General features: G+C 35.9%; 9 protein-coding genes, 3 long non-coding RNA genes and 1 pseudogene across 23 annotated transcripts in view; 6 read left to right on the forward strand and 7 right to left on the reverse strand.

The window, feature by feature from the left end:
* Window positions 1–6605, forward strand: part of LOC128223881 (uncharacterized) — an 8275-nt gene extending 1670 nt beyond the window's left edge. Inside the window, exons 1-3 of one of the 4 annotated variants that reach the window (XR_008259390.1) lie at window positions 2133–2262; window positions 2669–2794; window positions 3050–6605. This is a non-coding gene — a long non-coding RNA (uncharacterized LOC128223881). Of the gene's footprint in view, window positions 1–2132; window positions 2490–2668; window positions 2795–3049 lie in introns of those variants that run through there. The other 3 variants (XR_008259389.1, XR_008259391.1, XR_008259392.1) reach the window with 3 other exon arrangements.
* A 6270-nt stretch (window positions 6606–12875) lies between these two features.
* LOC128223849 (uncharacterized) lies at window positions 12876–49828 on the reverse strand (annotated as a pseudogene).
* Window positions 49829–56519: 6691 nt separating this feature from the next.
* LOC128223896 (uncharacterized) lies at window positions 56520–78415 on the reverse strand. The gene is made up of 6 exons (XR_008259398.1): window positions 78388–78415; window positions 66661–66846; window positions 65651–65793; window positions 60145–60299; window positions 58204–58340; window positions 56520–56984 (listed from the first exon to the last, which is right to left on the reverse strand). It is a non-coding gene; the product is annotated as an uncharacterized LOC128223896 (long non-coding RNA).
* Window positions 78416–111496: 33081 nt separating this feature from the next.
* Window positions 111497–119716, forward strand: LOC128223832 (zinc finger protein 474-like). 2 transcript variants are annotated; one of them, XM_052933253.1, is made up of 7 exons: window positions 111497–111741; window positions 113132–113330; window positions 114964–115147; window positions 115371–115549; window positions 117068–117251; window positions 117464–117644; window positions 118496–119716. In XM_052933253.1, exons 1-7 carry the CDS (start codon window positions 111720–111722, stop codon window positions 118654–118656), a joined length of 1110 nt encoding a protein of 369 aa, XP_052789213.1. In that variant the 5' UTR covers window positions 111497–111719; the 3' UTR covers window positions 118657–119716. The 2 variants fall into 2 exon arrangements, with proteins under 2 accessions (XP_052789213.1, XP_052789224.1); XM_052933264.1 differs by lacking the exon at window positions 111497–111741 and adding an exon at window positions 112615–112913.
* An 11081-nt stretch (window positions 119717–130797) lies between these two features.
* On the forward strand, window positions 130798–133401 carry LOC128225185 (uncharacterized). The gene is made up of 3 exons (XR_008259618.1): window positions 130798–130990; window positions 131640–131706; window positions 132358–133401. It is a non-coding gene; the product is annotated as an uncharacterized LOC128225185 (long non-coding RNA).
* A 1984-nt stretch (window positions 133402–135385) lies between these two features.
* On the forward strand, window positions 135386–149172 carry LOC128241496 (maternal embryonic leucine zipper kinase-like). Of its 4 annotated transcripts, none has more exons than XM_052958460.1 (15): window positions 135386–135576; window positions 137246–137333; window positions 137768–137853; window positions 138271–138387; window positions 138979–139191; window positions 142082–142174; window positions 142452–142550; window positions 142704–142871; window positions 143160–143357; window positions 143687–144029; window positions 144501–144621; window positions 145881–146067; window positions 146337–146440; window positions 146667–146840; window positions 147183–149172. In XM_052958460.1, exons 2-15 carry the CDS (start codon window positions 137279–137281, stop codon window positions 147190–147192), a joined length of 1968 nt encoding a protein of 655 aa, XP_052814420.1. In that variant the 5' UTR covers window positions 135386–135576; window positions 137246–137278; the 3' UTR covers window positions 147193–149172. The 4 variants fall into 4 exon arrangements, with proteins under 4 accessions (XP_052814420.1, XP_052814428.1, XP_052814411.1 ...); XM_052958468.1 differs by having other exon boundaries at window positions 135386–135544; XM_052958451.1 differs by having other exon boundaries at window positions 135492–135626.
* A 1689-nt stretch (window positions 149173–150861) lies between these two features.
* On the reverse strand, window positions 150862–156168 carry LOC128219768 (uncharacterized). Its single transcript, XM_052927740.1, has 6 exons — window positions 156010–156168; window positions 154491–154604; window positions 154152–154221; window positions 153677–153809; window positions 153156–153264; window positions 150862–151688 (listed from the first exon to the last, which is right to left on the reverse strand). The coding sequence occupies exons 1-6, from the start codon at window positions 156124–156126 to the stop codon at window positions 151539–151541; spliced, it is 693 nt and encodes a 230-aa protein (XP_052783700.1). The 5' UTR covers window positions 156127–156168; the 3' UTR covers window positions 150862–151538.
* A 97-nt stretch (window positions 156169–156265) lies between these two features.
* Window positions 156266–176472, forward strand: LOC128211637 (ubiquitin conjugation factor E4 A-like). Of its 2 annotated transcripts, XM_052916633.1 has the most exons (21): window positions 156266–156370; window positions 157700–157818; window positions 158175–158309; window positions 158814–158914; window positions 160084–160251; window positions 160513–160663; window positions 160948–161153; window positions 161468–161650; window positions 162363–162480; window positions 162670–162885; window positions 163416–163531; window positions 164031–164172; window positions 164674–164930; window positions 165224–165390; window positions 167845–168037; window positions 168248–168361; window positions 168775–169026; window positions 170181–170432; window positions 173270–173290; window positions 174242–174399; window positions 175241–176472. In XM_052916633.1, the coding sequence occupies exons 2-21, from the start codon at window positions 157701–157703 to the stop codon at window positions 175365–175367; spliced, it is 3195 nt and encodes a 1064-aa protein (XP_052772593.1). In that variant the 5' UTR covers window positions 156266–156370; window position 157700; the 3' UTR covers window positions 175368–176472. The 2 variants fall into 2 exon arrangements, with proteins under 2 accessions (XP_052772593.1, XP_052772600.1); XM_052916640.1 differs by lacking the exon at window positions 173270–173290.
* A 1435-nt stretch (window positions 176473–177907) lies between these two features.
* Window positions 177908–186086, reverse strand: LOC128202670 (uncharacterized). Its single transcript, XM_052903714.1, has 4 exons — window positions 185567–186086; window positions 180606–180785; window positions 179358–179559; window positions 177908–178910 (listed from the first exon to the last, which is right to left on the reverse strand). Exons 1-4 carry the CDS (start codon window positions 185825–185827, stop codon window positions 178810–178812), a joined length of 744 nt encoding a protein of 247 aa, XP_052759674.1. The 5' UTR covers window positions 185828–186086; the 3' UTR covers window positions 177908–178809.
* Window positions 186087–188989: 2903 nt separating this feature from the next.
* LOC128225085 (uncharacterized) lies at window positions 188990–227395 on the reverse strand. 2 transcript variants are annotated; one of them, XM_052935106.1, is made up of 17 exons: window positions 227284–227395; window positions 209386–209553; window positions 208130–208351; window positions 206233–207182; window positions 205594–205630; window positions 204823–204957; window positions 204293–204449; window positions 203793–203926; window positions 202715–202765; window positions 200516–200654; window positions 196217–196329; window positions 194991–195365; window positions 193791–193834; window positions 192991–193208; window positions 191639–191713; window positions 190636–191318; window positions 188990–190198 (listed from the first exon to the last, which is right to left on the reverse strand). In XM_052935106.1, exons 2-17 carry the CDS (start codon window positions 209534–209536, stop codon window positions 189756–189758), a joined length of 3927 nt encoding a protein of 1308 aa, XP_052791066.1. In that variant the 5' UTR covers window positions 209537–209553; window positions 227284–227395; the 3' UTR covers window positions 188990–189755. The 2 variants fall into 2 exon arrangements, with proteins under 2 accessions (XP_052791066.1, XP_052791067.1); XM_052935107.1 differs by lacking the exon at window positions 227284–227395 and adding an exon at window positions 210299–210401.
* Window positions 214976–223182, reverse strand: LOC128225086 (uncharacterized). The gene is made up of 5 exons (XM_052935108.1): window positions 222934–223182; window positions 221802–221835; window positions 221499–221573; window positions 218990–219219; window positions 214976–218209 (listed from the first exon to the last, which is right to left on the reverse strand). Exons 1-5 carry the CDS (start codon window positions 222985–222987, stop codon window positions 218165–218167), a joined length of 438 nt encoding a protein of 145 aa, XP_052791068.1. The 5' UTR covers window positions 222988–223182; the 3' UTR covers window positions 214976–218164.
* A 3442-nt stretch (window positions 227396–230837) lies between the features above and the next one.
* Window positions 230838–239733, reverse strand: LOC128221471 (peptidoglycan recognition protein 1-like). Its single transcript, XM_052930081.1, has 5 exons — window positions 239701–239733; window positions 238962–239189; window positions 237176–237437; window positions 235021–235134; window positions 230838–231146 (listed from the first exon to the last, which is right to left on the reverse strand). Exons 2-5 carry the CDS (start codon window positions 239181–239183, stop codon window positions 230947–230949), a joined length of 798 nt encoding a protein of 265 aa, XP_052786041.1. The 5' UTR covers window positions 239184–239189; window positions 239701–239733; the 3' UTR covers window positions 230838–230946.
* Window positions 239734–239958: 225 nt separating this feature from the next.
* On the forward strand, window positions 239959–243364 carry LOC128222774 (peptidoglycan recognition protein 1-like). Of its 3 annotated transcripts, none has more exons than XM_052931904.1 (5): window positions 239959–239975; window positions 240192–240441; window positions 240742–240994; window positions 241155–241268; window positions 243016–243364. In XM_052931904.1, the coding sequence occupies exons 2-5, from the start codon at window positions 240220–240222 to the stop codon at window positions 243213–243215; spliced, it is 789 nt and encodes a 262-aa protein (XP_052787864.1). In that variant the 5' UTR covers window positions 239959–239975; window positions 240192–240219; the 3' UTR covers window positions 243216–243364. The 3 variants fall into 3 exon arrangements, with proteins under 3 accessions (XP_052787864.1, XP_052787859.1, XP_052787852.1); XM_052931899.1 differs by lacking the exon at window positions 239959–239975 and adding an exon at window positions 240011–240028; XM_052931892.1 differs by lacking the exon at window positions 239959–239975 and having other exon boundaries at window positions 240141–240441; window positions 243016–243363.
* The last annotated feature ends 429 nt before the right edge of the window (window positions 243365–243793 follow it).

The following is a 243793-nucleotide window of genomic DNA, read 5'->3' on the forward strand; positions in this document are numbered from 1 at the left end:
CAAGTTTGAGAGTAGACAAAGCTAAAATGGCCAATTTTGATAAATTCAGGGGGCCATAACTCTGGAATGCCTAAAGCGATTAGGCTGGTTATCGAACTTGACCTAGATATTTCACCAACAAACACTTTCATGAAGTTTGGTGGAAATTGGATGAGAAATGTTCAAGTTAGAGAGCGGACAAAGCTAAAATGGACAATTTTGACAAATTCAGGGGGCCATAACTCTGGAGTGCCTAAAGCGATTTGGCTGGTTATTGAACTTGACTGAGATATTTCACCAACAAACACTTTCATGACGTTTGGTGGAAATTGGATGAGAAATGATCAAGTTAGAGAGCGGACAAAGCTAAAATGGCCAATTTTGACAAATTCAGGGGGCCATAACGCTGGAGTGCCTAAAGCGATTTGGCTGGTTATCGAACTTGACCTAGATATTTCACCAACAAACACTTTCATGAAGTTTGGTGGAAATTGGATGAGAAATGTTCAAGTTAGAGAGCGGACAACATTGTGGAGCCGCCCGCCCGCCCGCCCAATTTTGACAAATTCAGGGGGCCATAACTCTGGAGTGCCTAGAGCGATTTGGCTGGTTATCCAACTTGACCTAGATATTTCACCAACAAACACTTTCATGAAGTTTGGTGGAAATTGGATGAGAAATGTTCAAGTTAGAGAGCGGACAACATTGTGGAGCCGCCCGCCCGCCATGGGTGTTCCCATAATACGGCCATCATAAGATGGGCGTATAAAAATATTACTTACTTTTTCAAGAAAAATTGTGGAATATTTTTTAAAATGACATATATTCACTATCTTGACCAAAAAAGAAAAATAAAAAAAAATAAAGATATGTATAATGTGGTCAACACTGGTTAATTAGTTGTCTAAAAAGTTAAATGTACCTTCTTTCAAGGTTCACTAAACTAAAACAACCCTACAATCATTGACAATGACGCAATGCGATGTCCAGAGTTTTTTTTCCAACTGCCGGTTTTGCTTATGTCTTTATTAATTAGAAATAAAATTAGATGGACCATGATCTCTGAGTATGGGGAAAAATGCAATTGATTGGCTTGTAATCGATTGTCTCACAAATATTTACAAAATAGTCATATTCTAACGTAGCTATATTCTAACGTTAACCATTTAGTACAAAACTGGCGGAGATAGTTTCAAACACCCACCCGTTGAAATAATGCGCCAAATTAACTGAAGTGTCGTTTTCTTTATTTAAGGTAATTTCAAGCCAAATAAGGGGTATAATTCAATAACTTTTATAACGATCTTTTACGCTAACATTATTGTTTAAAATAACATAGCGACATTTTGAAGTAATCACTAATGAGCAAATATGTTTTGTTGTAATACATTTTCGCGACAAATGTACGAAATACGTTTGTGTAGAAACACAGTTAAATGAATGTTTGTGACTAGTGTACAGCTAATACTTCATTTGTTATATATTTTAACAGCTATTATATTTGTTTCTTAATGTATGTAAGCTATTTTTGCCTAGAAAAAGAATCAATTGCCATAAAGGGCCGGCAGCGATGCAAAAGTGGGTGGGGAAGGTCCAAAGCGTAAACGTTTAAAAAGTCCATCTTTTATATAGTTTTGAGGAATGATCTTTTAGGGGTGTGAAACATATATTATTGGCAACATGTTTTGGGGTAGTAAGGAGTTAACAAATTTTACAATAGAAGATTAATTAATATTTTGGATCAAAAAAACTTTCACATTTATTCAGAAAAGTCTGTTGACATTGCTTATCACTTTGTTTTTACGTCAAAATGCCCCAGACTACCTATTCAACAATGTTGTGAGTTCTTTATTATATCTTGTCAAATAAAAAAACGAAGTTCTTCAGGAAAATAATGAAAAGTAGTGGATGAGAAATCATTTCTTGGTTACAAATATCTTTTTAAATATAGCTGCAATCAATACAAAGCCCCAGTTTTAATAAATTTGACTCACAAAAAAAACATTATAGCATGATAAAATCTGATTTCGTAAAATATGCTCAACTCCTAAGCCGCTTCAGAGTCTTAGATGATTTTTTATTTGGCGACTCTATGTGTCCAAATCCCACTTGTTGTTTTCTTAGCAAAGAATGACAGATCCTAGCGCTAAGTATATTGAGCGGAAAGGTAACGGGCACCTGCTAGATGATTTCAAAATGGCGATGCTTTATTGTCAGAAGTCTATCTAATTTAAACTTATTATTTGTGTTTCATTAAAAACTTAGATGTGTAATAAGTAAAAGGTATGGGCTAAAATAATTAAAGTGTAACTTTTGTGTTATTATTTAACAGTGAAGAGTTAAGTACGTGGACTAACAGATGAAGAATATATTTTACATTGGTATGGATCAGTCAACTTGTGGCGTTTAGAAAATAAAATGAATGTCCAAATGTTAAAAAAGTTCCCTAAACGTGCATTATTGTGGCTAAACTCCTAATTACAGCTTCTCATGTTGCAATGGATAAATGGGTATGAATCATGCTTGTGAAATATTAATCCTCAAAACTAAGTAGAAATTGATTTTTTAACATTTTCAATTTTGGTCCTTCAATGGGTATCTGCATCGCTGCTGACCCTTTACCTTTTAAATAACCACTATGCAAGCAAATTATAGTTTAGTGTCTGAAATGATGTTTCTTCTATTTTAGCCGGCCTTAAGGAGCTAACAAAGAAATCATCAATCCACAAAAAGAATCAACCAGTGAAGGAGAAAAACATTCAAAGCTGTAAATTGCCAAATCCATCAGTGAATAGACTATTTTTCAATGCACATGGTAAGATTTTCATTCTGATTTTGATAACAATATGGTGGATGTGTGGAGTGGAACGGACAAACACTAATGAGAATCTTTAAAAAAAATCAGACTCAATAAATTTGAGCACTTTGGTTCGAACGAATAAAATAAGCTATCATTAATTTATATACCTGCGACATTGAAATCTTAATTTGCACTGATATGATAACCAACTCGCCATTAGTTATTGGAAAATATTGGCAGTACAAATAAAAAAAAAGAAATATTTTTCAGGTTGGAAGATGGATGTCAAAGTCTCAGACAAAAGCTTCCAGAGTTAAGAAAAGATGACTTTAACGAAAACAAGCACGAGAAGAATGACTGCAAAAAAGCTTTTCGCAGATGCGTTTCCTCATCAAGTGTATAAGGAAAACGGACCTGTCTACACAGACTAGATGTAAATGTCAAGGACTGAAATGAGCAATTCAATGGCTCCTTTCTAATTGTGTTAAGTGTCATAAAAAAATAAAACTGTTATAAATGGACGTGTAGTAATGATGAAATTATCACCCTGTTGCAAATACATTTACTTATTCATGAACTTTGTTCATGAATGACATTTTGAAAAAAATCATGTTCATGTACTGTCAAGTTCATTAACTAAGTGGGAGTTCATGAACCTGATTTGTCCAAATTGTCATTCATGAATAGTTCACGTTATTCTCAAAAAGCACACGCTTGACATCAATGACATGGATAAATAATTTGCTGGACTAAAGAAGCTCCATACATGGAAAATGCCAAATGCGAATCAACTAATACGCTGTCGTTCTAGAATCAAAAACAACAACCGTATAACTAATTTTATCAGTAAATACAAAACTGTGAGTCTAGCCCGCTGATGCAAAAAATTAAGTCATTAATAACTATGCATTTAAACTCCAGAATGACCTTTATGAACCATTAATGAACAGGTGCATAATTATTGTTTCTTAAATACAATAACTTTATAAACTGTGTAAGTTTGAACTTTATATCCATTTCAAGCACATTGGTTAAAAGTACATGTTTAAAAAATGCTGTAAGAGCTCAGAAGGGCATGTGAGCGAATTTCATAAAGCATGTTAAGAGCATCTTGGGTCATTTGCTTTCTTACCCTACTGCGATCATACAGCATAAAAGCAGTAAAATGTGAGCAATACTTATAATTTTAAATACTTAATGAAAAAAATTGCGGTTAAACAGTAGGAGTACTTTTACCTCGTTCTGTGCTTATTACAGGCAGAAAAAGGACTTGCAGTTTACTCTATATTGATCATGGAGTTAAAGACCTTCACCAACAGTAATGTATATAAATAATGCAATTGAGTATTTGTTCTTTTAAAAATGTAACCAACAACATACTGTGAAATCATTAATGTTCGTGGTTTTCGTGGGTTAGGTGATCCACAAATTCAAGATCCCACGAAATAAAGACCCTTTATTCACTTTTTCAATTGCCATGTTATGTACATACTCTAGTTTATTCGTACCAGAGGCCGCAGTATACAGCGTAAATATCCGTCTCACTGTATATCTTACTATAATTGTTCTGTTAATATATTATATCTGCCTTTAACAAATTATAAACCAAATCATTCAAATGTGTTTTTATGAACCAAATGACAGAAGCACGTGCCTAAACGTGTGTTATTCATGAAAATCTCCAGGTTAACAAGATGTGAGTGATGAGTGTCGGTTTTCGATTTTTTTTCGATGAATGAAATAATTAATCGATTACATTGGAGGCTACTGAGCACCCAACGTGACAATGTACAAAACAACGTGTTCATAATACTTATTAAACAAAAACGTGTGAATAAATATTGAAATGATTTGATATGAAATAAGATGATATTTAAAAGTGATTGAATTTGTAAACATCATCTATCTTTTGGAAATGCTTACTCAAATATTCGGACCTTCTCGGTGTTTTCACAGTTTGCAAAATTCTTAATTGGCATTCAATGGCTTCGCCTATCCATATTTATGATCAGGGTACATCTTCTTTTAGGACCTTAATTTAAATCGATAATTGACATGGGTATATGCACTAATTGGCATGTCGTACCACTTTGAAATAGCGAGTGTCATAAACCGAGTGACGTAGAGGACGGAAATCACGGGCCAGCGCGTAGAGATAATGCAGACGATCTAGGACAATCGCAGTTACGATTTTTTTATCAAAAATGAAAAACCACAAATTGAAGTACCCACGAAATTGTAAATTTTCGGCAAACCATGAAATTTCATGCCAACGAAGATAAATGATTTCACAGTATATTAGTATGAAAGAATAGCTGATTTTGTAATGTATTATAATATATTTGTTTTAAATGACTACTCCTTAATTAAGAAAAGTAATCTACATTTCATGATGAAATGGAATTGGTTACGTAAAACTGGAGCTTACAAGAAAGTGTTCTCCAGTCCTACAGTTTATGCCACTACTGAGCATCAAGCTGATGCTTTGGATTATCAGTGGAACTAATCTACCATAGCTGTAAACTGACCACTTGACCCTTTCCCTGCTGGGAACTGTTTGCCTGACTAATTTGATTGTAATAGCTGTTCTTGTCTTGAGATTTGGGCCATTTTATGTTAGGAGGTTTTTCTTGGTATTTCAACTTTCGCTAACTTGATTATTAAAATAATATTATTATCGAATGCTTTTGTATAAATTTTGTTTATCATAATTATTATTATTATTATTATTACGGTAGTTCAAAATCCACTATACTGACGTCCATCAAGTATCATTGTGCAATGTTTAAATAACGTCATAAAACAAGTTTGTCATGAAGATAACATTTATTACGAAATCATGTGTCTTTTAAATGATTTAAACCTTTGATATAAAATATATTAATAATGTGTTGATCCGGAATGTCTTATTCAACTGTTGTTGATGTTTTAAGATTTTGATTTCAGTCAGTAAGCGCCTTGTGTGACTTGAGTCAAATTCCATCTCCCCGTGATCAAAACACACTACTAATAAGTTATTACCCTATTATACGATTCTGTAATATGTATATTTCCTTTTCGCAAAGAGAAAATAATATGGAGAAAATATATATTTCTGGAAAAATGCTCTACATACATTGTATTACAGACACGTGCAATAAAAGTTCAGTGACTGCTGTGATTATAAGTTTACATTAACTGTGCATGTAGGAGTGCCAATGATTAGAAGAAGTTTGATAATTTTAAATATTATATTAAAATAAAATGAGTCATATAACATTCAAATATACTGGTATGATATCAAAAGTCTGGACATAGAGGCTTAAGATACATTATTGCTTTGTTGTGATCATTTCTCATATGATGATAATGACTTAAACTGCAATGAAACAAGTATTATATATATTGAAATAAGGTAGCAATGTTTTATGATAATTCCAAAAGCAAAGACAAAATAGTTAATGATATATGTATATATACATATATCATATGGAAAGCTTACATGCAGTGTGTAAAATGTTTAATCATTCTTCTAATGAAGAATGTTCTCACACAACAATGCAAATTAAGAAGAGAAACCTTACAAAGAAAACAAACGTTTATTTAACTGTGTCAGTAAAGAAGATTTTAATCGCTGTTTCAAAAGCTACATTTTAGGAAATGAACTTTCTAGAAAATTACATAAACGAAGATGCACAAACACAAAGAGGGCTTATATAATTCACATGAAAAGTGGGCAATGATGTTTTTTGAAATGCATTTTAGCAAAGACCACAATGTCAATGTATCAATAGAAACCTATGAAAGTTTCAACATCAAGGTTATATAGTGCTCAGATAAAATAAGTTGTAAGCTGTGTTATAAGTAATAAGAATATCTAAGTACATCAATATATGACCTTATTTCTTGGCAAATGGTTAAAATATGACATTTCTTTTAATATAACATCTTATGTCCCCATAAAATGGGGGGGGGGACATATAGATTTGCCCTTGGTCGTCCGTCTGTCTGTGATTCCGTCTGTAGGTAATATGCCAACTTGTGTCACTTAAAACTTGATTATATCACCTAAAGTCCAGAAAACTTGGGCGCTATTTAGGTAAGGAAGTTTTGCATCTGGGTTTCGTTTTTCACTGCACTAAGTAAAACCAGAGTTATTATAATTTAATAAAAAAAGTATTTCACAGGAAAACATACGAACCTCAATCCAAGTGATGACTTCAGAGTTTACAAACTTTAGACTTTATGATTATGAGACTGTTTGCAATTGGATAATGTTGCTATGATTTAATGTTAAATTACGCGTAATCATCGTAAAGTAAAAAATAGCAATGTATCAAGTAAGCAGTATTCTTTTCTTGTTCCAAAAATAAAACAACTTCGCCAGAATAATGCAAAAGTAATGCTCTTTTGCATTTAGCGTCCTTGACATCCATGCCAACTAGTATGATTTCTAGTCAACCTAACCACTTTTTCCAGCGACTGTCCACTGCTGTTTCAGTGACATTGAATGATGGGAATACTGGTAATCCTTGAGCCATTTTTAGTAAATAATCAGTCCTACTAATTAATTACACAGCACAGAAAATTTTACACAGTTAATCCGCTTTTCATGTTTTTCACACTTTTATCCTCGTCGCCATTGTTGTGTTCCAATGTAGGTATGTAATAAAGACACTTAAAGTTTTACTACATTTATTCTACAAGTGTATAACGTGAGTACATCAATAGTCTGCATCATACTGCCTCTCTGATGCTTCTTGGGGTTCCACCTTGGTGCCTTAGCAGGGCGGTTACTAATTTGCATATAGAGGCGGAGCTTCTATGCTCACAACATTACAGGGGAGGGGGGGGGTAGTTAATTTTGTAACTGTATGATTTCTTAGAGGGAACATTAGTTAAAACTTTTTATTTTCACAACAATTGTGAAACAAGTTTTTGCAACTCTCATTGGCACACTGATACCAGAGAGTGCGGTCTTGTGTAGTAAGGAACCGGAAAACCCGGAAAAGAAACCCACTTGTCCAACTTGGCGACCACAAACCAAACTCACACTCGCCTAGGCCGGGCATTGAAAGCAGGTTCCTTAGAAGAGAGGCGAATAGGAAATTCCTATCGAACCCATTGGTATAGTTCTATACACATCATATATCTTTCCTATTATTTAACATGCAAGTGTTACTTTATTAACTGCTTAGGAAATACTAGCTCTGCCTTAACAAATCAAATAGTTAGAGTTCTTGGATGGCTGTGCTTAATTTCATCGTTAGGACTGTAAATTCTAATACATTTGATGTTATTTCATCTTATGATAACATTAAATCAGAGAGTGATATACATGTTGTAAGCAAACTATCATATTTGTATACTTTAACTATTTAGTTATCAGGTGGTTTTGCCAAAGGCCAACAAAATAAAGAACACATTGAAATGTCTGTAAACTCATGTTTCAACACCATACTGTTTGTACATATCAAAAATGTTTTGTAAAAATCTCTGCAACTTTGAAGAAATAAAAAGTATCCATATTTTTTGGCAGAATGTTAAATCACATCTCTGCTTAAAGTTACTTGCCATTCATGCAATGATTTAACTTGTCGTTTCTCAGAATTCTTGTGCATTTATGCAAAAACAGAATTTTGGTTCATATTGTAAATGTTGACGAAAAGCTCTCATGAGATGCAACATGTTTTGCCTTTTTTATTTAAAAACAAACATTGATTTTAGTGACAGTAGTGTGATTATTTCCTTTTTTTATTTATTTTTCCAAATAAACATGTAAATCCATATGTTAGGTAGTTTTTTTATCTGTGTAAAAAATCCTTAATTATCTGTTATCATGTATAATAAATAAATTCATAAGAATGGTAATTGGCAATTACTATTTTTACATTTGATTTTTTTTTTATTGATAAATGTTTTATTTTCTGTATAAATGCCATGATAAATGTTTTATTTTTTGTATAAATGCCACTATTGTACATCAGACTCATAAGGAATACTGTTACAAGTGACAATAGAGGTGTCTTGGTTAAGGGGTGTTGATTTCATGCTTTGGTCCTTTTTCCCCCTTGTAAAACCTTAGAGGTATTTTGCCACCTAGTGATTGGGAGAAGGGGGGGGGGGGGCACATTACAGAAATAAGCAGGTGTTTTACTTAAGGTGTAGTTGTCTCACATCCTTATGCGTAACCTGGGGGTAAAATATTATTGTTCCCAGGTGGTCCCCTTGGAGCCTGTAATTAAGGTGTACCTTAATTAGTTTGTTAAACTTAAATTAAAGAAACTGATGACATATTTTAATGAACTACGGTTCTATTTTGACAAGGGCTAAACGATAGCAGTCATATCGTTCTTTTTATGAAATATTTAATTAAAATATGCAGGAGTTGTTAAAATAACAAAAGCAATAAGCATTGACAAATGTAACAGCTGACACAAACAATAATTGTCACGTGATTGTTGTTCCCAAAATGTGGTAATTTGCTGCAAGACTTGAATTTGAAGTGGGTTTGTTGAACATCCCAGGGTAAATATCCCAGTCCGAAAATATCCAGACTAAGCATGGATCGGGTTACACACAACTAGGTCCGAATATATTCGGACCCCGCATGGTAAGGGTTAATAATTATCCCAACCTGCCCTAAAACTTAAACCTACTTATAATACGTGATGGCCCTGAACAACTGAGTGAGATATTAAGTAAATTGAATGAAGGGTATTGAAGTTAAAAGTGAAAATCCCATCTTGCCCTAAAACTTTAAACAAACGCCGACGCTCAGGGGCGAATAGTAAAGCCCTCCTTATTCTTCAAATGGTTGAGCTAAAAATTCTACAATACATGCACTGTCAAACTGTGTTAGAAAATACCTTCTGAAGTAAACAATTACCCTGGCATCCAAATGGATTTTCTCTGTCTTGGCTGTGGTATTCTTCGCGCCACTTGTCACATACATGGCCTGTGACACGCGCTGGCCAGTACCCATATTACACCGATTCATGCCTGCTTTAGTTCCCGCTGGTAAACAGCCACACTCTGTGAACAAGAAAATCAAAGTACAATGCTTGTCAAGTTCAAACATTCATCAATTTAATGCAGCTGTTTTAAAGGTTGTTTTTTTAAATCATGTATTTCTGGGTAACATCAATCAATATTAGTTTTATCAACTTTTGAACCAATTTTGACAGACAAAGGTGACACTTGTATTAAACAAGAGCCGTCGTATGACAGCACGCTCGACTATGACGCTTTGACTACGCCACTTTAACTTAGAAGTGAATACAATAACGATGTAATATTACCAAGTTTGGTCTGTTTATATCAAACCTAAATAAAATGATTTGATACATAAGGTGATTTGATGCTGCCCTCCCACCAGCCCGCCCAAAGTCATTCAAATAACTTGATATCCCATTATGAAAATGTGGTATGAATATACAAATAAGCCTTTCAAAAGAAATTTAAAAAAAATAAAATAAAATTTAAGGGCCATAATTTGTACTAAGGGTTAAAATGGAGTTATGTTTCTTGTTGTAAGATGGTCATTAATAATTTTGAATTTTATTAAGTGCATTGAATGAACAGTATAGAAGTTTTTTTTAATAAAATGCAAACTTGCCCTGAACTTTTACTTTCTTAAAACTTTAAACTAAGTCAATCAGGGGCCATAACTTGTATTTAGGATATGGAGTTATGTAACCTCATTGGGTGATGGCCCTGGACAACTGTGTGAAGAATTAAGTCAAATGAATGAAGGGTATTGGACTTATAAGTGAAAATCTCAACTTGCCCTTAAACTTTAACCGGACGCCGACGCCGGGGCGAGTAGTATAGCCCACCTATTCTTCGAGCTAAAAATGAATACAATAATAATAATTGTTTACTGACGTGTAAACATCAGTTTGAAATTATCTCCCTTTTGCCTAGCGTTTAGGGCTATTCCATTTAAACATATAACCCATGGGGGGGACGGCAATTTTTTAAATCATATATGGTCTTTTTCGCTAATTTGCATCTGAAGGTTGTTGTCAAATTGTGAAATTTGCTTCTGATTGGGGGGGGTGGGGGGGGGGGGTGTCGATATTTTAATCCCATATGATGTAAGGGTGAAAATCCCTTCAGACCGATCGAACAGATTATTTGTGTTACTTCCCTTGAAATGTTTATACTTTGCAGAATTCTTCTGTTTTTTCCACTGATCGCAACTTTGCAACATACCATAATCCTTTGCAGCATAGTAACTTCTGGTTTGCTTCAGGGTTATAACGAAGTATAATAACAGCGCTAAAATTGGATTAATTACCACCCCAGGTTTGCTATAAATGATATTTTTTCATTAGATATGGCATTTCAATGGATTTATAATACATCGTACTAAAAATATTATATGCATGACATAAGATATAAATCGTTTGCACACTACCTAGGCAGGAGGTTGTGTTGGTAAACTGTTCAGAAAAATATATGCTGTTCCTACTCATATTTGATTGTTGTTCTTGAATTTTTTTTAATCAAATAGACAAAACATTTGTTTTGAGAACATTATAACTCTGTCTAACTGATTGTCGCAATTTAATGGGGAATTTGTTCTATATCTATATATAAACATATCATCAATATAAATCATGATGTTTACATTTAATAAGTCAAACATATTTGATGAACTTGTGACTTTAGTAAGGATTGTAATTGTTTATAAAAAAAATCCTATATAATCATGAATACTAGTGTCAATTATTTCCCGCAGAAACGTGACAATTAACCTTTTAACTGCTGTATGCACAGTACTATAATACTACATAATAGTCATGCTACATTATCTATATAAAAGTTAATATATCATGCTGTAACCTGTGTAGTGTTTTTTGAAATGATTTGTCAGTAAAAATTTAATAATATCAGTCTTTGTCGTAACTGGGTTGCCCGAAGCCCGGGACAAGTTAATACTGTTTCGGACAAGTCAAAATTTCCAGGTGGTTGCCCAAATGGGCAAGGTTTTTTTCCCGAAATTTAGATCCCTCTGTTTTCATAGTTTCTTCAGCAACAATTCACAAATCCTGACTGAAAGTTATTATCATTTTGAAATATTATCTTCCGTATATTTACTCATGAATTGGTTATTTTGGGCAAGTAAAACTGTTTTTGGGCAAGTTGTTTTCTTCAATTACTTGCCAGTAAGGACAAGTGCTGAATTTCTTTTTAAGGCAAAGACTGTAATATGATGGCCATCAGACTTGTTCCATACATGGTACACCCATGCCGGAATAAAATCAGACCAATCACACTAATTGCTAAATTTAAATTAAATAAAATATATATATTTTTGCTTATAATGCTCCCTTCCTTTTTCTACAGATATGATTTAAGTATGCTGATGTTATGTTTTGAGAACATTACTTCCATCAAGATCATCACTAGAATTGGTTTGGCTGCTAGTACACCCAGGACAGCAAGTGGACAGTGATGGCCAACTAGTGCTGGTCGACAGACCACCGTTGGCTAGACAGCTTTCGTTTATTGGACCGCAATTTTGGTTGGACCATGAGTGTTGGTTAAACACCTATTAATACTTGGACTGTAAGTGTTGGTTTGACAACTCGCGGGCTTAGCGCAAAACTGTTGTAACTGACATTTTGAAAATTGTTCAGGAGAGCATAAAAACTGATTTATTTTCCTGGTTCCTATTATTTTCACTTTGTTTTTTTAATTGATAGATTAACCGAGACTTACCTTTGTAGAGGGGAAGTTGAAGGTTGATAGGAATTTCATCACTGCAAACCCCTTAAGAGCTGCAATTGCCATTGACAATGTTTCAATTTTGAAATATATTTTATTTGTAAATTTTTTATAAAATAGCTTCAAGTTGAGTATTATTCTTATCTTAATATTGGTTTTTGGTCTGTAAAAAATGTTCGATATGTGGATGGGAATGGGAATATGATCATTCTGGCCCAAAAATGACATTTTGAGATATTGTAACCTTTATGATGCCAAGTATTTCTAGAACAAAAATCCAAAGTTTCAAGTCAAAATTCACAAAACCTAAAAAAATATAGTACTTTTCGTAACACGGGTGTAGAAATCGAAATGAACAAAACGTATGGTCTAATGTGTTTATTTAGAATGAAATATCCATGTCTGATAAGTATCATGTCAAGGACTATTTACATGTAACATATAAGTTTTAGCATAGAAACAATAAGCACTCATTAAGTTTGATTACAAAAGTTAACGAAAAGTTCATAACTGGATTTGGTTGCTATGGTAACTATTGATAATGCCATTTTCACTCATGTTTCTCCAAAAATAATGTTTTTCATAAAGTTGTGTTTTCAGTTATTGACATTTTTATGATACCAAGCAATTGCAGAAATAAAATCTGAAGTTGTAAGTCAAATATTAAAAAACAAAACAATGGATATGGAACATTTTGTAACAGAGGGCTTTAACACAATTTGAATGAAATGTTCACTGAATCTGTTCTTATTTTGAATGAAGTATACAAGTCAAAATATTAAATGATAAAACTATCTTTACTAGTATCACATAAACTACAAAAGGAAAATAACAAGTATACATCGCTAATGACCATAATGATAAAGAAACTTACAACAAAGGTCAAAGCAAAATTCAGTTGCTATGGTTACTTATGAAAATGCTATTACCAATCATTTTTGAAAGTCTGCATAAAAAAATAAATATTTATAAGTTATTGACATCTTTATGATACTAAGTATTTACAGAAATTAAATCTAAAGTTTCACGTCAAATATCACAAAAGTTAAAACACATATGAAACATTATGAAACACAGGGATAAAAAACAATGTGAACAAAACTGTTCTAATTTTAAATATAATATATATGTCAAGATACCTGTTTAAATATATAACTTATCTTTACTCGTGTTACATAAACTTCAAAATTAAAATAGAAAGTACACATTGCTAATGTCCTTAATGACATAGAAATTGGCCACAAAGGTCAAAGCAAAAATCGGTTGCTATGGTTACTAATGAAAATGCTATTTCCAATCATTTTAAAAGTCTGCCACAAATAATGTGTTCTCAATATACAATGCGTTGTAAGTTATTGGCATGTAAATGGTACCAAGTATCTAAGGTTTAAAAACTAAAGTTTCAAGTCATTTTTGTACAAAGACATCAAAAGATATGGATCATTCTGTTACACATTGGTAAGCCAGTTTGAAAACAATGTCCACTAAAAATGTTCTTCTTTTAAATGCAGTTACCATGCTGAAATATTAACTTAACTGTCTGTTATAGCTAACACATAAACTAATTCATAGAAACAACGAGTACACATTGCTCATTATATGTACAAAATGACATAAAAGAACCACATAAAACAACAGTCTGTTGCTATGGTTACATGTGATAATGCCATTTTTTACTCATTTCTTTCATATTTGCCACAAACATTTGATCTACAATCGACATTTCACCAACAAATGAGTAAACTTCGACTTTACACAGAGTTGGTTTAGGGCATACTGCAGATCTTGATGACTCAGATCTAAAGAATGGACCAATAGAATCTTGAAGGTACCATTGACGTGCAGCATCTAGGCACGGTGCGTGCTTTATTTCCGGCAAAACACCACATTCTGGACTCATCCTCAAAAGAATAACTTCAATCTCTGAGGAATCTACAAACTCTTTGCATACTACAACTCCTGGTTTATGTTTTGATTAGGGATGGACACCGGATACCAAATCGGTATCCGGATATTCGTATCAAGTATTCGAATACTATCCGGATACTCGTATCAAATTGTTTTCATAATAAGTAAATTTCCTATTATATGTCACCCACCTTTTGTTATTTGACATAATTGTCCGCTTAATTTATAATTCGTCATATGGCAATTTCACTTTTTCATTCATTCTTTCTCAGTCTTGATAATTTATAATGTTATAATCAAAGCTAAACAACTCATTTTACGTCATAAAACTCATGATGAATACCACATAAACACCTCACGAATTTGATAGTCACTTCGGCCGAGGTGGTTGCTTGGTTACTGCCACGTGCTTTCGAGTTTGTTATTTATCAGCAGGTTTCATGTTAAATGACGCTTTGATTTTGATTTTCGATTGTAGTCGGTGGACTGCATATGGGGTGTTTTTACATGTTTTCTAAGATTTGAAGTTCCACCACAATATACCAGTTTAACCTTACACAGTTGACACACAGCACTTTTACCATCCTCGGATTTTGTGAAATACTTCAAAACACTTGAAGTCAATGTTGGAGGCATATTTCCGTAGTCGTGATACAGGAATAACGATTAATAATTCAAAACACGATTACAAGATGCAAAATGATGGAAATTTGATTGAAAAGTGAAAAGATAAACAAATTTGTTTTTGTATTTATTGTTCAGATAGCAATAATTTCTTCATGCATATTCATCAAAAATATGATTGGTCATTAATAGCTTTGATTGCACGACCCTTAACTTGTGATTGGACGATCAATTCCTACGGATTAATGATCAATCCATTTAATATCAACTAGTGCCAATTAGTGTCAATAAAGCACATCTGAGATCATAAAACAACACTTGTCATTGTAAACAAGGTCATAGAACTTCACAGGGTGCTGCACAATGACACAATATCAAGCCTTGTGCAAACACCCAATTAGCAGACGATTTGTGACACATACCCGCTTCGTGACAGACAATGTTGATCACCTGAAATATTTCTTCTGAAAAGTTTTATAACAATTGCTATGTCTCTGCTAAGCTATTTCATTGAAATTTTAATTCTTAACGGATATTCGAATACCCATTTTGGTATCCGAATACTTGCGTGATATCCGGATATCCGGATACTCGGATATTCGCTTCCATCCCTAGTTTTGATACATAGAAAAGGTGGTATTTGGTAATATTCTTTAGAGTTTTGAAATATGTATCTAGGAATGATTTCCAACTGTGAACTGTGACTGGCTGCTGAGGGTCATAAACCAACTGTGGGATGTTGTGGTTGGACTTTGAAGAGGCGAAATCAGTGTGGGCAATTTCTTGAAGATTCTCGGCATTACAGCATCGCCACTTGACCTTCCAGTTGCCGAAGTGACAGTCAGGAGCAAATTTGGTGTGCCCAGCCAACATAGTGTTTAGCGTTACACTCTCATGCAGTCCTGAAAATTGTTGGAAGATCTGTTTAGTGTATATAAAACTTATCTATATTCACAAAAAATATAACTAAGCAAATGATTTTAACTAGGGTATAATAAAGTTTTCAAGACATATAAATCTTACAATAATGGAGTGTTAACATATATGTTTATTTAGATAACATATTCCTCATATCAAATTACTGCCAACTACACTTCAACTTCATCCAGTTCTGCATCCTTTAAAATTAAAGCACCAATCGCAGATATCAATGATGTGATTGATTTCAAAAGACAGTGCATTTATCCTAAAAAATCAGACAAACAATTATTAACAGATTAGAAAACTTACCTGTCATTACACGTCACATGGCATACCAAAGCACAGCATTGTTCTTGTTTTGGGCGACAGCATTATCGAAATAAACCTGGAAAATTTAATACATTCTTTTTTTCTTTTTTAAGCTATATGCAGTACATGAAGAAAGCAATTTTATAATGAGGGACACATTTCATAAGCCATGGTTGAATCCAAATATCCAATCGTTATCAATCATCGAATGTGAAATGGAAAAAAAATTCTGAATAAGAATGTGTTTCATGGTATAATATATGTAAAGTTTCATCATCTTTTATATTCACTATTAATTCTCATAATCACTTCTCAGCAATGAGGATGAAGTTTGCATAGGCTGTTAGAACCTTTAATCCATTAAATATTCTAGATTATTTAAATGGGTGAAGCACTAAATACCTCAGCATGTTTTTCACCGACACCATAGTGCTGAAAGTAGTGGTGGGCCAGGCTCACGACACTGTCACTTCCTTTCCCCGGCAATTCGGCCTCGTCCACCAGATAAAATGTCTACTTTCCTGTACAAATAAATGTTAACTATTGTTAAAGGGACTATACACAAGATTGGCACCAAAAAAAGTTTTTTTCTTTAACAAATCTCAGGACAATTATTTAATAAAATGTTTTACTCTTTGATATCATAATTGTAAAAAAAATACCAGAATGTAAATGTTTGATCCGGATTCGCCAAAATTGCAGTCCAGTGTTGTATCTACTGTGCTACGAAGGCTTACTCTAAACCTTTGGAATATCTAAGCTATATTCCTAACTTGGTAATATCAGGTGATAACATCGACAAGCCAATCACGCATACAAATGAATCTACTAGGTATACATACCTAGTAATCTTTTTTAATGGTAAAATACTAAAAAACTGCGAATACATAATTGTAAACTATGTGGTACTTCAGTTAGTTAGTTTCAATGCATTGTACTCATTGATACCAAGTTTATGTCAGTTTTCGACAATTTTCTTCTTTTTTTCCGCTATTTCATCATATGGTGTATAGCCCCTTTAAATGATTTCACAAATAATAACAAAATTTTACTGAAATAGTCAGCAAGAAGATAATGTAGACAACCCAAAATGACACTAACAGATAGCTGTATAACTTTTACAGATCTTTATTTCTAATTAAAATTCATTTTTAAAATCCAAGCTAAGATCAAGAGTGTTTAACTTGTTTACGTTGAATCTTTTAAAAGGATTTCTAAGTATGGCCAAGGTAAAAGTTTTTGAACAAAAATGCAAAGCTGACAACATAAAAAATCCAAGCAAAAAAATTAATTCTGACTTGGAAAGACCATTTTTACAGGTACATATCATTATTGTATAAGATCTGTCTTATTCTGTTACTCCATGTTTAATTCAGAGTGACATCTAACCATAAAAACATACCTGAACCTTAGGCACACATGCGGAACACATGACACTTCCGTGGGGTGGCGAAATATATCGGCCCAACTTGTTGCGCATGATGTGTATAGTGGACTTGCTGGGCAAAATCCCATGAGTAGTGGTAGTGTACATCTTGGCAACATGGTTCAGCACCTTCAAAGACAATAATGATAGCAAATACAAAAATCAAATAGTATTTTATTTTATGAAAACAGGTGATCCGAACCGTTATTCAGTAACATTCAAATGATAGTAGTATACACTGCAGTTTGTTTACATTTTGAATCACCTTGACATCTTCAGGTCTCAAAGTACCATCATAATCATTTGACAAAGGAAGTAAATCATCGTTGATTATTTCACAATCAAAATCATCATTAATTATCAAACATGATAAAATTGACCTTTCATCTGAATCTTTTATATTTTGACTTTGAGAAGACTGCACAAATTCATTAAAATGATTGTAAAGTTAAAGGAGTTCATTTGCAAAATCTGGATCATCATTTTGAAAATATTCTATTTCATTAGGTACCGTCGAGGCCTGTGACGTTTAACATTTAACCTTGTCGGTCATTATCGGTTGCTAACAACAACAAAAATGTCGCAGAATTCACTTCCGGGTTTTGTCAATTACTTTGATTGCCATGTGAAATTACTGTCAAATTGCATTATCAAACTTGTAGATTGTGTTATACTGATTAAACATAATCATTTAATGATTAAACAACACTTTATTTGCACTTACCACATGTAATTCCACAATTTGAACCCAGAAACGTTGAAATTTAACACCGGATGTTCCTCGTGATAAACCAGGAAACGGTGTCTCTGTTACTGCGCAGTTTGTCAGAATGTGAACAAATATCGGTTATAAACAACCATTTCATGATCAAGCATATTCTGATTGATGTCCTTTCGTTTCAAAAAAATAAAATAATACTGTTTTTATTTCAAAAACGCCTCACATCATCGGCCAGAAATGTTAGCACCTTACCGTCATACAAACATAGGTACCAAAGTCCAAAAGCCGAACAGCTGACCAACTCTTACGGTAAATTAAACACACGTTAACAGGTTATGATCAACTAAATATCAACAATGAGTGTTGCAGAGGGTTTATTGCTGAAATTGACGTGTTTTTTTATGTTGACAACAAATAACTAAGTTTTAAGCTCGAAAATACCATGAAAAATCAAGCGGAAAAGAGTGCGCGATTTTATTCTCGCTTTTTCTCGTTATTCACGTTAGCTCCACAATGATCAAAATCGTATTCCCATCCACATATAAACTCTCCATCCTCTGGTGTGTTTTCAACTTCTTCTACAATATATATCAGAATTACTTCCATCTACTCAAAAGAAATTATTAACCCCAGCATGATTTCCATCTACTTAGCTTATGAATATCAGAATAATTTCCATCTACTCTTAAACAAATCATCAACTCCAGCACAATTTCTGTGTTAGCTCATGAATATCAGAATGATTCCATCTTTGAGTACTCTAAACAAAGCATTGACCCACAATTTCCATCATCTTGGCTCATGATTATCATAATGCCTTTCATCTATCTCCTCTAATTAAGTCATTAACCCCAGTATGATTTACATCTACTCTAAACAAATCATTAACTCCAGCAAGATTTCCTTCTACTTGGCTCATGAAAATCAGAATAACTTCCATCTACTTTTAAACAAATCAATTACCCGAACACAATTTCATTCTACCTGGCTCATGAATATCAAAATGTCTTCTATCTTCTCGAAACAAATCATTAACCCCAGCATGATTTCCATGTACTTGGCTCATGAATATCAGAATAATTTCCATCTACTAGGCTCATGAATATCAGGATGTCTTCAATCTTTTTAAATCATTAACCCCAGCATGATTTCCAACGACTTGGCTCATGAATATCAGAATAATTTCCATCTACTAGGCTCATGAATATCAGAATGTCTTCAATCTTTTCAAATCATTAACCCCAGCATGATTTCCATCTACTTGGCTCATGAATATCAGAATACTTTCCATCTACTCTTAAACAAATCATTAACCCGAGAACAAAATTTCCATCTACTTGGCTCATAAATATCAGAATAACTTCTATCTTCTCTTGAACAAATCATTAACCCCAGCATGTTTTCCATCCAATTGGCTCATGAATTTCAGAATAACTTCCATCCACTCGAAAAAAATCATTAAGCCCAGCATGATTTCAATTTACTTAGCTCATGAATATTAGAATGATTTCCATCTTATCTGATTTCTATCTATATTTTATCCAGCAGTAATTGTAGTAGTGACCAGTAGTAACCAGCATGACAACCATGACAATGATGACACCATCTGCTTTCTTTGACTTGCAACTATTCATACTGCCTAGCCAGTCAAAAACACCTGCATGGCTTAACTGACTACGCTTATGAATACCAAAATGACTTAAATTGAGTTACTTCTTCGCTAGTCATAAACACACCAGCATGACTACAAACTGTATAGCTCATGAATATCAGAATGACTTTACATAGCTACTTCTCAGAAATTTATAAACACCAGCATGAACTTGACTTCAGAGTTCATGAATATCCAAATGATCAATAGATCTTCTTCTTCCAAGTCAAAATCATCAGCATGACTTCAAACACCAGAGTTTTTGAATATCAAAATGACGTACTAGATATTAGCTAGTCATAAACACCACAATGGCTTGAAACTATATAGCTCATGAACATCAGAATTTCATCCATAAGATTTAGTTCACATCAGCACGAATTCAAACTTCAGGACTCATGAATGTCGAAATGACTTCAATAGTTCTACTTTTTTGCTATTGAAGATCATTTAATGTAACGAAAGCTCATGAATATCACATGAACAAAAAGAAAGAAGGAATTTATTTTTGGCTTGGAGAGTGTCAAGAAATGCAATAAATTGGTTGCAAAATAGTTTCCATTGGAGAAAGTTTTCCCGCTGGAAATAAGCGTGTTATAGGATATGAAATATTAAGTTAATAACATTTTTCTTGAAATAGTAGGGGAATTAAATTGTTTTCACCATTTATGATGTACCTTAATCATTAGATTAATTGCCTTGTTTTTCATTAGTTTATAAAACTTATGATTCTGTGTACAAAACATGTCAATATTGCCAAAATATGAAATTTTAACCTGCAAACTCATTTTACCATAAAAAGCCCATAAAATATAAATAAATAATAAATATTTACAAATAAAAACTACTAAGAGAAACAATATTATTGTAAAAAATACACATTCTTTTTAAGTTTTAAAATCATGTCTGAGCTTTACATGGAAAGCAAAATTCTTAGAAGGGATATTTAATTTTAAACTTAAGTTCACTTTCCTAATCATATGTTTTTCTTTAGCAAGAGCCTAAAAATACTATCAAATTTTTCAATTCTTTTTCCTAAATATATGACTTTTTTATCTTATGGACAATTTATCATAAAAATTATTAACATAAATGAATTGATAGGACTAAAGGAATAAAACATGAGATATTGTTCATAACTGTGATGTTTAAACATGCATTTTCAATTTATTTGGAGTTTATTTTCAAAACAAATCATTTTTCATCAATTTGACTGTCTCAAAGATGTCATCATGATATTGGAGTTACATCCCATCCCAATGGTTTATTGACTCAAAGTTTTCTGAGCAAAACGGTTGTTAAAGTGCAGTTACAACCGTTTTGCATAAAAATAAATGGCCATTTTCAGATACATGTACAACCCTTTGACAAATATGTCTTTATATATATTTATTCTTAGATTACAGAGCTAATTTTTTGGGATATTATGGACCTTGTCCAGTTTAGTGAGTTTCCACCGTACAACCTTTTGACAAATATGTCTTTATATATATTTATCCTTAGATTACAGAGCTAATTTTTTGGGATATTATGGAGGCTTGTAAAATAGATTAAACAAGAGCTGTCACAGTATGTGACGAATGCCCCCGAATGTGACATTGACCTACGAACAAGGTCAGTACATGAAAAGTTGATCTTGCCTTTACGTGTCAAATACATATGGCAAGTTGTTTTAAATTGCCTCTGAACATGAAAAATACCACCCATACTTGACAACCTACACTGTTATGTCCTTATATTCAGAATTCCCTTGTGAATAAACACTTTCACCTTAGAGGTAGGGACATGGGTCTTGCACAAGACACGTCGTCTTCGTATGCTACATGTAGCAAGTGATTTTAAAATCTGTCCATACAAGGTAAAGTAACAGCCCTGACACGACAACCTATACTCTATGTCCTTATATGCAGCACTCCTTTGTGAATAAACACTAAGTGTGACCTTGACCTTTGAGGTAGGGACACAGGTCTTGCACGCGACACGTCGTCTTGGTTTGTGGAACACATTTGGCAAGTTATTTTAAAATATGTCCATACAAGGGAAAGTTACAGCCCGGACACGACAACCTATACTCTATGTCCTTATATGCAGCACTCCATTGTGAATAAACACTAAGTGTGACCTTGACCTTTGAGGTAGGGACACAGGTCTTGCACGCGACACGTCGTCTTGGTATATGGAACACATTTGGCAAGTTATTTTAAAATCTGTCCATACAGGGGAAAGTTACAGCCCGGACATGACAACCTATACTCTATGTCCTTATATGCAGCACTCCTTTGTGAATAAACACTAAGTGTGACCTTGACCTTTGAGGTAAGGACACGGGTCTTGCACGCGACACGTCGTCTTGGTATGTGGAACACATGTGGCAAGTTATTTTAAAATCTGTCCATACAAGGGGAAGTTACAGCCCGGACACGACAACCTATACTCTATGTCCTTATATGCAGCACTCCATTGTAAATAAATACTAAGTGTGACCTTGACCTTTGAGGTAGGGACACGGGTCTTGCACGCAACACGTCGTCTTGTATGTGGAACACATGTGGCAAGCTACGTCCGGACGGATGGACGGTGCGATTTTAATATGCCCACCTTCGGGGGCATAAAAATATGAAAATATCACTTTTGGAAAAAATGTCAGTTACAACCGTTTTGCGCTAAGCCGCAAACTGTAGTTGGGTGAACTCTTGGATGGACAGCAAGTGTAATGGACAGCTAGTGATGTTTGAACTGCTACTGTTGGTTGGACAACTATTGTTTCTGGATGGCAATATATATTGATATGACGAGGATTGTTGTTTGAACAACTATTAATAGATTGTAAGTGTTGGTTTGACCATAGGACTGCATTAATGGATGGACCTCTATTCATTGGTTGTGTTTGTTAGACTGTTGTTGTTTTTTGAGCCATGTTATTGATAGTCATATATGTGTAAATTATAAGTAGTTATAATTAAGCGCTTATTATTATTACAGGTACAATTATTCAATAATAATATTTACAATGTGCACATACTGTTTTATACTATAAACAATAATTTATACAATATTTTAATAAATTACAAATCTGTACAACCATGTTTTGTTTGTTTTCCAATTATTTTTTAAGATAAACACATAAACTTTCTTAAAAAATGATAAATATGCCAACAAACAAACAAAGAGTTCATGGCATAAATTATATGCTGATTCTCATCAAAATGTATAATATAAGTACAGTTGCATCATTAAATTGTATTTCACATCAATTTCTGATGCCTCATTAGGGTGATAAGATCTCTTTGCCAACTAGAAGTCAAGGGACTTTCAAACTCCCTTGAAGAAGAGCTTTGCCAATTTCTGAGAAAATGTTAAAGTGTATGTTTAATAATTAAAGTTAAACTCAAGTTCTCTTTGACAAATGGACTGGAGATGTGCCATGTGATTCTTCCTATAGCGGTAAATTGATGATTTCAATGTGTCTTCAGCAACAAAATAGATTGAACCATAAAACATGGTGCCTTTAGAGTCTCACATTAAAAAGATAGTAACCCTTCAAATCTTTGAAAAATGTTGTGAATTAAAACAGAAATGGTTCAAAATCTGTATCATCATTAACAGCATCCATAAAAGCCTAATGCAAGATCAGTGAATTAAAATTTTAACCTTTTATACTTGTAAATCGCTTCTGAAGGGGGTTATTCCACTCCTATAAAAAACAAATCGAGGTAGGACCCCCAAATGGTTTATTTGCTTCTGTAGGGAGGAGGTCTAGTTCAAAAGTGCCTTCCCCCGTGGGTTACATGTTTAAATGGAATAACCCTTACTTTTATACCTTGTGCAGTTTACTTAATGCTGTTCTGATATTCTAATTATTTAAAACTGACATAATATAACAAATTTAAGTTGTGTATTATGCAACATTTAAAACAGACCAATAAATCCATAACTGACAGTACAATATGGTATAACCTCATGTAATAGTATTCATAAAATAAATGATAACATTTGTTTAGTTTTGAAGGCAACACTAAAAAAGTACCTTTCAGCTTTCACCTTTCATGTTTAAACCTAAGATACATACATAAAATACATTCAATAATCATGCTTGTGAAGAAATAACATCAAAGACAACTTATATACCTTCACAGTTGGGGAAGTTATACAGGCCCTCACTGCAGTGTTCACAAATGAGGAAGTTGGAGAAACAGTCACACTGGCCTGTTTCCTGGTCACATGAGGAACCTCTTGAGCCAAACAGATCACACTTACAGGCTGTAAAATATTGTGGAAATGGTTCTTATTAGGGCGCAAGCTTCTCCAATATACACATACCCAGCATATGTACAAGGACATATACAGTATGAGGAGAATGAAGCAGTTCATCTGAATTTAATGAAATAAAGTAATCTCTAATATAATGAGGTCAACACAAAGGAAATAATTTGCCTGTTTTTCTTACTACTTTTTTCATGTTTGAAAAAAATGTAATACAAATACATGTACTTATCCTTACGGACACAATCTGGGTGTCTTGGGATACCTTTTCTGCCCCAACATCGTCTTTGCCTCAGTTCGCCATTATGTTTGAGGTCCTCGACCTGTTCACAATGAATGTAGTCGTGATAAATGATTGTAATAGCTCATGAACTGTCAAAATGTTAAAAAAAATATCATCCATCTGTTCAGTAACCTACTTTAACAAGAGCTGTCACAGAGACAGATCGCTCGACTATTCCGCCGCTTTTCGGTGTATGGATTGAAAAGTTTTTGCGAAGCATGCATGGATCACTGTTAGATTAGATTTCAATGCAATACATGATGTGCTGAGATATTTACATAAATTGAATGGAAAATATTTCGGGGGAACGCAAACTTTAACGTAAATTCAAAGTCGAAAAAGGGGCATACTTTTGTCAAAATGCTTAATAGAGTTACCTCCTCCTGTGTACAGGTTGGGGGTATGATGGTGAACAAGCGTGCAAAGTTTCCTAGCCAGATGTCAATGGACATTGAAAATATTTGAGGTGGTACGCAAACTTTAACATAAATTCTAAGAAGGGGCATAATATGCTTGATAGACTTACCTCCTCCTGTGTACAAGTTGGGGGCATGATGGTGAACAAGTGGCACCTATGAATAAATATGTATTTTACATCCGAGGACGGCCCCTAAAATTATTATGGAGATTTACTGTGAGTGGCTCGAGAAATTAATCTGGGCAATAGACAGACAAAGACCGAACACAGTAGCTCACCTTGAGCAATTTGTGCTCTGGTGAGCTAATAAAAACAGACATATCTCTTAAAACGATGGCTCCATAAATAAATAAGGTACTATAAATAAGGAGGTACCTGTGAGATTTACCGTGAGTGGCTCCAGAAATTAATGTGGGCAATAGACAGACAAAGACCGAACACAGTAGCTCACCTTGAGCAATTTGTGCTCTGGTGAGCTAATAAAAACAGACATATCTCTAAAAACAATGGCTCCATAAATAAATAAGGTACCATAAATAAGGAGGTTCCTGTGAGTGGCCCAATGCAGTTTTAATTCTGGCAATGTCACCGACTGGCGGTTGGATAGAATTCTGTTGACACACGCTTCCAAGATGACACAGTTCAATTTGTCTGTAAGGAAAAGATACCAATCATATTGGATCAATATGCAATATTCTTATAAAATGAAAAACATTGTAGGGTATTATTTATAAACTAGAAATGCTGCTATGTGACGAAACCAGGTTGTAATGATAAGCTTTCAGAAATCTTCCAAATAGAAATTTCGACGTGTCCAAAATACAAGGCTGTATTGAGCATCTTTTTCACTACTATTCATATGCATTGCTGTGCCACAATGACATCTTTGCACAAAATCAAAGATATTTACCAGCACATGCATGCACACAATGAAAACATCTTTGAAAACAAGAACAGATGAAAATCAGTATGGTAGAATTTGAAGTACAAATTTTCAAAACAAGTCCTGCTTCTTTTTGCAGTAATGTTGTTTCTGAGATTCTTTGGGTACAATTCTTACCGGCTATTAATGTACAAGTCAGTAGGACGGCTGCTGCAGGTATGTAGATGTTGTCAGGTTGGACCTCAAGATCATTGACTCCAACAACTAAATACAGCGCCTCCCACCGGTGGTCCTATAAATAAAAATTCAAATTCACCAAAAGGCTAGCCCAATAAATATACAGGGATACACCTCTACGGTGGTACCAAAAATATGTATGAAGCTCTAAATATGTATTTTACACAGGAGTGGCATTTTCAATAAATAAAGAGATATCCCATGGATAGCACATGCAAGTTAACAAGAGATGTTTGTTAAACATTATGCCCCCCCCCACCTGAATGCCCCAAAATCAAAAGGGGTCATCTACTGGTCAGACCAAACTTCCAAGGCAAGTTTGAGGGCCTACCGACCATTAACCGTGAGTGGCTCCAGAAATTAATCTGGGCGATACTCCGCGGCTCAATCCATACTAAATGGATTATTTGAGTAAATCCCACGAGTGGCACCTATGAATAAATACATGGGTGAAAGTTTGAATTTTTCAAAATACTGAAAATAGGGTGTTTACATAGGGAAATGCCATTTTTACAATACATTATAAAGGATAAATATTTTCCAAAATACTAAATTCAGTATCAATACTGAAAACTTTCACCTATGTAAATATGTATTTTACACCAGAGGAGGGCCCCTAAAATTATTATGGAGATTTACCGTGAGTGGCACCAGAAATTAATCTGGGCAATACTCCGCGGCTCAATCCATAGTCAAAGGATTTCTTTGAGTAAATCCCACGAGTGGCACCTATAAATAAATATGTATTTTACACCCGAGGAGAGCCCCTAAAATTATTATGGAGATTTACCGTGAGTGGCACCAGAAATTAATCTGGGCAATACTCCGCAGCTCAATCCATAGTCAAAGGATTTCTTTGAGTAACTCCCACGAGTGGCACCTATAAATAAATATGTATTTTACACCCGAGGAGGGCCCCTAAAATTATTATGGAGATTTACCGTGAGTGGCACCAGAAATTAATCTGGGCAATACTCCGCGGCTCAATCCATAGTCAAAGGATTTCTTTGAGTAAATCCCACGAGTGGCACCTATAAATAAATATGTATTTTACACCCGAGGAGAGCCCCTAAAATCATTATGGAGATTTACCGTGAGTGGCACCAGAAATTAATCTGGGCAATACTCCGCGGCTCAATCCATAGTCAAAGGATTTCTTTGAGTAAATCCCACGAGTGGCACCTATAAATAAATATGTATTTTACACCCGAGGAGAGCCCCTAAAATTATTATGGAGATTTACCGTGAGTGGCACCAGAAATTAATCTGGGCAATACTCCGCAGCTCAATCCATAGTCAAAGGATTTCTTTGAGTAACTACCACGAGTGGCACCTATAAATAAATATGTATTTTACACCCGAGGAGGGCCCCTAAAATTATTATGGAGATTTACCGTGAGTGGCACCAGAAATTAATCTGGGCAATACTCCGCGGCTCAATCCATAGTCAAAGGATTTATTTGAGTAAATCCCACGAGTGGCACCTATAAATAAATATGTATTTTACACCCGAGGAGAGCCCCTAAAATCATTATGGAGATTTACCTTGAGTGGCACCAGAAATTAATCTGGGCAATACTCCGCGGCTCAATCTATAGTCAAAGGATTTCTTTGAGTAAATCCCACGAGTGGCACCTATAAATAAATATGTATTTTACACCCGAGGAGGGCCCCTAAAATTATTATGGAGATTTACCGTGAGTGGCACCAGAAATTAATCTGGGCAATACTCCGCGGCTCAATCCATAGTCAAAGGATTTCTTTGAGCAAATCCCACGAGTGGCACCTATAAATAAATATGTATTTTACACCCGAGGAGGGCCCCTAAAATTATTATGGAGATTTACCGTGAGTGGCACCAGAAATTAATCTGGGCAATACTCCACGGCTCAATCCATGGTCAAAGGATTTCTTTGAGTAAATCCCACGAGTGGCACCTATAAATAAATATGAATTTTACACCCGAGGAGGGCCCCTAAAATTATTATGGAGATTTACCGTGAGTGGCACCAGAAATTAATCTGGGCAATACTCCGCGGCTCAATCCATAGGCAATAGACAGACAAAGACCGAACACAGTATTTAAGTGATAGAAATCACAAAACCTTCGTCACTTAGAACATTTTATTATGTAACTCTTTTACAATAATATGCCATATCCCTGTATAGTACTCTTCACCCAAATAATAAACATATTACTCATATTATGCACCATATATATCACAAACAATAAGACTAGATTTACACAAGAGTCACCAACAAGAACGACAATTCAGTCCACTTGATTACTCAAGTGGACAATAAGACTAAAAGAGTTACTCCCCTTACTGTGACTACAGTTTAAGTGATAGAAATCACAAAACCTTCGTCACTTAGAACATTTTATTATGTAACTCTTTTACAATAATATGCCACCTAGAGAGATGTTAAAGTAAACAAACTGTCAATAAAGAGTCTCATTAAACTGATAATGCACTTACAATAACTGCTTGTTATCTATAAGGTTAATGTAAAAAACAAAATAATATGCAAAACTATAAACAACAACTGTTGCATAATATAATACTGAGTGTCCAGGAATGCTTTAAAGTATCATACACACGAAAAATACAATCTATTCTAAGTATATCCATGAAAACGAAGTCTCTTGAATGTTCTATTTGAGTATATTGTCACTTATCGTATCCGAAGGCACTGAATGTACATAATGTTCATAAAACACACTTTCAGTCTTCCAGCGCCCTAACCGCATGACCTTTTTGGGATCTTCAAGGCTTTCAACCGCTTTAGTAGCCCCAGTTGGGCGGAAATCCTTTGGACGGAATCCTTCACCTTGTAAACCAACACGGTTTAAGGCACTTTTTAATATGTTGGATACAGTTTTTGAGTCAATCGCCCTGAATGGTTTAGTTAATGTTAAGAACACAGGTTTATCTACACAAAGTTCTCTTTGTTGAGTAGTTCTTTCAATGTAAGTCTGTAATGCACATACAGGATCTAGTAAACTATCAGTGGTAGGACGTACAGTAACAGAAAAACCAGATCTATCTGTGTCATTCTTAATGCCATGAAAATCTATAACTACACTACCGTCTTGTTGAAAATGAAGCTGACTTGTACTAAAAATCATTCTCTCAATACAATTAGAATCTTTATCAAAAATAACACCCCTAGGGGCAATGTCAGATGGCCTAAGCATAACTGTGAATGCAAGTAGAACAATGGTTTTCTCCCTAAGGTCCTTAAGCTTAAGTTGTGTATTACAGCCTAATTGTCTAAATAACATATTAAATGGTTCTGTAGGTATAACATTTGACTTTTTCCTGACCGCGACAGTTCCAGCTTTTACAAGTCCATCACAAAGGTACTTTATGTCCCTATCATGTGTAAAATTGGGTAAACAACGAATGTTGAAAAAATGGGACAGTGCAGCACAACATGACTTCAACAATGATGAAGGCCTATCAGAACCATCAGCAGTCTGACATAAAAACTCTAAGTGATGTGGTTGAACCATGCCGACCTCAATATTGTTATTGTGACAAAAATTTAAAAACCTTTTAAGCATTCTATTGTAAAGTTCCCATGTGCTTTCTGCGAGACAGAGTGTAGTTTGCAAAGCTGCTCTGTCTGACCATCCCTGAGTTAGTAATTTTTCTTGCCACTCACTCTCCATGCATATATTTTCCAGTTTGTGTTTCGAAGCGGCTCGGCTACTGTACCGTTTAAGAATGTCTGCCTTTTGTTTGGAAGTGGAATTGGTGGTACCACTGAAAGAGCTTTGAGTTTGTGAAACCACATGTGACCCCGCCATGCTGGTGCAATTACAGTTGCCTCTGCTTGTTGTTGCACAAGTACTTGCACCACCTGCTCTAATAACCGAAAAGGTGGATTTACAAAATTGTTCATGCGTCCCCAATCTTGTTGGGCTAGAGCATCCACTCCTGTTGTATAGGGATCCAGGAAACGGCTGTTGTAAACAGGAAGATGTGTATTTGCCATGGTTGCAAAGCGATCTATGTCGTGTGGGCCCCATAGTGTATCTAGGAGATAGAACAGGGCTGGATTTAGCTGCCATTCGTAAAGTGGGTTTAGGCGTGACAATTTGTCCGGCATGCAATTCAACTTGCCCTGGATGTGCTTTGCCGACAGTAAAACGTTGTGCTCTAGAGCAAGTTCCCAAATTCCCGACGCTATTTTGTTGAGTTCCATGCATGGCCCACCGAGGTGGTTTAAGTATGCTACTGTTGTTATATTGTCCGACACTATTTGAATATGTTTGTCTGCAACTCTGTCTATGAATGATTCCAGCACTAATCTGACTGTTAGTAGTTCCCTGATGTTGGACGACTTGTGGCTTATACTCGGGGGCCAAAATCCTTGGGCGTAACAATTGTCCATCACTCCACCCCATGCTATGTGGGATGCATCTGTAAATATCTGAGCTTGCACTGGTGAAGGAATTAAAACGGTCCCGTTCCATTGTTGAACTGAAGTTTTCCACCATAACAAATCAGATTTAACACTATTATTCAAATATAACACATCTGACCATGAAGTTTTTGTTTTTAACAATCTATAAACACTTCTAAGCATAAGTTTTCCAGGTAGCACAGCACTAGTCATAGAAACACATACACCAGCAATTTTTGCTAGAGTTCTAGCCTCTATTTTAGTTTTCTTAAGAAGCCGTGATAAATCATGACTTAGCTTTCTCAGTTTGTGTTTTGGCACTAAAATCTCTGGGTATCCTGAGCTGCCTTTTGAGGTCAAAATAAATCCAAGGAACAATTTCGTTGGTTCAGGCGTTAACGAACTTTTCTCCTTATTAACAACAAACCCCAAATTATCTAATGTACTCAAAAGTAGTGATTTTTGAAAGTTCATATCACAACATTGAGCAGCAAGGCAACCATCATCTACATATGATGCAAGACGTAACCCAAGATTGCGCAAGTATGTGATTACAACACGTGTTATTTTAGTAAAGAAATATGGACTTACATTTAAGCCAAATGGTAAAACAGTCCAAACATAGTAATTATTGCGCCATTTTATGCCTAAATATGATTGAAGTGAGGGATGAATATTGACATGATGAAAACCTGAGTTAAGGTCCCATGTAATAAACTGGTCCTTAGGTTTTACAATATTTTTCAGGTAAGAAATGCCTTCATATTGAAATTTCGGGGCTTCTATATATTGATTTATGGCCCTTAAATCAGTAATTAATCTCCATTTACCACCTTTTTTAGGCACACATCCTACTGGACTTACACATGTGGGTACATAATTTACATGCTTTAAAGCTCCTGATGTCAACAGCAATTGGATTTCTGTGTCAACAAATTTATTTTGACTAGAAGTAAGTGAATGATTGCACCGAAAAAATGATGGTGGTTCTCTTTTAAATGAAAATTTAACACCTTCAGATATACAGTTTAACACAAAATCACTGGCACCTATATTTTGCCATGCAGCTAAGTGATGCTTTAAGGAACCGGCATGAAATTGCATAATCTTAAACTAATGTTACATACCCAAATGCACAGTATATACTAAAATATGAAGTACACAATGTATCAAACACACAAAACATCAATTCGATTAAGAAATATCATATAGTAACTACTATACATTGTTTGAAATGTGAATAAATGTGTCTATGATTTAATTAGTTAATCATCTGTTAATTGTTAAGAACACTACACTGTATGATTGTCATTGTTATCTGAGTTTTGTGTTTATCACTGTATTGTATGTACATCATCAATAAACATGTAAATAGTTACATGGCAACAGTAATGGCATAATGATGTAACTGTCAAAGTTTCTAGTTATCGGTAGATTCCTCCTTCTTGTCATTACGCTTGAAAAATCTGGGCTGATAGTTCCTTGGTCCCTGAAAGGAGTCGAACACGTTATTGTAGTTTGATCCCCGACCACGGTATGGAAAACGACCGAATGGCCTTGGTTGCAGGTTATTGGAACCTCTACCAGCAGGCGGTTCGTGTTGGACTTTTACCGATGCGAGCGAAGCAGCAGTTTTTATGTTTTCGATAGCGACATCACTAACAGTACCCTTGGAACCCTGTAGAGATCGAAATATCTTGGCAGTGTCATTTGAAAAGTTAGACTGAACAAACACATTGGCTTGTTCACCTTGCAGGTAATGAATTTGTGCACATGAAATAGTGTTTATGGTGGCTAAGGTGTCTTCCGTGGGTTTGTCAATGCTCCAAAGAACTTTAAGAGCTGTCTCCGAGTACCGAGCACATTTGTTGACGACAGCTGACAAGTGTTGACAATCACGTTTTGAGGATTTGCAATCTGGTACTAAAAATTCTTTAGGTAGACGTTTGGAAGCAACACCTGTTTTTATTTGCAAAAAGTCACTCTCAATGGCACTCACGTCCACTGTTGCTAACCCGGTGGTACCTTTTTGAAAACTAGCAGTTAACTGGTTGGTAGGACTGGGTGGGGTAAAACCCGATGCGTACTCGTACTGAGATTTTGGACGATTATGCGCTTCCTCGAACCCTTTCGTTAGTCTGTCCAATCGATTTGCTAACTCGTCGACCTTTTCTTCCATGCTACTCATGTCGAAGTTTGAGGTAAACAGCGATTTTCTGACGCTCCTCTAAACCTCGTGGCCATGGGTGAAGAGTCACCAACAAGAACGACAATTCAGTCCACTTGATTACTCAAGTGGACAATAAGACTAAAAGAGTTACTCCCCTTACTGTGACTACAGGCTCACCTTGAGCAATTTGTGCTCTGGTGAGCTAATAAAAACAGACATATCTCTTAAAACGATGGCTCCATAAATAAATAAGGTACTATAAATAAGGAGGTACCTGTGAGATTTACCGTGAGTGGCTCCAGAAATTAATGTGGGCAATAGACAGACAAAGACCGAACACAGTAGCTCACCTTGAGCAATTTGTGCTCTGGTGAGCTAATAAAAACAGACATATCTCTAAAAACAATGGCTCCATAAATAAATAAGGTACCATAAATAAGGAGGTTCCTGTGAGTGGCCCAATGCAGTTTTAATTCTGGCAATGTCACCGACTGGCGGTTGGATAGAATTCTGTTGACACACGCTTCCAAGATGACACCGTTCAATTTGTCTGTAAGGAAAAGATACCAATCATATTGGATCAATATGCAATATTCTTATAAAATGAAAAACATTGTAGGGTATTATTTATAAACTAGAAATGCTGCTATGTGACGAAACCAGGTTGTAATGATAAGCTTTCAGAAATCTTCCAAATAGAAATTTCGACGTGTCCAAAATACAAGGCTGTATTGAGCATCTTTTTCACTACTATTCATATGCATTGCTGTGCCACAATGACATCTTTGCACAAAATCAAAGATATTTACCAGCACATGCATGCACACAAAATGAAAACATCTTTGAAAACAAGAAGAGATGAAAATCAGTATGGTAGAATTTGAAGTACAAATTTTCAAAACAAGTCCTGCTTCTTTTTGCAGTAATGTTGTTTCTGAGATTCTTTGGGTACAATTCTTACCGGCTATTAATGTACAAGTAAGTAGGACGGCTGCTGCAGGTATGTAGATGTTGTCAGGTTGGACCTCAAGATCATTGACTCCAACAATTAAATACAGCGCCTCCCACCGGTGGTCCTATAAATAAAAATTCAAATTCACCAAAAGGCTAGCCTAATAAATATACAGGGAGACACCTCTACGGTGGTACCAAAAATATGTATGAAGCTCTAAATAAGTATTTTACACAGGAGTGGCATTTTCAATAAATAAAGAGATATCCCATGGATAGCACATGCAAGTTAACAAGAGATGTTTGTTAAACATTATGCCCCCCCCCACCTGAATGCCCCAAAATCAAAAGGGGTCATCTACTGGTCAGACCAAACCTCCAAGGCAAGTTTGAGGGCCTACCGTCCATTAACCGTGAGTGGCTCCAGAAATTAATCTGGGCGATACTCCGCGGCTCAATCCATACTAAATGGATTATTTGAGTAAATCCCACGAGTGGCACCTATGAATAAATACATGGGTGAAAGTTTGAATTTTTCAAAATACTGAAAATAGGGTGTTTACATAGGGAAATGCCATTTTTACAATACATTATAAAGGATAAATATTTTCCAAAATACTAAATTCAGTATCAATACTGAAAACTTTCACCTATGTAAATATGTATTTTACACCAGAGGAGGGCCCCTAAAATTATTATGGAGATTTACCGTGAGTGGCACCAGAAATTAATCTGGGCAATACTCCGCGGCTCAATCCATAGTCAAAGGATTTCTTTGAGTAAATCCCACGAGTGGCACCTATAAATAAATATGTATTTTACACCCGAGGAGAGCCCCTAAAATTATTATGGAGATTTACCGTGAGTGGCACCAGAAATTAATCTGGGCAATACTCCGCAGCTCAATCCATAGTCAAAGGATTTCTTTGAGTAAATCCCACGAGTGGCACCTATAAATAAATATGTATTTTACACCCGAGGATGGCCCCTAAAATTATTATGGAGATTTACCGTGAGTGGCACCAGAAATTAATCTGGGCAATACTCCGCAGCTCAATCCATAGTCAAAGGATTTCTTTGAGTAAATCCCACGAGTGGCACCTATAAATGAATATGTATTTTACACCCGAGGAGGGCCCCTAAAATTATTATGGAGATTTACCGTGAGTGGCACCAGAAATTAATCTGGGCAATACTCCGCGGCTCAATCCATAGTCAAAGGATTTCTTTGAGTAAATCCCACGAGTGGCACCTATAAATAAATATGTATTTTACACCCGAGGAGAGCCCCTAAAATCACTATGGAGATTTACCGTGAGTGGCACCAGAAATTAATCTGGGCAATACTCCGCGGCTCAATCCATAGTCAAAGGATTTCTTTGAGTAAATCCCACGAGTGGCACCTATAAATAAATATGTATTTTACACCCGAGGAGGGCCCCTAAAATTATTATGGAGATTTACCGTGAGTGGCACCAGGAATTAATCTGGGCAATACTCCGCGGCTCAATCCATAGTCAAAGGATTTCTTTGAGCAAATCCCACGAGTGGCACCTATAAATAAATATGTATTTTACACCCGAGGAGGGCCCCTAAAATTATTATGGAGATTTACCGTGAGTGGCACCAGAAATTAATCTGGGCAATACTCCGCGGCTCAATCCATGGTCAAAGGATTTCTTTGAGTAAATCCCACGAGTGGCACCTATAAATAAATATGAATTTTACACCCGAGGAGGGCCCCTAAAATTATTATGGAGATTTACCGTGAGTGGCACCAGAAATTAATCTGGGCAATACTCCGCGGCTCAATCCATAGGCAATAGACAGACAAAGACCGAACACAGTAGCTCACCTTGAGCAATTTGTGCTCTGGTGAGCTAATAAAAACAGACATATCTCTTAAAACGATGGCTCCATAAATAAATAAGGTACTATAAATAAGGAGGTACCTGTGAGATTTACCGTGAGTGGCTCCAGAAATTAATGTGGGCAATAGACAGACAAAGACCGAACACAGTAGCTCACCTTGAGCAATTTGTGCTCTGGTGAGCTAATAAAAACAGACATATCTCTAAAAACAATGGCTCCATAAATAAATAAGGTACCATAAATAAGGAGGTTCCTGTGAGTGGCCCAATGCAATTTTAATTCTGGCAATGTCACCGACTGGCGGTTGGATAGAATTCTGTTGACACACGCTTCCAAGATGACACAGTTCAATTTGTCTGTAAGGAAAAGATACCAATCATATTGGATCAATATGCAATATTCTTATAAAATGAAAAACATTGTAGGGTATTATTTATAAACTAGAAATGCTGCTATGTGACGAAACCAGGTTGTAATGATAAGCTTTCAGAAATCTTCCAAATAGAAATTTCGACGTGTCCAAAATACAAGGCTGTATTGAGCATCTTTTTCACTACTATTCATATGCATTGCTGTGCCACAATGACATCTTTGCACAAAATCAAAGATATTTACCAGCACATGCATGCACACAATGAAAACATCTTTGAAAACAAGAAGAGATGAAAATCAGTATGGTAGAATTTGAAGTACAAATTTTCAAAACAAGTCCTGCTTCTTTTTGCAGTAATGTTGTTTCTGAGATTCTTTGGGTACAATTCTTACCGGCTATTAATGTACAAGTCAGTAGGACGGCTGCTGCAGGTATGTAGATGTTGTCAGGTTGGACCTCAAGATCATTGACTCCAACAATTAAATACAGCGCCTCCCACCGGTGGTCCTATAAATAAAAATTCAAATTCACCAAAAGGCTAGCCCAATAAATATACAGGGAGACACCTCTACGGTGGTACCAAAAATATGTATGAAGCTCTAAATATGTATTTTACACAGGAGTGGCATTTTCAATAAATAAAGAGATATCCCATGGATAGCACATGCAAGTTAACAAGAGATGTTTGTTAAACATTATGCCCCCCCCCCCCCACCTGAATGCCCCAAAATCAAAAGGGGTCATCTACTGGTCAGACCAAACCTCCAAGGCAAGTTTGAGGGCCTACCGTCCATTAACCGTGAGTGGCTCCAGAAATTAATCTGGGCGATACTCCGCGGCTCAATCCATACTAAATGGATTATTTGAGTAAATCCCACGAGTGGCACCTATGAATAAATACATGGGTGAAAGTTTGAATTTTTCAAAATACTGAAAATAGGGTGTTTATATAGGGAAATGCCATTTTTACAATACATTATAAAGGATAAATATTTTCCAAAATACTAAATTCAGTATCAATACTGAAAACTTTCACCTATGTAAATATGTATTTTACACCAGAGGAGGGCCCCTAAAATTATTATGGAGATTTACCGTGAGTGGCACCAGAAATTAATCTGGGCAATACTCCGCGGCTCAATCCATAGTCAAAGGATTTCTTTGAGTAAATCCCACGAGTGGCACCTATAAATAAATATGTATTTTACACCCGAGGAGAGCCCCTAAAATTATTATGGAGATTTTCCGTGAGTGGCACCAGAAATTAATCTGGGCAATACTCCGCAGCTCAATCCATAGTCAAAGGATTTCTTTGAGTAACTCCCACGAGTGGCACCTATAAATAAATATGTATTTTACACCCGAGGAGGGCCCCTAAAATTATTATGGAGATTTACCGTGAGTGGCACCAGAAATTAATCTGGGCAATACTCCGCGGCTCAATCCAAAGTCAAAGGATTTCTTTGAGTAAATCCCACGAGTGGCACCTATAAATAAATATGTATTTTACACCCGAGGAGAGCCCCTAAAATTATTATGGAGATTTACCGTGAGTGGCACCAGGAATTAATCTGGGCAATACTCCGCGGCTCAATCCATAGTCAAAGGATTTCTTTGAGCAAATCCCACGAGTGGCACCTATAAATAAATATGTATTTTACACCCGAGGAGGGCCCCTAAAATTATTATGGAGATTTACCGTGAGTGGCACCAGAAATTAATCTGGGCAATACTCCGCGGCTCAATCCATGGTCAAAGGATTTCTTTGAGTAAATCCCACGAGTGGCACCTATAAATAAATATGAATTTTACACCCGAGGAGGGCCCCTAAAATTATTATGGAGATTTACCGTGAGTGGCACCAGAAATTAATCTGGGCAATACTCCGCGGCTCAATCCATAGGCAATAGACAGACAAAGACCGAACACAGTAGCTCACCTTGAGCAATTTGTGCTCTGGTGAGCTAATAAAAACAGACATATCTCTTAAAACGATGGCTCCATAAATAAATAAGGTACTATAAATAAGGAGGTACCTGTGAGATTTACCGTGAGTGGCTCCAGAAATTAATGTGGGCAATAGACAGACAAAGACCGAACACAGTAGCTCACCTTGAGCAATTTGTGCTCTGGTGAGCTAATAAAAACAGACATATCTCTAAAAACAATGGCTCCATAAATAAATAAGGTACCATAAATAAGGAGGTTCCTGTGAGTGGCCCAATGCAATTTTAATTCTGGCAATGTCACCGACTGGCGGTTGGATAGAATTCTGTTGACACACGCTTCCAAGATGACACAGTTCAATTTGTCTGTAAGGAAAAGATACCAATCATATTGGATCAATATGCAATATTCTTATAAAATGAAAAACATTGTAGGGTATTATTTATAAACTAGAAATGCTGCTATGTGACGAAACCAGGTTGTAATGATAAGCTTTCAGAAATCTTCCAAATAGAAATTTCGACGTGTCCAAAATACAAGGCTGTATTGAGCATCTTTTTCACTACTATTCATATGCATTGCTGTGCCACAATGACATCTTTGCACAAAATCAAAGATATTTACCAGCACATGCATGCACACAATGAAAACATCTTTGAAAACAAGAAGAGATGAAAATCAGTATGGTAGAATTTGAAGTACAAATTTTCAAAACAAGTCCTGCTTCTTTTTGCAGTAATGTTGTTTCTGAGATTCTTTGGGTACAATTCTTACCGGCTATTAATGTACAAGTCAGTAGGACGGCTGCTGCAGGTATGTAGATGTTGTCAGGTTGGACCTCAAGATCATTGACTCCAACAATTAAATACAGCGCCTCCCACCGGTGGTCCTATAAATAAAAATTCAAATTCACCAAAAGGCTAGCCCAATAAATATACAGGGAGACACCTCTACGGTGGTACCAAAAATATGTATGAAGCTCTAAATATGTATTTTACACAGGAGTGGCATTTTCAATAAATAAAGAGATATCCCATGGATAGCACATGCAAGTTAACAAGAGATGTTTGTTAAACATTATGCCCCCCCCCCCCCCCCACCTGAATGCCCCAAAATCAAAAGGGGTCATCTACTGGTCAGACCAAACCTCCAAGGCAAGTTTGAGGGCCTACCGTCCATTAACCGTGAGTGGCTCCAGAAATTAATCTGGGCGATACTCCGCGGCTCAATCCATACTAAATGGATTATTTGAGTAAATCCCACGAGTGGCACCTATGAATAAATACATGGGTGAAAGTTTGAATTTTTCAAAATACTGAAAATAGGGTGTTTATATAGGGAAATGCCATTTTTACAATACATTATAAAGGATAAATATTTTCCAAAATACTAAATTCAGTATCAATACTGAAAACTTTCACCTATGTAAATATGTATTTTACACCAGAGGAGGGCCCCTAAAATTACCGGTATTATGGAGATTTACCGTGAGTGGCACCAGAAATTAATCTGGGCAATACTCCGCGGCTCAATCCATAGTCAAAGGATTTCTTTGAGTAAATCCCACGAGTGGCACCTATAAATAAATATGTATTTTACACCCGAGGAGAGCCCCTAAAATTATTATGGAGATTTTCCGTGAGTGGCACCAGAAATTAATCTGGGCAATACTCCGCAGCTCAATCCATAGTCAAAGGATTTCTTTGAGTAACTCCCACGAGTGGCACCTATAAATAAATATGTATTTTACACCCGAGGAGGGCCCCTAAAATTATTATGGAGATTTACCGTGAGTGGCACCAGAAATTAATCTGGGCAATACTCCGCGGCTCAATCCAAAGTCAAAGGATTTCTTTGAGTAAATCCCACGAGTGGCACCTATAAATAAATATGTATTTTACACCCGAGGAGAGCCCCTAAAATTATTATGGAGATTTACCGTGAGTGGCACCAGAAATTAATCTGGGCAATACTCCGCAGCTCAATCCATAGTCAAAGGATTTCTTTGAGTAAATCCCACGAGTAGCACCTATAAATAAATATGTATTTTACACCCGAGGAGAGCCCCTAAAATCATTATGGAGATTTACCGTGAGTGGCACCAGAAATTAATCTGGGCAATACTCCGCGGCTCAATCCATAGTCAAAGGATTTCTTTGAGTAAATCCCACGAGTGGCAACTATAAATAAATATGTATTTTACACCCGAGGAGGGCCCCTAAAATTATTATGGAGATTTACCGTGAGTGGCACCAGAAATTAATCTGGGCAATACTCCGCGGCTCAATCCATAGTCAAAGGATTTCTTTGAGCAAATCCCACGAGTGGCACCTATAAATAAATATGTATTTTACACCCGAGGAGGGCCCCTAAAATTATTATGGAGATTTACCGTGAGTGGCACCAGAAATTAATCTGGGCAATACTCCGCGGCTCAATCCATGGTCAAAGGATTTCTTTGAGTAAATCCCACGAGTGGCACCTATAAATAAATATGAATTTTACACCCGAGGAGGGCCCCTAAAATTATTATGGAGATTTACCGTGAGTGGCACCAGAAATTAATCTGGGCAATACTCCGCGGCTCAATCCATAGGCAATAGACAGACAAAGACCGAACACAGTAGCTCACCTTGAGCAATTTGTGCTCTGGTGAGCTAATAAAAACAGACATATCTCTTAAAACGATGGCTCCATAAATAAATAAGGTACTATAAATAAGGAGGTACCTGTGAGATTTACCGTGAGTGGCTCCAGAAATTAATGTGGGCAATAGACAGACAAAGACCGAACACAGTAGCTCACCTTGAGCAATTTGTGCTCTGGTGAGCTAATAAAAACAGACATATCTCTAAAAACAATGGCTCCATAAATAAATAAGGTACCATAAATAAGGAGGTTCCTGTGAGTGGCCCAATGCAGTTTTAATTCTGGCAATGTCACCGACTGGCGGTTGGATAGAATTCTGTTGACACACGCTTCCAAGATGACACAGTTCAATTGTCTGTAAGGAAAAGATACCAATCATATTGGATCAATATGCAATATTCTTATAAAATGAAAAACATTGTAGGGTATTATTTATAAACTAGAAATGCTGCTATGTGACGAAACCAGGTTGTAATGATAAGCTTTCAGAAATCTTCCAAATAGAAATTTCGACGTGTCCAAAATACAAGGCTGTATTGAGCATCTTTTTCACTACTATTCATATGCATTGCTGTGCCACAATGACATCTTTGCACAAAATCAAAGATATTTACCAGCACATGCATGCACACAATGAAAACATCTTTGAAAACAAGAAGAGATGAAAATCAGTATGGTAGAATTTGAAGTACAAATTTTCAAAACAAGTCCTGCTTCTTTTTGCAGTAATGTTGTTTCTGAGATTCTTTGGGTACAATTCTTACCGGCTATTAATGTACAAGTCAGTAGGACGGCTGCTGCAGGTATGTAGATGTTGTCAGGTTGGACCTCAAGATCATTGACTCCAACAATTAAATACAGCGCCTCCCACCGGTGGTCCTATAAATAAAAATTCAAATTCACCAAAAGGCTAGCCCAATAAATACACAGGGAGACACCTCTACGGTGGTACCAAAAATATGTATGAAGCTCTAAATATGTATTTTACACAGGAGTGGCATTTTCAATAAATAAAGAGATATCCCATGGATAGCACATGCAAGTTAACAAGAGATGTTTGTTAAACATTATGCCCCCCCCCCCCACCTGAATGCCCCAAAATCAAAAGGGGTCATCTACTGGTCAGACCAAACCTCCAAGGCAAGTTTGAGGGCCTACCGTCCATTAACCGTGAGTGGCTCCAGAAATTAATCTGGGCGATACTCCGCGGCTCAATCCATACTAAATGGATTATTTGAGTAAATCCCACGAGTGGCACCTATGAATAAATACATGGGTGAAAGTTTGAATTTTTCAAAATACTGAAAATAGGGTGTTTACATAGGGAAATGCCATTTTTACAATACATTATAAAGGATAAATATTTTCCAAAATACTAAATTCAGTATCAATACTGAAAACTTTCACCTATGTAAATATGTATTTTACACCAGAGGAGGGCCCCTAAAATTATTATGGAGATTTACCGTGAGTGGCACCAGAAATTAATCTGGGCAATACTCCGCGGCTCAATCCATAGTCAAAGGATTTCTTTGAGTAAATCCCACGAGTGGCACCTATAAATAAATATGTATTTTACACCCGAGGAGAGCCCCTAAAATTATTATGGAGATTTACCGTGAGTGGCACCAGAAATTAATCTGGGCAATACTCCGCAGCTCAATCCATAGTCAAAGGATTTCTTTGAGTAAATCCCACGAGTGGCACCTATAAATAAATATGTATTTTACACCCGAGGAGGGCCCCTAAAATTATTATGGAGATTTACCGTGAGTGGCACCAGAAATTAATCTGGGCAATACTCCGCGGCTCAATCCATAGTCAAAGGATTTCTTTGAGTAAATCCCACGAGTGGCACCTATAAATGAATATGTATTTTACACCCGAGGAGGGCCCCTAAAATTATTATGGAGATTTACCGTGAGTGGCACCAGAAATTAATCTGGGCAATACTCCGCGGCTCAATCCATAGTCAAAGGATTTCTTTGAGTAAATCCCACGAGTGGCACCTATAAATAAATATGTATTTTACACCCGAGGAGAGCCCCTAAAATCATTATGGAGATTTACCGTGAGTGGCACCAGAAATTAATCTGGGCAATACTCCGCGGCTCAATCCATAGTCAAAGGATTTCTTTGAGTAAATCCCACGAGTGGCACCTATAAATAAATATGTATTTTACACCCGAGGAGGGCCCCTAAAATTATTATGGAGATTTACCGTGAGTGGCACCAGGAATTAATCTGGGCAATACTCCGCGGCTCAATCCATAGTCAAAGGATTTCTTTGAGCAAATCCCACGAGTGGCACCTATAAATAAATATGTATTTTACACCCGAGGAGGGCCCCTAAAATTATTATGGAGATTTACCGTGAGTGGCACCAGAAATTAATCTGGGCAATACTCCGCGGCTCAATCCATGGTCAAAGGATTTCTTTGAGTAAATCCCACGAGTGGCACCTATAAATAAATATGAATTTTACACCCGAGGAGGGCCCCTAAAATTATTATGGAGATTTACCGTGAGTGGCACCAGAAATTAATCTGGGCAATACTCCGCGGCTCAATCCATAGGCAATAGACAGACAAAGACCGAACACAGTAGCTCACCTTGAGCAATTTGTGCTCTGGTGAGCTAATAAAAACAGACATATCTCTTAAAACGATGGCTCCATAAATAAATAAGGTACTATAAATAAGGAGGTACCTGTGAGATTTACCGTGAGTGGCTCCAGAAATTAATGTGGGCAATAGACAGACAAAGACCGAACACAGTAGCTCACCTTGAGCAATTTGTGCTCTGGTGAGCTAATAAAAACAGACATATCTCTAAAAACAATGGCTCCATAAATAAATAAGGTACCATAAATAAGGAGGTTCCTGTGAGTGGCCCAATGCAGTTTTAATTCTGGCAATGTCACCGACTGGCGGTTGGATAGAATTCTGTTGACACACGCTTCCAAGATGACACAGTTCAATTTGTCTGTAAGGAAAAGATACCAATCATATTGGATCAATATGCAATATTCTTATAAAATGAAAAACATTGTAGGGTATTATTTATAAACTAGAGATTTACCCCGAGTGGCTCCAGAAATTAATCTGGGCGATACTCCGCGGCTCAATCCATAGTAAATGGATTCTTTGAGTAAATCCCATGAGTGGCACCTATAAATAAATATGTATTTTACAAGTAATTTTCCATGTAGCTTTCAATGGTGTCTATTAAATAGCATCACAAAATGGTCTGATCCAGCTCATCTTCTGGGCATCACGGTCTTGCTGTTTATTAAACAAGTTAAACAAGTAAGAAAGTAGTTAAAATCTTCTTGCTAAAGGTTTAATAGTTGACAAGCACCATGCTTTGATGACTTATATGCAGTTTTCACTTGAAAAACTCTGATCAAATTCAGATTACTCTGATATCATTTTAGGTCACTGTTTTTTATTGTTCGTTTTACAAACTCGCCGCTCAAAACGTGATTTCAGAAGAAAAAAAATGGAAATCTCATTTTTTTTCATTCTCTCTGATAGAAATTTTACCCGTCAATTAAAATAAAACGTCTGGGAAAGAAAGACAACTCCTTCCAAATAAACTTTTCATCGTTTCTATAGCAAGTTCATAAGTCATCCAATTGTAAGCGCTGTTTTTTGTTTCCAGACATTTGATTGGTCACCAACGCTCGAAGAAACATGGCGGACTCAGGTTACAGTTAATCTTTTTCTTGACAGCAAACAGCAAATTCATTTGTTAAAAAAATGAAAATGATACTGTCTTCGAAATTATTAACACAAGCTTACCCTCACATACACTCATTAAGAATGTTTGTGGATATCGAACGGCTGGAAGTGCAAGTAAACATGAAGGGTAATCGTTATATCAAATGACATGCCGGGCTCCGAGTTGATACAAATCGGGGTCATTTTCGTTGTCAGACTCAAAGTTACAGAAATAAGGTAAATACGCAATTAAAACCATAGAAAACATAATTGTTTTAAAAATCAATGAGTAACAAAGAGCATTAGAACAGGCAGAATACGCAATTGATTTGAAAGGACCCTTAATGAATTAAAAATGAAAGTTGGAAACTCATTTCATCTAATTTGATTTGATTAATGTATTTAACTTAGTTAAAAATAGATAATGGTTTCCGTAATTGGCCGATAATTTTCTGGAAGCAAGCCGGAAATAATTGAAGACCACGGAGTTTTGCTTTAAGACGCTTTCTGTTGATAAACGGGTTAATACGAAGGTATACGATAATAGACAGATGCAGGCATGGTAATTCACATGTTATTTTCAACTTTTAGCGAGAAGATGTCAACAAGGAAAATAGGTTGAAACTAGAAGCGCCGCAATGTGACGAAACCAGGTTTTTGTTATGGGCAATCAGAAATTATAGCCAATTAATTTGTTGTATGAGCAAGTTCAATCTGCAGCTTCATATAAGCTATATTCACACTAAGATTCATCACTATCCATCAATTCTAACTAAGTTGTTGGGCAGAAAAACATTTTTCTATTTTTAGGAACAGTGACCTTGACCCCACCTCCCAAGCTAGCTCTTCATATAAGATACCTTCGCTCTAAGTTTCATCAATATCTATCAATGCTAACTAAAATTATTGGGCAGAAACCATTTTTCTATTTTAAGTAACAGTGACCTTGACCCCACCACCCCCCCCCCCTCAAAAGAAATTCCAAGCTTGCTCTTCACATAAGCTTCTAGTACCTAAGGCCAGAGTTTTTTTATCTTTAGATTTACGGGAGATTTTTCAAAAAGCTGGGTAAGGAGGAGGAAATAAAAATAAAAATAAAATACATAAAATGTCCCAAAGGAGAAATAAATAAAAATAAAACGGATTTTTCTCCGATTTTTTTTATTTTTTAAATATTCTTATATCATGAAGACAAAACACACCTTACTTGTGTCAGCTATTTCATAAGCTGAAAAAAGGGTGATAGATCACCATAAAGTTTCAAAAGCATAATTAAAAGATCCTTTTAATGACTGAAAATATTGACCTCAACACTGTGAGTTCAAGCGCTCATTGAAATTAATTGTATATATTTGTTCGAATGCATCTATGCATATGAGGTGCATATATTATCAACCCATGGATTTTATGAAACATGTCAGTGTAATAAAGAAGTTTAAATGGCCAATTCTAACCTTTTGCCCACAATATAAGCATATCCTTTCCATTGTGAAGTAATCAAACATTGAACACAGTTTCAGACACGGTATAATAAGGAGGTCAAATGTGTTTTTCTGTCTTTAACGAAATAGCACCGTGACAATTTACCGTGATGTGGTTTTTATATAGAAAATATAACCAAAAAAAGTAGAAGTCCTGATGGAAATTCCTCTTCACTTCAAAGTTTGACCGGGCTTACGGATACACAGACAGTCAAAATCTACATTTTTGTACTTCACCAGAGAAAATTCGGGAGCATTAAGATAAATTTTACAAGTGTTATATGTTTCAAAAAAGCAGGTCTAAGAACTGATTTTAGAATCAGTCCTGAAAAATATCCTTCTAATTCCAGCTATTCCCGTTGGCAATAAGCAACGGATAAGTTTGACTTCTTGCACTGACTGCCAGATATCTTATGTTCAGATTTTTTTCTGTTTTATCGGAAACACATACTATGTTATTATTACATTATTTTCAGTATTCTATAACGATTTAAATTCTAAATCATTATTAAACTAATTAACAACTACGATTATCACGATACCTTGTGCTTTTCTCTTCAAAAATGTGATCATGAAGCAGTGTGTTCAATGCTCCCCAGAGTCAAATTCAGACAAAAATATCCATTTTGACTATGATGAACACGATATCATTTTGCAGTTTGTGTTTGTCAGAAGCTATACATTTTTGCGCTGTAATCCAATTCATCCTTGTTAATATACGACGTGCGCCAACGACTTTTAATAGACAATACAACCCACGAATTTCTGTCTCCATATTTTGACCGGAAGTTTCGCAATCATTCCACGAAACGCGAACAACATACTGAATCTACAAAAAAATCACAATAAACACGCTCTAAGTTCACCACGGTTTGATTTAAATAATGAAACATAAACATCGGAACGTTTTTGTAGTAAAACATTTCTATATAGCTGCAGAAATTGTGAGAAATAAGGGGTATGACAAAAAGTACTTTCACTTTTGACAGGACGTTGTTATGGTAACGGGTACCTGTTCTGTTTCCCCGCGTATTTCTGACTGGTTTACGTGGTTTGTGCAGTAAAAAGACCGATAATGAATGACAATTGGTACACCAGTTGGTTCTGAGATATGGGTTATAGAACACTAATTTTATTTTTTTCTTAACTTTGGAGCAACGTTCGTCGGAAAAAATAAAAATAAAACTACGAAAATGAATTTTATTTTTATTTGGGTTTTGCAATATTTAGGTACGGCGCTCCCGTAAATCTAAAGATATAAAAACTCTGGCCTAAATACAAAATTTCGTCAATATCTATCAATCCTAACTAAAGTTATTGGGCAGAAACCATTTTTATATTTTTAGTAACAGTGACCTTGACCTTAGCTCCACCCACCTCAAAAGCAATTCCAAGCTAGCTCTTCACATAAGCTACCTACACACTAAGTTTCATCAATATCTATAAATCCTAACTTAAGTTATTGGGCAGAAACCATTTTTCTATTTTTAGTAACAGTGACCTTGACCTTAGCTCCACCCCCCTCAAAAGCAATTCCAAGCTAGCTCTTCACATAAATTTCATCAATATCGGTCAATGCTAACTTAAGTTATTGGGCAGAAACCATTTTTCTATTTTAAGTAACAGTCAGTGTTCGACACTAACGGGGTCCCGGGATCCCGAGGACACCAATTTTTCGGGAGGGACACCTGAACTTTGAAGTCCGGTATTCCGTCGGGACACTTAAATTTTGACTGATAAAAGCTAAATATTAATAAATAAATAGCGTTTCATTTATTTATTACCTAAATTTGGGTCCCCTAAATTTCTTAAAAGTGCATGTGAAAATGATTTTATTATAAATACGTCGAACATACTAAAGCGAAAGTATGGCTGACTTTTTTACTATAGTTACATCATGAATCTATAAATAAACAGGTCATTTCACAGTGCGCATGCGGGTTAACGCTTTCATTTTGTTGTTTACATAATCAACAAGGTCAGAGGTGACAGACTTTTATTATCGGTTTAATAATTATGTTGAATTATTTTGCTTATGTGTCAGAACCACCCCAAAAAGAAGCCAACACTACTGACTTTGATGCCTTAATGATGCGACCTTCGAGTTGTTACAGTAATATTTACGGCACAAATAGCGGAATCCTACTATTCAAAATTCTTTGTTGTAAATATGCTTTGATCAAAACAATATAGAAATAAAATTCCCAACTTTAGTTTTATAAAATGTAGTTTTATAAAATGTAATCAATGCATAAACATTTTTGGTCATCTGCTCTTACAGTATGCACTACACCTGTTGGGCACGCTGATTGATTGATTGATCAGCAGCTCTACTAAATACAAACTTTTCACAAGCCAGATGTAATATTCCTACTGTTTCTCAACAAAAAGCACTAACATATGACAAGACCCTGAACCATGGCGTATTTTATGCGTATTTTCGGAAAATCTAAAAATAGTAACAACATCAAGTTTTTGTTTACATTGTATCCATCTTTGTTTTTGACTGAAAACAAAAGAGACTTAGACATTCTACCGCGTTTGAACCCAATCTACTGATTTGGAGACCCAAATCTTCCTCTCTGCCATTGCCAGAGGTTCATATGTCTAACATTGTGCTACTAACTTGACATTACATGCTGTTGAAAACATGTATAATATGGTGTTTACTTGATTTACAAATTGAAAAGTAAAAGGCACTGTATTTGCATGTTAAATTTAATATTAAAACAGGTTAAGTAATGAAAAAAATGTAAAAAAATGGAAGGGACTCCTAATTTCATGAAGGGACACCTGATTTCAAATGTTGGTGTCCCTTCGGGATCCCTTGGAAAAATGGTTAGTGTCGACCCCTGGTAACAGTGACCTTGACCATTTTTCTATTTTAAGTAATAGCGACCTTGACCTTAGCCCCTCCCCACTCAAAAGCAATCCCAAGCTAGCTCTTCACATAAGCAACTTACACACCAAGTTTCATCAATATCGGTCAATGCTAACTAAAGTTATTGGGCAGACACCATTTTTCTATTTTAAGTAACAGTGACCTTGAACTTAGCCCCTCCCCACTTAAAAGCAATCCCAAGCTAGCTCTTCACATAAGCAACTTACACACCAAGTTTCATCAATATCTATCAATACTAACTAAAGTTATTGGGCAGAAACCATTTTCCTATTTTTAGTAACAGGCGACCTTGACCTTAGCCCCATCCCCCTCAAAAGCAATCCCAAGCTAGCTCTTCCCATAAGCTACCTACACACCAAGTTTTATCAATATCTATCAATGCTAACTAAAGTTATTGAACAGAAACCAATGTTTGACCCCCGCCTGCCCGTCCGCCCAACGACAACCTCATTCTAATAACCCGGTTTTCGTTGAAAACCTGGTTAAAAAGATAATTCCAACCCATTCAAACTTGCTAACTTCTTATCTAATTTGAACTACTGTGGAACCCAGCACGTGATAACCGGGGTGTTGCAACCAACAACAGGTAACTGCAAGTCCACCGCGGCTCAATAGAACCATATGAGAGAACGGACAAAGATAGAGTACAAAAACATTCTCACCACTTACAAGCACTCTGAATAGTTATTTTAAGGTGAAATGTAAGAAAATGATCAATAGAAATGGGGCACATTTTTTAAGATTCCCGGATGGCTCAAGACCACAGTTATCTGCCCCCCGTTGACCCCCCGTTGACCAAGATCCGGATGTGAATACAGAAACAAAGAGTGCTTGTGTTCAAGTATCAATATTTTATTAAAATTGAATGAAAAAGAAGCAAAAAATGTTCTTTTTGCAGAGAACTTGACTGAATTTGACACTCTATTGCAGAAATTGATAGTTTTCAATGTAAATATTGGAAAAATCATAGCTTGTGGAAGTCTGAAAATTAGTTGTTTGTAGCCGATTGACTCCCTGGCGGAAGGGTTATGTATTTGAACTCAATTTTGACAGTCGGGTCAATGGTCAACATGGTGTTTTCTTGTGATTATATTTTGTGTCTTGAATTGTTCTAGAGATGCCATGTCCTTGTTTTTCAATTGGGGTGTGTATAAAGTCAAAAGCCAGGTTAGTGTCTATATGAAACATATAGTAAAAATAACTGTGGTCTCACGCCGGATGTCATCATGTGATCGAACAGTCAAAACGTCCGTGAGAGAAACGGTCAAACCCTACCCGGTTACAATCCTAAGTTATATCTTGCTTGCATTTTTTCCTTTTTGTATAATTAACCAATGAGCGGACTGCCTGTAATGTCAACTTGTAAGCTGGTAGTCTGACAGATTACTTTGCAAGACATGTAGTGTCCGTCAACCTTTAGATTTTTTTCTCCCCATCTAATACTTTATTTTGCAGTAATGTGGATTAAGCAATTTCCTAAAAAAATATGCATTTTTTGAGTGAACATGTTAAAATTGAATTTGTGTTTCACGACCCCAACACTATAATATCGCCAGAAAGGTTGAAACAACTACTGATATTTAAAACTCGTTAGAAAACAAGTTACGTTTCTTATAGGAAATTAGAAATTTCAGTAAAAAAACAACTGATTATTTCCATGGAGTTTTTTTTTTAAATAATACATACGCAAGGGTTCATAATATTTGACTTTGCACAAACATACATACATAGCAAAGCAGAGGAAAATGACTCAGCTTCCAATAGGCTGAAGTATGAAAGATGATTGATATGTTCTTCCATCCAACATACACTGCTATCTGGACCGATAACAAAATTTAATCCTACCCATTCTGTTCTGTTTTATTTCTTATTAAAGCCAGTTCAAGCCTTTATATGTTATCAAACTATGTCCAATCAAATTTCGCTTTTTCATGAGACCGGTTGCGAACTAAGGGCTTGACCCCGTAGAAACGCGCGGGTCGAATGTCTGCTGCAACCGGAAATCTGCGTTCCACCGGAAATCTATGTTGTTAATGTTAATTCTTCGTGTTATTGAATAACTGTAAATGAAATAGGCAACTACAGCCACAGGGGCAGGGTGCGATGTTTTAACACCCCCTCTCCTTCGACATTGCCCCCCCCCCCCCCCCCCATTAAAAAACGTAGGATTATTAACAATGGTGAAGGAACAGTTTCTAGTGATGTACAAAGATTATAGAATAAAAATTCATTTTTTTTTACAATTCTCCCATCGTTATTAATAAGCCTGGTTCTTAAAATAATGGGAGGGGGAAGGGGCGTGATCAGGGGATGTGTAAAAGCAACGCACCCGGCCCCTGTAGTAACAGCGTTAAATTTCCTTGATGATATATAACTGAATGACATTCCTTTCACCATAGATGTCTTGTGTGCGGCTTCATTATAAAAGGCGACTTCGCTGCACCAATCCTGGACCCGCCCCTGTCATGGTTGATATAAACATGGCGATGCTTAACTAATTATGGTTACTCATACAAACCCTTTTTTGGTTTAAAAGTTAATTGGTATATAATAACCGTAATGACATCTTGTTATGTTACTGTGTTCCGATTGAACCATCGTGTTATCGCCCTTAGCGCGCAGGAGCAAACACGCGGATGGACGACGGCGAAGACACGAACGTACGTTCTTGGGCGTCTTCGCCTTCGTGTCTTCGATTTCCTAATCGATTTTCCTAATTGAACACCGTAGATATTACTACAAGCTTTGTTGTGTGTAATTTGCCTATGACATTAGCTACTTTGTGTTTCTATTTAAATTGTTCATTAGTACGCATACTTAACGGTAGTTATGAACAATATCTTGGCAGTGAAGCAATAGCCAAAATTAAACTACAAAAAAATGCCCGTATATTTTTTTTTCCTTATTCATTGCACAACAAATTGAACACATCTTTTTCTGAGGTATTTGCAATCAGAGTTTTCCACGGAAATAAATTACAAAATAATGCCCGTCGAAATGACGATTGGATAACTGCATTTAACCTAAACGTTTATACAGCACTGCTCTAGTTTGTACTTATACTTGTTTATTTAGTCAACGTGACTTTATAATATACGTATAACTCTTTAATACGTGCTTTACGTTGAGAATTCTTTATTAAACCGAACCGATAAGCAATAAGGCGAGCCGGTTGCAATACACATGCATAGTTAAGAAGTATAGTTAAATATAAAACAGCGGAAAGCCGCTTTACTTATGATCGATTTTAATATGATCAAAATATTATAGCAGCGAGAAAAAGTATGTGAACACATTAAAACATGTATTCGGAGTCGTAGGGCAAACACTTTATTGACCTTGTTGTTGAATGTAAACTGATTTATTTGACAATGTTTATGCATCAGGTTATTGCTACATTTTATTAATCATGGTCGTTGGTACGTTGTTACGCGAGAGTGAGGTCTTGTGTTGCGGGAGAAAACCCACCTGTCCGGCATCGCACGTTCGTGTCTAACAAGTTGGCCCACGGAAGCTAGCCCTGGAATTCGTGTTAGAACTGCGAGTAAATCATTAAATCATGTTGCATCCGTTATATCCCAGACTTTTGGGAAATGTTCAATGTAAATTATTTATGTAATGGAAAACTAGAAAAGTTTTAAGACATGAAAAGGGAAGTAATTAGGTAAGCTGTCGTTAGAAATGTATAATTGAGTTGCGTCCCTTTGACCATAAATTTCCAGTGTTTGACTGAAAGGCTCACATTTAAAGTTACACTCTTATTGAAAATACATACATAAATTGTGTGTGATAAACCTTTAACTTCTTACTAAATAATGCAATTATGGAAAATATTAATTACTGATAACAAGATGGAAACCGTGTAATTAATAGCTGAAAGCACAAAAAAATATTAAATGATTGGCAAGCTCTGAAAGATTTACTGTGATCTACTCTAGTCTCATAAGGTAGATATACCATTGTTTTTGCACCTTTCTTTCAAATCAAACTCGGAATCCTTCATAAAAACTATTGTTTTCGACATTTATTCATCCTTTTTGGTATATCAAAACATTTGTATGAATTGTGGTAAATCTTATTTGGGAGTAAGAGTGTATTATTAAAGCAGACTGTAATGACGGAGACCGACTATAGATTATAGAGCACGTCTTATTTATGCAAGACAAACAATAATTATTTGTGTTAGCGCTCATGTTAAAACTTCTGTTTACAGTGTATTCTTTCCCAGTAAGCATAACACAGGCAGAATCACTTCCCAGATGATGATGATGTTTTTACAAGGATTTTTGTTGTTAAGCACGCCGTGTCATGACTTGTGTTTTTCGGCCAATGCGTCCATATCACCCGAGTTTGTAGTGACTGATGTACATGTATATCGGCCGACCAACGATGCAAGATAACGCAGATATGGATCTTTTGGCGTCAGTTTGGGTTGATATTATTGTGAACGAAAGGTCCGAGGTAGGGACTTTTATTGCATTGTGAATTGTGAGTCCGTGTACCAAATTAGCAATCTTTCGTCCGCTCTCTTTAGGTCCAATAACTCAATTCACCCTTAACCCCCTCCCTAAAACCTAGAGGGGTTTATTACAACCTTTCATATCTGGGGGGGTATATTTAGGTACTTAAAAGGCTTAATACAACTTACACAAAAATAGTTTGTCGAGTTGCATTTGTATTCGATATGCATTATTTATTATATTTGTATTGAATTCATGGATAATTCAAAAAATGTTAACAAAGGTCTGAAATAATCTGAAGTATCACCAGAGCGCTCTCCCTTTTTTAGCAATGTCAACCACTTACGCCTTGTTGTTTGCATGGCCGATTCAAGTTTTGACGTTACTCTACCATATTCCATATTGGCATGAAATGTCTGCTCACTTAGGGGCTTGGTCGCCGAAAAGCCCCCTCCCCATTTTGAATCGTTCGTGGTCAGTTCGTGATCGAAACTTAATTTAGACAGTTTGATGTATCTTGAAAATACAGACCTAATTCCCTGCTGTTTCATTAAAGCGAATATATTTTAAACATTTTCCATAGAGTTGACTGCACTCCGAAATGTACACGGTTCAGTGTACGTGTGGTACAGGTAGTCAGCTATAACAAATCAATACTTCATCTCTGCCCAAGACGGAATTAACGTCATTAATTTACCTATGGTATTCTATACTATCTGAACTCATGAACACATTAAAGTGGTACCACTTACACGTGGCATCATATGATGTTACCAAGGTCACGGTAATATTAACCATTGGTTTATATATCCATGCAACTGGTATGAAAATGTCATCAACATTGTACAAAATACCATTACTCATGCAGGCCAAGCCAAACCTTTATGACATTTCATCGTCAACAGTAACATTTTCAAAGACCATGTCTCCAAACATGGCCAAAGAAAATCCGAACACAATTTTTAAAGTGATTCCATTCCGTGTACAGTTATGGAAACAAATAAGTGCATCGTGGAGGGAACGATAACACTCGCGACTTGTCTATGAACAAAATTGTACAAGGACAACAAGGTAAAACAGACAAGATATTTACAAAAAAACTGCACAAATAGATCATATTGTTTACTGAAATACACATTCGAAATCACAATGATATATGAAACAACATGTGAGGAAGTGCAGTACACAGGAACCATAATCCTGCCCAACATATTTCCTTAGTTATCTCCCCTTAACCTGATGTTTTTCGAAAATGGGTTCATGTCCCAGCCACATCTGGGAAAATACTGAAGGGATTAAAATGAAAATTGGAATGTGGAAAGATGGCAATAAGTGGAAGTGTAGAAGCCAAGAATCATAACCCTATCCTGGGTATTTATTTATCTCCTCTTAACCCCAATAGTTTTTCATAATGGCTGCTTTTCCGGGGCCATTTCTTGGAATGTTCTTAAAAAAGCTATTCAAATGAAACTTGGTGTGTAGATTGCAATGACAGGAAGTGCAGTACCCAAGAATAATAACCCCATCCTGAATATGTATTTAGTTATCTCCCATAAACCTTATTCTTTTTAACAATGGGTGCTTGTTTGGGCAATATCTTAAGAATGTTCTAAAGGGATTCAAATGCAACTTGGTATATAGATGGATGGCAATAACATGACAATATCCATATTAAGGCTTACATGCAATGTTCATCTTCTACTGATATTTGTGAATTTCAATTGCTGCATTTCTAATAAATTGCTTAAAATTTACTTCAGAAACGAATTGCCAAGTCTTTCAATATATTCCATGTTCTGTTTGTTTAACTGGTTTATAATAATGCTAAAACCATTCACCTTCTACCAGCAAATTGAAATTTCTGCCTTTTCATAGACAATAAGATTTCGGGAGCATACTTCACTTTCAGCTATAACCTTCTTTACTATGTCAAGCACCATAACTTTTTTAAGATGAAGCAAAAAGTCAAACAAATATCAGGGGCTCAATTCCCATACTGACCGACATTCCTATGAAGTTTCATGTGTTTAGGTCTTTCGAAGCTTCATGTGACACAAACTTTTTCAAACAATTTTTTACTAAGTAAAGGGCCATAACTCTTGTTAGACTGTATGATAAATGAATGTCATACAAATATCAGGTGCTCAATTCCCATACTGACCGATATCCCTACTAAGTTTCATGTGTGTAGGTCCAACTCATTTGGAGCTGCATGTTTGAAACTGGAATGTCATACAAATTGCAGGTGCACCATTTCCCGTGCTGACCAAGATTCCTATTAAGTTTCATGTGACTTGGTGCAATACTTTTAGAACTCCTACATTATATAGCTTTCTGGGTGTGTAATAAATAAACGAATGCACAAATAAATGATGTATGATTGACAAAGTAACAAATAAAAGAATAAATTAAAACAAATAATTGAATGAATGGATAACTGAGAATCTAACAAATAAATCATCAATGAATAAAAGAAAGAAAACAACAACAAAAATAGATTGATGACTTTAAAGCTAACAAGAGCAGTCACATACTGTCATAATACATCATTCTGTATGATATGGTAACAAAATTTCTGTGATAGCTGCCAACCATGTGCGATACATCATGAATAATCATTATACCTTGTGGGTAATTGACTTTTATAGCCCAAACAATTTTTGCATCAATTGTTTTTTACAGCTTTAAATGGACATCTAAGCTTGGCACCTATCATTCATGCTACTCTTATATATTTCTATTAAAAATGATTTTACCCGTTTTCAAACTGTTATTATTATCATCAATCCATTTCATGAATTAGTCAAATAACTATGTTGATTTTAAAATGTAATTATTATTGTGATCAACACTAATTTGGCCATTGCAGCTCTATAAAACCCTATACCACAGCTTCTAAAAACCGGCAATTTGCCGGTCTGGACTGATTTTGACCAAGCCAGACAGATTTCAGTTTCAAAATACTGTATGTTAAAACTCACAAGAGCTTTTGTTGTACTCGATGTGATTTTGCCTACTCAAAATAAATCTTATCTGATCTTATCTTAACAGTAACAACTTTGCCTTAGAAGAAAGGAAAATAATGAAAATTTCAAAGGGCAATAACTAAAATAATATGACAGCCAGAGTTATGGTTCATGTGCACAGCACTTCTCCTAAATGAGATCTATCAGTATATGAAGTATAAAGTCAATACATGTACTTTAAAGACTTTTCAAGTTAGGCCCCAGACAAAAATAAGGATGAAAAAAAACAAAGGACAATAACTAAAATAAAACTGCAGAATGAGTTATCTATCTGTATATGAAGTTTGAAGTCAATACCTCAAAGACCTGGTAATGCTATGGACAAGATTGCTCTGATGCACACACACACTTTTACCATTTATACCCCTTGGCGAGGGAGGAGGGGGGGGGGGGGGGGGGGGGGGGGGCAAATTTTTAAAAAACTAAAGCATGAATGAATAATTGGTGGACTAATTCCCGAAATAATAAAATAAATGAACAGAAATATGAAATGCATAAAAAATTAACTACATCTAATAATTTTATGGCAGAACAAATGAACAACTAAATTAGCAACTAATGCCTCATTCATGCGGTGCTGCATGGTGGAAATGTCTACAAAAATCAGCTTCAGCTGGTACTGACTGCCAGTGTAATCAATGTATGTCTTCTCCCTCATATGGAATACTGTTCCTGCCCTGCTGCTACTCATCCACTGTACTGTTCTCCTGTATCCATCCTTGTGACACTCCATGCTCTTTACCGGTGCAGCGTTTGGCCCGAATAAGACTTCCTCGCCAATCACAGTATAAAAATCATTGTCCACTGGGTCAGGTCTGGTTGAACATTTCCTCCATGTGGGAAAGATCCTCTTTTAAACATCACAAATCCTTGATTTTTAACTGAAAAACGAACAATTGAATATGTAAAAAAATAACGAAAATATATATGCCTGTGGTAACTCAAGATCTAGCGAATATATACAATTATGATACCTTCATGTAGTATCAACAAGACGGTCATGATGGCCATATATTTCTCACCTGCCTTCCATGATAGCCATACATTTCTTACCTGAGGACACTGCCTACTTTGGCTAAATAGTTACCTACTTTTTTAACCCGAGACAACTTATTTGAAATTAACTAAAATATCAACACAATCATTTTTCCAGCCCCTATTGAATAAAAAGTTGTTCAAAGACTTGAGCTTATGTCATGTTAATGACCCAAAACGAACTGATTTATGTTTGAACTATGTTATTATTGTCTTGTTTGGTAAAGATCAGAAGAGAAAAGGCTCAAAAGCAGCCTCTTTTGCATCAACAAGTTTTTTTCTAACATTGACCTAGTTGTTCACCACAGATGGCTTGATCAAAATTTCCAGTTTTAGAAAGATCAAGCCCACATATCAGGAATATACTCTTTTATAGTCATATCTCAACCTTAACTCATTTTTCCATGTATCAGTAGGGCATTATTCAAAGTTATACATACATAGCTTCTATAAAATTCACAAGTTGCTTTCTCAGATTAGACCTAGTGACCTAGTTTTTGAGCCCATGTGACCTATTATTATAATTATAAACCGTATCAACAATGCCTTACAACCAAGGATAACAAGAAAATAAATAAAGAAATAACTAAAAACATACTGCAGCCAGAGTTATGAAATCTATCTGTATAAGAAGTTTAAAGTATAAACCTTACATATTTTTTTAGTCATGCTTTGGGCATAAAATAAGTATGAAAATTAACAAAGGTCAATAACTAAAAGAATACTGCACCCAGAGTTATGGTTATTAAGTACTGCACTTCTCCTCATTGAGAGACATATGTATATTAGTTTTTAAGTAAAAACCTTAAAAACCTTTTAAGTTATGCTCTGGACAAAACATAAGTATGAAAATTAACAAAGATCAATCACTTAAAAAGATACTGCACCCAGAGTTATGGTTCATGTGCACTGCACATCACCTCGTTGAGATTTCTGTATATGAGGTTTGAAGTAAATACCTCAAAGAAATTTTCAATAGAAAAGGCAGATGAATGAAGGCAGAGTCACCTATAGAATAATTTACCTTGGCCGTAAACTCTATATTTGTAAAGATGCACTACCCACCTCGCTTCCCTTCCTGCTGTATGGGGCTGTGCAATACGTGATCTGACAAGGACTCCCCCCCCCCCCGATCCTCTGCTACCTTCATACTGACAGGGTGCGTAGATGGAGCCCTCTAATGGTGGTGGGCCGAAGTAATCCTGTACAATAAAAGTAAAATATACATGATTAGGATTAACATTGTTCTCAATCAAAGCAGCATGATCATTAAAGATTCACTACCGTACACACTTACCTGATTCTCCCTCTAACTCGACAGGTCCTGCATAGAACTATCATCAATATTATGAATCTACACTAAAATAGACAGTCCACATGTGTAGCTTATTATAAATTCATTGTCACATAATTTTTCCTATCATATATCACTATTCACCGCACAAGGAACCTGCCTCAGAGACCCCAATGACGTAGACACCATGTCTTGGTCATACAGTGTAAGAGTGAAACCAAGTCCCACCTGTACATTATCCTTACTCCCTGTGGCCCCACTGCCTCCAGGGACCCAGGTCATCCTACGCCTGTAGACACCACTTCTTGTTCAAACAATGTAAGAGTGAAACCAAGTTCTGGTCTGTATTGAGTCCTGACTTGGTGGCCCAGCTGCCTCCCTGCGCCTGAAGGCACTCCTTCTTTGTCTTTATTATGCTAAACTACAATACAGTTCACGAGAAGAGCCAAATACCCACCTGTATTGAACACTGACCCCCTGCTGCCCTAGTGCTCCTCCCCCCTCAGCTATTGATACTCCAACTTTGTCTAAAAAATGCTACCTAATACAGTTCATGAGAAGAGCCAAATACCCACCTATATTGAACTCTGACACCCTGCTACCCCATAGCTCCATCCTGGTCTAAAATATGCTACCTTACAGTTCATGAGAAGAGCCAAATACTTACATGTATTGAACTCTGACCCCCTGCTACCCTATACAGTAAAACTGCAGTCTTTCCAACAAGCGGTTATTCCAAAATAAACAAACAATTGCTAGGAATTAAAATTTTCGCGAAGTGTAAAAATTGCAATGACAGTTGAAAGGCAATTTGATAAGGTGTGAAAAACCATTTAACACTGTTAACGCATGACCGATATTAGTTGATATGGGCATTTCAGAAGATAATTATGAGAAATTAATGACAAGAAGTTAATTGTTAGAAATGTAAATGAGTAATAAAAATATTAATAAACACTACCATATTGATCCAACATCAGAATCTCTGAAAATAATTCCTTTTTGTCACTTTGCTTTGCAATATGGCAATTTTGTAAAAATAAAAAAATATATTTTTCATTTATTGATGTTTCTCTACATTTTATATTTAGTATACATATAGTAAACAACAGCCTTTGAACATATGAGCGATTTCCACAACACAACACATAATCGGTGGCTAAGTAAACAGACTACTTCAAACTTCAAATACACTGAAATATATTTCATAACAGACTAGAGAATTGAAAATCGGGTCGTTCGAAACATCGGTTCCCTCGAGGTTTAGACTTGGTCCCCGGCGACCTCGAGCGATCGCAGTTTTACTGTAGCTCCATCCCGGTCTAAAATATGCTACCTTACAGTTTATAAGAAGAGCCAAATATACACCTGTATTGAACCCTGACCCCCTGCTGCCCCAATGCTCCTCCCCCTTCAGCTGTAGACACTCCTCTTGGTCTAAAATATGCTACATTACAGTTCATGAAAAGAGCCAAATACACACCTGTATTGAACCCTGACCCCCTGCTGCGCCAGTGCCCCTCCTTCATCTGTGGACACTCCATCTTGGTCTAAAATATGCTACCTTACAGTTCATGAGAAGAGCCAAATACACACCTGTATTGAACCCTGACCCCCTGCTGCCCCAGTGCTCCTCCCACTTCAGCTGTAGACACTCCTCTTGGGTCTAAAATATGCTACCTTACAGTTCATGAGAAGAGCCAAATACACACCTGTATTGAACCCTGACCCCCTGCTGCCCCAGTGCTCCTCCCACTTCAGATGTAGGCACTCCATCTTGGTCAAGACTGGCAGAAAAAATTGAGTTGATCATGCTAGCACCTATGTATGGTTTGCGGTCTGCTGCATCCAACTAAGCCCAAGATGCCTGCAAATGTTTATTAAACATAATCTTCTAGTGTTTGTAAATCTCAATCACACACACACACCCACCCTCCCATATCCCAGTGTGAACGCTTTTTCCATAATTTCCCAACATCCAAACTTATAATGGGCCTCTATGATAGTTTGGAGTTAGCTCTGAAGACTGATTCTACATAATTGATGAGCTACGTCATCTCTGTGTGAACCCTCGAGGAGTTTGCAGTCGATAAAATCCAGATTAAACTTCACCTTGGTAAGTTTCGTTTAATATATCAAATTAAAGGGAATATTGTGCCTCTTCTCAAGGATAACAAAAGTAAAAGATTTCATCAGAGTATACATGAGATATTAAAAGAAAATCATTTATAGAAATAATTTTTATTTGTACTCAACTTGAACTGGTTAGTACATTCTAATAAAAACAGCGGTCGTAAGACAGTGCCCTTGACTACATCGCTTTGACTTAGAAGTGAATACAATACCGATGTAATATGTGCCTGTCAAAAGCAATAAAACAATCAAAATAAAAAGTGAACAAGAATCGCGATGTAACAAAACCGGGTTTTTAGTGATGGGCAGAAGAGATTCAGTTTCAACTGAATCTTCAATTTTTGTAACAGTGACCTTGATTCTATTAGGGCCCCAAACACAATCCCATGGAAGTCCTCCATAAACTCTTCCTACATATCAAGTTTGGTCACAGTATGTCAACCATAACTAAATCAGTAATATATTTTTAGTAACAGTGACCTTGACCCTAGGGGGCCAAAAGGCAATCCAATGAAAGCTCTGCAAAAACTTGTTCTATATACCAAGTTTGGTCACACTATGTCAACCCTTACTTGAGGTATTCAGTACTAATCATATTTCTATTTTTAGCAACAGTGACCTTGACCTAGACTATAACTCTTAGGACCCAAAACACAATCTTAGGAAAAGTCTATAAACTCTTCCTATATACCAAGTTTGGTCAGAATATGTAGACCCTTACTTAAGTTATTTCAATACCAACCCTTTTTCTATTAAAAGTAACCTTGAACTTGATCATTGGGGTTTCAAATGCATTCCCATAAAAGGTCTCCATAAACTCTTCATATATACCAAGTTTGGTCTCTTAATGTCAAACCTAGCTTAAATTATTCGATACATAAGGTGACTTTGACGCTGCCCTCCCACCAGCCCGCCCAAACAATGACGCAAGTCATTCAAATAACATGGTTTCCTTTTATGAAAATGTGGTTAAGAATATAAAAATGTGCCTGTCAAAAGAATCTAAAATAAAAATAAAAAAATCAAGGGCCATAATTTGTATTTAGGGTTAAAATGGAGTTATGTGACCTTATTGTAAGATGGTCGTCATTAATTGTGCTAAGTATTAAGTGCATTGAATAAAGGGTATATACATATAGTTTTTTTAATAAAATGCAAACTTGCCCTAAAATTTTAACCTGCCCTAGAACTTTAACCTAAGTAAATCAGGGGTCATAACTTGTATAAAGGATAACATGGAGTTATGTAGCCTCATTGTGTGATGGTCCTGAACAACTGTGTGAAGTATTAAGTCAATTGAATGAAGAAGTTATTAATAAATATCCCAACCTGCCCTAAAACTTTAACCTTAGTTCCAAAGTCAATCAGGGGCCATAATTTGTATAAAGGATAATATGGAGTTATCTAACCTCATAATGTGATGGCCCTTAACAACTGTGTGTAGTGTATTAAGTTAAATGAATGAAGGGTATTGGAGTTATAAGTGAAAATCCCAACTTGCCCTGAAACTTTAACCAGACGCCGCCGCCAACGCTGGGGCGAGTAGTATAGCCCTTCTTATTCTTCAAATAGTAGAGCTAAAAGCTAATCATTGAATGTGATTAATAAACTCCGAATGCCACCCTAAAAGGAAAGGCACTGAACTATTTATAAATCCCTCCTATTAGGCATTGATGTTGATGGGGGTTTCCTTTGTTAATTTTTGGATTGTGTTTTTAAAATATAAGAAAATAACGGTGATTTGATATTCTTCAGTGCACAAGCTTACAATGGCATACTACAAATTTCCAGCCATTCTTAACCTTTCTAACTCTGTATTTAGAGAAAACGGAGTAATGGTTCTGAGACAATGCACTACCTTACATAGTGATTTATCTTTGCATGTTTTGTTTTTTTAATAAAATACCGTCTAATAGTAAAAATTTTTTAGATCGGATAAGATATTTTTTAAGTATTGTTGGGAAATAAAGGGCCCTAACTCCTAAATGATTAAAGCGATTTCCATGGCTATCGAACTTGATCAAGGTATTATGGTCACAAACATGTGTTAAAAGTTTGGTGAGGATTGGACAAACAGTTTTCAAGAATTAGATCGGAAACAATCTTCGGGACGTATTTTTCAAGTCTTTTTTTGCAAATAAAGGGCTGTAACTCCTAAATGGCAAAAGCGATTTCCATGGCTATCGAACTTGATCAAGATATTATGGTCACAATCATGTATGTAAAGTTTGGTGAGGATTGGACACATACTTTTCAAGAATTAGATTGGAAACATATATTTTTGAAGTATTTTTGGCAAAAAAGGGCCGTAACTCCTAAATGACTAAAGCGATTTCCATGACTATCGAACTTGATGAAGATATTATGGTCACAAACATGTGTTTAAAGTTTGGTGAGGATTGGACAAACGGTTTTCAAGAATTAGATCGGAAACAATCTTCGGGACGTACGTACGTACAGACAGACAGACGTACGTACGGACAAGGGCAACCCTATATGCCGCCACTTTGTGGGGGCATAAAAATATGCTCCAGATGAGAAAAAGTTATACAGAGCAATAGCTCTCTAATTTGATATAGACAGAGTTATAGTTCTTTTACACTGGCTCTCATTGTGCTTTACCACTGTATGAATTTTTGTTTTGATTTCTTCTAGTAGTTTTAAAGTAACGCTCCGTACAAGAGAATATAACTTAGGGCAAATACTCAAATTAGCTAAAAAAGAGTTATGGTTCCTGTACACTGCATTTCTCTCATTTTGCTCTATTGTATGAAGTTTAGTTAAATTCGGCCCAGTAGTTTACAAGTTATTCTCAAGATTTACAAGTAAGTCCTTACAAACAAACATAGACTTCATTGTATCCACACACTGGTTCCACTGCTGTTACAGTCAGGAATAGAAATAACAAACAGAGATAAGGAATGGAGATAAGGAACAGAAATAGGAAATTTAAATCATGAACAGAGATAAGGAACAGAGATGAGAAACAGAGATGGGACATTTAGATAATAAACAGAGATAAGGAACAAAGATAATCAATTGATAACAACACAGTTATGGAGTAGAGATAACAAAACTAAGATATTAACCCGAGATCAGGAACAAAGACAATAAATTGAGATAAGAAACAAAGATAAAAACTGAGTTAAGAAGTATAGGAAAGGAACATAGAAATGAATAGAGATAAGAAATAGAGAAAATGAATAGAGATAAGGAACGGACATAACAACTGGAAAACAGGAACAGAGATAGGGAATAGAGAAAATGAATAGAGATAAGGAACGGACATAACAACTGGAAAACAGGAACAGAGATAGGGAATAGAGAAAATGAATAGGGATAAGGAACGGACATAACAATTGGAAAAAAAGAACAGACATAAGGAACAGACATAAGAACTGGAAAACAGGAACAGAGATAGGGAATAGAGAAAATGAATAGAGATAAGGAACGGACATAACAATTGGAAAAAAGGAACAGACATAAGGAACAGAGATAATGAATAGAGGTAAGGAGCAAAGATAATGAATAGAGGTAAGGAGCAAAGATAATGAATAGAGGTAAGGAGAAAAGATAATTAATAGAGGTAAGGAGCAAAGATAATGAATAGAGGTAAGGAGCAAAGATAATGAATAGAGGTAAGGAGCAAAGATTATGAATAGAGGTAAGGAGCAAAGATAATGAATAGAGGTAAGATTAACCAGAATGTGTTCAAGCATTAAATATGTGACTTCTTCTGTGTAAATCAGGCTATTTGTGAATATAATTTGATGCCAGAAATAGTTTTTCCCTGACATATTGAGAAAAACAGCTGGGTGAGCTATCAGTTGTTTATAATAATAGATAAGCAAAAAACACTCTGGTGTAATAGGCATATTGAACAATTTGGTTGGAGAAGTTTTTTTTCCATGGTAATTATTAGTAATATTTTTCTAAGTATTATGCACAAATCAAATGCCTTCAACCTTGATGAATCAATGTTATTGTTTTATTTACCATTAATATCACCACCACAACTCAACAGTTATTAAGCCAGAGAGACAGGCTTTATTACACATATGCATGTTGTTGCTGGATATATTTTAGGGATGCAAATGAATATTCGAACATTCGATCAAACTTTTGGTATTCGAATGTCAAAATCGGTATTTGAATATTCAATTTTTGGTTGTTATATATTAAAGGACAGGGTAACATCTTGTCGGCAAACATGGGGGCCCCTCGTTTATATATTAAAGGAATAAATAGCAGACTTGCCTACAACTCTGTTGTTGTGTATAAAGTTTGTTCGTCTTGTTTTAAAAAAGTGCCCATAATTTTACCATAACTGGCTTTAAGACAAGTAACATCAAAAATTTCAATAATTACAATAATGTAGTTACATGTATGTGCTTTAAACTGTTTTCAATGTTCCGATAGAATGTTTATGCTTTGAAATGAAACTGTAAAGTATAGCGTTTAAGGATATATTTCCTCTATTGATGTACAATAGAAGAGACAAAATCCACATGTTTTCGTTTTATTTTATATATACATAAGTTCCCAAGTTGGTTTGTTTTTTCCATAGTTATATTATGAAGAGGTCATTCCTAGAAAGAGACTGCTCGTCCTACGGAAAGACCCTCCTTGGCGCATAACGCCATTGGACCAGGAATCAATCTAAATTCACATTTTTTACAAATACGAAGGCAGTGGAATTGAAATTATTCATTTTTGTTTCTTCATAATGTATTTTTGTTTCTCTCTGAATTTCAGAGTCATTTGGGGAAAATCAGGGTCGGCCGTGCATATTGGCTACAGCAAGTAGGGTTAAAATGCCCGGGTATTTCTTTAGCGGATAAAATAATAGTTTACTACAACTTCTAAAAGATGTATTTTGGTAATCGAAAGAAATACCAAATAAATGAATATCAATTTTGCCATTCGTTTGCACCCCTAATATATTTGTAGTAAAAATTTGTTATCTTTCTGGATTCGTGTGAGATATGTCGACTACCAGATTTTTAGTAGATGCAGAAGATACAGCAGATATCCACAGTAAGGCTTCGAAATACTCAAAATTTAAAGCTTAAAAATAAACTCTACCTCAAGTTGGACGAATCAAACAACATTTCCTCTGTCCCCAAATTGTCCATTGCCTCCTTGACTGCCATGTTGAAATGATGTATACAAACACTAGAAGAATTAACCTCACCACCAATAAAGGCTCAGGTCCGATATGTGGTTATCTGTTAGGAAAGTGAAACAGCATTTTACTGCACTTCTTTAATATGCAAACCTTTTTTCAGTTTTTTTATTAATATTATTATGTTTCCTATGCTGAAAAGCATATATTTAACTGATATTGAATATAAAATTTTCCAATTAATTTTTGGTTAAAAAGGGTAAATATGTGAAATGAAAATAAAGAGAAGCAACTGATTTATTGGTCACTGCATCTTTTGTGTCCACCCATACCCCCAAATTAAACCCAAAATTCTGGATTTCAAGGACAAAGGTTATCCTCCTAAATTATCGCCCACTTAAAAGCCTTGATGTGTTCTGTGATCAGGTTACTGATTAATTGTATTATGTAAATAAAACTTAACGAGTGCTGCTTCTCAAAAAAGTGCATATTATATTTACATTTGACTAAATATTAAATAGACATGAAATCAACAAAGGAAAATTTAAGTAGCTTAAGAAGCTTTCCATGAAAATATACATTAATGTGAGGTTCTCCTTGCTTATCTAGTTTCAAAATCTCAATCAAATATTTGAAACTCTAGAAAGGTTCAGGGCATCTAATGCCCACAACAAAAACATACTGGTAGGCATATCCAAGACACGCCAGACTATATTTGGATAAAAAATACACAAGAGTTTCACTGAGCAAAGGCCAACAGTTGTTTGTTATTTGTCTTTAGCAGCATATGTATCAAAGGTCATGTGAATATCTTGGAAAAAATCTAACTTGTGTCCATTGTTTAAGTTTTTACAAGATGAAATAGCCTCCAACAATTTCAAAATGGGGATGACAATACCTAGTAAAAAAAAAATGCCCGTCCTCCCTCATATTTTGAAGAATGTGCCTGATTTCTTGCTTAAGAACTTACATTGTCAGCATCATCAGCCATTACTTGTAGAACGCCCATCCCAACACATGTGAACTCACTGATGGTGTGATTTCATAAGCTTTGTCAAGGAAAACTTGGGTTGTTCCTGTTCCGAATAACGTTGACAGTAACACAGAGAAATAATGACAGACTTGGCACTCCACAGACTGCACCATCCACATAACACTGAAAATGACAATAAAGCATTATTTGCGTTACACATTATATTTTGTCCAATGAGTCACAAGTTTTCCAATTCAATTATTTCCGTATGTCAGCACAAAAAGAAAAAACAAGAGGCCCAAAAGGGCCTATGCTCTACTGGCATGGCTTTTGTGGTCATATCAATCCAGAGCATGTATGTATGGGTAAAAGGCAACAGACATATAGTTTATGTTTTGTGTTTGGGTTACCTGAAAACGTAGCACGTTCAACATCTGAGCCCAGAAAGTATTGTAAGCAGATTAGTTGCATGAACTACTTTAATATGTGCCAAGTAAAAGTCATCTGACAAAAAAAAAATGCTTTCAAAACTGTACTCATAGTAAAAATTTCTGTAGTTTTAAAAGTTAAAAAAAGTTGGTCAAAAGGTCAAAGTCAAGGGCATCCTAGGACAACATTGATCAATTTGAACAAACATTCACAATCAATTGTGCTGAGATGGATGCACGAACACACAAAAAGATTTTCAAACCTTTCCAGATTTATGTTTACCAAACCTGTGAACCCTGGGTGTGGCCAGTAATGACACCAGGTGCATAACTTAAACATTCACAACCAATTTTGTTAAGATGAATGCGCAAACTACAGAACTTAAAGCTAAAAAATGGCCTTTGGGCTTTCAACAAGAACAAGGCAGAGTAATTCACAAAATCAAGTGCAGAAGCAAAAAGCAAATTGTCTCTCAAAATCCTAGACTTGCAAATTGTCTCCCTTCACTCTAGACTTGAATTAACATATACATGTAAACTTGGCTAAAAATAGAATTTGCTCATGCAGACCTGGCTAAAAATAGAAAGCATTTCTTTAAAAATTTCATGGCCCATAATCTAGGCATTCATGGGCGGATCTTGCTGGTTTTCGAAAGGAACCAAGCTCTAATGGATGTCTAGATACTGTACAAGTTTCATCGAGATATAATCAAAACTGAAGACTGTATCGTGTTCACAACCAATTGTTTACACAATAGCATTTTTTTATACTATCAAGGGCCATAATCTAGGCATGCATGGGCGGATCTGGCTGGTTTTCGAAAGGAACCGAGCTCTAATGGATATCTAGATACTGTACAAGTTTCATCGAGATACAAACAAAACTGAAGACTGTATCGTGTTCACAAGCAATTGTTTATAGACGCACGACCACACGGACGCACATACTACGTACACATTATCATCGCATAAGCTCTTCTGGCCTTTGGCCAGTAGAGCTAAAAATTGTCAGTTACTTCTACATTAAGGACAGGGGAAAACCACAAAGAATGACTATGCCTGGGCTGCCCAGGAACAGTTATTAACTGACCCCGCAATATGACTGAAATATTGTTGAAAGCCTTTAAAGCAGCATTAACCATCATTCAAGCAAACAAATTAACAAATTACTATTTGTGGCTCAAGACACATGTGACTGATGGGTTTTATTATGCTCTGTTTGAAGAAGAGTGTTAAATGTGCACAATAAATGAATTTAAAATTTATTCAGATCAAATTCAAGCTGAAGAAAAAAAGTATAACTTACTATATTCTAATTTCATTTTTATTTCTTCATTGACTGGCCAATTTCAGAGATTTTATTTTTATGTTTTTATCATCCCCCTGACCCAAAATCTGAAAAAAATCCTATATACCAATTAGTAAAAAAAGCTGGTCTTAGCTTCAATAAAAACTAATAATAAGGTATTAGAATGTTGTTTAACCAAAATGTCGTAGCACATGTAATAGTTAATTAAGAAAATACTCCTTAACTAGGTGATTTTATATTGGCCAAGTTATTTGCCCTCAGTCAGCAGTAATGGCCTGAGCCCAAATACAGCTGACCTCTGAGAAATAACCTGGCCAATATGAAATCACCTAATTAATAACATAATATTCTCAAGTTCTTCACTACAGCTAAAGTAAAACAATGCGACGAAACCAGGTTTTTGTTATGGTCAATCAGAAATTATAGCCAATTAATTTGTTGTATGACTTTATCTTTACTTTTATCAAAAAGAGACGTAACTGAAAATTACTCTAATTAAGTTTCTTATGTGTAAAGAGAATTAACTGAAAATTACTCTAATTAAGTATCTTATGTGTTTAGTTTCGCTGCAACATTCATACTAAGTCTCATGAGAATATCTTTTACCAATTTTTTTGCATATGACAATGATTTAACTTTTTGCAAGCCAACATCACTGAATACCAATGACAATTTATTTTTACAAAGCAAAATGTTTAATCTGTTTATTAACACTTTTATAAAATGCAAATGTCAATTTCAATGTAAATTCACTGTTTGCTGAGCAATATTTGAGAAAATGGCTTAACATATCCATCAATTCTAACTAAGATGTTGGGCAGAAAAACATTTTTCTATTTTTAGGAACAGTGACCTTGACCCCACCTCCCAAGCTAGCTCTTCACATAAGCTACCTTCGCTCTAAGTTTCATAAATATCTATCAATGCTAACTAAAGTTATTGGGCAGAAACCATTTTTCTATTTTTAGTAACAGTGATCTTGACCCCACCCACCTCAAAAGAAATTCCAAGCTTGCTCTTCACATAAGCTACTAGTACATACACACAAAATTTCGTCAATATCTATCAATCCTAACTAAAGTTATTGGGCAGACACCATTTTTCTATTTTTAGTAACAGTGACCTTGACCTTAGCTCCACCCCCTCAAAAGCAATCCCAAGCTAGCTCTGTACATATTAAGCTTCCTACACACCAAGTTTTATCAATATCTATCAATGCTAACTAAAGTTATTGGGCGGAAACCATTTTTAAATTTTTAGTAACAGTGACCTTGACCTTAGCCCCACCCCCCTCAAAAGCAATCCCAAGCTAGCTCTTTACAAAAGCTACCCACACACCAAGTTTAATCAATATCTATCAATGCTATCAAAAGTTATTTGGCAAAAAACATTTTTCTATTTCAAGTAACAGTGACATTGACCGTAGCCCATCCCCACTTAAAAGCAATCACAAGCTAGCTCTTCACATGCTACCTACACAGCAAGTTTCATCAATATCTGTCAATCCTAACTTAAGTTATTGGGCGGAAACCATTTTTCTATTTTTAGTAATAGTGACCTTGACCTTAGCCCCTCCCCACTCAAAAGCAATTCCAAGCTAGCTCTTCACATAAGCTACCTACACACCAACTTTCGTCAATATCTATCAATGCTAACTTATGTTATTGGGCAGAAACCATTTTTCTATTTTTAGAAACAGGCGACATTGACCTTAGCCCCACCCCCAATTAAAAGCAATACCAAGCTAGCTCTGTACATAAGCTACCTACACACCAAGTTTCATCAATATCGGTCAATGCTAACTAAAGTTATTGGGCAGAAACCATTTTTCTATTTTAAGTAACAGTGACCTTGATCATTTTTCTATTTAAACTAATAGTGACCTTGACCTTAGCCCCTCCCCACTCAAAACCAATCCCAAGCTAGCTCTTCACATAAGCAACTAACACACCAAGTTTCATCAATATCGGTCAATGCTAACTAAAGTTATTGGGCAGAAACCATTTTTCTATTTTAAGTAACAGTGACCTTGACCGTAGCCCCTCCCCCCCTCAATAGCAATCCCAAGCTAGCTCTTCACATAAGCTACCTACACACCAACTTTCGTCAACATCTATCAATCCTTACTAAAGTTATTGGGCAGAAACCATTTTTCTATTTTTAGTAACAGGCGACCTTGACCCTAGCCCACCCCCCTAAAAAGCAATCCCAAGCTAGCTCTTCCCATAAGCTACCTACACACCAAGTTTCATCAATATCTATAAAGTTATATTGAGCTTGGATTTGTAACTTCAGGGATTTTTTTTAAAGCAAAACAGGAAGTCAGCCATTCTGTTGATGTTGCTGTTGTTGTTGAATCGTGACCCTATGTTGTAGTTTTAAAAAGGGTCACCAAGAGAAGCTTCCCAAAAGGTTTCATTGAATTTGGACTGGTAGTTTCAGATGAGATGCTTTTTAAAGCAAAACAGGAAGTTGGCCATTTTGTTGTTGTTGTTGTTGTTAATCAATCATGACACCTTGTTGTATTTTTGTATAAGGTTACCCAAGGAAGCTTCCTGTAAAGTTGCATTGAATTTGGACTGGTAGTTTTAGCAAAGATGTTGTTTTTTTGAAGAAAACAGGAAGTTGGCTACTTTTGTTGTTGTTGTTGCAAGTTTTAGCCAACTGAGTTAGACTGTAATTAATACAGTAAAAACAAGGGGATTATCTTTAAGCTGTATGTAAGATGTGAACAAAAATACATATGTTATTTACTGGTGTAATATATATAGCATATCCTAAGTATTTCTCTGAATTTTGGAAAAATTGATGCAAAAAAATCCAAATGTCAGTGCTATACGTTATATTTCCAAAATAACAAAAAAACCTGTGAGCTATGTAACACCAGAGGAAGACTCCTTAAAAGATAACTTGGCTGTGCAGGTACTGCATCCACAATCTATCAAAGGAGTCCTTCAAGATGACGATTAACCAGTAGCCCATTAAATAAATAAAGACATGTCGGGAGGATTAAACAAAAGATCAGTAGTCCTATCAATTATTGCAAACAAAATAATTGCCCCGAGATTCACTGCAGAAGAAAACTTCTTTAGTGCCAATCTGGTGTAGTCCCTTTAATGAAATTGACTCACTTTTTTATCTCTGGTGTACAGTCCCTTTAATGAGACCGACTGACTTTTTATTTCTTTTGCCTTGTTTAAATGTGTAAATGTTAAAATGTCAAAATTATATAAGAAAATAATGTATTATTAATTTATATAATGTATTATTAGATTTACAATTTCATACTCAAACATCAATATTCTTCGGTTAAGCACTGTCAAGTGGCCAAATTTCAACCAGATAGCTGTATAATTCCAAAATCCAAATGTCACTGGTATACGTTACATTCCCGAAATAAGAAAAAAAACGCTATCTATAGAAAGATAATTATGTTTCAAACATCAGAGGAAGGCTCCTAAAGAGATAACTCGGCTGTGCAGATAACTGCATCCACAAGCTCTCAAAGGAGTCCTCCAAGATGAGGATTAACCAAAAGATCAGCAGCCCCTTAAATAAACAAAGTGATATTCCATCAGTGGCTCTAGCAATTAATATGTGCAATACCCTTTGGGTTCATGGAAATGAGCTGGTCCTGTTAATTATTGCAAACAAAATAATTGCCCTGAGATTCGTTGCAGAAGAAAACTTCTTTAGTGCCAATCTGGTGTACAGTCCCTTTAATGAAACCTACTCACTTTTTATTTCCTTTGCCATGAGTGTAAATGTTAAAATGTCAAAACTATATAAGAAAATAATGTATTATTAATTTATATTATGTATCATTAGATTTACAATTTCATACTCAAACATCAATATTCTTCGGTTAAGCACTGTCAACTGGCCAAATTTCAACCAGATATATGTATAATTCCAAAATCCAAATGTCACTGGTATACGTTACATTGCCGAAATAAGAAAAAAAAACCTATCTATAGAAAGATAATTATGTTTCAAACATCAGAGGAAGGCTCCTAAAGAGATAACTCGGCTGTGCAGATAACTGCATCCACAAGCTCTCAAAGGAGTCCTCCAAGATGAGGATTAACCAAAAGATCAGCAGCCTCTTAAATAAACAAAGTGATATTCCATCAGTGGCTCTAGCAATTAATATGTGCAATACCCTTTGGGTTCATGGAAATGAGCTGGTCCTGTCAATTATTGCAAACAAAATAATTGCCCTGAGATTCGTTGCAGAAGAAAACTTCTTTAGTGCCAATCTGGTGTACAGTCCCTTTAATGAAACAGACTCACTTTTTATTTCTTTTGCCTCGAGTGTAAATGTTAAAATGTCAAAACTATATAAGAAAATAATGCATAATTAATTTATATTATGTATTATTAGATTTACAATTTCATACTCAAACATCAATATTCTTCGGTTAAGCACTGTCAACTGGCCAAATTCCAACCAGATAGCTGTATAATTCCAAAATCCAAATGTCACTGGTATACATTACATTCCCGAAATAAGAAAAAAAACGCTATCTATAGAAAGATAATTATGTTTCAAACATCAGAGGAAGGCTCCTAAAGAGATAACTCGGCTGTGCAGATAACTGCATCCACAAGCTCTCAAAGGAGTCCTCCAAGATGAGGATTAACCAAAAGATTAGCAGCCCCTTAAATAAACAAAGTGATATTCCATCAGTGGCTCTAGCAATTAATATGTGCAATACCCTTTGGGTTCATGGAAATGAGCTGGTCCCGTCAATTATTGCAAACAAAATAATTGCCCTGAGATTCGTTGCAGAAGAAAACTTCTTTAGTGCCAATCTGGTGTACAGTCCCTTAAATGAAACCGACTCACTTTTTATTTCTTTTGCCTTGAGTGTAAATGTTAAAATGTCAAAACTATATAAGAAAATAATGTATAATTAATTTATATTATGTATTATTAGATTTACCATGACATACTCAAACATCAATATTCTTCGGTTAAGCACTGTCAACTGGCAAAATTCCAACCAGATAGCTGTATAATTCCAAAATCCAAATGTCACTGGTATACATTACATCCCGAAATAAGAAAAAAAACGCTATCTATAGAAAGATAATTATGTTTCAAACATCAGAGGAAGGCTCCTAAAGAGATAACTCGGCTGTGCAGATAACTGCATCCACAAGCTCTCAAAGGAGTCCTCCAAGATGAGGATTAACCAAAAGATCAGCAGCCCCTTAAATAAACAAAGTGATATTCCATCAGTGGCTCTAGCAATTAATATGTGCAATACCCTTTGGGTTCAAGGAAACGAGCTTGTCCTGTCAATTATTGCAAACAAAATAATTGCCCTGAGATTCGTTGCAGAAGAAAACTTCTTTAGTGCCAATCTGGTGTACAGTCCCTTTAATGAAACCAACTCACTTTTTATTTCTTTTGCCTTGAGTGTAAATGTTAAAATGTCAAAACTATATAAGAAAATAATGTATTATTAATTTATATTATGTATTATTAGATTTACCATAACATACTCAAACATCAATATTCTTCGGTTAAGCACTGTCAACTGGCCAAATTTCAACCAGATATATGTATAATTCCAAAATCCAAATGTCACTGGTATACGTTACATTCCCGAAATAAGAAAAAAACACGCTATCTATAGAAAGATAATTATGTTTCAAACATAAGAGGAAGGCTCCTAAAGAGATAACTCGGATGTGCAGATAACTGCATCCACAAGCTCTCAAAGGAGTCCTCCAAGATGAGGATTAACCAAAAGATCAGCAGCCCCTTAAATAAACAAAGTGATATTCCATCAGTGGCTCTAGCAATTAATATGTGCAATACCCTTTGGGTTCATGGAAACGAGCTGGTCCTGTCAATAATTGCAAACAAAATAATTGCCCTGAGATTCGTTGCAGAAAAAAACTTCTTTAGTGCCAATCTGGTGTACAGTCCCTTTAATGAAACCGACTCACTTTTTATTTCTTTTGCTTCGAGTGTAAATGTTAAAATGTCAAAACTATATAAGAAAATAATGTATTAATTTATGTTATGTATTATTAGATTTACAATTTCATACTCAAACATCAATATTCTTCGGTTAAGCACTGTCAACTGGCCAAATTTCAACCAGATAGCTGTATAATTCCCAAATCCAAATGTCACTGGTATACGTTACATTCCCGAAATAAGAAAAAAAAACGCTATCTATAGAAAGATAATTATGTTTCAAACATCAGAGGAAGGCTCCTCAAAGAGATAACTCGGCTGTGCAGATAACTGCATCCACAAGCTCTCAAAGGAGTCCTCCAAGATGAGGATTAACCAAAAGATCAGCAGCCCCTTAAATAAACTAAGTGATATTCCATCAGTGGCTCTAGCAATTAATATGTGCAATACCCTTTGGGTTCATGGAAATGAGCTGGTCCTGTCAATTATTGCAAACAAAATAATTGCCCTGAGATTCGTTGCAGAAGAAAACTTCTTTAGTGCCAATCTGGTGTACAGTCCCTTTAATGAAACCGACTCACTTTTTATTTCTTTTGCCTTGAGTGTAAATGTTAAAATGTCAAAACTATATAAGAAAATAATGTATAATTAATTTATATTATGTATTATTAGATTTACAATTTCATACTCAAACATCAATATTCTTCGGTTAAGCACTGTCAACTGGCCAAATTCCAACCAGATAGCTGTATAATTCCAAAATCCAAATGTCACTGGTATACATTACATTCCCGAAAAAAGAAGAAAAAAACCGCTATCTATAGAAAGATAATTATGTTTTAAACATCAGAGGAAGGCTCCTAAAGAGATAACTCGGCTGTGCAGATAACTGCATCCACAAGCTCTCAAAGGAGTCCTCCAAGATGAGGATTAACCAAAAGATCAGCAGCCCCTTAAATAAACAAAGTGATATTCCATCAGTGGCTCTAGCAATTAATATGTGCAATACCCTTTGGGTTCATGGAAATGAGCTGGTCCTGTCAATTATTGCAAACAAAATATTTGCCCTGAGATTCGTTGCAGAAGAAAACTTCTTTAGTGCCAATCTTGTGTACAGTCCCTTTATTGAAACCGACTCACTTTTTATTTCTTTTGCCTTGAGTGTAAATGTTAAAATGTCAAAACTATATAAGAAAATAATGTATAATTAATTTATATTATGTATTATTAGATTTACAATATCATACTCAAACATCAATAATATTTGGTTAAGCACTGTCAACTGGCCAAATTTCAACCAGATAGCTGTATAATTCCAAAATCCAAATGTCACTGGTATACGTTACATTCCCGAAATAAGAAAAAAAACGCTATCTATAGAAAGATAATTATGTTTCAAACATAAGAGGAAGGCTCCTAAAGAGATAACTTGGCTGTGCAGATAACTGCATCCACAAGCTCTCAAAGGAGTCCTCCAAGATGAGGATTAACCAAAAGATCAGCAGCCCCTTCAATAAACAAAGTGATATTCCATCAGTGGCTCTAGCAATTAATATGTGCAATACCCTTTGGGTTCATGGAAACGAGCTGGTCCTGTCAATTATTGCAAACAAAATAATTGCCCTGAACTTCGTTGCAGAAGAAAACTTCATTAGTGCCAATCTGGTGTACAGTCCCTTTAATGAAACCAACTCACTTCTTATTTCTTTTGCCTTGAGTGTAAATGTTAAAATGTCAAAACTATATAAGAAAATAATGTATAATTAATTTATATTATGTATTATTAGATTTACCATGACATACTCAAACATCAATATTCTTCGGTTAAGCACTGTCAACTGGCAAAATTCCAACCAGATAGCTGTATAATTCCAAAATCCAAATGTCACTGGTATACATTACATCCCGAAATAAGAAAAAAAACACTATCTATAGAAAGATAATTATGTTTCAAACATCAGAGGAAGGCTCCTAAAGAGATAACTCGGCTGTGCAGATAACTGCATCCACAAGCTCTCAAAGGAGTCCTCCAAGATGAGGATTAACCAAAAGATCAGCAGCCCCTTAAATAAACAAAGTGATATTCCATCAGTGGCTCTAGCAATTAATATGTGCAATACCCTTTGGGTTCAAGGAAACGAGCTTGTCCTGTCAATTATTGCAAACAAAATAATTGCCCTGAGATTCGTTGCAGAAGAAAACTTCTTTAGTGCCAATCTGGTGTACAGTCCCTTTAATGAAACCAACTCACTTTTTATTTCTTTTGCCTTGAGTGTAAATGTTAAAATGTCAAAACTATATAAGAAAATAATGTATTATTAATTTATATTATGTATTATTAGATTTACCATAACATACTCAAACATCAATATTCTTCGGTTAAGCACTGTCAACTGGCCAAATTTCAACCAGATATATGTATAATTCCAAAATCCAAATGTCACTGGTATACTTTACATTCCCGAAATAAGAAAAAAACACGCTATCTATAGAAAGATAATTATGTTTCAAACATAAGAGGAAGGCTCCTAAAGAGATAACTCGGATGTGCAGATAACTGCATCCACAAGCTCTCAAAGGAGTCCTCCAAGATGAGGATTAACCAAAAGATCAGCAGCCCCTTAAATAAACAAAGTGATATTCCATCAGTGGCTCTAGCAATTAATATGTGCAATACCCTTTGGGTTCATGGAAACGAGCTGGTCCTGTCAATAATTGCAAACAAAATAATTGCCCTGAGATTCGTTGCAGAAAAAAACTTCTTTAGTGCCAATCTGGTGTACAGTCCCTTTAATGAAACCGACTCACTTTTTATTTCTTTTGCTTCGAGTGTAAATGTTAAAATGTCAAAACTATATAAGAAAATAATGTATTAATTTATGTTATGTATTATTAGATTTACAATTTCATACTCAAACATCAATATTCTTCGGTTAAGCACTGTCAACTGGCCAAATTTCAACCAGATAGCTGTATAATTCCCAAATCCAAATGTCACTGGTAAACATTACATTCCCGAAATAAGAAAAAAAACGCTATCTATAGAAAGATAATTATGTTTCAAACATCAGAGGAAGGCTCCTCAAAGAGATAACTCGGCTGTGCAGATAACTGCATCCACAAGCTCTCAAAGGAGTCCTCCAAGATGAGGATTAACCAAAAGATCAGCAGCCCCTTAAATAAACAAAGTGATATTCCATCAGTGGCTCTAGCAATTAATATGTGCAATACCCTTTGGGTTCATGGAAATGAGCTGGTCCTGTCAATTATTGCAAACAAAATAATTGCCCTGAGATTCGTTGCAGAAGAAAACTTCTTTAGTGCCAATCTGGTGTACAGTCCCTTTAACCCTTTAGCACATAGACAAGTGGCCAGATTACACCTCCCAGTCAATAGCCATCTTACTGATAAGCAGTCCTTATCTGCATAGGCACTTTTCTGGATATTTGAAAATGAGAAAATGAATACAGCAGTATGACCTTAAAATCAATGTTACTCCAAATAATTGTGTCCAAATCTTTTTTATGTGAATTCATTTTTTATAGATAATTAAATTATCTAATAAATGGTGTCAATGATGAAATATTAAATTATTTTATTTCAGCTGTGAATGTATTTTCAAGATGGATTTGTAACATTTCTTTGAAATGTCATAATTGCATTAAATCACAGGGTAATAAAATGCTGGGATCGATCTAATTTTTATTACCCCTATCATAAAAAAGACCCATCTGGATTAAAAAGCCGACAATTTATGTTCTTGTGTATTAATACACAGACATATGTCAGGAATATCCGGTGTCATCCAGCTGAGAGATCCAGTCCAAGGTGTCTGTTTAACTTTATTACCCCCTCATAAAATTGTTTACAAAAAAAGAAAGCCGATAAATGATTTTCCGGTATGAATAAAAAGATCTAGATCAAACAAAACGCTTGCACATGACCTATTTTACAGCCAAAACTATGATGGACATTATATAAGCTTCACAGAAAATTTACCCATCATTTTCTCATTTACTAATTGTTTCTTTTGTTTGTAAACAAAATATTACCTTTAAGTAAATATAATCTCAATTGATTTTAATGGTAAACTGAACTGACGTAATATATTTAATGATTTACGCATCAATGAATTTGGGGGAAATTCCATACAGTACTTAGCTCGTGGTCTTATTACGTCACAATGGGATATCACACCTGCGATTGGGAGTATAAACACCTTCTCAATTTAGCAGACGATATTTTCAAGGGAAAATCAATACACAAAAGGTTAAACTTTAATTTTATAAACATCCGGGATATTGTTTACAAAAAGAAAGATGCAAAATTGAAATATTGAAATGACCCTATTGAAATATGCGGGCCATGCGTTTACATCCAGTAATGGATACGGTCGGCCAAATGCGTATACATCTGGTAATGAGCTATGTCGGCCTATCTCGTATACATGCGCTAAAGGGTTAATGAAACCGACTCACTTTTTATTTCTTTTGCCTTGAGTGTAAATGTTAAAATGTCAAAACTATATAAGAAAATAATGTATAATTAATTTATATTATGTATTATTAGATTTACAATTTCATACTCAAACATCAATATTCTTCGGTTAAGCACTGTCAACTGGCCAAATTCCAACCAGATAGCTGTATAATTCCAAAATCCAAATGTCACTGGTATACATTACATTCCCGAAAAAAGAAGAAAAAAAACGCTATCTATAGAAAGATAATTATGCTTTAAACATCAGAGGAAGGCTCCTAAAGAGATAACTCGGCTGTGCAGATAACTGCATCCACAAGCTCTCAAAGGAGTCCTCCAAGATGAGGATTAACCAAAAGATCAGCAGCCCCTTAAATAAACAAAGTGATATTCCATCAGTGGCTCTAGCAATTAATATGTGCAATACCCTTTGGGTTCATGGAAATGAGCTGGTCCTGTCAATTATTGCAAACAAAATATTTGCCCTGAGATTCGTTGCAGAAGAAAACTTCTTTAGTGCCAATCTTGTGTACAGTCCCTTTATTGAAACCGACTCACTTTTTATTTCTTTTGCCTTGAGTGTAAATGTTAAAATGTCAAAACTATATAAGAAAATAATGTATAATTAATTTATATTATGTATTATTAGATTTACAATATCATACTCAAACATCAATAATATTTGGTTAAGCACTGTCAACTGGCCAAATTTCAACCAGATAGCTGTATAATTCCAAAATCCAAATGTCACTGGTATACGTTACATTCCCGAAATAAGAAAAAAAACGCTATCTATAGAAAGATAATTATGTTTCAAACATAAGAGGAAGGCTCCTAAAGAGATAACTTGGCTGTGCAGATAACTGCATCCACAAGCTCTCAAAGGAGTCCTCCAAGATGAGGATTAACCAAAAGATCAGCAGCCCCTTAAATAAACAAAGTGATATTCCATCAGTGGCTCTAGCAATTAATATGTGCAATACCCTTTGGGTTCATGGAAACGAGCTGGTCCTGTCAATTATTGCAAACAAAATAATTGCCCTGAACTTCGTTGCAGAAGAAAACTTCATTAGTGCCAATCTGGTGTACAGTCCCTTTAATGAAACCAACTCACTTCTTATTTCTTTTGCCTTGAGTGTAAATGTTAAAATGTCAAAACTATATAAGAAAATAATGTATTATTAATTGATATTATGTATAATTAGATTTACCATAACATACTCAAACATCAATATTCTTCGGTTAAGCACTGTCAACTGGCCAAATTTTAACCAGATAGCTGTATAATTCCAAAATCCAAATGTCACTGGTATACATTACATTCCCGAAATAAGAAAAAAAACGCTATCTATAGAAAGATAATTATGTTTCAAACATCAGAGGAAGGCTCCTCAAAGAGATAACTCGGCTGTGCAGATAACTGCATCCACAAGCTCTCAAAGGAGTCCTCCAAGATGAGGATTAACCAAAAGATCAGCAGCCCTTTAAATAAACAAAGTGATATTCCATCAGTGGCTCTAGCAATTAATATGTGCAATACCCTTTGGGTTCATGGAAATAAGCTGGTCCTGTCAATTATTGCAAACAAAATAATTGCCCTGAGATTCGTTGCAGAAGAAAACTTCTTTAGTGCCAATCTGGTGTACAGTCCCTTTAATGAAACCGACTCACTTTTTATTTCTTTTGCCATGAGTGTAAATGTTAAAATGTCAAAACTATATAAGAAAATAATGTATAATTAATTTATATTATGTATCATTAGATTTACAATTTCATACTCAAACATCAATATTCTTCGGTTAAGCACTGTCAACTGGCCAAATTTCAACCAGATAGCTGTATAATTCCAAAATCCAAATGTCACTGGTATACGTTACATTCCCGAAATAAGAAAAAAAACGCTATCTATCGAAAGATAATTATGTTTCAAACATCAGAGGAAGGCTCCTAAAGAGATAACTCGGCTGTGCAGATAACTGCATCCACAAGCTCTCAAAGGAGTCCTCCAAGATGAGGATTAACCAAAAGATCAGCAGCCCCTTAAATAAACAAAGTGATATTCCATCAGTGGCTCTAGCAATTAATATGTGCAATACTCTTTTTGTTCAAGGAAATGAGCTTGTCCTGTCAATTATTGCAAACAAAATAATTGCCCTGAGATACATTGCAGAAGAAAACTTCTTTAGTGCCAATCTGGTGTACAGTCCCTTTAATGAAACCGACTGACTTTTTATTTCTTTTTCCTTGAGTGTAAATGTTAAAATGTCAAAACTATATAAGAAAATAATGTATTATTAATTTATATTATGTATTATTAGATTTACAATTTCATACTCAAACATCATTATTCTTCGGTTAAGCACTGTCAACTGGCCAAATTCCAACCAGATAGCTGTATAATTCCAAAATCCAAATGTCACTGGTATACATTACATTCCCGAAATAAGAAAAAAACGCTATCTATAGAAAGATAATCATGTTTCAAACATCAGAGGAAGGCTCCTAAAGAGATAACTCCGCTGTGCAGATAACTGCATCCACAAGCTCTCAAAGGAGTCCTCCAAGATGAGGATTAACCAAAAGATTAGCAGCCCCTTAAATAAACAAAGTGATATTCCATCAGTGGCTCTAGCAATTAATATGTGCAATACCCTTTGGGTTCATGGAAACAAGCTGGTCCTGTCAATTATTGCAAACAAAATAATTGCCCTGAGATTCGTTGCAGAAGAAAACTTCTTTAGTGCCAATCTTGTGTACAGTCCCTTTAATGAAATCGACTCACTTTTTATTTCTTTTGCCTCGAGTGTAAATGTTGAAATGTCAAAACTATATAAGAAAATAATGTATTATTAATTTATATTATGTATTATTAGATTTACCATAACATACTCAAACATCAATATTCTTCGGTTAAGCACTGTCAACTGGCTTAATTTCAACCAGATAGCTATATAATTCCAAAATCCAAATATCACTGGTATAGGTTACATTCCCGAAATAAGAAAAAAAAAGTTATCTATAGAAAGATAATTACCGGTATGTTTCAAACATCAGAGGAAGGCTCCTAAAGAGATAACTCGGCTGTGCAGATAACTGCATCCACAAGCTCTCAAAGGAGTCCTCCAAGATGAGGATTAACCAAAAGATCAGCAGCCCCTTAAATAAACAAAGTGATATTCCATCAGTGGCTCTAGCAATTAATATGTGCAATACCCTTTGGGTTCATGGAAACGAGCTGGTCCTGTCAATTATTGCAAACAAAATAATTGCCCTGAGATTCGTTGCAGAAGAAAACTTCTTTAGTGCCAATCTGGTGTACAGTCCCTTTAATGAAACCGACTCACTTTTTATTTCTTTTGCTTCGAGTGTAAATGTTAAAATGTCAAAACTATATAAGAAAATAATGTGTAATTAATTTATATTATGTATTATTAGATTTACCATGACATACTCAAACATCAATATTCTTCGGTTAAGCACTGTCAACTGGCAAAATTCCAACCAGATAGCTGTATAATTCCAAAATCCAAATGTCACTGGTATACATTACATTCCCGAAATAAGAAAAAAAAACCTATCTATAGAAAGATAATTATGTTTTAAACATCAGAGGAAGGCTCCTAAAGAGATAACTCGGCTGTGCAGATAACTGCATCCACAAGCTCTCAAAGGAGTCCTCCAAGATGAGGATTAACCAAAAGATCAGCAGCCCCTTAAATAAACAAAGTGATATTCCATCAGTGGCTCTAGCAATTAATATGTGCAATACCCTTTGGGTTCATGGAAATGAGCTGGTCCTGTCAATTATTGCAAACAAAATATTTGCCCTGAGATTCGTTGCAGAAGAAAACTTCTTTAGTGCCAATCTTGTGTACAGTCCCTTTATTGAAACCGACTCACTTTTTATTTCTTTTGCCTCGAGTGCAAATGTTAAAATGTCAAATAATGTATTTTAATTTATATTATGTATTATTATATTTACAATTTCATACTCAAACATCATTATTCTTTGGTTAAGCACTGTCAACTGGCCAAATTTCAACCAGATAGCTGTATAATTCCAAAATCCAAATGTCACTGGTATACGTTACATTCCCAAAATAAGAAAAAACTAGAAATGTGTCCATAGGACACGGATGCCCCCACTTCGGTTTTTTGTCACAGAAAATAAGCCATAATGATTTTTGAAGTATTTTTGGCAAAAAAGGGCCGTAACTCCTAAATGACTAAGCGATTTCCATGACTATCGAACTTGATCAAGATATTATGGTCACAAACATGTGTTTAAAGTTTGGTGAGGATTGGACAAACAGTTTTCAAGAATTAGATCGGAAACAATCTTCGGGACGTATTTTTCAAGTCTTTTTTTGCAAATAAAGGGCCGTAACTCCTAAATGACAAAAGCGATTTCCATGGCTATCGAACTTGATCAAGATATTATGGTCACAATCATGTATGTAAAGTTTGGTGAGGATTGGACACATACTTTTCAAGAATTAGATTGGAAACATATATTTTTGAAGTATTTTTGGCAAAAAAGGGCCGTAACTCCTAAATGACTTAAGCGATTTCCATGACTATCGAACTTGATCAAGATATTATGGTCACAAACATGTGTTTAAAGTTTGGTGAGGATTGGACAAACAGTTTTCAAGAATTAGATCGGAAACAATCTTCGGGACGTACGTACGTACGTACGTATGGACAGACGTACGTACGGACAAGGGCAACCCTATATGCCGCCACTTTGTGGGGGCATAAAAATGCGATCTATAGAAAGATAATTATGTTTCAAACATCAGAGGAAGGCTCCTAAACAGATAACTCCGCTATGCAGAGACTGTATCCACAAGCTCTCAAAGGAGTCCTCCAAGATGAGGATTAACCAAAAGATCAGCAGCCCCTTAAATAAATAAATATATTCCATCAGTGGCTCTTGTAATTCATATGTGCAATACCCTCCAAAGTGTCTTTCTCATTAATGAAACACTTTTGCCTAAAAGAGAACTTTCACAGTTTGTAAATATCCAAAGACAAACGCCTCCTGCAAAAAAGACTCTCTCCTAACAGAAACTCACACACAGTCTCTGTAAAATGAGAAACTTTGCTGAAGAGAAACTCTTTGACTTTCATATTATTAAATAGGTCACTACCACCTTAAATAACCCAGTCATCAAAGACTTATCTTTTATGTCCAGGTTGTCTCCATCTTCATCACCAATGTCCCAGCAATGTCCCAGTATTCAATCAGCTGTTTCTTGTTGCCTATGTATAAGTCTGCACTTGGGTTTCATAGTATTGTTCAGCCACACCAATGTCTTTGCCTTTGTCTGTCATTGAGTCTGATGCCATTGCCCTGTTAACAATGAATGAAGCATGTGTCACAATATATGATAGTAATAGCTCAACTGTCAACATGCTTATGATAAAATCATTCACCTGTTCAGAAATCCCTCCCCCCCTGGATTTTTTTAACAGATGTTGGAATGCTTGTGATAACAGAGTTGAGTGGCCCATTTCTTTGTTAAAATGTTCGTACAAGTATTAAACTCATGACTCCTGTTAAAAATAGGAGATATAAGATTAAAAAGGATTAAGTTCTCAAAGGGTTTTAACTTTCCTTCTTCTCATCTTCAAATAGCAATCCAGTGTAAATGTTTTAGCCTTTTTCATCCCAAATGTGAAAACAAAAATTGTTCTATAAGTAAAGATATTTTTATTTTTTTTTAAATAAAAACTAAACTATTTTTGTATGAAAATTTTGAACTATTTTTGAAAAAAACAAACATCTTTTCTGCCTTTGTTCATTTCTAAGCAAAACTGGAATTCCAAATTTAAGTAATCAAAGCAATGAAAGTGCTGAAAGACTGTAGGAATTGAAAAGTGGGTGTCGAGACAGATTTGGATCTACTAATGTATGTAATGTGCAACAAGTGTGGTTTTAATGTAAAACATGTTTGATAGTGTATTATTTCATTAAGCAAGATGTTGCAAAGGCAATTGGTCTCTGCATTTTGCAAAAAAGTGATAATCACTAACAATCTGTCAATTGTAGTATGCTGTGAATGATGCATGATATGAAAGCAATAGTATGGTATGGAAGAAGTTGCTGCATTATTTTTTCTTAAAAACAAATGATAAATTATTCACCAAAGACTCCTACCATCTTGCAACCATGCTATCCATTGTTATGCCCTCCTTCATCTGTATACATAGATAGCATATCACATGCATCTCACAATCACCTCTTTAATGCTTTACCTCATTTAATCAGACATGACAATCATGACGCTATTTCCAAAGTCTCTAGGTCTTTTCAATGCTCTGATTTCTTGATTACAATCATGAATATGTAGAAAGCAAGGAGTTGGCACTGACATCATCCATAATGAACCATGTCAATTCAACAATATTTTCAAGCGAGATTTACCTCTTATTCACACCTTAATACACAACGATATTGCTGATGAAATGCCTCTTCATATTTAAAGGGGCTGGACACCAGATGGTCCAAAAATTTGCACAGTATTTTCTCTAAACAACCCCGGAATTGTCAGCTAGACAGAGGTCAACTATACATCATTTAACATGAATAAAATAAGGATCATAACAATTATGTTGCTGTCTATGTTTCCCTCTTTAAAATAGCCCATAATGGTTTGCCAGCATAAATCATGCTTTTTTTTTTAAATTACTCAATTTTCGTGGTATACAACCATTGATTTTACATGATTAAAAAAATAAGATAATGTAACAATCATCTCAGATGAGTTTCCTTGTCAAAATTAGTGCATAATGGTTGCTCAGTTTAAACAAGAGGCCCATGAGGACCTATGCTCTACTGGCATGGCTCTTGAGGTCATTTTCAATCCACAGCATGTTTGTATGGGTAAAAGGCAACAAACATATAGTTCCACTTTGTGTTTGGGTTAGCTGAAAAAGTACTGGCATGGCTCTTGTGGTCATTTTGCCAGTAGAGCTAAAAAGCAGACTTTTCTGAGCACCTTGCAAATCATGTGAGCATTTCACGCACTAAACTGTCAATAAGCATTTAAGCAACTTATTATTTTCAGCAGAGCTAATCTCTTTCAAAAAGTTACCATTTATCAATTTCATGTTGATCTGTCTGACTTGTTCGGCAGCAGTGTTCATGTAAGTCATGTGGTGAGTACTGATGCTTTTAACTGGGATTTTACGTTGAAGACAACCAAAGTAAATTTTAAATTGGAAAAATGTGCAAAAACTGCAAAAGATGCATGTGTTATAAGCAATGTGATACATCTGCATGTACGGTTCAATGCATTTGACCTACTGATCTCAAAATCAATAGGAGTCATCTACTAGTTATGACCAACTAGCATACCAAGTACGAAGTTCCTGGGTGCAAGCGTTCTATAGTTATTGAGCGGAAACTGTTTCTTCACCTCAAGGTCATGGTGACCATGACCTTTGACCTACTGATCTCAAAGTCATCTACTAGTCCTGACCAACTAGCATACCAAGTATGAAGTTCCTGGGTACAAGCGTTCTTTAGTTATTGAGCAGAAACCATTATTTAGCATAAGGTCACAGCCAAAGTTTTGTTTTTTACTTGAAGGTAACCGCGACCTTCACCTTTTGATCTCAAAATCAATTGGGGTCAAAAGGTGTCTTTGACACTGCCCTCCAACCGGCCTGCCCAAACAATGACACAAGTGATTTAAATAAATAATTCTCCCTTTGTAAAAACCTGGTTAAGAATATACCAAGAGGGTCATGATGACCCTAATGCTCATCTAAGCAAAGGGCCACAACTCTGTGATAAAGCATTAATATAAATATTGCAATTTAAACATATCTTTACTGATGAGGATGCCTTGTTTTATATTTGTAATGGGTCATTCAATGAAGCTACCTGTTAAGTTTCAGTGATTTTGGCCTGGTAGTTTCAGAGATGTTTTTAAAGCAAAACAGTAAGTCGGCCTTTTTGTTGTTGTTGTTAATCAATCTCAATGCCTTGTTGTATTTTTGTATTGTATTTTTGTAGAGGGTCATGCAATGAAGCTTCCAGTAAAGTTTCAGTGAATTAGGCCAGGTAGTTTCAGAGATGTTTTTTAAGGCAAAACAGAAAGTTGGCCAGATCAGTGTACGAAATTCGGATTTGATTCCACTAGCCCATTCGGGCTACCAGATAGGAAATTTTACTAGCCCAAAACCAATTTCACTAGCCCAAACTTAAATACTATAAAGTATCACTTGTTCATAATAATTTTTGGAAGTTTAAATACGATTCCACAATGATTCTGATCATCTAATCAAGCACGCTCATACAGTTTCAATAAATGTTCTCCAATCTGAACAATGCGTCAATAATAAATTATAGTCATACATATATTAGTGTTGTCATCAAAAGTTCAGTAACTAATAAAGTTTTCAAAAAGGTGATAAAAAGAGAAAAATATTTTCTGAACATATCATTTATTAAATGGAAAGAATTATGCATGTACTTTAAGTTCCATTATCAAATGCATCCTTGTCAAATCCGATATCCACCAGCGATTGTGTATTTTTCTCTTTTCAACTTTCAGTTTCACTTTCAAGTTTCGGAAGAAACAACAAAAATATATCGATGTTTATATTGCCAATATTCCTATAATTGTTCTTTAAAATAAATGGTAAAGCAATTCAAAGGTATTAAATAGAACTTTACTGTACTGTACACTGACAACGAGTACTATATCAGACAGTTTACCTTTCACTTTGATTAAATTTGTCAGGAAGTAAACGGGCACCTGTTTTCTGCGCATTTAAGACGATGTTTGTAGAATGGTTATTTTGTGTTCGCATTAAAAACTTAAATATCTTTCTTTTTATTTTAGCAAATAAATAAAATATATTTAAACAAAATAAGTAAAATATCAATGTTGATTATTGCTATTTTAGCATTGTTGATTTGCATAGTCATCGAAGTTGTCGAAACTGCCGATGTTATCCGTTAATTTACATAATGGGCGGAATTATTGACTTCATAGAGTTTGACTGCGGCTATAAATAGACACACTCACTGGTTAGAAACTGATTGATAATAACTTGTCACTTCAGGCGTAAATTGATTTTGATATGTGTTTATATTCATTGATTAAATAAACAAACATTCAGCACATGGCTTGACCCCTGAATTGCAGAGCAATTAGTTTTTTGATCATCGTAAATTTTGGCGAATCCGACTTCACCCTTGTCAAGGCCCGGTCAGGCTAGTTTCTGTGGAAAATCGGTAGCCCCAGCTGAAAATTGGTAGCCTCGGAATTTCGAACACTGCCAGATTGTTGTTGTTGTTGATCAACCATGACCCCTGGATGTATTTTTGTAGAAGGTTACCCAAGGCAGCTTCCTGTAAAGTTTCATTGAATTCAGGGCTCATCCTACCAGGCGACTTAGGCGATTAAGTCGCCTTGCCCGCGGCAACTTGCTATTTTCTAAGATCAAAGTGAAGTCAACTTCGCCGACTTTTTCAAAGATCAAAAAGTCGATATCGCTAAGAACTAACGCTTGTCAAAACAGAGCGACTCCGCCTGTCAGTTCAGTTGACAAACAGCCAATTGTGTTAAACCTAGTAAATATGCTCCATTGACTTTGGCCAATGAGAACGCTTGTTTTATTCAATCGAGGCACGTGTTTGCACCAGTGACTTTGTGTACATGCGTTACGTCATCAATGTTATAAAATTGTAAGGGATTAATATTTACACTTGCCGATGTTCGTAAATGTCAATTTGTGCCAATTAGGATTCATATACTTTATGACAATAGCGGTTTAAATGATGTGCACTGATGACAAATGAACTTAATTAGGTGTGATTACCGCGAAGTTAGCGAAAAGGGCAAGTGCGAATCACAGTTCCAGGTTAGTTGTTTTTTATTTCAGAAATGCTTCCATTATTTTTTCTTCGAACGGTTCACATCAATATTCTATATATGAGATATTTTGCATTCTGTTGAATAGTAATCATGCTTTCTACGTGGCTTCAGCGGGATTCCCCAGGCCTGAAACGTAAAGCTGACGATGTTGATAGTGATGACATGATCGACAGTTCAAATAAGAAATCATTCAAAAAGTTAAATTATCAAAATAATTTCAGTTGGGTCAAACAAGATGCAGATAAAAAATGGCACTGCGAAGTTTGTAGATGTGCTAAGTTGGACAACGCCTACGTCCTTGGACATGACCAACCAGCAAAAACAACCAATCATCAGAGACATGGCTTGTGTAAGTATTTATTAAAACAATAGAAGCATTGCTTAGTCCGCAGATAAATCAATTCAAAGTGGTATTAATTTTAACTTTTTAAGGTGTCTGGTTTTATATATATTAAAACATGTTGTAATATATGCCCAAATTATTTTAAATGACAGCTGAAAATGATGAGATACTGTGAAATATTTTTAAAGAAATATGTGTATTTTCAGCAAAATATTTTTCAGCAAATCAGCACAAGGCCGCCTTGGGGAGACAGTTCTGCGTTCCCAGGAACCCATGAGGAAAATCGTACTGGCCAAACTGTCCAAGGATGACGAGCTTGACCCCAAGCTCCTTAAGACTGCCTACCACCTGGCTAAGCGGGAGCTCCCCAAGGAGGAATTTCAGTACCACCTCCAGCTTGCCGGGGCCATAGGTGTTGATCTTGGCCATCTCATGAATGGGCCCTCACCCTCTTACACATCAAACAAGAGTGTAACTGAGTTACAAGATGCCATCATGTATCATGTATTTAAATTCTGATATATATGTATGTGTGCATGATAGGTTAACCGTTTGCATGTAATAAAATGTTTGAAACTTGATTTTTTTTTAAAGGTATATACAACAAATTAATTCCAACTAAAAACAACCAGTATGACTATTTTAAAAACAATTTAAACACCTATTTAAATGCATAGAAAAGTTGTCCAGGACACACCAGAACCCACCATTTGACATTTAAAATCTCAAAATTTTCCGACCTACAAGAGGGGGAACCCCCCTCCCGCACCCTCCCCTGTTCTCACTTCTCCCTAAAATTTCTGTCTAGGATGAGCCCTCGAATTTGGACTGGTAGTTTCAGAGATGGGGTTTTTTTTAAAGCAAAACAGGAAGTTGGCCATTTTTTTTTGTTGTTGTTGTTGTTGAATCGTGACCCCTTGCTGTATTTTTGTAGAGGGTCAACCAAGGAAACTTCCTGTAAAGATTCATTGAATTGGAGAGGTAGTTTCAGAGGAGATGTTTTTTTAAAGCAAAACAGAAAGTCAGTCATTTTGTTGTTGTTGCTGTTGTTGTTCTTGATCAATCATGCCCAATGTTGTATTTTTGTAGAGAGTCACCCAAGGAAGCTTCATGTAAAGTTTTATTGGATTTGGCCAGGTAGTTTCAGAGGAGATGTTTTTTAAGCAATTGTTGACGGGCAGACAGATGAACGGACAGACGGATTGACAAAGACCGATCACAATAGCTCACCTTGAGCACTTTATGCTCTGGTGAGCTAAAAATGTGTCTGTCAAAAGAAATAGAAAGAAAGAAAACAAGAGCTGTCACAGTATGTGACGAATGCCCCCGAATGTGACATTGACCTACGAACAAGGTCAGTACATGAAAAGTTGATCTTGCCTTTAAGTGTCAAATACATATGGCAAGTTATTTTAAATTGCCTCTGAACATAAAAAAATACCACCCATACTTGACAACCTACACTGTTATGTCCTTATATTCAGAATTCCCTTGTGAATAAACACTTAGTGTATCTTTCACCTTAGAGGTAGGGACATGGGTCTTGCACACGACACGTCGTCTTCATATGTGGAACACATGTAGCAAGTGATTTTAAAATCTGTCCATACATGGGAAAGTAACAGCCCTGACACGACAACCTATACTCTATGTCCTTAGGCCAAATAAAAAAAATGTCTTGTTTCTGGTCACCCGACCGACCCTACTTTTTACCCCCCGACCGTTTTTTTTTTATAGCGTAAAGACCGTTTTTTATAATTAGCGTAAAGTGAGCCGGGATTCCCGGTCCCGGCGCCGAAGAGTAAACCGCGCTATCCGACAGTAATATTATATTCGTGACGTGTTTTTTATACGGCCGTGTCGAAGATGGCTGGCCCTGCGCAGACGACGTCTGTTACGCATTTGATAGCCATAAAAATAGACAAATGTTCGCACTTCGACGGTTGTAGTGTCATTAAAGTTGCCCATTCGCAAACAACAATAAAAAGTCTTTTCATCGATTTACATGGCGAGCGAGAAAATGTCCGACTTGAAGCTAAATGTTCGGTAAGTTGTATGGCTGTTTAGATATCGTAAAAGGGCCATCGTAAAACAAATAATGCCTCGACCGAGAATGACAGTTTTGGCACCGACATTTTCGTAATTCAAAAGACTACAGTACACTCCACGCGGAACTACCACTTTCCTCGGTGACTCGGAGGCGTTTTTAATTTATCGCGGATTTCCGCCGAGTACGCAACCTTTTTCCTCGCTAAATTTCGCCGAGTTGCACCGAGTTAATCGTTTTCTATGGAGGGTTTTATTGCCGGTAGCGCCGGTGATCGTATCGATTTATTGACCTAATCGCGGAAATCCGCGTTTTGTGCATAGCTACTACAGTACATTGCTTCTGTTAAAACAGTATTAAATAATGAGACATTTAATTTTTCAAAGTACAGTAAGTTTCGTTTTAAAAACAATTATTGTAAATTTTCATCAGCATCGTCAAACAACTGTTGTTTTTCACATTATGTAATTAAAAGATATACCATAGCGTGCGTTTGTGTTTGTTATTGTCATCTTTCTCTTACTATATTAAGGTGTTGAGAACTTAATTAGATTGGAGTAATGAAGGTGTTGAGAACTTTGTAAGTGTGAATATTTTTCGGTCATTATTTCTTAATTTGCATTTTACCACTTATTAACACTTATTAATGTATCCGTAGTTATCAATGGTTCTAAACTTATTTATTACGCATATAAGTGTAAATCCTTCATCAAGTTAATTAAAATCCCATTAAACACCATTTTATACATGCATTGAAATGAATAACACATTCAATCGGCTTCAGATCAAACAGTCTCACTGTGTGACGTCACATAACTCACAGTTTTACCCACGAGGATCTCATGGAGAGCATGTATATTGTTATGCAGGATTAATGTTTCTGAGTGGTGTTTTCGAATGTAACTTAAGTTTTGCATTTTCAACTTTAATTCATCACATTAATTAGTTACCTATATCATTGAATGTGTTGACTTTTATTGAGGATTCAATAAGTATAACTGTACATAATTGCTTCTTACAGTCTATAAGTGTGGTAAAGTTTTATTATTGGCAGATCGTTTTACAAAAATGTCATGTCTTTGTTTTCTTAATCCCTTGATTGCCCTTGTTGTTTATTTAATCCTACAATAAATATTTCACACTTCCTCTTTCTACATGCAATACATCGTTTAGGATGGGTATTTACTAATTAACTTGTCAACAGTGGTGTATACGGTTAGGTAAGGTTGAAACTTGGTAAGTGTGAAAGTTACGATTGATGTCCTTTGGATGTCCGAAAATTAGGTACGCGAAATAAATTATTTTTATAAATAATTACGGGTGTAGCAAAAAATATCAAATAAATTGAACAAAATTAGATACAGTGGGAGATTCTTATCGGTTTTCCTCCGAGTTTCGCGGTGTTTTTACCTCCGAGTAAAGCGGCGATTGTAATTATACGGTCCACTGATCAGCCTCGGTGGGTGAACGAGTAAAAACGCCGAGGAAAGACGATTATGATCAATTGGATGTCGTGTCTGCGATGACCATAATCCGCCGAGGACAACGGAAAGTGGTAGTTCCGCGTGGAGTGTACTGTATCTATACACATATACAAGGTTTATTTGAATCGGACGAATTGAGGCAAAATAATGCCGACGAAGCGTGAATCATTATGCTGAGTGAATGGATTTAAATACTTCGTCTCTCTCAAATACCGAACGTCATATTAAAACGTTTCATTTTTGGACCTTCGTTTTTAATGTTTTAAAGGATTAAAATTAATTTTCTGTATGAAGAACCATTGACATTACACTTAGTTAGATTTTGTCTCTGTGATGTTTAAATACCCAGTATTACGGTTTCTTCCATCCATGTTTATATTTGTTTTCTGACAAAGAATGACAATTGTTTCTTGAGATTATTTCAAATTCTAGTCTTGGACTTGTTGCTTCTTGTCATGTAATAGTGCTGTTGTTGTTCTGTTAAACTAATAAATACATAAATATGGTTATAAACTTGTGTCCAGTTTCCTTTAAGCCATATTTGATGGTGTTGTATTGGCAGACAATATTTCATCATTTTTCAAACGCTATACTATTTCATTCCAAAGGTTTGAATAAAAAAAAAAAAAAAAAAAAAAAAAAACACCTACCTACCGACCCTGTTTTTTTTGAGGCATGTGACCAGAAACAAGACATTTTTTTTTTTTGGCCTTATATGCAGCACTCCATTGTGAATAAACACTATGTGTGACCTTGACCTTTAAGGCAGGGACACGGGTCTTGCACGCAACACGTCATCTTGGTATGTGGAACACATGTAGCAAGTTATTTTAAAATCTGTCCATACAAGAGAAAGTTACAGCCCGGACACGACAAACTATACTCTATGTCCTTATATGCAGCTCTCCATTGTGAATAAACACTAAGTGTGACCTTGACCTTTAAGGTAGGGACACGGGTCTTGCACGCGACACGTCGTCTTGGTATGTGGAACACATGTGGCAAGTTATTTTAAAATCTGTCCATACAAGGTAAAGTTACAGCCCGGACACGACAACCTACATGTATACTCTATGTCCTTATATGCAGCACTCCATTGTGAATAAACACTAAGTGTGACCTTGACCTTTGAGGTAGGGACATGGGTCTTGCACGCGACACGTTGTCTTGGTATGTGGAACACATGTGGCAAGTTATTTTAAAATCTGTCCATACAAGGGAAAGTTACAGCCCGGACACGACAACCTATACTCTATGTCCTTATATGCAGCACTCCATTGTGAATGAACACTAAGTGTGACCTTGACCTTTAAGGTAGGGACACGGGTCTTGCACGCGACACGTCGTCTTGGTATGTGGAACACATGTGGCAAGTTATTTTAAAATCTGTCCATACAAGGGAAAGTTACAGCCCGGACACGACAACCTATACTCTATGTCCTTATATGCAGCACTCCATTGTGAATAAACACTAAGTGTGACCTTGACCTTTGAGGTAGGGACATGGGTCTTGCATGCGACACGTCGTCTTGGTATGTGGTACACATGTGGCAAGTTATTTTAAAATCTGTCCATACAAGAGAAAGTTACAGCCCGGACACGACAAACTATACTCTATGTCCTTATATGCAGCACTCCATTGTGAATAAACACTAAGTGTGACCTTGACCTTTGAGGTAGGGACACGAGTCTTGCACGCCACACGTCGTCTTGGTATGTGGAACACATGTGGCAAGTGATTTTAAAATCTGTCCATTCAAGGGAAAGTTACAGAGCCGGACGGACGGACGGACGGTGCGATTTTAATATGCCCACCTTCGGGGGCATAACAATCAAGGACCATAATTTGTACATAGGGTTAAAATGGAGTTATGTAATCTTGTTGTAAGATTGTCGTCAATAATTCTGCGAAGTATTAAGTTAATTGAATGAACGGTAAAGAAGTTTTTTCTATTAAAATCCCAACTTGCCCTTAAACTTTTACCTGCCCTAGAACTTTACCCTAAGTTCCTTAGTCAATCAGGGCTTTGTTGAATTATCACTGGGAGAAACTTTGTTAACTTTTTCGTGTTAAAGGTCACTGTGACGTTGACCTTGGACACGATGAAACCCAAAATCAACAAGAGTCCTCTACTGGTCAGGCCCAACCTAAGTAAACTAAGTTGTCAGTCATATTAAATTTCCAGGCTACTACTTAAAAGATGCTTTGCCAACATTCATTTTTTTATAATTGATGAGAATAAACTGCGCACTGAGCGTGGCATTCAAGTAGATGATTTTCAGGCTAGAAAAGGTAAATGTCCAACCTGCATAGTAAGATGCCTCTACTTAAGTACTGCATTAAAAGCCTTCCTTGACAATGATTCGGTACCTGTAAGTCCTTGCGTGAAAGAGCGGATCCCTGCATTATGATGTAAAGAACCTCTTTCTCAACTCTGGTGACCGACTGAGCCTCAGATGACAATTTTGCTGGGCTGTACACAATTCAACGTTTAGCACACTCCCTGCACGTAATGAACGCCATGACCTAGAAAATAAAATATAAATGAAAAATAAAACTGGAATCTATATTGTCCGATAGTTGAACAAAACGTTCTGTAGAATATCTTAAACAGAAATAAAGTTTTAACAAAGCTTAGTCTAATCAGTACAGTATTTAGCATGTTTAAAAATTTAACTGTAAGTGCCAAATTATTGTCCATAATCATTTCAGTTATGTATAACTCTGGTAATGAGTATCAAATTGAAATATATGTTTCATAAGGACCAAGAATAAAGTTCCTGCAAAATGCTGATGCTCAATTCTTGTTGTTTTTTCAGTTTATCTCTATAAATATACATGCACTCAAAGCCATGTCAAGACCACATTATTATGCCTCAAGCTTGAGGTTATTAGGGTCATACATGCAACAATGATGTATTGAACGTCTTGTCCCTCTCAGATGAGAACAATATTTTAAAACTCCAAACGATTTTGTCTTATCTGTCAACTTCTCGGCAAGGAATTTCTTTATTTTAACGTCCTTTTGTAGCTGAGCATTAGTTTTTTCCACAACTGCTAACGTTTATTTTCCTTTGCGTATCAGTGATTTTCAAGTGTTTTCGTCAAATAGAATCAATTTCAAATACAGTTGTATTTAATATCATATGTTTTGTTGTTAACATCAAATGCCAACATCTTGTTTGGAAGGCCTAGTATGACGTAATAACAATGATTTTGATTGGCTTACATCATATACAACCACAGTGAACATCCAATTAAAAAAGCCGCTATAGAATAGCGGAATAGTAGAAAACACGAAAAAATGACAGTCGGCGGCCAGAATTAAAATAAAAGATAACAATAGAAACATTATTTTTATTTGGTTTTGGCAAAAAAAAAATCGGCATTGACTCCTCTTTTCATGTCACCCATTTTAAAATGGATTGTTTGCTATACAAAAGTATAGATGCTCATATTAAAATCATGCATATATAATAATTTATGTGTATTTTTTATCTAACAGTGCAGTGTTAAACAAAGAAAAATGTACTCTTCTGTGAAATCTGGTAAGCTAGAGTTTTCATACCTTGTTTCTTTTCTTGTATTTTTTTTTTTCGCACTTTGATACATTTTTTATACTTTTCAGTAGGTGTTTACATTTTGATAACAAACAGCTACAATATTAAGGTTTTGGCTATTAACTTCAATCTCAACAGTTTATCATTTACAATACACCGTCAGAAAGACTATTCTGTTTTGTATTAGTACTGCATGGTTTAAAATACCAATCGCCATTTTCACGAAACTTTTAAATTTGAATTTATAACTGTGAGAGATAATTTCAAAATTGTTGCCACAAGGATTCTCTGCGCATGGACCATTGGCTAGTTTTTGCTAGGAGAGTGGACGTCACGAGTCTGCCATAGTAAAAATAATTGTCAAAAGTATCGTTGACAGCCATATAGGTGGACAAGGTTGGGTGATACTCTCTCCCCCCAAAAATACAAGTCAAAAATTGTGCATTTTGAGTGATTTTAGTTTCTTTTTCTCAGACAATTACATAAAAAGTAAACTAAGACCTTTTAGTATGGGGGAACTACTGGTTCACTCACACCCCTCAATCAGATAGTGGAAACCTCAAAAATTGACATTGTTCTCAATAAAAATGACTGAGAACTACTCGCCTTCATGTACAAACATTTCGAAGAAGACTGAGTACGAAAAACAACAAATCATGAAGCAAATATGAAGGCCTTGAAGTGTAAAATGAACTTGTAAATAATATTGTTAGGTGTAGGTTGTGCAAAAGTAAACATGTAACAATGCATTTTCACCTTTGATACTGTTCAAGATGAGGTTTTCACGCCTTTTTTTCTGTCAAAGCATTCCCGCGCGAAACGAGAGTTATCTTTCTGAAATGGAACAAACGTCTAGATGCAAACGGTCAAAAAAACATAAAGGCTTTATGAGGGCGGGGTTTCGGGAATTTACGTTTGCGGTAAACTTGGATGATTTTAGGGGTTGGGGCGCACAGCCCCCACCCCCAACTGAATCCGCTTGTGTTTATTCTTTACTTTCATCTCATTAAAACCCAAGCGATATGTGGATTTGGTTTGAAACCGGTAGTATCCAAGCTCAGTGCTTAGTCTGTGAATTACCAGGGCGATACTATTTCCCGGTCTCCTCCGGTCTCTGTTTTCCAAATTTTATGGTAGCTATCGGGCGTGATCAAAAAGGTGTTAATGACCGCGGGGGGTAATAGGATTACAAAAGATGACAGTTGATTAAAACATTAGATATTTGATGATAATTATGTCACCATTTATTTTATATCAATAAAATATATAATAAATTAAGGCAAAAATAAAAACATGAAATATGCACATGTACTAAAATTAATGTCATGAATAACAAACACATTGTGTGTGTGTGTTTTTTTCATATTAAATTCAGTTATAAGTATACTATTGATAATAGTAATACAAAAAGAAACAATGCTTGACTACATGTAAATCAAATTTGTAAGTTAACTCAGTAGTTCTGGAATTTCACATGAACAGAATGTTTTTAATTTAAAAGTCATAGGGATCGCGACTTTTCATTTTCTTTATGAAACGGATTTTTTTTATTTTCTAGACAGCTGACTAGATGTTCCCTCATTTCACTTACAACGAAATTGACATTTGTATTTACATAGCCATTCTTAAAACAAAAATCTACAGCATTAGCAGTTGCAAAGACACCACAGGCATGTACATTTGGTTGTTATAAAAGTCGTGGAACTTTTATAAGCTGAGATTTGTTACTTTTTATAAATTAGGAGCATCGTAGTTCCACCGATCATGACGACTTTAAATAAAGATTCTTGTATCTTATAAGTTATATTTCATTTGTAAAATAGCCTTCCGAATATTTCAGAAGTTTATTTATTATCATTTTATTTTGTCAATGAACTCTTCATAACAGGTTTATGACAATACACAATGATGTCATACCATGAAAGGTGTAAATGCGTTATGCAACGCGTGTCAGAGATTAGCGAATGTCCCTCGTTAAGGGCATGATAAACGGATTAGCCAGTTTTTTATTACACACGCACGGCTACTGTTCGGTTCATACCCTAAAAATATTGTTGTTTATTATAAAGGCAATTTTATAGAATAAATGATTGTTATGCAAAGGCTCTAATAATCTTTTATGTCTAAACACACGCATACTTAATAGGATGTTATAACATTGCACTTATTAGCTCCATAAAATGTGTTTGTGTACTTTTTCTCCATTCATTGATTTACTTGTTTACATGCCATGAACATTGTATAATGTTTTACGCAATAAACATATCGTATCGTATCGATATGAGTCGGATATGCAAACATGGAATTTTTCAATTGTAATCATTAATGCTTAAAAATATAATGTCGGGGGGGGGGGGGGGGGGGTAAACAAAAAAGGAAGAACAGTAAACAACTTTGACATAACATAATTTAAAAGGTGCAATCCTTAGTAACTTCATACTCTAGTCGTCATCAATCTTTTATGCAAAAAACATGAGCATTTGTACTGTCATCGCATCTTTCTCTACACCTTTAACACGAATTACATAAATAGTGTAGACCTATAACAAATTGCATAAATTAAGACATAATGTTTATATATTTTATACCATTTTGTTACATATAGAAACAAATAAGATTGTCAAAATCGTGTTATAAACATCAGCAACACAATCCGTTGCCTGGGGCCATAAGTTATGAACCGGGAATTATGAGACCTGATGAGACCGGATTTTACAAGGAGAGACCGGGAAATAGTATCGCCCGAATTACCACTAGATCAAGAAAACCCACCGGTTAAAGTCATTATGTCAGAAAAAGCTCAATGTGCTAACGTTTCTTGTTAGCATGTACCCGGCTTTTTTATAAAAAAAAATTGTATCTGATTAAGAAATACAGCAATTCAGTTTACTCAATCACACGTATTATGGTTTGTGATAAGCAAGTGAAACCTTTAGGCGTTAAAGTAGATAGTTCATCTTATTTAAAATAGTTTGGGTGACGAATGCTATAAGGAACAATTATTTTTTTACGAACGATTGAAAAATGGTTACATTCAAGTAAGTAGTGAAATTCGTCACCAATAACATTTTCAGTACGTAACTGACATAATCTTTGGTTTCTCTCAATGTTCAAATGCTTGCCTTTTTGAACTGGCAAAGAATGGTTTGTGGTCCTAAATTAGAATTTTACTAAGCCAAGGTTACTAGGAAACAACTCAAGATAATCTTTAAAACAATGATTACTCTTAAAAATTCTATATACAAGACATTTGAATGAGTTATCAACAGTACTAGTCCAGTTTTGCAAGAATTAGTCATACACTCTACTTTTTACAATTGACTTAAAATTACCAGGGCTTTTGACTGATTGGCTTCTAAAATAATCAGACAAACTAAGTTCGCTTAAAGTCTTGGTAATGGAGGATATCCACGGAGAAAAAAATAACATTACTAGAATGTAGTTAAAGAACCGTATTATATAATAACTTATATATTTTACAATTTTTTTTTGCTCTCATTCTTGCTTCAGTATCATAAAACTCTTGATTTGAGTTGTAAAGCAATGGTTTTTACACGACGTTCACCATACACCATGCAGTTAAGAGTGGAGGCTTTGAGATTGAGTATTAATTTGCAATATCTCAGCTGAAACTGTTCAATTATTTTAATATTTTCAAAACCCCATACTTCGCAAAAGTAAAACAAAATTGGAGCAATCATAGAACCAAATAGATGTAACTGAACTGAAATGGGAAGATAGAGTTTTCGTGACTTTTGAATAACATTACATTATTTTTCATTTTTTATTTACTAAACACAACAACTTTCGTTTTATCCTCATTGACTTGCAAATCCAATATCATACACAAACCAAACATAGCATTTAAGGCACTTTGTAAGTCATTATCCTTTCAGCATATATTACCGTGTCATCTGCATACAGCACTATAAAAATGCTTTAAATATAGACTTTATCATCATCATGATCATCATCATGATCATCACCACTACTAAGGCATTCCAAAGTGGCCTTAGACATAGTGGCCAATCCTTCAAACTTGTTATACACACATTGGGATAAATCATTCAAAAATATAGAGAACATAGAGACGAACTCCAGGTAGACATGTATTTTAGCATTTTTAGGGGAGGCGATTGACTGCACCCCGTATTGTGATCTATACGAACCGACTATGTGACGGCTAGACACCGCGGCCGCGGACGAATATGGTTGAACAGCTAATTGAGATGACGGCCTGACAATACTTAGTAATATCTCGGGAGGTGGTAGTAGGGGTGGCATCTGGACCTATGCCGATAAATTCAAAGGGCTTTGTGTAATACAGAAAAGCGGTTCAGGCTCAAGTGGCAATGCTACGAATCTTCATTTCATTTGAACTATCCTACTTGTTCAGTACTAATGATAAATTTGCTGATTTTTGATATTACAGTTGAACGCCGTTGGCTCGAACTCTAAGGGAGTTGGTGTTCATGCAGTTCAAGCCAACAACTCGAGTCAAGCAATTTCGAGTCAACGGGAGTTGACTGTATTTGAAATTCGTCAGGTGGGTTTCGCAATGTTTTAAATACAAAAAGATATTAATTTGCTTGTGAGTATTAGCTTGTGATAACCATTGTCACTGATTTACCTTTGGGTGTATATAATAGTGACATTATTTTTATGTAAAGCTGCTTAATATTGCCTTCTTTCATTTGAAAAGTTGGTGCATTTCAAAATGTATTGAAATTCATAGCCAAGGTCATTTAAGTTACATAAGGTGCATTTTCGGTCATTTCTTTGAAAACCATGCCAGCAGCCCGTCTCAGACCAATATTTTTAATAAGCTGTTTGGGAAAAGTTTTGGAAAGGATAATATTTAACTATATTTATAACCAATTAGTAAGAATCGAACTTATGTTTAAAAATCAATCGGGATTTCTTCCAGGGCATTCTACCGTATATCATCTCATAGACATATATCCTCAAGTGTGTTATGCAGCTGACAATAAGAAAACAACATGTATAATGTTTTATGATATTTCTAAAGCATTTAACGAGTTTGGCACGCTGGTCTAGTATTCAAATTGAGACAATGTGGTTAGAAAATTATCTAAGTCATTGAAAACAACAAGTGAGAGTTTGAAATACCACTTCGTCTTTATTGCGAACAAATTCTGGTGTACCTCAAGGGTCAGTACTGGGTCCCTTATCATTTCTTATATTTGTAATTGATATTGCTGAAAATTTTGGAAGTATAACACGTCTATTTGCGGACGACAGTTCACTCTCAATTACGTCTACCAATTTAAATGAGATTGAACGTGTCTTTAAACATGATATGAAACATGATATGGAAGTTTTAACAAATTGTCTAAACAGTGGCTTGTAAATATTAATGCAGGTAAAACTGAAGGAATGATATTTTCCAACCGTTTTCCAAGATTACCAAATATACAATTCAACAACGTCGAAATAAATTTTGTTAAGCACCACAAGCACTTAGGTCTTACAATCGGCGATGACGCCTATAAATGACATGAGCACATTATTCAAATTACAAAATCAGCACCAAAGGTATTGAACTCAATGAGGTGGATCAAAATCAGAGTTAGCAGAAAAATTATCAACAATTTCATATATGCGACCTCTTCTAGACTATGCCGCTGTGGTATGGGATGGATGCACAGTGTATGAAAAAGGAAACGTAGAAAAACTTCAATATGAAGCTTAAGCCGCGCGTATAGTCGATTGATATTCAATAAAAGAAATAGGTTGGGTTCATTTGCAGACAGACGGAAAATACAAAAGTAAACTCTCGTGTATCAAGCTAAAAAAGGCACACTACCAGTTTATTTGCAAGAAATAATTCCGCCTGTGATTTCTACAACAACAAATTATAATCTCCGAAATAATAGCAATTTCGTTACTATCCCTCGCAGAACATAGTTATTTTTAAGGTCATTTATTCCATCAGCAATAGATTTATATAATAATTAAGAATATAACATTACAGCATCTCCTTCGGTTTCAACATTTAAAGCAAATTTCAAATGCATAAAGGCCATAGGCCCATTAGCATACAAGAATTATGCATATATACACATATCATGACAATTCATAGATCAGTGGTCAAATACAATTTCATAGATACAATTATTTTTTTTTACAATGACATACACTATATTATTATATAACTCCAACTATAATATATATAATACTATAATATTATCAAAGTGAGGAGACAGTGGCTGTTATATGGATATAAACTTATTACATATGTTAAATATAAACAAACGTATTTCTTAATTCAAAAGCTTTATGTACATACATCGATAATTTTCTACATGTAGCTTCCCTATCACTGGCAATGAGTTCAACAAATTTCAGTACATTTGGTCTTTTCCAATAATATTTACTGATGTATTGTTTTCTTAAATCATTATACAATGTACATTCTAACAAGAAATGAAACTCATCTTCGAGAATATTACAAATTTGACATTTTCGTTCATTAACAGGTATAGGTTCAGGTTTATGCCATCTACCGGCCTCGATTTCTAGTCTATGTGATGAAAGTCTTAACCTCGTAAGGGCTTTCCGAAATTTTACAATATTAACATCACACAAGTAAGATTGTAACTTAAAATCTGCAAACAGCACATATGATTTTGCTCTGGATAAGTTATTAATTTCTGCAAACCAGTTTTGTACATAAACATCTTGTAGTCTCTGCTTTAATTCATATATAAATTAATCAACATCTCCAACAGTTTGAAATAACCAAACTTCATTAAATCCTAATGTTTGTAAAATATCTCTAACGCTCTTTGCCCATGATTTACAATTAGGCAGTCTCTCTAAGTCTCTATATAATATTTGATAAACTGTTCTTACATATTTGATATCATCACAATGCAAAAAAATTAACCAGTACTTTATAACGCTTACAACTCTTTTAGTGACTAATGGTGTTCTTCCAAGTTCTCCATAAACAAAATTGTTCTGTGTTTGAGTTCTTACACCTAGAATCTCTTTACAAAACTTCAAATGAACTCGTTCTATCTTTACGCTATCGTTTAACCCACATACTTCACAGCCATAATTTAACACTGGGTATATAAGTTTATCAAATAATGACAAATAGTGGCTTATTGATATACCAGTGAACTTAGTAAGATCTGAATTAAGCTTATATAATGCCTTCATAGCTTGTCCTGACAAGGTTTCAAAAGTTTTACTGCATGAACCGCCAGGTGTAAATACAATGCCTAGATAAGTAAACATTTTTACAATCTCTAGTTCTTGTCCTTGGTACATAAATTTAATATTTCTTCTAACATTGCCACCTTTTTTAAATATCATCACCTTTGTTTTATTTATATTTACACTAAGTTTCCACCTTTTACAATAATCTTCTAACAGTACTTATCCATTTTGTAACCCACTTTCAGATTCTGATAAAATAACAATATCATCAGCATATAGCAACAGGAACATTTTTAACATATCTAAATCAACCCCTTCAAAACCATGAAGCATAAAGTGTTCTACTTTATCATTTAGATACATACAAAATAAAAAAGGTGATAATGATTCGCCCTGCCTAACACCGAGCACACAAGGAAAGTCATCACTTAATTCATTTTTATATCTTGATCTAACATTTTCATACATTGACTTAACTGTATCTAATATTTTTCCCCTATCACCAATAATCTCACTATATAATCAAACGCCTTGGTAAAGTCAATAAAGGCTGCAAATAATTTTCTCTTATTGTTTAACAATTGCTCAATGATACCATGTAACACAAATATATTGTACAGATCCCATATGCTTTCTAAAGCCAGATTGTGCCTCTATATATACATGATATGTTTCAGCCCAAGAACTTAATCTATCATTTATTATTTTTGCGAACAATTTCCCAATTGTACTTAACAAAGTAATTCCTCTATAATTATTTACATTTTCTAAATCACCCTTTTTATGCAACGGAACTATAAATCCTTCAGACCATTTTTCTGGATAGTAATTCATATCAAATAATTTATTGAAAAGAGTACTTAAACATGACAAAAACTGTTCAGACTCAATACCATATTTCAAAAATTCATTTAGCACTAAGTCTGGTCACGCTGACGTACCACAATTCAGCTTCTTACATGCCTTAACAATCTCCTCACATGAAAATGGTATGTTTAGCTCATCAAACATTATCTGCATTTCACCATCTAAATATATTTCATTAAAATATAACACATCTTCATCTGGTTGAAAAAACACAGAGTCTGGGTCATTAATAGCTTGAAAATATGCCAAAAAAAAATCATTGGCTGACAATTTTGAAGAGAAATGCATGCTCGTAATTGGAACCATTGTAGTAATCTTAATTTCGACCTCTATAATAACCATTTGCTTAATAGCACTAGGTGCCAGTGTGGTTACCCAGTTGAAGATGCAGATAATTATTTCTTTAGGTGGAACATGGTGTAATCTTTAAACTCGGGAACGTATATCCATGTGTCATGCAACACGTGCGTTTCACCCACTTAGCATTACGTCCTTATTATTTGGAAAACCCTCACTCTCCGACCATGAAAATATTGTATTATTCCATTATGTACACTTACTTATAAAGCACTCTAAACGGTTAACGGATTAGCCCCTTCTTTAACTATAACTGAACCAGGTTGTTTTATTGAACAGTTTACCACATATCCCCTGTGTAGCAGTGAGTCAGAATTCTTCTTCTTTTACTGACATTTCTTTCACTTATTCATTCTCTTACCTTTTTCTTATTTATATTTATCGCCAAATACTTATCAATAAAAGATTTATCTCAATGGTCAGGCTGATATGACAAATAAAATATGTTCATGATAAAGGAAGTATTTTGTTTGATATTTTATTCAAATAATATTGAACAATTCACATGAAAGAAGTTCCGCAGATCACAAGTGAATCGATGACGTTTGGCCTTACGCGAGTCACATGTTTCAACACAGGGGCAGGGAGTTAGGTTATGCCACGCCCAAAATGTCAATTGGAAAAACGAGAAAGAAGTCTTCACATGATTAAGTCGTCACGAGGGGACTGTAACTTATAATATGTTCTGTTCTATAATAAACCAGAATAGCGATATAGTTTTGACATGCTAATTTTTCCATTTTAAATAGTCGACATTAGCTGCGCACCTTGATATTGATTAATTAATTGATAACAATGACTTCGATCTGTAACCACTGTATTGTAAAAATAACACCCCCTCCCCCTAAACAAAATTAGATAATAATAATAATAATAATAATAATAATAATAATAATAATAATAATAATAATAATAATAATAATGATAATTAACTAAATAACTAAATAAAAAATACAATAAAACCGAGTCATTTTGGGAAAAACATTGAATTGTTCAAACTACATTGAACGCTTATTCGAGGGAAATAACTACGTAATCAACTGCTTATAGCGTTAATAGCCGTTATTTCCCTTTGTTGTACGAGGGTAAAGTAAAACGCAGCGATATTTGCAGCCAATATAAACATATACAGAAAAGGTGTTAAAGGCCTGGGTGCCTGACCCCAAATATCCTACCGGACAGCAATTAAGCCTATTTGGCAGAGGAGGCGTGGTTAATCGGGTTTATGAGGCCTGCTCTGGTCATCAGTTTTGATTTTAAACATTCACATGGTTTGTGGTGTTATATATCATTCGGATTGAGTGGTACAGAAGAATTTGTCCGTTGCTTTTTCATTTGAGATTAGATAAATAAAGTTTCATACACCATAACCAATATTTCCACGAATTGTGTTATGTATATATCACCCCAGATAATGGATGTTTCCCACCATATGGCAGTTACAACCTCATACTATGATAGTAAGCCTGTAGTAAACAGGAATTGGTAGTGAAATTCAGTTGGCTGTTAGATGGTCATGAACTTTCAAGATCTGTCAATCAACATTGCCGGGAAATTTGAATTTGTTTGACAGTTATACGTTTTTTTATTTGAAAGTAGTATTTATAACTGTTTGAGAGACTTGAAATTCACAAAATATGTTTATGATACATTTAATGAACCATCTTGCAAATTTTAGCATTTTTTGTTCGTTAATTATTTGTATATTTGAAAAATTGTACTGACAGTCTGTACTAGCAGACAGCTCTATGATGTCAAGTGAAGTGGCCATTTTTCTGACAGTCTGCCTTTTATACTATTACCCCGGCCTTTAACAGCCTTATTGTTGGGGTTCAAGTGCCATTAATTAAACAAACACAACATGATTTAATAAGTGTCATTATTAACAAAAATAACATGATGACAAAGTTAAGAAATGTTCACTTACTGAAACATCAAATAAAGCAACGTTTTAACGCCCTAAATGAAAGAGTTTGTAGAAATTGCGATTAAATATGCGATTAATTCCACAATCTTCAGTGGCGGATCGGATCTACCGGGGGGGGGGGGGGGGGGCACGGAAACTGCGAAAAATAAATTAATTGTAAACTTTGTGGAACTTCAGCTAGTTAGTTTCAATGCATTGTACACATCGATACCAAGTTTATGTCTGTATTCGACAATTTTCTCTTTTTTTCGCCTTTTCACCATACGGTGTACAGCCCCTTTTTAAAGCTGCAACCTCACAGATTGAACGTTTTGACAACTTTTTTTTATTTTTTGTCTTGGAACGAGCCAATTTTTGCGAACGTACATGAATACCAGTCATATAATTTTTATATTCAAAGGCATGATAATCCTTGGTGTCACAGTAGGGGCCAATTTCCTGTATATTGGTTTATTGGCCATTTAGTGTCCAATATTATAATGAAACCTCCAAACTGCCCAGCAGGATACTCAGATTGGAGATCTGATAAGAGGGATCAATTCAATTCAATTTCAATTCAATTAATTTAATTCAAGTAAACAAAGGCCACCGGCCCAAAATACACAAAATATACAAAAACAAACATAGTATAGTAGTTGCAACACACGATTTACACATTTATCATGTCTAACAGATGGTATACATAGATTGTTAACTTCAATATTGTATTATCATTTTCAGTAGACACTTAAGAGTAGAAATCATTTAAACTATTACCAGATGGATACCAATTAAAAAGATAGTGTCTACGAATAATATCGAATTTAGGACATTGAAAGAATGCATGATTTTCACAATCAATAACTGTCAAATTTTGATTCAGACAATATATACAAAGTCCCTCATCTTGTAGAGTATTTATATATCTTCCAAGTTCCATGTTTAGTTTATGGGTTGAACAGCGAAACTTAGCAAAAGCAATCTTATATTTTAATGGAATTTCCAGATGTAGGTACCTTTCTGTATTTAATAATGTTTTGCCAGTAATGTTTTTAATGATGGCACCTTGAGGGCTCACTAATGTCATTATGCCAGTTTTGGACGAATCAGTCAATCAACCGTTGTCTAAAAGTATATATAAATAGATCTTTATTTCCTACATCTTGAGCAATCCAAATATATCCAAATCCGTACGTGAATAACAAAGATTTAATATTGGATGCCCAACAATTTCGCCCGGCGTCATCTAACGATTTTAACATTTTGTAGCAGTGTTTAGGATATCTATGATTAGACATAGTTAATAACTTACACCAGTATTTAATGCAGTTAACAAAATAAGTAACACACAGAACCAGACGTCCACATTCGCCCAGAGTTATACATGTATTTGTAGAACTTTCTTTTAACATACAGATGTCTCTTGCAGAATTTATTTTGAATTGTCTCTATGGTATCAATATATTTATATCCCCAAATCTGCGATCCATAGCACAAAATTGGCTTAACCATGCTATCAAAAAGTATAAATAATTCCTTTGTTGGGAAAGCTTCAAAATGTTTCTTATAGCAATATATTGAAAAAATTGCCTTTTGTGCTTGTGCAGATAATTTATCAACATAAAATAAGTATAAACATATCAAAACATTTGAGTCTAGAATTTAGAATTAAAATGCATTTGAATTTCTATTCTGTTTGTTTTGCCATAACAGCTTGTGGCAGCTTGCCATACAGGTAACCAAAGTGTGAAAAAGACTTTTCTAGTTATTGCTACGGTTGAGACTTATGCTATGGCAGTGGAAACTTGCAGGAAATTGATTTCTGTGCATACAGTGAACTCCTAGCATCAGTGTAGCAAATTGAGAACATTTCGTTAATCAGACGAAATGCTTCCTTAACTGGAAGGTTTTGAGTAGATGTCGCAGAACGTTTTGGCATTGTATTTGACAGAACAATTAATAATTTTAGTTGATATGACGGGTTTTCAGTTGTGGACATCTCAACATTCAGGTAAAGGGTTGTATAAACATATCAAAACATTTGAGTCTAGATTTTAGAATTAAATTGCATTCAACTTGCAATCCTTTTTTTGTTTTGTTGATGCCAATGCCGGAAGAATTATTTTCCTAAAACAGCTTGCCATTTGTAACCAAAGTGTAAAAAAAGACTGTCCTAGTAATTGCTACAGTTTAGACTGATGCTATGGCAGTGGAAACTTGCAGGAAATTGATTTCTGTGCATACAGTGAACTCCTAGCATCAGTGTAGCAACACTAGAACATTTCGTTGATCAGACGAAATGCTTCCTTAACTGGAAGGTTGACAGTAGGGGTCTTGGAAATCTTTTGGCATTGTCATTGACAAAACAGTTAGTGATTTCAGGGTGTTGACATTGTTTAAGAATAATTATAATTCATGAACATGTTTTGAGATTCAGGCAAAGGGTTGTATAAATATATCAAAACATTGGAGTCTAGATTTTAAAATTAGATTGCATTCGAATTGCTATCCACTTTGTTTTGCTATAACAACTTGTTGCAGCTAGCCTTAGGTAACCAAAGTGTGAACAAGACTGTCCTAGTTATTGCTATGGTTTAGACTGTTGCTATGGCAGTGGAAACTTGCAGGAAATTGATTTCTGTGCATACAGTGAACTCCTAGCATCAGTGTAGCAACACTAGAACATTTCGTTGATCAGACGAAATGCTTCCTTAACTGGAAGGTTGACAGTAGAGGTCCACAACTGAAAACCCATCATAACAACTAAAATTAATAACTGTTCACCTGCCACTGTGTAAGAATATTAATTAAAAATGCCAAAGCGTAACACCCTAACAAACACTTGCCATAACCCCCCCATAAGCAGTTGTATGTGTTTTGACAGATTTTTATGATATTGTATCCAAAGATGCAACAGATCCCTTCAGAGGAAAGCATGCTCAACCCTGAAGGGGTCGACTGGTCTTATATATATATATATATGTTACATATGTAAGCCTAAACCTTAACACGAAGAACAGGATATGCCAATTCGCATATTACCAACCAAGCACACCAAGGTACTATGAGCACACTTCTGCCTATAGCGGAACTTTACACTATTAACACTTCCTCCTGCAGCCGAGCGTTACACTATAAGCGCACTTCCGCCTACAGCTGAATGTAACACTATGAAAGCACTTCCGCCTACAATGGAGCGTTACACTATGAACGCACTTCCACCTACAGCAGAACGTTACGCTGCCTACAGCGAAACTTTACTCTATGAAGGCATTTTCCCCTACAGCGGACTGTTACACTATTAACACACTTTCGCCTACAGCGAACAATACTCTATGAACACACTTTTGCCTACAGTGGGAGTTACACTATGAACGCACTTCCACCTTCAGCGGAACATTACACTATGAATGCACTTCCGCCTACAGCAAAATCTTACACTATCAATGCATTTCTGCCTACAACGGAACATTACATTATGAATGCACTTACTCCTACAGCTGAACATTACATGAACGCATTTCGCCTACAGCGTTACGTTTCAATATATAAATTGGAAACTATCATGAATTGACATAAGCCCTTGTTATTTTTTGTTAAATTTTATTCATAACTAAAATGCATACTGAAATATTTTCTGGTATTAGAATACCATATCTTGTCCAGTGGGTGTAGGCCAGGGCAACTGAAAACAAAACTCCTTTTCCGTGGAGACAAGGATAAAAGATATTTAGTGATACACCTTATAATTCTCAATTTATTTTTATTTTTTAAGTTATGAAAGATTACTTGCACATTAAGCATTCACAAGAGGGACCTGTCCATGTGCAGATCAGATTCCATGTTGTTTTGAGAGCACCTTATTTCCTTTCGGAGGCTGTTCCATACCTGACAGTGACTGGCCTGAAAGTGGAAAGAGTTCTTCCCATATTAAGTTGTTCTTACTGATGGCATATCTACAAAGTTTTCATATCTGAGATTAGAATTACATGTCTTAAAAGCTACAAGGTTTTGAACATATTGAACATATGCTGGAGATATACAGTACACCCATTTGAAAGCAATGCATCTTATCCTGTTCAGATGTAATGTTCGAAACTGAACTCCATGAGGATTTTCATTAAGTTGATGTGTAATCATTAAAAGCAGTTTTTTAAGATCTGTATTGAAACTTTTCTATTTTTTCTGTTGGTCTTGCTACAAAAATGCCAAACAACAGGACATAAGTTTGATTTTGTTTTGGAATTATTTGAAATAAAACGCCAACTCCCGAAACCTTCAATTTGGCGGGGAATAATAAGCTTAATATTGATTGTCAAAGATTTGCTTAGTCTTTAAAGGAAATTCACTTGCTTAGCTGCTTTTTTTGCCCATTTTAGAAATCTGGGCATCTGGGCAGCTTAATTTAACAGACTATCTACGTCAATGCCTAAAAGTTTAACTTACTCTTCACAAACAATAGTGTGATTAAGTATATTGATTGTTTTATTTTTTTAACAGACTGAGCCAACTGAAATTGCTTGAAATTTGTCAGCGTCAGCCTGCATTTGATTAGAAGTAAACCAGTTTATTAAAATGTTACTTTCTTCTTTAAAAGTGGTCTTAACAACATCAGTATTTAAGAATATATAAAGAAAAAAATGATCACAATAATAACAACAACAATCAATATTTTTAATAATAATAAACATTATAATACCATTTTTGTAGTAATACTAACAATATCTTTGACAATACTAATTGTAATATATGAAGTTATACTAGTATTTATCATTAATTAATAAATCGTAATAAAAAATGAATTTGAATTTGTATTTGAATACAGGTTTTATGATAGACATGATGATATAATAAATGATTTATTATTTAAACTTATTATTTAAATCTCAATGTTCCCCTTAGCGATCTCATTGACTTGTCAAACAAAGATTAATGTCAATCAATAAAAGTATACATGAGTTGAATAGATATTCAGCATTTCCATTTGTATAAGAGCAGGTAGTGATAGTTTGGTTAACTCTACTCTAGGAAATCAATATCTGATATTGATTTGGGCATTTCAAATCAACCATTCACTTACTTAACCTCGATGTTCTGCTCATAACATGAATACATTTGAAAATATTCAATTTAAAGGGGGCTTCAGATTGGTTCTACATATCAACTTATATAGGGTGTATAAACTTTCTTCTTAATAGTTTTCTTATAGAGCAACAGGATATTAAAAATATCAGATCAAATAAATATTGATAAGCTATGCTTGGAATGAATGAGTTAGGTGAGTACAAATTTGCTTCTTTAAATATATTGTTAAGTATTGTTAAGGTGTTAGTTCCTGCCTCAGTGTCAAGGGATATTTTTACAGGTAAACAGTCACAGAATGGGGCCATTAGGCTAAAGTTAAATCAGGAGATACTGAGGGGATGAAATTGAGACCAAGAACAGCCGTTGTCGTCAATCATAAAGTTGTGAAGGAGAGTAATGCTGTGCCGCTAGAAAAAACTGAGTACTATACAGGCAGACGGGCTGCTAGAAGTTGCACAATCACCTGCAAAAAGATCAGAAGACTCAGGCAACCAGTCGGCAGCTTCTGCACACTCTTCTGGGGGAAGTCAAAGTAAACAAGCTAACCAGTCAACTCCTCAAAACCAGTCAAAATTGAGTTCTTCATTGGGAGCAAAGTTTGTTTCGTGCTTTATTTGGGGTAGTAAGTTTGGGGAAGCTTCCGTGAGCATACACGAACCTCAGTGTTTGGAAAGTGAAAATTAGAAAATAGTAGGCTACCAAAAGGGCAACGTAGACCAATACCAAAGAAGCCAGAGGTGCTAAAGTTAGCAGATGGGAAATATGATGTGGTGGCTATAAATGAAGCAGCGTGGCAGTGTGCACAAGCTCAATTGATTCCTTGTGACAGTTGCAGAAGAACATTTTCACCTGATCGGATAACTGTCCACCAAAGGTCATGTAAAGGGACTAGCAAAGAAATAGCCAAGGCTGGGCCTAAGCCTGTGGGATGCGGGGCAGCCAATCAGGGCCCCGCTGTTGGCCCTGGGTTCAAGAGGGAAGGCACTTTTACGTCGGATAATCCTCAACCGTCAAAGTCAATAGTACAACCTGGTCCAAGATTTATGCTATGTGGAAGAAAGTTTGGAACAAAATCTATAAGTTTCCACGAACCAAAGTGCCTTGAAAAATGGAAGATAGAAAATGATAAACTCCCAAAATCACAACTGCGTTCATTACCAAAAAGCCAGAAGTTGCTGGTGGTAGTGGAGAATATGATGTTGATGCAATAAATGAAGCTGCCTGGCAAAGCACACAGTCTCAGCTAATATCTTGTGGAAACTGTGGAAGGACATTTGTGCCTAATATGTTGTCTGTCCACCAGCGTGCATGTAAGCCCAAGGGCTGGGCTGCAGCCAACAACAATGTTGGCCTCAAACCATCTTGGTATATTGCTGTCTATTTTAAACTGTCTAAACAAAATTTACAGCATTAGTAGAAGGAAGATAACTGATGCATAATGTAACATAAAAAGATGACTAGCAGAAATGTGTCACATTTAGAGAGGAAATTGAACGTTTTCATAGTTTAAGTATTTAAATGATTTGTTTTCTTAAAAAATATAGCCTTTAAAATAAAAATAAATAAGTCTTACCATTCTACAGGTGGCCTGAAGCAGCCAAAACAGGGAGCAAAGGGTGGACCGCAGACTGTAGTATGCCACATCTGCGGGCGAGAGTTTGGGTCCAAGTCAATTGCAATTCACGAGCCCCAGTGTCTTGAGAAATGGAAGGTGGAGAATTCAAAACTGCCAAAAGGTCAGAGAAGACCACTGCCAAAAAAACCTGATGGAGGAATATCCAGGTTTGTGGATGGATTCTTGTGTAAAATGTTGAATATTTTACGAGAGGTCGTAAAACAAGACGTGTGTATGTAATTGTACATATAGCTACATATACATGTTAAAGTGGCAGTTGAGTTTAATAGCTGTTTGGTAAATTTCACTTTAAACTAGTACTTGTAGGCTCAATGATACTTATTGACAAAATTTAAAAAAAAATCATATCAGTTTGACTTTAGTAGCCGAAAAACAATTTATTATGATTTATACATAATCTAAATATTTAGGGCCGGCAGCAATGCCAAAGTCAACTGAAGGACCAAAATTTAAAATGTTTAAACAAATCAAATTCTGTTTAGTTTGAGGTTCATGAGTTTGCCTGAGTCTTCTGATCTTTTTGCAGGTGATTGTGCAACTTCTAGCACTGGGCATGTTTGTAGCTTTTTGCATATATATTAAGAATTAACCAGCATGATTCATATATCAGTTGCAACATGAAAAGCTGTAAGTAGGAGTTGAGCAATCTTCATGAAATAATATTTTATTAGATTTACAATCAAATAGCTTTTTTCTGGCAAGGTCTTGATACAAAAAGCACATGTTTATGAATCAAATTCGAATCGGAATTGCCCAATGAAGAATGTCTTGCGATTTTGTGTTGATTGCGACTATTTTAAAAAAGATATACCAGTATGCATTTTTGTAACCTGTAAATAAATTCCATCCACTATTTTTCATAACTTTTCTGAATAACTTTTTTTTTTGCCAAGATATCATCAAAAACGCTCAAGACCTTCTTGAATAGGTAGTCTGGGGCATTTTGACATAAAAAAGTCATAATGTTGACAGACTTTTCCATAATAATGTTAATGCTTTTTATCCAAAATCTGATAAAATCTTCTTTTGTAAAATGTGTTTAAGTGCTTACTACCCCAAAACATGCTACCAAGAATATACATTTTACTCCCCAAAAAGTTGTTCCTCTAAACTAAATAAAACATGAACTTTTTAAACGTTTTAGGTTTTGACCTTCCCAACCCACTTTTGGATTGTGGCTGACCTTTAAGGGATAAATGTACTGGTACATGTTTATCTAGGATGAATCAAATTTGTTTTAGCTGCATAATGCACCTATCAATATTTTGCTGAACCGGGCGGTTACAGGGTGGTAGGGGGCACAAAGCCACAAATAGTGGATTTTGTCAAACTGCCAAAATTTGCTCTATATCTCATCCCTTGAGCAGGGAAATAAGTCAAATACCCAGGTGCAGTATTCATAAATCTTAAAGTAATTTCTTAACTTTAGTAATGATTTTAATAGATACATGTAAGTATGTATTTTTGATAAAATCATTAAAAATGACATGTTTCAGATATTAAAAAGTTTTATATCATAATTATGCTTAGAGAGATACTCAAGTTAAGAAAATGACCTTAGTTAGGAAATGACTTAAAGTGTTTAATAAATACACCCAACCCCGACCCCCCTCCCCTAGAGTAGTAAAGTGTTAAAAGGCATTGAAATCCTTTAAAAAAATCCAGCTTAATAAGGTGGCAGTCTCATCAGGCTTCTCAAAAACAAACACCTGTTGTGAATCACCCACTGCCTCAAGTCGCCATATATAAAGAACTATCTGTTTGTTTCCAATTGAACAGAGAGGAGATGAATGACCTTGCCTGGGAGAATGCGAAGGCCCAACTGATCCCATGTGAGAACTGCGGGCGTCGTTTTGCCTCAGACCGCCTGCCCGTCCACCAGCGATCCTGCAAGCCCAAGGGTGGGGCAGGTGGTGGGGGCTCCACTGGTGGGGCAGGGGCTTTTGGGGGAGGTCAATCTAAGGTACTTAGATTAAGATATTTTTAAAGAGTTTCTTGTCTTCTGATTAACACCATTATGAAGCAAAAAATACATTTCAATCTTGACAGAATATAATGATTCTTATAAGCATCTAGCTGTCTTCAAAATTGATAAAGATTGAACTTCACTCTTCCTTAAGATAATACTAATCTTGGTAGGTGCAACACCTAGTATGGGTGTCTTGATTATCATTTCTGACCAACAGGCTCCAGTTTTTAAGAAGCCTCCTTCTATGGTGTGCTACATTTGTGGACGCGAATTTGGCACGAAGTCCATTGCAATTCACGAGCCCCAGTGTCTTGAGAAATGGAAGGCAGAGAACTCAAAACTGCCCAAAGGTCAGAGAAGACCAATGCCAAAAAAACCTGATGGAGGAATATCCAGGTTTGTGGATGGATTCTTGTGTAAAATGTTGAATATTATACGAGAGGTCGTAAAACAAGACGTGGGCATGCAATTGTACATATAGTTACATGTACATGTTAAAGTGGCAGTTGAGTTTAATAGCTGTTTGCTAAATTTCACTTTAAACTTGTACTTGTAGGCTCGATGATACTTGAAAAACTTACTTTCCATGTGCTATTGTACATGCCTTCCAAACGTGTACAATGAACACATACCTGGACAATGAAGTGCACAAGAAATAACCCACACTTATATGTATAAATAGTGTTTCACAACCCCTCTTATTATTGCCATTTTAAAGCATTGTCAACCTTATAGACATAATTTTAAAACAAATCATATCAGTTTTACTAGAGTAGCCCAAAATGAATGTACCAGTTGATTTGATTTATACATAATCTAATTATTAAGGGCCGGCAGCGATGCTAAAGTCAACTGAAGGACCAAAATTCAAAATGATTAACAATGATTTATCGGAATTGCCCAATGAAGAATGTCTTGCGATTTTGTGTTGATTACGGCTATTTTAAAAAAAAATATACCAGTATGCATTTTTGTAACCTGTAAATAAATTTCATCCATTATTATCATAACTTTTCTGAATAACTTATTTTTGGACAAGATATCATCAAAAACTCTCAAGTCATTGTTGAATAGGTGGTCTGGGGCATTTTGACATAAAAACAAAGTAATAATGTCGACAGACTTTTCCGAAATAATGTTAATGTTTTTTATCCAAAATCTGATAACATCTTCATTTGGAAAATTTGTTTAACTGCTTACTATCCCAAAACATGCTACCAAGAATATACATTTCACTCCCAAAAAGATATTCCTCTAAACTAAATAAAACATGAACTTTTTAAACGTTTTTTTTTTACCTTCCCAACCCACTTTTGGATTGTGGCTGGCCTTTAAGGGATAAATGTACTGGTACATGTTTATCTAGGATGAATCAAATTTGTTTTAGCTGCATAATGCACCTATCAATATTTTGCTGAACCGGGCGGTTACAGGGTGGTAGGGGGCACAAAGCCACAAATAGTGGATTTTGTCAAACTGCCAAAATTTGCTCTATATCTCATCCCTTGAGCAGGGAAATAAGTCAAATACCCAGGTGCAGTATTCATAAAACTTTAAGTAATTTCCTAATTTTAGTAGTGATTTTAATAGATACATGTAAGTATGCATTTTTGATAAAATCATTGAAAATGAAATGTTTCAGATATTATAAAGTTATTATATCATATGCTTAGAAAGATAATCAAGTTAAGAAAATGACCTTAGTTAGGAAATGACTTAAAGTGTTAAATAAATACCCCCCACCCACCCCAGAGTAGTAAAGTGTTAAAAGGCATTGAAATTCTTTAAAAAAAAATCCAGCTTAATAAGGTGGCAGTCTCATCAGGCTTCTCAAAAACAAACACCTGTTGTGAATCACCCACTACCTCAAGTCCCCATATATAAAGAAATATCTGTTTGTTTCCAATTAAACAGAGAGGAGATGAATGACCTTGCCTGGGAGAATGCGAAGGCCCAACTGATCCCATGTGAGAACTGCGGGCGTCGTTTTGCCTCAGACCGCCTGCCCGTCCACCAGCGATCCTGCAAGCCCAAGGGTGGGGCAGGTGGTGGGGGCTCCACTGGTGGGGCAGGGGCATTTGGGGGAGGTCAATCTAAGGTACTTAGATTAAGATATTTGTAAAGAGTTTCTTGTCTTCTGATTAACACCATTATGAAGCAAAAAATACATTTCAATCTTGACAGAATATAATGATTCATATAAGCATCTAGCTGTCTTCAAATTGAACTTCGCTCTTCCTTAAGATAATACTAATCTTTGTAGGTGCAACACCTAGTATGGGTGTCTTGATTATCATTTCTGACCAACAGGCTCCAGTTTTTAAGAAGCCTCCTTCTATGGTGTGCTACATTTGTGGACGCGAATTCGGCACAAAGTCCATTGCGATACACGAGCCCCAGTGTCTTGAGAAATGGAAGGTTCAGAATGACAAACTCCCGAAGGGCCAGCGGAGACCGGAACCTAACAAGCCAGAGGTTCGCTCTATTGGAGGTGAGAATAAATGTTATTTTTAGCTTTTTTTTGTTTTTCGATGAAAACATTGAGATATTGTCATAGCCTTGGTGTCTATGATGGCTTGCATTTTTTTTTTATCTTGGCCATAACTAAAAAAAATGGTAGACATACATGTATTTAAACACACTTATATCTGATTAAGATATTTTTTTTCTCAGGCAACAATTATTAAATCCAGCATTATGCGCCTATCAACACCCAAAATTCTTGATGTAATAATTGTTGTCTTAGAAAAAAACAACAGCTTTGACTTTTATTTCACTTAGCCCCGCATTGTTTAAGTAACTTATTCAGATGTTTGTGCATTTAAATATATGTTATCATTTTTTGTACATAAAATGGAAAGAAATGTTGGTACACAGTCGTACATGCTTATTTTAATATATATAAAAAAGGACAATCTGAATCATATTCTGCACACCAGGAATTAATAAAATGTTCATTAAGAATGACACTGTATAGATTTTGGTGGTTTGTATTTAGCTCACCTGAGCACAAAGTGCTCAATGTGAGCTATTGTGATCGGTCTATGTCCGTCGTCTGGCGTCAACAATTGCTTATAAATGTCATCTTCTCCTAAACCACTTGGACAATCTTAATGAAACTTTATAGGAATTATCTCCCCCCCCCCGCCTACTTTTGGGATCTTCCCTGCTACTTAGATTAATTTTTACACCCCTGTACAGCTTTGAGAACAAATATCAAGCTATATTGATTACAAATGTTTAGCACTTTTACTCAGGTGAGCGATGTAGGGCCATCATGGGCCCTCTTGTTTATTATTGTTAGCGATTATAAGCCACTAATAACATAATTCTTACCTCCAGCAACTGGTAAATATGATGTAGACGCAATGAACGAGGCAGCGTACCAGAGTGCAATGTCAAACCTAGTACCATGCCCGAACTGTGGGCGTACATTCAACCCTGACCGTCTGACTGTACATCAGCGTAGCTGTAAGCCCAAGGTGCCCAAGGAGGATGCCTGAACAATGGATTGACCACATTATGATGGACCACCTCTGTTTTAATATCATTCCTTTATACAGATTTTAATTGAAATAGACATACTTTGCTCATATACATGTATATATATGTATGTCAAACAAAGTGAGAGAAGGATGGTTTTTCCTCAGTTGGTATTATTTTATTACAACTTGATAGGTCATAAAGTAGTAACTGAATGGATAGAAATGTAAAAATTATGTTATTGTATTGGGTTTTTTTTTTTAAGAATATTAAGTTTTAAATTGTGTGAAAATACTTTGCTTAATTAACATATGTATTTAAAGCGTTTAATTGTGAAAATTCATTTTTTCATATATATGATACCGGTAGGCAAATCCATATAAATTATGTCTGATGAGCTTTAAATGTTTGTGAATTGTTATGCCCCAACACATACTTGTAAGTCATACATGAAAATGGTGTTCCAACCAAAATGATTAAGGCCTTCACCAATTGGTAACTTTCTATGATTCTGGCATTTTTTTAAACTTATGTCTTGAAACAAAATAATTCAAAATTTAGATTATTTCTATTTCATGACATGAAATTTCTCTAATAATCTGTTGTTGTTTTTAAAGCAGTTATGCAAATTATTTTTATGTAAAAAAAAATAATTCAACATTGATGGCCAGTTTTTTTTTTACTTTAACCGAGAATTATTCGAAAATTTACTCCGAGTGAACTCGCCCATTTTTCTTAAGGCGAATTATTCGAGGGAAGAATATTTGGCCGTTTTTTTTCTAAATAACTCGAGAATTATTCCCGGGTAGTTTTATATTGTTTAAATTGTCCTGGGTATATCTGGATTATTTGAATGATATGCATGTAAAATCATTCAAAATGACAGATTACTCGGTATCAATATTGGACGTCGGTTGATTTAAAATTGCAGGCAGACAGCTAGGTCGTCCGAGAGTGGCTAGGGACCGGATGAGCATATATAAATTATGATGTTGGCCGCACTATTCGCGATATTTTGAAACATTGGTTCTATTGACGTTTAAAATGTAAAAGATGTACGATAATAAATGATAAATATAACTAGTCTTAATAATCTTAAATTTCTTACCTTGTTATTCAGTTCCATGCATATTTTCTTTCAAATTACACATTACATAGAATGGCCCAGCTTATGTAAAAATAAAACAATAAATGATATTCAATAAATACCTGTATGTCAAAATTAAGGTTATTGCAGAATTTTATCAAGCCTGAATTAAAATTGACTTTGATACAGCTAATTCAATAAATAGCACTTTTTTGACTGTGTTTGTACACTCATGACATTTAAGTTAATTTATAAAAATATGACCAACAACATTGTGCAACAGTCAATATGTGTCATCAAATCTTAAAGGAATACCAATAAGTATATTTTTCAGTAATTTTGATAATTATTTTTTCATAAATGCATTTGTATTCAAGAGTTACACTATCAAATAACTCTCTTGCAAGATATGGAAAAAAATAGAAGCAATATTGCAATTTTGATGATAATTAGTTACTTTTCCTTATTTTAAATGATAATTAAGTCATATATAAGTACAGCTAGATTGCTTATTATTTAGTTTACTCAATCTTTCGGTTTGAAATAGTACGAGTAAAATAGTACACACAGGACAACATATAGTTAACAAGATTTCAAGATTTTCAAGACTTATTATTACTTCTTATCAGCTCATCATATTTGTTATAAAGCTTTCTCTTACCTTTTCCCTGTAATTGTTGTTATCAACCTTTAAAAATGCTTGGCTCATAATTAGGCAATCTGTAGGGTCTGATATTAACCTCAACCTATATTCCCTTATTCTTCTCCTCTCAGACTCTTGTGAAACTTTCTTGGTATTACACTCCCCACTCTTACTTAATTCAAAGTTTCTGCTCCTTTATCTATAATTAAAGTGGAATTTTACAATTAGCCTATCCATACATTCACATGCAATCATTATCTGCAAGTGTGCTACTCAAATGTACAGGGTACCGTAACTTCTTACAAAAAAAAAATAGATCTTGAATATAATAACATTTTTAAAAGATAGGTTATGTGTCTGTTTACATTTAATTCTGGTCAATGAAGATATATCATCAAGGGAAAGTAAAAAAATAATTCTTTTATATATAAATGCATTTATTAATCCCCCGATCCCCCGCCACAGAGTGGGGAGGGGATTGTACGCTTGTATAAGGTGCCATACGTTATACGCAATGGTCGATATATGTAATATGTGTGCATGCACAAAACTTTTTAGCGTATGCCGACGTCCTCTTCATAAGTAAGGCATACTCTAGACATACGTTAAGTATATTAGAGGTAGGCTATTCATACGTCGAGATATGTTGGCATGAAGGTGTTGTACCGTACAGTAAACTTATTGATCACCACATATGGGTAACTGCTAACCCATAGCTAACCCGTATCTGACGTATCTGCAACGCATATTGACGTATTCGGAGTACCTCACCATCACTTCTCTACCCGTCATCAGAGAAGGCTTCGACAAGAATACCAACTAATCGTTCTTTAACATCAGTCGGCTTCGTGCCAATAGGACGAGGTGGAGAAGAAGTCAGACGGCGGATGGTCTGGTCCTAAGATTGACGGGAAGAGGTGGCGGCAACTGGTAAAGCAATTGAGCCAACAAAAGAGTTACGGAAACCATCACCGGGATGAGGAGGAGGAGGAGAGAGAGTGGTGACTGCGAACGGCCGGTATGGGGCACAACTGGGAAATCGTGAGCAGGTGAATCGGCGACTTTGGACGATGATGGTGTAGATGGGTTCTGCTTGACCTCAGCCTCTGGCAGGCTTCTTGGTTGCTGTCTTGGTGCCATGTTGATGTTGATAGCTCGCTGACTACTTTATGAATTATGTTAATGCGGTACTGTAGATATGCGCCTTATGTATGCTGAAGATACTCATGCGTGCGTTGGGCAAAGGTCGAGAACGCTGGTCATACGATGTGATACGCTGTCGTAAGTTATATATACAAGTAAGCGATACCTACAGGTTAGACATGCGATATGTATACGTTTAAAACGTTATGTTAATGGAATCGCCCAATTTATTAATGCTGTTGAAATTGTCGATGGTTTTTTGGTTGTATGCCGACGTGTTGACATGATTTGATGTATTTACATACGCTACTGTAAAGTTTCAATTTAACGCCTAAGTGTGACTGTATATGTACCAATAAGAGCGCCTTTATCCATGCGTTTGCGTAAATTGCGTTTGAAAAAGATATCCAAAATCATTTGCCTTAACTGTCTTGTAATCAGCATACTATACTTATGCATTTGTGTAAAACTACAGAAACAAGCTCAGTACCTCTATGCATGTTAAAACGTGTTACGTCCTTGTTACGGCGATGTTGCTTGAGAAACAGCACTTTGTTATGTGCGAAAACCTGAACAAATCGGACTCCAGTGCATGTGAGAAGGTGTTTCACTGTTCTAGCACCCTTGTTACGTTCATGTTAAAGCTGTCGCGATTTGTAAATCGTTGTTGCACCTTGTTAGGAGCTACAACTTTGAAATCCTCTACAAATCATGATTCATGGTGTTACACCTCCACAAATCATGTTACATGGTGTTACACGATCGTAAGACCCTTGTTACGTTCATGTTATGTGTTACAGTATCGAAGCGATTTTGTTAAACCTTTTTATAACAACTATGAAACAGGGGGCCTCTACAAATCGGAATCCTATGCATGTTAAACGTTGCTTACAAAAACGTCGCGATTTCGCACAATTTTGTTACACTTGGCTACTGTAGTTACGGCCTTACGCTTGGCTACTATTGTGATGTGTAACACTTGTTACGGTCCTACGCCTGGCTACTGTTGTGATGTGTTACACTTGTCGGCCCTACGCCTGGCTACTGTTGTTATGTGTCTCACATGTTACAGCCTTACGCCATGCTACCGTTGTGATGTGTCTCACATGTTACGGCCTTAGGCCTGGCTACCGTTGTGATGTGCAACACTTGTTACGGCCTTACGCCTGGCTACCGTTGTGATGTGCAACACTTGTTACGGCCTTACGCCTGGCTACCGTTGTTATGTATATCACCTGTTACGGCCTTACGCCTTGCTACTGCTGTGATGTGTATCACCTGTTACGGCCTTACACCTTGCTACTGTTGTGATGTGTTACACCTGTTACGGCCTTACGCCTTGCTACTGCTGTTATGCTTTACGGCCTTACGCCTTGCTACTGCTGTTATGTGTAACACTTGTTACGGCCTTACGCCTTGCTACTGCTGTTATGTGTAACACTTGCTACGGCCTTACGCCTGGCTACTGTTGGGATGTGTAACACTTGTTACGGCCTTACGCCTTGCTACTGCTGTTATGTGTAACACCTGTTACGGCCTTACGCCTTGCTACTGCTGTTATGTGTAGCACTTGTTACGGCCTTACGTCTGGCCACTGTCGGGATGTGTAACACTTGTTACGCCCTTACGCATTGCAACTGCTGTGATGTGTTACACTTGTTACAGCTTTACGCCTGGCTACTGTTGTGATGTGTTACACCTGTTACGGCCTTACGCCTTGCTACTGCTGTTATGTGTAACACTTGTTAAGGCCTTACGCCTGGCCACTGTTGTGATGTGTAACACTTGTTACGGCCTTACGCCTGGCTACTGTTGTGGTGTGTAACACTTGTTACGGCCTTACGCCTGGCTACTGTTGTGATGTGTAACACTTGTTACGGCCTTACGCATGGCCACTGTTGTGATGTGTAACACATGTTACGGCCCTACGCCTTGCAACTGCTGTGATGTGTAACACTTGTTACGGCCTTACGCCTGGCCACTGTTGTGATGTGTAACACTTGTTACGGCCCTACGCCTGACTACTGTTGGGATGTGTATCACTTGTTACGGCCCTACGCCTGACTACTGTTGGGATGTGTAACACTTGTTGCGGCCTTACGCCTTGCTACTGTTGTGATGTGTAACACTTGTTACGGCCCTACGCCTGGCTACTGTTGTGATGTGTAACACTTGTTACGGCCTTACGCCTGGCTACTTTTGTGATGTGTAACACTTGTTACGACCTTACGCCTGGCTACTTGTGTGCTTGTGTAACACTTGTTACGGCCCTACATATTCTTGTAGATATTCATTAACAGAATGAAGCACGGGCTATTCCAGGATTTGATTTAAGAGTGGGTGCACTTTGGTGGTGCACCTAGCCTGCGCCCAAGCACCTAAGACGAAACATTTCGGCAGTAAACGTCGTATGGATGGTTCGGGGACAACGTCCAAAACGTTTAGCTAATTTTAATCTAAGACCGAGCATTTTGATGTAATTAATGCATATAAGTATCTATCATGTGTTTCCGGTACGGATAGAAAAATCCGACCCTCGGGCACGTGCGTAAGCCAGTAACGAGGCTTGCCAAGTTACCGGCCACGCAACGTGCCCGAGGGTATAATTTTTCGATCCGGACCGGATAAACATGATTGATATTTTTTCTTGTACATCTAAATTTATCATTTTGTGGGGAAAATGAAGTAGAAAACGAACTTATTTTTGTACAATTACACCAAAAAGCGAGTGCGACGTTGTTTACTGAGCGTAGTAATTTTAAATAACTAAAAATAGCGTTTTTAAAGCTGCACTCTCACAGATATACCATTTTTACAACTTTTTTTTTATTTTTTTGTCTTGGAAAAAGCTAATTTTTGCATAAATATCTGCAAACCAATGATATATGATTGCTGACAAAAAATCAGATCGTTGATTTTCATATTTCCGTTTCAAAAATAATGTTTTATGGCTTAAACCGTTTAGAAAAAAATGCATAAAACATCAGTTTTTGGACAGAAATATAAAAATCTGCGATCTAATTTTTTATCAGCAGTCTTTTATAGCTGGTTTCCATGGGTTTTCGCAAAAATTGGCTCGTTCCAAGACAAAAAATAAAAAAGTTGTCAAAACGTTCAATCTGTGAGAGTGCAGCTTTAACAATTATTTATTTTCAATTTTAATTAAAAGTCTTGCAAACATATATATTTGATTGCGCTTTATTGAAATGGCATAATATAGTTTTTCATAAACCATACAATAAAAGAACTTGAATAAAAAGTGGCGCGTCTTACATGGGGTATGTAACAGATGGTTGTTTTTTTCAGCACTGGTCACATGACCGGAAACACACGTCCGGTATGCAAGAATATACGTATCTATCATGTGTTTCCGGTACGGATAGAAAAATCTGACCCGAGGGCACGTGCGTAAGCCGGCAACGAGGCTCACCCAACCAATAGTCTCTATATGCAAACTGGAAAATAATGTAACAATAGAGCTAAAAATGGCCAACCCTTTTAAACTGTATTTTTATCTCTTTTTAGCAAGAGCAAGGTTAATGGATTGAGCGTTATGTTAACATACGTGAGCATAGGTATACATTTATTTCTTTTGACATTTTTTATTTATTTTGGTTTTGTCGTGTTATTATCTGCCGGTATTTTTGGCAGTACACAAATTTAATATGTAAGGTATTGCATGTACGGGTCACGAAAAGGATACATATATTATGTTTACAAAAAATAGGCATTTTTGGTTTAAAAAAGTGCATATCAAAAAGCTGTTTCTAGTCAAAATAAAATAGACGTCGTGTGGAAAAGCGTACGGCGGCTAATCTATCCCAACGCCACTCGCCTTACCTCTTCATCCACTGTAGTATATCTAAAGTGGAAAATTCAAGTAATAAGCATAACCGTGTTCACATTTAAAGAACACTGGGACACAAATACCCATCTGGATCCACAGTGCTTGTAATGCACCAGTCAATTATAACCAGTGGTATACCGGGGATAGCCGGAGAAATGGCCGCGTTTTTACTTTCCAGGTGGCCCCGCAGGGCCGGGTGACCGCGGTGGTTTTGTCATAGCGCCAAATTTAGAGGAGATTGGGCCTTATATAGAGTCTCTGGGTGCGGGGGCATTTGGCCCTTGCAGAGAACATGATAACTCACAAATCAGACATAGAAGTCTGCTCTGTGCAGATATACGGTAAAAAAGACCCCATCACAATATATAATGTATATGTTCCTAAAACTAAATATAATAACATAAATACATATAAACACATATTCAAAAACTTAGGACGAAACACCCTAATTGTAGGAGACTTTAACTTAAAACACATCTGCTGGAACCCAGCAGGAGACTTCCGGTATGACGGCGAGGCCGATGACTTGCTTACATTCCTAAATGACAATAATCTAAATTTCTTAAATGATGGACAAATAACGAGAGTATCCGAAAAACAAAACGAATCAGACAGTGCTATTGACTTACCACTCATCTCATCACATCTCCACTCCTCTAGTGAATTCTATGTAATAAACAACACTTTTGGTAGTGACCATCTACCATTACTAACGTCAATTAAATATTCCACAAATAAAACAACAATCAATATTACAAAAAATGGAAAACAGAAAAAGCCTCAACTGAATCATGGAACAAATTCCAACAACTCTGTCATACCGAACTAAACTATGATATAACTGAAAATGATATTCAATATAATTTCAATCATTATTATGAGAAACTTACGAAAATTCTCGATAGAACCTTACCAAAATCTAAACCTAAAATTAAAAGAGTAAAGAAAAGTGTCCCATGGTGGGACACTAAATGCGACAATGCTATAAAATTAAGAGAAAAATGTAGGAAAATTTATAAAAAAGACCCAACTTCTATTAAACATGAAAACTGGCTAATGGCTAGGCTAAAAGCTAAGGAAACAATACAAAATGCAAAAAAGCAAGGATGGCACAATTTCTGCTCGAAAATAACTCACAAAACAAACTCTAAGGAACTTTGGGACTTTGTCAGAAAAGTAAAAGGAATTCCATTGCCCGATGAACCACCATTTAAAATAGGCGACAAGGTAATACACAATCCCAAAGATAAGGCAGACATATTAGTAAAACATTATGAAAAGATCAGTAGCGATAATGAATATACACAAGACTTCATTGAATTAAAAAACAGGACCAATACAATTATAAGTGATGTAATTAACACAGAAACTCGTAGGGAAGATATTGAGTATAATGCAGATTTCAGTATGGTTGAACTCAACAGGGCACTAGCTAATTGTAAAAGTGGCGCACCTGGTGAAGATGGCATACACTATGAAATTCTTAAAAAATTACCAACATCTGCAAAGCAAACACTTCTAAGCCTCTTCAACCAATCTTGGAAATCTGGTTCAACACCAGACTCATGGAGTGAAGCTGTAATAATCCCTCTCCTGAAACCAAATAAACCTAAATATGATCCCGCATCATACCGGCCAATCTCACTTTCATCAACTTTCACTAAATTAATGCAAAAAATGATAAAACCTAGATTATGTAACTTCCTTGAAACAAACAAACTGATATCAAAATTCCAATCAGGTTGCAGAGCCAATCATTCATGTGAGGACAATCTAGTTAGACTGGAACATGATTGTAAAAGGGCACAACTTGACAACAAATACCTAGTGGCAGTATTTTTGGACCTCAGCTCAGCATTTGACAAACTATGGAGTCAAGGAGCTCTAACATACCTACATAAAATAGGAATAAGAGGTAAAATGCTCAATTGGATTAATGCATTTATCAAATCCAGGAAAATAAAAGTATTACTAAAAGGAGAATACTCAGAAACCATAGAAACAGCCAATGGCTGCCCACAGGGTAGTGTCTTATCACCAATCATATTCTCACTTTTCATGAATACACTAAGAGACTCAATCGAAAAAAGTAACTCAGAAATCCAAAACCCTGCCTACCATAGTGACCTATCTCAGTTTGTAGATGATGCAGCGATATGGACAGTTTCTAAAAAACCTGAAATAGCAGTTAAAAACATCCAACATACTCTTAATAACATAGAGACATGGAGTGAAAACTTCGGTTTCAAAATAAACCCAAATAAAACTCAAGTACTCATAGTACACAAACAAAGAGTGAAACCACTTATGCTTAACAAAAGTTATAGACAAGAAAAAGGACCCTAACATTAACCGCCAAATAGTAAATGAACACATCAATAGCAAATATTACAACTCATGGCAGGTCTTCACGGATGGAAGCAAAGACCCGCACCTCCATTTGGCTGGGGCCGGGATAGTAGGCTTGTCTCAAAATATGACACCCCTTTTTTAATGTGGGTTAAAATTTGACTTCAGGCTTTCTATTTATTCTTGTGAACTGGCGGCAATTGACCTTGCACTAAAAATGCTGCGCCAGCAAGCAGAAGCAAACAATATACACAAGAAAGTAACAATACTATCAGACTCTTTAAGTGCACTCATGTCAATGAAATAAGCTTTTCTAGGTCACGACCAGAAATTTTACAGCAAATACTTAATAATAATACACTGCTTCATGATCTAGGAGTGTCAATAACATTTGTCTGGATTCCTAGTCACATAGGCATCTTAGGAAATGAAATGGCTGATAAAATTGCAAAACAAGCATCAAGGCAAGGTTCACGAACAAACATCAAATTAAGCGTCCCTGAAGCATACAGCTGGATAAAGAAACTAACAAAAAACAAATTTGTAAGAGACTTTGAAGTATATAAACTTGAGCACAATTTTGAGTATGGGGAAATTAACACTACAATCAAAACATATAGTACTAATACACTTAAAGATAAAGTATACACACGACTTCGTTTAGGAACCAGTATGCTAGCTGCTGAGAATTATACAAATACTGAATGCTGTATCCAATGCGGAGACAAAGAAACATTCCATCACATTTTCTTTAAATGCCCAACTTATATGGAACAACGAGAAAGCCTGAAAATAGAACTTCTGAAACTAAATATGTCAGTCATCGACAGGTATCATCTGATGTTTCCCGAACCTGATATTACAGAGAAGGTAAGGGAAGCAGTGTTTGCATACCTGTCGGGAATAAACTACCTAAACAAAATTTAATACCACACAAAACAAAAGGTTCTATAAGAAATAGGGTCTAAATAGCACAGCACTTATCAAACAACATATGCAAAACATGTTCATTGTATACGCCGTGTACCTGTTGTTGGGACCCTTTTTGAACAGGGTGGTAATACAATGACTGTTTTAACATCAATAATAAGCACAAAGCATAAATAATAATCTTCAAAAAAAGCACGTTCATTGTATACGCCGTGTACCTGTTGTTGGGGCCCTTATCAAAAGGGTGGTAATACAATGACTGCTTTAACATCCCAAGGAAGCGAAAAACATACATTAATAATAACTTAAGAAATAAAACAAAATAAAATAAAAAGCACGTTCATTGTATACGCCGTGTACCTGTTGTTGGGGCCCTTTTTTAAAAGGGTGGTAATACAATGACTGCTTTAACATCCCAAGGAAGCAAAAAACATACATTAATAATAACTTAAGAAATAAAACAAAATAAAATAAAAAGCACGTTCATTGTATACGCCGTGTACCTGTTGTTGGGGCCCTTTTTTAAAAGGGTGGTAACACAACGACTGCTTTATCATCCAAAAGAAACAGAAAGCATAAATAATTTTATTTTTTTCTAAATAAAATATAAAGCACGTTCATTGTATACGCCGTGCACCTGTTGTTGGGGCCCTTTTCAAAAGGGTGGTAATACAATGACTGCTCAAACATCCTAATGAAGCTTAGAAAATAATTCCCTATAAGTAAAACTTTATCTTAGTGAGGGGCATCACGATCCCCTCCGGCGCCTTGCTTAGAGATACGTTCATTACAAACAACAAATATGGCAGGTTTACCTGACAACTACAAACACATTATGTTATATTGAACAAGAATGAGCATAGAGGGAACGAAATGATAACCGGCGCCTTAAGCGACACACACGATAGTGATTCACACGATGAACGAAATACTAAGCTAACAGCCAAATGTATATAGAATATTTATTGTTTTACATATTTTACCTTTTGGAATTACCGAAACATACGAATGGAATTCATGGATTTAAGCAGGTTATCTGGAACGATGAATACCAAATCGACTATCCATTATTATCAAGCCCGGTAAACAAACATTTCATCCATAGAGTTATGAGATGAACGCGTATAAATTGGATCTCTACTACTTTTAGTAGCTATAAATTACTGATTTTCAATCTACATTATGGTGACAAAACATTTCTTTTCTTTTCTTCTTTCGTTTTCACATGAAAGGATGAGGTATTAAGGAGTATGATGATATACATCGATTTAACCATTAATTATTAAATGCAAGTCACCATAACCTAAAACGAAACCAAATTATTTTTCGGGCGAAGTTGTCAAGAAAGAAAACCAATATCGGTATAAACTGTATAGAGACATTTTGAGTTAACAATTCTACCGATTTAAACCGTTACATCCATAGTGCTATTAGAAGTCCATGATGATTTTACATGCTATGGTGATGGTGTTGTAATATAACGCTTCTGGTCCAGGTTTATTGTTAGGAAAAACAGTTTTTGATCCTAGCCCTAATTCATTCATTCACTTAAAGATATTGAAATTTTGAAAATATACATGGTTACGACCTATTGATAAAAAAGAGAAGGCACTGTACCAGGGGCTATATACCTGTGTATAGAAAGTATACTATGTATTTTTTTATCCCGCACATACATATTAAAATGGAAAAAATCGGGCGCAGGCCATTTTTAAAAAAAAAAAAAAAAAAAAACAACAACAAAAAAACACACACAAAAAAACCTATATTATTAATCATTATTATTTTTAAAACAACCATAATTTCCATAATTGCACAATAAGGTCCGCCCGGTTAGCTCAGTCGGTAGAGCGTTGTACTGTTAATCGGACAACCCGGGTTCGATTCCCGGGCGGACCAGGTCACTTCTGTTGTGATTGGTTATGAAATCCTTTCTACGACCATTCGCACTGCACCACTGCCCCTGGCATGTACAGAAGTTGTCAGTTCCTTACAGAAGTGAAGGCACCTAGTACTGGTTCACCGCCCAGGATAGGTGTGCGGTGGTTGAACTGTCACTCTGGGACCCTTCAATGTGCTCACGCCGGGACCCGGAGTATAAACTACTAACACCACCACCAACAATCGGAACTCCTCGGCTAGTATCAAGATATGGCCTCGGATATAATACGGGTCGTAAGAAAATAGTCCATCATGGCCGACCAAGAAGATGCATTCGGAACTCCTCGGCCATTTTTTTGTTTTCAATAAAATGGCCGAGGAGCTCCGAATGCAAGAAGATGTTCAAACAGACAACCAAGAGATATGTTAGTCCAAAGACAGAATGAGGAGCGAACTTTTACCACTTATTTGTGTGTAAGTGTTATTTTTATACTTATTGTATTTTATTAAAATATAAAAATGGTTTTAAAAGAGCCCTCATGAAAAACTAAATGGAAATGTCATTAATTCTTAGTGGGTGGGGTAAAGTCTTCTTTTGACAGATTCTAATATAGTGATAATAACAATTTTGAAGCTCCAGTGATCAATGGCAAAAATTAAGAAAACAAATACTCTATTTGATTTTTTTAATAACAAATAAGTCTGAATCTGACTTTACTTAAATCGATAATAGGTTAGACTTTCTTTCTCAGTGTATTTATATCTCATACATTTCATATCATTAACTTTAATTTTTTATAATTAAAATTTACATTCTTTTTAACTAAGGATGTATGGTTTATATGTCAGTGAGTGTTGGTATCGAACAACTTAATGTAATGGCACAATTAAATGCCTCGGCCCTGTTCACTAATATAGTTCTCTAAATAAATTAGATCTTCATTCTAGACCTAGTGGTTTAGCAAAATGAGTTTGAACGCATAAACCAGCACACATTTCTTTCAAGGCTAAATTCTATGATATCCATCAGTGGTGGTGATGCAGAAACATTGAAAAATGCTGAAATTTTTACTGTGCCAATGAAATGCAGACATTTAAATTTTAATCTTTTTGTCATTTTCAGAGTATGGTACCAGGGGTGCGGCTGACTCTGATTCCCGGCTTGTTCTAATGAAAAAAAGGCAGATAAGGTAATGGTTGTGCTATTTTCGAAATTCGGACAATAATTTTAACAGTCAAGTATCCTATTGGTTTAAGCCCAAAAGTACCTGCATGTTTGTACAATTAATCAACAAGGATTGACAGTATTAAAATATCAACATTGTAGATGAATTTAAACATGATAACAATTTCATTTCATATTTTTTAATTTACCAGTAGTCCAGAGCTAAAAGCTGCTCTCTCACAGATTCTTGGTCATTCTTAAATAGCCCAAAGGAGTAATTAAATTAAATTTACACATATAATTAATTATATGGCTTAAAGCAATAGTAAAAAAATATTTTCCAAACAATTGAAATCTGTTCTATTATGTGTGACCTTATATGACTAGATAGAAGGAATTTTTACCAAATTTTCAAACTTGTATATGAAAGACTGTGATCTGATATTATGTCAGCAGTCTAATATCACTGGTTTCCATACATTTGCACAATAATTGCCAATTTAAAGACAAAAAAATAAAAAAGGTGTCTGAACAGTAAAACTGTGAGGATGCAGCTTTAAATTGGTGTTGCACTTAATATTTTGTGAATACTTTTCTGTTGTTGTACAGGCTTTTAAAATAATTGATCTGAAAATATGATTCCTATTATTGTTGTATTTTCTGTTTTCTATTTCAGGGACTGGAATCCGAATGTAATCAAAAATGCCATTGTATGAGGATTGACCTGCAATGCATGGAAATCATCTAACACAACTGCAACGCCTACCTTGGAAAAATAAGTGCAAGATGGAAACAAAGCATTCAGTGGAACATCTTGTCATCTCAAATATTTGATGACTTACATACTGATGTGAAGTTGAAGATAAAAGTCATCTGTAGGTCCGTGATTATTAAATAAATCTGAACATATATTTAAAAGGGTTATATGGTAAAGGATTTATCTACGCTTAAAGTGGTTTTCCTATATTATGAAGGGAAGATAACTACAAAAACAGAAACAGATGGCATCGGCAGACCAAATAAAGGAAAACTATTTTGTTCAGTTCAATTTTTAAGACTTCAGAAAATTTGTTAATAGGGCACATCCTTGCAAATGCCATATTGTAAACTGGGCTCTTTAAAATGTGAAAAGGTGAAAGTGGTCTAGAGGATAAGCCTCAGATTCAAGGTTGTGAGTTCAAGACCTCCAAGATCATTTCTCTTGACCTCAGGAAAAGGATGTCCATACTTGTTTCTACTTAGGCAACAGACTTAAGAGTGATTCTGTAAGCTTCCAGCTTGCATAGCAATCTGATAAGGCATAAAATAAGATACTAGCTGACTTGTAAAATATATACTAGCTGACTTGCAAACAGTTTTTCCATTTGTGTTGATTTATTTTTCAGTCTGTTGGAATGTTTATTAGAAGTGATGCGCATTGCTTTCTGCAACCAATATTTATTTTCTTTATTAAGTTAAATTTAACGCACACATAACATGACTTGTGATTTTACAGATGCATGTTTATTTTGTTGATTGTATGAGTTTATTTTCTCAAATGATGTAATAAAAGTTATTCTGAATGACTGTCCTTTTTTGCTTGAAGAAAATGTGTTGAGGTTTTGGCATAGCATAGTGTCATCATCATCATCATCATTGTTGTGTACAAATAAAACATTCAAAACAATGTATTAAAAACCAAACTGTCAAGCCAAGTACTCAAAGAGGCACAAGAATATTGCTAAAGAGACCGGTAATACATTTAGACAAATAAAATGCAAAGAAAGATCTATAATTCTGACACATGGTAATGCTTTAAATAGTCCTCTCATTGTGTGTTAAAGTGGAGACATACAGTATTTTTTGTAATGAAGACTTAAATTTGTATGGTAACTTAAAGCCATATTTGGGGATTAAACGCCAGAAATATTGTGAAGTCTCCCAAAAGACTCAATGCACTTAAAAGGGCTTGGCACAGAAATGAAAGTAAAAATGGGAGCAAAACCTAATTTATCATTAATTTTACATTGGATTGCATACAGATGGCTCTGTTATTACTTGACTAATATTAAAAAATAAAATTAAGAGACATGTTGATCCAAACTGTAATTATTCTTGTTTACATTTTATGGAGTTGGACATGAAAGAGTCATTTGGTGAAGAGTGATCTAAAGGCTAATTATTCAAAAGAGATTAAGTATTATTGAAAAAAGTCTGGTATACATTGCTGAAAAGCTTAGTGACCTGGCTAAATATTTTGTTTAAGGCTTTTATTTACAAAAAAATAAATCAGTTGAGTATCTTATCAGTTACTCTTTTGGTGTTGTTGTTTTTAAATAAAAAATGACAATTTACTCAAAGATATTGAGACTAATAATTATAGATTAAGACAAATATAATGTGTAAGGAAACTTCTAATGAGTGGTTTTATCCACAGCCTAGGAGGTAAAGTGTAGCATGATCTGCCTTGAACAAATACTATCTGTCAACTTAGTGCACCAGTCAATTGTAACCCCCCCCCCACCCCAGGTCCAGAGGAATACTGGGGTTAACCGGGGAAATGGGCCGTGTTTTTACCTATCAGGTGGCCCTGCAGTGCTGGGTGAATGCGGTGGTTTTGTCTTCGCTTAAAATATAGAGGGGAATGGGCCTTACCTAGAGTCCCTGGGGTGTGTGGGCATTTGGCAGGGATTTTGCTATTGGATCATCCGCGCAGGGTGGGGAATTTTAGCCAGGGTTGGCTGTACTGAAAGTCAAAGTCCCCACTATTCCCCAGACCTGGGGGAGCCGTGGTTACAATTGTCTGGTGCATATCCACATGAACGTTGTACTGGTACTCTAACAATAGCTAGAGGTTACTGCGTGGATAGTCACCGCCCCACTTCAACCCCACAGAACTGTTTACACAAAAAAAATCTGCAGCCCAAACCAAATAATGCTGAAGTAAAGGCATGCATAGATTTCAGCTGGTAAAGCTGACTGGGTGCCAAGCTCACACCCATCCTACCACAATCCACAAAAGGCTGCACAATGCAATCAATGATTTTACAGAATAGTAATGTTGTTTTAATGGCAAGGCATGGTGTGAAAAATAACACGGCAAAGTATGAATTAAAACTTACATTTCATAGGGTATTTCTATAACTGTTGAGAAAATGTTGACATTTAGTCCATGCATGCATTTAATCCGATGTAATGATTCATGCATGCCATGAACCGTATGATCATTTCAATGACTGTCAAGTACATTTTCTGTGTGCTCACGATTTTTCTAGAGTTAACAGAGTGCTTCAACTATAAGGAAACATCTAAATATTCATAAAACGAACATTTTTTGAGGTTACAATAAATATTTTCTCTTAAACAAGCACATTTAATTTAACACAGTCCATTTCCTTGTTGTTACAATGGGCCTTCTTTACGCGGATTGAAAACGGTGTTAATCGCCGGCAGCCGCATCGCACTTTCGTATATCCTTACTACTATTTACGAGGTCTATCTCGAAGCTTGCCGGAGATGGCCGAGTTGTTACGATTGCACCACCAAGGGGGCATTTGGCCGGGGTTTAACCATCAGTTCGTCCACGCAGGGCGGGGATTTTACCCGGGGTTGGCTGGACCGAAAGTCAAAGTCCTGGTTATTCCTCGGACCTGGGGGCCGTGGTTACAATTGACTGGTGCATAATACGATTATAATAAAAATAACACTTTATTTCGAGTGTACAGTCCGGTGCCACTGATTCAAAAAATTAGTTGGTTGTAACCATATTCGATGAAATTAAAATGTAAATCGAGCGTATAACAGCGATTTGAGTTTTGATTGGACGAAAGAAGTGGCATTTTTAAAACCAACACATTTTCCTTCACGTTTTTTGGAGTTTTTCGGTATTAATAGTGGTTTCAAAAAATACAAATATGTGAGTTTTCCGATGTAAAGATACCATAAAACTTAACAAATCCGTACTGGGTAAGGAATGACAAGATGACAGCGTTTTTTTTTTAATTTTTGGTCTGAGGTCAGCTCAAGCTGTTGAGTGTTGTTTCAATTTGTGTCTAAATCAAAGGCATACCTGTTAGCGTTATGTTATGTTTATAACAGTAAAGTGTAGCTTTACCCCAGTGATTTTGAGTGTTTTGGTGCCACTTGGCAATGCTGAAGCGCTTCAAATTTCCCTGGCTATTTTTCGTATACCCAGTGGTCGAAATTAGCACAAGCCCGGTGCACAAGCCCTGCACTGTTAAAAAGTCTTCCGGGCTTGCTCAAATTCTGAAGTTTATATAGCAGGGCTTGTTCAAAAATATGATTCCATGCAATAGTATAAGAATTCGGGCTTGTTTATCCGAAAGTCTAATTTCAAGACTGTACCCCCGGACCTAAGTCCACCTAAATGGCTGCCAATGAGTCTTGACGATTTCTTTACTATGGCAGACTCTTGACTTCCACCATCCCAGCAAAAAGTAGCGAACAGTCCTTTGGCAGAGATTCCTCGCGGCCACAATTTTGAAATTATCTCTGTTATAAATTCAAATTTCTATGAAAATACTATTGTCTACTATTAAACACATAGTTATTCATCTCATTATGCCAAATAACATGTTCAGATATCATAAAACACTTACATGTGTTGTTTATCAAGTATCCCAATATCTGTAAATCTAGAGAAAAAAAAATGTGTATAGTTTTTCTATATTCTGGGTCACAAATACCGTTCTACACTCTAGACCCAGAATATATTTATGTGAAAATAACGACTCTAATGACAAATTCGACCCAGTTTAGATCACTGTCTGGTATAATTGAACAATTTTGTCATTATTATTTAACATTGATGCATAACATTACTATATATTATTTCGCCCAGTGTTAAATGGTAGAGAGTTGTAGCGTTACAGGGATACATAAGAAATGTCAAAATAATAAAAAAGTATCCCTGATCGCTCATTATTATAGCTACCTCGGACCTGGGCCGGGGGGCCATGGTTACAATTGACTAGTGCATTACTTGAATTATCAACCTCTGATTGATCCTTTGTGCCGGCCTTTTTTTCGCCAATCTCACAGGTCAGAATGTCAGATATGTATATCTTTTTACAAATTTCAAGAAAAAAATGAGTTGAGTATTATATTAGGGAACAATAAATTCTGAAAATCCATTCTTTTACAATCATTAATGCATTTTTCAGTAAAGTAAACCTAGGAGGAAAAGTGTGCCCTGTAACCTTGGCCATAACTATAAGATCTTTATTCAGAACTTTAAACTCCAAACATTTCCAAATGCAGAACTTTAACTAATACTGGCCTGTGTATTGTACATTGCAACACTGAAAGATACTAAAAGAGCTGTTCTTGCTTTAATATAACATTTTTAAAATAAAACTAACTGATAATAGATGCTCAAATTCAGAAATATGCAGAACTGTCTAGAATTCAATACACATTAAAAAATGACAATGCTCAGTCAATATATTTTATTAATAAGCTTTTTAATAAGTATTGTGTGTAACAATTTCCTTATTTTCCTACACTGATTGTAGGATAAAAAATTGTTGTGAATGATAGGCAGTTTTAAAATTATTTTATTTCAGACTATTGATGTGTGTGTTCGTACATACATAAAGATGAGCTATTCAGAGTTAAAGGGTCTCTACCACCTTCGGGAAACCATCGGCTCAGGTGAAAAACTTTATTCTCCCACCCCAGTAGATCAAAATATTTGACCATGCTGGAAATCCTTACCTTGCCCACTGGCAAAGGTAAAAAGTACCTGCTGTGCTCAAAAGAGCTCCTGAGAAAACAATACATTTTTTTGTCTTTTATTTTACTGTGGTCACGTGGGAGCAAAAGCATCCACAATGGCCGCTCATGTAAGATGCTTGTTCTGCCTATGGTCTGGTTAGGATGTACCTATCTTACACGAGCGGCCATGGAATATACTTCTACTCTCTTAACTCATGTGGAGGAAAATTGTAATTTACAAAAAAAAATGTCACATTGTAGCATTCTATCAGGTATCTATCAGAAGTCTTGTTTCACTAGACGTTGTAGAAATGATATTTTTTCATTAGATCTGTTCCTTCATTCAAAGGTTATTTTACTTGTTCATTCAGGTGGTTTTGCCAAGGTGAAGCTTGCATATCATTCCCTCACTGGTGAAAAAGTGGCCATTAAAATCATGGACAAGAGATCCCTTGGTGTAAGTAAAAATGAAATAATGCCATTTGATTTTTGGGTTCAGAATCTTCTGACTTAAATGTTTGTTAGTGCAAATAAGTTTCAACAGCTGATATATTACTTATTTATATAAGTATAGACTACATGTTAGAGTAAAGCGGTTATTGTGAACAAAGTTAATAACAGTTCTTACTTACTCATAACTAAAATTGTTTGTTGTGTAAAATGAAAATCATTATCTTCAATAAACTTTGCTTCATTCATGTCATTCATGTAAATTCTCACTCCAATCTTTGACAGTTTTAGATTTAATAATTTTCTGGTAGATTCAACAGCTTATTTTCAACTCTAAAATTAATCATGAATGCTTCTCAAATCATAAGTTGTTTACAGTGTACAATTTGCAAGGGCATGTGTTTTATTTGTGTGTATATGGCAGGAGGATCTGCCACGTGTGAAGACCGAGATTGCGGCCATGAAGGAACTTTGTCACCAACACATCTGTAAACTCTACCAGGTGATTGAGACAACAGACCGGTTCTACATGATTCTTGAGGTATTCCCAGGGAGTGAATGAATGCAAGTGCTTTGTGCTGTTTTTAGTCCCTTTAGTTGCTCATAAAAAGTATTTAGTAACTCACCCTTGGTTATTGAACACAATTTGGATAGGGAGTGAATGAATGCAAGTGCTTTGTGCTGAATTTTAGTCCCTTTAGTTGCTCATAAAAAGTATTTAGCAACTCGCCCTTGGTTTTCAAACACAATTTGGATATTTATTTTTCACCCAAATATATGCCATATTTACTTTACAGTTCATTTTAAACATTAAGGTATGAAATATCTGAAGACAATAAAATATAAAAAGTCTTTAAGATTATTTTATGTCAGTTTGACCCCAATTTGACCCCATTCTCAATTATTAAACATACAGTCTTCCCAATTGTTGAAATATAATTCCTGATTTTATGTTGTGAAAACAAAACAACTATATATTTACAAATGATAGCTGCTGAAACACCAATTAAAAAATGTTGATTAGTTATGCACTGTGTGGGTTGTAGTCTTAGTATGGCTATATATGGATACCATACTCTGGTTTATTTCCTGTGAAAATTGGTGAACCTTGCCAAATTGCCTTGCATTCCAGTATTGTCCTGAGGGTGAGCTGTTTGACTATATAGTGGCAAAGGATCGGCTAGGTGAGGATGAGGCAAGGATCTTCTTCAGACAGATTGTGGCGGCTGTTGGTTACATCCACAACCAAGGATACGCCCATCGTGACCTCAAACCGGAAAACCTTCTGCTAGATGAAGACCAGAATCTCAAACTGATTGACTTTGGTCTCTGTGCTAACCCTCAGGTGAGCCTTTGGAGGTTTTCATTAGATTTTATTGCATTCGCTTTGTACAAACTGTTGCAATTATATTGATAGTATATGTGTAAAAAGTTGAATATAACTGTGATAAACAAATAAAAAATAACACTTTTTGATATTTCCAGTGTTCACCGCTTTGTGAGAATGGGAAAACTAAATTTTGTGTAATCAATTATTAGACATTTGACTGAATTAAATATAAAGCTACCAGCATGCATACAAAAATCACATTAATATTATAAATTTGAAATTCTTGATAAACTGTTACCTTTCATTGAAAATTATGCATATATAATCTTTCAGATGGGTCTTGTTTAATCAAATATTCATTTGTTTTAAGTTCTGAAAATTTTCCCATCGAATAGGCTGAAACATCCAGAGTTTTCCCAAAGATTTTCAACTGTGGGTCCTCATGATCGACGAATTTGGAGTGTTAAGTAATTAGATGGGGTCCCAATAGATAGTTTACTCTTAATGGAAGTTACTGTTGGGGTATCCTAGGTTGGATGCACAGTTTACAATGAAAGTCCCTGATGTGAAATATTTGTCAGGTACTGAGGTTTTCTGAGTCATGGCAAACTGTGAACATTTAACACAACATTTAATTATTTAATCTTCTCATGTCAATAAAAACGTAGTTAACCTCCCTGTAAGTGAGGTGTTACAGGTACAGGGTGGTTACGTGGTTAACTTCCCTATAACAAATAGGTGTGTCCATTGTAGGATGGTAACGTGGCTAACCTCCCTGTAACTATGAGGTGTCTGTTGTAGAGTAGTTACGTGGCTAACCTCCCTGTAACTATGAGGTGTGTCTGTTGTAGGGTGGTAACTTGGTAAACCTCCCTGTAACTATCAGGTGTGTCTGTTGTAGGGTAGTTAGGTGGTTAACCTCCCTGTAACTATAAGTTGTGTCTGTTGTAGGGTTGTAAGTGGTAAACCTCCCTGTAACTATGAGGTGTGTCTGTTGTAGGGTGAAATTGGGGTTAACCTCCCTTTAACTGTGAGGTGTGTCTGTTGTAGAGTGGTTACGTGGCTATCCTCCCTGTAACTATAAGTTGTGTCTGTTGTAGGGTTGTTACGTGGTAAACCTCCCTGTAACTATGAGGTGTGTCTGTTGTAATGCGGTTAACCTCCCTGTAACTATGTGGTGTGTCTGTTTTAGGGTTGTTTCGTGGTAAACCTCCCTGTAACTATGAGGTGCCTCTGTTGTAGGGTGGTTACGTGGTAAACCTCCCTGTAACTGTGAGGTGTGTCTGTTGTAGGGTGAAATTTGGGTTAACCTCCCTGTAACTGTGAGGTGTGTCTGTTGTAGAGTGGTTACGTGGTTAACCTCCCTGTAACTATGAGGTGTGTCTGTTGAAGGGTGGTTACGAAGTAAACCTCCCTGTAACTGTGAGGTGTGTCTGTTGTAGGGTGGAATTGGGGTTAACCTCCCTGTAACTATGAGGTGTGTCTGTTGTAATGCGGTTAACCTCCCTGTAACTATGTGGTGTGTCTGTTGTAGGGTTGTTATGTGGTCAACCTCCCTGTAACCATGAGGTGTGTCTGTTGTAGGGTTGTTATGTGGTAAACCTCCCTGTAACTATGAGGTGCCTCTGCCCCTCTGGTGGTGACGTGGTAAACCTCCCTGTAGTTATGTGGTGTGTCTGTAGTAGGGTGGTTACGTGACTAACCTCCATATAACTATGTAGTTGTCTGTTGTAGGGTTGTTTCGTGGTAAACCTCCCTGTAACTATGTGGTGTGTCTGTTGTAGGGTTGTTACGTGGTAAACCTCCCTGTAACTATGAGGTGTGTCTGTTGTAGGGTGGTGACGTGGTAAACCTCCCTGTAACTATGAGGTGTGTCTGTTGTAGGGTGGTGACGTGGTAAACCTCCCTGTAACTATGAGGTGTGTCTGTTGTAGGATGGAATTGGGGTTAACCTCCATATAACTATGTAGTTGTCTGTTGTAGGGTTGTTTCGTGGTCAACCTCCCTGTAACTATGAGGTGTGTCTGTTGTAGGGTGGAATTGGGGTTAACCTCCCTGTAACTATGAGGTGTGTCTGTTGTAATGCGGTTAACCTCCCTGTAACTATGTGGTGTGTCTGTTGTAGGGTTGTTACGTGGTAAACCTCCCTGTAACTATGAGGTGTGTCTGTTGTAGGATGGAATTGGGGTTAACCTCCATATAACTATGTAGTTGTCTGTTGTAGGGTTGTTTCGTGGTAAACCTCCCTGTAACTATGAGGTGTGTCTGTTGTAGGATGGAATTGGGGTTAACCTCCATATAACTATGTAGTTGTCTGTTGTAGGGTTGTTTCGTGGTAAACCTCCCTGTAACTATGAGGTGTGTCTGTTGTAGGATGGAATTGGGGTTAACCTCCATATAACTATGTAGTTGTCTGTTGTAGGGTTGTTACGTGGTCAACCTCCCTGTAACTATGAGGTGTGTCTGTTGTAGGATGGAATTGGGGTTAACCTCCATATAACTATGTAGTTGTCTGTTGTAGGGTTGTTTCGTGGTAAACCTCCCTGTAACTATGTGGTGTGTCTGTTGTAGGGTTGTTACGTGGTCAACCTCCCTGTAACTATGAGGTGTGTCTGTTGTAATGCGGTTAACCTCCCTGTAACTATGAGGTGTGTCTGTTGTAATGCGGTTAACCTCCCTGTAACTATGTGGTGTGTCTGTTGTAGGGTTGTTACGTGGTCAACCTCCCTGTAACTATGAGGTGCCTCTGTTGTAGGGTGGTGACGTGGTAAACCTCCCTGTAATTATGTGGTGTGTCTGTAGTAGGGTGGTTACGTGGCTAACCTCCCTGTAACCATGAGGTATGTCTGCTGTATGGTGGTTATGAGGCTAACCTCCCTGTAACTATTAGGTGTGTCTGTTGTAGGGTGGTATGGAGAAGCACCTGTTTACATGTTGTGGAAGCCCGGCCTATGCTGCTCCAGAACTCATCTCTGGCAAAGAGTACCTCGGGGCAGAGGTGAGAACCTACCTCATACTTATAAATTTATGTAAATGCATTCCTACATTTCCTTTCTTTAACAAAAGGTGTTAAGGCTTGTTGATGATCCTAAGTTAAAAATTCCTTTTTTGTCAGATTGTAATTTTGCAACATTATTTTCTAAGTTCTTTATATTCCATAAAATACTTTCAATAAAGTTCTTTATATTATTTTAATACTCATTAGATATTGTTTTCATTAATGTATCTCCTTAAAAGCCACCTGTGCCAATGTTCATTACTTGTTGTTTACACAGGCAGACATCTGGAGTATGGGTATCCTGCTGTACGCTCTGTTGTGTGGATATTTGCCTTTTGACGATGAAAATATCCCACAGTTATACAAGAAAATACAGGTATTGATTTATAAAGCATAAATCAAGTAACAGTAAAAGGCTGTGAATAAAGAATACTTTGCACTAAACTTAAGATTCATACTAAATTGGCAGCTTGCATATAAAGCATGGTCTGAAACAAACTTTGATTTTAAACATACATGTATATTTCAGAGTGGCAAGTATGACACTCCGTCCTGGCTAAGCCTGGAGTCCAAGGAGCTGATAGCCAGCATGCTGCAGGTGGACCCCAAACGTCGCATCACAGTCGGCCATCTCATGTCTCATCCGTGGCTCCTCAGTGGCTATGACATCAGTGTTGAGTGGCATAGCAAATACAGCGTAAGTCTGTTGATACGGCACTGGCTACAGGTTAATAGATTTAATAATAGAGCTGGGATATACACTGTTTTAAACTGTTCATCTATAAACTTTAAAAGCCTTGACAAGTGTAAAGCTGTATTTAAAATATCACAAGCAATTGAAATTACTATAAGAAACAAACCAATGACTTGAATTTTATTTCAAAGGACTTGTAGCTGCATCAATTTAATAAAGCTAAAACAACTTGTATATCCTATAAATCTATAATACCTAGAATGATATCATCTCTTGATCTCCCTTGGTCAGTGGAAGGTAGACGAGGACTGTATCACAGAGCTGGCGGTGCACTATGGGAAATCACGTAGTGAGATGGAGGCTGAGGTGACGCTGTGGAATTTTGATTACCTTACAGCCACTTACTTTCTGCTGCTAGAAAAGAAACAGAAGGGTCGGCCTGTACGCCTCATACAGCAGACCGTGAAACAGACACAGGACACACCAAGAGTATGGCTTATTAACTTTGTGATGCGATATAAAAAAAATTAAGCTGAAAATTCCACCACGTAATGGATGATTTTTCCACTATAAAGATAATCTTAGATTATAAGGCTTATTTTTGAAAATTGTGTTTTTTTTTGTTTATTTTAACCTTTGAATAATTTTGTTGCCTTATTTTTATTTAAATAAATACATTAATGAAATACATTTTTACGAAAGCTTCTTCCAATATTGTTTGTAAATTGTTTTTCAAGTTATAAACCTTCCATATTTATTATTCTGAGATGATTTTACAAGTAATTTGTTTATATGTTGTTAATATTTCATTTTTTAAGCCACGCAGCATGAGTGCAGACAATGCCTGTCGGACGCCAACAGAAAAATCTTCTGCCCAAACCCATCATACGCAGGAGAAATCTGGCAGCAGGGCAGATAGACAGAAAAGTCGTGCTCGAGAAAGATTGCCATTCTCTGATAACAAGGATAGCAACAAAGAGAATAAGGAGAATTTCCTGGTGCCTGAGACTCCTGGGATACGGAATAAAACACCACGCACAAGGAATGAGGTCATGAAGGTGGCTAATAATAAGAATCTACTAGAGCAGAACAATTTTGACAAGAGAAAACCAAGATCTCCCTTAATGGCAAAACAGTTGCCAGTAGCATTGGATGATACGTGTAAGTATAAAGCCTTAGATAAAAGAAATGGTATGTGTTGCTCTCATTCAATTTGTTTTTCCTTTTAGTACATTAAGTAATTTTGTTTGTTGTCACTTATTTGTAGAATGTATTAACTAAAAGCCATTTGTAATGAAAGAACATAAAATCCTAAATATTTTGTATTTAAAGCATGCTATAATCTTTATTATTCATATTACATTCTAGGGATTGGTACACAATAATTTTCCTTATCGCAAGAAATACATGTTATAAATAATGTCTGTTTAAGTGAGCCTTACTAAGTATCTCACTAAGCAATAGGTTATTCACACAAAATATTTCATTTCTTTTGTAAAATTTCAATGCTTGAGCAGAAAGAGTTCCTTAGTAGTACATGTATGTCAAACACTAGGCAGTTAATTGTAACTGATTGTTTGAAGATCACAATTAAGCATTTAAGATGATTAAGGTGATGTATGTTTCATGCAGTGTGTACCCCGGGGAAGAACCACAATGGTTCCTTGATGAACAGCACGCTGTCGCCGTCACGCTCCTACGACTCACAAATCAACAATTTGGCAAAAGAGACCCCACTCAGTGCTTCCAAAAAGTATGTACACACAGTGATACAGGCACTGGACAGGTTGGGAGTACACTGTACTGTAGCTTACAAACATGTTTTGCTTTTTAGCTCGAGTTTACCGTCAAAGGTATTACATGAATTCAACAGTGACCTAGAGCATTTTTGTGTTACCTACACTTTAGACTCCGTAAATTCTATAGGCATGTATAATAGCATGCTCTGCTTACATACCCTGAACACTTCGGGTTGGTATTTGTCTTTTACCTTTTCCTATGAATTAAAAAAAAAAAATCACTCACCTTTTTTTTAAAAAATTGTACACCTCCAGTTTTAATGAATTTTTCGCAGAATCTTGCCTTTTTACTTAAACAACAAAATGATCAAATAATTAACCATTTTACTCAGGACATTTTAACTCGACATCCATATCTAATTTGTTTCCTGAAAATGCTCTATTAAATTATAGCATGAATTTTGCCATGCCTGATATAGCAAATGATTTCAGCCCTGTCTGGCATAGAACATGAATTTAGCAATGTCATACAAGAAGCATGGGTTTTGAAAATAAACATCTTTAGGAACATTTTCAGCTTGAAGCATTTCATCATTGCATTATATTGCAAGGCCCATAACTCTATTTGTGATAGATGAAAAACTTCAGGCATCTGCTTGCACTTATTTATTTTTTTCCTGAAATATTATTAACAGTTCACAAATGGATAGTTTCATTTAAAGGTTGACATACCTATACATTCATGTCAGTATTGTTGCTTACAATATTCCTGCTTCAAACTAATGCTATTTTTATTTTTTATTAGTATTTTATAATGAAAAAATAATTGCTAGATACATTGTCATCATGTAGCGTAGATTGCACGCTCTCATGAACCATTGCTGCACATTATGCTTTGACCACTGGCGTACAGAGCTGGGGCTAGTCAGGTGGATGTTGTGAATTGTAGACTAGACCCTCGTAGTTGCTTGTGTAGCACCTTGATCAAGGTAACAATTATTTCATCTGCTTGAAAGTCTCATGATAACAGCCATAAACTCCATGAGGTAAAAATTGAATACTCAAGAATGAAACGCTGCATATATTCGATTATCACTAATAAATCAAATCTCACAATGAATTTCAAAACATTGCTTATATTTTATTTTGCTTAGCAACTTTGCATAGCCAGTTAATTATTTCACACATCATATACAAATATAGTTTTACACGCATGAGTCAGTGGTCAAGGCAGGAATGTGTCAGTAATGTGTGTGTGGATTGTGACTTACAGCCCGGTGGCTGGGCGTTCTACCCACAGGGCGGCGTCTGTTGACGAGGAGCTATACAGAGCCCACATGGACCTCACACCTAGCAAGGCAAAGAAAGGCTCTGTGTTCGGCAGCCTTGAAAAAATGTTTAACATGCTTACGCCCAAGAAGCAGAGGTCCTCCTCATCTGATGGGCCCAGGAAAGTTAAGGTGGGTTTGAATTGGTGTTTTTTATAAGTAATAGGATTAAATTTCACAAGTGTTGAAAAAAATCAGCGTTCAATTACTTGGATGATTATACAAAGACTGTATGCAGTATACCATAGTAGGTCATTGTTTTACTTTTTGTCATAAGTTGTATGACAATGACATGTAAATATTGCTTCCTTTACTGATAAAGCCAATCAAGACAAAATTCAGACATGTTTTCAAAGGCTTCATCAAGTTTATGTACACACATCTTATATTCCTTTTTCCAGGCACTTCATAATGTGTTCCGAACAAACGAGACAAATCCTGACACGGTACTGGCGAGCCTGAAATCTACAGTGGAGAAGAAATTTATCCCCTTCAAGCAGAGCGAGTAAGTTGCAAAGAATTATCCGAATGAAAGCTGGTGTAACGTTTATAGGAATCTCAGAGCAAGAATTGATCCGACTTGACATACAATTAAATGTTTGGATTTGAAAGTTATTCTAAAATTTTGGTTGAAATTATTTCAGCACTTGACCTGAAGTATATATTGTAACCTTTACAGCTGCTCTATAATTAAAAACTGTCCTCAATGCTTCTCCCTCTTGTTTGTTCAGTTACACCCTGAGGTGTACGGTGGCAGATGACTGGGGGCGTGTCAAACTGGCGTTTGACCTTGAGGTGTGTGCCATGCCGAAGACTGCTCAGGTTGGCGTGGCTAGGAAACGTGTGAAAGGAGACTTGTGGCACTACAAGAAACTATGTGAAGATATTCTCAACACTGCCAAGTTGTAAGTCAAGTCTTTCTTCCGTCAATACTTGTACTTCCAATGTCTTGCATTCAACAGACTCACATATTACATGGTTTTGTGGTTATCGCACTTGCTCCTCATTAAGACATGCTTAGTTCGATATATAGCCTCAGTGATCATCAAATCAGAAAAGTGGGTTTCGACTGGGTACTTCTGTTACCTGTACAACACAATATCACTGTCATGTAACAAACTGTATGTATCACTGTCAAAATTTATCATAGTATGTGTGTCGGAAACAGGGTTTCAACATTTAAATAGAGTAGTGTAACCTTTAAGAATATGTATTTGTCTGTGTTCAAAAACAAGTTTACATTTCAGATTATGTTGAAGCTAGAATCCACCACCTGGATACAGGGTTAGGAGTCTCCAGTGAAATATACCCACAACTTGCTACTTTCATGTCACTGTAACCAGCTGTAGTGTGCTCTTGGGTGTCATGTTTTTGCCTTGATGGTTCCGGCTGTGATAGGTCTTAACATAAGGAATCAATGACACAAGAGCCGTTCTGCCTGACTGTGGCGTCCTCAACATAAACTTGATTACCAGAACTTTCAAAGCCATTAACATTTTGCTGTTTCATGCAGAATTCTACTAGCAATTTTGTAAATAGGGAAAATTTTCAGCAGTATAATTCCATTGCTCAATAGTTCTTCTAGGTACAACTCAATCTCAATACCTAGAAAAAAATACCTGTGTTTAGGGCAACCACACCCTACCTGGCAAAACCCGTTGACCTGAGGGTGTTTTTTTTTCAACCTTAGATGAAAAAAATTCTTATTTTTACATGTTGTTGACCATTTGTGTTGTGACAATTATTGTTTATTTAAATTCACAATATACTTAAATGTCATGGCAAGCATTCGCAACTTTTTGAATGGATTGGGGATAAGTTGTCCCTAGTCCCTACCTACCTTTTTTGAAACCGCTGTTCTAAACTCATATATTTTTTTAAGCCTTACTTGGATTCTTGGTGATATACAACTGATTGTAGATGGGAGAGATTTCCAGAATATTGTTGATCAATTGATAAGAATTCCTTGCCATAACTTTTTTATGGCTTGTGAAATTATCAAAGAACTTAGAATGTGCTATAATTACATAGAGGAACATACTGGTATTTGTGTACTCTTATAGTATATTAAAACTTTATGATATTTATTATGAACTTACAACATATCTGTGACCTCACTTAACTTGGCTTTGCTGCTTTTAGAATTTCAAGATGTTATGCTATAAGTGCTGTAAATGTGTTTTTATTTAAAACAATCCCATTATAATTTTTAAGATTTAATTGTAGTTTTTTCCAGCAAGATAGGAGTTTAAATTAAAGTTAGTTTAGTACATGTATTTCAATTAACAATTATTTTTGCATGTATTGTTTTTAAACATGCACAATTCTGTTCAGAGCACAAATTACTAGTAAATTGTTTACTACCCTAGACTAGAGACTTCATAGAACATTGTGCCACAGTAGATGAAATCATTGTAGAAATTGATTGTACCGTAGATGATCAGCTTTGGTGCGAGTATTGCAGTCCCATGTTCCCCTGTCTTGACCCTGTACAATTGTAAATACAAAGTTTCCTGTATTTATTTGTTTTAATATTTTAATACTAGTTTTAACTATAACCACACAATGCTGCTTTAAGGTTGAAGGTGGTATATGCCGCTTATGAGCATCATGCAGTTATACCCTATTTTGCGCACCAAACAGACTTTTCTGAGTTTGGCTGTGCTGGAGAACCCTAGCTGGCACCCCAATCACAGATGAGTCACACACAACATGCACTATTTCTTTTCTCTTCTCTTTGTATACTGTATGGGAATTTAATCCAACTGCAATACATTTTGAATGAATATATTATCTCACATCTTTAAAAAGGATACGTTTTATAGGCACTGTGATGTCTTATTAACAAAAATAACTGCTCGTCGTGTTGGTGAACAACATAACCCATATACAAGATAAAATTAACACAAATTAAACATTTAAGGTATGCAATAATGAAAAACAATCTTGTATTTCATGTGTTCAATATCCGACTCTTGGACATGCAACATATTTTGTTACTTGTCAAGCCTCATTGCTAGCTTCCACACATAGTTTTGTCAGATTTTCTTATCTTGACTAGGAACCCATCATTTATATTACCGTATACTGTCTATGAAATAAATGTACTAAAAAGAAGTATATTTCTAACAACCTATTTGTATTGTTTTAATAGTGTCCAATTTTACTGCTGTAATATGTAAATTATTTGATGACATTGATTGTATGTGTATGATAGCAAATAAATGATGCTATAAACATCTGTAGCTTTGTGTTTGGCCTCAATATTTATGTTGGAAAAACTATGTGTACATATCAAGATGGGGAACAAAACATGATTTTATTCAAATATTTAGCCATTTGCACTAATGCATTTTATAATCTTGTACCACGGTCATCGGAAAAAATGGGGCGTGTGCTAAAACTTCAAAAAGACAAGGTTTATTTTAAGCTCATGATGAGCTAATGTAATATTCAACATTGAATTTTTAACACCAGCAGACAACCATTTTAATTGTGTGTTTTTTTTTAAATGGACCAGGATGAATGTCTGCAATCTAAGTCAATTCTGATTATGGGTGATGTAGATTGCTGGATCAATTATTAGAAAAGCCTTGATAAAAACTTATATTTATACAATCTCCATGAAACTCTAAATGCTTGTCTCTCTGAACTGATCAGATTTCTTGCACTAGTTGGCATTTGTTGATCAGTTGATTTATAAAGGATGTTTGATATATAGATTTACAAGTTCACTTGGCTGAACAACCTCAGATAGCTATTATTATAATGGCTTTGGCAACTGGTAAATAGTAGTTCATGTTAATAGGTTTACTTTTGTTTACACCTTTGAGTGCAAATGTTATAAATGCTGTCAGAATATGGACCTGAAATCAAGGCAAAGTCTTACTATTGGTCATTCGAGTCAAAAGTTGATCAGGTCAAATTAAAAAAACATATTTCATGAATTTTCATGACATCGGGTCGTTTGAATATAGATTTCATCTGGTCAAAAAGTAAGTCATTAAATCATCCGTTTGAAAACTTGCTTACTTGTAATTAAACTTGGTTTGTGTGTCAAAATAACGGTCACTAGGTCAAATGTTTCCTTTATTGATGCCATTCCTACCATATCGTGAAGATACTTGTTTTTTCGATTGGTCAAGTTTTACAGTGGGTAAAGTTATGATAAATGTTTAGAACATCTTGTTACGACACTAATGTTTAAACACAATATTTTTACCCATTCTTTAAAGTGGTAAGTGAAACTTGGTCTGACAAACAGTAAACACTCCAATTGAGATCACATTTACTACCTTTATGATGCCTGTTTCTGATACATATCTGTATTTAATCTAGGTCAAAATAATAGGGTTCTTTGTACTGCATTTTGATCCGGGAGGTTGTATTCGACTCGAGTGGATTTTTGGAGATTTTTTTGCACAAGTCGAGTGAAACCAAAATCAACTAAGTCGAATAAGACATTCTGGATCAAAACGCAATACTAATAACCCTTTTATTATAAACATTACTGGCTAGATCACTTAAAAGCCAACAAATGTCATTTTAACGACACACTATTTTGTTTTATGATGTCATCATAGCGCAACGATACTTGTTATGACGTGACGTCACAAGAGTTGAATACGGCTGTATTGCACTGAAGTGGAATTCTGAATACCGTTTTTTTTTTTGGTTATGTATTGCGTGTGGATTTATGATGGGTATATAATAAATATTAATATTCATGTCTGATAAAAAAAAGCATAAACAATCAAAATCATTAAAATCTATCTGGCTTTTCAAGTTTCTGCATAGCGTAAAAATATCCAATCATTAGTTTGTCATTTCATTTTCATATTAAAACAGTTGAGTAGAATTTTGAAATGTTAGCTCCTATGAAAACAATATTTAAATAGGTATATTTAACTCAAATTTGAAGCCTTTTTTCTTCAATTTATTAAACTAATATAGAAAATATAAAAGTTCAATCAACATCCAATTTCTACATATTCCAGACAAATAATTCACATAACATTATGAAGAACATTGAATTGAACATTTACTATATTCTAGTGTAATTAAAATTGTACACCATGCCATTCGAATGAAAGATTACAAAACACTTCATTTGCATTTAAGGTGTATGTCCAACTCTGAAAACTACTGTATCAAGTTTTATGTCAATAAATCACTAAGTGTGTTTTCTTCACACTAACCCATAAAACATGTCACTCACGGAATGCTGAAGTGCGCTGAATTTTCTTTTTTCATTAGCAGAATATACACTGTAGGCTTTATGAAGCAATTATAATATCAAACAATGATATGAAGCTCTTGCTTCATTCCAGAAGCTCCTGCTTCTTTCTATCCAACTATTAATGAAGCATTTGTTCTGTATCACAACATTTGACATATTGTAACCTTTAGACTTTATCCATAACAGAGGTAACTGACAACTTAACACCAATTCAATCCTATGTGGTTCAAATCCAATTCAGTATCACATCCACTGGGTACCTACATTAGTAGTCTACTGAAGCAATGCTTCCACATAAATATAAACTATGGACACTAGTATATCACAAAATCAGAGGTTATCCAAGCACTAAAAAGTCACTATATCACAACGGTGGTCCCTCTAAATGTGTGGAGTGAAGCGGCTCTGTTTGTAAGGTGTGTAGTTGTTTCATGCTCTGCTGGATCTGACAGTATGATTGGAAACTGGTCTGCATCGCACCTAGCACGCTCGTCAGCTCAGATATCATCTTCTCCTGCAAAACATGTGAAAATGTGAGAGTTCATTTATTTGATGAAAATAATAAGTTCCAGTCATTTCTACTGTGTCTATGCAGTAGTGTAGACACAGAGTTTCCTAAGATTTCCAGTAAGGAGGGTTCCTGTGACCCTCATGGTTGACGCATTTGAGTCAATGGTACTTACCACATACAGGGTCCCAATAAATGGTTTTCACTAAATGAAATTTCATTTTGAGGGTGCCAGGAGCACAGTTAGTTCAAATTAGACGTCACTAGCTTAGAAATAGGGTCATTTAGCTTTTCTTTGTCAGGGAAATTCCTCCAAGCACATTTAAGTTTGGTGACAACATAATATTAGCCATGGGCTAAATAGTGGGTTACCCATTCTTGTTATGCCAAGGTGCCTCATGAGGCTTAACTTTAATGATGTTTTCTACAACAAACTTAATCCAAGCATACAAAAAATAGAAATGCCACAATGCAACGAAGGTTTTCAACGATCAACAGGACTTGTGTTGTGCTATCGAAACCCCTATGATGTCATTCCGTACTAAGGAGGCAAGGTCTTGTCTGTGCGAGGCAAGGTCTTGATGAAAAACTGATCTATAAAAACCTAAAGAGAGCCCAATGTTCTGTGGCTACATGAATGTCTTGCAGCAGACAATTAATAAAGATTTTGCAATCAATTTATATTGTATTGTAAATCATCTATACTGTTTTTCAAGTTTTACTTGTGAGCCAGATGAACCTACCTTAGTTCAATATAACATTTCTATAGCCCTAGATTGGTTGGAATATTTCCTTAAAATATCATTGAGTGGAAAACATGTTTCTATTTTATGAACTGTTACAAGTTTTAGTTATAATAAATGAACTGTTTACTATTTTTAGGACCACTGCTATTGACCCAAATGCAATCCTATGAAAGGTTTCCATAAACTCTTTCTATATACCAAGTTTGATCAAAATATGTCAACCTTAACTACTGAAAAGATAATCAGTTTCAAACTTTTATTTATCTATTTCAAGTATGGTACACAGTCACCTTTACCTGGACCAAAAAGACCCAAACCCAGTCGCATGAAAGGTCTTTATAAGTACATTCTATATACCATGTTTAGTACCAATATGTCAACACTTAATAAAGTAATTCAATTTCATATGTAAGTTTGATGCTGCCATCAGAAAAGCAATGTATGCCATTCCAATAACCAGGTTTCACTATGTGCAAACCTGATTATAATGAATGGTTTAAAGTAAACTATTCAAATTTCGTTTATCTTGATTGGGATGAAAACTGATAGCATTCATAACCACTCTTTAGGCCATGTGAAAGTTCTCTTTATAGGGCTTTTACCAGAAATTCAATTTATGACAAAGGCTCTTTTATCTCTTAAAAGGAAAAACAATATATATTTAACCCCAAAAGGTAAGATTTACAATTGCTATAAAGTAAAAGGTTGTAAGAAAGCCTGTTTGTACCAATTTTCCATCCGACCAGGTGAGGGACTTTGTCCACACAAGGTTTTCCATGTTAGTTGTTAGCTCTCCTAGCAGGGGTGTCATCTGAGGGAACAGTTCACAGGCAAACCTGAAAACACATCAGAGAATTTTTAATTGACAAGTACATGTAGTAAATACCAGGACATCTCTATTCAACTTGGCAAGTTTATCTCTCAGAGGTATTTCAGTAAATCTACGAAATAAATGCTACCATAGTCTAGTATTTACTGAAGAAACCTACTTCTAAAATTTTAATCGTTTGATAAACATTTTAGGTCATTTCATTTACCTTAATTGATCAGTTATGACTACATAAATTAATATGGTCAAAACAAAGCTTTTAATTGTGTTCGACATGATCTATTAAACTGAAAATCCCAAATGTTAATTCGCTCTATACATCAATAATTAAAATGAAAAAATCAATTAAGAAGTTAGAGCAAGTCATTTTCTTGTCTACAAAGAGAAAATAGTTTTTCAGAAACCTAGGAGGGCCTCACTTGTGGTGCTGAGCCTCAAGGCGAAGGTAATCCCCCTGGAAGGGCTGCTGGAGGCGCCGTATCAGCTGCTCCTTGCTCTCAATCACACTCTCAAGGTGGCTGTTCAGGGCCTTTATCTTGTTGATCCTGCCCTCTTAAGTCAACAATACACAAACACATAATTATGTAGGTTGTTTAAGGGTAAATCAAACTTTAATTGTCATACGCTTGTTTTAAGTTTCATGACTCAATGCATACAGTACAAAATGCATGTCATGCAAACAAAAACAGACTTAATTTGCATAGTAAGAATGAAAACAGTTAAATCTAGCCCATGGTTTTGTCAGCTTTTTGACTCCATTTTAATATTAAAATCCTTAAATATATGTTACTAATTTAACCACCCATAGTTTAATTTGATTTATCACAAATCTCTACACAGGATTAACAAGACTAAGTATACCATCACTGTTCTTATGTTACAATTTAATTTTACCAAGAATGTCCAAGTGAGTTATGTCTCTTGTCTCTTTGTCCTGCATCCGACACTGTATTTCTAGGTTTACCTGGAAATTATTAATTAAGCATATAGATATATACATATATATAAATCAGTTTGTATTTAGCTATACTTTGTGTAACTTTGTACATTTATATAAGTTCATGTATGTTCTTTATATCTAATACGTAAAATTACAAGTCTAAGTTTGAGATATTTATCTTTACCAAATTGTGCCAAAATGAATTTAAAAAAATGATTTCAATAACCTTATGATGCCTGCTATGAACAAGATAACATAAACAGGGAATGATAATAAAATTACAAACAACGTACCTTGTTAAGGTCTGTCCTTGCTTTGCTCATCTTTTTCAATACCTGTATCAGCTTCATGGACGAAAGGTTTGTGTCAGAATCAGGATCAAGGCAACCAGAATCATAGTCAGCTCTCTTTAATAAATATCAATAAATGGCATGATATTTAAAATAGATGGTGATATAGAAATAAGAACAATTTGAAATGTAGCAAACAAAAACAGGTATGTTATAGGACTCATAAAAATTGAGTATTTAGCTTTTCAGTTACATAAAACCGGGGAAAGAGATAACAGCATATTTGCAGTATGCTTGTAAAATAATGTTGTGTTGTAACACTTTTTAATTATTTTTTTGCAAAACAGGCAGTTTGCCAATAGGGCGTGGTCAGGTAGTTATTTCAGACCAAGATACCCAATGGTCAGACAATTGCATGCAGGTACCTGTGTATACATTTCACACATACATTTTGGACAAACATGACATAGTTCCATTAGTAAATACAGGGTTTCTTCCCATTTTAAAGCAGCGCAAAGTAACTATGTAGTTGAAACAAGAAAAAGTACAGTTTTTTTATCTTTTGTCATTTATGAAAAGCAATCTCTGTTTATGTGGTCTCTATCAAAAAGGTGACCAAAAGTCACCCATGAAAAGGACATGGAGAAGAATAATACTAGCGCTAAGTATATTGAGCGGGATATAAATGTCACCTGCTAGATAGTTAAAAAATGACGATGCTTTGTTGACAGGTTGATATGAATTTGTTTTTCATGAAACACTTAAGTGTAAAAAGAGAAAGGTATTAGCTAAAAATAATTTATGTTTAACTGTTTCTTATTATTTAATGCACCAGTCAATTGTAACCACGCCTCCCCCCCCCCCCAAGGTCGGGGGGTATACCGGGGATAGCCAGGGAAATGGGCCGTGTTTTTACCTTTCAGGTGGCCCCGCGGTGCCGGGTGAATGCGGTGGTTTTGTCTTCGCGCAAAATATAGTGGGGAATTTGCCTTACCTTTGCTCCCTGGGGTGCGGGGGCATTTGGCGGGAATTGACTATCAGTTCGTCCCCGCAGGGTGGAGATTTTACCCGGGGTTGGCTGGACCGAAAGTCAAAGTCCCCGCTATTCCCTGGACCTGGGGGGCCGTGGTTACAATTGACTGGTGCATAACAATGCAGTTTAATTATTGGGGAGTTACAATTGAAGAATAAATTTAGCATTGGTATGAATCAGTCCACTTGTTGCGTTTAGGGAACAAACTGAAAATCCATATGTTGAAAAAAAAATCCCATACGTGCATTTATTGTGGCTAATAACATGTACTCGTCGATGTCCTACATGTATTTCCTAAAATCAGAATATTGCAATTAATGTACACTACTGCAGTAAATGGAGTCCTCCTAACACTTTATACAAAGAGAACAACATAGAAAATAACTAGTGTTGAATTGTATAAGCTCAATGATGTCATTGTCAGATTGTTGACATCTGAAATGAGAAATGTCAAATCATGAAATAACTTTGGATACATTGATTTATTACATTCGCAATGTGTCCCGTTCTTTCTCCTAGAACCAACGCCTTTCGAAGACCAGTCAGGGATCTTTCTTGGTTGTTCCATGGATTGCTGGCTTCTGCAAACTGCGAAATGTTGTCCATATTCCAATTTCAAACTTGCTTCAACAAAACAAAACGAACGGAAATCTCCTTCTGAAGAGTATTAAGTTGTTACCGGCTTTTATGATTCGTACGAATAAGAGCAGGAAACCAAATATTGTAAAATTCGGATTTATTCTGATTTCTTCGTTGATCACGTCACTTTAATAACTGACGTGTAGCTGAAATTAAGAAATACCCGTTAGCTTCTGCTTTTGTATTGCTGTTTATTGAAAAGGAGCACAAGGTATTTTTATCTGTAGTTAATTGATTGTCAACTCGGTACATTGACATTCTTGTACATATGTGTATATTCTGTACAGTATATCTGGATTCTTGGCAAATCGGTCTGTGATTGTAAACTGGTGATTTTTTGACAGTTATGATTTTAGACTCAATAGATTGCTGATGACATTAAGTTCATTTCAGTCTTTAACTTTGTTATGTTATGAAGAACGACTGCATGTGTTCTCACTATTTATTACTGATACATATGATATTGGTGAGGATGGTACAGCTCTGACTGCTAGAGATAAACTGACCGCCTGTGTTGGCTGGCTGGCCTTATCATACAAGGTGAACTATAAATAGCGGGAGGAATTAATTCATTGCTGTATAATGTTACAAACTTGTCTTAGGATAGATCAAATCTGTTTGATGGAAATGAGCTCCTGCTGTTTATAAATGTCAGAAAATGTTGAAAGGATTATAGCATGCCAATAAAACTACTTATTTATGCACCAGTCAATTGTAACCACGCCCCCCCCCCCCCAGGTCCAGGGAATAGCGGGGACTTTGACTTTCGGTCCAGCCAACACCGGCTACTGCAGGGGTCGAACAGATGGTAAAATCCCCGCCAAATGCCCCCGCACCCCAGGGACCCTAGGTAAGGCACATTCCCCGCTATATTTAAAGCGAAGACAAAACTACCGCATTCACCCAGCACTGCGAGGCCACCTGAAAGGTAAAAACACGGCCCATTTCCCCGGTATACCCCCGGACCTGGGGGGGCCATGGTTACAATTGACTGGTGCATTAAATAAACAGATACAACAATAACCTGCAGATAACAATCAAATCTTACAATGACAACAAAATTTCTCACCTGAACATGCATCTAGTTGAAGAAATTTGGTAAAGTTTCCGAAAGTATCAAAAAAGAAATCTCAATACATTGATCTGGTCCATAAGTAAAGCCTACAGAGTGTTTTCATGAGTTCATTGTCTTCTAACTGTACATAGTGCTTATATGTGGACCAGAGCATTGTCTATTTAGATTTTGAGAACATTGCGTATACACATTCGCCTCCAGTAAATTTTGCATAAATCAGAATATGTGTATGAATTAACACATTGCAAGCTTTTTACTTTCAAGTGTTTTTTTTTTATCAATTTGAGGATATGTTTACTCTGTTGAGTTTTGGTGGATTTGGGTGTTTTGACTTGCTACTATAAGAACAAAAAACTTTTTGGAGTACTTAATTTATGTAATAAAATATTAAATTGCATGGAAATACCAGAGAATGAAGTGTACATGTATGTATAAATTATATATACCAGTATGTATTCATTTCAGTATGGCTGAGCAAAACAATATAGCAAACAATCCGTTTGCTGCTCTGTTTCCAAGCCTTGATGATGCCCAGATGTACGCTTCAAACAAACGTCTCACTCAGGACAATGACTTTCACACAGGTTAATAGCAGTTTTCTAAAGAAAAAAGTAATGCTGTAAATGTGCTGTTATGTAAAACTTCACTCATATTTTGTTTTATATTACCGGGTACTGGGTATTAAAAAAATCATTTTTCTTAGATGAGATACATTAAAAAAATTGGCCTGCATTTGTTTATGATTCTTCTGAAAATAAACAATATGTTTTAAGCTAAGACCATTTACATGTACATCAATTTGTAGCTTAAAAGCTGTAATAAAATTATTATGTGAAAGAATGTCTTAGCATGCACTGTATTTGTATTTTTTCATTTGTATGAAATTGTGTTACAATGTCTTCTCAACAAAATATATGTTCACATTAAGTGTTTGTTACAGAGAATATATCCCTATCTGAAGAACCAAAGCGAAATGAAGAGCTATCAGAAGAGGAGATTCGCCTGCTGTCAGTGTACAAGAGGCGAGTGAGCTGTATGCTGGAAAAGGTCTTCCTCATCACTCTAGACAATGACGGTAATTATTCATTACTGTAAATCGGAAATAGTTTTACATGTGCCCAATGTACATATTTTGCAGGTCAATTAATGACTATGCCATTAAGAACATTTAAAATCAGGTATTAAAATCAGGTATAATATAAGGGAGGCATAAAGTATGTACCCGAAAAGAGGCATATATGTTAGTTACACTGTCTGCTAGACTTTTCGTGTTTTGTTAGTAGCTATCATGTCTCAGCTGAAGTTACTTAATTCTATTCAAATTTCGAACAAACTTTACTGAAACATGGGAAGTTGTGTAGGCTTAGCATTAATGCTCTCGACTCAAAAGTCAAAGCCAAATTAAGGGCGATTGTAATGTTCCTATGAGAGCTAAAATTCATCTCGCACAAATATGAAGTAAAAATACTGAAATGTTAACACAAAGATATTTTTAACTTGAAACTATGGTAAGATTTTTAATGAAACAGGCCCCTGAACTACAATGTTAACACAATAAAAATGTGGCTTTATTTTACAGAGGCATTTGAGGAAGGCAGGCCGGTACGGTGTGTGTATATGGAAGGGCTGGCAGAGACACTAGATGGACAGACCTGGCTTGATGTTGACTGTCTGGAACAGGTGATTTGTTGTCTTTAAGTAATGTTGTCTTCGAGTAACCTGCGATATATGATAATCACATCTGAGTCACTTCATTTGTCTAACAGTGTTTAGTAATGCATTTTTTTTTGTTCTTGTGGGGTTATTGTTGGGAGCAGATTATTTGTGTTAAACTGGCATACATTTTTTTTATAACATTTAAGACTGACAGATGGGAAGAAACTGACTCCAAGTTTCATGTGTTACTAAAATAATCAAACATCTAAATCCTACATTTAAAATGATGAGTGGTACGTAGTAATTAATTAAGGTGACACTAGTGTATATACTTTCATTGTATTCTGCAAGAAGTGATCAAGTTGAACTTTAAATATAATAAAAGGAAAATCAATGATTTATTTCAGTTATAAAAGTTTTTTACTTATTCAAGATTCAATTATTGTTGCTTTAGTCTTATTGAATTTATGGCAAAATGTCAAGATATACATGTGTATTATGACATGTTTCAGCGTTTCAAAAAGACCCGGTTATCAGGTGGAAACCTTGCAATATATGTCAGAACATCCAACTACTTTTTTTCTGCCTCTTTGAAACCTGATTTGGTTTCAGCAATTAACCTCTTACTTTCATTAATTATCCTGCTACTTAAATCAATGATCCTGCTACTTTAAGCAATTATCCTGCCACTTTAAGCTATTCTCCTGCTACAATCTTGCTTCTTTCAGCTATTACCCTGCTAATTTCAGTAACTATCTTGCTACAACATTTATCTTGCTGCTATCCTGCTACTTTCAGCAATGACCCTGCCGCTTACAGCAATTATCCTACAGCAACAATTATCTTGCTGCTACCCTACTACTTTCAGCAATTTTCTTGCTACAACCATTATCCTGCTACTATTCTGCTTTTTCAGCAATTATTCTGCTACAACAATTATCCGGCTGCTATCCTGCTACTTTCAGCAATTATCCGGCTACTATCCTGCTACTTTCAGCAATTAGCCGCTACTATCTTGCTTCTTTCAGGAATTACCCTGCTAATTTCAGCAACTATACTGATAGAACAATTATCCTGCTGCTATCTTACTACAGTCAGCTATTATCCTGCTACTTTCAGCAATTATTCTATGATCCTCCAACTTATTATTTATTTCTTTGATAAATGTTGCTTATCCATTTGTTTACGTGAAGGCTGTGTTTGAGCGGTTATTGCTTGAGAATCCTGGTGGCTCTGTGATAGTGACAAGTCCCCGATCAGTCGGTCGACCTACAGAGGCAAGTCAGGCTGCAGAAAGACATGTGCTCCGCTATCTCACACAGTGTTACTCCAGGTTGGGAAAACTGGCACAAAACAACGAGGTATAAGAAATAGTGTATTTACAAATTCCATCAAAGTTACTGTGGTAGATATGTATTGTTGTATCAGGGAATGAATAAAAAGTATGCATATTTTCAATTGTTAATTTTTTCTGCTTTCTGAAATCACCACTCCAAAGGTCTTGATAAACATTTGCTTTCAACTGTATATTGGTTAACTTTTAAAATTATTGTGATTTTAAAAACCAGGTATACATTTATACATAAATAAATATGTTATCATGCTTACATGTTTAATTCCAGTACTCAGACCTAGATACGGAGCTTTCACGCTGTAGATCTGTGATACTGTTAAACAGTAAGACATGTCTCCAGCAGTCCGAACTCTACCCGGACCAAAACATACGCAAACAGTTCATAGATATATACCTTGAGGCCTGCCACTTCCTGTCGGGTATGTTCAATAATTTAAGATTGGTCTTTGATTTCATTTCCTGGCCAGTATGCATTGTAGTTTACAGAATCATCTGTAAGTCTTAAAAAAAATCATTCTATTTACCCTCAAATGAGAAATGAGATCAGATGAAAAGCTGTCCACTTTTAGTCAAGAAAATACAGTGATGTAACCAATTCTAAAAACCCAGGATATTTTGCGTTTTGTTTTATTAAAGAGTTTAACTGCAATAGTAACATCATTTTCTTTTGATAATATATTATAGATGTTACGTTGATATTTAGATGACACTAGTACACAGGAGTTTTTCTTGAGAACATCGGATGAGATTCACAAGAACAATGAAGACGGGAGCCTAAGCGAGGTGTTTACCCCCGTCCTGGACGCTCTCAAGGCAAAGTTCATCACTGAGTTCACCCTCATGCATCCGGATGTGACCAGATACCTCGGCCTCATCAGCTTCTTTACACAGAGTGCTCCATTAGCTGAGGTGTGTTCCAATTAATGGAAATGTAAATAACCATTGTAGTTATTGGTCGATGCAATAGTATTATGCACATACAGTAAGTTTAGTCCCTTATGGAAACAATGCATAGATAAATTATCATATGTGTTGTATGTTTATAATTATTATTGAAGTCATTTAATTCATACAATACCTCAGCAATAGTTGGTGCAACTTTTAAGATGATAAAACAGATCCTTTAACATTAGTTTAATATAACCATAAGATTATATAACACCATGTGGGATTCAGATGTATCTATAAATAATACATGTATTGGTAAACTTTTTTATTTTCAGATGTTTATGGCATACAATACCCCAACAGACTGGACCAGGGGCCGTGACTTTGAGAAGACCTTGCTGGGGGCCATGCTCAGCTACAGCCCCATTCCCGAGCAGGGCAAGCCCAACACCTTCTTTGAGAACCCATCTACCACACCCAAACAGGAGCATGATATAGCAGAAAAAAATATATGGCTGGTATGTGTTTGACTGAAACATATAGGACAAATGGGTTGTGCTTGCTAATTGGATGAATTAGGTACACATGTTGTCAAGTGAACTCTGTAAGTGCTTAAAGCCAGCTTTGATATGTTGGTTATTCTTGTACTTAAGTTACATTTTCTGTCAGCAGTAACAATTATTTTTTGGGGGTTCTGGTGTGTATACATTTTTTGTGTGTGTGAAAATAACAACATTTGAAGTTACTAGCTTTATGTACAGACTTTTCCAATGCCCATTGAATACCTTGCTAGAAATTAAATTGCCATTGTTATGTTACTTGCATTTGCTAGGAGTGGAATGGTTTAAGAATATTGGGATCAATGCAACTTTAAAGACTGAATGTTTGAATGCATTCAATGTCAAGGTACCTACCTCTAAGGTCATCATATTACAATCGTTATTGGTTGCCATGTTAGCGCACTTGCTTCTCACCTAGGCAACACGGGTTCAATTCCCGGCTGGACAAGTGGGTTTTCTCCGAGTTCTCCGTTTTTCCCCACAACACAAGACCATGCTCTCGGGTAAAATTGTGCCAACGAGAGTAATAACTTGTTTTGTTTGAAAAAACAACAACACTTGTTTCCCAATAGCATCTTTCTAGAAAGTTCCATTTAATAATGACTTCTATGACAAAATGATCTTGCTTACAAGATTTAATCTTACCTATTGCTATGTTTCCCCCCTGCAGCCTCTGTCTGGGACCTGCCAGTTGGTGTACGAGATCATACGAAGCATCATAAAAGTGTCTCCACATCTCAAACACACAGTTCTGTCCTGGATCGGCAAATGTATTAGTGCTAACTCAGGTGAGTTGTTTCATATGAACTATTTATGGAGCTTTATGAGAAGTCATGCAAGGGAGATTTTAATAAGTATTGCAATAGGAACATATTATCATTGTATGGTGTAAATACAGAAATGTAGAAAATAACTGTTACGAGTTTTGCAGTTGAAGTTGTGCTAAGGTTGATTTTGTTATGTGTCCTGTACTTCAGGTCGTGCCAAGTTATGGACAGCGCATGCCCAACAGGGTTATGGTCAGATCTACACCTCGGACGGCTACAGCCTAAACTTGTGTTACATCATGCTCAAACTGTGTGAGCCATTTTCCAAGCCTTGTTCAAAACTACTGCTCAAAATCCAGCCATCTTACTTACGAGCAATTGCGGCAGATGACAATGATGCTCGTGAAAGAGGCATACATTCACAAGGTGAGGTGTTCTTTAAATGAGAACATTCAGTGTACTGTTTTATATCAAGTCATGGTAAGATGGACAAAAATTGACCATTTACCCCTACCCTGTACAAAAACCAAATTTTTGCATAGAGGGACAAAATTGCCAAAATATGATATTCAACTTTTCTTGGTATTTTTTCAAGAAATATCCTTAATTTATATAATGTTTAGTTTCATAACATTTAAGTTTTTTTTCTGAAACACAGAATAAAATATAATTTAAGAGCATGTGGGGATTTTTTCCTTTCTTGCAAAAATTTGTCCCAGGAGTGGGGATCACTTCATGTTATTTATTAGCATTAACTGAATCCTTTTTCAGCAGTTTGTAATGTGGAATTAAGAAGCGGGAGACATTCGGTATATTAATTAAATAGTACAATTTTTGAAACAAATAAATTACTTTGTTAAAGTAAATAATTACAGCAGTCATTCTGGGATATGCTGACTTTAGATATGTAACAAAAATAGCCATATATGTATAACATATTTTGTGTATTTATACAGACTTAAGTAAGGAGACGTGTCTAATTCCTCTTGGAGAGAATGAGACCATTGCGGAGGACAAGAACTTCAATTTCATCACTGAATGCTTCTTTCTTACACATCAGGCCATAAACCAGGTACACAATACATATACCTTAATACCAGTAAGATCGCAGTCATGTAGTCATTTGCTTATAACCCTCATCCTATTTTCTAATGTAATATTTTGTTATCAGACGTTTATACTCACTCCAATCTATAAACCCTACTTAGTAGGCATCCATTTACTCCTGACCACAGTATCAATGATTTTTCTTTTATGCCAATTGATAAAATTAAGAACAATTGGAAACGATTATTAAAGGAGAGTAAATGGATACACATTCTTGGCACAGTCATTTCTAATGGTATGAATTCAAAAATATTATTTTAATTCTTCTTGCAGAATTAAAAAAAACGCAAAATTATTCTGGTTTATAACTGTTTTTAACCTATTTAATGTTGCATAGTTTATACTGGTTTATTGATGTTTGTTCCTTTACACTGTGTAATACTGTATTTAAATAATGAAAATGAAAATTGTGTGATTTTTCTGTATTCCATTTACCATTCAAATAACATTATTGCATTTGTCAGGGTTTCCATGCAGTACATGAGAAGTTTCTGAAGATGAACCAGGAGTTACACCAAATACAGCAGGCATATGACGCACTGCGGGCACAGGGAGCCGGCCAGGATGACGTCAACGTCACTAGGTACAAGGCATTCATGGAAAAAGGTTAGGGATTCTTACATGTATAGTTGTTGAGTTTACTGAAGACAAGTAAACAATTTCAGAAAAAAAATACATTTTATGGAATATAATACTGCTTTTACTCTTATTCTTTTAATTTTCACTTATAAACAAAAACAACAACTACAAAGTTTAATGCATTCAGGCTCTTATGCCTTTAGCATACAAACAATTCATGAGCAAACAAGAAAAATTAGAGAGAAGCACACTAATAAAATGTGAACACAATATGAAATGATATAGAAGTGAAATATTTTGCACTAAAAGGAAAATTAAGGATGTTTATATGAAAAGAATTGTGGTTAAAAAATTATAACAATAAAGAATTACAAATCATTTGGATGGTGGGATTTGAGAAAAAAGTTAAAATGGATTGTAAATACCCCTAATAAGCACAGCAGAGCACATGTAAATAGAGCTAGTACTTTTATGATTAAATGATTTTTGCATTCTAGTCTCACAATCATTGAAATACACATCTTACAGGAATGAAAGAGTACATGTGTACGAAAGCAGCTCTAACAGAACCCCAGCTTCTAGAAATGACATTGAAATTCTCCATAGCAACAAGCACCTGGCTAGTCCAGGTTGCTAGGAGTAGTGATTTCACAGACTTTGAGCCAATAACATTCCCTCTTCCGGATCAGGTGCCTGTTGCCCTTGGTTACACTCCTGAATTTATAATGGGCAATGTGACTGACTTCACACTGTTTCTTCATCGGTTTAAAGATGAAATGTATGAGGTAATGCTAAATACTGAATCGTTACCATTCATTTTCTTGAACAAATACATTAACAGAACTAAAACAGTAATTACATTTTCCATCCTTTCATTCACACAATCATGATTTGGCTTCAATGTTCACAAAAACTCTACAGATAAAAATCAATTTAACAACATTAATGTGCATGACTTTTTTATTTCATAAAGCTAAATTTCTACTTCCAATTAGCAATCAATACAACCCTTTTGCTCTCATTCTACTTAAGTATTTCATAAAAAATATTTCTTATACATGTTTTTACTGGTATTCAGTCAAGTGGCAGTGGTTTAGAGCACCTGATGACACTGATCCTCGTCTATATGGGGAGTCCAGATCGTATGAAGAACCCACATCTGCGTGCTGAGTTGGCAGAAACTCTCGCTGCCCTCATGCCGTTCAACCCTGACAGTAACAATGTGCGAACTGGAATGCTGTCAAAGTATGTGATAGTACAATACACTTAAAGTGACTGTCATATCAATAAGCTGTACATTAAAGTGACACTCTTATTCAAAACCAACACATACACATACACATGTATGACAAACACAAATTTTGAGCGATGAACCTTAAACTACTTATTAAATAATGCATTTATGGAAAATATTGATTACTGATAACAATGGAAAAAAAATATTACTGATAACAAGATTGTAACCATCTATTTAATAGCTGAAAACACAAAAATATTAAATGATTGGTGAGTGCTAAAAGATTTACTGTGATTTACTATCGACTCATAAAGTAGAAATACCGTGTTTTCATTCAAATTAAACTTGGTATCCTTCATAAGAACCATTGTTTTGGAAATTATTTCATCCTTTTTAGAATATTTAAACAAATGTACTGGTAATAATTGTGGTAAATCTTATTTGGGAGTACTAGTACATCTATAAGAATGATCATATAATCAATTAATTATTCTTAATTTGCAAATGTATCCGAAATCAAATCATACCCCCACCCTATTATTTAATTTTAAACTCACATGTATTTGACAGTCATATTTTATTTAGTTATTTATTGTGTGTGATGTATGAATATTTTTTGTGATTTAGGTATGAATCATCTACATATGTTATAAAATAGAGTAATATATTTAAGTTATTTATGTGTAAAAACAGTTAATTTCTAGATTCAATTTTGGAAGGTTGGATATTTTTTATTCTGAACTTGTTTGTCTCTTGTCTTGGCGATAATTTCTCAGGTTTGTCTCTTCTCTAAAATTTAATATCATCATTAACATCTAAAATACTGTCAATATAGGATATTACACAAGTCACCAATACAATACTCTTTTAATGATTACACTTCAATTTATAAAAATCTATCTTCTTCATAGAGTTCAATTGCCAACATTACACCTAAACAAAGGATGATGCATCGCTATTGAAACTAACAAATGTCTGTATGGTATCTCACAAGAATATGTGTTCAAAACCTTGTAGCATTTAAGACATGTAAATGCAATATCAGATTTTAAAACTTAGTAAATGTGCAATTGGTTAGAACAACTCAATATGGGAAGAAGTATTTCCGCTTTGAGGCCAGTCAGGTATGGAACAGCCTCCCAAATCAAAAAGGTGCTCTTAAAACTACCTAGAATTAAGAAGGCTGATTTGCACCTGGACAGGCCCTTCTTGTAAATGCTCAATATAAATAATCTTTTCCAAAGAATTTTTCTAGCTAACTAAACACTAACCTATTCTTTGTTTAAAGTTAAAAAAAATGTAATTTATAACCTTTAAACCATTTTAAACCCATTTACATAATGCTTCTTTCAGTTTTTGCTGTTTAAAATGTATACTTTAATAATCCTTAATTTATTCTCTTGAAATAATTAACCTTTTTACAGTGGTATGTCAACTAGAGGAAGCGTGTGCATGTGGACTTGCCGTACAGCCAGAAAAACTGGTTGATGTTATCATTTTATGCAGTGCTCTAATCCATCATACTTTTTGTAATTGTTTGCATAAATATAAGAAACCGCCTTTTTAAATACATTTTCAATATGTTACCTATTTAAAACTTTATACTTTTTTTCAGGTCACCAGTTCATCGTTATGTTTTGTTTCGTATGTTTGTTATTCATGTTAGAAAACAGCTCAATTAGTTAATGTTTCTTGTTATCATATACCTGACTTTAAATAAAGATTCTTGTAAGATTCTTGTTTCTATATTTCAAGTGGGGTGAAACCATTGGTAATATTTCTATGTGTTGACCTTGAAAGAGCATTTAATTGGAACTTTGTTTCCACCTATTTAGATATATTGCTAGTAATGACATTAATAAACTGACCAACATCATGTAACTTTTTGACACATTGCTTTCTATGGTATCATATACAGCAATCTTATTCACGTTTATAATGGCAATTGTTTGAGTCTTAGTTAGAAGGGGCACAAGATAGGTTTAATGCATTATTGTGTTTAACTCATCTGACTAAAATGATCGAAACAATGTGTATGAATTGTGAACAGATATTGTTTGTGATATTTGGCACTTTTTTATCTGGGGAAATTGCTGGAAACTTATTTAATTAAGGCTAATGTTTTTCATCTGTACACAAATCATACATATATATGGTATCATGCCAGCACAATATTGACAATTAACTCAATAGAGGCTCAAATGACTAAAAAATGTCACATATTGATAATTGTTATAACAAAAGAAAATAATATGTAATTTATGTAAGCAAAAACAAAAAACAAATTAAATATTGATTTTTCTTTTGATTTTTCTTTTGTTTGGTGTTAAGTCATCACTCTTCCCAAACAAACAAAAAAATCAATAAAAAATCATTTTAAAAAATGGAATTGCTAGATAATCAAACACAGCATGTGCCATTCATTTCATGCATATTATCATAATTTTATATTATTTCTTCAGGTACTACCGAGAACAGGTTTTCCAGCACCATCCCCTGATAAGCCACCTGGCTGAGAAACTGATACATGTGTTTGTGAGCATTGAGATGACTGGGCAGAGTGTGCAGTTTGAGCAGAAGTTCAACTATCGACGCCCAATGTACAAGGTTCTACATTACATCTGGGAAAAACAGATACATAAAGATGCTATTAAGGTACCCTAGATATTTAGTTCAATCATTACAGTGATTTAGGCATGAATGCCTTATTCCATGTAAATCAATTTTGAACTGGAAATTTCATATTGTCCATTATGACTGTCCTGAACTTAAAGCTAAAATTCCAATACAGATGTATGTAATTATCCAATTACATGTAAGATATGTCTTTATAAATGCTTTTTATGAACATACATTCCAAAACAGAGTCTTGCTGAGCATGCAGAGGCCAGCATAGAAGACACAGATGCGCCACTGTTCCTGAGGTTCATAAACCTGCTCGTCAATGATGCCATCTTTCTCCTTGATGAGGCATTGGATGTAAGAAAACTAGGAAATTTATCACAATTTTGTTATTTTGTTGTTGTGTGAGTAAGTAAATGTTTCATTCAAAATATTTAGCTTGGCTGATTGAAAAAAGGCTAAGTATAAAATACTTCAAACTTACCTATTAAACATTTAGAATTCTCGTAAAAGGTTCCTTTTCAAACTGCAATGTGTTATAATTATGGACTAGCTATTAAAAATTGGTTTTAATGTTTAGTTTTGCAATAAAAACTTGAACATAAGCTAAAAATAAATCAGCTAAAAAAATGTTAACAAAAATAATTGCGAATTTATGACTTATTTAAGTGCCAAATTTCGCAATTTAAAACAAAATAAAACAAACAACGCAAAAAAACTTCATGTTTTTGCAGCATGTGTATGTTATATATTTAAAATATCTGTTTCAGTTCATGAAGCAGCTGAAGGAGTTGCAGGGCGTTCGTGATGGGCCAGAGTGGGCGGGCATGACAGCCGTCGCCCAACGCCAGCACACCTCCAACCTCCAGCAGATCGGCAAGCTGGCCCGGTACCACAACATGATGGGCAACCTGACCATCCTTACCCTTGAGATGCTCACACGAGACATACGCTCCATCTTCTGTCACTCCGTCATGGTGGACAGGATCGCAGCCATGCTAAACTACTTTCTCCTGCATCTGGTAATGTACCCTTGTTGGCAGTTAAGATTTATAACGTTTGCAGGACATTAGATTTTAATAGTTATTTTAAGGGTCACATAAAACATTTGTGGTCACCCTATAGTTATCACCCTGTCTGTCTGTAAGTCGGTTAAGGTGAAGGTCACATAGAGAGGATAATCCTATGGAATGTTCCAAATATGCACATAGAACATAAGTGGTGCTGTCTTGGCTGTAACTTTGTGGTGCTTAGGGATTTTTGAGATAACATTGGCCCTACAATTGTAAGTCTCTATTACTTAGTTCATCACTCCCCTACACTTGAGGTCAACAAGCAGGGGTCCTGCATGTGTGCTTATATCTTATGTTAACACTTATGAATAAAGATGTATTCCATTGGTTTGACTGGCTCTTTAGGGGCATTTGTCACTTTCAGTGACAACTCCTTGACCTGTTTTTTTACTAATGCACCCTAAGTTATTTCCCTTGAGAAACAAGTTATTTTGGAAAATATTCAAGGTGTGAATGACTATTTATCTGTACGTGGTGAATGGCCAAATGTCTGTGTGAACTCTTTAATTGCAATATGTATAGTCAACTCACTTGTCTTCTAACATTCCTTCAGACTGCCTGGTCTGTCAAAGATGTTTCATTCGGCGCTCTTATCACATCCTGTGATGGCTCTAATTAAATGTCATTATGAGTACTTTAAATGTTCTGTTTTAAGTGCAAGTTTGAGTAAGAAATTAGTGAAATATGTATCTTAACTAGAATTGAATCGTTTTAGAAGCACATATAAGGTTATCTGTTTTTCAAAGAAAAAGGTTGAAGTATTGTTTGAGGCATCGGTGTCTGTGACATCAGCTTTGGAAAATGTTAACCTTGGCCAAAACTCTATCAAGTTCAAGATATGGAACTTGGGACACATATGTAGCATACCCATAATTCTGGCTTTCATATTTGTTGATTAAGCTTCCCCTACCCTTTTAATGATTCTTTGAATTCAAATCAAGTTCATTACATTATACAAATGTTCCTCATTTAGATGTAAGTGGTACAGTTTTGTTAGAGTCTATTCATTAAAATTACATTGTACAGGTATGTATATTTTTCCAGTATACTTGAGAGTATTAGTTAAATGTCAGGGATTTTATTATCTCATGCTTTGTTTACAGGTAGGCCCGAAACAAAGAGAAATCAAGGTAAAAGATAAAAATGAGTTCGAGTTCAAACCCGATGTGCTGGTGTCTGACATCGCGAAGATTTACTTGAATCTCTCGAACGACGAGGCATTTTGTCGTGCAGTTTCTGGGGATGGGCGGTCATACTCACCTGAACTCTTCCCCAAGGCAGTCCGGGTCCTTCAGAAGATTTGCAGTCCTCCAGTTATGATCAGCAATTTTGAGTCTCTCCATACAAAGATCAGTGTAAGTTTTCATGTATTGCGTTTTAAAAGTTTTCGTATTTAAAGTATAAAGCTTTTTGTTTGGTTTAACAACAGAAATGGTGTTATCGGGGGGAAAAGTTTACAAACAAACCTGTTATGGCCGTGTTGTTTTAACATAATTTACCTTGAAAGTCTAGATAGAATTTAAATTTAAGTTTAAAATGATTCCTTTGGTCAGTGCTGAATAACAGCAGAGTAGTGGAGACAGTAGGAGATGCAAGTGTCGGGATTTATTACTCTACTTCTTAATTCACTGCATTCCCCCTCTCAATCCGCTAGTGAATGGTGACCTAATATTTGATATATTATGGTTAAAAAGAACTTTTGGTAGAATTAAATAGAAACTGTAAATGCTAAATACAAATTTTGTGCTTGTTAAAAAAATAAGTTTCCTCTGATCACGAATTTGCCTGTTAACGCTTGAAGCAATTAGCTCATGATTAAAGAACATTGTTCATTGGGTTACATGTTTTAATTGTGACCCATGGATATATATGATTTCAAAGTGGGGGTCAAATTTCGGCATAGTGATGAACATTAAATAGAGAAAAAATACTTCCTAAAGTACCCTATTGGCATCAAAAACAATAGGGGTCATCTACTTGTCAATATCAACAAACTACAAAGTTTGAGGACACTATGCCTGACCATTCATCAGTTATTGATTGGACATGTTTTTGTCTATAGGCAGAAATGGTTATTTGAAAGTAACAAAGGGCCATAACTCTACCATACATAACTATATAGATTTTTACTGCATTTGACATGCATCATTCCCATTCCTGTATATTACCTTATGGAAAGTGATATGTGACCCCCCCAGTATTAAGATATGGCTCCTGGTGGAAATTTTCCTTAAAGAAATAGCTATTATTAAGTTCCAAATGGCCATAAATCTTTTTTACATTATTGGAATGTAAAAACACATCATTTCCCTTATCTAATATACATTCATTCAAAGTTTCACTATCAAGTACCATAATATGGCTTGGAACAGAAAAAAGTGTTACAGACGGACTAACAGGGGGGAGGAGGGGGACAGACAACACTGAAAGAATACCCATCTGCCTTTGGTTGGGATATAAAAACTGATATAAACTTACATTCAAACTTTCCAGGCAGTAACTTTTTATTCTTATAGTGAAATTGTTTTTATACAGTTCACTCTTGTATTAATTTCTAATGCTGTTTCATGTTACATGTTACATTGTATCATATTATGTTTAGGCCACTCCTTTTTTATTTTTTGGTTTACAAGAATTCTTGGAAAAAATGTCCACTGGGTGGTCGAAAAAAAAAAAAAGGAAAAAAAGTCATAAAACATACTCTTAAAGGGTGACAATCATAGAACAACATAATAACAACATTTACTTGACATTTTAAATTTTTAAACTGCTATTAATGCAAGTTTTAAAACACTCAAAGTTCTAATTAAACACACAGTTCAAATCTTACATACTGTGCATATAAAACATCAATGAAATTGACTATAAAACTATGAAACATGTATACATGTATAAACTACACTTTTTATCAAAGATACATTGAATATCACTCAGCAAGACATTTGTTTAGCTGTAAGGGTATGCTAAAGCAAAGTGAATGCAGAACACTTAAAAACTGACCAATATTGAATTTAAAACAAAACAAAACCGAGAAGGCGCATTTTACGCATTAAAATACACAAAATTGCACTGTATTAAAACAATACATTACATTTTCTAAACATTGTCTCAGTTATTTTAATTTGAAAATGTCAATAAAGTGAAATAATTACCAAATTTGTTAACAAGGGAGTCACATTTTATGAAGACATTTGAGCTTTAATATATTATATTGTGAAAATAATTCCTGAAAAACTAAAAACCAAACTAGACCTAGATTTGAGTTTTAATTTACCCTAACCATGCGGGGTCCGAATATATTCGGACCTTGTTGTGTGTAACCCGATCCATGCTAAGTCCGGATATTTTCGGACTGGGATATTTACCATGGGATGTTCACCAAATCCATTTCAAATTCAAATCTTGCAGCAAATTACCACATCAGTACATACAAATCACATAGCAAAATAATAAATCAAGCATGTGACTTAATTTTATGTACCAATAATAGTAAACTGACAGAGAAATCCATAATTACGTATCGGATATTTTCATTTTCTCCCAACTCCGCCATTTTGTGTATGCGTTCACTGGGCATCAATACGTCATGTTTGTTTATTTATCATTTTATTAAAGGCTATTACTTGGTTACAACAACAAATCTCATTTATAGTGAAATATCAAATTCATTATAAATTGAAATGGACTTATTCAAAATAGTTTTCCGTGTTGTTTTATCTAAATGTTTTGCACAGTTACAACTCCCGGCATCAGTAAATGCCATTGACACATGTGTTCAACTCTTTCATTGTTTTTACTCTACTATTAACCCAAACATGAATTAACATGTAATCTAGAATAAACACAAGTTTTACATTGACACAATGACAAGTATTTCCAAACCATTCTGTGATTTAAAATCCATAAACACCACCGACTGAACTTGAGATAAATTCGGAAAATTAGACCAGCCGGTTCACTATAACTGTAGCAACAGTGCAGCATGCAGTTGACAGAATGATGGAAAATTGTACGCAAATTTTAAAGCTACATTAGCTTTTAATGAATACAACAAGTATGACATAATGTGGTGGTAACTGAGCAAATATCCAAAATTTCCTGTTAGTTTTATACTTGCATGTTTATTTATCTACAAAGTGACACACTAATCCTGGAAAGACCTAAGTTGTGTTATCAATATATGTTTATATAGATTCTGAGACAAAAAATAAAGGTAAAAACTGTCAATTTGTCAGAGTGCAGCATTAATGGTCTCTTTAATATATCCTTGGCTATATATTTGTCACCGTGTGACTTTCTCTTTCAAATTCTGGTAGAAAATTTATTGTTCTTTTTTTTGGTCTTTTTACATCTTATTTTTGCTATAATATTTACTTTTATAATTTCCTACAAAGGCTTTTGTCAGTCATTCTAATTGCAATTGAGTGTTTTGACATTTCTGATAAGATTTTGACTGCTTCCTCTTCCTCTTCTTATAATTATTATCAGTTGATTATCTCAGATCATTATCAGAAACATTACTCTTTAAGACTGATGCTTCTCAATTATCTCAGGCTTAATTTAATTGTAAATTTTACTTTTTGACAATTACTAATTTTGAGTGACACTTTCTAAAATCTTTATTATCTTTTTATCACTTAATTCTCATTGGTAACTTCTACTCTTTAAGTTAGTATATATAGTCTGCACATTTTTCATTTTCATACACATAGATACATAATGAGAAACAGAGAGAGAGAGATAGAAGGAAAACTTAACTAGGAATTTTGTACGTCTTCTTTTAACTAAGGAAATATCTTTGAACTACTTTTATTGTGACTATATAATTAATTCACTTACTTTCATAACTTAAAATATCACATGGACTATTGAATGTTTCTTGTTGAATAAGTCTTTGGATTTATCTTTGTTTACTATTCAACTTAAATGTGGAATTAATAAAGAACCAACTTTTAAACATCTTAATTGGACTTGAGTTGTTAATCCAAGTGAACCATTAAACGTGATCTGAACTTAAACGGTAACTCGCAGTTGTGCCAGCTAATTCCCCAAATCAATGGCCAACTGCATGTGCCCCTTAGACAGTGTGGCTATATATATATATATAGACACCCTTGGTTCTAAAGTAAAGCGCCTTACTATTGCTATATGCCATATATTGCAGGCGGTAGGTGAAGCCCTGGAGCTGGAGGAGGAGCTGATGGCAGACGCCCCGGAGGAGTTCCTAGACCCAATCATGGGCACACTAATGCGTGAGCCAGTGAAACTACCCACGTCAGGAAACATTGTAGACAGGTCCATCATCTCCAGGCATATACTCAGGTTTGTCTACGTCATGCCACTTTGTTTTAAATTTGATCATTAGAAAAGCTGATATCTTATAGAATCATGCCATGTTGAATTCCTTGATCGAAGTCAGTACTGGTGTCCATCGTGTAGATGCAATAACAAATGGCCTATTGGATTTGTGATATTCATCTAAATCACTCATGGTAACTACCTTAATTAAAATGCAACAGATCCATGGTTATTTGCAGCACTATGGTAAACATAGACAAACTTCCAATCAAATACCATGCTGTTGTACTGTTTTATTTTCATGAAAATTTAATGATAATCAGGATCGCATTCTCCTACATTAAAGGTTGGATAATGATGAATCTAACGCATGGTATGCATTGCATCATGACGCATGACCGTCTACGTGGCCTAGTGGTTAAGCAAGTGGTTGAGCGGGAGGTCGTGGGTTCGACCCATGGCCGCGTCATTCCAAAATACATTAAAATTTGGTACAAGTAGCTCCCTTTCCTGGCGCTTGGCATTTAAAGGGTTGTACTTGGAAAAGTGGTGTACTCAGTACTGGTTTAACCCTGGAAAGTTGTACCCTGTGTATCGGTGCTGTACACCGAGCACGTAAAAGAACCAAGGGGTCTTTTCGAAAAAGAGCTAGGGTGTCGCACCCGGACTTCCTTGTATCCCACCACTGTCTCTTCAGCGTGCTGTCCCTTCAGCAAAAAAAAAAGACCCCATTGGAAATAAGTGCTTGCACTTTCACAGGTTATCCTTGACTGCTAGGTCTAAAGAAATACATACATACATCATCACTCTGGTGCACGAAAATGGGTAATCATCAACAATGATTTCTTTCTTATCTCCACTGCAGTGATCAAAATGACCCATTCAACAGAGCGCCGCTTTCCCTGGACATGGTTGTGCCCATGGTGGACCTGAAGGCTCGGATAGAAGCCTGGATACAAGAACAGAGGGACAAACATAACTCTGACACTTGATGATGGGTTTTGTGCGGTTCATTTGTAGTGGAACTGATATTGTTGAATTGTCAGCATTGTAATGTTCTTATAAACCATATGGTTTGCTAACAAGACATATCTTTTTAAGAGCAGGAATTAAAATTCAACTGCAATGTCAAATACATGCTTGTTAAAAACAGATGGATTATGATCTTACATTATGTAATTATATGTATAGATTCATAGGTGATTGGACCAGGGCAGCAATATTCAATAAGATGCCTGTTTAACTAAAAAAGGTTTGCTAACTTAAATAGCAGTCGTTTCTGTTCTTATTTGGAAAAAAAACCTGTGTGTCAAGTTCAAGTTTCCTCATCTGATAAATGAGTCATTGATCTGCTGCATTTTAATTCAAACATATTTAACATACATATCAAACATCAGATTCCAACATTGTATGTTATGCTGTTACATTACATACATAATTTATTGAAACATATTAAATCTAAAGTAGAAATTATGATATAATAGATGCTGCATTTTGGGATGTTCCTTCAATTTAAGGATATTTTAGGGTTAGAACTAAGAATGGAACTGATTTGAGTCAGCCTTCAGATTTGAAGTAATACTTTAGTCTAAGTTGTGATTATATTAAAGCTAAAGGTAAACCAATTCACTCCGTACACTTTCAAGTTTCTAGAAGCGATAAAAACTGATAATCTGCATCAAGATGTTGATATCTGTCCGCCAAAAGTTTTTAGTTTTCATTCTGATCATGTACTTATGGATTTAGATCGTTTTTTTGTTTATAAATTTTGGCACCATTATATCATTCTTTTTTTCAGTTTTCATTAAAGCTTCCTGGTTTCATATTTTCTATGGTGGATCATGTTGTGATTAAAGGGATAACATGTGATCAAGGTTTTAACTTTAAACATGTTATCTTTAGGTAGCTTAATACGAACAATACTGTAGAAATCCTCAATATGCTAGATATTGCAGTGACAGCTGAGTACAATATTGTTGTTATAGATATATGTTTCTTGGTAAAAATGTTAAGTTTCTCAAGACTTTTTTTCACATAAAAAGCAACATGAAATGATTATATTTATGAATTCCATTGTGCAATAAAAGTTTTATCAAACGTTAACTTAAGTTTGCTTTATTTGTTCCATAAAATCAATTATTAGACCATTAATCCATTGGGAAGTCTTGTACTCACCCAAACAATAGTGTTATGTCTGAAATATAGCTCATTGAGCTCATGTTTCTTGTTATCATATACTGGACTTGAAATAAAGATTCTTGTATTTTGTAAGTGCTTGGCCCCATTTCACTTAGATATCATAAACCTTGTACTTAAGGAGGCTTGGGTCACCAATAAAGTTGAGTATATAATCTATACAATACATTTTCTTACGATATTTTTATTGAAACCCAGTTTATGCCCAGAATGGGGCTATGCCTGGAAATTAACGATCTTAAGCTCAACAATATTTATTGAAACAAGCCTGATGGTGAGATATTTGTTGATATTGTTTGTTGTTTATAAATCTATGTTTGTCCACAATTGCTTTGTTAACTCTTATCAAAACACAAACAATTTTTTATAAAACTTAGTTTGTGAATTTGTCTCAAATCTTGGACTAATTAGATACTGGGCCGCCTAGGGTAAAAAAGCTAGGTCAGTAAGTCAAATCACAGAATCTTGAGGCTAAATCGCTTACCCAGTTTTGATGAAACTTGGTTTGAATGAGTATCTCAATAAATTTTTAGCCCAGTTCTGAGACTACTAGGACATCTGAATCAAAATCTAGAGTTAATTGAGGAATCATTGAAAAAAAAAAGTTCTCTACAGACCACCTTCTCTCTTGGTGAAGCTTGCTTAAAGAGAGTTTGATACTGGTTCATCTGGAATAAACAACTTCTTTGAACCTTGTTTACACACAAAAAAGTTTTTTTGGCCTGTTGAAACTATTTTTTGGCCTTGTATGAATAATATCTATGGCTGCATTGATTAATCTGAAACAAAACATAAAACTGGTTCACTTGGCCAAGTCATAAGAAATCTTGTTTGAGCTCCAAAGGCCACATTTTGGGCAAAATCTGAACACTTGATCAGATTGTTTATAAACAAATTGACAACACACAATGGATAATCTGTCATCTAAAATCAAAGATTATGCCATAAGCTCAAATTTCTGAAAAGACATGGCTAGATTTTTGCTCATTTTGATGAAAGTTGATCTGAATGTTTGTCATAAACCTTATATGATATGACATGACAAACTTGGTAACACTATTAAAAGAATATTACAATAAATATTACAATAACCCTGTTCAAATTTGATGAAAGTGATTGCCTATTACTAGAGAACTTTCAACAAGTTTTACACTGCTGTTTGGGTCACCTGAGATCCAAAACTAGCTATTAATTGGTCTATTTGAGGAGTTATGTCCCTTTTATCACATTGAATAGGACATCATTCAACAACATCAACAGATTGGCATGGATTTGAACTTTGACAAGTGGGGTAGAAACTCCCTCTAGGTTCTCAGTATCAAACACAGCAATAACACTCACTTCTTTGTTTTTTATTGCCATATTTTATGAAAACGAGCATAAACAGCAGATAAAAGGGCAAACAGAGATATTTAATTATTTGATAGGAAATCATACAAACTAGTAGCATTTATTATGAATTTCGTATTATACTCATAAGTATTATGATTTAGATCATGAAAATCTTTTGAAAACTGCAAAAATATGGATATTTGCACATGTATTTGTAAAAGATTGGTTTGATTAATAAAGTTCATATCTTTATTTGAAGTGGTTGAGTGCATGGACATACATGCCAGTCAGAACTTTTCATTGATTTTATAACAGAAAAACACCTAAAATAGGAACAATAAACAAACATTTGGCAGTATATATTTATATAAATAAACTATCACATCAAAAAAGCAAAACGATAATGAAAACAAAATTTGAATACTTAAGCAAGCAGAATATGCAAAATGTATGGGATTCTTTCGTTGACCATTTTTAATCATAATTAGATATAGAATTTATGATAATCTATACTGTAGTTTTTGAAGATTTATACTTGTGGTATAGTATTATTTTTGTTAATGATAAAAACAGGTTCATATATCGATCAAATTAAATAAATAATAATATGACTAAACACTTAAATATATCACTTTTGAAATGGCAAGGGATGAAAAATATTATTCTATTTGAAAAATAGAGTATTTTAGCAGCATTCAACAACAAAACATAACAACGTCAATAGTGATAAATATGTAGTAATATTTAAATGCATTTAATGTAGATATTATTTCGAAAAGCTGAAAACATATCTTAGCAAACATTAACAACTGTTCGAATGTTTTAGAATTGTCTACACAAAACGTCAAATATTGCATATCAATAAATTATAGCCTATGGTTGATGACGTCACATTACGACGTCACTCTATCCTAGCAGAGATGTGTGGTGTCGACGTAGCACGTGCATGGTCTTATCACCGGATATCCGCCTGTTGTTTTCTCTCCAGGCCGGTCCGCCTGTTTCACCTGGAAAAAAAGTTATAATACAAATTATTCGTAAGCTTCTCTTTCGGGTTCTAAACGGAAACGTGTAGTAATATAGAGGTTATAAAACGCTGTACTACTTTTTAAGTAATATGTCATCAAGGTATGTGTACAATTTACAAGTTTAAAGAGAGAGATTCGTTAATAACGTCACATCCCAACGTGTACGACACGTACAAGCCTTAGTACTTAGTGGTATCTCTCTTTTCATCTCTTTAATCATAGATTCTGCAGAAGGATAATGTCGCAATTATTAGTATCCTTTAAATAACACCATTAAGTCGTTCTATTTAGTCTTCTTCGTGCAGTTTGTTTTAAATATAAGTATGTGGCACCCTTTGCTTTTTGGGTGACAAACGACAAACTCGAAAATATTAGGCCGAAATGATCTTTACAAAATTTTACAAAAATATGTAATACCCGTCCTACCGGTAATGACATTGTACTCTTGTCGGACCGGAAAGTCTCTCGGTACACCTGTACCCAGCACAGTGCCCAGCTTGTCGTGCGTGCGCCTGTACTGGGTGAAGTAGTTGGGTGGGCCGGAATCCACTCGTATGCTTCCCTTCATGTCCACGCCCTCTTGCTGGTCGATACGGTTGACTAGAGACGTCATATGAAGACGGTTTGCCTACAAGAATAGACCTTTAAAAGCTAGAGCAAGCTTCCTTTCTACGGAAATGAGTTCTGGGGTTTGCTGCATATGACGCTTATTGAAAAACCTCTTGAAAGTGGGACAATAATGTTATTTTCGAAAATTTGCTATGTTAATTAGGTATTTAAATTGTTGTATTGAATGATACCAGAATTGTTCGCTCCTTTGTAGTGTTAAACCTACACCAATACACATCACAACGAAATACCTGTGTCAACTTGTAGCTCTAGACTTATTTCTTTCATTACACGGGAACTTCAAAAGATTCAAGCAATGTAATTTGCTGTAAAAATGAATAGCTGACATATTTAAACTGCGACACAGGTGTTTTGTATCAACAATAAAAAGTTTGATTCAAATGTCTACAATGTACCGGTATTTATGATATCATTTCACACTTGATGTCATCATTAAAATTTTAATGAAGGTATGCTTCATCTGTTCAAATAACAAGTGGAATGTAGACCGTGCAGCATATTAGCAGACTGTTGGCGCGGAAAATGCGTATGTCAACACACTCAATGGCCCTCGCTTGAACTCCAGGTAATTACCCGAAATGTTTTCAGTCAAATATTCGTACTAGCAAACTATTAATTTATAAGTATACTTATATTATAATATAAAGCGAAACGTTCACTTTAATATCTACATGTGTATATTTATACTAGGGATGCAAACGAATGGCAAAATTGATATTCGAATATTCGGTAATTCTTTCGAACGAATATTCGAATATTCGATAACCAAAATATATCATTTAAAAGTTGTTGTAAACTTTTATTATATTCGCTAAAGTAATAGTGTTACATTTTAGCCCTTCTTTGTCGTATAATTTTGTTGTTTGTATAAATGTTATACACAATTGGAGGAAAATTAATTACATCATTCCGTCTGAAATATTCGCTTGCGGAGTCTTATGTCTAATGCTTTGACCCTAGATGCCTCTAACTTTTTAGGTAGAACTGTCCATCCTAGATGGCCACTCCACATGAAATATGATGTATTATGGTTTACATACGTACCGGTATGACTGGCTTCTCTATGAACGTTTCTGCATAGTGTGTGTGCCAGTTCTGTCCACGTGGGTCGGGCTGGGGGTCCGCCCGAGCTTCGGGGTGGTCTAGGCGTACCTGTGATCGATGCATGGAGGGGCACAGAGGCGGTCGCCGGACGGGGTTCAATGTCTTACTGCCACCGAAGTTCTGGAATGACAAGCAGGGCGGGGGTATTTATGTGACAGTCCAATATAACATATTACAGAATTTGAAAAAAAAAAAACACAAGAATGAAGGCGAAGTGTTGATCTGGCATGACATGCACTTGTGGGACTATTTACGACGGGTTGTTTGCGTAAACGCCTAAAAGGCTTTCGACGAGGGTATTTCAACTGTGTACTAGAACGCTAGCAAAAAATGACAGTTTCTTAATAAATATTCATACATTGACTTGAATAATTAAGCAAACAACGGCACGTATCTTGATTCGTTTAAAACTATAATTTGAAATATCAATATGTCCATATGGAACCGTGTACAAATATAAAATATAGTTTCTGTTCAAACAAATACCAATGATCATTGGTATACATTCAATATTTATTAGTTTTGTTTATGTTATCAAGCGATACTTAAATGATCTAAAAGAGAACAGCATTTTAACGATACCTCAATGTGCTCCTTATTCTCTGTTTATACTTTTATTTCTTGAGAAATCCGAGAATATTCCACATTTCTTATGATCGAATATACCTCCGTACGTACGTTTCACCAAGATGTATAACAGTTTGTAGAAATGTTTTAATTAAGTATTCCTCTAATCTATATTAACATAGCAATGTGAAAGGTCGTATAAATGAGCCACCAATATGGGTATCAATGCTGTGTTTTGTATTAGGAACTCGGTATTTGGTAATGTCCTTTAGCCAATTTAAGTTCCACTTGTATGCATTTCTTTGTTATGTATCGAATCCAGTTTTCAATATTTTATAATCCGCTAAATCTTCTGTGGATCTTGTTCTACATAAGACATTATAGATATAAACATGGAATTAAGATTATTGTTCGCTTAATACTCGAACAATTTACAGAGTTTGTTGTTGTTTTTTTAAATCTTATTTCAAGCAAATTATATTATTAAAGAACCGTCACAATAATCGGTTGTTATTACGGAAATAGTGTACATGCAAACTGACTTCTACGGTTAGTCATCCATGAACATCCGGTCCGGGGAGCCATTTCATTAAGGATTCGTACCTTGGAGTAATACTTAACTTCCTAGGTTTTTCCTTCTTTGAAAATAAAAGCTCATAAGCAGTTGTTTAATGAGCTTCCATTTAGAAAACTATACAAAAAGGCCTTTGTAGACCCGAATGTCAATAAAACCCATAAGCCCGGCCAGATGTTCGTGCGGACAAACGCAAGCACGGATATTGGCGGACTTGATTCAGCCACGGACGTATAAACCAGTTTATAGGTCCGTGATTCAGCCAATGCTTTTGTACAAACATTATTTCCTGAATGACATAGCTCAAATCAATGCTTATACATATGCCTCACAGGTAATGCTAAAATACTACATTAACCCATAGAAGACGTTCTCTTAAATACCAGTTCAATATCATATAAGAGGTAGTATCAGATTTCATGTTTTAACCGTCAATACGTTTATTGCTTGTTTTAACATCATTTACCAATGAATGTCTGAGTAGTAAACATTCAATTCGTCTGTATAGGGCATTTTAGGAGTGGGAAATGAATTCGTTTGTGATTTGCCTTCAATACGCATTCAATAAAGAACTTCAACAATCAAGACTGGCTGAATATATTTTGCCCAAATGTCTTTCAATTACATTGTTTATTATTCAATTAAAATGTATGTACGTATATACTGAACAGCGAAGACAATTTAAAGATAAAATTCATCATTAATTACCTTTTTGAACAAGATTGAAATCTATTTAAGCGGAATGGTTTTCAATTACAAGAATAAATTAGAATTCTATTACTTTATATGGAAATCTAATAAATGTTCGTTCTATTGAAAATGGTTAAATGTTCATCAATCTCATGTGTATTTTACTGAGTTTATAGTTTAATCGTATTTTATTGTAAATAATATATGCACGTGATATACATAGTTTTGACAAACAATATTAATATACCATTTGGTTGGGCCACAAGTTATGACAACATTAGAAAATGCCCCCCCCCCCCCCGAATGTGAATTTATACTGCGTGTACATGGTTTTGTATGAACAGTTACTATATGCCAGTGTATGTGGAAGAGAGTTCGATACCGAGTTGGTCTAGAGATGCTAGGTTCGAGCTTGAGCTGAGCTTCTAGCAAGCTTTTAAAGTCAAATTTTGGAAACGAATACTCCAGTTTCTACAACACAACCCTAATTCAGATAAACTAAAACCGTTATGTATTCATTTAAAATATGTGTGGTGTGATAATGGTATAATTCTGTATATTACAAAATAACAAATACATAGTACAGTTTTTATGCTCATTATATATATTTCAACAATAATAATGCTATGCGTTTGCCATACTATGCCAGTCGTTCAAGCTCCCGATTAACCCCGTTTATATATACCCTCAATCCGTCTCAGTTAACCCCAATTCCTCAGTCTCGCTAACTCCTGCCAACCCACAGTCCATGGCCTTCCCACCAAGACCACCCTACGTCCACAGTCCACTACCATTTCCGAGTTCATTCCGAGTCCCTGTGGCCCTTGCCCAGCCCCTTCCTACAGGCAAGACCACCACCAACCCACAGTGCACCACCATTTCCCAGTCCGTCCCAAGTCCCGGTGACAATTGCCCATCCCCGTCCTCCTGGCAAGACCAGAACGCAACCAGAGTCCACCATTATTTCCCAGTCCATCTCTAGTCCATGGCCTACCCACGTTTATTTTTTACCCATGTGACTGTATCCCAAATGTACATAGACTATTCATGTTTAAGTACTTAGTATTTAGTACAATCGGATTATCCACCTGCTGTATTTGTCATTTGCTCTAAATCTTTGACAGCCTTGTTTTATAAATTATGAGCAAATACCAAACTACTGTATAACGCACTTATAACATTTGAGCAAATATTTACCATCCATCAAAATGGCATGATCATACAGATATATTTGACAAATCAAGTAGCTATGTTTTATGTATAAAAAGGGTTTGAAGAGACCAATAGATTATATTCAGATACTTCATATCTGCCACTGGATTAGACCGCGATATATACTGTCTGCTTGTACAAGACCAAAACAGAACCAAGAGATCTATTGTGGCCCTAAATCGCTCGCTTACGAGTTGATCCTGAACTGGACATCATTTTTTTCTAAGCTTAGTAGAGGTCAGCATTTTATTCTATATATCAAGGACCCAAAGCCTTTTGGCCTTTGACGTATTGACGCAGACACACGAGCTACAAATCTCTGAAACTGGACCTTGGCTCGACTTGCGACCTTGACCCTGATCCGACGATGTTCTAGCATGCCCTCTGCACCTGACCTTGACTAGTAGACAATGTGGTCCAAGTTTCATCTTAAGTATATAATTAGCAGTGTGTAATAAAATGGTCGCTGGATATACAAAACGGATACAAAAAGAAAGGCTCAAACCCTTGACCTTATATTGTGACATTGACCATGCGGAGTATGGGTTCGGCATGTAGCATATTAAAACGTGACCAAACTTTCATCAATATTGTTTAATTGAGGTAGACGGTCGAACAGATATATATCCTTTTTCTAGTGGCGTCGTAATAGCAAACGATTGTTGACAAAGTACATTATGTGAATATACGATATCAGATAAGAGTTGTTTTCAGTTCGCTTGCATTCCCATCGTTGCATCGACTGCACAAAAGTGATTACTTGTACGGCTGTTTGGTGGTATGTTAACCAAATACAAATAGTTATAACAAGAATTGATCCCCGATCAAGAGATTAAGTCGAACACTGTGGGGGATTTAACTTCAAAGTATTAAGATATTATTGTTTTTGTATTTAGTTTAGTATTATTGAAAATGAATATGTCTCGAAACTACATATGTATCCGAATTAAAACATTCGGAAAACTGCGCTGTCATGCCGCTATTGCATGATACGTATGTAAGTGTGTAAACACTAAACAGATCCGTTGCCCAGCAGTTAACTGTGGTACGCTACGGCAGACGGACAGACAGACGATGGGCGGTTGGTACGAGGGGGGGGGGGGGGTAGTTAACGGGAAGGAAGTATAAGGAATAGGTGTAAACATGAGAAATGTGAATCGGTTAATAGAGTGCCAATATGTTTTTCACTGTTAATGGACAAATAAAGAAAATGCTTTACAGATATGGGATTTCAACACGAGCCATTAAAAAAGGTTGTTTAATGTTTTGTGCCTACCCTACTTTTCATTTGAACAATACAAGTGATTACTTAAGATTGTTTGATCACTAATGATTGCTAATGTAGGCACGCGTCATTTCTGAACAAATAGATAGAAATCTGGGGTCGACCTTAGTCTTTATTTTGTAGCAACAAATGAAACACTACACGTCGCTTTTAATTAATGCAGTCTGGTGTACTTTCAAAACAAATAAATAGGATTGTTCTTATACAAAATACAGTTGTAAGACCATACTTGTCTTTTACAGGTTATGCCGTATTGACAAGTTTGCTCTTTTTATAAAATGAATGTTTTGTTACATGCACCCAACAATTTAATCCAAGAAGATTACAAATATTAAATTAAATTTCCAAAATGATCTGACGAATCGACTACATATCAAAGAATGTTCGTAAGTATTAGTGATATTACCGATTCTTAACAGACAGCTGAAAATCTCTATAAATGTCATTTACAACGCCACCCGACCCCTTTTTCTTTAGAAAGGACGTATATGTAGTATATGAAGTCCTGTATCTAAAGAATGTAAAATTTGGCTTTTAATGAAAGCTTACGATGTAGTGGTTTTGTTCGAGTACCTTTTTGCTGGTGGTGAGGAATCCTTCCCCCGCCGTCCAAGGCCCCTTGGCCATGAGCAGCGTGGTTCTGTGCATAGGCCGGCTCCCACGGATACGGCCGGCATTTTGCGGAGCAGAGCGTGCACGGTCACATCTGTCCAAGTACGAGTAGTGAGATATAACGGGGTAGTGACAGCCGCCCTCCGTCAGCAGCGTCACAGACCGTTTTCCCTGCCCATGGCCCAGCACGCTTCCTGTTCCGGTCGCCTCCCGGACCAACATCTGTCACTTTCACTTACACCGGCGTCCCTCTCTTTCTTAGTTAATACTCCGGTTAATTTGGAACGAATTCGACAATTTGTTAATCACATGTTTGAATTCATTTGAAAACTATCCAGCTAGGATTTCAATAGGTGCATGCTGCTTTATATTTAAGCGGCTTGTCGAATCGATTGTATACAGCGCTGTTCACCCAGGATAATATTGTAGTTTTGATACTCAAGCCGAATAACGATACTTAACGCTACGCGAATCTTAGGAACGTCTTTCGTAATATAGTTCCTGTGAATAAAAATACTATGTTCAGTTTAAATAACAAGTTTACGTTTACAAATATTTAATCGTCGATTTCTAAACCAATTAAAAAGCCTCTGGCTTTTAGGATTAGCGTTAGCCTGGCCAAAACCTATTTCTAACTCGCAAACAGCTTATAAACGCATGTGATTCTCTTAGTTGTACATATATATTACTTCTTGATGTTACAATAATTCCCTTGTCAAGCGTTATTGGAAAATATAACGTCATATTTAGACGTGTAGCCGTGGTTGCGGCGACAAATTTACTTGCGACGTCATATATAGTCAGCCTCATACGTCGTCTGTTCACATCTTTAATATAGTCAGCCTCATACGTCGTCTGTTCACATCTTTAATATAGTCAGCCTCATACGTCGTCTGTTCACATCTTTAATATAAAGTCAGCCTCATACGTCGTCTGTTCACATCTTTATAAATGTACGTAGTTACAAGTAACAGTAATTAGTTAATACTAGACAATTGTAAAAAATAATCACGAATTAATGAAACCAATATGGCTCAAACATAAACGTCCACAAACACCTAGGGGACCCGGGTTCGATTCCCGGCCTGGACGCATATGTGTTTGGTCTGTGTTCACCAAGCCGGATAAGTGGGTTTCCTCCAAGTACTCCAATTTCCTCGGCAAAACAAGATCGTGAAAATCATGCCAACGAGAGTGATAAATATAATGTTGTAATAACTTGTTTCACAATCGTTGAAAAATGCATCAGTTTAAACTAAGCTAAATTCAGTGCTCATGACAAAGTTTACAAACATTTGCTCTTAATATGAGCGAAAGTGTTTTTTTGTTTTTTTTCGAATGAAGAAGGAACATACATTTCTCCGCAACTCGTGACAATTTTCAAGACCGTGCCATGTCTAGAAAGTTCCGGGTGTTTTTTTATTTAGTTATTCTTATAATTTGTTTTTGTTGCTTCTTTTTTTGTGCGAGTGTTTTTTTTTTTTTTTGGGGGGGGGGATTCAGTTACAGTGCATTGGTGGTAGATAATAGACATCGCAATCTTAAATGACGATTTAAATGCATATAGTTAGACAAGTTACTTACCGAAATCAAAGCTACACATGGTCTTATGCCATGTACATGTTCATATATACATGTACGTATAGCCAAAATGGTTCCAATGTATTCAGAAATTCTACAGGAACCCCCCTGGAAATTACGCAAGTAATTAGTCAGTTCGTATATTTCTATATTTTTATGGACATTGTAGACTGTGCTGGAGAAGTTCTTTTCGATATATAACTTCTAATTTTAATTCTGCTTTTAACAGACACATATGCAATAGCATCTCTTATAGAGATCAGCAAGCTGCTTTGATCAAAGGTCAAAGAATCAAGTGGCATTAATCCAAGTTGGTTTACATTGTTAACAGTAATTGGAATGGAAACTTACATGAAATTACACGATCACCTTAACGTTTAAACGTTCCGGTGTTGAAGTAAGTACCCTGAAAGCCTGTTAATTCAGTTAGCAATTCCTATCTCAAGTTCAGTATTGTGCCGAGTATAGACCTTCTAACATTTTATTTTTCTTACACCCCACCAAAAGGCAAAGGTGATACATTTATTGTAGGCGTATGTGCGTGCGTGCGTTCATCCGGGAAATCTTATGGAGCATAGCTTTAACAGAATTTGAGATATCGACTTTAAATTTCATATACAGCTATGTCATTGAGGGAAAATGCAGAACATAGGAACCATAACTCTGGATGCAGTATTTATTTTAGTAATTGCCCTTGTTTAATTTACATACGTATTTATTGTCCGGAGCATAACTTCTTTAGTCTTTAAGTTATTGACTTCAAACTTCAAATACATCTCGTACATATTTCATTTAGGGAAGTGCCGCGAGTGTACAAGAGCCATGTCTCTGGGTGCAATATACGTACATTTGTAATTGCCCCGTATTTTTTGTCCGGAGCATAACTTGGAAGTCTTTAGGTATCGACTTCAAACTTCACACACACACGCACGCACGCACGCACGTTTCTACTATTTATTCATTTATTGTTATTTCTTTTACATTTAGTATACGGCAGCCTTTGAACATATGAGCGATTTCGACTACGCAACACATAATCGGTGTCTTAGTAAATAGTCGGTTTGACGAGTTCAAACTTAAAATACACTGATACATGATATTTCAAAACAGACTGGAAAATTTAAACTCGGGTCGTTCGAAACATCGGTTCCCTCGAGGATTTGGCTCGGTCCTCGGCGTCCTCGAGCGATCGCAGTTTTACTGTATATATCACTCAGAAGGGTGCAGTCCACAGGAACCATAACTCTGGCTGCAGATATCTTTTTTAGTTATTTCCATTTGTCGTAGTGCGAAGTTGATACTGTTCTTAAATCGGCGAGGGATATGGCAGTGTTTGACCGTTTAAGTTTTAAGTTAGAATAATCATATTTTTGTGCTTCTTGGTGCATCTTTATCAATAAGTGCGCAGCGAAGGCGTGTCATTCACGACACAAAGGGAGCCTCGACTGAACAATCGTATGGCGAATCAAAGGGACTGTATAGAGGTATCAAAATGAAAACACAGAAACAAAAAACCCATGAAGGAAATGCCACCACTTGTCTTGTTATTTTTCATTCGAAAACTCAACAAATACAACAGAGTTATGGGCCTTGCTGTTTATGTCTGTATTGTCTGAGGCGACATGTGTTATTAGTATTATGTGAATATATATATATATCATATGATTATATTTCTAAGGTATGACAAAGGTTAAAATGATTGAAAGTCGACAACGATGTCAAGGCTATGACAATACTTTGAACTTTCTCTCTCCAAAACAGAGATGACCTTATAATACAATGTAAATGTACAAACTAACAATCTAGAATGTTATCACAACAGGTAATAGGATTTATTTTCTCATAAAATGCATCATCATGTATGCCATGAAAATTTGTACAACAAAACATTGTTTATGAAAAACCAATGAAGCTATCATATAAACAGGATGACAAGAGAAATCATACTAGCGCAAAGTCTTACTATATTTGGAGAAGTCCTAAAAACATTACGAAGAAAACACATAATAAATTTGTCCCATATCTTTTTTAGTTTAGAACATATAATCTAAAAACACCCAAGTCCGAAAATATGACAAACTGGCTTTGATTAATATGACAACTTGAGTTACATACAGGATTGGATTATAACATTACAACATTCCTTGTTGTATATTTAACATTTCACAATATATAACATTAAAAAGTATGTCCACAATTAACACCTTTCAGCTAACAAAAGATGCCTACAATCAAACAAGACCAACTGGTTCTCCTACGCACACATACATATAGACAAGTATAATTAACTACTTTTACTGCTTTTGTAAAACAAGGAATAGTTCAATCATAAACAGACTGCATTAAAAACTGATGTTTAAGGTCTTTAAAAACTCTACCTGCAAAGCATAATGCACTTACATGTACATGTATAACCAATATGTAAAACACATCCGCTATTTCCTTAAAAATGTAACAGAAAGGACTACCATATGGTCAGTCCTTCAAGTAGTATTTGAATGCAACTAGATATTTTCCAAGACAAGGGTTTTAACGAATATAAAGGTGCATATCAACACCAGATGTATTCTCAATATCCACTATAGCCCCTGCCTGCCCAGTCATCTTGTGGCCTAGAATCAAAGTAGGTTGCTTGACTTCGGGAAGCCATCAATTGCTGGTCATCAAATTGATTTTGATAGGCAGGAGCTTGATGGCCCCTAAGAGCAGCTTGATCCATTCCAGTTTGGTACATGGAATGCCTGTGTTGGAAACCGGTCTGGTTTCTTTGATCATCCAGTGCCAGGTTGTCACGGTAACGTTCCTCTCCACGGTAACGTCTGTCAAGGTCAGAGTCAAGGAACCTGCCTTCAAGGTCATCTTTCAACTTTTCTGCTTCTCCAGCTCGGTTGCTACGACTACTGTTCTGACCTTGGTTGTCATAGTAACCAAGTTGTTGAGACCTTTGGTTGCCATAAGAGCTACTTGGTTGAAAAGTGTCTTCATACCCTAAGTCATCTCTCTGTCTTGATCCTGCAATATATATAACCTAAAATTCACAAGAGCTTCATGTATCTGATATTTAAGATTTTTAAATTTAAAGTTTTCAATTTAAATTTCAAAACCATGACTTTTTTCTGTCAGAGGTTAAACTACATGTAGTAAATGTTTTGCAATATTGTTGTTTATGATACAGTTTTCAATTTAAATTTCAAAACCATGACTTTTTTCTGTTAGAGGTTAAACTACATGTAGTAAATGTTTTGCAATATTGTTGTTTATGATATATTTTGTCACCTTTCTTGTCTTTGAGGACAAAAGAATAACAAAAATGTGCAACAACACGTTATCATGTCTATATATCTTGTATCATCTAAAACTTCTGCAAATTCATAAATTGCTTTTGTACAAAAAGCTAGATTGACTCTCTTATTTTTTTTAAACAATTAACAAATAAAACATGAACATACTGAAATCTGATCTGTCATCCATGTGCATTCTCTTATGTTCAGGCTGGTCAGCATCATATTGGGAACCTCTCTTCATTGGTCTCTTGTTTTGTGTGGCCCCTCCCCTTCCTGTTCCACCCTGGAACTGACTTTTTTGGGAGCCCCACTGTTGCTGGGGCTGCTTCTGTTGTTTTGATATGCCCCTGCCTGCCCTTCCAGCTGGAGAACGGTTTGTTAGTTGCTGACCTGGCCTCTGCTGTGATTGTTGACCACGACCTTGGTTTGCTGGGCTTCGAGCCATCTGACCGCCCTGTTTATTTTGCTGGCTCTGGCCAGGTCTTTGCTGACCTTGTGTCATCTGGCCACCCCGATTAACATTTTTTTGATCTTGGCCACCTCTTTGCTGATTTTTCTGTGCACCAAATTGCTGATTTTGTGCTCTCTGACCTCCTGCTTGCTGACCAAATTGCCCTTTTCGACCTTGATTTGGCTGATTTTGTGCTTGTTGACCAAATCTTGGTTGTTGTGTTTGTGTTGGTTGACCAAACCTTGGCTTTTGTCCAGAACTCAAGTTGCCCTTGACCTGACGGGGTGGGGCCATTGGTGACTTGCGTTGAGGGGATCCCACTGATGCTCCTGGTTGTCTATACACATCACTTTCACGGCCAGTACTCTGCAATCCTCGGTTGTCACTTTTCACAGCTCTGAAATGCACCAATGTAATGAAAATAATTATTCATAAAGCATTCTCCTCATAATACACATGATGATTTATCTTTGTAAAACAAAATAGATTATTGGAAAGAAGAAAATATGATAAAGAGTAAATACACCTTTGTGACCACAACCCCATACATTTAATGGAACTGATATAGGTTATAGAATGACTCTTCAAAAGACCACAAAAAACGTAATGACGATCCAATTAACATATTAATGTACATGACAGGAAAATGAGCACCTGCAACATTAATGGAAATCATGAACAATTTTCAGAGACCACTGTAAAACAGAGTGTACTTACAGCTGTTTTTCCACATTGTCCAGTTTTGACTGTAGCTTAGCAATCATAGCCATGGCCTCATTTTGTCCTCCAGCCCTGAATAGAAACACAATAGTATTAACAACATTTTTTTGCTATCAATAGTAACAACAATGAGTTTAAATCAATAGTAAAAACAATCAATATAAACATCAGTTCCTTGCCACTGATATTAACAACAATTCCTTGCCACTGATATTAACAACAATTCCTTGCCACTGATATTAACATCAATTCCTTGCCACTGATTTGAACAACAATTCCTTGCCACTGATATTAACATCAATTCCTTGCCACTGATTTGAACAACAATTCCTTGCCACTGATATTAACATCAATTCCTTGCCACTGATTTGAACAACAATTCCTTGCCACTGATATTAACATCAATTCCTTGCCACTGATTTGAACATCAATTCCTTGCCACTGATATAAACAACAATTCCTTGCCACTGATATTAACAACAATTCCTTGCAACTGATTTGAACAACAATTCCTTGCCACTGATATTAACAACAATTCCTTGCCACTGATATTAACAACAACTCCTTGCCACTGATATTAACATCAATGCCTTGCCACTAATATTAACATCAATTCCTTGCCACTGATATTAAAAACAATTCCTTGCCACTGATATTAACAACAATTCCTTGCCACTGATATTAACAACAATTCCTTGCAACTGATTTGAACAACAATTCCTTGCCAATGATATTAACAACAATTCCTTGCCACTGATATTAACAACAACTCCTTGCCACTGATATTAACATCAATGCCTTGCCACTGATATTAACATCAATTCCTTGCCACTGATATTAAAAACAATTCCTTGCCACTGATATTAACAACAATTCCTTCCTTCCCACTGATATTAATAACAATTCCTTGCCACTGATATTAACCTTTTCATTTTCATTTTTCCGTTTGAAAGTTAATGTTTTATGGCTTAAACCGTTACTAACGGTTTAAGAAAAATGCATAGAACATCAATTTTTGAACTTAAATATAAAAATATGCAAACTAATTTTTGTCAGCAGTCTCATATAACTGCTTTCCATGGATTTTCGCAAAAATTGGCTTGTTCCAAACAAAAATAACATAGTTGTCAAAACGATCAATCTGTGAGAGTGCAGCTTTAACAACATTTCCTTGCCAACAATATTTTCACCAACTAATTGCTATCAATATTAACAAGAAGATTTTCAGATCAACATTACACTCATTTACATTTTAGGCCTATTGAAATGGATTCAATTACCAGACCTATCTTTAGATGGAAAAAGGAGGATTATCTAAGGAGCTGACTTGACTCCCATAGAGACCTTACATTTCATGTCTGGGTGACATCATATGTCTGGGTGGGTCTTGTCTATAGTGACCCTGCCTGGACGCCTCATGCTTGTAGAGGTCAGTTGACAGTGAACGCCTGAAAATGTCATCACCCCGCAGTCCCCCATCCCTGGACCCTGATTGTCGACGAGACCGTTTTGGGTCCTGGTGATAGTAATCCTTCTCGTTCTGCCTCTCTGATTTATTATCAAATGCCTGCAATTTATACACAAGGGTCAGCAGGAATGTAAAACAAGTGAAATCATATATATATTAGATGGATTTTTTCAGTACTGATCTTTTTCCTCTATAATTCAATGCTCTTAATCCCTAAAAAACGAGCACCTTGTTATTCAGTATAGGACCACTTAATCCAGTCCCTTTTAATTAATCACATGTTAAATTGATCTGTTATTTTTATTTTTTTATTTTTTTGTCATTCTAATATGCCAATGTACAAACATGTTTAAGTGTGTTTTATTATTTTTAAATTGTGATAATGTCTATTGTTAGTTAAGATCAAAAACACAGCATATTTTAACATATGAACAAATTTCAACATCAAAGTGAAGTTTCTTAATCATGTTTCCATTTGTAAAACTACTATAAAAAATGAGCAAGTCTTAGGTCACTCAAGGAAGAAACAATTTTCCTATACCCTGTTTTACATTTATTCTCGTAAATGGCTTAAAAGGTGATACAAAAAACTAGATCTAAAACGACGTATAGACTACAGTATTCTTGAAATTCAATGATTTTAATATCAGACAAAAATATTAATTAATGTCAAACACTTACCGTATGGGCTGGATGCGCAACTCTCTTTCTCTTTACATTTCCACCTGAAAAATACCAATAAACACACCTTGTACCAATGGAATGGCCTTGTGGTAATGTTGTCTGCCTATCACTCAAAAGGATTGACTTATCCCATGTTATAGAACTGTTATAGTTGATATTTATTAAGTGGTTGAAAATGAGCCATTTACTAATATTTACATTTGTTTAGTCCTTTGTATAAGTGAAACTTAACATTTATATTCAGGCCTTGACAATCCACTCATTTGCGAGTGAATATTGAGCAAAGAAATTCAATCACATTCTTCCGCCCGGGCAAGAAATATTCTCCAGATTCAATTTTTAATCCTATTTATTTTCCAAAACAAAATAATAAACATTACAATTAAATACAGGATGTAATCAGTCAAATCAAAACCAGAAATAAGACGGGTTTTTTTTATAAAATGCGAAGACTGTTTAATCGATTGTATGTTGTATTTTGTAGATAATTCTTCAGGGAATCGAAGAAAACAAATGATTGTTAAATTATTTCATTCTTGTTAAATTAATTATTACCATGTCTTTATTAATTTATAATCAATTATAAGCTGGTAATTGCAGGGAAAGTAACCCAAAACAAATTTTTCAAGGCCTGCTATTGTATAAAATGTAAGGAGTTCTGACATCATTGTTTATTTCAATATTGTGCTTCGATTAGATTAGCGCTATGTTATTTTACCAATTATATATTTGATGTTACAAAAATTAGTTATTCTTTGAAACAAACATATGTTGTTGGTTACATTTCTTTAGGAATAAATGCTCACTTGCAGAAGATAATGCTAATTTTAACCATTATGAATTATTATTTAAAATATAAACATAAGAAGGGATTGCATTTTTCTTGCATTTATGCTGTATGAACGCAGTAAGGCAGCGATAAAATTCCATGAAATGAGCCACCACTTTTTGGTCATTTGCTCGCTTGTCCTACTGCATTCATACAGCATAGACGCAAGAGAAAATGCTATCAATCCTTAATTAAAACAAATAATGGTTAGATGGTCAAGTGCAAACTACCCAAGAGGTTAATTGTAAAACCCTAGAAGTGGCCCATGGCTAAAGGTTTTTTAAATACAAAACAGAACATGGTTATATCATCTATATGCTGTTTTACCTAATCATCTTCATATACTTGAAACATATAAGAATATATACCTCTAGGTGACAAATCACTCCTCTCTCTCATATCCACCATTCCTCGACCGAATGCCCCTCTGCCGCGCCCTCTGGCTGCCATAGCCGTCATCCCTCGACCCCTTGCTCTTCCAAAGTAACTGCCCCTTTTTCGGAACCCTTGTTGTGTGCGTTTCATCACATTTGCTGCTGCCTTGTTGACGATTGAGTCCGTGAAGTCCTTGTTGTATAGTGTATCCAGGGTCTTACTAAGGTCAGCCCCCTCTGGGAGATCAATTTCGCGCCCCCAACCCCATCCACGGCCCTTACCTCGACCCCTCTCCACAAACCCTCGGCCTCTACCACGATCTTTGCTTGCATCCATCTTACGATCTTTGCTTGCTTCATTTTTCTTTGCTTCAATGTACAAATACTTCAATAGCACTTTTTGCAAGATTTTGAATTATGTAAACAGTTGTACCATTTTTCTGACCTAAATATTTCTAGATGGGAGTAAAGAATGTAGATCTCTAACACTTTTTCAGGTTTCTCAAGATACCAGACCTTCTTTTCATGGTAAGAACATACAATATAAGATGAAATCAAAAACTTCTTTCATGGTCCAGAATTAGATATAAAATGGGGTCAAAATCCTAGTTAGACAGTAGTTTAGAAATTAAATTGTAAAATAATCTTCGAATATAAAAAAAATATATATATTCAATTTAATGCCCTTTTTCATGTCTTGTTTGTGATAACAATTTTATGCCTCCTTTATAATCATGTCGTATCATGACCTTCCCTCTCTAAGCTAGTTTGTGATAAAACATACATGGACCAAAGCATTAAAAAAACATTAATAATTCATCATAACATCACAAACACCTAATTTATTTTGGACAGACACCTTATTAGTTTCTTTCAAAACAAGGCAAAGATCATAAATGTTCATGGTCAAATACTGTCTGGTATAAACTGCTCAATTGGTACTGTTATTTACTGGGACTGTCTAATATATATTGCCCAACTGGTCCTATTATTTACTGATACTGTCTGGTATATAGTACTCAACTGGTACTTTTATTTACTGAGACTGTCAGGTATATACTGCCCAACTGGTACTTTTATTTACTGAGACTGTCAGGTATATACTGCCCAACTGGTACTTATAACTGTTTTTAAATATAGATTTTGAAAATATTCTTTAGTCCGCAATTTTTTTTTGACATTTTCTATCGGAATGACAGTTTGACACTTTGCCTACTTACTGTTTCCTGTGAGCCGTGAAAACGTAATTTTTAGGGCCTCAACCTTTGGCGTTTTCTTTCCGGAGAGGAATTCATCCAACTTCTTTATGGTGCCAAATTCCAGATGTACATTCCTGCAGTGGCAAAAGGAAACATTGCAAAGGTTATTCATATATACGAAAGATTCCTCCGAGTTTATTAAATAAAGTTGAAAAGATGTGACTCCTAGAAATTTTTATGAGGTTATACATGTCATACAGTTGAAAAAAAATGTGGACCTCTATCAGTTGATTTTTATAAGGTTGAAAGAAGAGAGTGTAATATGTTTATAAGTTTATAAGATGCGAGTGTGAATATTTTATTAGTTCACTATAGAGTTTAGTTAAGAGTTGAAAAAATTAATAATATCAAAGTGAAATTTTCTGAAAATGAAAAGTACAAATATGAATTTAAGCATGAATTGAAACTTGCCAGTCAATCGTTCAGCCAAACAGGTATAATATAAAGATTTATTAAATTTGGCTTCACTCAAATGATATGTTTGCTTGTTCTTATAGCAGATGCTTTTGGTATAATAAAACAAGAGCTGTCACAGTATGTGACGAATGCCCCCGAATGTGACATTGACCTATGAACAAGGTCAGTACATGAAAAGTTGATCTTGCCTTTACATGTCAAACACATATGGCAAGTCATTTTAAATTGCCTCTGAACATAAAAAAATACCACCCATATTGACAACCTACACTCTTATGACCTTATCTTCAGCATTCCATTGTGAATAAACACTAAGTGTATCTTTCACCTTAGAGGTAGGGACATGGGTCTTGCACGCGACACGTCGTCTTGGTATGTTGAACACATGTGGCAAGTTATTTTAAAATCTGTCCATACAAGAAAAAGTTACAGCCTGGACAAGACAACCTATACTCTATGTGCTTATATGCAACATTGTGAATAAACACCTAAGTGTGACATTGACCGTAGAGGTAAGGACACGTGTCTTGCATGCGACACATCGTCTTGGTATGTCGAACACATGCTGCAAGTAATTTTAAAATCTGTCCATACAAGGGAAAGGTACAGCCCGGACACGACAACCTATACTCTATGTCCTTATATGCAGCACTCCATTGCGAATAAACACTAAGTGTGACCTTGACCTTAGAGGTAATGACCCGGGTCTTGCACGCGACACATCGTCTTGGTATGTGGAACACATGTGGCAAGTTATTTTAAAATCTGTCCATACAAGGGAAAGTTACAGCCCGGACACGACAACCTATGCTCCATTGTGAATAAACTCTAAGTGTGACCTTGACCTTAGAGGTATGAACACGGGTCTTGCACGCGACATGTCGTGTTGGTATGTAGAACACATGTGGCAAGTTATTTTAAAATCTGTCCATACAAGGGAAAGTTACAGCCTGGACACGAGTTATTGAGCCGGACACACGGACGTACGGTGCGATTTTAATATGCCCATCTTCGGGGGCATAATAAAAATATAGATCAGAAACATTCAAAGAGATAAACTCTTCCGATATCTGTACATCCAAGTCCAGTACTTAGGCATGTACTTTGGACAGTCATTAAGTATGCATACTCAGTGTATTTTATGATGTCAATGATTCAACAAACAAAACCATCAATAATCTGTGGTAACCATCAATTATCTGAGGTTATCATAACTGATCTGTGGTTACCATCAATGATCTGTGGTTACCACAATGATATGAGGTTACCACAATGATATGAGGTTACCATAAATTATCTGCAATCGCCATAAATTATCTGAGGATACCATAGATATTCTAAGGATACCATAAATGATCTGCAGCTACCATAAACATTCTGTGGTTACCAGTAATGATCTGAGGTTACCATCAATGATCTCAGTTGAAGAATTCATGTTGGTAATTAACATGAAGGGCAGTCACTCTACTGTCAACAGAAAGATTCAAATGGCATGCATATGCAGCCTTCAGTCTGTGAAAGAGTCACCATAAAGTGACAACTGCATTGTTACAGAATTACCCTTACATGCAGTTTAATGTTGTTGTTTATAAAAATCTAGAGAATAAAACAATTGCTGTGTATCAGTTGCATTGTCAATTTCCCAAATGGCCATAAATATGTCAGCGGTGGAATTTGGGTGTCAAATTCTATGAACCAGTCCATAGAAAATATCAGCTTAGCAAAGGAAACAGCACAATGCTAAACTTAGTTTATCTCCATTGTCATTGGTTTGTATGAAGAATTTACTGAGAACCAGGGGAAGCTTAAGCTGTTTTCTACGGAGCGCTCCGCAATAAAATCCTTTGGAATAGTAAGTTTGGTAAGCATGCCGCATATCATATGTTTGAGTCTAGAATTAAACTGCCTTGTGAAAGGCACTTTTTTCGATTCAGGTGGTTGCATAGAAAATCTGAGAGTTATAAACCACTTGGATTTTCTGCGGATGGGGCCTTAAACCTTCCCCTCTTTTTCTTTTGGTTAATGTTTTTAATTTTAAACTTAACAATATTTTGATTCAGAACATAGCCTAATGCAAATAAAAGCTGCTATATCAGGGGAGCTGAGCAATTGTTTGCAGTAAAAAGATTTTCAGTTTGAAGGTGTGCACTCCTGCTAAAGTGTACCCAGTAGCATGATAGCTATACTTCATTGCAAAATACTGTGAAACTCTTCCATTGCTTGTTACCACTCAGTTACTTCTGCATATAACTTGAAACTAAAATGCAATATATTTCATTGTACAAGTTATATGTGACTGTTCTAATGTGTGTGACAGTATGTGATTTTAACAGTCGTGATCAGTGCTAAAAAAGCAAGCTTTTTTTAAATGATTGATTTAAGTATGTTCTTCCAAGTTTATTTGAAACAGCAGTATAAAACACTTGTAACTTATACTAAAGCACCAGTGCAAAAAGAACATAAGATTTTGCTTCACGCAAATTTCATTCACACAATGTTGGTGTATGCTGTTGTAGGCTGGCAACATGACCTGGCTCTTGCCGGTTACTTGCAAACCAAGTGGAATGACAGGATACAAAATGGAAACACCGATCCAGTTGTTGCTACTATATGGCTTGCAGCTTAGGCCTGTTTAACACTGGGGCAAAAACAGCATAAATCAAATAACTCTTTGACAGCATTGCAGTGAAAAGCTAGTCACCGTATGACTTCAAAAAACTGTTGATTGGTTGATAATATTGTTTAAGCATATCTTCTGCTACATTTCTAACCACGAAACTTGGGAAACACAGCTTGCTTGATATATCTGTCCCAAAGAATCCATGTGAAAATAGCCAATCTTGTGCTGACATTGACTTAAGAAAGCTATTTTCCATCTACTTAATAGTTTAACAAAACATGATTTTTAAATTACTTCAGAGGGACTTGAATCCCAAACAGTATAATCAATTATTTTAAATTTAGATGGTTTCAACTGCAATTTCTATATCACCAAAATGTTATCATTTAAACGATCTCTAATCAAGTAACAACATACCAATGGTCTCAGAGCATTGTGACAAACTGGATTGCAGAGCAATTTCATTCCCAGTCTGAAATGCTAAATGAGACCATTTTGTTGAGAGAGATCTATATAGTTTCCTTGTCCATGACTATTTCCAAGAACTTGGGGATAATCTGGCAGTTGTGAGCCACAAAACATTACTGAAACAATGAAGTTTCTACCATTTCCAATCAATCTTGATCCACCTTATTGTGGTGGAAAAAGAGGTGAGAACAAGTTTACTAGAGGATGATACAACAGTGGGCGACAATAAAAACACACCACAAACAGTTTTACTACACATTTTTCATTCCATGTAGACCTTTACAATAGAGTTATTAGTCATTCGGCTTTTACTGACTGTTAACTTTGTAGGTGTATACATTACCTAATCAACTGCATTGTGGAACGCAAATTGCTTAGCAGCGGTACTTGAGCATAGGCAGGCACGTATTCAAAGATAATACTGACTGCTTTTCTTTCGAGGTAATGATCCGTATAAACAATTTGTAAACAAAGTGGCATTAGAGTGAGCAACTTACTCAAATCTTAGTTAGAAAAGGCAAGTGAATGATCTCACTCCCTTTTCCTCCACAATAATTACAGCAATTAAAAGTACAGATCTTATAATTATTAAGTCCAACATGTTCTTTTCAGAACAAAAAGAACACATTTTCTATGGAACTCTTGCATTAGACAGTCCATCTACTGATGACTGAACATTTTAGCAAGAGTATGACACCAGCCAGGTTATCATTACAATCATAAAATATGGTGGTTTTACCATGCCAGATACTTACAGAAGGCTTTCTTCTCCGTTCAGGTTGGTTCCCATCTGAAAGATTATTTTCTCAACTGTGGGGAACCATTCCTTGGCCTGCTCTTCTGTCATATCAGTCGGAAAATTCCTCACAAATGCTCGACGTTGCTTTAGCTTTACTGCAAAATGTAGTGAACAATTTGGATCAACTTTTTATTTGACTGACCTAAACTGGCTACTTACCTAGCCACAACCAAGAGGTATAAATCACACCTGGTTTGTTGGCTTACAAATACTTGGGAAACAGCCTTTTCTTTTGAAGTGAGAACATAATGTGAATCTAAATGCTGTCTTGCTGTGTTGCACCACAATTTGCCATCTATAGAGCAAGCACTGACAGCACCACTAGCACAGCCGCCCACTGTTCTAGTTCCAGTACAAACACAAAACACATTGTGTCACATTTTCCAACATTTTCAACACAGTGTTGTAGTTTGTTTGAACTAACAAACTCAAGATGTTCATTGCCTGCTAGATAAAGGCATAGTTTTATATTTGCTTCCTGTCGTATTTGAACTGTATTTTCATGTATTTTATTATTGTTCATCTGCTAAAGCTTACTTCTGTTGCTGTTGCTTCAAGAAGCCTTCCATTTACATTAATGTTGGTAGACTGGCACTTCCATGGTATGTTCTGGTTCAAAGAGTGAACCAAACACTTTTTTCATATCATCAACCAAAGTCTAAGAATGAAAGCTTTTTAACATTGAAGTCTCACAATCATAGCACAGGTGTAAAACCATCTAGCTCTGTCCATTTCGATACAATGTTATCAATATACGTCATTGCATGCCACAAAGTTGCATTTTTTTATCAACATTCAGTTCAGTAGTTTTCCCCCTTACGGTAAAATGTTTTACAACCCTTCATCTTTCTGTACGTGATTTTGGTGACTCCCATCAGTGCACTTCTCCGTGCAGAATGTTCATATTTATCAAACACATATGGCCTGCAATCACTGACTTCTGTGCTGCACCAAGCAGTGAATTCCTCATATCTGGCCATGTGCTTATGCCACCATGGACAAAACTGTAAGTGGATAGTTTTGTTTATGGCCACCTGAGCATGTGGCTCCAAAAATCTTTTCAAACTATGATAGCTTTTTGCAAAACAGTATCCCGAGGTTGTGTGCTTTTATGTTAACCAGGTCAACCTTTGATGACCTAGTGCAGCTGTGTTACAGTGTGAGATAGAAGTTACGGTCAGTCCACAATAACATAAATGTAGATGCAACCATAGCACATGCACATATTTCTTAGAGCATTTGGCTACAGTTACATCTATTTGTCTGCAAGGATTTGGAGGGATGGTATTGGAATTTTGGGTGGGTGTTGTTGTCACAAGTCTTGTTAAAGACCATCTGAACTAAGTAAACTTCCACACCCAATATTGTCCACAGTTTTAGTTCAGTGGGACAGGAAATAGCTCATCACGGACAATGGCATTCCCATTTTAGTCAGTATTTATTTATTGAAGTTGATGTTTCTTCTCATGTTCTTATGTTGTCCACTTCATTCTTTTGACGCAATCATTTGCTCTAAGCCAGAAATAGGCTTCATTGCCTCTACCAACACTCTAGTTCTTCAGAAGTATCATGACATGAATGGAGCACGCCCTACTGCAGACTCATATAATAACATCATGTGCAATTCATATTTGCACAATCTTACAGAAATAAGGTGATTCCACACCCAAACCACAATGATAGCACTGTGAAGTCAAATATTTGATACTTGCTAACATATTCTGGGTAAATTTAGAAAACAAACTAACCCAATTTTACTATTTTGAAAACAAATTCACAAAATTCAAGATTCTGTGATTTAAGCAACTACATATCAGAAACACAGAATTTCAATATCCCTTCATCAAATTGAGCAAATGGAGCTTATAATTTTTTCTCACATGCACTCCAAATGAATTGAAGCTGGGTGTTTTATTTAATAATTACCCTTAATATCTAAACAATTTTTTTTTATGTATTTTTATAACATTTTATTTATTCTTGAAGGAGCCTGAAAATGAATCCCTAGATATTTTGTTTTCTTGAAATCTAGAAGACAGTCTGATAAGATTCTCCAGGTTACAATATATGCTTAAGATGTGTTTTTAATGAATATGGTCCATGAAACTAAATGAGTTACCAAATGTAATGTTACATTAGGCACATGGTAACTTACTATCCATCTGCTGCTTCAGTTTCACATTCTCTTCTTGCCACTGTTTACATTCTGAAATAAATACACCGTGTATAACAACATGTAGTGCAGAGTATTACGTTCACTGTTTCTAGTTTGAAATAAACACACTATTTCTTTGAAAGGTATTTAAACATTCAGAGTCGGGTAATATGTTTACTGTTGTCATTCGGAAATAAACATGCACAAAATCCTTAAAATTTGTTCATATTCTGATCACTGTATACTATGGTTTTAGCTAGAGTGTGATGGAAGGGTGCTGCACCATTCTGCCCTCATGGAGACCAACATGGGAACCATTCTGCCTTCATTGAATAGAATCCTTAAGATTGCCAAATATTTCTTTTGCTTTGCTTTGCTTAAAAACATATCTAACATTGTCTCTAAAATTCATAATATCCAAGTTTTTCGAATCAAAACACAATGTGCCTTATTATCCCTCAGTGCCTTGTCCCTGTTTTGCAGCACTCTTGTCCTTAAACCTGGCTAAATCCCTATACAGTATACACTCTGAAATACCACACTACCTGTATTTCTTTGTATGGTATATCAACACGTTATTACGTTGAGAATCTCATACAGTCACTTCAAGACATATGCTTGGAAGACTTGCTAGATAGGATGTTTAGAGAATAAGTACTGTCAATACAGAGAAAGTAATGGCAGAGTTGAGGAGTATTACTGTTTATTGGCTCTAAGCCCATTCTTTTATCCAATTCAAACATCAGTGCTTACAGGATTTGGTCAAAATATCAACAAACTCATTTCCTAAATGACATTAAATGTGCATAGACTTTTGCAAGTATTCGTAATAAAATGCAATTGAATGCTTTTAAGAACCTCTTTTAGGCATATTATAAAAGGAAAAGTTATAGCGTAAAATTGCAATATATTCACCTTGAAAACACTTAAAGTGATATTTCCCTGTAGCATCACCACTTTTGAAATATATATGACTTATGGTGCTGACTCGGTGAAATATATTGTGACCTTACAATGAAATTATATTAATGCATGCACTTCATAAATAAAGCTCAATAAAGCCATGAGCAAGCCAAACCATCGACAGCCTTGTTGAAGGAGTCAGGGAACCTCATGGACATGTCGCGACCATTAATGTTTAGGCTGCTGAGAGCACCTGCCACCTTAATCAGCTTCATGGGAGTCTGGATCTGGAAGGGCACCCGCACCATACTGAAATAGTCCAAGGTCAGAACACTTAAGGCTGTTTTAATATATTGTACAAGTTTAAGAGTGATAAAACAGTACCTGAAAGGCTTGTGTTATAATTTTAAATGATTTATATTATAATTTTAAATGATTTATATTATAATATTGTTTAAGTCGTGTACATTGTCATGTAAGTAAATGTATGAAAATATCATTAAATGCAGTGTTGCAAAGTGTCAGAATCTATTGAAAAGGGAACTATTGTTCAAGCTTTCAGTATTAAACATTTTACTACTGGGCATATATAAATATATTGTTTGCATTTTTAATTCAGAATACAGTTACACTGACTAATGACACATATGAATTATTCTCTGCATTAATCCGTACCCCCTGCTCTCAGTTCTAGTCTCGCCCTTCTCGGCTTTTTTCTCAACAGACTCAAACTTGATCTCGAAAGTGGGGTTGAGTGAGAGGACGTGTATGAGCTGGGAGGAGGCAAGGTCTAGCACCTGGATCGGCCCGATGTTCACTGTCAACTGTTGCACTGAAAACCAGAAATGCATTCATTACGTTAAGTCATTAATTAAACAGTCCCTGAAACCACACACAAAAATAACATGCACAAATTTTGAGGAAAATGAACCATTGTGATACATATCAATCATCAATACAATACTGAATAGTTCCAAAATATTTAAATGGAAATGTGCGAAAGTAGTTTTAAATAGTAGTTACTAAATAAGCTCTCTCAAATTGGCCCAGTAATTCATTCAAATGAAATATATTTAAAAATGTTTTTGGTGGTCTGGCATAATCTTTTGTTATGAGAATAATTTTCATCATCATGAAAAAATGATGTGTAAACACTTATGCTTATTTTCTTAAGAAAGGGCCAATTACACTCTTAAGGTACTTGCCTTTTTTCAGTATGGCCGGCATCGGTCTCAATGATTCTTTCACCACCACTGGCTCAGTTTTCTGGCTTGTTGAAACTTCGGCCTCCTTTCCATCCCCATCAGGCTGCTTCTTCTCCTTCTTAATGGTTGTTTTCCCTAGGAGAAAAAGGTTATCAATTGGAACTATTTAATTCTAAATATTAATTAGAAAAAAAGGGAAGTAAATACCACAATTATATTTGTCATGTAAGGAACAATTCATTTTTGTGACCTGCAGCGTTAAATAACATTTGGTATTAAAAATGCTGCTTAAAATATGTTTTACTTTTAGATATTGCTAAAGAAAGCTTACAGGGACTGACAGATAGGATTGACAGACAGATAGGACTGACAGACATCTAGGACTGACAGACAGAAAAGACTGACAGACAGATAGGACTGACAGACATCTAGGACTGACAGACAGAAAAGACTGACAGACAGATAGGACTGACAGACATCTAGGACTGACAGACAGATAGGACTGACAGACAGAAAAGACTGACAGACAGTAAGGACTGACAGACATCTAGGACTGACAGACAGAAAAGACTGACAGACAGTAAGGACTGACAGACATCTAGGACTGACAGACAGATAGGACTGACAGACAGAAAAGACTGACAGACAGTAAGGACTGACAGACAGATAGGACTGACAGACAGATAGGACAAACAGCTAGGACTGACAGTTGTTTGAAATAAGAAAGGGCATGCACAGGTATCTTCTTGCTTAAATTTCAGAAACAAGTACCTTTTTTGTCTTTAGCTTGGCTTCCTGCCTGGCCACTCTGAAATAAGATAAACCATTATAATAACATTTGTTGATTCAATAGCATAATAGTATGTGCAGACATAAATCACATGCCTTAAAACAAATCAAAGCACACATTGCCAACAATGCCTTTAAAATATGACACTCAAAAGCTGTCAGAGCTGTGATTTGACTGTAAGCAGCATTCAATAATGATGAACCTGTAAGATCATGACCTTTAGGGTAAGGACATGGGTCTTGCAAGCAACACATCTTCATGTACTCAACTCATATGTCAAGTAACTTTAAAATCCCTCTCTGCATGACAAAGTTACAGCCCGGACACAACCAACTATATTCTGTGCATATATATGCAGCACTCCATCCTGACTGAACTATTTTCTGTGACACTAAACTTTGATGTCATCTTTTGAACAAAACACATGTCCCATTTGTTTTAAAATCCCTTTGTGAATGACAAAGTAACAGTCCGGACGCAGTGAACCGTATGGAAGGTGCAATTTTAAAATACCCTTCTTTAGGGGCATAAAAACTAAAAGATAAATTGAATAAATGGACTTGTTTACATAAACTAATATAAGATGAAAAACTTCTTGAAAAACCAAACCCATATCATACCTCTGAATCAGAGTCTTCAATTACCATGACATCATCAGCAGCATCTGTAACTTCCAATTTATCTGACATTGCTACATCCCTCCAATTATTCTTCCCATCTTCTGATTTACATGCCCCAGACTTTCCATCTTCAAATTTCTTAGCCTCATTGCCATCCTCTGATGAACCAGCCCCAGATTTTCCGTCTGCCAATTTGTCAGCCTCCTTTCCAGCTTCTGATGTACCAGCTCCAGATTTTCCATCTTCCAATTTCTCAGCCTCTTTCCCTTCCTCTGATTTACCAGCCACAGATTTTCCATCTTCCAATTTATCCGCCTGCTTTCCATCCTCTGATTTACCAGCTCCAGATTTCACATCTTCCAATTTCTCAACCTCCGTTCCATCCTCTGATTTTCCACTTTTACTCCCATCTTCAGATATTCCAGCATCTTTTCCTGCTTCAGATTTAAAATCTTCAGATTGTGTAATTGCTTCTCCAGGTTTAGGTTTCTCAACCTCTGTTTTAGATTCCATGTTGTCTGCTTCTCGGTCATCATCAGATTTACCAGATTGATTTTTCTCATCCTCGTTTCCAGCAGCTGTATTTGCAGCCTCTTGGCCAGCTTTTGGCGGTATATCATCTTTCATTTCAGCTTCTGATTTTTCATCTGATCTTCCAGCTTCTATTATACTATCATCTGATTTCACAGACTGCTTCTCATTATTTGTCTTTGCAACCTCTTTAGCTGAATCAGATTCATCTGCATCTAATTTTTCAGAGTCAGACTTTCCTTGATCAGTTTTGCTAGCAACATTATTATCATCTTTTGGTCCAACATTTTTCGATTCAACAGATTCCTTTGTTTCTAGACCAGCTTCAACTTTGATGGTAGGAATCTTCTCTAGATCAGTACTGCTTTGACTAGCTTTCGCAGGTGCATTTTGGTCTTTATCGCTCTTTTCTTCATCAGCTATCAAAGGTAATAGATATAGGTAATTTTTTATGCATAATTACATGTAAGTTACTAATGTATATGCATTACCCAAGTTGAACGAGGCCATGAATAACCTGTACCACTTATTTTAGTAATATACTATTATTGGTCTTTAATGTGAACATTACATCAGAACTTGACCTGAATAGCAGTTTCCTTCACGATTTTTAGTGAAATACTATTTTCACTGCAGTGTCAACATTAATTTTGATATTTTAACAGTTGTTATAGACATTTGTTCACATTAACAGAAGCAACATAGCATGCCATTAAATTATGTTCCCCATGTGATTTTCTAAACAATTCCAATTAAAGAAACAGCTTTAATAATTTTGAGCCTAAAAGAAACAGAAAATGTTTCACTTGCGATCACAAAAAAATGATTTACCTGTGGCTGAGCCACTCATTCAGCCACTCATGAGTATATTGCATTCTGTGAACACTCAATAAGGCCATATCATTAATATGTTGTAACATAATTTTGGAATTGTTTCTTTTAATATTGATATCATATTGAAAGCTGACATCAAGCTCAATGATTGCCTTAATCTAATGAGTATACTGACCATTTTGTTACACAGCAGAAGGTCAGACAATGTACAGACTAAAGTTAAATAGACCCTCTGTACATTTTAAATGCACTAACAATGTTTGCCAAGCTATGTATGGAGACACTTGACAAACAAAATCTTATGAAAATAATTTGCCCTTACTTAAATAAAAGAGTAGGGGTTAAAAAGGATTCTATCAATAACTTCCAAGTATGGGTCATGTTTGTGGCAAATGTATGTAACAGGGTAGTTTTATATAACAATATGAGCAAAAACAATCCATCCAATCTTCATGAAACTTTGACAGAAAATAAATACACCTTAAATCAAGTTAAACATACGAACGACTACATAAACTGAACCTGCACACACCTTGTTGGGTCCCCACCTCCTCCTCAGCTGTTATTTCGTCCGTCACCTCCCACATCTCTATGTCGCTGTCCCCACCCATGTCACCTTCAACATCATCCATATCTTCTTCACTCTTCACATTTTTCTGCTTATCATTTGTCTCCATATCTCTCTCATCATCTTGACTTCTCTCTGGGCTTGGTGTATCAACTTGCACTATTTCAATCCCAGCTTTAATTTCATCTGGAAATTCCAAAGATTAAATATATTTTCAACTCATTAGAGCAGTCAGAAGCCTAAACTATCATTCCAAGGTGTTAAATCAGTGTCTAAACACACCAGTGCATGCAATTATAAGATATTGAAATACATACAGTAAACTTATCACTAATTTTTGTATTGCTTTAAAGCTATAAAAAAAGCTATAAAAAAGACACCATCATAGAAGTCTACATTAAGCTCTGCATAGACACCATAATATTAGTCCACATTAAGCTCCACATAGACACCATCATATTAGTCCATATTAAACTCCACACAAACACCATCATTTTTGTACGTATTAAACTCCACATAGACACCATCATAATAGTCCATATTAAACTCCACTTAGACACCATAATATAAGTCCACTGTAAGCTCCAAATAAACGCCATCATAGTAATGCACATTAAGCTCCAAAAGAGACCATCATAGATGTCCTCATTCTAATCTATGTTAATCATTGATACAGTTCATAAATTTGAAAACATTAACATTTTCGTAAAACTATATTGAATTTGTCATTTGGACCTTCAATGAATTAATTTCATGAATATTAAATTCAATCATAATGTAATAAACATGCAATAGATAGCAGATATTACCTAAAATCTTTTGATGAAGAAATGGTGGTAAAAACGCAGTGATCTGATCATTATGATTCAACGTCTGAAAAGGTAGGTTTATTTCTAATCTAATGCACCAGTCAATTGTATGTACAGCCCCCCCCCCACACCAGGTACGGGGGTATACTGGGGATAGCCGGGGAAATGGGCCGTGGTAACAACCTTCCAGGTGGCCCCGCAGTGCCGGGTGAATGCGGTGGGTTTGTCTTAGTCATTCTAAAATGCCATCCAGACTTTTTTTTAATGATGTTTAGCCTGGTCCCTGGCTTCAGTTGGTCTCCGCAGGAAGGGGAATTTAGCCAGGCTTGGCTGGACCGAAAGTCAAAGTCCCCGCTATACTCCTGACCTAGGGGGGCCATGGTTACAATTGACTTGTGCGTAATGTCTTACTGTTTATTCCATTATTTGTCTCTAAACCTTGATTAGAAGTTTCAGCAGTTGCCTCATCTGTGATTTCACCAACAATGTCTACAGTGACAGCAGTCCTGGCTCCCCGACCTCGACCTCGTCCACCACGCTTTGCTGGGCTGCGTCCTTTCATTGTCTTCAATAATGAGTCTAAAATCAATAAATTATTCCTTTATTTTCCATTTCTACCATACAAAATTGATTGACCGATACGGTCAATACAATCCTATTAGGGTCCTGCTTAAAGCCTCTGAGAGCTCCCTAGAACAACTGATAACTTGCAAGACTAAAGAGCTACTAGTGTGGGGCAATCACAATAGCCATTCTTGCAGGAGAAATAGGAAACATTCCTGTGGACGCAAAAGAAGCTTTGGTTGCGTCTTGGGCAGACTATTTGATGGAAACGAAGAGGATGTAATGATAATATAAATAATTAAAAATCAAGACAAAACAAAAAGAACACAGACTCAAACAACTTTCCAAATTAAGTGACGTTTATATCATTATAAGAAGCAAGAGTAAAAGCACAATGTGAAACAGTACTATGTGATGATAACGGCGAATAAATTTGTCGAAGTACAAAAAGAACATAGGCGACAGCAAGCCAAAAATTCAACAAAACAACAACTACTAGTAGTACAATTTACGGTTAAAACCATTATATATAAATATAAAACAACAACACACATCTCATAAACTTTGCAATAAATAATAGATATACGATGCAACTTGTAGAAAATATTTGTAATTCAGCAAATTGACAAAGGATCACTTCGTCCGAAAGAAATGTTATCCGAACTTAATCTAACTCATCAAACATTATATCAAATTAAGTCATTAGTCAGAGCAACAAAAAACGTTGAATAATACACATCATGTTCCCTGAAAATCTAACCTTTCAATACATAAACAACGCAGTCAAAAACAAACAAACGACTTGTAAAGAGACTTGTGATTTGCACAGTTTTTTGGTTCACCGAATTTTTTCCGGGTTGTCTTTTTTCCTCGAATTATAGCGTCTTCATCGAGTCGGAACAAAAAAATGCACGAATTACTTTTGTCGATATCGCCTATCAAAGAACTAGTCTGTCTGTATGTATGTATGTATACATGTGTATATATATTTATATTTCTTTATCTATAACCTTTTACATATTTTGTTTCAATAATTAATTGGCTCTTTTCATTTCATAAAAGTTTGATATATTATATGATATAATACATAAATTGATATAAACCGTGACATATAAAATCAAATCATTATTGGGTCAATCACAAGGGTTTCTCTCGAAAAAAACACACCCTATGTATCATGTATTGTCAATAGATTATTGTTAAAAAAGGAGAGAAACTCCTATGTGGTCAATCAGGCTGGTAAAACCATATGTGCCAGTATCGGTACAAAGAAGGCTCAGTCCTTGCCCAATAATGATTAAACTTGATTTGTTTAAAGGCAATAAAACAAAATCATCCACAATTACGGAATTGAAATATATTTAACAGCTTATCGTAGCGAGATATCGTAAACAACGATGGGTAATCATGATGATGAAGGGGTGATCGTAAACAACGATGTTGCAATCATCATGAGGACGGGGAGATCGTAAAGAACGATGGTGTAATTATCATGATCCATGAGATATCATAAACAACGATGTTGCAATCATCGTGAGGACGGGAAGATCGTAAACAACGATGGTGTATATTATCATGAGGAAGTTCAGATCGTAAACAACGATGTTGCAATTATTATGAGGAATGGGAGATCGTAAACAACGATGGTGTTATTATCATGATGCATGAGATATCGTAAACAACGATGTTGCAATCATTATGAGGACGGGGAGATCGTAAACAACGATGGTGTATATTATCATGAGGAAGTTGAGATCGTAAACAACGATGTTGCAATCATCATGCGAACGAGGAGATCGTAAACAACGATTGGGTAATCACAATGAGGAAGGGCCCGGGATATCGTAAACAACGAGGGGACAATCAACATGAGGAGCGGCGATCGTAAACAACGATGGGGGTAATCACCATGATGAAGGGGATATCGTAAACAACGATGGGGAAATCATCGCGATCAAGGGGAGATCGTAAACAACGATGGGGTAATCATCACGATGAAGGGGATATCGTTACAACGATGGGATAATCATCACGATGAAGGGGAGATCGTAAACAACGATGGGGGTGATCATCATGATGAAGCGGAGATCGTAAACAACGATGGGATAATCATCATGATGAAGCGGAGATCGTAAACAGCGATGGGGTGATCATCGTGATGAATGGGAGGTCTTAACAGCGATGGGATTATCATTATGATGAAGGGGAGATCGTAACATCGATGGGGTAATCGACACGAGGAAGGGGATATCGTAAAAAATGATGGTGTAATCAGCATGAAGACGGGGAGATCGTAAACAACGACGAGGGTAATCATCATGATGAAGGGGAGATCGTTTTGAACGATGGGGTAATCATTATGATGAAGGGGAGATCTTAAACAACGATGGGGTAATCAACACGATGAAGGGGAGATCGTTTTGAACGATGGCGTAATCATTATGATGCAGGGGAGATCGTAAACAACGATGGGGTGATTATCATTATGAAGCGGAGATCGTAAACAACGATGGGTTAATTATCATGATGAAGCGGAGATCGTAAACAGCGATGGGGTGATCATCGTGATAAATGGGAGGTCTAAACAACGATGGGATTATCATCATGATGAAGGGGAGATCGTAACATCGATTGGGTAATCAACACGAGGAAGGGGATATCGTAAAACATGATGGTGTTATCAGAATGAGGACGGGGAAATCGTAAACAACGATGGAGGTAATCATCATGATGAAGGGGAGATCGTTTTGAACGATGGGGTAATCATTATGATGAAGGGGAGATCGTAAACAACGATGGGGTAATCAACACGATGAAGGGGAGATCGTTTTGAACGATGGGGTAATCATTATGAAGAAGGGGAGATCTTAAACAACGATGGGGTAATTATCACTATGAAGGGGAGTTCGTAAACAACGATGTGGTAATCATCATAATGAAGGGGAGATCGTAAACAACGATGGGGTAATTATCACGATGAAAAGGAGATCGTAAACAACGATGGGGTAATGATCGTAATGAAGAGGAGGTCGTAAGCAACGATGGGGTAATCATCACGAGGAAGAGGAGATCGTAAACAACGATTAGGTTATCATTATGAGGAAGGGGAGATCTTAAACAACGATGGGGTAATCATTATGAGGAAGGGGAGATCGTAAGTAACGATGGGGGTAATCGTCACGAGGAAGGGGAGATCGTAAACAACGATATGGTAATCATTATGAGGACGGGGAGATCGTAAACAACGGTGGAGTAATCATCATGTGGACGGGGAGATCGTAAACAACGGTGGAGTAATCATCATGAGGACGGGGAGATCGTAAACAACGGTGGAGTAATCATCATGAGGACGGGGAGATCGTAAACAGCGATGGAGTAATCATCATGTGGACGGGGAGATCGTAAACAACGGTGGAGTAATCATCATGAGGACGGGGAGATCGTAAACAGCGATGGAGTAATCATCATGAGGACGGGGAGATCGTTAACAGCGATGGAGTAATCATCATGTGGACGGGGAGATCGTAAACAACGGTGGAGAAATCATCATGAGGACGGGGAGATCGTAAACAACGGTGGAGTAATCATCATGAGGACGGGGAGATCGTAAACAGCGATGGAGTAATCATCATGAGGACGGGGAGATCGTAAACAGCGATGGAGTAATCATCATGAGGACGGGGAGATCGTAAACAACGGTGGAGTAATCATCATGAGGACGGGGAGATCGTAAACAACGGTGGAGTAATCATCATGAGGACGGGGAGATCGTAAACAATGGTGGAGTAATCATCATGAGGACGGGAAATCGTAAACAGCGGTGGAGTAATCATCATGAGGACGGGGAGATCGTAAACAACGGTGGAGTAATCATCATGAGGACGGGAAGATCGTAAACAGCGATGGAGTAATCATCATGAGGACGGGGAGATCGTAAACAACGGTGGAGTAATCATCATGAGGACGGGGAGATCGTAAACAGCGATGGGGTAATCATCGTGAGGACGGGGAGATCGCAAACAACGATGGAGAAATCATCGTGAGGACGGGGAGATCTCAAACAACGATGGGGAAATCATCGTGAGGACGGGGATATTGTAAACAACGATGGAGTGATCAGCATGAGGACGGGGAGATCGCAAACAACAATAGGGTAATCATCATGATGAAGGGGAACTCGTTTACAACGATTGGGGTAACTGTTTTGTTGAAAGGCGTATACTTTAAAGCGATGGGATAATTATCTTGACGATGATGGAGGTCGTTAACAACGGAATAGTTATATACTATTATTACAAAAAAAAGCCAGATTCTGAGTCACAATGGGGGAAACGAGAACGGCGAAAGAAAGATCGTAAACAATGTTGGAGTATCATGACAAAACGAAGAATGCCAAGTTAACGACCATAAGCTTATTACCATTATGAAGAGGCCGGATGGTTAAAACGACAGAGTTACTATCATGACAAGAAGTAGCTAGATCGCTTTCAATGATTGTGTAACAAAGCGGAGATTATAACGATGAGGTAACTACCATGGCGAAAGGGAGATAGCTAGCACCAATGTGTTAACTATCATGAAAGAGGAGAGATCGATAAATTTCATGTCGAAGGGGGGAGGGGGGATCGATCGCTAGAACCAATTTTATTTAACTATCACGACGAAGGGGAGATCGCTAACACCAATCGGTTAACTACTAATTTAATGACGAAGGGTATATCGCTAGCACACATTGGTTAACCATCATGACGAAGGTGAGATCGGTAGCATCAATTGTTAAACTATCTTGACGGTGGGGAGATGGCTAGCACCAATTGTTGAACTATCATGACGAAGCGGAAATCGCTAGCACCAATTGTTTAACTATCATGACGAAGCCGAGATCGCTAGCACCAATTGTTTTACTATCGAGTCACAGACGAGACCACTAACACCAATTGTTTAACTATCACGACGGTGGGAAGATGGCTAGCACCAATTAGTAAATTTTCATGGAGAGGGAAGATCGCTAGCACAAATTGATTAACTAGAATGACAAAGAGGAGATCGCTAGCACCAAATGGCTAACCATCATGGAAAAGGGAAGAGAGCTAGCACCAATTCGTCAACTATCATGACAAAGGGGGAACTCTCTGGCACCAATTGGTTAACTATCATGACAAGAGGGAGGATGCTAGCATTTTTGTTTTCACATTTGACTTTTCGACCGGAGATGACCCTCATCACACTGGTCATAATAACCTGGATTTCTTTATGATAAATGAGGCTTAAAGCTTTTATGGCCAATTATAAAATTATGAAGATGTAGAATAGAGTGGTAAGATTTTAGAACATTTGAATGCATTTTAATTTCATGTATTCAAAATAATTGTCTAGAATAGTTGAAACGTTCAATTGAAACCATTACTTAACGAAGTAGCAATCAAGAAAAAAAACATATGAACAACTCTTTTATTCCACTTATATACCACACATTTTATTATGTTATGATTATGCATAAAACAGTAGTAAAAATGCACCAGTCCTTTCTTCTCACATATGTATACATATGATGAAACATCAGCAAGGCATTTCTGGTTCCATTACCTGCATTGGCCAATTGGTTTGTGATCACCAAGCTTGACCAGTGGGTTTTCTTCACAAACATTGAAAAATAGATAAAGTTAAACGAATGTAAAATACAATTAAAACAATTTATTCTTAAACAAAACAATTCTATTTTGATTTATAAAATAGTCACACAGTTTGAAACATTTATATCACTATCTTTATCATAACCATAGTGCCAGAGTTCATGTTCACTGTGCAATCATTTCATTTCTTTGATTTCATGGTTTGTTATATCACGAAATCCTGACCAAATTTTGATTTATTCGAAAAGGTCTGGTTCCAATATCAGAAAGAGAAGTATTGGTGCAAGGTTGATTTTTTTAAAACAAAAAAACAACTCAATCAATTCAAAATTTAAAAAATAATAAAAATAACTTAAATCAAATTAACATTTTCAAACAATATGAATTTAAAATAATATTTTATTGTATATGCACCCGAGTTGGTCACTGTTGCAACATGTAATATTGTATTGATACACAATTGAGTTTGGCCTCAAGTTATAAACAACATTAGAAAACCAACTACATTTTTTCTAGTTGTAATCTGTTTAAGTATAGTGTATGTAGCTGGTAATTGGCCCAACCTAAAAAAAAACTTATTCAGCAATATCATTATGACTGTTTTTCATACAAATAACAGTTTTTGCTCAAATGAAGCTTCTATTCCAATCATTATTTTTCTCTGAAGATAAGAATTTCATCAATAATGAACATGTAAAAGGTTTTACTATATTTCTTCTTGGGATTATCAATTTTTTACCACTCAACGAAAAATATTTATTTTTTTACCCCAAGTACTCATTGAAACAGAGCAACTTGTTTAATATTAAAAAATATAGAAAATTACACAAAAACAATTGTCCGCAGTAAGGAAGTTTTTTTCTTATTTTACCCCCCACCCCAACCATTTTCTGAAGTGGGCTAATCATTGGAACAGTATACTGACTTTTCAGTTTCTGTATTCTTATTAGTATTCTTATTATGCTTTTTTAGATCAGAGGCCTTACTTTCTCCCTGTGATATTTCATTAAACAAATATTTCATAATTTCTCAAGTTCCTGGCGATAAGGGGTCCCTTTCCGGAATCTTGAACACAACATACATGTATGAACATAAACTGATTAAGGGATACATGATTTAATGAAAAAAAAATCCTTACTTGTATTTTTTTCAAATGGAAATTCATATTAAAACAAATATTGAATTACATGCTATAATCTTGAATAACCATTATTTCAAACTAATATATACTTTCTGAAGCGCACATTTGAAATCGACTCATATCTCGTAAGCTTCATAAAACTCTCAACATATACAGATTGAATAAGCACCATCAACTCAATGACTATTTTATATGAACATTTATATCAAACAAACATAATTAGCTTTTCTAAACTGAGGAAAACAAATATCGTGTTTTGAGTAATACAGATAATCATTTCACGTTGTCAATAGCTTGCTTGTTAAACTGGCCTTGGGCTACACAACTGTCTATACAACTAACAGCAGTGTACCTTATGACTGACTATATATCTATACATTTATACATTCATACAATCACAGGAGTTTACGCAAGTAAATTCCATAAAATGTGCTAAGCACTCCTTGGAAATTTCAAAGCATGCCCTCCTGCTTTCTGAAAGCATGAACACTAAAAACAAATGCAATCAATCTTTATATTTGCAATTTAAAAAGTTATTCATTATGTTAAAATGAGTAAATTTTTCTGTAGCTGATTACTTATTGCAAAAAAAAGATTATTGACAACAGGACTGATGTGCTGTGTATTAACATAAATGTGATAAATAATTTTAACCCTAATTTCTAAGTCTAATAATAAAGGGCCATTATTTGCAAAAGACAGTTATCTAACTTGGTTATTCAATTAGGTTAGGTGGTTGGATACCATTGTATAAAGTCTCAATGCAATACATCAAGTAGTTGCTGAGATATTATCCTATGTGTGCTAACAAGCAAGACTTTTCAGAATTTGTAAGTTGCATAATAAACGGGCAAAAATTAAATAATATGAAAGATAGCATGATCTTACTTGATTTAATAAGAAGGTTAAATGGTTGGGAGCCAGAAAGTAAAGTTTCAATGCAATACATGATGTGTTCGCTGAGGTATTGAATTTAAAGTGGTTACATGCAAAACCTTCACCAGAATTTCTATGTCAAATAAAAAGGGGCCATTATTTGAATTTAATGCAAATGTTACCTTACTTGGTTATTTAAGTAGATTTGATGGTTGAGTACCATTGTATAAAGTCTCAATGTAATACAGAAAGTATTGCGGAGATATTAACCTATGTGTTCTTACATGCAAAAGCTTAACCAGAATTTCTAAGTCAATAATAAAGGTCCATAATTTGCATTATATTCAGAAAAGTGTTATCTTACTTCATTAATTTAGTAGGTTAGATAGTTGGGAATACATATCTAAAGTTTCAATGCAATACATAATATATTTGCTGAGATATTGACTTAAATGTGGTTAGATAAACCTTAACAAGAATATATAAGTCAAATAATAAAGGCCTATTATTGGTATTAAATACAAACTAGAGTTATCTAACTTGCTTAATTAAGTACCATTGTATTAAGTCTCAAGGCAATATCTCACATAGTTGCTGAGATATTAACCTATGTGTGCTTGCATGCAAAACCTGAACCAGAATTTCTAAGTCTAATAATAAAGGCCTATTACTTGCATTATATCCAAATAAGTGTTATCTTACTTTATTAATTTAGCATGTAAGATAGTTGGGAATAAATATTCAAAGTTTCAATGCAATAAATGATGTATTTACTCAGATAATGTCTTAAAGGTGCTTACATGCAAAACTTTAACCAATGTGTGACCCCAAACTCGTACAATTTATGTCCAATAATATTTGCATTGATCAATAGAACTTGAAGGAATGTTCAAAAGTAAGCACTAAAGAAACCAAAAATACATAGTAAATTGGAAGAACACGGTACAAATGACAGGAAATTCTTAAACAAATCTTGTTATTTTCTTTGTCCAGCTACAGTTTCATAATCTGGGGGCTTCTCCTGAAAAAGAACAATGAAAAACAATACATAAAACCTTCATACAAAATTTCATTTTACACAAAACTCATTCATGCTTCCCAAACAGTTTACTCTATTCCTAGAAGTAATTGGAAACTTATTTCATACGCTCCATCAAAAAGTAAATGGCAATAACGATACCATCAAATAATATTCTGTTGATCTGCTTTAAGATACATTGTACCTGATAAATGTTTGAATGTTAATTTGTCTCTTGTATGACCTAGCATTTTAAGCATTTAGCTTGTAAGATGTTATATTCCAATTTAATATTGAGATGAAGGCCTTAAAAGTGATGTGATATTTAAAATGCAAACAAACTGATTTGATAAGATATAAGTAAGAAAAAGTCATTATTTTAAACCAAACACGGAGATAAACATTTACAAATCAATTCATAAGCTTTGAAATAGTGTTTAACCAGCTGTTAGTCTTTTTCTGTTTCTTTAAGTTCATGAACTGACTCTACATAGAAGGTCCACATACAAGTATTTCTAATACAAAACATAGGGAATATTATGTTATGTAAGGGCTGTACCAGTTTCAATAGCTGGTGTAAGGTCCATATCACACAGACTGCAGACCAAACCCTCAGAACATGTATTATTATGCAAACAGAAGAGAGTAGTACTATCCCAAAGATCAACAGACTAAGGAAATATATGAATTTTATTTCATACCTATATAGAAAATTTTCATATAGAAATAGCGGTATTTATACAATGTACTTTATACTTCCTTAGCATGAAACATGGAACTTACTTGGTAAGCTGGTGCTGAAGCAGGAACAGCGTTTTGTGTGGGGACATTGGCGGTCACATTATAGCCACTATTATACTGGTATCCCGGAGGGGCTACTGTGCCGTATGTTTGCTGGTTGTCAACGATCACGTAGCGAGGCTGGGCATAAGCTTGACGCCGCCTCCGGATGCAGATACAGATGGAGCAGGAGATGATGAAGAACACCACCCAGAACCAGATAAACCAAAACCCTGAAAAACAAAAAACAAAATTATGTTATGCTATGCCTGGCACCAGCGTAGCAAACTTCAAAATATGTAGCAAACTTCAAAATATGTTATGTTTTTATATAAATAAAAACATAAGAAACAATGAAATATTTTTAAAAATCCGTATGAACCATGAAGACAGAGGTGTAAGCCAGGCTTTAAAAAGGCCAGGGTGCTGCAGAAAACGACAGAGTGCTCAAGGTGAAAAGGGTACATCGTATAAGGCTGTGAAAAACTTGAATGAATTGGTCAGAAAATGTTCGGAATTGTGTTTAATTTGTTTCAACTGTCAAATATGTAAAGCTCATATTATTTGATTTTCCTTTTACAGTCATATTTCAAGTTTTAATCAAAACAGTTGTAAGCATTTAATTCTATTAAGGCAGAAGGGTGTCCATGCTGGTCTCATTGAGGGCAAAAGGATGCTAATATAAAGGAAAAGGGTGCAGCTATCTTATATAACTCTTAAGCAAAAACCCTATAGACAGTAGCAGAAGGATGTTTGTAAGATTTTTGTTTAAATTCAAAAACATAAAATTTGAAGTTCGCTACTTTAGCTCTAGGCTCCAGTGAATTAAAAAAATTGTGTTGCCAATATAAATATTGAGCAGTGCTACTCATTTTTGTCATATGTAACTAAACAATTACTTTTAATTCAAAACAAATTCCATTTAGTCTTTCAATGGAAGAAATTTGTATTATAAGAACATATGTCTTTCCAGGAAATTCCTGCTTCTTACCAGTTCACAAACTTAATCTATGAACAAGGTATCCACCGGTACATAAACGTATTTCCAATACAAAACATAAGGAATATTATATGTTACTCCATTGATAAGTAGGGTTGTACCACTTTCAGTTGCTGGTATAAGGTCCATATCACACAGAATGCAGGCTGAGTTCTTAGAACATTGTATTATGATGCAAACAAGATAGAGGTGATCCTACTATCCGAAAGACCAAAAGACTAATGAAATATTTATTTTATTTCATACCTATATAGAAGATTTTCAGACAAAAATAACATAATTTATGTAATAACATTACACTGACAAACATCTAATATTTGGTTTATACTTCATTAAATATTTCATGCCACAATGCCTATGTCTAAAAACTTTATTTTCAATGGATTTTTTTTATCAATTTCAAACATTTTATAGCTGATTTAAAATGTAAAAGTAGCAGGTTAGGTTCATTAAATAGAAATCAACATAAATCAATCAACAAAAAGCATAAAGGAAGCCAAATTACTTGTTGACTATTTTGTTCTAAATAACAGATCACATCACCTGACTCGAAACAAAAAAAGCAAACAACCAGTTCAAAAATATCCATCATCCTTAAAGGGACACACTCACATTCTATAGGGTAGGATATCAACAAATAATGTTTGAATTGTAAACAAAATTCTTGCTACCATGACGAAACATAATCAAAGTTCAAGTAAAAGCTCTATTGTTTACAATTATAAAAAATGGGGGAAAAATGCTCTATTTTGACAAAAGGCATTAGTAATGCTATTCAAACTTAAATAACCTAAGGCCTGGTACAAAATTCTGATCAAATGAGTATCTGGCAGTTGTTTTTAGTACATAAAAATATTCATATATACATGAAATTTGTTTTTGGAGAGCCACCTTCAAAAACTGACGTCTCCCCTTAACAGTAGCTTAGATGAGAGAGATAATACTGAAGGAGGGGGTTACTAGGTTTTTACATTAAAGCATTATATAAAATAAACAAGAGATACCTCAGAGTGCCCCAGAGTTATAATTATGTTTTGAGGTGCACAAATTCATATTGGTATCTATCAATGTTTCAAGTTTTACAATCTTTCATGTTGATTTTGAGTTGTGCTCTGGACAAAATTTGGTTGAAGAAATAATAATAAAAATAATCACAAATTCATTATGTCTCCCTTTCAATCAAAGGGAGGACATAATTACTAATTTTGAACAGCATTAAATCTGTGAGCTAGTTGCTTTAAATCTTACAGAAGATGAAATCATTTTCTCAAAATCACGAGTTGTAAAAAAACAAAAAATCATTGGTCATATGATGAGGCAGTAGAATAGAACATTTATGACACTTTGTCACATAGTTTCAAGATCTGATTAATACCAAGCAACCATAGCGCGTGATTCGTGATATGCATTGCTGACTTCAGATGAAGTACATAGAGCTAAAATCTCAGTTAACTGTTACATTTAATTGTAAAATATAACAATTTCATATATTTAATCTAGAGAGCAACTTACACCAGTAAGAGTATACAGAGATGGTATCCCAGCAACACTCTGATGAGTCGTAAGAACAGCAGTAAGCTCCTGACCCTGGAAGAAAAAAAGCAAAAAAGCCATGTGAAAACATTGAATGAATCAAGCACTTCCATATATTTTAACATTTAAATAAACAACTTTGTACTGGTATATTTACTGAGGTGAATTTTACTTTAAAAGCATGTTAAAAGGAAAGGCAGTCAATGCAATTATTACTTTATAAAAGATGTATTTGGCAACACTGCAAGATTATAAGACTAGTAAAATGAAATTATATTTTACCATAACAACTTGTTCTACCACACTGTGTGTAACCCTGAAATGCACACAAAAGCAAGATCAATAAATAATCAAAACACTTGCCTTTACCATTACCCTTACACAAGTTTTATTTCGTAATACTCCAAATGGTTCATCGTATGAATGGTTGAAATGGTCCAGTTTGGTAAATTTGGGATTAATATTATTTATTTTTTGCACATTTGCAGGTAAAATTTGTGACCAGAACAAGTAACCGAATGTGTTTATCTGATAACTAGTTTTCATAGTCCAGGTGATTACAAGAGTAGTCATAACAAGAAAATGTAGTACCTCTACAAAGTTGTACCATAATGAGAAGAGGAAAATGGACAAGAGGAAAATGGACAAAACAAGGTCATACCACGAGTTTATGCACCAGTCAATTGTAACCACCGCCCCCTGCAAGATCTGGGGGTAATACCGGAGATAGCGGGGGAAATGGGCCGTGTATTTGGCTTCCAGGTGGCCTGAGTGTCTGCGGTGGTTTAGTTTTCATGCTGAAAAAAGCGGGGAATGGGCCTTACTTAGGATGTCCCCAGGGTGCGGGGGCATTTGGCAGGGATTTTACCAGCAGTTTGACCCCACAGGATGGGGATTATACCTGGGATCAGCTGGACCGAAAATCAAAGTCCCCGCTATTCCCTGGACCAGGGGGGGGGGGGGGGGGGGGAGAGGGGCATAGTTACAATTGACCAGTTGCATTACCAAGTATCATCTTATGTTTACCGTACAGTAATCATATTTTAAAATATAAATAATAAAAATGGATTGTTGACACCAGGGAAATTAATAACTTATAGGTCCATGTTAAATGTACACTAAAACAGCATATACATTACAGTGTAGAATATAACGTATGATGAAAATCATCAGTTATCTGTTAGTATAAACTTTATTTATTTGACGAATAGCATACAAACATACATAAGTTATATGCATAGAAATGAAATTCATCACAATGTTTTCGAGGATTAGAAAACAACATATAACAGTTATCTTTTATTGTTAATTAGTTAACATAACTTCAATACAGTATTCATTTATTACAAAAACTAATTAATAAGTAAAATTAATCGTGTATTGCCAAATAATGTTAAGAGCAAAGTAATTTTACCTTAACAGTTGTTAAAACTGACACGAGGAACAAAACTAAGCTGAGTTCCCACATTTTAAAGCAGTTACATATAAGAAGTGTACGATATTGAAACAAATAGTTATCTCCTCACGTATGTCCTAATTTTCTGAATTTTGTCAACATTAAAACACGTGACTTCCGGGTTGGCATTTAGCTATAAATACACTGTATACCTTTCCTTCACACAGCTGCTTCTGTGGCGCAATTGGTTAGCGCGTTCGGCTGTTATCCGAAAGGTTGGTGTTCGAGCCCACCCAGGAGCGGATATTTTTTTTTCTGGTAAGCGTTTTGGCAACTGATTTATCTGTTCACATGACTGCATCCCACATGCAACATGTTTATTGTTTATAAAAGCCTTCTAAACGCTCATCGTCAGGTATATATCAGTCTGCGGCATTTCAGTGAAATTATCTGTATTTTTAATATGAATTTTTAATTATGGGCATAATCCGAAATGATTTCTCATGATTATAGTGAATGACATTTGCACAAAAACAAAATTGTGACTCCAGAATAGAGGCTAATACATGTACTACTATACTATTCATGTATGTTTTCCGTCTGAATGTTATCAGTCACCGGTAAAAACTATATTGTATAGAATGTGTATGATATTTTGTTTATTGGAATTTACAACATTCCTACGGAGCATAAAATATAAATGATAGGTTAAAAGCATGATCCTCTATGCAAAATTGATGCCCAATTTTATTTTATTATTGAATCGCGGCTTAATACTGTACACTATCAGTTCTCAACAATCTGCTGGTATGACTATGGTTTTTTTTTCATGACATCTAGTATGCGGTCAAGATATCAAGACTTGTCCTTCTACAGGCAATGATTTTATAAAACTGTTCCCATAATGACCATTTCCTGCATGTTTGATGAATGACACACTAGATTGACATAAACATCTATATCATCCGGGGAGACTGGCTGTAACATCTTTTAGCGTGCGTCTCTTCCTTAAAACCAAAATGACTATGGCTACTAGTATTTTATTACCCTTTTCTCCGATATCGACATTAAAAGTAAATTTAGTCAATTCATATTTATACTCGTATGGTGGCCCATCAACCAAACTCTTTGATTGGGAATGTGTGTGAACAATATCATATCTGATCTTTTCAGTGAAACGAATTGTAATCGTTTGTATTCATCCAAGTTTGGAGTTTTCAGTTTCTTGCTGATAACGTTACGAGTCGCATGGAAATGATGACATTTTTCCTTAAGGCACGTGCACTAGAAAGATAATAGGCGCATACCAACAATCACCACATATTGGATCACTCATATGCGTGCAATTGTGTACACTCTTTTTTTATAATTATGTTTCCGGTGGTTATTAGAGATCTAACAGTGAAATAAAAATTGATATCTCACTCTTTGAAAAAGTGAAGAAAAAAATTGATATTTTTCAATGATTTGAAATTTTAGGATGCTCATTTCCAAATCTACGATAAGCGCGCATAGGGCTTGCAAGTTTGACACAATTTCAACGAAGTTATTTCCGAAATGGCGTTACGTGTCCATAGAAATGGTCATGTTTTTTTTCTTCTAAAAAATGTAATAAGATGACCTTTAACTCCAAATTAAGGCATATAATAAAACGAAGATAAAAAGTGTTTTACACCACTCGTGAACTATATCTTTTGGTGCTCCCTTGGTGAAATATATTACGATCTTACACTGAAACAAGCAATTATCCTCTAATGTAAATATTGACTTGAGAATCAATAGCTATAAAGATAAACTTTCTATTGAGGAATGATGATTGTATTAGTGTTGTGAATGACGTGAACGTTTACGTTAACACTTCAATACGTTATAAGGTTTGTGATGTTTGAGATTACAGATTCGCTTAAACGCTATGTACAGTTTTCCAGATTCGTTTATTCCTGGTTCATTTTCAATGGATGTCAAATCAATTTTTAACGTTGAAAACTGACTACGACCGCTTAGTAATTAATGACCCTTCGTTGTATGAAAAGTTGACCATCGTTAAACACTCATCAACGGTAATATTCAAAACCAAGCATAGTCAATTCTATGCTCAGACTTTTGTTAGCTATACATACCACGCAATCCGATAAGCTACATCAATCTTAGATCCAATTCAAATCAATACTGAATCTCATCCCGCCAATTTGATGTGCATGCTCAAAAGTATGGGGCCCGAAAAATTTGAAAGCGTAGCTTGCAAATGGTGCGTTTTGGCGTGTATCAAGAGGAAAAATAGGCTTAAAGACAAATACAAACTTAAGAGAAGTTTATCCAAATCAATGGAACAAAATTTACATTACAAATGGCAAATTGATATGCAGGCCCTGGCCTTATGGCCTAGCGGAGGCTACGCCGCTGGAAACGTATGCCACACCTGATTCAAATGTTTGTAAAGTTTTACGAATAGAAATTTAAATATTTAAGTAGCACATTTTTTGTTGTAGCTGCATGAATGGATAAAAATGCCGTTTGAAACATTACTTTTTGTTAAATTGAGTTATCAATTTATTCCCATGACCTACAACATTGTTTCTCTGTATTCTATTCTTGTTATTAATTGTTCGATAATTCATCCTATTGCTCGACTTTAGGTAGAACGACGCTAATGGGCATCATTTCAAACTATGATCCGCTTGATAATTTCTAAACATGTATCATTTCCTGGATTCAAAAACAAATATTTTTTATAGAAACAACATCACCCGAAAGACAAGAAAAATCCTTTATATCATTGCTTTCAACAGTTTGGTGATACTTTGATATCAGAGTAACAAGTAATGTATTCATTCAGAAATGATACATTATTGAATACATCATCAGCACATATAATGAAACTGCACTGAAATGGCCATATGGTATGACAATTTTATCATACTTTTTGATCGCATAAATAATGGAACATAGACGTTGTAAAGCAAAAATCAACAAGTTCTAAAAATATTCATGACCTATTCTTTATTATAAATTAACGTTAACCTTTTGGGAACATATTCAGTATTGCCAAAAAAAAACACTAAAAGATTTAACATCTCATTTAAAAAAGGGTTATCTTTGTTTAAAGTCTTCATTATAGGCAAACTAATGCCTTCCAACGTAGCATATAAATTTCGATGTACATGTATTTATAAGGTTGTATAAACACACTGGAATTATTTTTTTAAAACTTAGACTTTGTGTTTTTATGCATTAGTAAACATGTGCGCAATTAATCACAAGTTTAGATGCCTAAGAGACCTCGCATTTACCGTCCCCGTGGCTTATGGTTAAGGCGTCCGCATACGGAGCGGGAGGTCGTGGGTTCGATCCCTGGCCGCGTCATACCGAAAGACGTTAAAAGTTGCTACAAGTAGCTCCTTTTCCTGGCGCTCGGCATTTAAAGGGTGGTGCTTGTAAAAGTGGTGTACTCAGTACTGGTTTAACCCAGGAAAGTTGTATCCCGTGTATCGGTGCTTTACACCGAGCACGTAAAAGAACCAATGCGTCTCTTCGAAAAAGAGCTAGGGTATCGCACCCGGACTACCTTTTATCCAACCACTGTCTCTTCCGCGTGCTGTCCCTTCAGCAAAAACAAAGGACCCCGTTGGAAATAAGTGCCTTTAAAGTGATAGCGATTCTAGGGACATTTTCGGAACACACACGCACTTCTCTCACCTCAGCACATGCATGCAAAGCGAATGATTTTTTTTTTGACAATTTAGGAAAAGGGGTTTTGTACATATACAGCATTTAAATACTTACGTCGTGAATAGCTAGTATATCTTATTTTGCAATTCAAATTTAACGAATCATTCGTATATTTCGAGCAAATCCATCTTCGGGTTAAATTGTAATCAAAACCTTCGCTGGTCATATTATTATTGTACGTACAAAAAACTACAAATCGGTGAACAACTATGCAAAGTTGAACACCGGCATGTCGGTTATGACCTTTTATTTGGGGTTGATCATCTGGCCAAGCGTATCATTGCTGTATAAATGTTTAGAGGTTATCAGACTAAATCATCTCTAATGCATAACTAAACAAGGAACTGCGGCCATGTACAGTACATGAAAGTATACATGGGCATTTGGTTCAAATGAAATACTAAAATCATGTGACAAAACCTGTAATTCATGTAATTGGAAATGAGTTGTTCAATGTAAGCATATTATTGTATCCATGGACTATATTGGCCGAAATAGGCGCCTCAAGTCGCGTGTTGCCCTTATAACTGAAGTAATTAATTATAATTAGATATGTTATGTCTAGCTGATTTAAATGAAAAATACTAACAATTACAAAAGGTACTTTCAATTAAAACTGAATCGTTAAAATTTACGAACCTTTGGGTGTTTCTTCATATCACTATGTCCTCCGTTCATTGTTCTCGTATTCATCTTCGTTTGTACAGATTTATTACTTAAATCGTCATGTGCTTCTTATTCACCGCTGATGTATAGAGGCTGATCATGTGAATTCACAAGCGCATCGAAGCAAAACAATTTGTTGAGAGTGTCGAATGAAGGGCATTCTGACGAGCAAATAAAAACAACGGAGTATAGAAGGAGGGTGGGTGCGACCCCCCCCCCCCCCCTCCCCAACATACACCTTGGTACGCGGGGTTAGGGGCGTACTTCGGTCTCAAATAAGACGCACGTTTTGCGGCAACAATATAAATTGGTACTTCATAGCAAGATTCATTTGATGCATAAAGCCTCTTCATACAATACGTCTTCTATAATCATAAAATAACGTAAATACAATCAGCCCGGAAGAATGTCAAGGTCAATGATGTGTTAAATCGTTTTAGTTGGTCTTGAACTGATGCTTTGTTTTTGTATTACATGTTATTATACGAGGTTATAAGTCGACTACTCCAATAATAAGGAGAGTACTACTGACCCCAGCGTCGGCGTCGGCGGCACAATTTGTAACACACGCAAATCCTTAAAGCACCTTTAAGTTATTATCTCCGTAAGTACATCATGTATGGCATTGTAATGCACAAGTCAATTGTAACCACGGCCCCACCAGGTCCGGGGAATAGCGGGGACTTTGACTTTCGGTCCAGCCAACCCCGGGTTAAATCTCCGCGGGGACAAACATATGGTAAAATCCTCGCCAAATGCCCCCGCACCCTAGGGACCCTATAGGTAAGGCTCATTCCCCGCTATAGTTTGTGCGAAGACAAAACCACCGCATTCACCCGGCACTGCGAGGCCACCTGAAAGGTAAAAATACGGCCCATTTCCCCGGCTATCCCCGGTATACCCCCGGACCTTGGGGAAGCGGGCGTTGTTACAATTGACTGGTGCATACCTTTCGATACTATCAAACCTACTGATCTATGAATTGTCATGATATATATGTGTATATATGTGTATATATGCATAATTCTTGTATGCTCATTGGCCTATGGCCTTTATGCATTTGAAATAAACTATAAACTATGAAACTACTTCATATCCAACCTATTTGAATGACAATGTTAAATAACTCTATCTTGCATTAAATATAACATTTGCCGCTTCATTATTCGACGAGAATAGAACTTTATACAAACAAGTATGACAACTCCTATTTGCAAACAATGCATATTTTGCGCCTTTCTTTATTTGACATTATTTGAGTCTCTGTTAATACATCGGATTAAATGCATGCCGGATCTAAATGTCAGCATTTTCTCAACCAGCGTACAATTACCCGTCGAAAAGTCAGTCTTATATAAATGTCTTAGCTTGCTTGTGTTTTTTCAGCTTCTTTGCAAAAAAAAACAACAAGAGTATTACCAATCTGTAAAAAAACAACATTGATTGCATTGTGCAAAACTCTGTTGTTGTTTTTTCCAAATAGTTTATGTCAGTTTTAGTGTAAATCACATGCTTGATTTCTTTCTTTAATAAAACTTGAAAAATTGCAGTTCAAATAATGATTGAAGGTTGTTAGTATGTACTTAAAACATAAACGTTTTGATGCGACACAGTCGCATAACCATTTATTTTTGTGTAAGTATACATACGAATAACCTTAAATTTTACTGATCTACATCCTATTGTGTGAAGTACCTACAGCCACTGTTTATATCTACCACGTCACCTGATTAAAATCAATAACGGATGACTGCTGATTTACTGAAATAAATGTGTTGGCAAATCTGAAGTATACTGCCTTCTCATTGGACAATCAAGTATGTTGACCGCTAAATACTGTTTGAACACATCATTCAGTTTCAACTTAAATTTAATAAAATATAGTTAAATTATAACAGTTTACTGAAACGGTTACGCTTCTTGGAGAAATAAGTGCTTTTTGTATAAATCTTAGATTGAGGGAAAAATACTTGACTTTTGGTTTCAAACGTGCAGTCTCTGGCAGAGCATGACCATTTTGTGCTGTGTTGTATAAAATTTTATTCGATTTACATAATCAATTGTCCATAAATTTTTTATGAAAACAACATCACCCGAAAGACAAAACAATACTTTATATCATTTATTTTTCGACGAATAATTAAGGTTTGTCTCTAGTTCTGTTCAAACTGTAAATATGTTTTAAAGCAAAGCGAAAATGAGTCTGCAAGATCAATAAAAGCAATCCTGGTTGAGTGACAAAACATGTATTCTAAATGTATCAATTACGTGTTATTTAAAACAGATTTAAAGTTGGTGTGCTTTCCTACTATTAATTCATGAAATCTTGATATTGGATTATGTATGTTATTCAAATGTTCAAATGATTGTTATGAGTTTCACTACTATCAATCCACAGCTTTTTATGCTGAAACTAAAGTGTAGCGCTGACTCCTATTTGATAAATTTATCAACATTAGTTTATAATTACAGACATAACTTCGACGTCCATTTACTATGACAATTCTAGTAACATGTTAATTAATTAAAACTATCTTAAAATACACTCATTTAAAGAACATTATTGCGCATTACATTTTACATGAAAGAATACAAATTCTTACATGAGAATATATAAATATATATATTTCGATATAATTATTAAACTATTTTCTTTAATACCGTTATTATACAGTATGTTTTTCTTTAGAACAAGACAGGGCATGATTGTTTGGAGAACATAGACCACATCTAGATCTTTCAGCAGCCACAACAATGCTGACAACTACCAACACTACGGTACGACATCAATTACTGCGCCAACAACAACCTTCCAGCCACTTATACGACTACAACCATTCTCACAACTACGCATTTTTATCCACATACACATTAAGAAAAAACAAAAGAACTAAGCAGAAAATAACCACACACATGCTAATAGCTACAACTGCAACACCGACAAGCATTATTACCTTAATAACTACTAGTTGTAGTAATCATACAACAACAACAACAACAACAACAACAACAACAACAACAACGACAACAATTCTATGTTTTTAACTACCATATCTATGCATACAGTAGCAACAACTCCAAACACTATGGAACTCGCGGTCTGTAGCCTTGTAAGGCCTTTAGGTCCGTGCAAATATGAAAAACGATTGAGCTTGGAATAAAGTATATGGCAACCATCTAAATACAGTTTAAGCTTTGAAACAATATGGTAGAATGTGATACGTTGATATGAATATAGTCAATATACTATATAGGTCACTAACTGCCGTCGCAAAATGAAATTTACTACTGGTTAAACGTTGTTATGCAGTTATGACCATACATTGCATGTGAATACGTACCAACAACCTTTATATTTTAGTGGTTTACATGATTTTAACCTTAACGCTGAATAGTCATTTAACTTGATCATACCATGCCGGGCATACAGTTGCTTTATGAAAAATGAATCTTGCTACCGAGAAATTCTTGGCGCGACGACATTGCCGGCGAGACATCATGTTCAACATAATGTAATTGCAACGAAGAAGATTTTAAACCGTATTGTTTATTTTCAATATTATTACAATGCCTCCTGAAAATTATATATTTTAAGCTTGAGACAAATATGCTGGGCCATTAATCCACCGTAAGTTGCTAATAGTGTGGCCAGCCGTGGATGAGGGCATACAACTTGTCCCCCGGGCAGGCGGTCTGACCCATGTCACGATGACCTCTGAGCGTGTACGTGGACGTCAGCTTGTGGTTGTCCAGGCCGCACTGAATCAACTGCTTCACGGCGTTCAGGGCAGCGTCGTTAGGCACCCGGTGGGTGAAATCACCAATCACACATATAGCTGTAAAACATAGGCATAGTAAGGTACCCGGTGGGTGAAATCACCAATCATACATATAGCTGTAAAACATGGGCATAGTTAGGCACCCGGTGGGTGAAATCACCAATCACACATATAGCTGTAAAACATGGGCCTAGTAAGGTACCCGGTAGGTGAAATCACCAATCACACATATAGCTTTAAAATAGATGAGCCTAGTAAGGCACCCGGTGGGTGAAATCACCAATTACACATATAGCTGTAAAACATGGGCATAGTAAGGTACCCGGTGGGTGAAATCACCAATCACACATATAGCTGTAAAACAAAGGCATAGTAAGGTACCCGGTGGGTGAAAATCAATCACACATATAGCTTTAAAATAGATGAGCCTGTAAGGCACCCGGTGGGTGAAATCACCAATCACACATATAGCTGTAAAATATATGAGCCTAGTTAGGTACCCGGTGGATGAAACCACCAATCACACATATAGCTGGAAAATGTTAGCCTAGTTAGGTACCCGGTGGGTGAAACCACCAATCACACATATAGCTGGAAAATGTTAGCCTAGTTAGGTACCCGGTGGGTGAAAATACCAATCACACATATAGCTGTAATATAGGCGTCGAGCTGGAAGTCACCGCTCACAAATAAGGCTGTAAAATATGGGCATTAGAAGGTGCCGGGCTGGAAGTAATCGCTCACAAATAAGCCTGTATAATATGGGCATTAGAAGGTGCCGGGCTGGAAGTAATCGCTCACAAATAAGGCTGTAAAATATGGGCAAAGTAAGGCGTCGGGCTGGAAGTCATCGCTCACAAATAAGGCTGTAAAATATGGGCATAGTAAGGCGTCGGGACGGAAGTCATCGCTCACAAATAAGCCTGTAAAATATGGACATAGTAAGGCGCCCGCCTGGAAGTCACCGCTCACAAATAAGGCTGTAAAATATGGGCATAGTAAGGCGCCGGGCTATAAGTCATCGCTCACTAATAAGCCTGTAAACTATGGGCATAGTAAGGCGCCGGGCTGGAAGTCATCGCTTACAAATACGCCTGTAAAATATGGACATAGTAAGGCGCCCGCCTGGAAGTCACCGCTCACAAATAAGGCTGTAAAATATGGGCATAGTAAGGCGGCGGGCTGGAAGTCATCGCTCACAAATAAGCCTGTAAAATATGGGCATAGTAAGGCGTCGGGCTGGAAGTCATCGCTCACAAATAAGCCTGTAAAATATGGGCATAGTAAGGTGTCGGGCTGGAGGTCATCGCTCACAAATAAGCCTGTAAAATATTGACATAGTAAGGCGCCGGGCTGGAAGTCATCGCTCACAAATAAGGCTGTAAAATATGGGCATAGTAAGGCGTCGGGCTGGAAGTCATCGCTCACAAATAAGCCTGTAAAATATGGGCATAGTAAGGTGTCGGGCTGGAGGTCATCGCTCACAAATAAGCCTGTAAAATATTGACATAGTAAGGCGCCGGGCTGGAAGTCATCGCTCACAAATAAGGCTGTAAAATATGGGCATAGTAAGGCGCCCGCCTGGACGTCATCGCTCACAAATAAGGCTGTAAAATATTGACATAGTAAGGCGCCGGGCTGGAAGTCATCGCTCACAAATAAGGCTGTAAAATATGGGCATAGTAAGGCGCAGGCCTGGAAGTCACCGCTCACAAATAAGGCTGTAAAATATGGGCATAGTAAGGCGTCGGGCTGGAAGTCATCGCTCACAAATAAGGCTGTAAAATATGGGCATAGTAAGGCGCCGGGCTGGAAGTCATCGCTCACAAATAAGGCTGTAAAAAATGGGCTCAGAAAGGCGCCGGGCTGGAAGTCATCGCTCACAAATAAGCCTATAAAATATGGGCATAGTAAGGCGTCGGGCTGGAGGTCATCGCTCACAAATAAGGCTGTAAAATATGGGCATAGTAAGGCGTCGGGACGCAAGTCATCGCTCACAAATAAGGCTGTAAAATATGGGCGTCGGGACGGAAGTCATCGCTCACAAATAAGGCTGTAAAATATGGGCAAAGTAAGGCGTCGGGCTGGAAGTCATCATTCACAAATAAGCCTGTAAAATATGGACATAGTTTGGCGCCAGGCTGGATGTCACCGCTCACAAATAAGCCTGTAAAATATGGGCATAGAAAGGCGCCGGGCTGGAAGTCATCGCTCACAAATAAGGCTGTAAAATATGGACATAGTAAAGCGTCGGGCTAGAAGTCACCGCTCACAAATAAGGCTGTAAAATATGGGCATAGTAAGGCGTCGGGCCGGAAGTCATCGCTCACAAATAAGCCTGTAAAATATGGACATAGTAAGGCGTCGGGCTGGAAGTCATCGCTCACAAATAAGACTGTTAAATATGGGCATAGTAAGGCGTCGGGACGGAAGTCATCGCTCACAAATAAGGCTGTAAAATATGGGCAAAGTAAGGCGTCGGGCTGGAAGTCATCATTCACAAATAAGCCTGTAAAATATGGACATAGTTTGGCGCCAGGCTGGATGTCACCGCTCACAAATAAGCCTGTAAAATATGGGCATAGAAAGGCGCCGGGCTGGAAGTCATCGCTCACAAATAAGGCTGTAAAATATGGACATAGTAAAGCGTCGGGCTAGAAGTCACCGCTCACAAATAAGGCTGTAAAATATGGGCATAGTAAGGCGTCGGGCTGGAAGTCATCGCTCACAAATACGCCCGTAAAATATGGACATAGTAATAGTAAGGCGCCGGGCTGGAAGTCATCGCTCACAAATAAGGCTGTAAAATATGGACATAGTAAGTTGTCGGGCTGGAAGTCATCGCTCACAAATAAGCCTGTAAAATATGGGCATAGTAAGGCGTCGGGCTGGAAGTCATCGCTCACAAATAAGGTTGTAAAATATGGGCATAGTAAGGCGTCGGGCTGGAAGTCATCGCTCACAAATAAGGCTGTAAAATATGGACATAGTAAGTTGTCGGGCTGGAAGTCATCGCTCACAAATAAGCCTGTAAAATATGGGCATAGTAAGGCGTCGGGCTGGAAGTCATCGCTCACAAATAAGGCTGTAAAATATGGGCATAGTAAGGCGTCGGGCTGGAAGTCATCGCTCACAAATAAGCCTGTTAAATATGGGCGTAGTAAGGCGTCGGGCTAGAAGTCATCGCTCACAAATAATCCTGTAAAATATAAGCATAGTTTGGCGCCAGGCTGGATGTCATCGCTCACAAATAATCCTGTAAAATATGGGCATAGCAAGGCGTCGGGCTAGAAGTTATCGCCCACAAATAAGGCTATACGATATGGACATAGTAAGGCGCCGGTCTGGAAGTCATCGCTCACAAATAAGCCTGTAAAATATGGGCATAGAAGGCGTCGGGCTGGAAGTCATCGCTCACAAATAAGGCTGTAAACTATGGGCATAGAAAGACGCCGGGCTGGAAGTCATCGCTCACAAATAAGCCTGTAAAATATGGACATAGTAAGGCGCCGGGCTGGAAGTCATCGTTCACAAATAAGCCTGTAAAATATGGGCATAGAAAGGCGCCGGGCTGTAAGTCATCGCTCCCAAATGAGACTGTAAAAAACGTTCATTAGAAGGCGCAGGGCTGGAAGTCATCGCTCACAAATAAGGCTGTAAAATAGGGGCAAAGTAAGGCGCCTAATCGGAAGACATTGCTAACAAATAAGGCTGTAAACTATAGTTTAGTTATGCAACCGTTGGGCGATATCGTCAATGACACATCTCAATATAAGGACAGTTAACCACCCGATGGAGGAAGTCAGAGATCACACATTAAGCTGTTCTATACGGGCATTGTATGGCTTTTATTACATTTGTTGGTGTGTTTGTAATATTTGATGGAGATAATCAAGACGTTTCGAATTGGAACTATCATAAGTTTGCGTACCGAGGCCTACAGAGTTGTAATTTAACGTGTGTGCCCCCACGGAATCCCAACCCCGAGCTTCGTAAACGTTTCCGTCCTCACCCACCACGAAACTGTAACCGATGTCCGACCAACCTGAAAATACGTAAACTTAATTTTACACAAATATATATAAGAATACAATATCCTAGGTATTACGAAGTATGTCTGATGGTTAAAGATGCACTATTATTCCCAAATCAGATTTAACACATTTTAAATTAATACAATGGTTTCAATATACCAAAAAGGAATGTACGTGAAGTTAGCGGCCTAGCGGCATAGCGGCCTAGCGGTGTGAAGTTAGCGGCCTTGCGGCGTGAAGTTAGCGGCTTGGCGGCCTAGCGGCCTAGCGGCGTGAAGTTGGCGGCCTAATTATTTTTTTCTATTTCCAAGCATTTTTTTTCAAACAAAGATAAATCAAAGTTTTTTATTCATATAGTTACATAGCGGCCTTAAATTGTTATCTTTTCAGAATATTTTTCTTTACCTTTTATTCTAAAACAATTTTAAATTAACTGTTTTATGCACAAATTATCACTCTGAAGCGTTTTGAACTTTTTTTCAAAAAAGTCGATCAAGCACTTCAGCGACCTAGCGGCCTGACGACGTGAAATTAGCGGCCCAGCGGCCTAGCGGCCTAGCGGCCTAAATTGAATCCTATTTCAAAGCATGTATACATGCATTTTCTTCTAAAACAATGACATTTTAACTGTTTTTATTCACGCATTTACAAATTGAAGCGATTATTAACATTTTTTTTCAAAAACGTCGATAAAGCAGTCAGCTATTTCAATTCTTTTCCAAAAAAGTCGATCAAGCACTTCAGCGGCCTAGCGGCGTGAAATTAGCAGCCTGGCGGCCTAGCGGCCTAGCGGCCTAGCTGTCTAAAATGGTTTCCTATTTCAAAGCATGTATACATGCATTTTCTTCTAAAACAATGACATATTAACTGTTTGAATGCACAAATTAACACTTTGAAGTTATTAGCGATAATTAATATATTTTTTCAAAAGCGTCGATAAAGCAATCAGCTATTTCAAAGCATTAAACATGCCTGTTCTTTTAAAACAATGATATATTTACTGTGTTTATGCACAAATTATCACTCTGAAGCGTTTTTCAACTTTTTTCCAAAAACTTCGATCAAGCACTTCAGCGGCCTAGCGGCCTAGCGGCGTGAAGTTAGCGGCCTAGCGGCCTGGCGGCCTAAAACGGTATCCTATTTCAAAGCATGTATACATGCATTTTCTTCTAAAACAATGACATATTAACTGTTTTTTATGCACAAATTATCACTCTGAAGCGTTTTTTTAAAATCTATTTTCAAAAAAAGTCGATCGAGCACTTCAGCGGCCTAGCGGCGTGAAGCGGCGTCAATATACCAAAAAGGAATGTACGTGAAGTTAGCGGCCTAGCGGCCTAGCGGCCTAGCGGCGTGAAGTTAGCGGCCTTGCGGCGTGAAGTTAGCGGCTTGGCGGCCTAGCGGCGTGAAATTGGCGGCCTAGCGGCCTGGCGGCCTAATTATTTTTTTCTATTTCCAAGCAATTGTTAATCCGTTTTTTTTTTCAAACAAAGATAAATCAAAGTTTTTTATTCATATAGTTACATAGCGGCCTTAAATTGTTATCTTTTCAGAATATTTTTATAAAAAACGGTATATCTGTGAGAGTGCAGCTTTAAATGTTCAGCTTTGTTATGCAAAGCCCATTTGATAATTTCCTGTGTAATGAAGAATACAAAACCAAATTGGAAACTGTAAGATAGCATACTAGTAATTCAAAAACTTTCGTCACATTAATCATTAAAAGCAATCAAGAGCGCAAACAAGAGGTTGTTGTATTTTGTTTTCAGTCGGACAATGGACATAATTGGACCAATATTACAGTCTAACTTATGGGCCTTGCTGTACATGTGCGTATTGTCTCTGGAAACATTTATACAAAAATTCACTTGAATATGTTGAACGTTTTTCATTCTACTTTTATTCTCACTTTTAGCTTCAACAAATGTATGTCGAAGGAAAACGTTTGTACACTACGACGACGCCGACCGCACCAAGGCTTCACGAAACCCGCCATTTTTTAAAAGCAAATGTGCTTTGAAGAACTTAAATGTACATAATCACTGTATATACCGTGCCCATCCATGTGGTAGTTCTGGTAGGACTGGACCATGTGAGTGCACTCCGCCTTGGTGTGGCAGAACCCTGAAGCCCCGTGGTGGATGAACATGTACTTTGGGGTGTGGGTGAGGTGCGTGTGGGGGTGTGTCGGCGCCCGGGCGCCCCACCCCGCGCGAGAGATAATGTGCGGGCATCCCGGAAGTTGCGCGCTGCTCGTGGAAGTACTAAAGGAACACGCCTTAATCGTCACGTAGCCCTCATGGATCCATCCATTCTACGAGGTTATGACTCGAATCATTAAATTCTTAAAATGTTTCTATATCGAGTGCATTATTAGGCTAATTGTTTGTTTTCCGAGGTAAGCAAGAATCAAGTAAAATATCATTATGCAAAAGGAAATTGATACAATTATGTACATAAATATAAAAGAATACAATGTAACTCATAACTGTGTATTTAATTTATTATGTTGTGATCATTAGTGTCCTCACAATCAAAGCCACGGAGAACTAAGAAACGCAACAAAAGGGTACGAAAAACACGAATGCGACGGAGAAATACGAAGATAAGCAAGGGGGCTAGGAGGATGCACAAAGACGCCGGAGGAATAAAAAGAGAATCACGAGGCCTAGCAGAAATCTAAGGCGACGGAGAGAAAGAAGAGCAACAATGGGACTAGAAGAACAACAAAACGGCGGAGAAATAAGACGAAAAACAAGTGAGCTAGAAGAAAACGAAAACACCGGAGGGCAAGGAGAAAAACAAAATGGCTAAAAGAACATGAAGAAGTCTGAGAAATAAGAAGAGAAACAAGAAGGATAGAAGATTAGGATGACGCTCGAGAATTAAGAATGGAAAAAAAAGCTAGAAAGTAAAACAAAAATGGAAGTACACCAATAAGATAGTGAACGAAGAAGAGCAACATTAGGCTAGTAGATTAAAATTTAAGAAGCTGGCCGAGAAATACAAAGAGACACAAAAGGGCTAGACTGATAAGAAGGCGGCGGAGAAAGAACGAGAGCAACATGATGCCAAAATGATTCAGAAGACGACGGAGAAATGAGAAGAGAGTCACGAAGGTTCAAAGAACACGAAAACGAAAGAGAAAAAAAATGAGACACCAGAGGACTAGAAGAACATGAAAACGTAGGAAAAACAAGAAGAAACAAAAGGGACAGGAGGACACGAACACGGCAGTGAAATAGGGTGAGGAATAAGTGGGCTAGAAGTAAACGAAGGCGACAGAGATATAAGATGAACAACAAGAGGCTTAGAAGAACACGGCGGCGACGGAGAAATAAGATGAGGACCAAGAGAGCTAGACAAACACGAAGGCGACGAATAAATAAGAAGAGAATCAAGAGAGCTAGAAGAACACGAAGGCGACGGAGAAGAAAAGAAACAAGAGGGATATCGTGTATGCCGGATAAAAAAGAAAATTAGCAAGAAGCCTAGAAGAACACGAATGAGAAATAAGAAGAGCAACGAGAGGACTAGAGGAACTCGAGTATGCCGGATAAATAAGATTAGCAAGGGGGCTAAAAGAACACGAAGGCGACGGGGAAACAAAACGAGAGCAAGAAGAACACGAATGTGCTGGATAAATAAGATTAGCAAGAAGCCTAGAAGAACACGAAAGAGAAATAAGAAGAGCAACGAGGCGGCTAGAACCACAAGACGACGACCACGAAAGGTAGGCTATGGATGTATGCAGAAGAACAAACGAGTTATTAAAACAGAAGGTGAACATTCACGGAACTATAATACTTGTACGTGATAATATGTGGTTTATCCCCACCTGTCCATTGTAGTCGACGTTGACCCATGAGGCACTATCGACCGTCTGTCTGTGCCCCTTGAAGGTGAGACAGTGTCCGGGGGCCAAGGTGGTCAGAATAGTGTGGGTCGTCCCTGCGCCGTTACGCACATGTACGGCCGTCGTCGCACATGCGCAGTCAGCGGCAAGCGTCAGACTGACGCTGATCTCAATCAGCAGAATCAATGTCAGAAGAAGCTTCATGTTTGGCTGTTTAAAAAGGACATGACCGTAGACCATTAAAATAATGCAGCAGCGTATGCATCATAATTAAATTAAAAAAAACAACACTACATACGAATAGCAACCGGGAAAGCTATATGGGGGGGGGGTGCAATATATGAGGAGAGTCAAATATTTAAAAAACATAATACTGAGAAAAGACACAAGTTGATCAGAAACTGAAGGTCATAGGATTGTTTTTTGTTTTCTTTTAAATAGTGATATCAGAAGGGCCTCTTCCATGATTGCCAGTCAATGCTATTGATATTTTGATCTAAAACATTGCAAATAATTTTGTTTAATAGTGTGTGTACTATATTCTCTACTAACTAAAATCTAAAAAAAATGATCAAAATAATTAATGATTAATGCAAGGAACCCAGAAAGTGTCATGTATTATATTCATGTGAATAACATTGTGCTTCAAAATATGGTTTATTTTATTATAAATTTGTATCTGTAGACACATTAATTAGCTATCTTAAATGTTGCAACAAACCTCTCAAGTCTTCCTGAGTCTCCAAATGACGACTTCTCAAGGTTTGGTTTCTATTTCTATACAAGATAAGACAATTTAATTTTAAGACCAAGGTCACTGGTCCGACCGTCTACGTATTCAGTTACAAACTTGTTGAATATCAAATTATATGGGCCTTTTTTATTTAAAATTGTACTTAACCCCCCCCCCCCCCCCCCCCCGCGTCCCCCCTTTCCCTCACTCTGATTAATACTCAATGTACGCAATTCTAGAAACCTTGTCTTTGACAGACTTGTGTATGCTGTTTGAAATGGAGATATCGAATTGAGTGTTAACTATTATCTATACGGTGTCACAATTAAATAATGCATTGGATGTTAACCAATAAGCAGAATTTAACATAACAAATTTAATGTTGGCATGATCTTGTATGTTCCTTTAAAAAGGTTCGCGTAGCATTAAAATAATTTATGTTAATTGAATTTGTTGTTGAAATTAATATTATTTTTCAGTCGTATAAACTGAAATCGTCGAGAAAAAATGAAGGATTTCACTCTCCTGCTTATTGTGGCGGAGATAATCACCAGCTGGACATTTGCTGAGCAATGTGCGTGCGCAACGGTCAATGTAAATGTGCGAACTGAGGCAGGAGTCGGTCACCACATATTGACAACACTCCTCACAGGTTCCTGTCTGCCATTCAAAGGGAACAGGCAGGTTGTCAGCGGAGCTTCTTGGGTCAATGTTGACTACAATGGACAGGTTCGTATCTTGAAAATAGCAGTTAAGTTTTATAAACAATTTAACATTAGTTTGTAAACGATTTAAATTACTTAAGGAAATAGAATAAATTATAACTAAAAAAATCACTTCCCACCAGTTTATCTTTATCATATAACTATTGTTTTATACACACCCTGGTTTCCTTCCTGATAAAGGAAATAGTTTAGTTTAATGCGGGCACACAATAAGTGACGTCATTTGTAATTGTAACTGTCTTGATACCCGTATGGAACTAGATAAAAGGATTGACATTGATCATTTAATGGCAATATTTATTAGGACGCCTGGATCCACGAAGGATATGTGGCCATTCGAACGTGTGATGGCACAGGTGGTTCCCAGCTCCCCGGATGCCCGCACATCATTCCCCGTGCAGAGTGGGGCGCCCGTCCCCCAACCCACACAATACCTCAGCTGAGCCACACCCCTACGTACATGTTCATCCATCACGGAGCCTCTGGATTCTGCCACGCCAAGGATGATTGTATCGCAAAGGTTCAGGCCTATCAGAATTATCACATGGACGTCCATGGTTAGTTTGATGTCCACAACTACCATTTCGTGTTAATTTAGCTTTTGCCTTTTCCTATATAATAGTAGTCGGTAGCATTGTGCGTATACTAAAATATATCAAAGAGCTTTGGAGGTGAAACCATGAAGCTTAATAATTATGTAAATTTCTTTTAATTTAGGCTGGCCGGACATCGGTTACAGTTTCGTTGTCGGCGAGGACGGGAACATTTACGAGGCCCGGGGTTGGGATGAGGTAGGAGCCCACACATACGGCTACAACTCCGTGGGATTAGGTATACCGATTGAAAGGCTTATTACAGAAAACAGCTTTAGTTTACAATTATCAGTATGTTACAACAGCTATAACATGTGACCTAAGGATCACATTCGGTAACTAGAATCAGAAATGATGTCCCTATCACTAGCGAATTTAGAGGGGGGGGGGGGGGGGCGCACCCGGCGCGCTTCCCCTCTAAATTCGTCCAAGTTTACTTTTTATTTCAGTATGGGAGAGAAAACGTAAAAATATACGCTCAAAATGTATCATTCTCGACTACAAAATGTTAAAATTTTCTTGAGGGAGTAGCCCCAGACCTAACATGCAAACTCCTTATGCCATATACTTTCGGTTCTGAGGGGTGGCGCATATCAAAAGGTTACGGCACTAAGTTTTGCCCGCTCTAACGTCAATTCCTGGGTCCGCCCCTGCCTCTTGAGAGGTCTTACAGTTATCAAATGTGAAGGCAGCTACAATATATGATATGTCGGTCATATTCGGTTACTAACGACAGTACTAGTGTCCCTCTTGTTAGGTCTGATTATAATAAGGAATGGCAGCTATAATATATGTCATACGGACCACACTCGGTAAACAGTTCTTATGTCCCTCTTGAGAGGTCATATAAAGTGCTGGTGGTTCGTTTGATAAGCAGACACATGCACCGCTAAACACGACTTTTGATTAGTGACTTCACCATATGCGCGAGTTACTACGCCTCTGTTTATAGCTATATGTGTGATAAGATACTATAACTATATTACAAGTTTACCGTCTGGGCGTCCAACTGAACTAAATGTGAGATGCTACTTTTCCCGGCGCCTTACTTGACCAACTTTTGAGTGATACATGTTACACTTCACCAACTGGGCGCCTGACTAAACCCATATTTTACAGCTACACTTTTCTACTATCTTTTGCAGCTATATTTATGACTGTTTTTTTTCTCTCTCGGCGCCTTACAATGCACATACTTTACAGCTATGTGTATTATCGGCCACTTCACATATCGGGCGCCTTACTATGCCTATATTTACAGTAATGTGTATGACCGATGCCTTTAATCACCGAGCCCAAATTAAACCAATATTTTATACAGTAAGATATGTAGGGATTCAAAAATGGTCCGAGCCTATGACAGATCTATTTAAAACATGCAGAATGGAATTTTTACCAAGTCTATCTTCACATGGCGCCTACTGTATGCGTATGGAACAATGAAAACACTTGCCGCTCACTCCGCTGCAGAAACATTTATTGATATAACGTTGTTTGATTCTTTGGTGTGATAAACTGACTTTAACTCATAAAATTTTAAAACTTTTTATTGATATTTGTCGGTAGATATACCTGTATGTGTTATGCATGATTTTACCCACCGGATGCCTAATTCTGTCCATATTTTACAGCTATATGTGAGATTGGTGATTTCACCCACCGGGTGCCTAACAAGGCTCATATTTTCCAGCTATATGTGTGATTGGTGATTTCACCCATCGGGTGCCATACTAGGCTCATATTTTCCAGCTATATGTGTGATTGGTGATTTCACCCACATGGTGCCTAACTAGGCTCATATTTTCCAGCTATATGTGTGATTGGTGACTTCACCCACGGGGTGCCTAATTCTGCACATATTTTCCAGCTATATGTGTGATTAGTGACTTCACCCACCGGGTGCCTAATTCTGCACATATTTTCCAGCTATATATGTGATTGGTGATTTCACCCATCGGGTGCCAAACTTTGTCCATATTTTCCAGCTATATGTGTGATTGGTGATTTCACCCACCGGGTGCCTAACGACGCTGCCCTGAACGCCGTGAAGCAGTTGATTCAATGTGGCCTGGACAACCACAAGCTGACGTCCACGTACACGCTCAGGGGTCATCGTGACATGTTTGACACGGCCTGCCCGGGGGACCAGCTGTATGCCCTCATCCAACACTGGTCACACTATTAGTAACTTAAGGGTTGCGGTCAAATTGCCATGTTGAAAAGGCGGTATAATAAATCAGCAGTTGTGCTTACATTGAAGTAATATTATATCAATTAACATGCTTTTAAATCAAATCAAATTATTTCGAGTTATTTAGAACACCTTCTGTAAAATATCAACAATAAAAGGCGGAGCGAGAGAGGACTTATTTATTAAGATTATACACTATACAGGGTCTCTTAGAAAAGGCTCATCGTCGATCGTATTACGTATTACAGACTCATCGCAGTACTTGATACAGACTCATTGCAGTATTTGATACAGGCGTATCGTAGTACTTGATACTGGCTCATCGTAGTACTTTATACAGGTTCATCGTAGTACTTGATACAGGTTCATCGTAATGCTTGATACTGGTTCATCGTAGTCCTTGATACAGTCTCATCGTAGAATTGATACAAGTTCATCGTTGTTCTTGACACAGGCTCATCGAAGTACTTAATACAGGCTCATCGTAGTACTTAATACAGGCTCATCGTAGTACTTAATACAAGTCCGTCGCAGTACTTTATACCGGCTCATCGTTCTACTCTATACAGGCT

Source organism: Mya arenaria, chromosome 2 (assembly GCF_026914265.1).
Source record: "Mya arenaria isolate MELC-2E11 chromosome 2, ASM2691426v1".
Lineage (NCBI taxonomy): Eukaryota > Metazoa > Mollusca > Bivalvia > Myida > Myidae > Mya > Mya arenaria.

What these genes read in the sequence shown, in the direction of transcription:
- LOC128225086 (XM_052935108.1), bottom strand. Translation starts at nt 222,987, where the DNA reads ATGTGGGAACTCAGCTTAGTTTTGTTCCTCGTGTCAGTTTTAACAACT. An exon ending in CAGTTTTAACAACTGTTAAG is followed by an intron (nt 221,836 to 222,933) that starts GTAAAATTACTT and finishes TGTGCATTTCAG; the next exon opens with GGTTACACACAGTGTGGTAG. An exon ending in CTTCAGCACCAGCTTACCAA is followed by an intron (nt 218,210 to 218,989) that starts GTAAGTTCCATG and finishes GTTCTTTTTCAG; the next exon opens with GAGAAGCCCCCAGATTATGA.
- LOC128222774 (XM_052931904.1), top strand. Translation starts at nt 240,220, where the DNA reads ATGAAGGATTTCACTCTCCTGCTTATTGTGGCGGAGATAATCACCAGC. An exon ending in ATGTTGACTACAATGGACAG is followed by an intron (nt 240,442 to 240,741) that starts GTTCGTATCTTG and finishes AATATTTATTAG; the next exon opens with GACGCCTGGATCCACGAAGG. An exon ending in TTATCACATGGACGTCCATG is followed by an intron (nt 240,995 to 241,154) that starts GTTAGTTTGATG and finishes CTTTTAATTTAG; the next exon opens with GCTGGCCGGACATCGGTTAC.
- LOC128223832 (XM_052933253.1), top strand. Translation starts at nt 111,720, where the DNA reads ATGCTTGGAATGAATGAGTTAG. An exon ending in CCTGATGGAGGAATATCCAG is followed by an intron (nt 113,331 to 114,963) that starts GTTTGTGGATGG and finishes CCAATTGAACAG; the next exon opens with AGAGGAGATGAATGACCTTG. An exon ending in CCTGATGGAGGAATATCCAG is followed by an intron (nt 115,550 to 117,067) that starts GTTTGTGGATGG and finishes CCAATTAAACAG; the next exon opens with AGAGGAGATGAATGACCTTG.
- LOC128221471 (XM_052930081.1), bottom strand. Translation starts at nt 239,183, where the DNA reads ATGAAGCTTCTTCTGACATTGATTCTGCTGATTGAGATCAGCGTCAGT. An exon ending in ACGTCGACTACAATGGACAG is followed by an intron (nt 237,438 to 238,961) that starts GTGGGGATAAAC and finishes ATAACCTCGTAG; the next exon opens with AATGGATGGATCCATGAGGG. An exon ending in TTACAACTCTGTAGGCCTCG is followed by an intron (nt 231,147 to 235,020) that starts GTACGCAAACTT and finishes TATGTTTTACAG; the next exon opens with CTATATGTGTGATTGGTGAT.
- LOC128219768 (XM_052927740.1), bottom strand. Translation starts at nt 156,126, where the DNA reads ATGGACAACATTTCGCAGTTTGCAGAAGCCAGCAATCCATGGAACAAC. An exon ending in CAAGGACAGACCTTAACAAG is followed by an intron (nt 154,222 to 154,490) that starts GTACGTTGTTTG and finishes AATAATTTCCAG; the next exon opens with GTAAACCTAGAAATACAGTG. An exon ending in CTTGAGGCTCAGCACCACAA is followed by an intron (nt 153,265 to 153,676) that starts GTGAGGCCCTCC and finishes ATGTGTTTTCAG; the next exon opens with GTTTGCCTGTGAACTGTTCC.
- LOC128202670 (XM_052903714.1), bottom strand. Translation starts at nt 185,827, where the DNA reads ATGTTGGTCCGGGAGGCGACCGGAACAGGAAGCGTGCTGGGCCATGGG. An exon ending in TAGAGAAGCCAGTCATACCG is followed by an intron (nt 179,560 to 180,605) that starts GTACGTATGTAA and finishes CTATTCTTGTAG; the next exon opens with GCAAACCGTCTTCATATGAC. An exon ending in AGAGTACAATGTCATTACCG is followed by an intron (nt 178,911 to 179,357) that starts GTAGGACGGGTA and finishes CTTTTTTTCCAG; the next exon opens with GTGAAACAGGCGGACCGGCC.
- LOC128211637 (XM_052916633.1), top strand. Translation starts at nt 157,701, where the DNA reads ATGGCTGAGCAAAACAATATAGCAAACAATCCGTTTGCTGCTCTGTTT. An exon ending in GGCCTGCCACTTCCTGTCGG is followed by an intron (nt 160,664 to 160,947) that starts GTATGTTCAATA and finishes GTTGATATTTAG; the next exon opens with ATGACACTAGTACACAGGAG. An exon ending in CACATCAGGCCATAAACCAG is followed by an intron (nt 163,532 to 164,030) that starts GTACACAATACA and finishes TGCATTTGTCAG; the next exon opens with GGTTTCCATGCAGTACATGA.
- LOC128225085 (XM_052935106.1), bottom strand. Translation starts at nt 209,536, where the DNA reads ATGAAAGGACGCAGCCCAGCAAAGCGTGGTGGACGAGGTCGAGGTCGG. An exon ending in CCAAGCTAAAGACAAAAAAG is followed by an intron (nt 204,958 to 205,593) that starts GTACTTGTTTCT and finishes TTTTTCTCCTAG; the next exon opens with GGAAAACAACCATTAAGAAG. An exon ending in ACTGAAGCAGCAGATGGATA is followed by an intron (nt 200,655 to 202,714) that starts GTAAGTTACCAT and finishes TACATTTTGCAG; the next exon opens with TAAAGCTAAAGCAACGTCGA.
- LOC128241496 (XM_052958460.1), top strand. Translation starts at nt 137,279, where the DNA reads ATGAGCTATTCAGAGTTAAAGGGTCTCTACCACCTTCGGGAAACCATC. An exon ending in GTCTCTGTGCTAACCCTCAG is followed by an intron (nt 139,192 to 142,081) that starts GTGAGCCTTTGG and finishes TGTCTGTTGTAG; the next exon opens with GGTGGTATGGAGAAGCACCT. An exon ending in ATCCCCTTCAAGCAGAGCGA is followed by an intron (nt 146,441 to 146,666) that starts GTAAGTTGCAAA and finishes TTGTTTGTTCAG; the next exon opens with TTACACCCTGAGGTGTACGG.